Source organism: Pocillopora damicornis, chromosome 14 (genome assembly GCF_964200805.1).
Source record: "Pocillopora damicornis chromosome 14, jaPocDami1.2, whole genome shotgun sequence".
Lineage (NCBI taxonomy): Eukaryota > Metazoa > Cnidaria > Anthozoa > Scleractinia > Pocilloporidae > Pocillopora > Pocillopora damicornis.
Window position 1 is genome coordinate 9,449,788 of NC_142683.1, and position 288,358 is coordinate 9,738,145.

Consider the following 288,358-nt stretch of genomic DNA (forward strand, 5'->3'; position numbering starts at 1 on the left):
ATCGACCGCTCCTGACAGGAACGTATTCGTAAGACGCTCCAATCATTCAATACGTAAAATTACGTAATCCCCATATCGAGGAGATAGAAACGGAGATAAGTGAGACGGATACGAATCAATTGGTTCAGTTCTCACAAGGTGCAACGATACTCACAGTTAACTTCAGAAAGGCTGAACGTCATGTGCAATAGAGACGAAAGGGGTCCCGCTGAACTTCACTATCAAAGTTCCATATGTCCTCATCCGTACTACAAGTTCCACGTAGACGAGCGTGAAAAGACCCTTCAACCGTCCATTCTCTTCTTTCACATCTTGGGTTTCGAATCTGGACGCGGATTTTCCGAAGAACTAAGGCACAGGGTCGTTTCCAAGGTCAGAGAATACGAGGACATTTGGTTATTTCTAAACGTATTACAACAGGTGTGCCAGCGAAAAAAAGATATTCCCCCGCGTTATTATGGGGATCCTCAAAGCACTAGCAACTACCTAATGTTTTGCGATGAGGACATCCAAGACCCCGTATCGGAGCAACTAAAACACTATGCCTGCCCAAAAGGAGCCCACAAACAACTTCATCTTTTCACTCATTGGTTCGAGTACGTGGATTTGGGAAAGGAATTACAAGCCAAGGGACACACTCTAAGGGACGTCATGATTACTTACACAAACTGGAGAGAACGATACCAAAAAACTGTCCCGTTATTAGTTGGCGACATGGAGGCTTGGACGCATGTGAAATATTCTCCCACGTGGTACAGTCTAGTAGCTAAAAACAGACGCATAAAACGCGACGTTCCAGATTCTCAGAGCCACGATGGAATGCAAACGTTTGCATCGTGTAGTAAGAATACGTGATTAAGAGTATTTCAATACCAAGAGCGAACATGATAGATGGAATATTTGAACGCATCCCGAGGATCCACCGAGGACCGAATCAAGTGCATACAAGACAAGTACGAAAAGAAGTATTAAACGTATCGTGAGAGAGGGGGTAAGATAAATAGAAACGATTGGGCACATGCTACGCACGCAACAGTAAGACCAGAACCGTGTTGCATCATGTAACTTTTATTACACTTTGATTTTACACGTCCATTCTTCTAATCGTATCTTGATAATGTACTCCTCCTTCTCATCGATGTCCTTCAATAACCTGTTTTTTAAAAATAAAAAAATGTTACATTTAAAATGGCATTATGATTTTTGTGTAAAATTAAATAAATGATAATCACCGTTGCACCAAAGCTTGCAATCTCGTTTTCATGACTTCCATGGTCGTTTTCACGATGGAATGAAGTACCACACGGAAATGATTGTTCGGGGAGTCCACAAATAACACATAAAGCGCAACCATCTGTAAAGATAAAAAAGCATACCTCTTTCATTTTCAATAGTTTTTTCAAGTGTCTCTTTTTCTCGCGACTACGTCTCTTATTTTCACGGACCTTTTCACGTTTCCGTTCTTCGTACAAGAGTCTTGCGTGTCTCGCTCCTTTCTTATTTTCCTGCAAGAGGTGTACCAGTTCCATGACGTTCGTGGTAATGGGACGCTCCGGGTGTTTTTCGCCTTCTGCCAATAATATAAGGGTTTCTTCTACCACGTCCTGATCGTAACCCAAAAGATAGTACGTGTTCTCGTTCTCCATGATCGGTGTAAACAAATTTTGGCGAGGGGTGCGCGCCGTGTGTTTTTTATAATCTATGACACGTGATTCTCTTAGGGGTACCCGCGTCACCGGAGAGAACAATACCTTTCCTATTTTTAACACGGCGTCGTATCAAGGGTCGTTTCCCATATATGATAGGACGCGGAGAGAACAATACCCTTCCTATTTTTTAGATGGCGTCGTATCAAGGGTCGTTTCCCATATATGGTAGGACGCGGAGAGAACAATACCCTTCCTATTTTTAGATGGCGTCGTATCAAGCGTCGTCTCCTCGTGTCACTACTATAAAAAAGGACTGTCGCACGTCTATTGGATCTCATTTTAGTCTTTCCCTTAGTCGCGTAAGGATGGTCGCCAGCTTACCGTTTCCAGTCCTTTTCAAAGAGCAGATCCGACTACAGATGAACCTTGAAAGATGTCCATTGGAAATCAAATTGATCATCTTGCTCCAAGTCATACAAAACAAGATTGATATGTTTCAAACATGGGACGAAGTGAGTATGCTTTTTTATCGAAAAGTATTTTTTTCCCCAAGTAAATCATTGGTTTGTTTGTTTGTTTTTTTTCAGTTGACCTATTTCACTGATGCGTTACCGCCCAAAGAACGAAACAGTATAATCCGCAAGTGGACCAATCACATGATTGACAAAAAAACCAAGCAGTGCAAAAAAGTACACAGGCATTTGGTAAGTTTTTTGTTTTGTCATTTTTTTATTTAACATTAAATAGTACCTTCTAAGACTCGGCTTTTTTTTTGCACCCCCTAAGACGTGTTCCTTCGAGGCGTGTACATGGCATAAAACGCTTGATATTTTTCCTAGCTGGATCTTGTATCTTTCTTGCCTGAGGTATGTTTTTTTTGTTTTTGTTTTTTAAGTCCCAAACTTGTGCAAGATTGAATCTCGTTCGCGAGCTCTGGAGACATTGTTATCTCATAAAATATTATCCTCGCCACATTCCTCGTTGGGTATTCAGGTCACCTCTCCCTGTTGCTGAATACCATACCGTCAGCGGCGTAAGTGGCAGTGCTACTCCTACAGAAATTGGCGTTAGTCCAGCAGCACCTAACCATCCATACTGCTCACTTATAGACAGAAATATTGAGGATGATAAGCAGGAAAGTACAGAAAGAGAGAATAGAAGGGCAAACGTTATCTAGCCAAGTTCAGATGGGCCTTCAGATGAGCAGAAGGGGCAATGTTCCCTACTGATAGACCAATATGAGGGCATATTTGCAATTAACGATTCTGATTTAGGATGATTAGATCTTACGGAACACGACATTAATACTGGTGAGCATCCTCCCATTAAGCAGCTTCCTCGTCGCATGCTACCGCACCAGGGGGAGATCATAGATCAACAGCTGGACGAGCCGCTAGCGAATGGTAGAGTTGAAGAGTCGCAGAGAGTCGTAAGGAGACATGATGGAAGTTACCGTATGTGCATTGATTACCGCAAACTGAATTTGTGTACATAGAAAGATGCAATACCGTTAGCGAGGACCGATGATGTCTTGGAAGCGCTGGGTAGTGGCCCATGGTTCTCCTGTCTGTATTTGGCGTCTGGGTATCGGCAGATGCAAGTAAAAGAAGAGGAAAGACCCAAAACAGCATTCTCGACCCATTGTGGACAATTCCAATGGAGGGTTATGCCTTTTGGACTCACGAATGGGCCAGCTAGATTTACCAGATTGATGAATCTAGCACTCAGTGAACCGACTTCGACACACTGTCTTGCGTATTTGGGTGATATTATTATCTGGGCCCCTTCCCTCGAGGAACATCTGCATCGCCTACGGTTATTATTTGACAGGATACGAACTGCTGCTCTTAAGCTGAAGCCAACTTAGTGTCGGTTTCTAAAGAGAGAAGTTTCGTTCGCAGGGCATGTTGTCTCTTCAGATGGCATCAAAACTGACCCTGACAAGGTCCAGACTGTCAGAACTTGGCCAACCCCAGTAGACATCAAAGAGCTCCAAAGCTTCATTGGTCTTGCCATTACTATAGGCGGTATATTTCTGGATTCTCGATCGTCGCAGAACCACTCTACGAATAGTCGAAGAAGGGTGTTTCTTTCCAGCGGCAGATGGAACAAGAAAGTGCCTTCAATGAACTGAAACATCGCTTGACCATTGCACCCGTCTTGGCATATCCCGATTTTAGTTAGTCCTGCTGATGCAGGATTATTCGTAGTTGACACAGATGCCAGCCAACCCTTGGGCATTGGCGCCGTTATATCTCGATTGCAACGCAATGACACTGAGCGTGTGATAGCTTACGGGAGTCGTTCTTTGAATAAGCAGGAAAAGAACTATTGCGGGCTCGATATGTGGACCATTTTCGCTATTACTTGGTGGAACAAAAAATTGCGCCTGAGGACTGATAATCACTCATTGGTCTGGCTAATGTCTTTTAAAGAGCCTCAAGGGCAAGTGGCCCGTTGGCTAGGGCGCTTACAGTATGATTCTGAGATACGACGTCACCCGGGGAGGTTACATAACAATGCAGACGCCTTGTCTAGAAGGCCCAGACGACGACATGGGAATAGTCCATCGTATACTCCAACAGGATTATCCCAAATTACGGTTGTTGCTAGAGACCTTCCGATCGGTGAAACCCCACGTGAAGTGAGAAATTGTTGGTACCCACTTTGTACTTGGTACGTACTTTGTCGTTTGTTGGAAGAGTGGAGGAAACCGGCTGTTGAGGAACTTCACGTCGATGCCCTGTCCTGCTCGTGCTGCCACACTACTCAAGCTAAACTGAGGATGATTGTACCGAAACAGTTAGTGGAGCAGGCCCTTGTCGAAGTTCATGATGGCGTTGCTGGCGCCTACCTTGGAGGAATGGAGAGCCTAATGAAGATGAAAGCCAGATTCCGGAGGCCTGGCACGACCAAAGAGGTGCATTGTTACTACGCTCTATGTCTGACATGTGCCAAGTGTAAGCCAAGGGCGAAACCCAGAGCACCACTGTGGTCATTTACCTCTGGCAACCCCATGCAACGCATCCATATTGACATTGTTGCTCCCTTGCCACGGTCTCGGAGAGGAAACCGCTACATTTTAACAGTTCAGTGCAGTCTTACCAACAGGGCTGAGGTGTTTGCAATGTCCAACCAGCGTGCCACAACCTCTGCAAAGGTGCTTGTAAGGAACTGGATCTGCAGATCTGGTGTGTGCCTGACAGCATTCATAGCTATCAAGGTCGTAATTTCGAGTCAAGAACATTCTCGGAAATGTGCCAAATCTGCACAAAACCTTAAGGAGCATGTTGAAAGCTAGAGTTGAAGATAATCCAGCTACACGGGATGAGCACCTCGATTTTTGCCTGATGGTTTATCGCAGTAGTGTTCATTCCTCCACGGGGCACAACCCGTCCGAGCTCATGTTCGGTAGAGAGTTGAGGATACCTTTGGATGTAATGGTTGGCGGTGCCGAAGACAATGAGTGTTCCTACACTGATTTCGTTGTTGTAGAACAAGTTGCACAAGTTGCAGAATACTTAACTGCTTGAGGTAGCTCAAATGGTCAAACTAGCTACACGTTTTCAACTGCACCATGAAGCTGAATTGGTTCCAATAGTTCAAATTGTCTAACTGGCTTAATCTATTCGACTGGCCAAAAAGCATCAAACCGGCGAAGACCGCTAATCTGACAGCAAAAAATGCCAAATCTTTCTCGATTCTTTGAAGGAGTTCAACTTGTCAAATTTGCTCAAGTGGTCTAACTGCATAGGATGCACAAAGCTTTATAGGTTCAATCTAGAAATCTCCACAATGTAGCTAAATTTGTCGATATGGTTGAAATGGTCCAAGTAGTTGAAATTGTTCCACTGGTTTGGTGGTCAAACTAGTGAACAAAGTTGCAGAATCTATCGTAATTCGTTGAAGTCGTTCAAATTGTGAAAGTAACTCATAATTCTTGAAACTGCAGAGAAACTGTACAATCTAGCTGAATTGTTTCAAGTAGTTCTAATTGTCAAAGTAGCCTCATCGATTCAACTGATTGAAAGGTCAAACCAGCAAAGACAGTCAAACTGCACAAATTGTTCATTCTATATGAATTGGTTGAAGAAGTTCAAATGGTCAAACTCACCAATGCGGGCTAATCACACATAATCATTGAAAAGTCAAACTAGTGTGGACAATCATACTCCAAAAAGAGCCCAATCTATCTTAATTGGTTCACGTGCTTGAAATGGTCAAACTAGTTTAACTTGCTCAACTGCATGAGCCGCAAGATTTAACTGAATTTTTTCATGACAAATCAGCTTAATTGCTTCGAGTATTAAAATAGTCAAAGTAGCGGAAACGGTTAAACCGCACAAATTGCAGTCTCTATCTCGACTAACTGAAGTCGGTGAAATGCTCGAACTAGCTTAAATGCTTCAACTGCACAATATGCACACTTAGCTAAACAGTTTGAACTGCAGATACGGCACAATCTGTCATACATGGATGGAATGGTTAAATAGTCCAACTAGGGAAGACTGGAAAAAAACAGCAACGAGTTAGAACTGTAAAAGCTAGAAATGCAAGGAAGGCTGAAGAGAGAAGAAAAGGAAAGACAAGAAAGGATGGAAGAAAAGGACAGACAAGAAAGGGTGGAAGAGAAGGACAGACAAGAAAGGATGGAAGGAAAGGACAGACAAGAAAGGGTGGAAGAGAAGGAGAGACAAGAAAGGATGGAAGAAAAGGACGGACAGGAAAGGTGAAATTCGGTATCACCGAGTATCTTGAGTTGGTATTTCCATTTCAGGAAGCAGACGGTGATAAATGTTTCTTGCACTTTGAGAAAGTAGCTGGCAACGGATTCCTGGGTAATTCAATTAGAGAGTGTACTTGTCGGTAAAGCAAGAAAAATTTAAACACGGTTAGGTGTAGAGCAAGCTGCAAATTATGACACTGCTACGGATATTATTTTAAAGGGTTCTGAAATAGTTGCCGAGGTTCAGAGACCGTGAGAAAGTCAATGGTCAGACTTATGTAGAATTTGCTAGAAGTAAGGAACAGTTATTTGATCGTTGATGCCATTCGCAGAGGGTAGATGAGAGTCACGATAGGTGAATGACAGCTAGTTTTAATAGAGGAGTCTAAGAGGTGCATTCACAGTGATGTCCGAACGTTGGTCGATGAGCAAAAGCACAAACCTTAGAGAAAGGTGCACGACTAGCAGATGAACTTTGGTTGAGGCACAAAGTGAACTTCATGGAAAAACCCCATCAGCTTCACACTTCACCCGCTAGGGTTCTGCCTTCTTCGGTACCACGATGGTTTGCAAAACCAGAGAAGTCGGCAGAATGACGGAGGACAATATGCAAATTTTTACCCTGAATATTACCCGAGTTGTGTGACCTCATGTAACGAGTTTGCTGGACCTCCGGTATTTCTGTCGGCATAATCCTTCGTTGTATCATTTGAAATTAATCCCCGGTCATTATTGAAGCTAGCAAAGAATCATTTCTTCTTTGGTGAATAATTTTATCCGACATACTTTTTCTATGTCGAAAAGTAGCATCAAAACAGAGACAGTTTTAACAATGACCGACACGACAGAACCTACTGAGCCTCTAGCTTTTAAAAGACGAAAGGATGGTTATAAAGTTACTGTAAAAATTTCCATGCGTATTTCTGTTGTTCTATCATATCAGCCATTTGCTAATGTTTTCCGTGAAGTTCGTTCACTCAAATGGCCTGTTACAATCAAGAATTTTGCTCTCGCCTTATAGCTGATGGTTTTGCTTGTTCTTTTGGACAACACAAGTCTGTTAAAAGGGCTCTAGCTTTTGGGGTCTCGGCTTATTTGTCAAGAAATACAGTATATTCGTCTCCTCACCGCGGTGCCCATATATGATTTCATACATCCACAATCATTATTCCATCTTAATTGGTTGACGTATTTTAATTGGTCAGACTAGCATAAATGGTTCAACTGGACAACATCCACAACTGCTTAATAGGTTGAATTGCACAGACTGTACAATCTAGATTTAATGGATCAACTGGTTAAATAGTCAAACTTGGGAAGACATTTGAGCGAAAAAAAGAGAAGAGTCTATCCTACTTGGACGAGGTAGTTCTAATGGTCAAACTAGCTCCATTTATTCCACTGCACAACCTGCATGATTTAGCTAAATGGGTTCAAGAAGAGAAAATATTGAAACTAACTTAGTTGGTTCTACTGGCCAAATATTCAAAACCAGTGAAGACAGTTAAAGTGCAAATATTGCACAATCTTTCTCCACTGGACAAAGTAGTTTATATGCTCTAGCCAACTGGACAATATGCGCAAGAGGTTTAATATGGTGAATTGCATAAACTGCACGATCTAGCTTTGATGGATCGAATGGTTAAAAAGTCAAACTAGGAAAGACAGTCAATCGGAAAAAAGGCACAATCTATCTCCCGTGGTCTAACTGGCTTCGATTATTGAATTGTACAACCCGCACAATCTAGCTGGATTAACTCAAGTACTTTAAATAGTCAAACTAACTTAATTGGCTCAACTGGTTAAATAGTCAACGCAGCGAGGACAGTTCAACTGCATAAACTACACAATCTATCTGAATAGCAAAATATGCACAATCTGGCCTATATGATTCATTCGATTAAGTAGTCAAACTAGTGAGGACTCTTTACCTGCAAAATTGCGCAATGTATCTAAACTCCTGAAAGTTAGCTGAAACGGTACAACTTGACGAAATGCACACACTAGCTTAATCGATTGGACCCCTCAAAATGTCTCAAGCTAGCATAAACGGTTTATCTGGACGAAATGCACATGGTAGCTGAATCGGTTTAATGTCGTTAAAATAGTCAAATTAGCTGAAACGGTTGATGAGCATGAAATACACTTATTTGACCATTCTACCTACTTTGTGCATTTGTTTCAAGGTAGAGTTTTAGTAAGTTTAACCATTATATCCAGTTAAACCAATTCAACTGTCTAACAGCAATGATGAAAGAGCAAAAAGACAAGGTACCGAGTCGCAGCTAAAACTCTTCATGTAGGTAGCTCAGGATATTGGTTGCTTGTCTGTTAAGAGGCGACAGCAGCATTCTGAACGCTCAAATGTCTTCCCAAGTTTGACTATTTAACCATAATTCTCTTTCAAAGGCATCTCGAAAGGACTAAGATTAGCTTTAGTTAACTCACAAGCTCTAAAACGCTTACTGCAAAAATCTGAATCATACTGCAAGAGATTCGTAGACTCAGTGCTGCTAGATAATAACTTCTCTTTAAGCAGTTTAAGAGGTCCTCTCACAGTGTGCTCAAATACAAGCTCGAATGGACTGAATCCTAGAGACTCCTGTACTGACTCAGCTGCAGCAGACAGTCATAGATGGCTACCCTCGTCCCCATCCTCCTCTGTTTCGAAACAGTAGATCCTCATCATGTTCTTCAGTGTTTGGTGCCATCTTTCGAGAGCTCTTTGACTTTGAGGGTGACATGCGGTTGAAATATACTGTGTGACTCCAAGCTCGTGCACGACGTGTTGAAATATGCCACACAACATTGGAACCTTGGTCAGACTGGATAGAACTTGGGAGACCTACCGGTGTAAAGAGCTTGGTTAAGGCTCTGACTATGACCTTTGCACTGATATTTCTCAAGGGCACGGCTTCAGGAAATCTACTGGATGCACACATGATGGTCATCAAATACTGGTGTCCAGACCTCTTCTTAGGTAGCGGCTCTCAACAATCAACAATGATTCTTCTGCTGGATGGCTCTTGAAGGGCGGGTAGTGGCTGTAACGGCACTTTTGGAACGATCTGATTCGGTTTCAAAGCCATCTAACAAGTGTGAAACGACTTGCAGTATATCGCCACAACTTTTGTTAGACTGAGCCAGTACAAATGGTCTAAGAACCTCTGGCAGGTTTTGTTGACACCCAGGTGGCCAGGCAAGGGGGCCTCATCCGCTGTGCTTAAAACGTCCGGTCTGTAGGTCTTTGGGACAATCATCTGGTACTGGACAGCCCACTCCTCTTTTGTGGGAACATGGTGTGGTCTACACGCTTTCATAAGCACTCTATTCTTCGTAAAGTAACAGGTGGGGTTCTGAGATACTTCGCTTTCACTAACACTTCTTGAAAATATAGGTGAGACTTCCGGGTCTTCGTGTTGTTCTGCAATGAGTTGAGAAGTTGACATCTTTTCGACCTGTTCCATTGAACTTTTCTCAGAAAGTACTTATACTGGCTGAGAGAAAGAGGGATTCGGCTGCTCACCCGTAAGGACCTGGCTGATGGCGGTGTCAGCTAATGTTACCTCTTTTGTCTCTGGTTTCTAACTTCTTACTTATGGCTCGCGTCACAACACATTATGGGTACAGACGGAGAATTCTCCTCTCTACTGGCTCTCGAGACTTTTCTTAACCAGGCTTGTCGGTGACAATAGCATTGACGACTACTGGTGTATACGATGGCACCGGGGTGTACTTGGAACTGATTCCTCTTATTAGAACACTCGCACAAGTCGACGACTTCTCAGAAAACACCAAAGTGTCACTCAGCAATAGAGACTGAGGCTCCGGTGCCTGTCAAGTTCTTGATTGGTATGGAGTTGGACGTATCAGTTGACAATGACATCGAACCATGGTGGATGAAGGACTGAAAAAGATCCATGACAGATTTGCAGGGGCCACTGACTTCACTCACAGCACTTGCTCCAGTCTTCTCTCTTAGAACTTGGGGAGGGCGGTGTATCTTCACCAACAGCAGTTAAAGTCAATGTCTTAGCGAGAAAACCATCACGCTTAGGCGCCACTCTCCACTTTTCCGGGCAGCTAGAAATCGGCTTGATGGGCTTACCTCGATCAAACTTGTTGTGTCTTGACCATGAGGAGCTGAAATGATTCCCATAATTGTTAGCAGGATTCTGCTTTGGATGTCTTGCCGACTTCTCTGCTTTTGCAAACCATCGTGGTACCGAAGGAGGCAGAACTCTAGCGGGTGAAGTGTGAAGCTGATGGGGTTTTTCCATGAAATTCACTTTGTGCCTCAACCAAAGCTCATCTGCTAGTCGTGCACCTTTCCTTAAGGCGCGTGCTTTTTGCTCATCGACCAACGTTCGGACATCACTGTGAATGCACCTCTTAGACTCCTCTATTAAAACTAGCTGTCATTAACCTATCGTGACTCTCATCTACCCTCTGCGAATGGCACCATCGATCAAATAACTGTTCGTTACTTCTGGCAAATTCTACATAAGTCTGACTATTGACTTTCTAACGGTCTCTGAACCTCGGCAACTATTTCAGAACCCCTTAAAATAATATCCGTAGCAGTGTCATAATTTGCAGCTTCCTGTACACCTAACCGTCCTTAAATTTTTCTTGCTTTACTGACTAGTACACTCTGTAATTGAATTACCCAGGAATCCGTGGGTCACTTAAGATTGCCAGCTACTTTCTCAAAGTGCAAGAAACACTTATCAGTGTCTGCTTCCTGAAATGGAAATACCAACTCAAGATACTCGGTGATATCAAATTTCACCTTTCCTGTCTGTCCTTTTCTTCCATCCTTTCTTGTCTGTCCTTCTCTTCCACCCTTTCTTGTCTCTCCTTTTCTTCCATCCTTTCTTGTCTTTCCTTTTCTTCTCTCTTCAGCCTTCCTTGCATTTCTAGCTTTTACAGTTCTAACTCGTTGCTGTTTTTTTTCCAGTCCTCCCTAGTTGGACTATTTAACCATTCCATCCATGTATGATAGATTGTGCCGTATCTGCAGTTCAAACTGTTTAGCTAAGTGTGCATATTGTGCAGTTGAAGCATTTCGGCTAGTTCCATCATTTCACCGACTTCAGCTAGTCGAGATAGAGATTGCAATTTGCGCAGTTTAACCGTTTCCGCTACTTTGACTATTTCAATAGTCGAAGCAATTAAACTGATTTGTCATGAAAAAATTCAGTTAAATCTTGCGGCTCATGCAGTTGAGCAAGTTAAACTAGTTTGACCATTTCAAGCACGTGAACCAATTAAGATAGATTGGGCTCTTTTTGGAGTATGATTGTCCACACTAGTTTGACCTTCAATGATTATTTGTGATTAGCCCGCATTGGTGAGTTTGACCATTTGAACTTCTTCAACCAATTCATATAGAATGAGCAATTTGTGCAGTTTGACTGTCTTTGCTGGTTTTACCTTTCAATCAGTTGAATCGATGAGGCTACTTTGACAATTAGAACTACTTGAAACAATTCAGCTAGATTGTGCAGTTTCTCTGCAGTTTCAAGAATTGTGAGTTACTTTCACAATTTGAACGACTTCAACGAATTACGATAGATTCTCCAACTTTGTTCACTAGTTTGACCACTAAACCAGTGGAACAATTTCAACTACTTGGACCATTTCAGCCACTTCGACAAACCTAGCTACATTGTGGAGATTTCTAGATTGAACCTATAAAGCTTTGTGCATCCTATGCAGTTAGACCACTTGAGCAAATTTGACAAGTTGAACTCCTTCAAAGAATCGAGAAAGATTTGGCATTTTTTGCTGTCAGATTAGCGGTCTTCGCTGGTTTGATGCTTTTGGCCAGTCGAATAGATTAAGCCAGTTAGACAATTTGAACTATTGGAACCAATTCAGCTTCATGGTGCAGTTGAAAACGTGTAGCTAGTTTGACCATTTGAGCTACCTGAAGCAGTTAAGTATTCTGCAACTTGTGCAACTTGTTCTACAGCAACGAAATCAGTGTAGGAACACTCATTGTCTTCGGCACCGCCAACCATTACATCCAAAGGTATCCTCATCTCTCTACCGAACATGAGCTCGGACGGGTTGTGCCCCGTGGAGGAATGAACACTACTGCGATAGGCCATCAGGCAAAAATCGAGGTGCTCATCCCGTGTAGCTGGATTATCTTCAACTCTCGCTTTCAAAATGCTCCTTAAGGTTTTGTGCAGATTTGGCACATTTCCGAGAATGTTCTTGACTCGAAATTACGGCCTTGATAGCTATAAATGCTGTCAGGCACACACCAGATCTGCAGATCCAGTTCCTTACAAGCACCTTTGCAGAGGTTGTGGCACGCTGGTTGGACATTGCAAACACCTCAGCCCTGTTGGTAAGACTGCACTGAACTAAAATGTAGCCGCTCCCTCTCCGAGACCGTGGGAAGGGAGCAACAATGTCAATATGGATACGTTGCATGGGGTTGCCAGAGGTAAATGACCACAGTGGTGCTCTGGGTTTCGCCCTTGGCTTACACTTGGCACATGTCAGACATAGATCGTAGTAACAATGCACCTCTTTGGTCGTGCCAGGCCTCCGGAATCTAGCTTTCATCTTCATTAGGCTCTCCATTCCTTTAAGGTGGGCGCCAGCAACGCCATCATGAACTTCAACAAGGGCCTGCTCCACTAACTGTCTGGGTACAATCGTCCTCAGTTTAGCTTGAGTAGTGTGGGCAGCTGACTTTACATAGAGAACCCGCTGTTGTAGCAACAACAGTTCAAACTGGGCCCAGACAGCACGAGTAGCACAGCGCATCGACGTGAAGTTCCTGAACAGCCGGTTTCCTCCACTCTTCCAACAAACGATAAAGTACGTACCAAGTACAAAGTGGGTACCAACAATTTCTCACTTCACGTAGGGTTTCACCGACCGGAAGATCTCTAGAAACAACCGTAACTTGGGATAATCCTGTTGGAGTACACGATGGACAATTCCCTTGTTGTCGTCTAGGCCTTCTAGACAAGGCGTCTGCATTGTTATGTAACCTCCCCGGGTGACGTCGTATCTCAGAATCATACTGTAAGTGTCCTAGCCAACGGGCCACTTACCCTTGAGGCTCTTTAAAAGACATTAGCCAGACTAATGAGTGATTATCAGTCCTCAGGCGCAATTTTTTGTCCCACCAAGTAATAGCGAAAATGGTCCACATTGTTTACCAGAGCTAGCATCTCTTATCGAGTCCCGCCATAGTTCTTTTCCTGCTCATTCAAAGAACGACTCCCGTAAGCTATCACACGCTCAGTGTCATTGCGTTGCAATCGAGATAAAACAACGCCAACGCCCAAGGGTTGGCGGGCATCTGTGTCAGCTACGAATAATCCTGCATCAGCACTAAAATCGGGATATGCCAAGACGGGTGCAATGGACAAGCGATGTTTCAGTTCATTGAAGGCACTTTCTTGTTCCATCTGCCGCTGGAAAGAAACACCCTTCCTCGACAATTCGTAGAGTGGTTCTGCGACGATCGAGAATCCAGAAATAAACCGCCTATAGTAATGGCAAGACCAATGAAGCTTTGGAGCTCTTTGATGTCTACTGGGGTTGGCCAAGTTCTGACAGTCTGGACCTTGTCAGGGTCAGTTTTGATGCCATCTGAAGAGACAGCATGCCCTGCGAACAAACCTTGTCTCTTTAGAAACCGACACTAAGTTGGCTTCAGCTTAAGAGCAGCAGTTCGAGGGAAGGGGCCGAGAAATTAATATCATCCAAATACGCAAGACAGTGTGTCCAAGTCGGGTCACTGAGTGCTAGATTCATCAATCTGGTAAATCTAGCTGGCCCATTCGTGAGTTCAAAAGGCATAACCCTCCATTGGAATTGTCTACGATGGGTCGAGAATGCTGTTTTGGGTCTTTCCTTTTCTTTTACTTCCATCTGCCGATACCCAGACGCCAAATACAAACAAGAGAACCATGGGCCACTACCCAGCGCTTCCAAGACATCATCGGTCCTCGCTGACGGTATTGCATCTTTCTATGTACACAAATTCAGCTTGCGGTAATCAATGCACATACGGTAACTTCCATCATGTCTCCTTACCAAAACAACCGCACTGCTCCAGGGGCTCTGCGACTCTTCAACTCTACCATTCGCTAGCAGCTCGTCCAGCTGTTGATCTATGATCTCCCCCTGGTGCGGTAGTATGCGACGAGGAAGCTGCTTAATGGGAGCATGCTCACCAGTATCAATGTCGTGTTCCACAAGATCTAATCATCCTAAATCAGAATCGTTACTTGCAAATATGCCCTCATATTGGTCTATCAGTAGGGAACATTGCCCTTTCTGCTCATCTGATGGGCCATCTGAACTTGGCTGGATAACTTTTGCCCTTCTCTTCTCTCTTTCTGTACTTTCCTGCTTATCATCCTCAATATTTCTGTCTATAACTGAGCAGTATGGATGGTTAGGTGCTGCTGGACTAACGCCAATTTCTGTAGGAGTAGCACTGCCACTTACACCGCTGACGGTATGGTATTCAGCAACAGGGAGAGGTGATTGTAAGGTGAGAGCTTTGTCGGAGAAGTTGGCCACCCGAACAAGAGTCTGTCCTGCCTCTGGCACTTGTAGGGAACGAGCCATACTTATCTTAGAAGTCCGGTGTACTTCTTTTCACCCCTCCAGGATTCTAGGGCTTCCGGAATTCTGTTCGTAACCTCCATCTGTTCTAGTTCTTATCTCTTGTTCATTCCCCGGTTCTAGCTGTATATCTGCACATAAAAAGATTCTACAAACACGTAGGGTTAGCCAAACCTAACCAAAGCAAACCCTAAGCCTGACCCAAACCCTACCCCTAACCGTAACCCAAAGCATAACCCTAAGTAATTACTGGTGTAGCCTTGCAGCATCTGAGTGGAATTTCCGACTTCCGACGTTTTGAGCATTATCGAATGGAAAACATATTTTTATTTGTTTGCAATTAAACCGGGCGATTGTAAGTTAAAGCTCACAAAAAAGCGTTTTCGCCTTTTGGTTTCTAAAATACGCTGCTTTTAGCTGTATAGCAGCAAAAACATGTTTCCAGCGTAACTGCATCGAAGAAATGTTTCTGCTTCCTTGCTGGTAGTCACCCTAAGTAGAAGTTGATTTTACTAAACCAACGTTTTCGTTTGTTTTCGGCTAACTTACCACTGTCCTCAACATTATCTTTCTGCGAACAATGCTTTGTACTCTTTTGTAACTAGACTACGGTTTTTCACGGTTTATCGCAGCAAAGACATGTTTTGGTCTGTTGGCAACTAAATTAAACTGCTTTAAGCTTTATCTTACGGCAAAGTAGCGTTTTCCCTTTTTTAAATGCTAAAATACGCTGCTCTCAGCTTCATTGCACCATAAACACGTGTTCGCTTGTTTTCTGTAAAATTGTGCTGTTTCCAGCGTTATTGCAACGGGAAAAGATGTTTTGCAAGGCTGCAGCGAGTCACAGTGATTTTTACTTGATTTTACTTAAAACAACGCTTTTGCTTGTTTTTGGCTAGGTTCTGCTGTAATCAGCATCATCTTTTTGAGCAGAACGTTTTCCTCTTTGTTCGTTACCAAACTATACTTTTGACGCTCTATATTACCGAAAGAATGCTTTGGTTTGTTGGCAACTAAATTAAGTTGCTTCGAGCCCTATGTCACAAAAAAAAAGGCGTTTTTCCCTTTCTGTGTATAAAATACGCTGCGTGTAGCTTTATTGCAGGAGAAACACGTTTTGCTTTGTTTGCGGTAAATTTGGGCTGTTTCCGGCGTTATTGCACTGGAAAAGGGTTGTCTGCCAGTTTGCAGGGAGTTACTTTTATTTTACTTGATTTTACTCAAAACAAAATTTTTGTTTGTTTTTTGCTATGGTAAGCTGTTTTCAGCATTATGTTTCTGAATGCAGGCTTTTCCTTTTTTTCCGAGTTAAACTTCGCTTTTGACCCTTTATCATACGGAAAACATGTTTTGGTTTGTTGGCAACGAAATTGGAAGCTTCCAACTTTATGTCAGAAAAAGCAGCGATTTAGTTTTTCGCCAGAAAACACGCTGCCTCAAGCTTCATAATACCGAAAATATGTTTTGGTTAGTTGGCACCAAAATTGGGTTCTTTGAGCTTTATATCGCAAAAAGCAGCGTTTTTATATTTTGTTTGCTAAAACACGTTGCACTCACACAACGGTCTCTTTGCCGTAAAGTTGTGTTGTTTCCATGGTTATTGCACGGAAAAAATTTTTCTTCCAATTTTGCAGCGAGTCACCCTGCTGTTCTCTTGATTTTACTCAAAACCACGTTTTTTCTTGTGATTGGCTAAGTGACAACGGTTTTGCTAGTTTTTGGCTAGGTTACGTTGTTCTCAGCATCATCTTTGTGAGAAGAGCCTCAATAGCGTTTTCCCTTTTTAATTGCTAGAATACGCTTTTTTTCAGCTTTATTGCACCACAAACATGTTCTTGCTTTGGTTACCGTCAAATTGGGCTTTTTCCAGCGTTATTGCACTGGTACATGGATGTCTTTTCCAGCTTTTGGCGAGTGACGCTGATTTTTACTTGAGGGCACTCAGAACAACGTTTTGGCCTGTTTTAGTTAAGTTACCCTGTTTCCTTCATTATCTTTCTGAGAGCAACCATTTTCTCGGTTTTGTAGGTAAACTACACTTTTGACGCTTTATCTTACCGGAAACATGTTTTGGTTTAGTTGCAGCTAAATTAGAAGCTTCCAGCTTTATGTCAGAAAGAGCAGCCGTTTAATGTTTCGTTGGAAAACACGCTGCTTTGAGTTTTATAGCACCGAAAATATCTTTTGGTTAGTTGGCAACGAAATTGAGCTTCTTTGAGCTTTATATCGCAAAAACCAGCGTTTTTGCTTTTTCTCGTATAGCAATTTGTTATTTCTCGTATAGCTACACAGGGCTTAGTAGATATGCTTTTTCAAATATTTTGGAGAGTATAGGGAGCACTGAGATTGGGCGATAATTGTTCTTGTCATCTTTGCTTCCTTTCCCCTTGTAAATGGGTGTAACTCTGGCGGTTTTCTACACTGAAGGGAAAGAACCTGTATCAATGCAGTGATTTATCAGCCGACTATGTGGCAAGGAGATTGGAGGGGCAGCTATTTTCGGTATCCTTGCGCTAATTCCATCAGATCCGGTAGCCTTGTGGGATGGTATGTGTTTCAGCACCTCCTCAATTTTTTGCGGTGTGATATGTGGGATAGTGAACTGCACCATGTTAATGCCGTTTGTGAGGTCCTCCCGAGGTTTGAAAGCTTTCAACTGGTTTGGGTTACTTTAACTAACTAAGATAAATAGTGCAGTATGTGCAGTTCCAATTTGTTCGCTAGGTTGAGTAATAAACCAGTTGGGCCATTTAAGCTACACTGTGCAGTTTCTGAAGATGAACCTACTAAGCTACTTGTGCATTTTATCCAGTTAAGGTATTTTGACCTAAGAACTATTCCAACAAATTTAAGATAGATTGGCCAATTTTTGCAATGTAACTGATTCTGCTAGCTTGACTATTTCACCCGCTGAACCATTTAGGCTAGATTGTGCAGTTTGCACATGTGAACCGTTAAGCTAGTTTGATCATTCGGATGATTTCAAACTAATTAAGATAGAACGCAAGTTCTGCAGTTTGACTGTGTTCGCTAGTTTGACCACTAAACCTGCGCGTCAGTTGGACAATCGCAACAACTGTAACGAATTCAGCTTTATTCTGCAAGTAAGCTACTTGTGCATTTTGTGCAGTTGAACCATTTAGTCTAACTTGACCATTTGAACTATTTCAACAAATTAAGATAGATTGTGCAATTTGTGGACCTCAATTGTTTTCGCTATCTTGACTATTTTTTAACCAGTTGAACCATTTATGCTAGTTTCTTCTTTTACCAAGATAGATAAGTAAGGCAATTCGGGCAGTTCAATTCTCTTCCCTAGACTAGTTGAAACAACTTAAGCTTGCTTTGCAGTTTGGGCAGATCAATTGATTAAGCTAGTTGTGCATTTTTTTCTCCTTTTTTCGTGTAGAGGGAGACAATTACTGCATCTCTGAGGTCCTGTGGTACCTCTCCACTCTCCCAGCAGGAAGTGAACAGCGTAGTAAGTCGTTCGGTGATACTTACTCCACCAGCTTTGTACACCTCCTCTGGGACTTACACTCTAGCTGAATGACTCAGTTAAGTTGTTCACTTCCTGCTGAAAGAGTGAAGTGGTACCACAGGACATCAGAGATGCAATTATTGTCTCTCTCTAAATTAAGAAATGTGACAAATTCGACTGTTCCAACTCTAGAGGCATCAACCTCCTCTTGGCGTTCAAGTTGCCCATAATGATGAGCTTGTCCCTTCTGTCCGCTTCCCAGAGGAGGGACCTTTAACTTGCTGTAGATGGCCTCTTCGATAGTGGGATCTGCCATAAGTGTGACAGCGTACACACTGATGATGGTGGTGAACTGATATTTCTGGAGGGTGCAGAAGAGGTACATAGGGCAGTTCGAGTGTTTTACAGTGTGTACTTGACAATCTGTGCTCTGCGCTCCATAAGTGATCCTTGCTCTGGAAAGTGCACCTCACTAAGAGGAGCGATGTCGATGTCTAGTCGGGCTAGTTCCCGAGTAAGTTAAAACTTCTTGTCTATGATCTTCGCTTCTTTTCCTGTTTCTAAATGCTTGTGTGGGATATCTGTTGGCCGCAGCTAGCCAGCCAGGTAGAGTTTAAGAAGAATTGGGCTTGAGCCACCCTTTCTAGGCTGCCTCCGAGTGCAGCAAGCAGTGCTATCTCTAAGTAGGGCTCCTTGGTCCCTCAGGGTCCTGCCGAATCCTGTTGTCCTCTCCTCAACAGAAAAGCGACGAATACCCTGAGCAGCCTACATGAGTGTCTAGAGTTGCGACCAAGCACGTCGAATACTTGTGTTTTTGCTCTTTCTCCATGGCTGTAGGAGTTTTCTTCCCGCCTGCACTTACTAGGTTTAGAGTGGGGGTTAGGATGTGCAGGCTGACTCCCCTCTTTTTAACTTTGTTGTCCATTCTTGTGTTAGGAGAGGTGTCTGTCGTAGTCACGTTGTTCACTTTTCTGTAATCTGTGCACACACGATAACTTCTGTCTGGCTTGGGAACAAGTAGACATGGAAAACTCCAACTACTGCAGCTTGGTCCAACAAGGTCGTTCTCTGACAAATATTTTATTTCAATTGTGAGATGTTGTTGCTTACTTGTATTTACCCTTTATGGATGTTGTTTTACCGGAGGAGCACCACGGACATCCAAATCATGAGAAATCTCACCTGTCCTGGAAGGTACGTCAGGGAACAGGTTTTCATACTCTTGCATTAGCTTCTTCAGGTCCTGCCTCAGTGGGACGAGGATGACTACTCCTAAGTTTATCAATTAGGCCCTGGCTGTTCGAATGCCGGATAACGCTATCCGCTGGATAAATCAGTATCCAGTGAATTGCAGAGTGGATTTCGTCAAAGTTATCCACTGGAGAGCAATTTATCCGTCGGCCAATTTATCCGTTCACCCTTGATGCAACTGGACCCAGTTCTTTGGGCTCAGAAAAAACTCCATTAGAACCTGCAACCTGTTTAACTAAATTACTACTTCCACCCAAATAAGGCTTTAGCATGTTTACATGCTATAACTGTGACTGCTTACGCTCATCTGGAATGCCTATGATATATTTAAGGTCATCTAACATCTTCTTAATAACGTAAGCACCAAAAAATCTAGAATTATGAGTGTTTCCAGGAACAATACATGAACCGTGATTCCAAGCTCATGCATGACTTGTTAAAATATGTCAGACATAAAATTGGAATCTTTGATAGAACCTGGAAGACCTATCAGTGTAAAGAACTTGGATAAAGCTCTTTCTATAGCCTTTGCTTTGATAATATTCTCAAGGGCACGGCTTCAGGAAATCTGGCGGACACACACATGATGGTCAACAAATACTGGTTTCCAGACCGCGTTTGGCTAGTGGCACCACACGATCATCAACGATTCTGCTGAATGGCTCTTGAGCGGCTGGTAGTGGCTGTAACGACGCTTTTGGAATGGTCTGGCTCGGTTTCCCAACCACCTGGCAGGGGTGACACGACTTGCAGAATTCCGGTACACCTTATCCTAGTTTAGGCCAGTAATAATTGTTTAAGATCTTCCGGTGGGTTTTTTTGACGCAGAGGTTGTCAGCCAAAGGGGTCTCTGCGCTTTGCTTAAAATCTCCGGTCCTTAGGTGTTTGAGACAAAAACCTGGTACCTGACAGCCCACTCATGTTAGGCGGGAACATCAGGTGGTCTCCATTTTCGCAAAGTAGCAGGTGGGGTAAAACGTCTTGAAAATTTGGGTAAAACTTCCGAATGTTCATGTTGTTCTACAATGAGCTGAGAGGTTGACATCTTTTCAAGCTGTTTCAGTAAACTTTTCCTAGAAAGGATTTGTACTGGCTCAGAAACAGAGGAATTCGGTTGCTCTACCCTTAACGACTTGGCTGATGACAGTGTCCGCTAATGTTACTTCTTCGTCACGTTATTCTTTCTTCTTGCTCCTGGCTCGTATCATTACACATGCTGGGTACAGATTGGATCTGGAGACTCTTCTGAACTGGGCTTCTTGGTGACATTAGCATTAACACCTACTTTGTCTCCTGCAAGGTCGTTTCCTGGGAATATGGTGCACTCCCTCAAATGATAACATAGGCTGTATTACAACTTTCACAAGCCCAGACACAAGGTAAACTGTATGAAGTAGCCCCGAGGGATACCCGGAACTGATTCCTCTGATTGCTTCATGCTGTAATGCCAGTCTCTCTTTCTGCAGCCTTTCTGATGCGGGAGTGTATGGCCGGATGCCCTAACCTTTTGGAGAGAGAATTTCGGTGAGCTATTGCGGTAAGTATTGCCGCATTTTTTTCTGGTTTTCTTTTTTGTGGTGTTTTATGTCAGCATATTTCCTTTGAGCTTTGTTGCCTGTTTGGTCACCCATCCCATTTTGGGCTCAGTTACCCTCGTGCTTCCGCCCTTTGGGGTGTGACTCTTAGGGGTTCTGTTTCCCCTTTTTTCCTGTTTTTTCTCCTTTTTTGGATAAGCTGTTTGGTCTTAACATTGACGTCCACGTTGCTCTTTTTCCTGCTGGCACGTTGGATGTGCATATTGTTCGATATATTAAATCGTAATTAAATGCTGAGTCTCAACATAAGGTCGTGTTATCCGAGTGTGCTCTAACCGTGTCGCAAAGGTAAATTTTGAAAAGGGTGGTGGGGACTCTCAGGCTTTCTTTGAAGAGCAGGGTTATGTGATCTTAAATGGTGGGGACTGTGAACAAGGGTAGATGCCGGTGCTGTAAGGAGGTGGGGCACTTACTCAGTGAATGTTGTCAACTGTGGGGGAACTTGCACGTCCGGGAGGGTCCAGCTCCGGACTGTGTTTCCGCTCAGGTCGAGATTCCTTTGGGTGGCGGGGACCCTTTTGAGGTGGGACCAGTGGATCCAGATAGTGTTGGCTCTTCTGATTGAGCTGATAATTTAAGCAATGCATCTGGTAGTAATTGCAATGGTAATGTAAATAATGCTAGTAATATTGCTGCAATAAATATGTTAAGCAGCAACACATGTGATGCTTGTAATGCCTCATTAGATAACTTAAGCGATGACATAGGTAATTCTAGTTATGCTGTGGTAATTATGCCAAATAATCAAAGTGTGGAAATTGGTGAATTAGTTAATAGTACAAATGACAGTTCAACCGTTGGCGATAATGATCGTGCTCTTGGGGACCCCTGGCCCCCTGACATTGAGATGTCCTATGCCTTAGCCTACAGAAACGGCCCTCCGAGGTGCTTTCAGATGATCTGCTCAGTTCTGGGTCCGAGTCATTGGTGTCACTGCCTTCCCCAGTCCCTAAAGTCCGTTAAAAGGAGGTTCAGTGCCTCTGATTTCAACGACTTCAACCAATCAAGATAGACTGTGTAAGTTTCCCAGTTTAAGTTTGTTTGCTAGATTGACTACCAAAGCAGTTCAACCATTTCAGCTACATTGTGGAGATTTCTAATGCATCCTGTGCGGTAATTCAGTTTAATTCGGCAATTCAGTTTAATTTTGCAGTTTATCAGATATATTGTGCAACTTGTGCAGTTTTACTGCTTTTGCCAGTTTGACTATTTAACCGGTGGAACCATTTGAGCTGCATCGTACTAACCTACTAGCGCACTAACCAAATGAGGAACAAGCCGTGATGAGTTGTCTCTACGGTACTAACGTACTAAGCAAATAAACATGCCATGGCGAGTGTCTGTACCAAGCACTACGTTACTAACGTACTAACGCACTTAACGAATAAAGAACAAGCCGTGATGAGTGGTCCGTGCCGAATACTACGGTACTCACGGACTAAGCAAATAAACATCCCTTGGTGAGTGTCTCTACCGCGTACTACGGTACTAACGTACTAAGGCACTAAACAAATGAAGAACAAGCTGTGATGAGTTTTCTGTACCAAGTACTGCAGTATTAGTTTACTAGCATACTAAACAAATGAAGAACAAGCTGTGTTGAGCTGTCCGTATCAAGTACCACGGTGCTAACGTAGTAAGCAAATAAACAGGCCACGGTGAGTGTCTCTACCGCGTACTACGGTACTAACGTACTAAGGCACTAAACAAATGAAGAACAAGCTGTGATGAGTTTTCTGTACCAAGTACTACACTATTAGTTTACTAGCACACTAGACAAATTAAGAACAAGCAGTGATGAGCTGTCCGTCCCGAGAACTACGGTACTAACGTACTAAGCAAATAAAGATGCCGTTGTCAGCGTCTGTACCGAGTACTACGATGCTAACGTACAAGGGCACTAAACAAATGTAGAACAGGCCGTGATGAGTTGTTCGCACTAAGTACAACAGTACTAACGTACCAGCCCAATAAACAAAGGTAGAACAACCTGTGATGAGTTGTCTGTACCAAGTACTACAGTACTAACGTCCTAGCGCACTAAACAAATGAACAACAAGCCGTAAGGAGTTCTCCGTGTGGAGTACTACGGCGCTAACATGCTAAGCAAATAAACATGTCATGGTGAGTGTCTGTATCGAGTACTACGTTACTAACGTACTAACGCGCTAAACGAATGAAGAACAAGCCGCGATGAGTTTTGCGTGCCGAGTAATACGGGACTAACGTACTAAGGCACTAACAAGCCGTGATGAGTTTTCCGTACCAAGTACTTCAGTACTAACGTAGTAGCACGCTAAACAAATGAAGAAAAAACCGCGATGAGTTGTCTATACCACGTACTACATTACTAATGTACTAGCCTACTAAACAAATGAAGAACAAGCCCTGATGAGTTGTCTGTACCCAGTACTACAGTAGGAATGTGCTAGCGCACTAAAGAAATGAAGAACAAGCCGTGATGATTTGTCCGTATCGAGTACTACGGTACTAACCTACTAAGCAAATAAACATGGCGTGGTTAGTGTTTGTACCGAGTACTACGGTACTAACGTACTAAGGCACTAAAAAAATGAAGAACCAGCCGTGATGAGTTGTCCGTACCATGTACATCAGTACAAGCGTAGTAGCGCACTAAACAAATAAAGAAAAGACCGCGAGGAGTTGTCTATACCAAGTACTACAGTACTAACGTACTTACCCACTAAACCAATTAAAAACCGAGCGGTGATGAGTTGTCTGTACCAAGTACTGCAGTAGTAGTGTACTGGCACACTAAACAGATGAAGAACAAGCCGTGAAGAGTTGTCCGTATCGAGTGCTACGGTACTAACGCACCAAGCAAATAAACGCCGTGGTGAGTGTCTGTATCGAGTACTACGGTACTAACGTACTAGGACACTAGACAAATGAGGAACAAACCCTGATGAGTTGTCCGTGCCAAGTACTACAATACTAACGTAGTAGCGCACTAAATAAATGAAGAACAAGCTGTGATGAGTTGTCTGTACCAAGTACTACAGTACTAAAGAATTAGCGCACTAAACAAATGAAGAACAAGCCGTGATGAGTTGTCCGTATTGAGTACTACGGTGCTAACGTACTAAGCAAATGGACATGCCACGGAAAGTGTCTGTACCGAGTGCTACGTCTCTTACGGACTAAGACACTAAACGTAAGACGAAGAAGCCGTGATGTGTTGTCCGGGCCGAGTACTACGGTACTAGCGTACTAATTAAATAAACATGCCGTGGTGAGTGTCTGTGCCGAGTAGTACGGTGGCAACGTACTAAGGCATTAGATGAGCCGTGATGAGTTTTCTGTACCAAGTACTTCAGTACTAACGTACTAGCGCCCTAAGAAGATGAAGAAAAAGCCGCGATGAGTTGAGTCTATGCCAAGTAATACAGCTTCAACATACTAGCCCACTAAACAGATGAAGAACAAGCCGTGATAAGTTGTCCGTCCCGAGTACTGCGGTACTAACGTACTAGGAAAATAAACATGCCGTTGTTAGCGTCTGTACCGAGTACTACGGTACTAACACACTAAACAAATAAACATGCCGGGGTGAGTGTGTTCGATACTTGTAGAGTACGAACTGATATTGCGATATGAAGTCCGGGTAAACGCTCTTGAAGCGTCTAATTCAACAAGTAGGTCGTCTCAGTTTGTGTAACAAAGAGCGATATGAGAAGTAGAACGCTATTCATTCCGGAATAAAAAAACTTTGGATGTAATATAATTACGAATAAAGCATCCGATGGGTTGTAGTATTAGCTTGGATTGGATAGAAAATAATCATGCATGATTTAATAGAAAAATTCAGTATAATATATTATTGAAAACACCCCCGCCTTTTGCCACCCTCACCCACACACACACACTCAGCCCGAACCCTATGCTGCCGCATGCAATATCCTGTACAAAAAGTAAACTCCATTTCCCACCTGATAGGCAATCGGTAAACTTGGTACCTTTCGTGAAAAAACCTCATTATACGCCTCCAAGAACCCATTGAACGAGACCCAACAGTGGTTTCTATGAAAAAAGATGAGATCAAAGGATCTTAGTTTTTGCCTCAAATAATCATTTCAATCAAGTACATGAAACTGGTTACTCAAGTTTAGGGGAACGTGTATCTTCAATGGAACAACACTTACCCAGGGCTTGGTATCCACCTGTAGAAATCAAGATCCATATAGGACACGTTGCTTTCTCAGTGAAAGGCGACTGAATAGTTTTTGGATAAATATGCGTTCCACTTTCGTCAGTGAAGTACCCAATGTCATATGTAGTTTTACATTCCTGCACTCAAGAGTTATCCTACTCGTAGGAAAGGGCTCGTTGAACCACGAACAATTGCTTTCGTATGGCTGTTGTGCATTTGAAGGCACTCTTCACATTTCGAACAAGAGTCCACTGGTGGAGTGATGGACTTGTTGAAATGACAGCCGTTATCGCAGGCAAGAGACCATAAAATGTCTCCTAGAGCGCTGGAGGAGGATGAAAGCAAAGGTTATAGGCAGAGCTACATCCTAGTTTTTTACACTGATAAGTCTTCCAAGTTCTATCCAGTCTGACCAAAGTTCCAATTTTTAGGTCTGGCGTACTTCAACAAGTCATGCGCAAGCTTGGAATCACACAGTAGAACACACTGTATAGGTCATTACTAAAGAACATGATGACTATCTACTCTTTTGAAACAGAGAAACCTTGCAACGAGGGTATTGTAACGTAGTCAGACAACAAAACGATTTTGATTTAACCGTAAGTTGACCTTTTTAAAAAAAAAAACCTAACATAACACCTGTGCATGCATCCGGGATATCAGCTGTCATTGTACTGTGTAAGCCCGTAGAGGCTATTGTGGCATCGTTATATCTTCCTTCGTTGAATAAACAGACGGCGCATGTGGAGGATTTGCAAAGAGTAGCTGATTCGGATCAATTGGTTATAATAGTCATGTTAGCTTGTACCGTTCATTTGCACAAAGAAGCGATGTGTCGAAATGGTCAAATTATTACCAGAAATGACCAAATTAGCTATGGCTTTTCTAGACGTAGTGCACAGAGTAGCTTCATTGGATCAACTGCTTATAAGAATCAAGTTAGCTCGCCAGATTCTTGTGAACAAAATGCACAAGGTAATTTGCCTTAACTGGTTAAAATCCTTCTAACTGACGTCAGTTTTAGCTTTATCTCGATGAAAACGCTTCTTGTTTGCCACTAGATCACACCGTTTTAAGCTTGATCGTACAAAAAAACTTGTTTTCACTTATTTGCGGCTAAATGATACCAGTTTTAGCTTTGTCTCACTGAGATTTAAGTTTTAAGCTTCCATGCATTTAAATTTGGTCTCTTGTGCTTGTTTTCCGCTGAATTATCTTGTCTCTTGCTTTATCGCACCGGTAAAGATTTTCCGCTTGTTTGCAGCTAATCACGTGATTTGACCTAATCTCACTGTAAACAGGATTTTATCGCCTTTCCTACTAAATTACGTTGTTTCAACCTTGATTGTATTGAAAACATGCCAATTCGCTTGTGACTAATTTTCACTGATTTAAACTATAAGGCACGGAGAACAGTTTTCGATTGTTTGCTGAATGTTTTTTTTAGCTTTATCTCGTAGTGCTAAATATTTTTTAGGTATTTTGCGGCTAATTTACAGAGTACCAAACTGTTTATCTGCATTTACAGTAAAGCAAAAATTTTTCAAATTGGTTTTACTGGATAAGACGGTTAAACTAGCTAAAACTGTTCGTGGAAATAAATGTAAAAGTAGCTTAATTAGTTCAACTCGTTAGATTGGTCAAAAAAAGCAAAAACATCTGGCCAAAATGCACAAAGCAGCTGAGTTGTTTAAACTATTTGAATTGCTCAAATAAGCTCACAGGATACATTTGGACGAGGGGCACTTACTAAATGAGTCGGTTCAAGTGGTTAGGAAGATCAACCTAGCTGTCACAGTCGAAGTGGACAAAATACACGAATTGGCCGAAACGCTTGAACTCGTTATATGGCCAGAATCGCTGAAAATGTTTCAAATGAACAGAACCGTTGAAATAAACAAAAACCAACTTAAACAATTGAACTCGTTAAAATGGTCAAACTAACTTGAATAATTCGACTGGCTAAAATAATCGCTGAAATGCCTGAACTGGACAAAATGCACCAAACTAGGGGAATTAGTTTTATTTATTAAAATGCTTTAACTAGCAAAGGGAATTAACCTACATAAAACTGCACAAACTAGCTAATTAAGTTCAACTGGTTAAAATGTGACCCTCTACGGGGCTTCAGAAAACTAGGTAAACGCGCACACATTGCACGCTATAACACGCTCACACGCTAATGGCATGACGCACCTACTAAACCTTGCCAAGCGCAAGTTCAACGCAAACATACTTAAACTTAAAATTGTCAAAAGTATTAACGAGTCTCTTAGTTCGCAAACTGAGAAAACTTTAAAGTTTCAAACTCCTCTGGACCTTGTGCGTCTAGCCATCTGCTTTGGTTTCCCTAGTTACGTCATTTACACCAGAAAACATTTGCACCCACAAAGGAACAAACAAACGCTTCGTAATACTTCATTATCAAGTTTCAAAATGCAATTTCAAAGACGTGAATTCTCATACTTCCTGAACTGCGAAAAAGTATCTCTAGAAGACTATTTTAGCGCCAGAGCAGCAGAGGAGGAAGATGATCAACTGTACGACTACAGTTAAGACAGTAGCAGTGAAACTGATCAGGAAATTGACTCTGATGTTAACTTTGACTTTTTGGAGTGTGATTTATGTGAGCGATAAAAAGTGCAGGCATTTCCGGCAAAAACATCTGGATGTGCTCATCGAAATAACGGAGATCCAAGAAGCTCTGCCACTAAAATTTAAGACATCGTCGATTGCCGAAACAGGTGTGCGGAATGTTCCTCTACTGAACTCGATCTGGTAATTTTGGATGTAATCCACAGTGCCATCAACTGTGACCACGTCAGTTACTTATGAAGAGCTGAAAAAACGAGGAAGTTAACAAGGATGTCTTTCTATTTCCACAGCCACTGAATCTGCACGAAAACTCGGAGGAAGAAAAATTTTTGTTTGTTTGTTACTAAAGTGGGCTGCTTTAAGCTTTATCTAAAAAGAAAATCACCAATTTTTTCCTCTCCTGAAATACGCTCGTTTTACCTTGATCGAGCCTTAAGCAAATTTTACTTTGTTTGCCGCCAAATAGCGCTCTTTCCAGCGTCATTTCACCGAAAAAAGGTTTTCTGCTACTTTGCAGCGAAACACCTTAATATCTCTTTGATATCCTTAAACGTTTTTTCTTTTTTCAGGTAAATAACGCTCTTTTCAAGGTCAGTTTTTTAAGAAAAACGTTTTCGCCTTTTTGTAACTAAACTGCGCTTTTTTCAGTTTTATCGCACCGAATACATGTTTTGCTTTGTTTTTTTCTAACAAAATGGGGTTGTTATTAGTGTTATTTTGCCTTGTTTGCCGAAGAATTGCGCTGCTCTCAGCGTTATTGCACTGAAAAAAATGATTTCTGCCAGATTGCAGCAAGTCTGCCGGACTTTGACTTGGTGTCACTCAAAACGATGTTTTTACTTTTTTTTTCTAAAGTACGCTGTCCTAGGCTTTGTCTTTTTGAGAGCGTTTTTGCTTTTTTTCTAACTGAACTATACCTTTTTATCAGGTTTATTGCGTCGAAAACCCATTCTCGTTTCTTTGCGGGAAAATTGCGCTCACTCACCGTTATTGGATAGAAAAAAAAAAAAGGTTTTCTCCTTTTTTGTTCCTTAATTACACTTTTAAGCGTTTCTGCAGCAGAAAAAGGTGTTTTGCCCGTTTGCAGAAGGTCACGCCCATTTTAGCTTTACTTCACTCGAAACGATGTTAAGTCCAAATTAAGCTCTTTTTTACTTTAATGCACCGGAAGCATGTTTGGTTTGCTCTGCACTCAATTTTGCTGTTTGAAGCATTTTGCACCAGAAACATGTTTTTTTACCTTTGCAACGACAACTGGGCTGTTTTTCGCTTTTTTGAATTTGAGCAACGCTTTCTGCAGTCTTACAGCACCGGAGTCAGTTTTTGCTTGTTTCCAGTTGAAAAACATTTTTTCAACTTTATCTCCTTACAAACAACATGTTTTTAACTACTTTGCGGCTATTTTTCTTTGTTCTGAGAGTACAGGACGAATTTGCTGAATTGAATTAAATGGATGAAATAGTGACACTACCCACAGCGCTTCGTGGCAACAAATACGGTAGACGTAGACGTGGACTGGCGGAAGGTAAAGACCGTCAAATATCAATTCCGTATGATTTTTTGGGTTTAAGGTAAAATTTATCTTGTTTTCTAATTTCGATCAAAGCTCTCCGTGTTTTATCATGGCAGATCGCGAAAAAAGAAAAAGGGCAAACGAGGAACAACAGAAGCATTCCGAAGTGCAACGGGAAATTGTCCCAGCTTCGATCTCTTTGAGAGGAAAGTAAGCTAATATGATATTTTCAATCGTAGGCTGTACAGTCGTTTCAGAACGTTCAGTTGTCTTCCCAGTAGAAAGCCTAATCACGCGTATAAGCAGACAGTTTAATCAAGGATCGTAACTAGGATTCATGGTTTATTGAGACTGTTTTCAAAAAAACGTGCGAGAATTCTGCTCTCTTGAAAGTACAAAAATTGCTAGAGTATAGTAGGACAATGTAGAATATTGTCGTTTTCAAAAGATAGAAATTCAAGTATTTATCAATTTGAAAGTTTTTGTGGGAGTCGTAAACTCCACCTAGTGCGTGCAACAGCTTTAAGAACATGTGCACTAGGGAGCCTTAGTTCTGATTATTCCTCCTCAGATGTCCTAGTACTAGCCCTAACAGAAACAGCTGATTTGGTGACTCGACAAATTATATGTCAAGTACTCTTGCTGGATTCACCAACAAAGGTTTTCATCTGCTCAAACAAGAAGAACCTTCGGTTTTCCATTGTTGAAACACAGAAAGAGGAAATGAGTGGTCATCTAAACTTGCTAGCTAATTTATTGGAAGAACATGGTTCTGACATGCCAAAGACGATAATATTTTGTAACACTTTAGGTAGGAGCCATAGCTATTTATTCAGTGAACTTTTGCATAAAGTTGGAAAAAGTGCCTATTTCCAAGAACTTCTACAGATAAAAAAGACCTACTGATTGAAGTTTTTCATTCCCTGTCTTAGAAGCAAAACAAAGACAAAATATTTCAATCTCTCAGAGAGGATGACCAGAAAAGAATTATAATTACAAGTACTGCTCTCAATATGGGTGTTGACTTCCCTGATATTGGATATGTTGTTAACTGGGGACAAGCAAGAACCTTACTTGATCAATATAAACAGACAGGACGTGCTGGAAGAGATGGGAAGCAGTCACATGTTGTTACCGTATATCATGGACAGCAACTTGCTCATTGTGATGATGATGCTAATGCAAGAGATTTTTAATGACATTCCCAATTTGGATTCAGTCTTTTACTGCTGTTAATTGATTATCAATATGACGATGGTGATGAGTCTCTAGAACTTATATTTCAAGGCCTCGATTCAGACGGTGAATCATCGGTTGATGACGACGAACGTTATTATTTACAAGACTATAAACAATATGTACGCTATTCATGTGTTATGGCATTTTGCCAGAGAAATCGCTCTTTTCAAAAGTCAGTCATTTTATAAACACATGTAATTTTTAAAAGAAAGACGGATCCTGGCGTTAGACAAGCCTGTACAACAACAGAAGGCTGGCGTTAGACAAGCCTGTACGGTGTCGGCAATGCTCTTCAACCATGACCATTGACTGGGTAATGAGGTGCACAACAGAAGATCAGTCACGGGGCATCAGATGGACTGTCTTCTCTACGCTGGAGGACCTAGATTTGGCAGTTGATCTAGCTTTGGTCTCCCATGCTCACCAACACGTGCAGAAGAAGACGACCCGACTCAACACTTACGCTTAGTAGGTTGGCCTGAAGATTAGCCAAAAGAAGATAGAAGTGATGCTGCTGAACGTGTCTAACCCTAAACCAGGTCAAGTGAACGGAGAAGATTTGCCAACAACTGAAGAGTTCACTTACCTGGGAAGCACAGGAAGCCATGATGGAGGAGCATGGAGTGACATCAAGAACCGTCTCAACAATGCCAGAAACGCACTCAGAATGCTCAACAACGTGTGGAAGTCCTTTCAGTACAGCACCAAGATCAAGCTGAAGGTCTACAAAAGCTGTGTGATGTCCACCCTACTATACGGCACTGAATACTTGAGGATGACAAAGAGTGAACACCAAGATGTCAGTCTTCCACACAAAGAACCTCGGGGGAATCCTGCAAATGTTTTGGCCTGACACCCTCTCCCACCAACAGCTTCTCACCCGCTGCAATCAAGGAAGCGTGGAGACCATCATCATGCGAAGGCGATAGAGATGGATTGGGTACGTCAGGAGGAGAGAGCAGGACAATATCACTCGCACAGCCCTTCATTGGACACCTGAAGGAAAGCAGAAGAGGGGAAGACCAAGAAACACCTGGCGCCGATCTGTGGAGGCAGGGCTCAAGACCATGCAACACACGAGGGACTCTATCCAGAAGATGGCCCAGAACTGTCAGATGTGGCGATCCTTGGTAGCCGCCCTACGTGCCACAGGGCATAATGGGCATGACTGACTGGTTCTACCACTTTACAAGTCCATTCAATTAAAATAGTCTGACTGTTTTTAATACTTCAAGAAACTCAGCTAGATTGTGAAGCTTGTGCCACTCATTCATTGAAGTTAATTTGACCATTAAAAGTACTCCAACCGGTTCAAATAGATTGTGCAATTTTTGACTTGACCTTTTACTGTTAAGCAGTTGAAACCATTTCAGCTAGATTGTTCAGATTGTGCAGTTAGGCCAATTAAGCTTATTATGCATTTTTGTCCAATTGAACTAACTTAGGCCTCTTTGATCACGTGAGTCACTTCCACCAATTAAAATAACTTTTGCAATTTATCCAGTTTATTTGTGTTTTAAGCAGTTGAAGCATTTAAGCTAGCTAAGTTTCTTGAAGAAATTGGAATTGTGAACTTTTTTGATTGATTCGACTTGTTAAAGAGTCAAACCATGGAAGACAGTTAAACAACTGGACAGATTGCATCATTTTTCTTAATTAGTTGAGGTAGTTGAAATGGTTCAACTGTACACCATGCATAACTAGCTTAAATGGTTCCATTGCGCAAACTGCACAATCTAGTCCAAGTGGTTAAACTAGCTAAGATAGTAGTATACGGTATATTCAGTAGATATCAATGATTTTCTCATGTTATTTTTGCGCGGTAATTTGGCGCTGGCTTTTTGATATAATATATATCATTTCCTGGAATCCATGTGCCATGACAGTTCTTGGAAAATCTTTGATTTTTATCTAATGTATTGGTATACGTGGATTATCGGCAAGTATATCCAGATGATAGTAGCTATCATAGTAGTAAAGATGGTGATTATGCATATGATAATCCAAACTATTATTCAGATAGCAATGACAGTTATGATAATAGCTTTAGTGATAGTGATATAGTGAACTGGATGATGATGCATATTACTTTGATGACTAGAGAGTATTTGTACAAAATATTTATAGATAATATTTATTCAAAATATGCAAGATACTTTGACGATGGCAATATTTTAGAAGCAGAAAGGGAATTACATCATATCAAATATAACTCAAGGAAACCAACGATAACCCCTGGTAATATTTTAACACATAATATCTATGTAATATTATAATATAATGTATTGCAGTAAAATGATTCGAATGAAAATGAATATAAAGTAATATCTCACTTCTGTTGGAAACAAATAAGGGAACGATCAGTCATAATAGAAAAATGTCATGAGAAACAGTGCTTGGAAAATAAAGACCATGTGATTGTGTGCACCAATTGTGGGCAGGGAAATAGCTATGAACCAATGAAAGAGTTTTGCATGATATCTTCCATGATAACAAGAGTAAAATAATACTTCAGTCAATATATTTCATGAAATACTATCATAATAAGGTAACATTTAATCTAACCAAATGTTATGACATAATAATAACCACAAAGAACAAAAATGAGATAATACCAGTCTTTGAAAAGATAAACAATGTATTACCAGAGATCAATGGTAATAGAAAACGGATGGTTGATATCGATTTCATTACGATGTTAAATGTGCAAATCAACGTAGATTACATAAAAATAATCTGATCAAAGAAAACCCTACAATCATCACAGCTGCTGAAACAATACTGAAACTAATTAGTAGTGACCACAACAAAATACTTAATAAATAATGAACCACAAGTAAACTACTTCTCGTACTGTTGCTCAAAAACATCAACCAATGAACACGCCTATGATAATATGATCTGCAGTTTTCAATTTGTCTAAACATTTCTCCTTATCAAATGACACTCCTCCTAAAAAGAATCTTAATTTGAGTGTCTTTACATAGGTAATAAAAGCAAATCCACATAATTCGATCTTCTTTTTAAAATCTTTCATTTCACGGTGCGTTTTAATACCAAAGCACTACTAGGTATATAGATTCGTAGTTACCCCTCCAGCCCTAGTACCACCTACTATTAAACAAGATGATAACAAATTGCATGACAGATCTAGTGTCTTGAACCTCTTATAGGCTTTTTTAAAGAACCGAGGCTTCTTATGACAGTATTTGTATAATAATGTTATTTCATTTATTGCGTTTTTGTTCAATGATTTATCCATAGGATTGGATTTTTTAACACTCCGAGGATTTATTTTTTTATCACAGGCCTGGCATTTGTATTGGTCTTTTAAAATGGATTTAAAAATACCAGATATATTAAGAATCATATGACCAGTTGATGTTATGAAAGAGAAATGGGCGCTATTTGATATTAAATCACTAGCTCCAGTCATTAGAAATCTTACTATGTTACTATTATTACGTGAAAGATTATTACAATAAAAATAAATGCTCTTAGTTTTATCATCAAACACTTTGTTTGTAGTAGGATTATCATCATTAACTGCATCTTCTATTTATACTCTTTGGTCATTTTTACTTACCTACTGTGAGGAAATTGAGAGTACCATTAGTTATTTCAGACTTTTTATCCCTCACCCTAAGTGGAACATCGTTCTGATATTCCAAGGTGCCATAGACTATGATACGAATGACTTAATCTAGTGCATGACCCACGCCTGACTTATTCTTCAGTACTAAATCCATCATCAGGTAATTAGGTATTACATTATCGTACTTGTGCATATGAACCAACGATCTGGTATGATCAGCAGATTTATTAATTTGATACCCAGCAAAGTGTCTTAATACAACTTGTGGCTGATATGTCAACTGAGGATGGTCAATAGATGCAGAGGGGAAGTATAATTCGCTATCCAAATGGAATTTCAATTCATAGATTTTTTCTATTGAACTGATGAAAGTCTTGATCAATGAATTTAACTCCTATAATGTCATCTTCCATCATTGAGCTGCCAACTTTTATTCACGGTATATCAAAATGTGTTTTACGAATGTGCACTACCAAGAGACAGATTTAATCTGCCATAAACATACTTCTGATAATTATTAGTCATTAGTTCAAGCCAGTTTGACAATTTTTACCACTTAACCCAGTTCAGCTAAATTGTGCAGTTGTTTAACAGTTGAGGCTGGTTTGACCATTTAAACTACCTCAAGCAATTAAGATAAATTGGGGAATCTGTGCAGTTTCACTGTCTTTGCTGGTTTGACTATTTAACCACTTAAACTAATCAAGTTAGTTTGACTATTTAAACGATCTGAGCCAATTTAGCCGGATTGTGCAGGTTTCAATAACCATTTAAACTACTTCGAGCAATTAAGATTGCTAGGGTATAATCTATCCAACAGAAAAACACCACGATGCCACAAACTCGACTACTTTATTACAAAGCAAGTAACAAAGAGTGACTCCTGAAAGAAGTACAATACTTATCGTTAATAAACTTAATTAAGCTCACCACACTCTGTGTCCTAGCGCACCACTGACGCAATCTCACTGCTGTCTCCAAAGTTCCTTGAAATCGGCAATCTTCCAAAGTAATCCCTCTCGGTAAAGCTTTCAAAACTGTCGTCGCTCCGACATCGACAACTACTAATACTACAGAAGTGAGTCTTTATACATGTTGGCAAAGTGTTCTGGAACCTTTGAGAAGCTTACAAAAAACATATTTTAGTAGTATTACCTAATAAGTGCGTGACTTAATGAAGGTTTGTTTTGCCGTAACAGTGGGCTGTTCCCAGCGTTATTGCAACGGAAAAAGGTTTTCTCCCAGTTTGCAGCGAGTCACGCTGATTTTTACTTGATTTTACTCAACGAAACGTTTTCGTTTCTTTCCGGCTAGGTTACGCTGTTTTCAACAATATGTTTCTGAGAACAGGCTTTTCTTTCTTTCCTACCAAAACTGCGCTTTGGACCTTTTATCTTGCCAAAACCATCTTTTGGTTTGGTTGCAACTAAAGTCACAAAAAGCAGCGATTTAGTTTTTTGCGAGAAAGCACGCTTTTTTAAGTTTCATTCAGACGGAAAAAATATGTTTTGGTTAGTTGACAACGAAATTGGGCTTCTTTGAGCTTTACATCACAAGAAACAGCGTCTTTGCATTTTCGCTCCTAAAAGACGTTCCACTCAACTTTATAGCACTTTGGTTATGTTATATGTTGACAACGAAATTTGGCTTCTTCTTGAGCTTTACATCACAAAAAACAGCGTCTTTGTATTTTCGTTCGTCAAACTGGGCTCTTTCCAGCCAGCGAGTGACCTCGATTTTTATTTGATTGCCTTAAAAAGAACGTTTTAGCCTGTCTTTGGCTCAGTTACACTGTCTTCAGTACTCTCTTTCTTAGAGCAACCTTTGCCACATTTCCCTACATGAAATACGTTTTTGACGCTCTAACTTATCAAAAATATGCTTTGATGCGTTTGGAGCGAGTTGGGGATGGTTTGAACTTTGTGTCACATCAAAAGAGCGTTTTTTTGCGTGTGTGTTTAAATAAGCGTCTTCCAGCTATATTGCAGGAAAAACATGTTTTGGTTTGTGTGCCGTAGAATTGCGCTGTTTCCAACGATATTGCACGGGAAAAAGGTTTCCTGCTAGTTTGCGGTGAGTCACGTAGATTTTTACTTGATTTTAATAAAACCAACGTTTCTGCTCGTCTTCTGCTAAGTTACGCTGTTTTCAGCATTATCTTTTTGAGAGCAACCATTTTCTCTGTTTTGTAACTAAACTGCACTTTTGACGCTCTCTCTTAGAGAAGACATGTTTTGTTTTTTTTTTGCAACTAAATTAGAAGCTTCTGATATCACAAAAAGAGAGCAAATTGATTTTATCGTTGCAAAATGCACTGCTTCAACCTTCATAACACCGAAAACATGTTTTGCTTTGTTAACCAGAACATTGGGCTTCCTTGAGCTATACATCACCAAAAAAAAGCGTTTTTGCTTTTTTGTTGCTAAAACACGCTGGAATCAGCTATATAGCATAAAAAGCGTATTTTGGTTTGTTAGCCGAAAAATTGTGTTGTTGCCAGCGTTATTACACCTGAAATAGTTTTTCTTCCAGTTTGCAGCGAGTCACCCTGGTTTTTACTTCATTTTACTCAAAACAACGTTTTTACTTGTGTCTGGCTAAGTGACGGCGTTTTAGAATCCTCTTTCTTAGAACAACCTTTACCTCTGTTTTCGTAACCAAACTACACTTTTGATGCTCCATATTACTGGAAAAATGTTTTGGTTTGTTGGCAACTAAATTAGATTATCTTTGAGCCGTATATCACAAAAACCAGCGTTTTTTCCTTTCTGTGTTTAAAATACGCTGCGTTTAGTTTTATTAGAGGAAAAACATGTTTGGGTTTGTTTGCTGTAAAATGGGGCTGTTTCCAGCGTTATTGCACCGGGAAAAGGTTTTCTGCCAGTTCTCAGCGAGTCATGCTGATTTTTATCTCATTTTGCTCAAAAGAACCTTTTCGTTTGTTTTGGGCTAAGTTACGTTGTTTTCAGCATTATGTTTCTGAGAAGAGGCTTTTCCTTGGCTTCCTACGTAAACTGTGCTTTTGACCCTTTATCTTATCGAAAACATGTTTTGGCGTGTTGGCAATGAAATCGGATGTTTCGAGCATTTTGTTACAAACAAACAGCGATCTCGTTTTTTGTTTCTGAATGCCCTTTTTCGACTCTCATAGTAGCGAAAATACGTTTTTGTATGTTGGCTACAAAATCGCGCTGCTTTGAGTTTTATATCACAAAAAAAAGCGTTTTTGCTTTTTCCTTGCTAAAACACGTTGGACTCAGCTTTATAGCACAAAAAACATGTTTGGCTTGTTTGCTGTAATATTGGGTTGTTTTCAGTCTTATTGCACCAAAAAAAAAGGTCTTCTTCCAGTATGCAGCGAGTCACCCTGATTTTCACTTGATTTTACTCAAAACAACGGTTTTGCTTTCTTTTGGCTGAGTTACGCTGTCTCAGAATCGTCTTTCTAAGGACAACCTTGTTCTCTGATTCCGAAACCAAACTACACTTTGGACGCTCTATATTACCGGAAAAATGTTTTGGCTTGTTGGCAACTTAATTAGGTTACCTTGAGCCTTACGTCACAAAAAAGAGCATTTCTACCTTTCTGTGTTTTAAATACGCTGCGTTTGGCTTTATTGCAGGAAAAACATGTTATGGTTTGTTTGCCGTAAAATTGGGCTGTTTTCTGCCAGTTTGCAGCGAGTCAGTTCGATTTTTACTTGATTTTACTCAAAACAACGTTTCCGTTTATTTTCGGGTAAGTTACGCTGTTTTCAGTATTATGTTTGCCAGAACAGCCTCTTCCTTTTTTTTCGTACCTAAACTGGGCGTTTAAGGTACGAAAGCCAACGAAAACGTTGTTTCGCTGAAAACCAAGTGAAACTAAAAGTGACTCGCTGCAAACTGGATGAAAACCTTTTTCTGTTCAATAAGGCTGAATTTAAATTTTACGGCAAACAAATAAAAACATGTATTTTGTGCTATAAAGCTGAGTGCAACGTATTTTAGCAGCCAAAGGAAAAGGAAAGAGGTTGTTTTTTGTGATCTAAATTTCAAAGCAGCCCAATTTCGTTGCGAACAAACCAAAACATGTTTTCGGTAAGATAGAGCGTCAAAAGTGTAGTTTAGTTACAAAACCGAGAAAACAGCGTAACTTAGGAGAAGACAAGCAGAAACGTTACTTTTAGTAAAATCAATAAAATCAACTAAAAATCTACGTCACTCACTACAAACTAGCAGGAAACCATTTCCCCATGCAATATCGCTAGAAACAGCGCAATTCTACGGCACAGGAACCAAAACATGTTTTTGCTGCAATAAAGCTTAAAGCAGCTTATTTTAAACACAGAAAAGGAAAAACGCTCTCTTTTGTGACACAAAGCTCAAACCAGCTCAAATTCGCTGCAAACCAACCAAAAGATGTTTTGGTAAGTGAGGGCGTCAAAAACGTATTTCATGTAGGAAAAAGTGGTAAAGGTTGTTCTTAGAAAGATAATGCTTAAAACAGCGTAACTTAGCCAAAAACAGGCTAAAACGTTCTTTTGAGCGCCATCAAGTAAAACTCAGCGTCACTCGTTAAAATTGGAAAAGAAATCCATTAACCACTGCAATAATGCTGGAAAATGCCCAATTTGACGGCAAACTAAGCAAAACATGTTTTTGGTCCTACAAAGCTGAGAACACCGTATTTTAGCAAGGAGCCAGCAACATAAAGCTCAAAGCAGCCCAATTTAGTTGCCAACAAACAAAAACATGTTTTTGGTGCGATCAAACTGGAAGCATCGTAATTTACAAGGGCAGTTTGGTAACAAAAATAAAGAAGAAAACGTTGTTCTCAGAAAGATGATGTTGAAAACAGCGCAGCCTAGCCAAAAGCTAGCAAAACCGTTGTAACTTAGCCAAACACAAGCAAAAACATTGTTTTGAGTAAAATCAAGTGAAAATCAGGGTGACTCGCTGCATACTGCAAGAAGACCTTTTTACAATATTACAGCAAACAAACCAAAATGTTTTTTGTGCTATAAAGTTGAGTCCAACGTGTTTTAGCAAAGAAAAAGCAAAAACGCTTTCTTTTGTGATATAAAACTCAAAGCAGCGCGATTTTGTAGCCAACATACAAAAACGTATTTTCGCTACTATGAGAGTCGAAAAAGGGCATTCAGAAGCGAAAAACGAGATCGCTGTTTGTTTGTAACAAAATGCTCGAAACATCCGATTTCATTGCCAACACGCCAAAACATGTTTTCGATAAGATAAAGGGTCAAAAGCACAGTTTACGTAGGAAGCCAAGGAAAAGCCTCTTCTCAGAAACATAATGCTGAAAACAACGTAACTTAGCCCAAAACAAACGAAAAGGTTCTTTTGAGCAAAATGAGATAAAAATCAGCATGACTCGCTGAGAACTGGCAGAAAACCTTTTCCCGGTGCAATAACGCTGGAAACAGCCCCATTTTACGGCAAACAAACCCAAACATGTTTTTCCTCTAATAAAACTAAACGCAGCGTATTTTAAACACAGAAAGGAAAAAACGCTGGTTTTTGTGATATACGGCTCAAAGATAATCTAATTTAGTTGCCAACAAACCAAAACATTTTTCCAGTAATATGGAGCATCAAAAGTGTAGTTTGGTTACGAAAACAGAGGTAAAGGTTGTTCTCAGAAAGAGGATTCTAAAACGCCGTCACTTAGCCAGACACAAGTAAAAACGTTGTTTTGAGTAAAATGAAGTAAAAACCAGGGTGACTCGCTGCAAACTGGAAGAAAAACTATTTCAGGTGTAATAACGCTGGCAACAACACAATTTTACGGCAAACAAACCAAAACGTGCTTTTTATGCTATATAGCTGATTCCAGCGTGTTTTAGCAACAAAAAAGCAAAAACGCTTTTTTTTGGTGATGTATAGCTCAAGGAAGCCCAATGTTCTGGTTAACAAAGCAAAACATGTTTTCGGTGCTATGAAGGTTGAAGCAGCGCATTTTGCAACGATAAAATCAAATTGCTCTCTTTTTGTGATATAAGGCTCGAAGTTTCTAATTTAGTTGCAAAGAAAAAACAAAACATGTCTTCTCTAAGAGAGAGCGTCAAAAGTGCAGTTTAGTTACAAAACAGAGAAAATGGTTGCTCTCAAAAAGATAATGCTGAAAACAGCGTAACTTAGCAGAAGACGAGCAGAAACGTTGGTTTTATTAAAATCAAGTAAAAATCTACGTGACTCACCGCAAACTAGCAGGAAACCTTTTTCCCGTGCAATATCTTTGGAAACAGCGCAATTCTACGGCACACAAACCAAAACATGTTTTTCCTGCAATATAGCTGGAAGAAGCTTATTTAAACACACACGCAAAAAAACGCTCTTTTGATGTGACACAAAGTTCAAACCATCCCCAACTCGCTCCAAACGCACCAAAGCATATTTTTGATAAGTTAGAGCGTCAAAAACGTATTTCATGTAGGGAAATGTGGCAAAGGTTGCTCTAAGAAAGAGAGTACTGAAGACAGTGTAACTGAGCCAAAGACAGGCTAAAACGTTCTTTTTAAGGCAATCAAATAAAAATCAAGGTCACTCGCTGGCTGGAAAGAGCCCAGTTTGACGCCAAACAAACCAAAACATATTTTTTGTGCTATAAAGTTGAGTGGAACGTCTTTTAGCAACGAAAATGCAAAGACGCTGTTTTTTGTGATGTAAAGCTCAAGAAGAAGCCCAATTTCGTTGTCAACATATAACATAACCAAAACATATTTTCCGTCTGAATGAAACTTAAAACAGCGTGTTTTCTCGCAAAAAACTAAATCGCTGCTTTTTGTAACATACAGCTCGAAGCTTTTAATTTAGTTGCAGCCAAACCAAAAGATGGTTTTGGTAAGATAAAAGGTCAAAAGCGCAGTTTTGGTAGGAAAAAAAGGAAAGGCCTGTTCTCAGAAACATATTGTTGAAAACAGCGTAACCTAGCCGGAAAGAGACGAAAACGTTTTGTTGAGTAAAATCAAGTAAAAAATCAGCGTGACTCGCTGCAAACTGGGAGAAAACCTTCTTCCGTTGCAATAACGCTGGGAACAGCCCTCTGTTACGGCAAACAAACCAAAACATGTTTTTCCTGCAATAAAGCTAAACGCAACGTATTTTAAACACAGCAAGGAAAAAACGCTGTTTTCTGTGACATAAGGCTCAAAGCAGCCTAGTTTAGTTGGCAACAAACCGAAACATTTTTCCGGTAATATAGAGCGTCAAATGTGTAGTCTGCTCACGAAAGAAGAGGAAAAGGTTGTTCTCAGAAGGAGGATTCTGGAACAGCATAACTTAGCCAAACACGAGTAAAAACGTTGTTTTGAGTAAAATCAAGGAAAAACTAGGCGGACTCGCTGCAAACTGAAAGAAAACCTTTTTCCGGTGCAATACCACTGCAAAACACACAAAACACACAACTTTACGGCAAACAGACCAAACATTTGTTTTTGTGCTATAAAGCTGAGTGTAACGTGTTGTAGCCAAGAAAAAGCAAAAACGCTGGTTTTTGCGATATAAAGCTCAAAGAAGCTCAATTTCGTTGCCAACTAACCAAAAGATATTTTCGGTGCTATAAAACTCAAAGCAGCGTGTTTTCCAAGGAAACACTAATGGCTGCTTTTTCTGACATAAAGCCAGAAGCTTCCAATTTAGCTGCAACTAAACCAAAACATGTTTTCGGTAAGATAAAAAGTCAAAAGTGTAGTTTACCTACAAAACCGAGAAAATGGTTGCTCTCAGAAAGATAATGCTGAAAACAGGGTAACTAAACTAAAACAGGTCAAAACGTTGTTCTGAGTACCCTAAAGTAAAAATCAGCGTCAATCGCAAAAAACTGGAAAAGAAATCCATTTACCGGTGCATTTACGCTGGAAAAAGCCCAATTTGACGGTAACCAAAGCAAGAACATGTTTTTGGTGCAATAAAGCTGAAAACAGCGTACTCTAGCAATTAATAAAAGAAAACGCTATTGAGACTCTTCTCGCAAAGATAATGCTGAAAACAACGTAACCTAGCCAAAAACTAGCAAAACCGTTGTCACTCAGCCCATCACAAGAAAAAACGTGGTTTTGAGTAAAATCAAGAGAACAGCAGGGTGGCTCGCTGCAAACTGGAAGAAAACCTTTTTCCCGTGCAATAACCATGGAAACAATACAAGTTTATGGCAAACAGACCGTTGTGTGAGTGCAACGTGTTTTAGCAAACCAAAAACAAAAACGCTGCTTTTTGCGATATAAAGCTCAAAGAACCCAATTTTGGTGCCAACTAACCAAAACATATTTTCGGTATTATGAAGCTTGAGGCAGCGTGTTTTCTGGCGAAAAACTAAATCGCTGCTTTTTCTGACATAAAGTTGGAAGCTTCCAATTTCGTTGCCAACAAACCAAAACATGTTTTCCGTATCATAAAGGGTCAAAAGCGAAGTTTAACTCGGAAAAAAAGGAAAAGCCTGCTCTCAGAAACATAATGCTGAAAACAGCTTACCATAGCAAAAAACAAACAAAAACCTTGTTTTGAGTAAAATCAAGTAAAATCAAAGTAACTCGCTGCAAACTGGCAGACAACCCTTTTCCGGTGCAATAACACTGGAAACAGCCCAATTTTACCGCAAACAAAGCAAAACGTGTTTCTCCTGCAATAAAGCTACACGCAGCGTATTTTAAACACAGAAAGGGAAAAACGCTTTTTTTTTTTGTGACATAGGGCTCAAAGCAACTTAATTTAGTTGCCAACAAACCAAAGCATTCCTTCGGTAATATAGAGCGTCAAAAGTGTAGTTTGGTAACGAACAAAGAGGAAAACGTTCTGCTCAAAAAGAAAATGCAGATTACAGCAGAACCTAGCCAAAAACAAGCAAAAACGTTGTTTTAAGTAAAATCAAGTAAAAATCACTGTGACTCGCTGGAGCCTTGCAAAAAATCTTTTCCCGTTGCAATAACGCTGGAAACAGGGCAATTTTACAGAAAACAAGCGAACACATGTTTATGGTGCAATGAAGCTGAAAGCAGCGTATTTTAGCATTTAAAAGAGGGAAAACGCTACTTTGCCGTAAGATAAAGCTTAAAGCAGTTTAATTTAGTTGCCAACAGACCAAAACATGCCTTTGCTGCGATAAACCGTGAAAAACCGTAGTCTAGTTACAAAAGAGTACAAAGAGTCGTTCGCAGAAAGATAATGCTGAGGACAGTGGTAACTTAGCCGAAAACAAACGAAAACGTTGGTTTAGTGAAATCAAGTTCTACTTAGGGTGACTAGCTGCAAAGAGGCAGAAACATTTCTTCGATGCAGTTACGCTGGAAACATGTTTTTGGTGCTATACAGCTGAAAGCAGCGTATTTTACAAACCAAAAGGCGAAAACACTTTTTTGTGAGCTTTAACTCACAATCGCCCGGTTTAATTGCAAACAAATAAAAATATGTTTTCCATTCGATAATGCTCAAAACATCGTAAGTCGGAAATTCCACTCAGATGCTGCAAGGCTACACCAGTAATTGCTTAGGGTTATGGTTAGGGTTATGGTTAGGGTTACGGTTAGGGTTAGGGTTTGGGTCAGGCTTAGGGTTTGGTTTGCTTAGGTTTGGCTAACCCTACGTGTTTGTAGAATCTTTTTATGTGCAGATGTACAGCTAGAACCGGGGAATGAACAAGAGATAAGAACTAGAACAGATGGAGGTTACGAACAGAATTCCGGAAGCCCTAGAATCCTGGAGGGGTGAAAAGAAGTACAGGGGACTTCTAAGATAAGTATGGCTCGTTCCCTACAAGTGTCAGAGGCAGGACAGGCTCTTGTTCGGGTGGCCAACTTCTCCGACAAAGCTCTCACCTTACGATCACCTCTCCCTGTTGCTTAATACCATACCGTCAGCGGTGTAAGTGGCAGTGCTACTCCTACAGAAATTGGCGTTAGTCCAGCAGCACCTAACCATCCATACTGCTCAGTTATAGACAGAAATATTGAGGATGATAAGCAGGAAAGTACAGAAAGAGAGAATAGAAGGGCAAAAGTTATCCTGCCAAGTTCAGATGGGCTTTCAGATGAGCAGAAAAGTCAATGTTCCCTACTGATAGACCAATATGAGGGCATATTTGCAAGTAACAATTCTGATTTAGGATGATTAGATCTTATGGAACACGACATTAATACTGGTGGTGAGCATGCTCCCATTAAGCAGCTTCCTCGTCGCATACTGCCGCACCAGGGGGAGATCATAGATCAACAGCTGGACGAGCTGCTAGCGAATGGTAGAGTTGAAGACTCACAGAGCCCCTGGAGCAGTCCGGTTGTTTTGGTAAGGAGACATGATGGAAGTTACCGTATGTGCATTGATTACCGCAAACTGAATTTGTGTACATAGAAAGATGCAATACCGTTAGCGAGGACCGATGATGTCTTGGAAGCGCTGGGTGGCGTCTGGGTATCGGCAGATGCAAGTAAAAGAAGAGGAAAGACCCAAAACAGCATTCTCGACTCATTGTGGACAATTCCAATGGGGGGTTATGCCTTTTGGACTCACGAATGGGCCAGCTAGATTTACCAGATTGACGAATCTAGCACTCAATGAACCGACTTCGACACACTGTCTTGCGTATTTGGATGATATTATTATCTGGGCCCCTTCCCTGCGAGGAACATCTGCATCGCCTACGGTTATTATTTGACAGGATACGAAGTGCTGCTCTTAAGCTGAAGCCAACTTAGTGTCGGTTTCTAAAGAGAGAAGTTTCGTTCGCAGGGCATGTTGTCTCTTCAGATGGCATCAAAACTGACCCTGACAAGGTCCAGACTGTCAGAACTTGGCCAACCCCAGTAGACATCAAAGAGTTCCAAAGCTTCATTGGTCATGCCATTACTATAGGCGGTTTATTTCTGGATTCTCGATCGTCGCAGAACCACGCTACGAATTGTCGAGGAAGGGTGTTTCTTTCCAGCGGCAGATGAAACAAGAAAGTGCCTTCAATGAACTGAAACATCGCTTGACCATTGCACCCGTCTTGGCATATCCCGATTTTAGTCCTGATGCAGGATTATTCGTAGTTGACACAGATGCCAGCCAACCCTTGGGCATTGGCGCCGTTTTATCTCGATTGCAACGCAATGACACTGAGCGTGTGATAGCTTACGGGAGTCGTTCTTTGAATGAGCAGGAAAAGAACTATTGCTGGACTCGATATGTGGACCATTTTCGCTATTACTTGGTGGGACAAAAAATTGCGCCTAAGGACTGATAATCACTCATTAGTCTGGCTAATGTCTTTTAAAGAGCCTCAAGGGCAAGTGGTCCGTTGGCTAGGGCGCTTACAGTATGATTCTGAGATACGACGTCACCCGGGGAGGTTACACAACAATGCAGACGCTTTGTCTAGAAGGCCCAGACGACAACATGGGAGTAGTCCATTGTGTACTCCAACAGGATTATCCCAAGTTACGGTTGTTGCTAGAGACCTTCCGATCGGTGAAACTCCACGTGAAGTGAGAAATTGTTGGTACCCACTTTGTACTTGGTACGTACTTTGTCGTTTGTTGAAAGAGTGGAGGAAACCGGCTGTTGAGGAGCTTCACGTCGATGCGCTGTGCTGCTCGTGCTGTCTGGGCCCAGTTTCAACTGTTGTTGCTACAACAGCGGGTTCTCTATGTAAAGTCAGCTGCCCACACTACTCAAGCTAAACTCAGGATGATTGTACCGAAACAGTTAGTGGAGCAGGCCCTTGTCGAAGTTCATGATGGCGTTGCTGGCGCCTACCTTGCAGGAATGGAGAGCCTAATGAAGATGAAAGCTAGATTCTGGAGGCCTGGCACGACCAAAGAGGTGCATTGTTACTACGATCTATGTCTGACATGTGCCAAGTGTAAGCCAAGGGCGAAACCCAGAGCACCACTGTGGTCATTTACCTCTGGCAACCCCATGCAACGCATCCATATTGACATTGTTGCTCCCTTGCCACGGTCTCGGAGAGGAAACCGCTACATTTTAACAGTTCAGTGCAGTCTTACCAACAGGGCTGAGGTGTTTGCAATGTCCAACCAGCGTGCTACAACCTCTGCAAAGGTGCTTGTAAGGAACTGGATCTGCAGATCTGGTGTGTGCCTGACAGCATTCATAGCTATCAAGGCCGTAATTTCGAGTCAAGAACATTCTCGGAAATGTGCCAAATCTGCACAAAACCTTAAGGAGCATGTTGAAAGCTAGAGTTGAAGATAATCCAGCTACACGGGATGAGCACCTCGATTTTTGCCTGACGGCCTATCGCAGTAGTGTTCATTCCTCCACGGGGCACAACCCGTCCGAGCTCATGTTCGGTAGAGAGATGAGGATACCTTTGGATGTAATGGTTGGCGGTGCCGAAGACAATGAGTGTTCCTACACTGATTTCGTTGCTGTAGAACAAGTTGCACAAGTTGCAGAATACTTAACTGCTTGAGGTAACTCAAATGGTCAAACTAGCTATACGTTTTCAACTGCACCATGAAGCTGAATTGGTTCCAATAGTTCAAATTGTCTAACTGGCTTAATCTATTCGACTGGCCAAAAGCATCAAATTAGCGAAGACCGCTAATCTGACAGCAAAAAATGCCAAATCTTTCTCGATTCTTTGAAGGAGTTCAACTTGTCAAATTTGCTTAAGTGGTCATGACAATCAAATCAGCTTAATTGCTTCGACTATTGAAATAGTCAAAGTAGCGGAAACGGTTAAACTGCACAAATTGCAGTCTCTATCTCGACTAGCTGAAGTCGGTGAAATGCTCGAACTAGCTTAAATGCTTCAACTGCACAATATGCACACTTAGCTAAACAGTTTGAACTGCAGATACGGCACAATCTATCATACATGGATGGAATGGTTAAATAGTCCAACTAGGGAGGACTGGAAAAAAAACAGCAACGAGTTAGAACTGTAAAAGCTAGAAATGCAAGGAAGGCTGAAGAGAGAAGAAAAGGAAAGACAAGAAAGGGTGGAAGAAAAGGAGAGACAAGAAAGGGTGGAAGAGAAGGACAGACAAGAAAGGATGGAAGAAAAGGACAGACAGGAAAGGTGAAATTTGATATCACCGAGTATCTTGAGTTGGTATTTCCATTTCAGGAAGCAGACGCTGATAAATGTTTCTTGCACTTTGAGAAAGTAGCTGGCAATCTTAAGTGGCCCACGGATTCCTGGGTAATTCAATTAGAGAGTGTACTAATCGGTAAAGCAAGAAAAATTTAAGGACGGTTAGGTGAAGAGCAGGCTGCAAATTATGACACTGCTACGGATATTATTTTAAAGAGTTCTGAAATAGTTGCCAAGGTTCAGATACCGTGAGAAAGTCAATAGTCAGACTTATGTAGAATTTGCTGGAAGTAAGGTACAGTTATTTGATTGTTGATGCCATTCGCGGAGGGTAGATGAGAGTCACGATAGGTTAATGACAGCTAGTTTTAATAGAGGAGTCTAACAGGTGCATTCACAGTGATGTCCGAAAGTTGGTCGATGAGCAAAAAGCACAAACCTCAGAGAAAGGTGCACGACTAGCAGATGAACTTTGGTTGAGGCACAAAGTGAATGTCATGGAAAAACCCCATCAGCTTCACACTTCACCCGCTAGAGTTCTGCCTCCTTCGGTACCACGATGGTTTGCAAAACCAGAGAAGTCGGCAGAATGACGGAGGACAATATGCAAATGTTTACCCTGAATACATTCTGAACGCTCAAATGTCTTCCCAAGTTTGACTATTTAACCATAATTCTCTTTCAAAGGCATCTCGAAAGGACTAAGATTAGCTTTAGTTAACTCACAAGCTCTAAAACGCTTACTGCAAAAATCTGAATCATACTGCAAGAGATTCGTAGACTCAGTGCTGCTAGATAATAACTTCTCTTTAAGCAGTTTAAGAGGTCCACTCACAGTGTGCTCAAATACAAGCTCGAATGGACTGAATCCTAGAGACTCCTGTACTGACATAGCTGCAGCAGACAGTCGTAGATGGCTACCCTCGTCCCCATCCTCCTCTGTTTCGAAACAGTAGATCCTCATCATGTTCTTCAGTGTTTGGTGCCATCTTTCGAGAGCTCTTTGACTTTGAGGGTGACATGCGGTTGACATATACTGTGTGACTCCAAGCTCGTGCACGACGTGTTGAAATATGCCACACAACATTGGAACCTTGGTCAGACTGGATAGAACTTGGGAGACCTACCGGTGTAAAGAGCTTGGTTAAGGCTCTGACTATGACCTTTGCACTGATATTTCTCAAGGGCACGGCTTCAGGAAATCTACTGGATGCACACATGATGGTCATCAAATACTGGTGTCCAGACCTCTTCTTAGGTAGTGGCTCTCAACAATCAACAATGTATCTTCTACTGGATGGCTCTTGAAGGGCTGGTAGTGGCTGTAACGGTACTTTTGGAACGATCTGATTCGGTTTCAAAGCCATCTAACAAGTGTGAAACGACTTGCAGTATTGCGCCACAACTTTTGTTAGACTGAGCCAGTACAAATGGTCTAAGAACCTCTGGCAGGTTTTGTTGACACCCAGGTGGCCAGGCAAGGGGGCCTCATCCGCTGTGCTTAAAACGTCCGGTCTGTAGGTCTTTGGGACAATCATCTGGTACTGGACAGCCCACTCCTCTTTTGTGGGAACATGGTGTGGTCTACACGCTTTCATAAGCACTCTATTCTTCGTAAAGTAACAGGTGGGGTTCTGAGATACTTCGCTTTCACTAACACTTCTTGAAAATATAGGTGAGACTTCCGGGTCTTCGTGTTGTACTGCAATGAGTTGAGAAGTTGACATCTTTTCGACCCGTTCCATTGAACTTTTCTCAGAAAGTACTTATACTGGCTGAGAGAAAGAGGGATTCGGTTGCTCACCCGTAAGGACCTGGCTGATGGTGGTGTCAGCTAATGTTACCTCTTTTGTCTCTGGTTTCTAACTTCTTACTTATGGCTCGCGTCACAACACATTATGGGTACAGACGGAAAATTCTGCTCTCTACTGGCTCTGGAGACTTTTCTTAACCACGCTTGTCGGTGACAATAGCATTGACGACTACTGGTGTATACTGTGTATACGGTGGCACCGGGGTGTACTTGGAACTGATTCCTCTTATTAGAACACTCGCACAAGTGGACGACTTCTCAGAAAACACCAAAGTGTCACTCAGCAATAGAGACTGTGAGGCTCCGGTGCCTGTCAAGATCTTGATTGGTATGGAGTTGGACGTATCAGTTGACAATGACATCGAACCATGGTGGATGAAGGACTGAAAAAGATCCATGACAGATTTGCAGGGGCCACTGACTTCACTCACAGCACTTGCTCCAGTCTTCTCTCTTAGAACTTGGGGAGGGCGGTGTATCTTCACCAACAGCAGTTAAAGTCAATGTCTTGGCGAGAAAAACCATCAAGCTTAGGCGCCACTCTCCACTTTTCCGGGCAGCTAGAAATCGGCTTGATGGGCTTACCTCGATCAAACTTGTTGTGTCTTGACCATGAGGAGCTGAAATGATTCCCATAATTGTTAGCAGGATTCTGCTTTGGATGTCCTGCCGACTTCTCTGGTTTTGCAAACCATCGTTGTACCGAACTAGGCAGAACTCTAGCGGGTGAAGTGTGAAGCTGATGGGGTTTTTCCATGAAATTCGCTTTGTGCCTCAACCAAAGCTCATCTGCTAGTCGTGCACCTTTCTCTAAGGCTTGTGCTTTTTGCTCATCGACCAACGTTCGGACATCACTGTGAATGCACCTCTTAGACTCCTCTATTAAAACTAGCTGTCATTAACCTATCGTGACTCTCATCCACCCTCTGCGAATGGCACCAACGATCAAAGAACTGTTCCTTACTTCTAGCAAATTCCACATAAGTCTGACTATTGACTTTCTCACGGTCTCTGAACCTCGGCAACTATTTCAGAACCCCTTAAAATAATATCCTTAGCAGTGTCATAATTTGCAGTTTGCTGTACACCTAACCGTCCTTAAATTTTTCTTGCTTTACCGACTAGTACACTCTGTAATTGAATTACCCAGGAATCCGTGGGCCACTTAAGAATTGCCAGCTACTTTTGTCAAAGTGCAAGAAACACTTATCAGCGTCTGCTTTCTGAAATGAAAATACCAACTCAAGATACTCGGTGATATCAAATTTCACCTTTCCTGTCTGTCCTTTTCTTCCATCTTTTCTTGTCTGTCCTTCTCTACCACCCTTTCTTGTCTGTCCTTTCCTTCCATCCTTTCTTGTCTTTCCTTTTCTTCTCTCTTCAGCCTTCCTTGCATTTCTAGCTTTTACAGTTCTAACTCGTTGCTGTTTTTTTTCCAGTCCTCCTTAGTTGGACTATTTAACTATTCCATCCATGTATGATAGATTGTGCCGTATCTGCAGTTCAAACTGTTTAGCTAAGTGTGCATATTGTGCAGTTGAAGCATTTAAGCTAGTTCGATCATTTCACCGACTTCAGCTAGTCGAGATAGAGACTGCAATTTGTGCAGTTTAACCGTTTCCGCTACTTTGACTATTTCAATAATCGAAGCAATTAAGCTGATTTGTCATGAAAAAATTCAGTTAAATCTTGCGGTTCATGCAGTTGAGGAAGTTAAACTAGTTTGACCATTTCAAGCACGTGAACCAATTAAGATAGATTGGGCTATTTTTGGAGTATGATTGTCCACACTAGTTTGACTTTTCAATGATTATGTGTGATTAGCCCGCATTGGTCAGTTTGACCATTTCAACTTCTTCAACTAATTCATATAGAATGAGCAACTTGTGCAGTTTGACTGTCTTTGCTGGTTTGACCTTTCAATCAGTTGAATCGATGAGGCTACTTTGACAATTATAACTACTTGAAACAATTCAGCTAGATTGTACAGTTTCTCTGCAGTTTCAAGAATTATGAGTTACTTTCACAATTTGAACGACTTCAACGAATTACGATAGATTCTGCAACTTTGTTCACTAGTTTGACCACCAAACAAGTGGAACAATTTCAACTACTTGGACCATTTCAACCACTTCGACAAATTTAGCTACATTGTGGAGATTTCTAGATTGAACCTATAAAGCTTTGTGCATCCTATGCAGTTAGACCACTTGAGCAAATTTGACAAGTTGAACTCCCTTAAAGAATCGAGAAAGATTTGGCATTTTTTGCTGTCAGATTAGCAGTCTTCGCTGGTTTGATGCTTTTGGCCAGTCGAATAGATTAAGCCAGTTAGACAATTTGAACTATTGGAACCAATTCAGCTTCATGGTGCAGTTGAAAACGTGTAGCTAGTTTGACCATTTGAGCTACCTTAAGCAGTTAAGTATTCTGCAACTTGTCCAACTTGTTCTACAGCAACGAAATCAGTGTAGGAACACTCATTGTCTTCGGCACCGCCAACCATTACATCCAAAGGTATCCTCATCTCTCTACCGAACATGAGCTCGGACGGGTTGTGCCCTGTGGAGGAATGAACACTACTGCGATAGGCCATCAGGCAAAAATCGAGGTGCTCATCCCGTGTAGCTGGATTATCTTCAACTCTAGCTTTCAACATGCTCCTTAAGGTTTTGTGCAGATTTGGCACATTTCCGAGAATGTTCTTGACTCGAAATTACGGCCTTGATAGCTATGAATGCTGTCAGGCACACACCAGATCTGCAGATCCAGTTCCTTACAATCACCTTTGCAGAGGTTGTGGCACGCTGGTTGGACATTGCAAACACCTCAGCCCTGTTGGTAAGACTGCACTGAACTGTTAAAATGTAGCAGTTTCCTCTCCGAGACCGTGGCAAGGGAGCAACAATGTCAATATGGATGCGTTGCATGGGGTTGCCAGAGGTAAATGACCACAGTGGTGCTCTGGGTTTCGCCCTTGGCTTACACTTGGCACATGTCAGACATAGATCGTAGTAACAATGCACCTCTTTGGTCGTGCCAGGCCTCCGGAATCTAGCTTTCATCTTCATTAGGCTCTCCATTCCTCCAAGGTAGGCGCCAGCAACGCCATCATGAACTTCGACAAGGGCCTGCTCCACTAACTGTTTTGGTACAATCATCCTCAGTTTAGCTTGAGTAGTGTGGGCAGCTGACTTTACATAGAGAACCCGCTGTTGTAGCAACAACAGTTGAAACTGGGCCCAGACAGCACGAGCAGCACAGCGCATTGACGTGAAGTTCCTCAACAGCCGGTTTCCTCCACTCTTTCAACAAACGACAAAGTACGTACCAAGTACAAAGTGAGTACCAACAATTTCTCACTTCACGTGGGGTTTCACCGATCGGAAGGTCTCTAGCAACAACCGTAACTTGGGATAATCCTGTTGGAGTACACGATAGACAATTCCCATGTTGTCGTCTGGGCCTTCTAGACAAGGCGTCTGCATTCTTGTGTAACCTCCCCGGGTGACGTCTTATGTCAGAATCATACTGTAAGCGTCCTAACCAACGGGCCACTTGCCCTTGAGGCTCTTTAAAAGACATTAGCCAGATTAATGAGTGATTATCAGTCCTCAGGCGCAATTTTTTGTCCCACCAAGTAATAGTGAAAATGGTCCACATTGTTTACCAGAGCTAGCATCTCTTATCGAGTCCCGCAATAGTTCTTTTCCTGCTCATTCAAAGAACGACTCCCGTAAGCTATCACACGCTCAGTGTCATTGTGTTGCAATCGAGATAAAACAACGCCAATGCCCAAGGGTTGGCTGGCATCTGTGTCAACTACGAATAATCCTGCATCAGGACTAAAATCGGGATATGCCAAGACGGGTGCAATGGTCAAGCGATGTTTCAGTTCATTGAAGGCACTTTCTTGTTCCATCTGCCGCTGGAAAGAAACACCCTTCCTCGACAATTCGTAGAGTGGTTCTGCGACGATCGAGAATCCAGAAATAAACCGCCTATAGTAATGGCAAGACCAATGAAGCTTTGGAGCTCTTTGATGTATACTGGGGTTGGCCAAGTTCTGACAGTCTGGACCTTGTCAGGGTCAGTTTTGATGCCATCTGAAGAGACAACATACCCTGCGAACGAAACTTCTCTCTTTAGAAACCGACACTAAGTTGGCTTCAGCTTAAGAGCAGCAGTTCGTATCCTGTCAAATAATAACCGTAGGCGATGCAGATGTTCCTCGAGGGAAGGGGCCCAGATAATAATATCATCCAAATACGCAAGACAGTGTGTCGAAGTCGGTTCACTGAGTGCTAGATTCATCAATCTGGTAAATCCAGCTGGCCCATTCGTGAGTCCAAAAGGCATAACCCTCCATTGGAATTGTTCACGATGGGTCGAGAATGCTGGTTTGGGTCTTTCCTCTTCTTTTACTTGCATCTGCCGATACCCAGACGCGAAATACAGACAGGAGAACCATGGGCCACCACCCAGCGCTTCCAAGACATCATCGGTCCTTGCTTACGGTATTGCATCTTTCTATGTACACAAATTCAGTTTGCGGTAATCAATGCACATACGGTAACTTTCATCATGTCTCCTTACCAAAACAACCGGACTGCTCCAGGGGCTCTGCGACTCTTCAACTCTACCATTCGCTAGCAGCTCGTCCAGCTGTTGATCTATGATCTCCACCTGGTGCGGCAGTATGCGACGAGGAAGCTGCTTAATGGGAGCATGCTCACCAGTATTAATGTCGTGTTCGATAAGATCTAATCATCCTAAATCAGAATCGTTAATTGCAAATATGCCCTCATATTGGTCTATCAGTAGGGAACATTGCCCTTTCTGCTCATCTGAAGGCCCATCTGAACTTGGCAGGATAACTTTTGCCCTTCTATTCTCTCTTTCTGTACTTTCCTGCTTATTATCCTCAATATTTCTGTCTATAACTGAGCAGTATGGATGGTTAGGTGCTGCTGGACTAACGCCAATTTCTGTAGGAGTAGCACTGCCACTTACACCGCTGACGGTATGGTATTCAGCAACAGGGAGAGGTGATCGTAAGGTGAGAGCTTTGTCGGAGAAGTTGGCCACCCGAACAAGAGTCTGTCCTGCCTCTGGCACTTGTAGGGAACGAGCCATACTTATCTTAGAAGTCCCCTTGTTTGCAATTAAACCGGGCGATTGTGAGTTAAAGCTCACAAAAAAGCGTTTTCGCCTTTTGGTTTCTAAAATACGCTGCTTTCAGCTGTATCGCACCAAAAACATGTTTCCAGCATAACTGCATCGAAGAAATGTTTCTGCCTCTTTGCAGCTAGTCACCCTAAGTAGAACTTGATTTCACTAAACCAACGTTTTCGTTTGTTTTCGGCTAAGTTACCACTCTCCTCAGCATTATCTTTCTGCGAACAATGCTTTGTACTCTTTTGTAACTAGACTACGGTTTTTCACGGTTTATCGCAGCAAAGGCATGTTTTGGTCTGTTGGCAACTAAATTAAACTGCTTTAAGCTTTATCTTACGGCAAAGTAGCGTTTTCCCTTTTTTAAATGCTAAAATACGCTGCTTTCAGCTTCATTGCACCATAAACATGTGTTCGCTTGTTTTCTGTAAAATTGTTCTGTTTCCAGCGTTATTGCAACGGGAAAAGATGTTTTGCAAGGCTGCAGCGAGTCACGCTGATTTTTACTTGATTTTACTTAAAACAACGCTTTTGCTTGTTTTTGGCTAGGTTCTGCTGTAATCAGCATCATCTTTTTGAGCAGAGCGTTTTCCTCTTTGTTCGTTACCAAACTATACTTTTGACGCTCTATATTACCGAAAGAATGCTTTGGTTTGTTGGCAACTAAATTAAGTTGCTTCGAGCCCTATGTCACAAAAAAAAAAGGCGTTTTTCCCTTTCTGTGTATAAAATACGCTGCGTGTAGCTTTATTGCAGGAGAAACACGTTTTGCTTTGTTTGCGGTAAATTTGGGCTGTTTCCGGCGTTATTGCACCGGAAAAGGGTTGTCTGCCAGTTTGCAGGGAGTTACTTTGATTTTACTTGATTTTACTCAAAACAAGGTTTTTGTTTGTTTTTTGCTATGGTAAGCTGTTTTCAGCATTATGTTTCTGAATGCAGGCTTTTCCTTTTTTTCCGAGTTAAACTTCGCTTTTGACCCTTTATGATACGGAAAACATGTTTTGGTTTGTTGGCAACGAAATTGGAAGCTTCCAACTTTATGTCAGAAAAAGCAGCGATTTAGTTTTTCGCCAGAAAACACGCTGCCTCAAGCTTCATAATACCGAAAATATGTTTTGGTTAGTTGGCACCAAAATTGGGTTCTTTGAGCTTTATATCGCAAAAAGCAGCGTTTTTATATTTTGTTTGCTAAAACACGTTGCACTCACACAACGGTCTCTTTGCTGTAAAGTTGTGTTGTTTCCATGGTTATTGCACGGAAAAAATTTTTCTTCCAATTTTGCAGCGAGTCACCCTGCTGTTCTCTTGATTTTACTCAAAACCACGTTTTTTCTTGTGATTGGCTAAGTGACAACGGTTTTGCTAGTTTTTGGCTAGGTTACGTTGTTCTCAGCATCATCTTTGTGAGAAGAGCCTCAATAGCGTTTTCCCTTTTTAATTGCTAGAATACGCTTTTTTTCAGCTTTATTGCACCACAAACATGTTCTTGCTTTGGTTACCGTCAAATTGGGCTTTTTCCAGCGTTATTGCACTGGTACATGGATGTCTTTTCCAGCTTTTGGCGAGTGACGCTGATTTTTACTTGAGGGCACTCAGAACAACGTTTTGGCCTGTTTTAGTTAAGTTACCCTGTTTCCTTCATTATCTTTCTGAGAGCAACCATTTTCTCGGTTTTGTAGGTAAACTACACTTTTGACGCTTTATCTTACCGGAAACATGTTTTGGTTTAGTTGCAGCTAAATTAGAAGCTTCCAGCTTTATGTCAGAAAGAGCAGCCGTTTAATGTTTCGTTGGAAAACACGCTGCTTTGAGTTTTATAGCACCGAAAATATCTTTTGGTTAGTTGGCAACGAAATTGAGCTTCTTTGAGCTTTATATCGCAAAAACCAGCGTTTTTGCTTTTTCTCGTATAGCAATTTGTTATTTCTCGTATAGCTACACAGGGCTTGGTAGATATGCTTTTTCAAATATTTTGGAGAGTATAGGGAGCACTGAGATTGGGCGATAATTGTTCTTGTCATCTTTGCTTCCTTTCCCCTTGTAAATGGGTGTAACTCTGGCGGTTTTCTACACTGAAGGGAAAGAACCTGTATCAATGCAGTGATTTATCAGCCGACTATGTGGCAAGGAGATTGGAGGGGCAGCTATTTTCGGTATCCTTGCGCTAATTCCATCAGATCCGGTAGCCTTGTGGGATGGTATGTGTTTCAGCACCTCCTCAATTTTTTGCGGTGTGATATGTGGGATAGTGAACTGCACCATGTTAATGCCGTTTGTGAGGTCCTCCCGAGGTTTGAAAGCTTTCAACTGGTTTGGGTTACTTTAACTAATTAAGATAAATAGTGCAGTATGTGCAGTTTCAATTTGTTCGCTAGGTTGAGTAATAAACCAGTTGGGCCATTTAAGCTACACTGTGCAGTTTCTGAAGATGAACCTACTAAGCTACTTGTGCATTTTATCCAGTTAAGGTATTTTGACCTAAGAACTATTCCAACAAATTTAAGATAGATTGGCCAATTTTTGCAATGTAACTGATTCTGCTAGCTTGACTATTTCACCCGCTGAACCATTTAGGCTAGATTGTGCAGTTTGCACATGTGAACCGTTAAGCTAGTTTGATCATTCGGATGATTTCAAACTAATTAAGATAGAACGCAAGTTCTGCAGTTTGACTGTGTTCGCTAGTTTGACCACTAAACCTGCGCGTCAGTAGGACAATCGCAACAACTGTAACGAATTCAGCTTTATTCTGCAAGTAAGCTACTTGTGCATTTTGTGCAGTTGAACCATTTAGTCTAACTTGACCATTTGAACTATTTCAACAAATTAAGATAGATTGTGCAATTTGTGGACCTCAATTGTTTTCGCTATCTTGACTATTTTTTTACCAGTTGAACCATTTATGCCAGTTTCTTCTTTAACCAAGATAGATAAGTAAGGCAATTCGGGCAGTTCAATTCTCTTCCCTAGACTAGTTGAAACAACTTAAGCTTGCTTTTGCAGTTTGGGCAGATCAATTGATTAAGCTAGTTGTGCATTTTTTTCTCCTTTTTTCGTGTAGAGGGAGACAAATACTGCATCTCTGAGGTCCTGTGATACCTCTCCACTCTCCCAGCAGGAAGTGAACAGCGTAGTAAGTCGTTCGGTGATACTTACTCCACCAGCTTTGTACACCTCCTCTGGGACTTACACTCTAGCTGAATGACTCAGTTAAGTTGTTCACTTCCTGCTGAAAGAGTGAAGTGGTACCACAGGACATCAGAGATGCAATTATTGTCTCCCTCTACATTAGGAAATGTGACAAATTCGACTGTTCCAACTCTAGAGGCATCAACCTCCTCTTGGCGTTCAAGTTGCCCATAATGATGAGGCTGTCCCTTCTGTCCGCTTCCCAGAGGAGGGACCTTTAACTTGCTGTAGATGGCCTCTTCGATAGTGGGATCTGCCATAAGTGTGACAGCGTACACACTGATGATGGTGGTGAACTGAACTGGAGGGTGCAGAAGAGGTACATAGGGCAGTTCGAGTGTTTTACAGTGTGTACTTGACAATCTGTGCTCCGTGCTCCATAACTGATCCTTGCTCTGGAAAGTGCACCTCACTAAGAGGAGCGATGTCGATGTCTAGTCGGGCTAGTTCCCGAGTAAGTTAAAACTTCTTGTCTATGATCTTCGCTTCTTTTCCTGTTTCTAAATGCTTGCGTGGGATATCTGTTGGCCACAGCTAGCCAGCCAGGTAGAGTTTAAGAGGAATTGGGCTTGAGCCACCCTTTCTAGGCCGCCTCCGAGTGCAGCAAGCAGTGCTATCTCTAAGTAGGGCTGCTTGGTCCCTCAGGGTCCTGCCGAATCCTGTTGTCCTCTCCTCAACAGGAAAGCGATGAATACCCTGAGCAGCCTACATGAGTGTCCAGAGTTGCGACCAAGCACGTCTAATACTTGTTTTGTTTTTGCTCTTTCTCTATGGCTGTAGGAGTTTTCTTCCCGCCTGCGCTTACAAGGTTTAGAGTGGGGGTTAGGATGCGCAGGCTGACTCCCCTCTTTTGGCCAGGGAAAAAACTTTACATTGGGTGTGCTGACTGAGACAGCTGTAGCCTTTTACATAAGAGTGTCCATCTCCTAGCCTTTGGCTTAGAAAATATTTCTGGGAGACACAGGGTGTCGCTATCTTTTGCCTTCACAGCTGATGGGAGCTGTCCTCATCCGCCCATTCTGTCATCGGAGCTTGGTTGCCGTACTTGTGGTGGCTCTTCACACGTCAAGCTTGACTAGCACACCAGCAGGAGGGTGGAATCTCGTTGCACACCTGGCTTTTTTAACTTTGTTGTCCATTCTTGTGTTAGGAGAGGTGTCTGTCGTAGTCACGTTGTTCACTTTTCTGTAATCTGTGCACACACGATAACTTCTGTCTGGCTTGGGAACAAGTAGACATGGAAAACTCCAACTACTGCAGCTTGGTCCAACAAGGTCGTTCTCTGACAAATATTTTATTTCAATTGTGAGATGTTGTTGCCTACTTGTATTTACCCTGTATGGATGTTGTTTTACCGGAGGAGCATCACGGACATCCAAATCATGAGAAATCTCACCTGTCCTGGAAGGTAGGTCAGGGAACAGGTTTTCATACTCTTGCAGTAGCTTCTTCAGGTCCTGCCTCAGTGGGACGAGGAAGACTACTCCTAAGTTTACCAATTAGGCCCTGGCTGTTCGAATGCCGGATAACGCTATCCACTGGATAAATCAGTATCCAGTGAATTGCAGAGTAGATTTCGTCAAAGTTATCCACTGGAGAGCAATTTATCCGTCGGCCAATTTATCCGTTCACCCTTGATACAACTGGACCCAGTTCTTTGGGCTCAGAAACAACTCCATTAAAACCTGCAACCTGTTGCACTAAATTACTACTTCCACCCAAATAAGGCTTTAGCATGTTTACATGCTATAACTGTGACTGCTTACGCTCATCTGGAATGCCTATGATATATTTAAGGTCATCTAACATCTTCTTAATAACGTAAGGACCAAAAAATCTGGAATTATGAGTGTTTCCAGACACCAGGAACAGTGCATGAACCGTGATTCCAAGCTCATGCACGACTTGTTAAAATATGTCAGACATAAATTGGAATCTTGGATAGAACCTGGAAGACCTATCAGTGTAAAGAACTTAGATAAAGCTCTTTCTATAGCCTTTGCTTTGATAATATTCTCAAGGGCACGGCTTCAGGAAATCTGGCGTACACACACATGATGGTCAACAAATACTGGTTTCCAGACCGCGTCTTGGCTAGTGGCACTACACAATCATCAACGATTCTGCTGAATGGCTCTTGAGCGGCTGGTAGTGGCTGTAACGACGCTTTTGGAATGGTCTGGCTCGGTTTCCCAACCACCTGGCAGGGGTGACACGACTTGCAGAATTCCGGTACATCTTATCCTAGTTTAGGCCAGTAATAATTGTTTAAGATCTTCCGGTAGGTTTTTTGACGCAGAGGTTGTCAGCCAAAGGGGTTTCATGCGCTTTGCTTAAAATCTCCGGTCCTTAGGTGTTTGAGACAAAAACCTGGTACCTGACAGCCCACTCATGTTAGGCGGGAACATCAGGTGGTCTCCATTTTCGCAAAGTAGCAGGTGGGGTAAAACGTCTTGAAAATTTGGGTAAAACTTCCGAATGTTCATGTTGTTCTGCAATGAGCTGAGAGGTTGACATCTTTTCAAGCTGTTTCAGTGAACTTTTCCTAGAAAGGATTTGTACTGGCTCAGAAACAGAGGAATTCGGTTGCTCTACCCTTAACGACTTGGCTGATGACAGTGTCCGCTAATGTTACTTCTTCGTCACGTTATTCTTTCTTCTTGCTCCTGGCTCGTATCATTACACATGCTGGGTACAGATTGGATCTGGAGACTCTTCTGAACTGGGCTTCTTGGTGACATTAGCATTAACACCTACTTTGTCTCCTGCAAGGTCGTTTCCTGGGAATATGGTGCACTCCCTCAAATGATAACATAGGCTGTATTCCAACTTTCACAAGCCCAGACACAAGGTAAACTTTATGCAGTAGCCCCGAGGGATACCCGGAACTGATTCCTCTGATTGCTTCATGCTGTAATGCCAGTCTCTCTTTCTGCAGCCTTTCTGATGCGGGAGTGTATGGCCGGATGCCCTATCCTTTTGGAGAGAGAATTTCGCTGAGCTATTGCGGTAAGTATTGCCGCATTTTTTTCTGGTTTTCTTTTTTGTGGTGTTTTATGTCAGCATATTTCCTTTGAGCTTTGTTGCCTGTTTGGTCACCCATCCCATTTTGGGCTCAGTTACCCTCGTGCTTCCGCCCTTTGGGGTGTGACTCTTAGGGGTTCTGTTTCCCTTTTTTCCTTTTTTTTCTCCTTTTTTGGATAAGCTGTTTGGTCTTAACATTGACGTCCACGTTGCTCTTTTTCCTGCTGGCACGTTGGATGTGGATATTGTTCGATATATTAAATCGTAATTAAATGCTGAGTCTAAACATAAGGTCGTGTTATCCGAGTGTGCTCTAACCGTGTCGCAAAGGTAAATTTTGAAAAGGGTGGTGAGGACTCTCAGGCTTTCTTTGAAGAGCAGGGTTATGTGATCTTAAATGGTGGGGACTGTGAACAAGGGTAGATGCCGGTGCTGTAAGGAGGTGGCGCACTTACTCAGTGAATGTTGTCAACTGTGGGGGAACCTCCATGCCCGGGAGGGTCCAGCTCCGGACTGTGTTTCCGCTCAGGTCGAGACTCCTTTGGGTGGCGGGGACCCTTTTGAGGTGGGCCCAGTGGATCCAGATAGTGTTGGCTCTTCTGATTGAGCTGATAATTTAAGCAATGCATCTGGTAGTAATTGCAATGGTAATGTAAATAATGCTAGTAATATTGCTGCAATAAATATGTTAAGCAGCAACACATGTAATGCTTGTAATGCCTCATTAGATAACTTAAGCGATGACATAGGTAATTCTAGTTATGCTGTGGTAATTATGCCAAATAATCAAAGTGTGGAAATTGGTGAATTAGTTAATAGTGTAAATGACAGTTCAACCGTTGGCGATAATGATCGTGCTCTTGAGGACCCCTGGCCCCCTGACATTGAGATGTCCTATGCCTTAGCCTACAGAAGCGGCCCTCCGAGGTGCTTTCAGATGATCTGCTCAGTTCTGGGTCCGAGTCATTTTTGTCACTGCCTTCCCCAGTCCCTAAGTCCGTTAAAAGGAGGTTCAGTGCCTCTGATTTCAACGACTTCAAGCAATCAAGATAGACTGTGTAAGTTTCCCAGTTTAAGTTTGTTTGCTAGATTGACTACCAAAGCAGTTCAACCAATTCAGCTACATTGTGGAGATTTCTAATGCATCCTGTGCGGTAAGACCACTTCAGGAATTTTCACTTGTTGAGCTCCCTCAACGAATCGAGACTGTAATTTTTGACGTGAGTTTCACCGTATTCGCTGGTTTGATTTTTAGCCAGTCAAATAAGTTCAGTAAGTTTAAATATTTCAACTACCTAAAGCAATTCAGTTTAATTTTGCAGTTTATCAGATATATTGTGCAACTTGTGCAGTTTTACTGCTTTTGCCAGTTTGACTATTTAACCGGTGGAACCATTTGAGCTGCATCGTGCAGTTTCTGCAGTTGATCCAATTGAGCTAGTTATGCCTTTTGTCGAGCTAAATCATTAAAGCTAGTTTGACCATTTGATCTACTTGAACCAACTTAAATAGATAAAGGAAATGAACGTACTAGCGCACTAAACAAATAAAGAACGAGCCGCGATGAGTTGCCCGTACCAAGTACTACGGTTCTAACGTACTAAGCAAATAAACCTGCTGTGGTGAGTGTCTGTACCGAGCACTACGGTACTAACGTACCAGCGCACTAAACAAATCAGGAAAATGCCGTGAGGAGTTGTCCTTATCGAGTACTACGCTACTAACGCAGTAAGCAAATAAACATGCCGTGGTGAGTGTCTGTATGGAGTACTACGGTACTAACCTACTAGGGCACTAAACAAATGAAGAACAAGCTGTCATGAGCTGTCCGTACCAAGTACTACAGCACTAACGTATTAAGGCACTAAACAAATGAATTATAAGCCGTCATGAGTTGTCCGTATCAAGTACTACAGTACCTACGTACTAAGACACTAAAAAAAAAAAGAAAAATAAACCGTGATGAGTTGTCTGCACTACGTACTACAGTACTAACGTACAAGTGCACTAAAGAGATGAAGAACAAGGCGTATTGAGTTGTCTGTACCATTTACTACAGTACTAACCTACTAGCGCATGAAACAAATGAGGAACAAGCCGTGATGAGTTGTCTCTATGGTACTAACGTACTTAGCAAATAAACATGCCATGGCGAGTGTCTGTGCTAAGTACTACGTTACTAACGTACTAACGCACTTAACGAATAAAGAACAAGCCGTGATGAGTGGTCCGTGCCGAATACTACGGTACTCACGTACTAAGCAAATAAACATCCCTTGGTGAGTGTCTCTACCGCGTACTACGGTACTAACGTACTAAGGCACTAAACAAATGAAGAACAAGCTGTGATGAGTTTTCTGTACCAAGTACTGCAGTATTAGTTTACTAGCACACTAAACAAATGAAGAACAACCTGTGTTGAGTTGTCCGTATCAAGTACCACGGTGCTAACGTACTAAGCAAATAAACATGCCACGGTGAGTGTCTCTACCGCGTACTACGGTACTAACGTACTAAGGCACTAAACAAATGAAGAACAAGCTGTGATGAGTTTTCTGTACCAAGTACTACACTATTAGTTTACTAGCACACTAGACAAATTAAGAACAAGCAGTGATGAGCTGTCCGTCCCGAGAACTACGGTACTAACGTACTAAGCAAATAGAGATGCCGTTGTCAGCGTCTGCGAGTACTACGATGCTAACGCACAAGGGCACTAAACAAATGTAGAACAGGCCGTGATGAGTTGTTCGCACTAAGTACAACAGTACTAACGTACCAGCCCACTAAACAAAGGTAGAACAACCTGTGATGAGTTGTCTGTACCAAGTACTACAGTACTAACGTCCTAGCCCACTAAACAAATGAACAACAAGCCGTGAGGAGTTCTCCGTATCGAGTACTACGGCACTAACATACTAAGCAAATAAACATGTCATGGTGAGTGTCTGTATCGAGTACTACGTTACTAACGTACTAACGCGCTAAACGAACGAAGAAAAAGCCGCGATGAGTTTTCCGTGCCGAGTACTACGGGACTAACGTACTAAGGCACTAACGAGCCGTGATGAGTTTTCCGTACCAAGTACTTCAGCACTTACGTAGTAGCACGCTAAACAAATGAAGAAAAAACCGCGATGAGTTGTCTATACCACGTACTACATTACTAACGTACTAGCCTACTAAACAAATGAAGAACAAGCCCTGATGAGTTGTCTGTACCCAGTACTACAGTAGGAATGTGCTAGCGCACTAAAGAAATGAAGAACAAGCCGTGATGATTTGTCCGTATCGAGTACTACGGTACTAACCTACTAAGCAAATAAACATGGCGTGGTTAGTGTTTGTACCGAGTACTACGGTACTAACGTACTAAGGCACTAAAAAAATGAAGAACCAGCCGTGATGAGTTGTCCGTACCATGTACATCAGTACAAGCGTAGTAGCGCACTAAACAAATAAAGAAAAGACCGCGAGGAGTTGTCTATACCAAGTACTACAGTACTAACGTACTTACCCACTAAACCAATTAAAAACCGAGCGGTGATGAGTTGTCTGTACCAAGTACTGCAGTAGTAGTGTACTGGCACACTAAACAAATGAAGAACAAGCCGTGAAGAGTTGTCCGTATCGAGTGCTACGGTACTAACGCACTAAGCAAATAAACGCCGTGGTGAGTGTCTGTATCGAGTACTACGGTACTAACGAACAAGGGCACTAGACAAATGAGGAACAAGCCCTGATGAGTTGTCCGTACCAAGTACTACAATACTAACGTACTAGCGCACTAAATAAATGAAGAACAAGCTGTGATGAGTTGTCTGTACCAAGTACTACAGTACTAAAGAATTAGCGCACTAAACAAATGAAGAACAAGCCGTGATGAGTTGTGCGTATTGAGTACTACGGTGCTAACGTACTAAGCAAATGAACATGCCAGCGAAAGTGTCTGTACCGAGTGCTACGTCACTTACGGACTAAGACACTAAACGTAAGAAGAACAAGCCGTGATGTGTTGTCCGGGCCGAGTACTACGGTACTAGCGTACTAATTAAATAAACATGCCGTGGTGAGTGTCTGTGCCGAGTACTACGGTGGTAACGTACTAAGGCACTAGATGAGCCGTGATGAGTTTTCTGTACCAAGTACTTCAGTACTAACGTACTAGCGCCCTAAAAAAATGAAGAAAAAGCCGCGATGAGTTGAGTCTATGCCAAGTACTACAGCATTAACGTACTAGCCCACTAAACAGATAAAGAACAAGCCGTGATAAGTTGTCCGTCCCGAGTACTGCGGTACTAACGTACTAAGAAAATAAACATGCCGTTGTTAGCGTCTGTACCGAGTACTACGGTACTAACACACTAAACAAATAAACATGCCGGGGTGAGTGTGTTCGATACTTGTAGAGTACGAACTGATATTGCGATATGAAGTCCAGGTAAACGCTCTTGAAGCGTCTAATTCAACAAGTAGGTCGTCTCAGTTTGTGTAACAAAGAGCGATATGAGAAGTAGAACGCTATTCATTCTGGAATAAAAAACTTTGGATGTAATATAATTACGAATAAAGCATCCGATGGGTTGTAGTATTACCTTGGATTGGATAAAAAATAATCATGCATGATTTAATAGAAAAATTCAGCATAATATGTTATTGAAAACCCCCCCCCGCCTTTTGCCACCCTCACCCACACACACACACACTCAGCCCGAACCCTATGCTGCCGCATGCAATATCCTGTACAAAAAGTAAACTCCATTTCCCACCTGATAGGCAGTCAGTAAACTTGGTACCTTTCGTGAAAAAACCTCATTATACGCCTCCAAGAACCCATTGAATGAGACCCAAAAGTGGTTTCTATGAAAAAAGATGAGATCAAAGGATCTTAGTTTTTGCCTCAAATAATCATTTCAATCAAGTACATGAAACTGGTTACTCAAGTTTAGGGGAACGTGTATCTTCAATGGAACAACACTTACCCAGGGCTTGGTATCCACCTGTAGAAATCAAGATCCATATAGGACACGTTGCTTTCTCAGTGAAAGGCGACTGAATAGTTTTTGGATAAATATGCGTTCCACTTTCGTCAGTGAAGTACCCAATGCCATATGTAGTTTTACATTCCTGCACTCAAGAGTTTTCTTTTCTTTTTTTTTAATTACAAACACAATACTTACAATACAATATGAAACACCACTTACACTAATTGCAATGCTTATTTACATTACTCTACTTACAGTCACTAATAATTACACTACTTACAGTATCCAGCGCTATTAACAACACAATCGACTAATTATACTATTACCTACAAAAGGTACTATTTTCTTTTAACATTGCACAGTGACACATACCGGCGATGGCGACGCCCAGTTAATTCTCTAACAAAAATAAACTACAATAAACTAATAAACAAGGAAGAATGTGAGATCTAAGTTTATGCATTGGTCTTCCATTCTTTTCCTTAAAAAAAGGCAAACACAAAATTATATAAGAAACTCCCATCTAATTTGAAAATCGCGAAGCTTTTTGTTTCTTATAGCAATTATTTTTTTCAACTTGTTTTTTAACTTCAACCTTGTGCAAAAACAATCTAAATATTGGAGAGGTGTTATTTTTTCTACATTCCCAAATAGTTATTTTAGCTAAAATTATCAAATAATTTAACAAATCGTTCCTCTGAAGTAAGCCAACCATAATATCTTTTAAAGACAAAGTTAAATATTCGCTACTAAGATCAAACCACCAGACTGTAAATACGTTCCAAAAAGCTTGCACAAAGGAGCAGTTAAAGAAGAGGTGGTACAGATCTTCCGTATAGGTTCCACAAAAAGAACACTTGTCCAAATCACTTAAACTTATTTTGAACAATTTATCGTTCTTAAACAAAATGAAATTCAATACTCTGTATTGAAACGACCAAACATACGTTTCGCTCGCAATAAGATGAGGAATAGAGAAAACTTCCTGCGCATTTGAAAGCTCAAAATCCGCTGTCCCCTTTTAAAAGCCATTCGGGATTCTCGCTTTACTTGATATCATCGTAGAATAAAACTGTTTACACTTTGCCGTATATGCATTAAAAGATTTAGACTTATAATCAAGATTCATAGGATCTAGATTACCCGCTGTGGGGATGGAGCAGGACCTTTTTGATTTCATATTAATAATAGAAGATCTCAAGGCTGTCCAAGTCAGAAAATTAGTGTTAAGTCCTTTTTGCTTAAAGGATTCATAAGAACGCACATTGTCAATATTGAACTGCAAATCATTCAAATAAGTTATGCCCTTGTCAAAGTATGTTTTATAAAAAACAGGTTTATTATATATTCGTATATCCTTATTATTCCGCCCACCATCTAAGAAGCTGTAAGTAAAACTTACTAAGACTTACGTCAAGATCATTTACATCATAGTTACATCTAAAAAGAAAACATCCTCCGTATTTTTTTAAGTTGTATTTGAGATAAGAAATCCAGGGCCCTTCCTTCTCATCTAAGAGACGCGGAATCGAGGACAATCCTAATGCTAATAATATGTAGCTCAAGGTCTGTGAGATTCAGTCCACCATTCTCTAAAGAATTTATCACAGAAAGCCTTGTGACTTTATCAGGGCCTTTCCATAAAAATTTGTAGATCATTTTCTCCATCTGTTTAATAATTTCGGGTGGGGTTTCTATTATTGAAGAAACATATAATAATTTTGGGATTAGGAAAGATTTAATTATTGTTACGTTGCCAAATAGGGAGAGACCTCTGAGTTTCCATAAGTTAATCATTTTTTGAACTTCATTTAATCTATCCTGGAAATTTTGTTTCATAACTTGTTCTTGATCACAGGAGAAGTGAATAACTAGGGTCTTAACACCTGTACACCACTCAAGGCCCAGAGGTGTTTCTAAAGAATTTTTGTTTTTTCCAACCCACATAGCTTTGGTTTTAGAAAGGTTCATTTTTAAGCCAGAACATTTTTCGAAGTAATTAAGGATTTGTATTACTTTTTCGATTGATGAAATATTTGCTAGAGTAGCTGTCATCTCGTCGGCATACAACAAAGACCTAGTTTCATCTTCCCCGATTTTTATGCCTTCAATATTCTCATTTGTTCTTATAGATATCGCCATAATTTCAATGGCAATTAGAAATAAATAAGGCGACAGAGGGTCTCCTGCCTAACACCCCTTTCTAGTTGAAAAGGAGAAGAGAAAAAACCATTATTAAGAACACAACTTGAGAGGTTATTGTAAAACGTTTGAATCCACTTTATGAAGGAGGGTCCGAAATTAAAACACCCTAATGCTTTATAAAGAAATTCATGTTCTATGGAGTCAAAAGCTTTTTTAAAATCAATAAACAGTAAAACACCTGGTAACTGTAGTGATTCAGTATGAGCAATAATGTCTAAGATTGACGAGCTGTTTCTCCAATAAACCTACCCTTCATAAAACCGGATTGATTTGCATGAATTACAGAGGGAAGAACATTTTTATTCTATTTGCGATGACTAAAGTTGCGATTTTTGAGTCGACATTAATCAACGAGATTGGTCTCCAATTTTCCAAAAACATCCTGTCCCTTCCTTTTTTGTCGATCAAGGTGATGATCGCCTGCTTTTGAGAATTTAACCTTTGCCCTAGCTCACAATAATGATTAAAAACTTCAGTCATTAATTCACCAACAGAATTCCAGAAAATTTTATAAAATTCAGCAGGAATTCCATCATTTCTCAAGAGTTATCTAACTCGTAGGAAAGGGCCCGTTGAACCATGAACAATTGCTTTCGTAGGGCTGTTGCGCATTTGAAGGTACTCTTCACATTTCGAACAAGAGTCCACTGGTGGAGTGATGAACTTGTTGAAATGACAGCCGTTATCTCAGGGAAGAGACCATAAAATGTCTCCTGGAGCGATGGAGGAGGATGAATGCAAAGGTTATAGGCAGAGCTAAATCCTAGTTTTTTTACACTGAAATTTTGAGGTTTTAGCTCGTAATAAATTAGACAACAACATATACCTGCAAACAAACGTGCAAGGTTTACAAAAATTCAGCACATAAGAGAAAACTAGTTGTAATCTAAATAGAACTTAAAAGACAGCTGTTAACAAAAGTGCGCTTAAAACTTTCCGTACGAATACGAGGTAAAATGTAGTTATGGCCGCGAAAATTAGGGTATCCCCTCAGTGGGTCTCCAGGCGGGTGGTCGAATCTGAGTATCTGCCTTTGACTGCACTTGGAAGCTCTCGGAAACTCTGTAAAGTTGTCAACGATCTCGGCGGTAGAGTCTACCATCTTCTGTGCATACTATTCAGGAGCATACCGCTTCTTGACTACTACTAGCTTGCGCTTTAAAGCACTTTGAGTGACATGGTAAAGGTCGAACCCACACCACATCTCTGACTTTGAGTCTTTGGCTCCTCTGTCGCAGTAGATGGGTTGTTTATGTCTCCTTTGTTGTAATGTGAGCTTCAAATTAGAGATGACTTTCGGATGAAGCAGGTGATTAACCATTAGCAGGAAGTGCTGGTTCTGCCTGTGAAGAGACGCTGGGCAGGAGTGTCGTCCATCCCTTTTGATGGGGTGTTCCTAAAGTCCAGTAGAGACAAGTGATGGTCATGGCCAGCATCAGCAGCTCTCTTCAAGATGTTCTTTGCTGTTTTAACACTGTTCTCCACCTTGCCGTTGAATTGCAAGTATCGTGGTGAAGTTTTAATGTGTTCAAACTGATACTCTGCTGCAAACTTCTGAAACTTGTTACAGGCAAACTGTGGTCTATTGTCTGTGGTGATACGGTCTGGAACCCCATATCTTGCAAGGTGCGGCTTTAGTTTTATCAATAACCCTCTGGCGGTCTTAGATGGCAGCATATCTAACTCGAAGAAATTAGAGTAAAAGTCAGTGGTAATCAAGTATTCGGTGCTGTCAAGCTCAAACAGGTCTTCTGAGATGCTCTGCCATGGTCTTGTCGGTATTTCGTAAGATACTAGAGGTTCTTTCCGCTGTTCTGGTTTGTAGCTGTTGCAAATGCTGCACCTTGAGGTGAACTCTGTAGTTTGCTTGTAAATGCCTCGCCAGTAGAAGGCTTCTTTAGCTCTCCTGAGACACCCCTGAACACTCAGGTGACTGGCATGTACTTTGTGAAAGAAGAGATAGGAAATTCTATTTGCGACATTAATTGCCTTATGGTAAATGGTACTAAAATTCTCTTGCCCTTGAATACGACACCGTCCTGTGTGGAGATTTCTTCTCTGAAAGGAAAGTATTTCTGAAACTTGAGTGTTATGTCTGCCTTGCTCTTTGGCCAGTCTTGTTTGATCATAGTGACTAATGCCTTAAGCTCTGCATCAACCTCCGTGGCACTCTAGATTTCTAAGAGAGTTAGTTGTTGAATGGGAACAGGCGCAATCATATCTACATGCTCAGTCTAAATTTCTGTTGGTGATCTCATGTCAGTGACGCTCCATACTGCTTCTATTTCACCAATTTCCCGTTTAGCCAAGGGAATGTAGGCTAGCTTAAGGGGATCCGCCATGTGCATCTCACTGCTCTTTCTGTATGAGACTTCTAAGTCAAATTTCTGTAGACGCGGCAGCATTCTCGCAACCGCTTTGGTGCACTCAACAGACTCTTCTTCACAATGGATTCCAGGAGTTTGTGGTCAGTATCGATAAAAATCTTTCTACCATATTCATCTTCATTTCTTTCTACAATGGACATCGCCGCTCAACCCCAAAGACAACTGACAATAACTCTTTCTCGATCTGGGCATAGTTAATTTCCGTAGGAGTGGGGGTCCTAGAAGCATAAGCAACAAGGTGCCCTTCTTGTCGGAGACAGGCCCCTAGACCACTCATGGATACATCGCATTGAAGTATTAAAGAACTTGAGCACTGGTGCATGGGTTAGAACTCGCTTTACTCGCTCTAAGCACTTGCCATGAATTTCTTCTTTCCGTACAAATTCATTTTCCTTCTTGTCAATTTCTCCAAGTGATTTTGTCAAATCTGCTGGATTGGGTGTAAACTTCTGTACGTAATTTACCATGCCTAGTACACTCTGGAAGCTTGCCTTATCAGAAGGGGGCGCCATTTCGTCGATGGCTTTCAACTTCTTTGGATCAGCGCCGAAACCCTCTGAAGATATAATGTGGCCCATGTAGCAGACTTGTTTCTGCCCTAACTGCATCTCCTCTTAATTCAACTTGATACCTCCCCGTCGACAGCGGTTGAACACCTCTCTCAGGTTGTGGACGTGATCTTCAAGGGCTTCCTAATCCGTGTCTCCGGCTTCAAAGACCAGAATGTCGTCTGCTATAGCTTTTTACCCTGGTAACCCTTTAAGTGCAATATTAATTATTCTCTAAAATTCTTCTGGAGCTGGTGATACTCCGAATGGCAGACGCAGCTAGCGATACCGGCACCATGGTGTTCTGAAAGTAGTTGCATAACTGCAACTGTATGTGTTAGAACTCATTTTTCGCAACAAGTACTGTGAACACACAGGCCTTTGATAGGAGAGGCGGTACATCATCTGTTGTGGGTAAAGGGTAATGATTTCTTCGTAGTGGTTAGTTTAAGGGTTTTGGGTCAGTGCACAGGCTGACCTTCCCATTCGTCTTTGCTGTGACCACCACTGCTGAAACCCACTCAGTTGGTGTAGCGACCTTTCGAATCACTCCAATATTTGACAATCTGTCCAATTCTTGTTTTAGAAGTTCTCTGAGGGCAATTGGCACTCTCCGTGTAGGTAGCTGGACCGGCTGGATATTCTTGTCGATCTCTAGGGGGAGTTGTCCATCCAGTCTGCCCTCTCCTGTGAACACATCCTTGTACTGCGACATGTAGTCTTCCACCTTAGGACTTTCACTCTGCATGCCTTCCAAGTCCACTGTATGAATATTCTGTTTTTTTTCAGTTAGCAATTGAAGATGTTCACTGGCTCTCAAACCCGGAATGGATTCCATGCAGTATTAACAATAAGAAACTCAGTGCTGTACCTTTTATTGTTCTTTGGGTTAACGACCTTGAGTCTTTCCTTGCCCAAAGGTTTAACTTCTGACTAGTTGTACATAACCAGTCAGAAGTCATCATTCTATTTCTGTGGTCTTCTCTAACTTGTTAGAGCTGTTCTGCCTACAGAACGTTGTCACCTTCTCATCAGTCATAATGTTTACATTTGATCCACTGTCCGCTTAAAACTTCTCCTTTCCATTGACAAGTAGGTTGGCAAAGACTTTGTTAAGATGTCCACTTATGGCCAGAGATTTAACATGCTGTTGACTTTGATCTCAGCCACGTATTCATATCCCTTGTCGTCAGATTCACAATCCACAGACAGCACTTTTTTCTTAGATTTCTGGCAACAAGCTGCAAAATGGTTTAGCTTACTACAATTCTTGCAAGAGGCTCCCCATGTTGGACAGCTCTTTTTCGCAAAAGGGTGTTGTCTTGCACAGGACTTGCACATGCGCTCTTGCGCTCTTTCACAAAACGAACATCCTCGTCGGTCATCACCTTTAACTGTTGCGCTGATGTCTCGATGGATCTACAAATTTCTATACATTGACCTAAGGTGAGCTGCTTGTCTGCAGGAGCTTCTTGCAAGCTGAATTGTCATTAATGCTAACCACTATTCTATAAAGAGTAACTGAGTCTGTCAATGCCCCATAATTGCGGGTCCTCACTAATCTTCCTAGTGTGGTCACATACGCATCCACGGATTCATTCATCTCTTGGTCTCTGCGATTGAAAACATACTTCTCATAGGTCTCAATGTACTCCCCAAAGCAGTATTTTCCCATCTTCTTGAGAATCACTGCTGGGCCCTTTCTTTCATCTTCGATTTGAAATTCCATAGCATTAATAACATCTAACGCATCCGAGCCGATACTCGTAAGTAAGGTGGCGGTCCTTCGTTCCTTGTTCCAGTTCGGATTGTCAGGGGCCTTGAGCTGGGCCATGATTTCGTAATTTGACGACGCTCGTCTGAACCGTTGCCACTTGACAGGGAGGTTTCCACGTGTGTACAGAAAATTTCCAACAAAACTCCTCAAGTTTGCTTCTAAGGTCACGAGCGGCAGTTCTATATGTAGTTCACTATTGACACCATGTAATCTAGTCTGATAATACAACGACTTTAATGTAATTGTAAGTTGACCCTTTCAAAAAAAATGCATGACATTACACGTGTGCATGCATCTCACTGTACTGTGCAAGCCGGTAGGTAATTCTAGATTTTTTGGTCCTTATGTTATTGAGAAGAAGTTAGATTACTTTAAATATATTATAGTCACTCCAGATGGGCGTAAGCAGACAGTTATATCATGAAAACATGTTAAAACCTTATGTGGAGCGAAGTAGTAATTGAGTCAAAGAGTTTGCAAATGTTAATGAAGTTGTTTTTGCCCAAAGAACTGAGTGGCGAACTTAGTAGTATTCATCTTAGTACCACTGACACATCAAAACTCACAAACTCCAATGTGCTGCGGAACTTAGACTCTAAGCTGTCACACCTGGAAGAGAGTCAACGCCGGGACCTGAAAAAGCTAATGCAAGAAGAGTATGAAGACCTGTTTCCTGATGTACCTTCCAGGACAGGTCAGATTTACCATGTTATGGATGTTGGTGATGCTGCGCTCCTGTAAAATAGCACCCGTAGAGGCTAAATCCAGGTAAGCAATAAAGCGCAAGGGTAAAATAAAGTATATGCTAGAGAACGACAATATCGACCCAAGCTGCAGTAGTTCGAGTTCTCCATGTATACTTGTTCCCAAGCCAGACGGAAGTTACCGTATTTGCATAGATTACAGAAAAGTGAACAACGTGACAAAGACAGACACTTTTCCTATCCCAAGAAGGGATGGCTGAATCGACAAAGTTGGAAGAGCAGTGATAAATATCAAGGACAAGGATAGTTAATACTTCAAGTAGTGTATATTAAGAGCAGTTAATCCCATTAAGTCAAGCTCTGACTTTGAATCATCTAGAGAACCGATTGGCATATGCGAGCCAAGCGGTGACGAGTTTCACAAATAAATATAAAAAGCATAAACCATGTGGGTTCTGCTATCACGTTGTCTGCTTCGATGATAAGCTTTATTCTCAAGAGCCAGTCATCTACAGAGCCAAGAGTGAGGATGAGGATGTTGCTCAGATCTTTGTTGAAGTGCTGGAGGAAACATCTAATGCATTACCAATAATGAGGAGAAGTACATCAGCTTCAGTAAATATGTCGTCATTGGCCCTTTCATCGGCAAAGAAGGTAAAGAAGTTGACATTAAGAACGAGCTTCGCTTTATCGACAACTTCAATTTCATGGCTTCTTCCCTCGATAGTTTAGTCGCAAACTTGAGTCTTGAGAAGCTGAAGGAAACTGAGAAGGTACTCGAAGACAAAATCCATTAGTCACCCGGAAAGGTGTGTATCCATACGGCTACATGAGCAGCATTGAAAAGTTTCATGAAGGAGAACTACCTCCCAAAGAAGAGTTCTATTCAAAGCTGAATGACTGTGATATATCTGATGAAGACTATGAGCATGCTGAGAAGGTCTACAAAGAGTTTGACATGAAGACGATGGGTGATTACCATAACCATTTTCTCAAAACGGATGTTATCTGTTTGCATACGTGTTTGAAGAATTCAGAAACGTTTGTTACGAGAATTATAAGCTCGAACCTGCCTGGTATTATTCTGCTCCTGGATTGGCTTGGATTGGTGCATTGAAGGTGACAGAAGTTGAGCTTAAACTCTTCAGTGGTGTTGACAAGCTGCTGATGTATATGAAAAAGGAATTCGGGGAGGTTTTTCAATGATATCAAATTGCCATGGAAGGGCAAACAACAAGTAAATGAGTAAAGCTTATGATGAAACAAAGCTAACGAAATATATAACCTATCTCGATGCAACCAATCTTTACGGTTGGGCGATATGTCAGTCTCTTCCTGTAAGAGGTTTCAAATGGATGACCGACCTCCACACTTGGCAAGAAATTTCTTGTGATTTTGAGGTGAATCTTGAGTATCTGAAAGAGCTACACGATCTTCACAACGATTATCCGCTTGTGCCTGAGAGGCTTAATGAGCAATAAATTAAAAAAAGTGATTCTCTATCTGTATGATGAGGAGAGATACGTGGTTTATCACGCACTCAAACAATATCTCGATCTAGGTTTGAGGATAAAAAAGATTCATAGGGGAATAAGCCTCAAAGAAGAGCCTTGGCTTGAGAGCTACATCGAGCTCAACATGAAGCTGCGTGCAAATGCAAAGGATGACTTCGAAAAAATTTCTTCAAGTTGATGAATAACTGTCTTTGGAAAAACTATGGAAAATATCAGGAGTCGTGTGGACGTGAGATTAGTCAATGTTAGAAAGAATGCATTGAAACTTGCAGCAAATCCAAACTTCAAGCATTACACGATATTCAATGAAGATGTTGTAGCGATTGATATGAAGAAGACAAAACTTAGGTTTGATAAGCTGGTCTATTGTGGAATGGGCATCCTCGATATCAGCAGTACACTGATGTATGACTTCCACTATAACTACCATCAAGAAGAAATATGGCTAAAAAGCAGAACTTTTATTCACGGGCACTGACAGCTTGATGTGGGAGATTGAAACTGAAGACTTTTACGAGGGTATACGCAGTGATATTGAAGAAAACTTTGACACAGGCAATTACCCCAAGGATCACGTGTCAGGGTGAGGTCGTGGGAATGACGAAGGATGAAGCTGACAGAAAGATCATTGAAGTGTTCTCTCAGCTACATGGTGTTTGAGGGAAGCGAAAAAAAATTCAGTGGGAATACTCAAATGAGGAATATGAATGTAATCAGAACACATGGGCATGAGGTCTTCCTTGAGACGATAAAATAAATAGCTTTGAGTGCAAATGATGATAAGAAAATAACGATTGAAGATAAGACAGCACCTTTTGCTTGTGGTTACTACCACTACTCGGTCCGGCTCGAAGGGCTTAGACTGTGGAGCCCTTTGGGTCATGGGCCACTTCACAGCCCAAGCAGCCCCTGGCGCAAAGTGCTAATCAATTAGATCAATAAAAAAAATATAAATTTTGATAACATTCCATTCAATGCGTTAATGGTCGGTCCAGTGAACTCTGGAAAGACAAGATACCTGGTCAATCTCTTGAGCACCACTTTCTGAGGAGAGTTTGATTACATCTTTCTCCTCTGTCCAACATTCATCCACAACAATGCATATGATGGCTTCGCAGAAAATGATAAGGACCTACTTATCCTAACCCCACTCCAACGTCAGATCGATGATTGGCTTAGGATTATCAGTTTTGTGTTTAAGAGAACAAATACACTGATCATTCTCGATGATTGTGCTGCTTCAAGAGATGTGAAGCAGAGGACGAATGAACTCGTGAATTTAGCGTTCAGCGCAGGACATAAGGGAATCAGCGTTTGGGTCTTCACAAAACAGATGACAAGCATCGCAAAACCATTCACAGAGAACACAGTTGTAATTTTTATCTTCTACACACCATCTGCCAAGGATATGAAGATGATTTTCGAGGATTACGCGGGCGAGCTGATGAAAGATGAGCAGAAGGAATTTGTAGCAAACCTAGAGAGAGTGAAGTATTCGCATCTCAATTTTCTAATTTCGCCACCCCTTCAGCCCTTCAGTATTGATCTAACATTTAACAACATCTTATATAATGGATATGAATGAAAAAGACGTTGCTAATGATGTTTGGAACATTCTTGAAGCTGAATCAGCTGGTGATTCTGAACATAGTGAGCAGCTCGCTGTTCTCATTGCAAGTGGAAGGAAATGGTTGGTGTATCTCTCACCCAGGATCAAGTCAAGAAGCTTACTGCACAAGATGTCGAGAAGTACTTCAAGAGATACGAAACTTCCTTATCTTCAAAGACTTGCTTCATTTTCTCCCTGTTGATCAAGGAAAACTTCTGAACGACTTGAATGATAACTTCATGGTTAAGAGAGAACTCAGAGTGATTGGCGGTGGATCGAGTCTAAATTGTGGAAGGTACATGGCAATCGCAAGTGCTGCACTTCTTACTGCCAAAAAAGTTAGAGTACCTGATCAATAGTTAGAAAAGGATAGTATTTGTGAAGAAACTGAAGAAGTTCTTATCAAGTATTTTAATAAGAGCTTGGATAAGAACTTGTGTAGGTACCTGATACGAACTTGATAAGAACTGGAATAAGAACTTAAAAGTAAGTAACAACAACTAAGATGGATGAGCCTAAGACCGAAGAAGCACTAGCTCAAGCTCTTTGAGCCGGGCCGTATAGTGCTAGCCCTGAGGGGCGGGGCCTCGTAGAGGCTCAACGGGTGACTTAAACTGATAGAAACAAGACAAAACCAGACAAAGACCCAGGGCGTGTTGCAGCTGGCAAACCGCTTGCTGAATACAACAAAAGAGTGAGACAGGAAAATAAGAAAAAGGGAGGTTTAAAGCAATCCGAAGATGCAAAAGATCCAGGCCTTGAAAGGGGCAAACCAGGGAGCAGCAGGATTACAACCAGAAGCCTTTGGCCAGGCCCTTAAGGGGCAACCAAAACTAGAAACATTATCATCATTCTTACTCACTCAAATTCTTTCAGTAACAAGTGTAGTTCTCTCACTGGCTGGACTGTACCATAAAAGAAAAGAGTTGATGGCCCTCTGGGGCCTCGGCCGAAGGCTTGGCTCTTGTTAATAAACCAAAACTAAAACCACAGGCTAGACCAACACAGCCACAGAATAAAGCCAATGGATTAATTTTTTTTTCTGTTTATCAAAAAAAATGTCTGATTGTAAGCTTGTGAAAACATCGAGTGATTCAGCTACTTTGACTGGATTGATCGCCAGAATCGGATGGGTTGCAAAAAAAGTCATTAAGGAACCAATGATATCTGATCCAAGTTCAAATCTAATGAAATATGTGAAGTTCACTGTCGTGATCGCTGTGTCAATCGCGGCAAAACAGTATCTTGAAGATGAAAAGATTTTGCAATCTTAAAAACGTTCAGCCGATTTATAATTAATGCGATTAAGTCAGTAGCAGTCTGCTCAATCATTGAGACTGCCTTCATATCCTATATCAACGGGAAAGAAGATCCGAAGGATTCAGACCTTGGAAGAGGCAGAACCTGGTCAAAAGTTTCATGATGAATACCTGTCGTCGATTCTCGAAAATAATGTGGAAGATAAATAAAATGGCAAGCACAGCAATAACGATACACCTTCAGAAGTCTCTTCATTGAGACCGTTCATAAGGGAAAAAGCAACGTGCTGGTGTCACACAGGTCACAACTGAAACAGTGAAGTACCTCATCAAAATATACTGTCACTGCTTTCGATCAATCAGGATTGAACAACCGTGCTACACAAACAGAAAAATTTCACTCAGACCAAAAATATAAACTTCAATACACAATGGTAGACACTTTTTCTTTTTCCATGAAAATGGGCAATCCGATCTTCCTTTCAACAATAATCGTAAAATCTTAAATGTCTTCAGCGTCATCAAGATAAATAAAAGAACTTTAAATAGAACAACAATATATAGGAAACTGTTTGATTGGAAATGGATGTATTCAGGACTTTTTTCTTTCTCTTAAGAAAGATCGAGAAGTTGACATTGGTAGCACAATACCAAAATCAGGACCAGATGTACTGTTTACTATTGTCTGTTTGTCTATTTGCTGCAATGGGGTGTGTAAATCTAGTATTTCTTCCACCGAAAATCTGAAGTCTAACGAGGCACTTTTTCTCGCTACACAAGGGGGGATTTAATGCGGCTTTTACTCTATGAATTCTTTCGGTTTCTAATGTGCAATTTACAGTAGAAAAGTTGTCGTTAAATTCAAAGCTTTGCTCAGCGTTAGACAAGGAACATAGTTTATCTTGAAGTATGTTTTCCTTTTCGAGACAATAAAATTCGCTTTCGTTTTGTTAGCTTTCGTGGTCTGAATCCATTACTGTGAGTCACTTGTTACATGTTTACATCTTTTAGTTTCTCTCGTGAAAAGATTGAAATGTGCAAATAACAAAACTCGGTGCGGTCCGTACCCGGGGTCTGGACGGCAAAATTTGGATCGCTGAAGCGCGCGGAATTAGCCAATCAAATTGGAGGATTTACGATTCTGGACCACTGAAATGCTTGAGAAAAAAAAGAGTTCCAGGTTTCTATGTGTTTACAGGCAAATATGTGACGGATATATGACCAGTAAGGGCGCGCGTTGTGTCTTTTTTACATTAAAAATAATTCCCTTTAGTAGCGAATATAAAGGCAACGTGGTTCCGAGGCATAATTCCCCTTTCCCATCTATTGTCATCGTTATTATAGCCTGCTATTGAAGGAAATGGACAGAAATAATCAATGGAGCTTTCAAAATTCAATTTTAATATCTTCATATGAACCAATTTCTTTGTTTTTAAGACTATTTCTGAGAAGTGATAATTTTCCATATGCTAATCTTCTGTCACTTCGTCTTCTTCCAGTATGGTTGGAGGGATATTTTCTCTAACCGAGTGAAGAAGGTCTCGGACTGGAGAAGGCGGAGGTTTTAAATGCTGCAAATGATTCCATGGAATAAGATCAAAGTATGAAAACGTAAAGGCCTTGGTTAATCGTTGGGACAATGAAAGGTAATGACTTTCTTTGAGGATTCCTGCGATAAACAAATGTCTTTGTAGCTGCTTCTGCCGAAGTAAAGCCAGAGCGTCTTCTCGTTGTTTTCTCTCTTCCTCTCGAAGCTTCCTTTCGCGCTCCTCCTTCCTTCTCTGCTCTTCCAGTCGCCTTCTCAGTTCCTCCTCTTCTTGACGCATTTTCTCCAGGAATGCTATCCTATCTGACTCCTCCATAGCTTTAATTCTCTCTTCTTCTTCCCTTAGCCGCGCAGCCTCAAGTTCGGCCTCTATTTTCTCTTGTTCTTTACGCAATTCCTCTTCGAGTTTTCTCTGTGCTAGTACCTGTTGTTGTCGTTTTTTCCAGTCTTCCTTCGCGCGACGTTCTCTTTCAATTTTAATGCTCGCTAGCCGCTCTTGCTCCATCTCCTCTTCCTGTTTCCGCCGTTTTTCTTCTTCTTTTTCCTCTCGTTTTCGCCTTCAAAAAGACGAACAATACATTATCACCCTGAACAAAACCAAAACTAACTTTCTGCCAAAATCAAGCATAATCTTCTCAAGTTGTGAACATAATACGGCAGATCTTCACTGAAAATTTGGAAAAGATCAGCCGTGAACAAAACAAGCAAAAGTTCACTGGCAATAACGCATTGGGCTCTCTGATTTCTTCGAGGGAACCAACGAATCAAGCAGCATAGCCACAACACTAGAAATGCACGTAAACCAAAATAATAAGTGAGCACGTTATTCTGGGAAAAGAGCAAGGAAATGGAAGGGTTCTAGAACAGGGAAATGAAAGGGATTTAGGTTTGTCGATATTTACGCTCGAATTGTTGAAAATAATTATTCCTGAAAAAGTAGCGTCATACATGAACACGAAATGCACCAAAACATTAGTTAGACTTGCAAGTTGATAATCGTACAAGCGCATCGATCAAGTTGGTACAAACACAAAATTGTACTTGTTCACACTCTATCACAAGAAACAACAAATGCATAAGCGTAAGCGGAAAGCATTAGTAGAAAACGTACATAAGTACATGAATAAAAAATTGACTTAAGCAGTTTTGCTAACAAAAATATAAACAGGAGAATATTATGTAACTTTAAGCACAGGCTTGTGTTAAGTTGGTGTATGCTTCAAGCTGTCGATATCAAAGTATGGAAGCACTTGGGAAGCTTGGAGAGTACTAAAGAAGCTTAACGCATTGCCATCACGATAAACTTTTTGTTTCTTTCTTGCAATTTTTCTGCCAAGAACATTCGCGAATAGCGCTTCAACAAACTTGTTCATATGATAGTGTAGAATAAGTTATCATTAAAGACTGAATCCACTGAAAAGTAGAGAGTTTTTAATACTTACATTACAAAAACTGATTGCACTAAATCACATCTGAAAATTCTTTCCAAATTTATAGTTTCAATATATTTTTCTTATCCCTTAGTCATCGCTGTGAGACTTGCTTTATTTCGCAGCGGCGATCTCGTGCAGAGTTAAATAGTGCTGCCGTTATACGTAAATAGTGACATTATTTGGAAGAGCCAAAAAGCAGGATACAACACAAACAACATAAAAGGGGAAAGGAGAGAGAGAAAAGAATAACAAAGGAACCCCTGGAAAATGATCAAAATTCAGACTACAGACGAAACAGAGGCAGAGTTCAAAATGAGTGAAATAGCAGAAGAATACCGAATGTGGAGCTGAAGACGGAATCAGATAGTTAAGGTGAACTAGAATTGAAGATAAAAGTGTGATGGACATTGTGTCATTTGAAATCACTAATACAAACAAAGAATCCTAGCTGAGTAGAGAACGTTCTTCACAAATTGAGAGTTTTAGTTGCAAAACTTTCAGAAGTGGAAATCAGTCTTTTCTGGCATTGGTTGGGGATACTGTTCGCAAGATAAAACTACTACTTCGACAAAAGGGTGACGCTTTTGATTCTTCAGTTAAGTCATTTCTAAACACCGAAAGTTTGTCGGCAATTACGATTTTGAGGCCCGATTGGAATAAATTTTAGCTCAAGCGCCAATTCTTCACACCTTTCAGCAATCGGACCAGAGGACCTGTTCCAGGCATCGATGTTCTTCGGGTTTTGGGTGGAGGAGAGGGTCACAAAGATGTCGTGCATTTTAGCAGAGTTATCCAGCCATGCTAAAGGATAATCACGCAAAACTGATCGCAGATTCAGCAAGGCACTTTAAAGAACAATTTTTAAACGTGCGTTTTTTGCTACCTTTTTTCCAGTTTTTCTTTTCTGTGGCTACTACCTCCTATAGAAGGCGAAGCCAAACATATCGTCGAGATGAGTGAGTGGGTGAGCGGGTATGTGAGTGTAACAGTAGAATTCCGATCTTGTCCCCACTCCTGGTGCTAATTACTGTTTGTTTCCAGTCTGCTTTATATCAGCATATGAAAAAGTTGTTAAAAGTGCTAATTACGTAGCCGAAAAATCGCAAGAAGGGAACAAGAAAATTTCTTACAAGAAGTTTAGCCTTGCGTGACAATCACTTAGGTGTGTTACATTACTATCAGATTGCCTTCCGTCTTCAACAGATAACTGTTGATCTACCGGTATAAATGATTGAATTATCCTATATCAAGTCCACAATAAGGCTCAATTTTATCCTAGAACTTTCTAAAAACTTAAGTGTGTTCGAATATGCGAAGAAAAACAGACACCTGCCGCTAGCTTATGGAATGTGTTATAGTAAACAATTTCGCCATGGGAAATGGATGAGAATTTGAAACGAAAGCAAGGTTAAAAATTAATCTGTCGTCGTCAGCTTTGCAATTTTAGCTTACTGTATTGGTTTCCTGATCGAACACGGTGCTAACTGCTAAAATTTGGTTGGAATCCGGACTTAATAACAGGGTGCATAATTAAATTGTGTCGGAAATGAAACTATATTTATATCCTAGAAAACAACATTATTTCCACTTATTTTGAGCTTGACCTGAACCGAGTTACACCACATGGGAAAAATGTTACTTGAAAATTTGCCACGAAATGCGATATTTAGATTTTGAAATATAGGTGATTTTCAGAAGCGTGCCGTGAGCTCCAAATTAAATGAAATGGTCCTGTTTTATATTTAAACCAGACCTCACGCGGTCTTGAAAAAAAAAGTCGCTCTTACGTTGCTCTTGGTTACTCTCGCTGTGCTCTCCAAACGTCCCACCGCATGTAATTTAGGCACTTTCATACCTTGATACTCGCTCACTGAGCATGAATTAATTCTTAATAAACAGCATTCACATGTACAAAAACATATTTATGAGTACGAGAATGACCACCTACATACATGTAAGTATAAGCACAAGCACAAGCACGATAGGATAGCTCATGTTGAATCAAAAGCATAATCATCAATGTATGTACATGAACAAAGCAGGATGTACGAAACACAAGTACAAACGTAAGCATAAGCACAAGCATAACTGCGAGCACAAGTATAATTGTAAGCACATGCTCGAACACAAGCACAAGCAAGAGAATAAATGTGCGCTGAAAGGAACATTTCTTATAACATGGTGGGTGAGAGAGAGCGGTCGATGGTGATGAGAAACAAGAAATTTCAGATTTTACAATCATGTTTAACCATCATTGTGCTTTCAGCTTCAGATAGAAACTATACATGCAGACATGCATTGATCACTGTTCACAGTCTTACCTAAGTTCTTCTTCCCTTTTCTTCATTTCTTCTTCAGCCTCTAGCCTAAGTTGCTGTAATCGAGTCTCCTCCTCAGCTGCTCTTTTCTTGGCCTCTTCCCTCTCCCTTCTCTTACGTTCGACCTCTTGGCGTCTTCTTTCTGCGGCAGCCGCTCGTTCCGCTGCCCTTCTAGCTGCTCTAGACTCCTGAGAGGGTTTTTGCTCCTCAGGTTCAGGCGTTCTCTCTACTTCTGGTTCCGGTTCTGGCTGAATAATTTGAGGCTCAGTAGGTTTAGGTGCCAGAAAAGGAACCTCAACAACTGGTGTATCGTGTCTTTCTGACGGCGAATCTGCAGTTTTCTTTTCGCTTAACCCATCAGAAGCTTTAGAGGAAACTCTAGATGAGGTAACTCCAGAAAGAGCCGACGAGACAACAGTCCTTTGTGATGTTGCCGGTTCATGTTCACCTGTTTCCGAGTCAACTCTTAAAGGGTCAGTCTTCTCTCCTTCCGCCGCTTTTACGTCAGAAAGATTTTCTTGTTTTTCCTGATGATTTTTTTTCTGTGTCTCTCCTTTCCCTTTCCCTGTTTTCGAAGTTTTATTTGAGGCTTTGGATGGTTCTTTTGTTGATTTCTTGCCTGCCCTTTTTTTCACAACAGGTTTTTTCTTAGCGGGCACTGACTTGGCTTTCCCTTTGACTTGTCCTTGTGTTTGTTTGTTTTGGAGACCAGCTGGCGGCTTAGATTCTGCCGGACGGGGAAACTGAAATGGCTTCTGCTCTTTCTTTGGGGACGAAGTTTCCACTCTTGACCTTGCTTCGATCAAAGTGTAGTCCTGTTTCACCTCTGTTACAACAGCATCCAAAGCTGTTTTGAATTCTTCATCCTCGTCATCTGATTCTTCGTCATCGATCTCATCAAACTGAACTCTATGAAAGCTAGGCTCTTCGTCTTTAGTTGCATAACTAAAAACGTCAACTTGCACGTCAGCATTTGAAACCCGTTCCCAGGGTATCGATTGAGCTGCATTAGACGAACCAGATCGTTTGGTTGATGCGGAGCCATCTTTGAGTGGACAAGAGAGAAATTGAGTTTATACACAGCAATGAAGCACAGGGAAATCATTTTAGATATAATCTAAAATCTCCCAGTACGGGAAAGATAGGTCGGAATGGCTACATTTTAAAACTCAACTTCTTGGGTTCACAAAACAGAAGCCGAAAAGGAAACCAAAACGAGGCTCACTTTTTTTTCCAATTAAGCCTTTTTTTTTTTCGCCTGTAATCTGTTGGCCAACTCACAAAATCCTTCACTGGCCAATGAATATAAGACTCCTTCTCCAACAATTTCGGGAAAGAACAAGAGAGCCAATTGCCTAGTTATCTACTAATCATAGAAACAATTATTAAACCTGCCCTGACACAACATTCTTAGTCAATAAGATCTATTTCTGTCCAGTCAAGTTGCTCTCATTTTTTTTGGAACACATGATGGAGTGGAGCATCACGCTATCATGTAACCACGGATAATAAACTCACGTTTCTCGTAGAATTTATGGACACTGGTATCTAGGCCAGGAGGCTGCGACTGGCTGGTCTTGCTCAATCGTTTGGGGAGTGGTGGCAAGTTTTTTAGGACCTCTATTTCCATCACTTCACCTGTCAAATAAAAGCGCACTAACTTGTGGCTTATCAAACAAACATGTGGATGAACTGAAAGTGACATGCTTAACAGCACAAAATGGTCAAAAAAAGGTGTCAGGAAAATGGTCAGCTATTGCTTGTAGTAGTTATAACTAGTTATGATCGTTTGGACAGTTATCCTTGTTTGATTATTTAAACGTTACCGAAAGTTGTAACTTATTCGTTAACCAAGTCGCACTGAAGCACGTCACCAAGTCAGTATTCGTAGAACAAGATTGGTAATTATAACTGCTTTATTAACTTCTTAACCACTAAGAATGACAAGCATCTCATTTCTCCTACAAAATCACCCCTGAATCACACACTAAGGCTAGAAAAATAAACTCTAAATGATCATCGGCTCTTGATTGTTAAACAAGTTCTCCTTGCCCGCACCTGAGAAAATGTGTAGAGAATAGAATACGAAGAATATGGATCCTGATGTCAGGGAGTAAAGGGTTGACAGATTTACTTATATGTTTACAGAGTGTTTGTAGCAATATTTGTGACGAACACATACATGAGCTTACACTTTCAAACTTATTCTAACTTCGCTGGATGATATGAATCACTAGTAATGACTGACATCTTAACGAGTTACGCAAGTTCGGGGGGAAGGGGTGGAGTGTCCTGATATCACAAGACAATCATTTCAACTTCTATCTACGGCGTACTCAAAGCTCTAGCGTTTTATTGCACTGATTGTAAACGTACTATCTGCTACAAGCTGTCAATTTGCTTACCTCCAGAAATCCTGAGCGCTTCCCGCAAAGCTGCAGGTGATGGACCTGCCGACCTGCTCATCTTGCGATGCCTTGCATGGCGAACTAACCCTTCCTTTGCTGCCAGGTGTGTTGAATGTTGTCTTTGATGGTTAGCAGAGCTGACACGTTCCGCTGAAAGCAAACAAAATTAACTTGAACAACTTAAAACAGAAGTAAGTGTTGGATAAACAGAAGTGACGATAGTATTTCTGGTTAACTTATGCGTTGCAGTAAAAGGACGAGGAAAATAAGAGAGATCAAAAGGGAAAAAAAACCCAGAACAAAGGACAAGCTCAAGCCTCGTGCCTGCTGATTTACATTGGAGGTAGATCAGAGCCCATGCAATATGAATTGCAAAGACTGGTGTAAAGCTATAAATCTGATGATCAAGATAGATATGGCATCAACACCGCGAAAGAGTTTCCATTTCACACGATCCACAATGTATTTGTAACATACGAAACGTAAATTTTAATCGACAGAGAATATATTCTTACCACATATATTTACATACTTGTATTTCGTGCGGGTATCTCACTCTTCAACTCTATTTCGGTAATTTTGCTTGAAGGGCCTAAGCAATTTATGTGGAGGTCTTTCTCAATACAGCATAAAGGGTGTTTACATTCGTAAAACGAATTAACATATTAAGTTTAATTGAATTCAACTTTGAAGTGCACTGGTAAAGATTGCTGGCTTCAAAGATAAAATTGGATTGCACTCGCCTAATTTCATTATTTTTTTGCTATCAACACCAAAAGGAATGAAAAAAAATCCCGTTGATCTCAAATATTTCCCCTTGTCTCACGCTAGAGGCAAATCTGTAAAATCCTTCTTTACATAGCATTGACAAATTGACATTGTGTTATATACCTTGTCGAGGGGGTCCTAAAAGGTTTGTTAGGCGATCAGCCCACATTGCAATGGCAGCTTTTATGTCCTCCATGAACACCATTCCTGATTGTGGACGACTAAGAACTTTACTGGCCACAGTTCGAGCCTCCCCCTGAAGTTCCTCCAAGCTTATTGGGGAAGGAGGTTCAGCTGGTGGCAATGAGGTGTTCTCCTGACTGGTCTGGATGCCTAGAACACAATATATCACCACATCACGCAACATTGCTATCAATGTAACATATGCCAACATTTAATGTAACGTTCATGTGAATTCACTCCAGTTGAAAAGTGACAAGGTATCCTTGTCAATTCATGCAGTAAACATGAATATGTTATAATAAAAATCATAAAAACATTGAGAAGATCTGCAATATCTTGTAAATTTACTTTCCGATCAAAGGTAATTTAATAATGAGATCGGATATCATACACTGTATTTCCTTAAATAAAAATTAAGATTACCTTCCTCAGTAATTGCCAAATTGTCATCAGCAACTCCCATTTTTTCACTCATATCAACCACACCTTCATCAATTCCAATTCCTTCATCCTCATCATCAGCTTTTGTATGTGTATGATCTAATTCTGCCATGTCTATCTTCTGCACCTGTGGCTGACTGTCATCTTCAGAATGTTCTTCCATTTGGTCCACATTTTCTAATGTCTGCTTATGTTTGATCTCCTCTCCTTGAGTACTTTGCCTTTTATCATCATAGGTAGTGTCCTCACTCAGCACAATGTCATCAAGTGCAATCATGTCATCACTTTTTATCATCACTTGATCTTCCACTGAATTTTCACAGCCAGAATTCTCTTTCCATTTGTTTGGTCTTCTTTGAATCCCAGGACGATCTGATTCTGGGACAGAAGACAAAATTTAAATGTAATTCTCTTTTCTAGTTGTCGCATTCAAGCTGTCATTGAATTGCTTTCTTGGATTTGGTGTCATATCAAGGCACTCTCCCTCTAACTGATAAGTTTAATTATTCACATTGCTACTGTAAGTAATGTACTTACATTGCAAGGGGCAGTTAAAAATCAATCTCTTCTGATAGGTTGAAGTTGTGACAAAAAATCCCCAGTTTTAATGCAATTTCTTCCTCTCTCTCTCTAAGTTATGAAGACATCCGATAAAATTTGGTAGGACAATCTAGCAGTTTATCAAAGTAGAATACAATACTTGTTCATGTAATTCTCCACAAAGCAGTATACTTCATATTCCATGTCAAATCTGGAAACTCATGATGCTATACTGCAAAAGTTTACATTATTCAGTTTAAAATACTCTTAAAAGTACAGATGACAGATGATGAATTTATAATTATGCAGTCTTGCATCATTGGTTGTTTTTTTTGGTCATTTTTTGTACCATATTTAAAAATTTTTTGCTCTGTATTTGTACATGTAGTTCTTCCTAAAAACCCTGAAAATAAAGGGAGGAATATTAAATGTACGAGGTACCTTCACTGCTTTTCCCCATGATCACTGATTGGCTGGCATTCTCACTTTGATCTTCTTGTTTCATGTCATCCTCAATATCAGCTGTAGTTTCTTTAGAATAACTAACTGTATCTCCATCACCTACAAGACAGGAGAGGAGGAGTCTGGAAAATGCATTGAACTTAATGGTTATCCAAAACAGCAAATGTATTTGTCCATGAAACATTCCCTGAGATACCAGTGTTTTGAAAACAATTCAAGAATGCAAAATTAGTATAAGAATCAGGAACTGCCCCTCGCTGAATACCAGACACAATAGCTTACATTAAAGATTATGCCTAATTAGTGAGACATAACATTTGACTTGAGAAATGTAAATGACAAAATTCTAGAAAAAAAACAGGATTGGTGAGCACCTATAGGGAGAAATTCCTCAAGCTAATAACCATCTAAGCAATTGGGGCTTTAGTCTTAAATGGATGTCCAAAAAAAAAAATCTGCAACTCATAATACTGGAACAGATAACATAATACTGGAACAGATAACATAATACTGGAACAGATAACACAATATTTATATATTATTACATGTATGTATCATTATGATAATGAACACAAATCAATGACACAGTAGGTGCAAAATAAAAACTACAGAAGAACCCCCTGACTTGAACTGGGTTAATTCAAACCCCTGGTAACTCAAACAAGATTGGATTTCTTTTGACCCAATTTTACAGCCAATCACTATCAGCTAACTTGAACCTTGCTAACTTAAGCCATTTTTTGTTTCTCCTTGGAGTATGAGTTGGCAGGGTCTATTGTATATTGGATCACATGGTATTCATTACACATACATGTAAGTAAGTTTAGGTACATTTCTAACATTTCAGAAATCAAGATTGTTTACTAAAATTGAATTGGGATTTTTTATCAAGCAAACAATAAGTTAGCTTACAAGAAGATTATAGCTCATGGAAAACTAACCTAATTACATGTTACTAACCTTGCGATCTTCCCTGAAGATCTCCCTGATCAACAAAAGGAATATTTTCATCCACCAAGATTGAACTTAAATGTAGATGGACAGAACTAGGATCAAGAATGTTATCAGTTTCATCTTTTTCAGTGGTGATATCTGGTTGTTGGTGAATAGTTTGTTCCATTGATATCTGCGGCAATGGTGACTCTTCTTTCAATTCAACAGGTGTTGAAGGCCGAGCACCTGCAGACTGTATGGGTGGCAAACGTGGTATTGAGGACAAAGAGCCTGATTTCAGGCTTCCTCTGTGTTTTGCTTTACTTTTTGATATTGTTACCACAGAGACAGGATCCTTTTCCATTCCTCCTCCAGATTCGGAATAATTGGTTACCCATCCTTGGAGGTCTGACAAATCAGAATTCATTGACTCTAAAGTTCTTTGTAGCAAAAGTTGTGATAAAAGATTCTCTTTTTGAGTGGAATTTAACTGACTATATGGGTCTTTTCTTTGGGGTAGAAACTCAACCTCTGACAGACGATCATTCAGTGATTCTGCTGGACTCAAAGCCCTTGAAGATGGTGCATATTCTTCAGTTTCACTGTTTAAAGAGATCATTGATGCAGCACCGGTTGACATTCCATTCTTATAAAAATGAAAAGAGCTTTCAAGCATTGAACTTGAAGGAGAAATAGGAGGTAGAGACATTGTACTATATGGCTGTGGTTTCCCTGAAAAAAGACTACAAACAGCTTCACCATGTTCGGGAGTCCTTTGTGGGATATAGGTCAACAAGGAGGGGTCCTTAAATGATCCTGTAGCTGCTAAACGATTCCAAGTGTCCTCTTCCAGTGAATTTCCAAGAGTAGCAATGTAACGTTTTGGTGAAAAGCCTGGTCTTACTGACTGGTCTTTGTGGCCACTCATCCGCTTCTCAAGAAGTGCAAGAAAAAGGGGATCACCCTAGATGACAGAAAAGCAAAAATCAGAGCTTGGGAAACTTTCAACAGTCACCAATAAAATTAGCCTATTACAGCTCCCCCCCTGCACAGTGGAGGGGGACAGGGGATGGGAGAGGATGGGAAGCGGGATCTATCTGAGGGCATGATATGGGTGCAAAACTTAAAAAGGCACTTATTAGTTGTTTATTACTGCTTATCATCCGGTCAAAAACTAGTACCCTGCAAAGTTCTTTTTACTTCCATTAAACATCCACCCATGCGTAAGATTGAATTTGGTAAGCAGTATCATAACAGCATACCAGTGAAATTGGATACCTTTTGGACTCTGTTACATGATAGGTCATGAATGAATTGAAAGTTTTGTTGAGCTGAAACAGTTGAAATTCTCAAGTGAACAAAGTGACTCAGGTCAAAGGGCGAACCTTTTTCTGAGTGATTTCTGGCCTATGTTTAAGAACTTGAGAGACACTAAACAAGCAAGAAAACTTGCTTTGGATCTTTCTCATTTGGCTTATTCTTATGTTTCCTCATACCATTCCACAATAGATTACAACCAGGGTATCCTCAAAATCATCAATGACACTTCCAATTTTTGGCCCATTAAGGGTGATCCCACCCTATTGAGAGAAGGTCAACTGTAATGACTCCTCTGAATACTGAAGAAAAATGGTCATCTTGACAACGTTGTGTACGAAAACATCTACACCAAAGGCTCCCAGCCAGCAAGAATCTACGACCTTCTTCTATTAGAATATACAATAATTATTACAACCTGGCCAAGTACCTATGTAGTCTCTTAATGCCTCACATTCCAGCTGATTACTGACTGCCACTGACACTTTTACTTTTGTGCAGGACATCCAATCTTTATCTATGTCTCATAAATGGTTTCTTTTGATGTTGAAAGTCTCTTTACTAACATACCCCTTGATGAGTGTATTGACTTAGCACTCAATTCCATTTCCGAGGGCAATTCTGAGATTCAATTAAGTAAACCTGAACTTAGAAGCCTCTTCACTACAGCTGCTGCCCAGACTCATTTCCAATTTAATGGTTCTTTCTATGATCAAATAGATGGCATAGCCATGGGGTTTCCCCTTGCTCCCGTCTTAGCTAATCTTTTTATGGAACATCTTGAAAAACTTTGGCTGAAAAATTTTAATTGATCTTCTTAAAAAGAATCTTTTCCCAGCCCATTGAATCGAAAAGGTTATAAACCGTTAAATAAAGGGGTAAGTTTTTAAAGAAACTGTGGTGCTGCATCGGTGGGAGAGTATAGCAGGTAATTTAGTGTTAACAACTGGGTTGAAAACATAAATTAGCCACTGTAAAGGGTAAAAAGCTGAAGTTTCGAGCGTTAGCCCTTCACCATTGCTCTGACAAAGGGCTAACGCTCGAAACATCAGCTTTTTTACCCTTTATGATGGCTAATTTACGTTTTCAACTCAGTTGTTAACACTAAATTACCTGTTATAAACCGTTACATCACTGGGACCCAAAGCAAGCATCATCCCCAGGGTTCCTTTCCCACCAATTCACCTATGTTTTACTTTAAGCTACCCTACATAGGCTATTTTTCTCCTATCACTCAGAAAAAGATTCACCACTTTATTAAGCACTATGGCAAAGACTTGGATATCAAGCTAGTTTTCTCTTCTTTCAAGATTGGCAACTTGTTTGGTGCGAAAGACCTTATACCTGACCAGCTCCATTCACACGTGGTTTGTAAGTTTGTATGTACCGGCTGTAATGCCTGTTCTGCCAGCGAAACGTGCCGGCATTTTTCCACACATGTTAGAGAGCTCTTAGTCAGTGACAAGGTCAGTGACAAGGCCAGTGACATTTCCAAACATTTGCAAGATTCTGAACATTGTCGCACTTTGTGTTCAGCAGATTAGCTTCCAATTTTTTGGATCATGCCTCTACTGATTTTCAACTCAAGATAAAAGAAGCTACATGATATTCAAAGAGAACAGCCCTCTTTGAACCGACAGTTACACCATGTAAATCTAAATCTATCCTCTTAATTCTCACACTTTCATGGTTTGCCTCTTTCTTGTTGTCACCATTTATCATAATTAGCATTTTTCTACTTATTATAAATTCAACTTCCAATGCTTTGTACATTAATTAACTGAAGATTACATAAGTTTCTGTCAAAACTTGTCTAACAAACTTAAAAGTTTTGTCTTTTACTTAAAATTCTTCACTTGCCTGCTACTATCAAGACCCTTTGGAAATTATCTATGCAGCGTTAATTCAAAATTCTATTTGAATGATGGCTAATATAGCCACTTATTTCTGAGCATTAATGATCAATTTGTCCATGATCTATCATCATATGGCCAATTAGTATGAAAGTTTAATCTAACCAGGAACCCTCTAATTGGTGCTTGCCATCACATTAAAAAAAAAAAAAAAAAGAAAAAAGTGGCATACCCCATTCCTGTAGTCCAATATGTAATTTCTTAAATCACCAATTGTTTTAAGCTTCATGGTTTGTTGCTTTTTATACTTCCGTCTGCGCTTTCTTGGTTTTGGAGATCCTGGTAGAAAGAAATCCTCAGCATAGAGAAGCAATGCCCCTTTTCTAGTGGTGTATGTTTTTGGAACATTTCTTATACTATGCTTCGTGTCTTCTACTTTTGGCAGTTTAAAAGGCTTGTTTTCATATCTTGGTCCTGAGTCATATTCACCAATATCTTTTTGTGCCAGGGCCTGGTAGTTAGATCTGATTGGTGGTAAATGAAGATCCTCCAGGGAGAAGTATTCCTTAAAGAGACAAACTCTGGATAAATTCCCACTCATTATACTGCTATTTATTAGTTAGTAGAGAACTTCTTGCAATCAAAGTGCAAAATCATCAATCAATGCAAGTTTCCTTGTAACACTTTGAAATAGTTGCAAATTTTTCAAAGCAAACTTTATTAAACAATTAGCTAACCACCATTGCATGCATCATTAACCATGTGTACAGTCAAAAATTTCTCCAAATTCATTGGCAGGCTTAGAAACTAACAATCAATTCCAAAGAGTGCAGCTCATGGACAATAAAATTATTTTTTCATACCAACCAGCAATAATATAGTTAGCAGTGATAAACTTCACATATACTGTAAACTGCACTCATCCTGTTAGCTTGTTCAATTAATTTCAGTATCTTCAAATTTGCTCATGCTTTTTATTCCACAATTCCATGATTTTAATTGTTGCTTACATAAATAAACAATTATTATGGCATGTCTGATAAATATCCCTTAGAATGGGCAGAGCACAATCCTTTAATGTTTGTTTGTTACTAGGAGTGCTCATTAGATTCTTTGTTATATCATGTTCTCATTGGCTGTTGAGATTACTTTTAATTACTTTTAAGACAATAGTTGAAACTGTTTTTCAACTTGTGCTCCAAAGAAAAATTTATGAAAATTCAACCCTTCTTGATTTCCTTTGGATGACCAGTTATTGACAGAAAACATTGAATGCAACTAAAAACAGAGAAATACAGTAGTCTTATCAATAGCCCACATTTAATATGCTCAGCTTTACTTCTGTGAAGATACAGTATATAGTGAAGTTAGAATTTATATAAAAGACCTTTTTGATTGGTCATCTACATTCTGTAAGAGTCTTTTGACACAACTGAAAACCATTCAGGTGGGAACTTATGAAAAGAAAGTCATATAGAATAAACAAATAAACCACAAAAGAAAACATTGTGTGGTTCATTTTTAGCCTGAAAGTCTTCCGTATAGTTTCTTGACTTTGACTTGATTGGATCCAAACAGAGAGAACTTGCCTTAATAGAATAATTACAGTCAAGAAAAACTGCAGATTTGTCAACAGCTTTGATAGTTTACTTATTTTGCTTTGTAACATTTATCTAAACTCCATGTTAATCCAAAAATCTTTTACTGTAAATAAAATCACAGTACAATTTGATGTCCAACAAGTAGGATAAGCAACCATTTATAATAGTGTGCGAGAGAAAGTGACATGATGAATTGAATCAAAGTTATGATTTTATTATTTCCTCTATTTATTTGATTAAGTGTCCAACCTCAAATAAGTGCTCACTTCAAATAATCCACCACCCTGTAGATACGAAATAGAAAATTGAACATGGCGTGTGTAGGTATGGAATTTATCTTCAAGTGTTTAACTGGATATTTCATGAGTGAGTGCAGCAAGGAGGTGAGATATAGGGAATAATACATGGTGTCCTTAGATATGGAATTTCTCTTCAAGTGTTCTACTCTATAACTCAGGAGTGAGCACAGCAAACAAGTGAGATATCTAGTTGAACACAAGAAGAGAAATTCCATATCTACAAGTGATCACTACTACAGGAATGCCATTACCACTGAGCCACTGAGTACGAAGCTTTTGGTTTTTCTTTGTGTATTTTGGTTTTCCTTCCCTTCATGGAAATTTTAAACATCACTGTCAATAAGCGATACCAATTTTTCAGTGTTTTAGTTGACAATATCCATGAAAATTGGATAGAGAATTGTAAGGCTTGATTTGCCATTCATTCATCCACACGACTGAGTGGTGTGAAAACGTGAAAAATAATTATATTTTTTCATGTGTTGTTATGGCTTTTCTCAGGGCTTGAAATCATTAATCCCAAGTTTGATTACAGCCAGGAATAAGATGATACAAGGTCCTGTTACCAATTAATCAAAACTATGACAAAATTTGAGAAATAAAACTAGACATCAGTTGAATGTTTTCATAAGCAAAACAACAGCTAACTCTGCAAAATGTGCCACAACAGGGCATGCAAATGATGTGCACTTTCCAATTACACAAACATGATGTAATACCTTCTTATTACATTATCCAGTCACAAGCATGACCTGTGTACTGTCTTGTTAGTCCTCAAAAGAGGCTGGTGATAACCAATAAGGTTCGAGAATTTTGCTATAGTTTTGATTAGATTTGAAATCACAAGATCAATTACCACTTTATTACATCTATTTTTAAATCACTCAAAATACAGTTTTTTAAGGTCTGTACAAATATTTTATTGATCCAGTATTGAGCTGCTCTGTATTTGATTAGATTTGAAATTACAAGTAAGATTTTAGACCAAAATTGCATGATGCAAAGTTCAGTTACCACTTTATTACATTTATTTTGAAATCCCTCACAATAAAGTTTTTTTCTTAAGTCTGTACAAATATTTTATCAATCCAGTATTGATCAGGCATGAGCTGGTTTGTAAAAAGTTGGAAACGCAGTACTTTGGATCACTCTCTTTAAACAAGCCTTGAAATTTGATTGGTTGTTGTGTTTAAGTAAAGCTGTCTTATAGGCAGGGAAAAAGATACAAATTGTGAAAAGAATTGCATCGATAAGTACCAATCAGATTACAAAGATCACCAGTAATTTAAAATGAATGTAATAGATTTAACAATCACCCAGGGTGTAATGTAAATGTAAAATGAATGCATGCTTAGTGGTGAAAGGGATAAATGTCAGTATAGTCTTTCCATACATCTAAGCACATAATTTTCAAAATAGTAGGAATTATACTAAATTGATTGAATTGATTTCGTAAATTATATCACTGTAATTGACAAACAAATGCATTTAATATTGGTGCACAAAGCACCAACATTAAATGCTTTTGTCGAAGACACATTTGCTTCTGACCAAAATGTTCACGCTGGCAAGAAATTTCATCGCCCCTGTCTCAATCATCTTTCTTGCGCACTCTGACTCAGTATATGAGCCTACCATGTTACTCTTCTGCAGAACACATATTTTCGGCGCCTGTACATTTAACCCCGCAGAATCCCAAGCACGAGTGGAATCAGACATCGAGTGATTTGCTGTGGGTAAGGTGTCAACAAAAACAACAGCTTTGGGTGTCAGTGAGATTTCTTCTATTCTGTAGTTCAGACAACTTTCTTCGGGGTGAATCAGAAAAAAATAAAACAAGCTTGCCAATAGTGACTCCAAGAGCCAGAAATGTTAACATCGTGATTAAGTTTTAGCTGAATATCACACTCAGCCTAACTTTGTTCGATCAATATTAATTGAGCGACACTAGCTGGAGGGATTAGTTTGCTGATCAAAATGCGGAAAAAGATGGCCTAGCTTTCACGCTTGATAGCTGGATTATAACTACGACTTTTTAGGCCAAACAATCAAAAAGTTACTGATGTGTTATCAACTATAAAATAAAAACATGAAATACATTTGAGGCCCCGTATTAAAACGATGCGGCAGCCCGCGCGATGGAACAACACAAACTGCAAATGATCAGTGACTGAAAGGTTTACCTTGTGTTCCCGGGTTTCTTGAGTGTCTTTTTTAGCTTTACCATCATATGTGCCATATCCTCGACTAAGCAGAGAAAACATCCTGCCACCGAGCAATTCATACCATATTGCCGTTAGAAATCTAATTTAGCGAGAAATTTACACTGTTTCTTTCTGGAACGATTGTTGGGCAAGCGGTTGCCATAGTCTTGACCGTGGTGTTTCAAATTATTAACTTATTAATATATTCTCACCATAGACAGCCATTGTTCTTTTTAACCTGCTCCACCAATTAACAGCTTTGAAAAAATGCATAAATCAACATCCGTATTTCCTCGAATAATCGCTCGGCGCAGTGCAAAAATTAAAAGAACAATTGCGTATGTAAAGGAACTCTGCAAGCACACGGAGGAAGAAATAACAGGAAGTAGGCTTCAGAGGGAAGTTACTCAACGGAAAGGAAACTATTGCAAGTTATACCGTAGATGATATTGGCGGAGATGCACGTAAAGTGATCAGTGATCTTGGTGGATCTCTTGGGTCCCGAAATTTTCTTTACATTATGAATGAAAGAACAAGTTTTGCATCGTTTGAAATGAACTTCTGACCAAAATGTTGCCTATGTTTTTATCACGTTTGAATGAAATTAGTGGAGATTGCTTCTCCTGATTGTTAGCAAAGTCTTAGAAGGCTGCATATTTAGTCGTTTGTTTGAGCACGTTAATGATTAAGTCACTCCTTTACAACACTGGTTCTTAAGGAATCGCTCAGTTGTCACTCAGTTATTATCTGTACTACATACTATCGGACAAAACCTTGACAAAAACACCCAGACGGGCGTGGTTTATTTGGATTTTGCCAAGGCATTTGACGCCGTCGACCACCGCGTTTTCCTTTCCAAGTTAAGGTCATATAAGGTGTCAGGACAGTTGCTATCCTAGTTTGCCGACTCCTTTACTGGGCGGGTCCAACAAGTTGTTATTGATGGCGCAACTACGCAATGGGTCCCTGTCACCTCTTTATCGATGACCTCCCAAATGTAGCGATAGGCGATGTTTTGACTTCCCTATATGCTGACGACACCAAACTATAACGCAAAATCAAGACCCTCGTAGGGTGCATGTCTATGCAGAACACCTCAACCTGCATATATGAGTGGACTTGGCATAAAAACATCCGCTTTGCCTTAAAGTGTAAGGTGTTAACCATTACCCGCAAAAAAGAGCCCGCCGATCTTCCGTTATAAGCTTCACAATGAAAAGCTTGAGTGTGTGTCCACTGAGAAAGACGTTGGGGTTAAAGTCACCAGCTCCCTCACCTGGACCACACATTCAAGCAATTATCGCTAAAGCCAACAACCTCCTTGGGCTATTGAAGCGCACATGCTTGCTGCTAGCTGATGTCTCAGTTAGGCGATCATTCTATATGACACTTATGAAATCTCAGTTGTCCTACGCCACCCAAGTTTCGTCCCCAGACCAGATATATCTCAAAACTCAATTGAAATAGTGTAAAGGAGGGCCAGAAAGTGAATCTTTAAACAACATATATAATAGTGAGACGTCATACGGGGAACCTATGACCGTGAACTCAAAGACCTCGTTGTCTTTTTCAACTGTCTGAATGGATCTACCGATCTCAATTTTCATGATTTTGTTCGCTTTGTTTCTCATAGCCGAACCAGACTAAGTACTTTTCATAACCATGAGGTAATTGGACAATAGTGCGATCCTGCCCTTCTCACCCGTAGTTTCTATTGTTTCCTCCTAAATATTTAACAGTGTTCTTTTTTTATCCCACGGGCGGTGCATCGTACGGGTCCTTATGTCCTGTTCGCACAAGGCCTATTGGGTCCACGACCTTTTCTTCTGCGTTGCTCTCTCAGTAATTATTCTTGCTGTATCTTGCGTTTTCGATTTCTATCGTATATTGTAATAGTATTGTTATATGAGTCATGCCCAATAAAGCTGTTAAAAAAAAACGTTTCGCACGGCTATGCTGTCGATAACGGTAAAGCTTGTCGTTTCCGAGTTTAATGATTATATTCTCTTACTTTTCTTAGCGCGTTGTTCAGTAGATCTTCCTGAATTTATCAATGCGTCCCTAAAATAATGCCGCCGAGACTCTTCGGACGGCGTTTTCTCCCTGAATGCAAAGATTCAACATAACAACAGTTTTGTTTTGTTTTTAATTGACATATAAATACTACTTATGGCCACTCAACTTACACAACCCAAAATCCAACTTCTCACTAAAATAACGCCTGCTTGAATTTCACAAATAGTGTCATTAACAAATATCCACTCAAAATGGCCCGAAAATTTCCTGAGTTACACTGTTAATGATATTTATATCCCGGTCAAGCAAGTGGAAATTTCACACCATAAAAGAACTTAACCTTTCCCGGACTGGCTCCTGTTAACTCAACAGCAAAATAGCCGAAGAAAACCAACGGTTGGCCTCTCTCTGACGCTTTTTGATTGTCACAAACAGCCTGTGCCGCTTGCGTGCTGCGTGCAGAAAGAAACGCACAAATATAAACAAAAATATCTGAAGTATTTGAAAAGCGATAGTAAACATCCTTTCTTCAAACATTCTGGTTCTTTTATTTTTCAAACTCGATGAAACACCTTAATTCATTTAATATAATTAACAAAGCAGAGACCATACATTATTTTTAAAAATTCTTAGAAATGTTAGAACTATTTACATTATACTCTTTTAATTCAAATAGATAAATATAGTACACCAACACTGATGCTCACACAACTGGAACATAATTTAATAAATATCTGGAAGATAAATTATCCTCGTTTGGTCTCTTGAGCTGAGCAGATAATGATCAACCATGTCACTGTCCTGTTCTGTTTCCAGGACTTAACGAGATGATGTGGCCACTGCAATAAACCACACGCAATCAAGTCCTTTCAATTCTAGTTGCAAACCAACCTGAACCATTAAGTAGTCGATTAAGAAATCGACTCAACTGTTCCCTCCCACAGAACATCAAATCACCACACGAAACCGTCCGACTCGGGTTCATGCTGTCCCTTACATGAGTCAGTACTCGTCAACAGTAGACTTCAGGGTACCCCTTGAAAAGCTTATTGACAAATCTCCACATCATACCTTTCCTCAGGAACAGTATGCACAGTAATATGGGACGAAATAAAGGATACGAGCATTCAGCCGGAATCAGAAATGGAGATCAGCTAGCTGGTGATGCAGCTGAAAACTATGCAGAGCCAAGCGCTGAAGGCTTGCAACGGCCTTGCAATGGCGAGAGTTGTAAGTTTTTTATTTCAAACCGACGAAATTGATACCTGCCAAATAACTTTTCCAACCAAGAAATGAACTTTCCTTGATCAATACAACCAAGGGTGTTAACTGCAGAGCGCAATTATGAGTTAAAAGCAAAACCGAACAACCGGGTCTTCCGGAATCAAACAGATAAAACGAGCACACAAGTACTTGATACCTTATTATCACTTACCTTTTAGTCGTTATCCTTGTGCAGCTCAACACTTGTTATTGTGAATATCGACGACTCTGTGGGGAGCGAAAAACAAAGACTTTTCCCAAACTTCATTTTCACAAAGGGGTACTTCATCTCCTCTTCTTTTTTTTTTTTATTAGAAACGTCACAGAACCTTAAACTCAGTCTTAGCTGAGCAGCAAGTTTCGCTTTGAACTTGTTAACAGAACTAACTTACCTAGGGCCAAAAACAGATGAAGTTTCATCCCCTTAGAGACCAGACTATTCAATATTCCATGGATTGTTTATCCGTACGTAGGAAGTGACACAGGGCATTTAAACATTTGTTGGAATTTTCCATATTAAGAAAAGGAGAAAACTAGGACGCCCTGCGTAGCAGTCTTTTCCTACGAGTCAGACGGGAGATGAGCGAGCTGTGCGGTAGTCTTTCGAAGGCTTACGCCGTTGCGCGGCTTCTACTCCACTCACACTGCTCTTTCTTGAAAGGATCAGAAAAGGACTGCCACGCAGGCTAGGCCGAAGACGATTTTAATCACGAACATTAGAGAGCAATCACCTCTCAATTACACGACACCTTAGACATGATTGAAGAAAGCAAAGCGAGATATTGTGTTATGGCAGAGATAACAAACAATCGCTCTTGACCTTCAACTTTTCGTTGCAATAACAAACACACACGTTGAGACATATCTATTGTCTTGAATGTAGAAAGCAATTCATTACAAACATACAACCATTACCGTCGGGTAGAGAGTGGATTTCCTTTGGTAAATCACTGAAGTATACATGTTTCATGGCGTCACTGGCAGATATCCTGTTTCTTGGGTCACACTAATATCAAAACATGGCTTCTGATCACTGTCTCATCCAAATATTACCCTAAATGGTTAATATATGCAGTCTTGACCACACTGTTATTATTTGACGAGTGGTGTTGAATCACGTTGCGAAAAAAGTTTTGATACCTCAATTAATTCAAAGCTTCAATATTCCCCCCGGGTAACCACTCCAGGCACTCGAACTCTTGAAAATTGACGTGTCCAACCCCCCCCCCCTCCCACCCATCTGGAATTGTGTTCAAATGACCCACTTAAGCACAATTTTGTTTTGAACGATTCTTGTGTGGAATTTAGCCAAGTAACGTATTTTTTTCATCAGTGCCGCGGCTTGGCCTTTTGCTTGCAAGAATCATTCTACGATGTGAAATTTTTTTCTGCGTTCTTTGTTCACGAAAGCGGTCTATTCGCCTGAAAACTACTTAACATCTAAAATTAAAACACGTACATTCCGCTGATTCAAATTCCCCACCTCACCCAGGCAAGGTTCAAATTCCCCACCCCCTGGCGCACAGAAGACAGTCAAATGCCCGTGAGTTGCCCAGGGGGAAGATGAAGCTTCGAACTGATCGGCGCATATCGAGTATTCTACCGATAAAGCCTCCTGGTGGAAAATTGGAGACGCACTTTGAGACTTGATTCCTGTAACAGAGCAACTACTCTTTTCCTTTAAGCAAAATGAAAACCACTTTGTTCGCTCACATCTTTTGCAACCTCATTGCATAAATTTCAGTTGAAACTTTGATGGCAATACTTGTAAGAAAATAAGGCACATAGTTGATATACACCATGTCATCACCCTCTATCCTTCATTCCACCGACAAAGACATACACAAATCTCATTACAAAGAAGTCGTTTAACGAGGATAAACGGCTAACTTAACGAGGAGCTTTCGAAACGAATTACTAAAATGAAATAAGAAGTCAGAACTTTCTGAAATCAATTCAGCCTGCCTGTTGGTTCTATAACCATCTCCCTCTCATTTCCGAAGAGAACAGAACAAATTCGTTGTTATAATGTCGTGTTGTTATGGAAGTGGAAGGACAGCTACACAAGTATCACTGTGTTTGACCGTGATAGCGTCATGCTGCTAATGAATTTAAAAAGGGCAGCTACAAATGTATCACTGTCTTTAACCGTGAGTGCAGCCATTGTTCTGTTTAATGCTAGTATTACCTGAACCATTTCTGTGGCCAGAGATTCAGCGCCACTTAACAGCAACAACCTTCGGCGAGAAAAAAAGAATCAAAGGAATAAAATCAACCAATCAATTAATAAATAAACTTAATTATATTAATCCTGGCTGACTGGAACTCGTTTAACTTGAATTTACATTAAGTTACCGTAAAGCTTCAAGCCACTCCCCTTGTGGAAAATTATTTCATTCATTTACCGTCAGCTAACTCGATTCAACCGCTACCTCGAACTTTTTTTCGTTGCCCTTAGCGTTTCGAGATGACGAAGCTCTCCTCCACATAGCTCAAGATCTGAGGAATACGACACAGTCTGTGAATCTGACTGACTGGCAGCTTCTCTGCATTCTTCCCTGAATGTTAGTAATATAATTATGATTCTACAACTCACTTTGGGGCTACAAGTCCAAGTCGCTGAGGTTGAAAATCAACAAACAAATCTAAGTGGGAGGGAAAAAAAAAGATTATTTCAAGCCATACATTTAAACAGCACAAATCAATATACTTTAAAGAAGTACAATCTTAAGTGAACACCCTAGATATGAAAACGGAAAGAAGTTTGTGTTTACAAAAATAGAATTGACCGACGAATTTACAGAAATATTGAAACGCATAAGAGCTGCACGATAGGGAGATATATCTATTACTGGGGCAACGTAAATAAATCTCAGTAGCGAGTTTAGAAAAGCTAATATTTCGAGCGCTAAAACTTTCTTAAGGCAAAAAGGAGGATTGTGGGTAACATAACTCCACACCCGAGTGCTGAGTAGGAGTGCTGACGCAACATAAACGTTTCTTTAGAAACTATTTACTTGGCTTAAAGATATTCCTATTAAAGGATGTACTGTGTAAATCTTTCAAAGTTGTCGTAAGTGATCCACACATAGGACATAAGAATAAAGAAAAAAAAAAAGATGGAGACACCATGTTGTTAATTTTAGAGATCTTTGCTGAGTTGCGCGATAAATGTTCGAAACTGTAACAACCGAAAAAATTGTTCTGTTATAACATTAACCATGACCATTACAATTTCTTCAAATGTGATTGGTACAGTAGCTGTTTTATTTTTCTGTAGAATAGTAATCGGACAGTGTAATCGGACAGTTGGCCGTAATCGGACACCTGTAATCGGACAGTTGAAGCAGCCAATCATACTAAGTCCTTTCAGTCAAATCCACCAATCACAGACAGGCCTGAATCACAGAATTGATCACAATAACCATAGCAACAACCACTTATCCTAAAAAAGTTGTGGAACTTCCAAAGTTGAGGAATTTTTTACTTAGACATTGTCTCTACTGCACATATTTGTCCTCGTATTTGTACAGTTTTAATCGGACAGTGTAATCGGACAACTGTACTTGGACAGTTGAAGCAGCCAATCGTACTTGATCCACTCAGCTAAATCCAAAAATAACAGAACTGATCACAATAACCATAGCAACAACCACTTATCCTCCCCAAAAGAACTGAGGAATCTCTAAAGTGGAGGAATATTTAATTTTGACATTGTCTCTACTAGAGATATTTGTTGTGGATATATTTTTTTTTCGAAAATTGTAATGGTTATTATTAACTCGTGATTAGCAAATCGCACTCCTGCTTTGCAGTCGTTCGATTTTGTTAATCACTCGTATGATTACAGACCGAATTGGACTCCACTCAGTCCTATTACCATTATTAATAAAAGCCGCCATTGTGTTGCTGTGCGCGTGCTACTCACGCAGGAAAAATTATACGAAATAAGGATGGGCAATGCAATAATAAGAAATTAGTGTTAAAAAATAATCCATATTAAATAAGCGTATGGAAGTGACAATGCTACCGGAAAAGGCTTTTCAGCCAAGATTGCTATTTCTAATCCTCTTTCTGAAAGGCCTATTACCAAAAAGCAGCAATTTAACCGACTTAAAAGAGAGTATTGTCAGATCTAGAAGCTTTTGCACACCAACTCAAAACCTATGATTCAATCGACAAACACATTGCATGGACGAGTCCATGGACGTTAAACAGCTTCCTCGTTCTAATTATAAGGTTATGGGATATCGAATTTACTTTATTGTTTCAACATACATAACTTAAATATGACTTGGCATTAGATGTATTTTCCTATTTGAGTCGTATATTTTTGTATTTTTATAAGTTAGATATTAGAAAAAAAACTATAGGTATAATCCTGAGACAAACCTGCATCATATTCAGGTAATCGGGTAACTCCAGGCCAAGTTTCCTCAGTGGCTGTTCCAGATATCTAAAGGGATACGATACATAAAAGAAACACAATCAGATCTGCATGCTGATCACAAACTTTTTAACTACTGAGTTCTTATTAGACCATTTTCTGAGGAAATATACATCTCTGAGGCGACAAACGGTTTAAGGTGGGGGATAAAATTTTCTTGAACTCTGACCTGCATCATGGCCACCAATAATCTGTAATTAATTTCATTGAAGTTAATTGCTGAAAAATATTGTATGACTGTTTCACATCAAAATTTGTCCAGCAACTAAACGTGATCAGCTTATCCGTACACGGGCAACACAACAAGTTTAAAGTTATTAAATATTTTAAATTCGAAAATTTTAACGAAATAATCAAGATAATCATAGTGACAATTTCAACTTATCAAATTCAGTGTTTTTTATCTCACAATTTTAAAAGGAGTTTACAGAAATTCTTAACAATACCTGCCAGATTTTATTGAGTTGATCAATAGAATCTCTCATTCCAGGAAACAGCGCAATTCCTGTCATCATCTCTATAAAAATACAACCAGCACCCCTTGGAAAAACAAAATGCAAATATCAGAAAAACAAACTTCTGCAGGAATCAAAGTGCTCTGTGAGCAAACTCGTGAATTGACACATGATTTTTTAGATTATGTTTAATGTTATCTGGTTTAGGGAATTTTGTGGTTGATTGTCATATCTGGAGTACGAGCAGTAGTTCAGTGTTCGCTAATGTAGCAAAGAAACAAAGTAACGTTGGGATAAGAAGGCATTACAATTGAAATGATTATGCTATTACATTTGACAAGGTGGATGATGTCATGTGTTTTAAACGTCTATCATTTTTGTTTCTGGTTCAAAAGAAAAGGTTGGAAGTAAATGTGGGTGAAAAGTGAAATTTACTGTCTTTCGTTGTAAATATTAGAAAATCAAGGCAATACTGTCTTAATAAAAACATTAACGATTCCCTCTTTATCAAATGAGACAAACGGGAACGAGTTTTGAGTGATATAATTAAGCCAAGCCTGCCACCGTCATTTTGGATCTCCGCCTGGGTAGATTTAAGTCACGTGCTAGGCAACGTATAATCAATAACAAGATAGAATTTCATTTCAGGCCTATTTATCAATTTTGTGGTGTGTAACTTTCGCATTTTAGTACGTTGTATGTATGTTGAATCTTCAAATTGTCCTAAAAACTTAAAAGAAAATTTTTCTTTAAAAATTCACTGAAATCGGTAGCTAAAATTGTTTGTTTAGGTGTTATCTGATTTTCGTGTTAACTTGTTATTTCGTCAGTCGCCGGCATCTTTTGTTGCTTCACACAGGAAAAACACACGCGACGAAACGTAATGATCAATTTTGTCCTCAATCTCACGCTATAACAGAAAAAGCTTTTGAACATCTGTAAACTCCGAGCGCTTCGCAGTAAGTGATATTTTCAATGAATCTTCGGATTGTTTTCAAGTTCAAGGATTGTAAATTACAATTTTATGAAAAACGAAGGTTGTTCTGTTATTTCAGTGTGAATCCTTGCATGCCTGCCAGTCGCTGGCGCCGCTTGTTGAAACTAAAACGAAAAAAAAAAACTCTTTAAAGATTATCATTGGCTTCTTTTTCACCCCACCACTATTCTTAGCAAAAAAGGTCGCCATTTCGTCTGTTTATTGCTCGCCAAAAACTATAAAATGCACTCAAAAGCCTAAAATCTAAAAAAAGTTTACAGGAATCGACCAATCGAGCGAGCGAGCGAGCGAGCGAATTCCATTCCCCACATCGTATCTATAACTCGCTCTTGCGCATGCGCGCAATTCACGAGTTAATAAACCCTGCTATGAGATTCTGACGTCTATTTCTCATATTATATTAATAGTCATTAGTCTCACCAGATATCTAACGAGGTAGTATAATCTTTTGATCCAAGTAAAACATCAGGAGGTCGATACCTGCAAATTAGTTAATCAAATGTAAGTAATGTTTGGTAGCTTGTAATTTGCCTCTGGTTGATTTTTCCACCTTTCTAACAAATCTTGCCAAATGTCAATTAATTTTTGTAGTAGCTCTAACAGTAAAACTGTTTGTAGCCTTGGTAATCATGATAAAGACGGCATTGATAATAGTAATAATAACAATAACAATTATAATAGTACCTATTCATTCACATTTGTAAAAAGTACAACTCTTTCATTACATTTTGTGGAGTAAAGAATGTTTATATTGATAAACCTAGCATAGGTAAACAGAGAATGTAGTAAAATAGACGTCCAAATATCAAAAATGGTACAAAAACATGTGAAACATGTATAGTAGAGTGTTAATTTCATCAAACTTTAGATCCCTTGTATAAGGGTTCTTACAGTAGCTTGGATTAAGTTTGAACAAGTGAAATATTTAGTCCTGAAATTATTTAAAAAATCAAACAATCAAAAAGGGAAGCCTCTTTTCTTTTTTTTTTTTTTTTTTTTGGGGGGGGGGGGGGGTAGAACATAACAAAGTTGTAATCCAATGTCTTAGGTTACTTTCTGACTGTTTTTGTTTAGAGTTTTTTTTCATTCATGCCATCTCTTTTTGTCTAGAACTCAAACGAAGTGGGCATGGTAAAGGATCTTCAAACAACTATTTACTCAAGAGGTGGTGGCTAGTGGTGGATATTTACTGAACCAGGCAGGAAAATATCCTCTGCTACACCAATGCTACACTGAATAGTTGTTTTAGTATGTACTAAAACATTGGGATAAGATTAAGCAAAAAATGATTTTAACTTGTTTATTCCTGGAATGATTACAACATTTTCAGGTGCAAATAGTGTGCAAGTTGCTCAGAGGTGAATGGCATAGGATACTTGCAGTTTGAGTAGCCAATGAGTACCTCCCTACATCACTGTCTACTGTTTTAATGTATACTAAATGACAACAGCATTATTTCTAACCAAAAATGATGCAAAAATGATGAAAACCATCCTTATGCTCAAACACAATAATTTGAAATGCAAAGTAGTATTACTGGTGTCTTATGAAGTTTGATTTTGATGATTTGTTTAATTACCATAGTGTGACCACTTCATGTGAATATGTGTGGCTGGGAACAGACTTGGCTCGTGCTAAACCTATGCAAACAGAATTGTTAAAAATAAGTCCCCTCCTTTCCTTAAAAACAAGCTCTAATATAAAAACAAATGGCAAATTGGCTCATTATGCAATAATCTGCATAACTTAGTTAAAATATATATTAAAAAAACAAACTGGGGGAGCTTTAACCCTGGTTCACATGAACACAGCCAGGCTTTATCTAATGTTTACAAACTCAGTTCTTTTTCACTTAAACTGTTTAAAAATTAGACATCAAGAAAATGGAATCATATTTCCCAGGTTATATCATAAAATATACACGACTCAGTTGTTCCTCACTGAAAAAACCCTTCCCTATCATTTCTTCCCACAAACTTCATCAATAATACTTTATTTCCTTCAGTTTGCTTTGAAAACCAGGATTGACAAGAGAGATGATTCAAATATACATGTACATACAAACAATATTATCTAACTCACCAAAGTCAGCCAGCTTTAACTCTCCACTCTCATTTATCAACAGGTTCTGAGGTTTCAAGTCCCTATAAAACATCAACAGAATGTACCCTTCATTAAAGAAATAACAAAATCCTATGTCAAATGATTCCATTCAAATTACGAGGACATAAGAAATAACCTTTCATCTGGATAAGTTAAGAAGCCACATCAGATTCTCTCCAGTATCACTACATTCAGCATTCTTCTAACTTTCCCAATCATTTTCCAATCAAACTTTGGGAAATGAAAAGCTATCATCTTGATGCCAAACCATGGTAGTCAAAATGTAAGGGCATTCTATTTTCCTTTTTGTTTTCACCTCAAATATTGAGACTTTTCAGTAATCAAGAGAAAAAAAATTGGGTTCCTCCTGCAACCACCCTGACTGGCAGCAGTTTTCTTTATTTTCTCTACTCTCTACCACTTTGGATGTAACTGTAAATACAACCCAACTCCTCATCTGCACCTCCTATGCTTGCTAATGAGGGTTCAGTATCACGGCGGAGCACATTTCACAAATTACCCCTTAATTAACATGGATTATGCACCGCACCCTTATCAGGATTCCTTAAGAGATAAACAATTTATGTTGTTATATACCTAGACTTTCACTCATCAAAATGAGCACTGTGATCGGTTGATTCTTGGTCACATGTACTTGATCAAATTCAAATGTATCCAGACTGGGATACAATTGTGCAGTTGTTACCCACGTGCCAAATACAACAGCATGTGATCAGTGCATGACTAAATTAAAAATGGCATGATCTTCAGCACATGCTCACAATTCTTTATTCATGATTGTGAATAAAGAAGTTGTGCCGTCTTTGTTTGTTTGTTTTTGCCTTATGATTTTTTAAGGGAAGGTCTAAACATATAACAAAACACTTAAAGTATGGTCTCTTAGGAGACTAGATAGTTTTGTTTTCCTTCAAGTCCTGATGTATCCTAAGACAAGGGAAACATTAGGACTCTTGGGAAAACAAAATTTACTGTTTCCCTCAGGACCGTATGTTACATCCTAATCATGATCAGGTACACATGCAATGATCTTGTAAAATTTATGATCATTACTGCTCCTTGTAACTTTCCATCACCTGTGAAGAATTTTTCTTTTGTGAATATAAGCTAATCCTCGTAATAGTTGGAACAGAAACAGCTGCAAGCAAGAACAGAAAGATGATTGGCCTATTTTGTCTTCTTTCAAAACTAATAACTTAATCTTTAGAAACCATGCTATACAACAGAAGTGAAGAAAACAAATATTAGCCATGATATGCACTGTTAGCTCATAAACAGACTTGGGGCTTCAAATATTCACAGGTTACAACACCTGTAAAATGAAATTTGTGACTATCTGTGAAAAAAAAATCTTTTGCAGTAAAACAAAGCAAAAATTGTTTAAGCCTAAACGAACATCATGGGAAATCAGTGAATTTCCAACTCATTAAAATAAAAAAGAAAACTATCTAAGATGGACTATCATACAGTTCTGGGTGGAAAAGTAATCTCAATAAACTTGGTGAGTTACATATCACGTAAAACAAAATGATTTATGTACACAAGGACTGTTAAGCAATTTTCCAGTACAGCAAAACAAAATGGAAGCCCACAAGTGAGAAACCAAGAAAAACTGGATATTGTTTTCCTCAACACCATCTCATCATCATCACTTAAAATTTAGAGATGGTTCTTACACCTTAGACATCACATTATGGATAAAAGATGATTTGTACTAAAGAACAAAATGATTGTCAAGAGTTGTCTAGTTTGTGACAGTCACTGGAAAAATTCTTACATGAATATTAGTCTCTACCAATATGAATCTAGACATTGATAACTGAGATGTCTAAACAGGGTACAGGCAGTTTACATATTGTTTCCTAGATTGAGGAATTTATTGAGCATGCAAGTCATTAGTGTTACTTTGTCATTTATTCCTGATTACTATTAGGACCATTTTTTTAGTGTATCCACTGAATACGTTTGATGCGAACAACTGCTTCACTTTATTTTTTAACTCATTATAACTATGTTACTTAGTTTCTTTTCCTTCCTGAATGTCAGAAATCATTTTTCTCTAGAACATGTCCTATGTCAACCATAACACTGTTAATGAGTGAAACAATAATCATAAATGGAATAGGACAACAAAGGTGTTAATCACAATACAATATTCAAATAATTATGTTTTTCACAAACCTTGACATTCTGTGGAGGGATGCCTCTTGGATACTTTTCAAGGTAAGTATTAAGATCTGTGTCCTAAAGCAAAGAACATTTTCGAAACAGTTAAAAAAATTGAAAATTTGTCACTATAAATCACTTTATTAGAAAATAGTTCTTACTGTGTAAGCATGTTTTTATTTTGCTAAGGAAGGTGGGGGTGGCCACAAGACAAAGTCAAATGTAACGGAAACAACAACAGCAACATTCCATGTTAATACATAATGTTAAGTAGTTAAGTGCACATTTTTTATAATAAACCAAGTACTTTATATTTTGTGACTGGTCCTTTCCTTGCATAATTTCTGTTCAATACTCACACCTGTCCTGTGATTGCAAAATTGAGTAAGCCTGAGTTTTTTTGAAATCACAAGACAATATGAGTTGTTTAAAAAATTGAACAACAAGAAGTTCAGTGCTTTCAGAATGAATGTGTCAAAGTCCAAAATGGTACAAATTTTTTAAAATGCATTCAGTGCATTGAGCAAGTGATTACCTGTTAGTGCCAACCAATTAAAGCATGCAAAATTTCACTGCAATTACATCTGTGACAACTCTCATTTTAAATAGTTACAAAATTAATACTTTTTTTTTTTTTCCAAAACTCAATATGTCCACAAATGAAAACAAGAAAGCACAGTTTAAAAGTGTGAGGGTAGACAAAAGTGATTAAACAACATCAGCCGTAAACATCTTGCCTACCATCCATGAAAAAGAGGGCCATGAAACTCTTTTGAAGGGGATACCTGTGATAGGGGATGTGGTGGATTTCAAAAACAAAAAAAAATTAATACACTGTAAGAAACACTGATGAGATGCTTGTTTCTAACAAACATTAAAACTTACCAAAAACTCAAAGACAAACATAAGGGTGTCTTTGGTGTGTATAATGTCATGAAGTGTTACAATGTTGGCATGCTTCAGCTGCTTTAACAAAGAAGCTAAAAAATAACAATCAATCAAACAAATACAAACAATGACCATCGCTATGGTAAATATCATTTAGTTCTCAAGATCATGATCATATTTCACCAGTAACAAAAAGGGAAAAATCCACTTTCACTGGCAACAGTTATTTTCTTTGAAAAAAAAAAAGGTTTGTTATCATAATCCTTTTCACAAAGCCAGTGGCCACATCATTAAAATTCCAAAGTTTTTAATGTCTACTGTCATTGCCAAGATGCTATTGCCAAGAAAGTACACACCTAGTTACAAACTAATAATTTCTTGTCATTCAAGATTGGCCAAACATACCAATACTTTGGAAACACTTATCTCTTATAATTATGCACAATGGCTTCAACAAGTCTATATATTCATGTCTCTTTATCTTATTTATGTTATTCACCAGCCAGGAGGTCAGAGTTGGAAAAAACTGTCCCTGAAGTCTTGAAGTATGGCCACCCTTGGCCATAGGCCAGGGGTGGTGCTCAAGCCAAAGGGCACAGTTTTTCCTAATACAGACTGACCTAAGCTGGTAAATAACATTTTTATCTTTTTTTCTAAAACTTAGCAAAATTCTTTCCAAAAGAACCCTAATGATTTAGGGCTCTGATTAGAGCAAGATCCTCCATAAAAAGAATATTTTTGAGCAAGATGATGGTAGAGAAAACAGAGGTAATGCAAATTAAAAAGAGAGGCTTTACCAAAACAGTTTATTTGTGTAATAAGAAGGGTGATTTAAATGGCTTCCAGGCAAACTTCGAAACATATTTGTTTCTAAGTATCTGTCACAATCTGACACCCGTCAATTAGAAAGCACATAAGAAAAAAAAGAAGTCTGCACACACAAGACTGGTTTTGCAGGCAAACTCAAGTTAAATGACTATCACAATGACTTCCTCTTCTTCTCTAATATTACCAAACATATTTTTCTCTTCCAACAATGATTAATTTACAAAGAATGTTAAGGAAATTTAAATTGTAAGAAAATTCAAATGTATGTTTTGAAGTTGTGAGAGTGTAAATCTTGTCCCATTTCCACCAAAAAACAGAAGTCAAATGAGATGCTTTCTCTTGCATAACATATGGGGATTGATTGCAACTTTTAGTCAGCGAATTACTTCCCAAAATACAAGGTTGAAATGTCGAAATTCATGGAACTATTAAAGAACTAGGAAAAGTATTGCTCAACATTTCACAACCTATAAATTTTTTAGGAGCATTTTATCAGATATTAACTTTCATGATTAATATAGTTGTTAACTACAAATACCTCTCTCAGTTAACTTTCTGAGTTTCTTTTTGAGAAGGATTATTAAATTACAAAAGTTTTTAGGCTGCTTGTCAATCTATATAATTATAAAACACATTTGGTACCACAAATTCATTTAGAAATCAATTCTTGCAGAAAAACTTGAAAGTGATTTGAGAGTGAGAGAAGAGAGAATTAATAGGTTATTTGTTAGCTAGAAGTTGTGGCCAAAGTCATTGCTTAAAAATGTTGTCCAGCTGTCATATTTATGACAACTTAGCAACAAAGCTAGTATAGTACTACACAGGCAACACAACACACAGTGGATAGGATACCACCCTTCCTTAAAAACTATACATAATAAAGCTGTTACCTTCCCTGATTGCTGTAAAAGGTGCTCCCTCCTCTTCTTGCAATCTGATCTCTTTGAGGGCCACAATTTTATTATTTGCACTAGGATTAAAGATTTCTGTTGATCAGAGTTGGTTGTCAATGTCCTAGTCAGCAATAAAAATTTTTAATAATCACAGAAAGTATTCACTGCACAATCATATCATAGCATGTACAATAAATCAAAGCCTGTTTGAAGTATGATTTGTAAGAGTTGATTGCTACCCTTCTGAACTTTTGCTGACACAAGGAATGATAAATAAATATCAAAATATATCACTGTATCATTGTGCCACTTTTGAAGGCCATGATTGGATAAAAACTAAAAAACTATAATTTAAAGAGCCCTCAAACCTCAACCTTATTATGAAAATTTTTTTTATTAAATTGTTTTGCTTCCAGTTTAGCTTATTTCAACATTAAATGCTGCAATCTTTTTAAACCACCCACCACTAACTTTCCATTTGTGATATTGTTGCCCTGGATACATTTGGCAAAAAGAAAGAATTTGAACTATGATCAGGCACTCAATAATGAATTGCTTTCTGAGTGTCACAAAACACCAACACTCCTGAGTTCACCATAATTGCCACACAAAATATTTTTGAAAGCCTTTTCATCTGATCTATGCTTTTCTTAAAAAACAAATTTATACTTAATTGCCTATTCATAAATAATCTGTCATAAAACAACTTAAAAGAATGAAATACTGCAAACTCAGTAATAAAAAAAGTTCTGTAGATAATGTGATCAGTACAAACCAATAGTAAAATAATGTAGAATTTTTTCCCACCGCAAGAACTGCACTGATTTTAAAAATAACCTTTAGATAGACAAAATCATTTGGGAATAATTTTATATTTACCTACAGATCCCCTTGAACACGGTTGCATATGAGCCCTCTCCAAGTTGTTCCAGTTTTTGATAAGCATCAAGGCAACCAAATGGAGGAGATAGGGGCTTCAAAACAAAGTAATCAACCAAAATGTTACCTTAAATTTAAAAATACAGTTTTGCTTAGAATTCTTTAACATAGGTATGCATAGCATGTAAGAATTATTTTTTTGCTGAATGGGTTGAGATAGGACAGTTTGTGTACTTAATGTTTTCATTTTTGTCACCAAAAAGAACTTAACTTTCACAAAACAAAAATATGGCACAAAGACAGAAAAAAACCTATCTGTAATTAATCTGAACTCACACAGATATATGTGATCTACTGTCTCTATTGTCTAAATATGTCTTAGTTAAAATGAAATGCATCGGTGCCACGCTTATTGTTGTCTACTTCGCAGCTGTTGTTGGTCTTGTCACACAACACTCTCTTCTTCCCATTTGAGGGAGAGCGCATTGCACAACAAGATCAGAATACCTCAAATTACAGTTAGTTACCTCAAAAATCTAATTCCGTATAATTTACTACGAAAAGCAAACTGAAATGCTGCTGTACCTCTAATAGACCATAACCAAAGATATATTGTGATCTTGAATAAGTGAAGATACATTAAAAAGAGAAAAGGATAACATTTCAAAGAGGGCTCCTTGATTGGTTGTTGCCTATCTGGACTTTGCCCCCTTTGTGTGAATGGAGGTTGTTTTACAAGGAATTAACATGCAATTGGGTTGAGTCCAAGGTAGCTTAAAGTGACTTTAATTCATGGAAAAAGTCAAATGTGGGAGAATTGCTTGGAAAAACTCAATAGCAGTAGCATTTAGTTCCATGTAAAGTTTTTTTGGTGGGGTTGGACAATGCAGTTAAAATACATGATAAAATGCAGGTTGTTTAAAAGGAAATGACACATGATAGAGTGAAGTCCAATGTGGCAAAATGGAATTTGATTGGTGGCTGATACAATTCAAGCACATAAAAAATTACTTTAATGTTCATGTAGTGCAATGATTGCATATGTTCTGATTGGACTTTGGAGGTTTTTTTCATGGTACATGACAGACTGTAAGTTGTTTGGCATATGCATTGTGCATAAAGGAGCAGGAAAAACATGTTCTAACTTAAAAGTTTAAATGCATAACTTTCCTATCCCGATAAATCTCAAACTTAATTGACGAAGCTCTCACGAAGGCAGTAACCCAGGTTGAGAACCTTGTCAAGATCTTTTATGATCATGAAAGATCTTGGATGATCTTGTCAAGATCTTTATCTTGGAAGGATCTTGCCAAGATCTTGGCAAGTTGAGACCACTGAAAGATCTTGCTTAGATCTTACCATGTAAGATAGTAAAAAATCTTGCCAAGATCATTCCCTTGCGAACTGAATTCCCAGTTTTCTGGGAATTCCTAGGAATTCCTAGGAATTCTCAAAAATTCCCAATTATGCAAATGACCCTTGCAAACTGAATTTCCAGTTTTCTGGGAATTTCTGGGAATTCCTAGGAATTCCTAGGAATTCTCAAAAATTCCCAACTATGCAAATTAACTCTGATTTAAAAAGCTTGGAATTACTGGGAATTTCTGGGAAAGGAAGACTCCAGTTTTGTGAGGACTTGGAATCCCTAGGAATTCCTAGGAATTCTCAGCTTTACAAACTATCTATAATTTAAGAAGTGTGGAACTCTTGGGAATTTCTGGGAATTGAATTTGAGGCAATTTTAATACCCTGAGGTCCACATAAATTCTAAGAAATTCTCAATACCTTGAATGTGAAGGTTTTAAGAAAAAGAGTAATTTCAGAGGCTTAAAACTTTGGCTCAATAAAAGGTATGCTATACAAAACTTACCAAGAGATATACATACATGTAAATGTTTATAACTTAAAGATCATGAAATTTATTACTCAAACTAAGTTTTAGTAAATCTTTACATTAATATGGATTTTCTCATGAACCAGCTGTCAGTTATGTTAAATGGAAATTGCCAACTTCCACAATAATTAACAATAATTACATTGTTATATTACTTCCCTAACCTACATTACTGGTTGCCTTTGTTAGAAAACCATGGAACAGTCAAGCTCAGTTGCCTCAAACGCTGTCAGAGACTTTTTGTTGACAATACTTTCAGTAGAAATTTCATGCCTTAGACAAACAAATTCAACACCTAATTAATCTTTCTTTTTTCATGATTGTTGTTGCTGCTTTTTTTTTCAGTTTTTTTGCTCTATTTTCATGACTAATTGCTGTAATTTGTTTTGCTGTTTTTATTCTTACAAAACATTTTTGTAAGAGTTCCAATACTTGTGGATCATCCACACACTTTGCAAACATTTGGCATGCAGACAAGACAGAGGTAGTCAATGTTCCCTTTGAGGAAAAACACCTTTTATATGACGTCTTCAATATACTTAATTTGAAACTCTGATCTGAAAATATTTGTCAACAAGACTTGTTAGTAGTGAGAAGTACCAACCAAGTTTCCTTTCATAACTTAATTTCTTAAATGTCCCAATCACTGGATCTCCCAAAAAAATATTACATCTTTTTATTTTTGGTGCAAATTACAAGTCCTTCTTTATATAAAAATGAAAAGTGCTAGTCACACTTCAATAATAACAGCTCTTAAGTTTACTTGTTGTTCTTCTCTGTCTGTCAGCTATCAACAAAATTGTTTTATACTTCGGGCAGTGCATAACTATTTGTGGACCAGAGTTCCAACGCACCTCTGTAATTGCATATAGCTACTCCTGTCTCTTGTACAAATGTTTCTCCTTTGTAAGACGCACTCTACTCTGTTGTCAATACTGCTTTAAGTTCAGTGGAAACGACTGACTGAGGAATCGAGATGGCGGTGTTGGAACGTGTTGCTTAACGCTTGCTACGGTCAAGCTGTGTAGATTTAGGTACTGGTACACTCAGGGATCATCTATGTGTCTCTTATACTTCCGAATGTGGTATCCTTCTTTTATAAATATGAGGGTAAAAGACGATTTGTTGCATTCAAAACTGTGATTGGCTTGTGTTATTTCTCACCTTTGCCATTAACACAACTCAAGTGAGTTTCGAGTCTTTGTTTCCTCGACAACTTTCGGCCACAAATCATGCATTTGTAATACGATCGATTCTTGTCGATTATTTCTACATAGAGTGAGCTTACATCTTTATTTATATCACCAAGCTATCCATCTTCTAGAAACAGAGAACTGGTCGGAGAAGTCAGAATAAAGTTTGGCGCTTCTCTTAACACTGCAATCGGCAAGCCAGCGGATTCACTTTGCTAGCCAATGACAAGTCCTAAAAGATCCACGTGATCATGCCCGTGATCGGAAACAAAGAAGACTCCATTTGGCGCTCATCTTTGAATGTACTTTTCATCGGTTGATCGCTTTTCTCAACTGTTTTGCTTAATATAACATTTCTAAAGATAGCTATTATTGTGGTTCAATGGGAAAACAAGAATAGCCTGAGTGTTGTAAAAGAAAAGAAAGTCGTTGGCGCCGTGGAGTTAAAAGAAGGGACAACAGTTGACATATGGACTGGTACAAACAAGGGTCGAGTGGCCATCTGTAAAGCTATGATTTTGAAAGTTTGCGGTGAGTAAAAATTGCGATATTCGTTAAGGCCTATTTACACGGCACGACTTTGTCGCATGCGACAAGCTTACGACAGGCCTACGACATGACTTAAGAGTCGTAAGCGAGTTGTAGGTTTGATTTACACGAAACAATTTGTGTCGTAAGCCTGTCGTAAGCTTGTCGCATGCGACAAAGTCGTACCGTGTAAATAGGCCCTTACGTGATCAAAATCTTATAAAAGAATAGATGTAGCGGGTTGAATTAAGCTTACATAACGCTCGGCGCAACTGAAACTAGAAAAATTCTGAAAATCGAATCGGTCACTTGCATGCCGCAGTTTCTTAAGCTTATGCTTTACAATGAAATAAACCTATCAGTAAGGTTTCAAGATTCCTCTAGTCACGTTTGGGAACATTCAAGATTCATAACAAACCTTAGTACATAAAGAAGCCCTCCTTGGTAAAAACAAAATAATGTATTCAGCCCTTTTTTAGTAAAATCCATGAGAGAGATGTACTAACTCCAATATAAAAGTCACTCAATATAACAGAGATTTCTCAATTTGAGAATCCAATGAATGCCCTTTTCCTCATAGCCATCTTAAAAGCCTGTTCTGAGCTTTAAACATACATATTTTAATATATTATTTTTTTTCAAATTCAGATGTCAAGGAATCCAGATACAAAATGGTCAAGGTTCTTGTTGACAACCTCATTCAAGGCCAACTCATTGTGAGCCCAGGAAAAAAAATACAAACAGTACAAACAGCAGCTAAGTTTGAAGTCTAGGATAACTTCATTCTAATTTATTGTTACAGTTACAACAAGATTTTAATAAAAAAATCAATTTTATTTGTCTGTGATTAGCCCCTTCACTCCCAAGAATATAACTATATAAATATAACTTAAGATAAATTGTATTTTATGGAAGAGAATCAACAGATTTTATTCACAATTTGTGTCAAACCAAATTTAATGATTGATTAGAACTATTTTATATGAATAGCTGTAATTGAGGATTAATCCGTATGAAGTTTTCAAGAAAAGAAAAATAAATCAAATTCCATCCTAATATTACCACACATTGATGTTAGTAATTAATCAAAAATATTTTACATGTAAGCCTTAATTAAGCTTCTAAATAAATTTCATTGAATACTTGAATTTTAGCTGTGTTTTTTTAATTTAAAGTATTTATTTTATATCATTAGCCTCAAATTTTTGCTTAAAATTCCCAGTAATTCTTAAACATTCCTAAAAATTCCCAGAAATTCCAAGAAATTCCTAGGAATTTTTTAGATTTACAGCTTTTCAGGGAAAGTCATCGGTTCTCTGAGTTGGAATTCCTAGGAATTCCTAGGAATTCTTAGGAATTCCAAGTCCTGTTGGCTATAAACTTGGAATTTCTGGGAATTTCTGGGAATTTTTGGGAATTTCTAGGAATTTCTAGGTTTTTAGAACCAGAGTTGTAATGGTTGGGAATTCCCAGTCCGAATTTACCGTGAAAATTCACACCTTTATTCCTAGGAATTCCTAGGAAAATCCTAGGAATTCCTAGGAATTCCAAAAGCCATTTCGCAAGGGTTGTAAGATCTTGTCAAGATCTTACCATGATCCTGCATGATTTTACAAAAGTTTTGATCAGATCATAACCAAGATCTTGACAAGATCATTAAAAGATCTTGTCAAGATCTTAGCAAGATCTTAAAAATATCTTTCCAAGATCATTGAAAGATCTTGTCAAGATCTTAGCAAGATCCTGCAGCTTCTTGCAGGATCTTGTCCAAGATCTTACATGATCTTACCAAAGGTCTTGCCAAGATTTTATCAAAGATCTTGCCATGATTTCACCAAGATCTTGTCCAGATCTTACCAAGGTTTTCAACCTGGGAAACCATTACACTTATCAAATGAGCCCAGTATTTCTAGTTAATACCATTCTTTGTGCATAGCTCCTAGATCCATGACATCATTTACAAGAAAACAATACCCAAACACTGTGATTGGTGCAAGATATTCAAAATTTACTATGGTATGATTGGTACTAGATGCATACCCTAATGCTGTAATCTGATTGGTGCGAGATAATACCCTAATGCGGCAATCTGATTGGTGTAAGAAACATACCACTCTATATGCTAACATAAAGTTATCTCTTTTTACAAAAAAAAATAACTAAAAAATGCTTAAGTATGAACTTCAAGTATGCAAATACCAAGGACTCCTTTGATGTTTTTTTTAATGTGATACATTCAGGTTCTTCATTCATTTAATGCAAAAATCCTTTGATTTCTTTTGCTCTTGGTTTCCAAATACGCTGACATGCTGAAGGGAACTGAGTTTTCACAGGAAAATATTACAATAGAGGCAAGGCCTTGGTTGTTCAAAACTCATTGATAGTGATCATCATTACTATCAAACCATAATCACCATTATTATCAATGTACCTCTGGTAGGCCTTTTAATTCCCCAGGTGCTAATTCATCAGAATGCCTTCTACCATAACCAATCTCAAAGCTGATCTTTCTCAGTCGAGTGCCTATTGAGTCTGATGAAGTCCTTCTCACCACTGGTCTAACAACAGGATTGTTTGATCTTGCACAAGGGCTGGACTCCATGAAAACATCATCAGTCTGTTTGAAAGAGAGAAAGATCATAAATGAATACCACTTATCAGTGGATTCATGGAAGAACTGATTTTTTACTTCCTGTCACTGGTCTTAAATCACTAAATTGACAAACTTATTTGATTTCTTCCTGATAGTAGGGCTGAAAGGACACAGCCATAATAAGGCTTTAAAGGCAGAAATGTTAAAATTTTCTTCAAGATACAAAAATAATTGTCCCAATTCAAATTCCAGCCACGTTCATTTTCTCCCAATTTTGAGGCTCCACTTCACATCTCTAAAAATCAGACAAACGAAGCAAAAAAAATACTCCCATGTGTGAATGTGCTTATGTCTACATTAGTGTTACAGTTAAGCTAAAAAGCTTATCATATTGTACCCTAGTATAGTTCATGAAGATATTACTGGGATACTACTATACTTAGTCAACAATAAATACAGGTTTTAACAAAGACTAAATGCTGAGAAGATCATACCTCTGCATGTCTGTTATTTTGTACAGCGACACCTGGTCCACCGCTCTCATCTTTTATGAATGCTAAAAGGTGAATTGAAATTACATATGCCAAATGATGTCTGTACCCGCAAAAAACAAATTGGAAACCTAAATTGAGTAAGTGAAAAGCCATTACAAGTAAGCCCATCTAGTAATCAGGCCTTTCTAGACAACCATAAGAGTATCCTGCAAAACTTTGAAAATGACCAGAAAAGTCTTCAAAAAAGACAACAAAACTAAGTTGTTATTTTGGCATTGTGTCTGGAGGACCCTTATTCAGTGTCTGCTTCCATTGTGAAGAAGTGACCATTATCAGGAGTGCCTCTAATAGCATGGAACCCTAACCCTTCATCACAAATTCATACAAAATTTTGTTAAAAATGATTGAAACAAATCTTTACAAGAATGTTTAACATGTGGTAGTTAAGGCATTGTGTTGTGCTTTCTAATGAGAAACTTGACTCTCACAGTTCTATTCCATATTCTGGAGTGCAAAATTCATTTACTCAACTATTAGCAACCTGACAAATTTCTAAGGGGTTACCCACCACAGAGAAAAGCAGAGCAGATAAATTTCAGTTATTCAGAGTAGCTCATTCAGCTAAGAAGCTGGTTTCCAGAGGGTCCTGGAGGGACCCTTGCTACGCCTAGAAGCATCCATTCCAGGTGTAACAATACTTCTAGTGATGTGAGAAAAGCTTAGCACCCATAAGACTTAACCTTTCCCCCTAAAGTTTAAAAAGGGAACCTCCCCCACTCTACCACCACAAGCTCCATTTCTCACTTACTAAAGCACTAGTTTAACATGATTATCACAATGACTCTGGAGCACCATCTTTTTCGGTGTGCGGGAGAGAACCATACGATGTCTTCAAGGAGCCAGTGTTACCTACTGTGCACAGTTTGATTGATATTTGGTATTTGAGCTGATCATCTGATCATCAAACATCGATGTAAAAGCCCAAGCTGGAGTATTACGATCACGTATTCTAACAACATAACCCTAATTGGTTCTAAGCAGTCTGTTTAAATTCAGATCAACGATAATGGGCAAGATCAAATGACGTTTAAGTGATAACTGTATTACTCACAAAGTCTTAGTCCTTGCGAAATTTTTCTTCGCAGTTTCTTGATCTTCGAGTCAGAAGACGACTTTTTTAACCCTACAATGAGAGAAGGAAACCAATTGCACATCTTAATGAACAGTCTTAGACAATTGCTCACAGACGTGGGGTAGATGAAAGTTGGTGTCACCTCTTTCGACGTATCACTATCACGAACACTTCAATATCACGGGTAAGAACCAACCTTCTTTCAAAGTTGCAGGACTGCCATCTTCATCGACCGTGTTTTCCTCTTCTTCACACACCTCGTCATCTTCTGCAGCAGAAGCCATATTTCTTAACTTCTCTCAGGAAAAGGCAAACAAATCCAAGTTGACTAAAAGCTCAGCATCAAATATCGATCTCTGCATATTTTTTACATCATTTGGTTGATCTCCCAGCAAACGCACGAAGATCATTCGTTTTTTCGTTTTTACCTCAAGCTCATAAGGCAATTAACCATCGTAGCTCTCTGAGAGGCCTTGTTACAAAAGAATAACTTAGTAAGGTAGCTTTTAAAACTAATAACTTGCTTTTGTTTTCGAACGCAATCTACTGGCAGCCAACATCAGCCATAACAACACAGGCTACCCACAGTGCATTACACGTGTCGACAGTCTGGCTAACAGCAAAAGAAATTAGTTGTGGGTAGTGGGGGGTGGGAGGGTGATGGTTGGCATTTGGCCTGAGATACCGTTGGACGGTCTAGGAATCGGGCCATTCTGAAGTTGCTTCAGGCCATTCTTATCACTCAGTCATCACTTTCTGTTCCAAAGTGATGAATGAGATTAAGGTCAACTCGCCATTACACACCGCCACCACTCAAATCGCCACCGGTGGTAAATTGACTCGTTGACGAATATAGTTAATCCTTTAACTCCCAAGATTTCATCAGTAATTCTCCTTACTGTCTATCGAACAATTTATATGATGTTAGTTTGAAGAATTTGGAATTGGATCAACCAGCAATCCCTAATTGATATTTTTCTTTATTCTCATTACTTATCTGCTCGATATCATACAAATAGTAGAAGGAGAAATTCTGTCTCGGTCACTAGTGGGATTTAAAGGGTTAAAGGCTTCCTCTCTGAGATTCACCATGTTTCTACGCAATTTTAGCTTTGCATCATTAAAACCAAACGAAATGAAATACAAGATGCAAGCTTTCATGTGATGTAAGCTTCATTAAATTTGGTTTCGAATCGCGTTCATAGAGCGAAACTCGCGTTAAAGGTCACTTCAGCGTCCGTTGTGCGTAATACAAAGAAAGGACGCCAAGCCCCTCTCTACAAACTATCGCCGTATATGCTCGCACCGTGTTGTGCAGTGTGCGCAGTGCAGTGCACCCAATTTCGCAACTTACTTCTAGATCTTAGTTTGTAAGTTTCATAAGATTTTATCAATATCGGCAAACTTCACTATGGTTTCGCGCACGCAAACTGGTCATAATCTTCAGGATATCAACATGTTTTATCTAATTAATGTAACATTGATACTTACCATTCTTCTTGCTTTTTACGGTTAACGTTCCATAATCGAGACACTACACATGACGTCAAAGTCAATTTGAATGAAATATGGCGGTCAGACAATAAGTTCGTCTAACTGGATACTGAGACGTGCCATTTCATTTAGGCCTCATGTCAGTCATAACAAAAGCAGCCAGAGCAACAGATCACACTTTCTCGCTTATTGGCCGAAAACTGGGTTATTCAATCTACCAGGAACAAGCAGTTGCTTGGTCGACATTTCGGATCACCTCCCAATGTTTTTTCAGTGGGGTTAGTGCGAACCCCATTAAATATAACGTAAAGTTCTTCAAGGTTGTACCGTTTGTAACCAAAATGCTCCCCGTCTGGCACGATGTCAAATCCAAATCCCGCTTTTCATAATCACCTTAACGGACAAAACACCGACATTCAGTTTACCAGGGAGATCGAAGAAGACGGCAAGCTTCTTTTTCTCGACTGTTTGGTAGGCCGAAACAAAAAGAACTACGAACGACAATATACAGAAAACCGACGCATACCGACAGACTGCTTGACGAATCATCCTACAACCCGACTTCCCACAAAGCTACGACTATCAAAACATTGACAAGACGAGCGCAACTTGTTTGCAACACACCGGACAGTTTATCTGACGAAAACAAGTACCTTGACCGTGTTTTTGACAAAAACAACTACAACACTGACTTCATTAGACGAAACACTCACAGGGCGACCGACACTACAGAAACTAACAGGGACTCCACATCTGTCACGACTACAGCTGCTATACCCTACATCAAAGGCACTTCTGAGGCTATCGCGCGGATCCTACAACCTTACAACATTCGCATAGCTCACAGGCCTATTACTACTTTACGACATTTGCTGACCAACGTTAAAGACAAAGACGAACCCAACAGCAGACAGGGAGCGATTTATAAGATCGAATGCTCCGACTGCCAGGCCTCCTACATTGGTGAGACTGGGAGAAACCTTAACACGCGACTAACTGAACACAAACAAGCAACTAGAAATGGCGATGTAAACAATCACATTTCTGAACATCACCGACAAACTAATCACAGAATCGACTGGGACTCTGCTAAATGCTTAACCTACAATACAAACTATTTTCAACGACTGACTCTGGAAAGCTGGTTTACTAACTTAGAACAGACGCCTCTCAACAGATGCCAACAACTACCGGCACCTTACAAACGACTCATTAACGACGTGAACAAACCGACAAACAGACCGACAAACAACAGACGGATCGAAACCGACCAATGACTGTTAACAAACTCTACACGAGTCTTCCAGCCAATCACATCACGGCTAAACAGACCAATCACGTTCAACAGACCAGACTTCATAACATCATTGACTGACAACTACTCTTCACTTGACTCTGAAGATGACTACCGCACAGGTAGTCGAAACGTCAGTCAACAGTTCTTTTCAGAACTACACTCACCCGGACGATCACACTACACGAACTCCTGTAAATAATGAGGATGTTGATGAAAGCACGCATGAAAGAGTTTACAACCAACGTAAACTCACGAATCGTACTGCCCCCTTATGAAAGGCTTCGAGACAAAAGAAAAAAAGAACCAAAGGAAGCTTGGGTCTCATAACCTACTTCAGTATCTACTGAGCATTAAGAAAAGAAATTTGAAACTCACTCCTGGAGTAAAGACCTTCGCAAACAACGAGCAATCAAAACGTTTACTAATGAGCTAATTAAGTTATAAATGTTGGGGCAAAAACTCACCATCGTGAAACAGTTCGATTTGAATCGATAGAGATACTATTCTCACCTTCATTTGTCTGGTGACTAATTTTCCCTACAGCTTTCTACGAGCCCTAAATGGCCGTCTTGAATGTCTATCTTCCATTGTTTTTTTTTTCTTTTCCGGCTTCTTTTTATATGTACGTTTTACATATGTATAATCTCCTAATCTCCAATTACAATTTGTAGAGTTTAAATTCATATTAAAGATAATATACCAGAGAACCAGTCGTTCATCTTAAGAAATCTTTAAGATTGAAAGGTGCAGTTTTTGTTCGTGGAGGTCCCTTCTAATGTGACCGCTCTGGTTTTTCTGCCACAGGGACCGGTTAACTTCGCATTTTATTGAATAGTCACGACTTTTGCGAACCTCTGAGTGGTTGTATTAAACGAATCACGTAATAGGTAATTGAATTATTCTTATCTATGACGTCACCTACCCGATTTTCCTCCGGCGAGCTCCGACCAATCCGATCGCCTACGTACAATTTCCGAAATCCAATTATACCGTTGCACGTAGAAGGGCGACATCTTTTGTGTTGAAATTGCTTTCTCATCAACTTTGTCTTCGATTCCTTGCGAAGAAGGAGAAAAAATAACTAAAATCAAGATATGGATAGCTTGTTTGGAAGAAAACCGATTTCAATCGGCGCTTTGAAGGATTTTTCGAGGCTGTAAGTACAAATAGGTTGAGATAAATCGTCTGATTGGGACTTTGTCGAAGATCTGCTGTTTGACTTGCATTAGCTTGTTGGGTGTTGAAGTATGAAAAATTCTGTTATGAAGAACCTAAGTTCTCCTTCAGAAAACACAATATTGATTGCGGAGTTTTTTCAGTGTATGGATATGAGGGGTTGAACAGGTGGCGTAAGCCTAAGTAAAACTAGTTAATAATATTCATTGCAGTCCTGAATTGTAACTCAAACTGAAAGTCTTCCGTGATCTAGGGAAGCCGTGGTTAACTCATTATAATAATCGCAAGAGAGGAATATCACAAAAAGGAGGCTTCAGCTTTTCCTGCACACCTAAAACCTGATTTGTACCACAATACAAACCCTTTAAAATTTGCATTCTCATCTAGGCTAGCCTAGCCTCTGATTCAAACAATCATCACACTTAATCATTTTAAGTCTTCTTAAATTCTTAAGCCATTTTAATATCTTCATGGCTTGCACTGTGGAATCATGAGAACCAATAGATACATTTGTCAGCAAAAAATAAAAAATAGGAAATTATCTAATTTTGTGTAAGGAAACAGAGGAATTTTTTCTTGTTTAATCACCTGCTTTATTCTGTGAGTGTCATCCAATGCCAGTCAAAGTACCAGGCTGATTATACAGTGGTAAAAAATGTGACTAAATATGGCATGAAGGAGCAGAGACACATGCAGTATCACAATGAACACTATCCTGTTATGTATCAGCAACTGTTTTGAAATGGTTGGACTTTTTATATTCTTTGCAGTGACCAGCCTACACGTCAGCACTTGAAGAAGGTGTATGGTTGCTTGTCTCTATCCATGCTTATTGCAGCTGTTGGAAGTGGAGTGCATCTGTTTACAGATGTATTGAAGGTACTCTACGTCAATGTCTTGAAGTAAAGAACTAAGAAGGAAAGAAAGCCATGCCAGCATTCTACAAGCCCTGTAAAATCTGTAACTTGCTAAGCATATCCCAGTTTCTGTAGCATGGAATGGTGAGGCGTATTACTTATCCTCTTGGATGGGTTGGTTGTTCTTTACAAATAATTACTAATTTTGTAATATGACCCACATGGCCTTGCGCACTCAATCCCATAGAAAACCACTGTGAATGCTGACGTGTGAAAGGCCTGATATGTGGACATAAACTGGTCTGAAAAAAGCAGTGTAGCATGACTTTGTTGGCCAAAAAAAATGTTTGGCTCCTGGTCATGAAGCACAGACCTCACTGTGTTTGGTCTGTACGTCATGACCTCAAACAAAATATTTTCCAATCCTTCCCTCCGACTCTGTCAGTACATAGTTATGAACAGTTGTTTACTCTGTTACCTGTTTATCAGGGTGGATTTCTGTCAGCCATTGCTTCCATTGGCCTTCTGATTGCATTGGGCTTGACCCCATATGATGGAAAGAATCAGAATAAAAGAATGGGTGAGAAAAAGTCGTTTGCAAACTTTAATTATTGTTGTGCAGTAAAGCAAAGCAGCACACTTATCAGAACATTTGATATGTACAGTACGGCTTGCATTTACTGTAGCACCCCCAGGTGCATGTAATGTGTGGGAATTATGTAAACTTTCAGTGCATATAATTACATGCAGGCAGTAGAAAAATTATAGGCAAGTCAACAGATGCTTGTATTTTAGTTTGTTCTTTGTCAATTTCAATACATACAAATGTATGCACTCTTTCACATTAATGTGTTTGCTGTGGGAATTTGTATTTCACTCAAACTAATGATTCTGAAGTGTATTCCTACTATGCAAAAATGCAAAGTTAATCATTCAAACAATATTCACTTCAAGAACTGTTTTTTGGTTAATTAGTGCAGGTGGATTTGTTTAATGCAACATGTTAGAAAACTTAATAGTCAAAATGCACAAAGGTAGGGAAATAGTTTCACAAACAGATCTAAGTTGTGGCAGACATTCTGTTACTGTTAACATTTGTTTGTATTTGCAACATGAAGATGTAAAGAATGAATATATAGGTGGTAGAGTGCAAATATTCTTGAGGTCACAACAAGTTTAATGTCATCTTTGACTAGAGAATTGTAAAAGACAATGATAAATCCATAAATTATTGGTTTCAACATGTTTTTCAACAGTAATCTAACCTTGCTTAATGACTGGAGGCTTTTCCTTCACAGGCAGTAACTTTGGGGATGACCTTTTAAAGATGGTCCATGTAATGTAAAACAGGCCACTATTGCATGTTCTGCATATGACATTTAGTAAACAAAAAATTGGGCAGAATTTGGTCACCTGCCAGGCAATGAATCCCAGAAGCAGCATGTGGTACAGCTTAATTTTAATGGCCCATGGCCATAAGAAATCAAATCCAATCTCTGTCTCATATGCTCTTTTGTTTCAGAACATACATTTATTGCGGTTTAGTTGATTGATTCACATGAACATGCATGTATGCATGTAATGTTGCAGTGCACATGAGAAGTACTGTAGTGGTACCCACATTTAAGATTCAGAAGGCTAGAAGGTTGCAGGCCTTTGTTTTCTTTGGGGTGAAGATTTTCAGTTAACTTCAAAAGAGATTTTGAGAAAAATTTAGACATGACGCATCTAACTAACTTCATTAAGGGAATTTGAGGAACTATTGTGGTTTTTGTAGAACTGATGTAACCACTGTGTGCTGTGTCGTTATGTCTTGATTAATGATATTGAATGGTTAAGTTTAGAGAATATTACCATGACTGTGTCCTATGGGGGTGTGATTTGATATTCACTACTAAACAGCAAACAATATATTTTGGTACCTAGGAAGAAACTTCCTCTAGTTAGGGGATTAGTTTATCTTGAGCAGGGCGTGAAATTAACTTTTTTTTCTGATAGCCACCTGGCTCCTAAATTCTTCAAAGTGGTAGCCAATTCAAAAAAAGTTGGTCGCCATTTTCAAAGACAAACAAAATCTTTCTTTACGCTGTCAGCGTTCTAGATAGACCCTCCAAAATTAAGTTAGGGAAAAGATCTTTAACGTGCTACAAAGTGGACACTAAGATGGATGATATACAACGTTCAGGCTCATCTAAATCCAAGATGGTGTCTAGTTATCGATTGAGATGCATGTGCTACATTTTGGAATCAAACTTAACGAGGAAGTTTGCCGCGGATTTATCTTCGCAAATCTTTTTAATTCACTATATCTCTTGGTAAGATTATGATGAAACGTTCTAGTCGCCAATTTGGCGACTAACTTTCAGGATTTGGTCGCCAAAGTGAAAAATTTAGGCGCATTGGCGCCTGTATTAGGCGCAATTTCACGCCCTGTTGAGGATTTCAAGGTTCTAAATATATTTTAGCAGAAAAGAGAGACAGTGCTTATGTCATTTTTCAGTGTTCCTTAACTGATTTGTTTTTCAAAACCACACCATGTTCAATGGAGAATTCAAAGAGGAAGGTCTAACAAGAGTTCCCTTAAAAACACTGGCCACATTATTACAGTGTTACACTGTTGTTACACTCATATGAGGAGATGGCTATGCAACACAAATAAAAATCATGGTATAGGTTTCAAACAACACACTTTCTTTAGTTTATTAGTGTATTATTCTCAGCAGTCAAACTAGTTCTCCAATTTACAATTGGATCAGTTCCTCAGTTCCTCAATAGAGTTGTGTCAGTGTTGTCTTGTGGCTACCTTCATAAACCTTAGGACACCTTTCTTATTCAGACACCTTAATTGTCCCTTAAGTGTCCATATTAGAAAGGCTTTACAGCAATTTATTGTTTTATCATGCTTTCATGCTGTAATTTCTTAATTTTTGTTTCAGGTATCCTGATGGGATTTGCATTTTGCACAGGTAAAGATTGTGGTAAAATTAAAGAATGAGAAAATTTAAAAACCAAATAGTATAGACCTCTCACAAGATGACTATATCTAAACCCAAAACTTCTAGCCTAGAGCACAATGGTAGGGTTATGGAGAAAACAAACCTTTTGTAATCTTAGGTTACAACAGAACATGTTGCTGTTTGTCGTGGTATTCAACTGTACTACATTCAGGAACCTTTAAATATTTTCTGAAATAGACCTGCTTCATCCTCGAGTTAAAAATGAGTAATCAACTATGGTTTTATTTTGATAGTGCAACTAGCTAAGTATGTCTGTCTGTCTTTTTGTTTCAGGATTGGGTCTTGGACCTCTGATGGACAATGTGATACAGATTGATGCAAGGTTAGTTTTCCATCTTACTTTTTCATGTTGTTCTTCTGAAGGAACAATCACATTGTACTTAACTTTTCCATCCCTTCTTTCCTCTTTCCCCTCTTTTTAGTTTATTTTTGAAAACCCTAAAGTCAACCTTGAATACTACAAACCTGTGGTATTTATTTACTCCTCAAGGTTAAACTTTAATTTAAATTGCTATGGGTTGATTGGTAAATTATTTTATTATAATTTTTAGACCAAAGACACATTAATTTGTTTTAAAACTTCATGGTCCCTGGCATATTAGAGATTTTGACATAATTATTGGAATAATCATGACACAAAGTACATAGCAAACATTTGTTCAATTTGTTTTGTTTTGTTTCATTTTCAGCATTATCCCTACTGCTTTCTTTGCCACCACACTGATCTTTGTCTGTTTCACTTTGAGTGCCCTGTGGGCAGAGGAACGAACTTTTCTCTATCTGGGAGGTGAGACTTTTTTGTTGTGTCTCTTCAGGGCTGTCACTGAAGTCAATTGAAAACAGTTACTAAGTTTTTTACTCCACAGTTACTGCAAATAACTACTTTTTGTGAAAAGACTAGTGTCAACTCTTCATCTTGGAAACCATATGTTTATTAACTTATTGTATGAGGCATTGATTATTTTCCTGTAGGTACTCTCATGTCTTGCTTGAGCATGCTCTGTTTCCTGTCGCTGGCCAACCTGTTTCTTGGAGCACGTTTTTTTTTCCAGGTTTGTTTAATGATTAATTGAGTGTACTGTAAATTTAGGTGACTTGGTTGAGGTTTTTCAAGATCACAATGCAAATGGTTTTTTGGCAACTTGGTGGAAGGTCATTTGAAATCCAGATTTCAAGCTTTCAAGCTTTCAAAAAATAGGTGTTCATTATGACCTATGTGTAAAGAGAAGGCAAAGTAGGCAGCAATTTTGGTCACAGTGCGATGAAGAAATTTATCAAGATGATATAAATTTTTTTTGATAATTGGTTCTCTTAGGCACTGAGCTTAGCTATTTTGATTTCTGACTTTTTGGCATTAAGAAACAATGTGGTAACATAATCTTGACATGTCTTACCACAGATTCAGTTGTATGGTGGCTTGGTGTTGTTCTGTGGCTTTGTGCTCTATGACACTCAGCTAATTGTGCATAAGCACAAACAAGGAGACAAGGACTTCTTGTGGTAAGCATATTTCCACTTCAAAATATGCTGCATTTCCTGGTCCTACTTCTAATTTAAAGAATTCACTTATTTGATGGACAACTTTTGAATTCAACTCGTTCTTTTATCCAGGCACTCCATTGACTTGTTTTTGGACTTCATAGAAATCTTCCGTAGGATCATGATAATCCTTGCTCAAAAGGAGGTAAGCTGGTTTGTTTATGTATGGCATGTGATGGAAATGCTTGAGTCTTGAGCAGTAGTGTATATTAGACAATAACCTTGGCCACTGAAAATGTTTATTACTGCTGTCATGTATAGTTGATTTAGTATTCCTATGAAGCCTTGTGGATTTTTCCCTTTATAGCTGGGATATTATTGCTAGAGTTTCATATGGAGTAGGGGTGTGAGGTAGATACTCCAACCTTTTCTCAAACCCATGCCTCTGATTTTTTTCCTCTATTTTGAGGAAAAGGAACATTTTTGTGTAAGCTACCCTTTAATGTATCTTTTGTGAAACACCATTCTGATAACTATCTCATGATGACAAGTTTGGAAAGCTGACACGCTTTATCAACCTCTTTCTTGAGGGTTACCATGGGACCCTTTTAAAACTGTAAGAGTTTAGTTTTGAGGTAACTGAGTATACTTCAACCGTAATTGATGGTCCCATGTTCCCATTTTACAGGATTCAAAGAAGAAGAGGAACTGAGGAGTCAATTTTAAATTTTTGAGAGTGTTAAGCTTTTCAGTACTTTCTTCAGGCTAATAGACTAGATGTACAAGAAGTTTATATTGCAGCAATGTAAAGCTGCAGATTTCAGTTGTAATGTTAGTAAGCTTTCTGGATTCTAAATGTTAACTGAAGTCTGTTGTCATGTTAATCAAGTAATGTTATAACCGTTAAGATACTATGGGCAGCAACAGTATTAGTAAAATAACTTAAGGATTACAAAGTAAGCCCCTTATTAACTCGCTCTCCAATGCAATGTGTAGCAGTTTTTAGGACCAATCCAGTTGTTGGGAATATATTTGACTGTGATCACTCAACAGAAATAATGTACAGTGACGTGTTTGAAAAAAATGCAACTGTGGTATTCAGGCCTGTAGAAAACTTCTATTCTTTACTGGTTTTTTTTTTTCATGTCTTATTTCAAGATACGTAACGTAGCACTTAATGAGTATGTCACAGTAAATGTAGGGTACAGATTTTAATGTTATGCTGTAAACATGGAGTGATTTTTCATTGAGTATCTAAAAAGCACAATCAGTGGCCATTTGAAATAAAGTAATACACCTAGCTAATCATTGGTGACCCAACATTGCTTGGTTTTTATTTGTGTGTAATTGGTTGATTGATAAGATTGTACAAGTTTCATAAATCATCAGTCAACATGCATATACTGAGTCCAGCTATGAATAATAAGTCGCTCTTACGCAACAAGGTTCGATTTTTTTTTAAGATGGGAAAGTTGCAAGGTAATAATGAAGACCTAAAACAAGTCTTAAAGGAACTGAATTAAAAAGATATGGAGATTGGTATTCGGTCTATTCGCCACCACAAAAAACTCGCCACCACTAAGAATCAAATCGCCACCGGTGGCGATTTGACTTAAACTTTTTGTGTAGCTTCTCGTATGAACCTTGCATTAATTAAATGGGTAATTGTGAAGAAGAGCTCCCCAAAAAACCTGTCGGTCAACTGTCGGCCGACAGGTTACCGACAGTCTACCGACAGCTAACCAACAGGTTACCGACAGGTTAAGAAAAAAGAAAAATTGTGTTAAAAACGAACAGTTAACGTGACATAACAATCCGTAATGGTGATGTATGACTCGACAGACTTCACCTACTTACCGATCGACGGCAAAGTTGAAAGTATGTAAAGAAACGTTTCTTCCAAAATGTTGTTATCAGATGCGTATAGGATATATCACTTGCGTAATTTACAACACACCAGACAATCTAAGAATCGCATTGGAAGATAATTTAATCGAAAACTCGGCCAAAAACTCTGATAATCATAAGCTACGTATCAATACAAACACTTTCGTTCAAATCGCCCAACAATGCAACGCTGCCTCTTATGGTATGTTATGTATGTAACAATGATGTTTACCTTGTGCAATTGTGTTGCTAACATCGTCCTCAATCTTGCAGGTTTGGGATGAATTGCTATTTCCAATTTCAAGTTTAATAAATGATACAACTGTGAATCTTTTTACTCGTTATGTTAAGTAATAAATTACTATACGCAACAATTCGATAATTAGACTTGGATGCGTGATGCGATGATTGATTTAGGCGCGCGCCGCTAAAATCACAATTCTACGAGTGAAGTATCTTGTATATTTCACCACTCACAAAACGGCTCCTTTAGGAGCCACCAAATTTTGAAAGTCAATTGTCAACGTATTACACATGTTGGATGTTGTATCAAGCGAAAACCGAGAGAAAACATTAAGGTTTGTGTTAACGTTTCACGGACAAGCTACCGACAGGTTACCGACACATTACCAACAGTCGGCCGACTGTCGGCCGACTGTCGGTCCAAAAACGCATATCTTATAAAAGGTTAGATCTCAAAGGTTAACTAAGTTTTGGTTTTAAAGATGCGCAACGAACACAGTGTATTAGAATAGTAAATAGCATGTTAGCAATGTTTCCTCTGATTGCCGCATTCGTTAAATAATTAATTTATCCGTAGATTTGGATCCGTCTTGGGTAATAAAGGGGCATGGTTTTTATTCTGAGATCGTTAAAAACACAACTCTTTCAAATCATCACTACTCAACGGAAATTTTGGAAAATCGTCTTTAGATATCTTTGCATCACATGCGGCTTTGAGGTGCATCCGCGCTTAGAGGCTGTACAATGTGATGGATATTTCATGTCGCATTTAACGGTTAACATGCTACAATTGAGAGGCCACACATAATTTTTTGAGTCGCTTTCCCTTTTTGCAATGCAAAAACATCATACGACTGGCTACACATAACGTTTGAGTCAAATCGCCGCCAGTGGCGAGTTAACCCCCAGTGATGGCGAGTTTAGTGGTGGCGAGTTTGTGTGGTGGCGAACTGACTGTAAACCCGGAGATCTTATCTGAATGAGATCTTTGTAAAACATCTGGATTTCAGGTAAAATGTGTTTAAATTGGTAAAAACTGTATCCAACCGTAAAGGAAATCTTTTCAATTTTGAGACAAATCATTGACAACCACTTTTCTGCTAAGTTCATATGATTTGACTCCAACTTGAGTCGGAAAAACGTTCAAAATGGTATGGAAAAATTCTCCTGGTTTAACACACAAGGTTACGTGCGAAATCTCATTCTTCACTAGTTTGAAAGTGTTACCCAATGCCTTACGGTGCCTGTTTGTTTGAAAGACCAATACCCCTGTCACACCAGCAAAACATGTTTAGTAAAACCGGGTTTAACTGAATGAAAATCAGAAACAGAAGTGAAAAAACTGGATTTTTAGAAGGATTCAAATAATCGCCAACTTTTATTTCTTATGTTCCACTTGAGTTCGACAAAAATCGGTTTAAGCAGCTTCTACAAAGGAAAACTTTAGGCTCTGTTAAAAAAACAGCTTCAAAACACGTTTGATCTTTCGTGTGAGTGTAAATAAGCTATTGATAGTTTTTTCTTTGTTATTGATTGGCTGTGGATATTGGTTAAAGCCGTAAAAGATTTCAGAATGATAACGGATTTCGAGTCTTACATCTCTCAACAGGATTAATCAGGGTTTAAAATTAAATGAATGGTGCATATTTTGTTGTAACGGATTTGGCCTTCATCGGGAAAGATTTCGTCACAGAAACGTCATGTATGTTTGGGGACGTTATCGCCACCGTGGTCTGTTAAGAAGTTTAGTAAATTATACATAGAAGTTGATCTCTGCAAGTTACAACGGTCGGTTACGTGTGCGATGCTTTCGATTATAAGGACAGTAACTGGTCAAGTCGCTCGAAAGTCATCTCGCCCAAAGTCGGTTTCCGGCCAATTTACCACCATCAAAATCGCCACCACCAAACTCGCCACTACTGAGAGTCAAATTGCCATCGGTGGCGATGTAACTCAGGCGTTATGTTTAGCGGCATAAAGGGAGTGACAAAGCCGCAAGAAGATTAGGCAGTAACTACTGGGAACAACCATGCCGAAACCACGTCAAACCTCCAGCAGATCCGCTGTATTTGTGTGTAAAAACTAGAGGTGGCTAGAGCGGAATTCTATAGATAGTCGCTCGATTTGACGCCGTTCTCGAAAAAACGCCAGAGATGGATGCAATCTGCCAATGAACGTCGCATCCATCATAAGGAGACGAAGAAAGCAGGGTTTCTTTTGATCTTGAGAAAGGAAAACGACAAGCGCAGCATAACTCAGTAATCTTTGTATTTCACAAAAAGTTTTGCAACAAATTTTTTACCATAGTTGATGACAAAGACTCGAGTATATGTCTCTGAAATAAATGCCGTCCTGTGGCCGTAATTGAACGTTGTTTAGACCTATCTCGGGAAGAGGTGAAGGTGAGGGTGAATAGACTCTCTGACCAACCCATAACACCTTGCGATAAGTCAGTTCTGCTTGGCAGCCATCTTTGCCAGGGTTACCACTTGACCATGGTTAGTAAACCTCATATATTTATACTTGTGTAAAGGTTGAACTCGAAAGTATTTTATTGTTTTTTTTTTGCAGATTCGGTTTATTCTTATCCAAAACAGGGCAGGTAAAACAAGGCTGGCGAAATGGTACATGAACTTTGACGATGATGAAAAACAGAAACTTATTGAAGAAGTTCACGCATTGGTGACTGTGAGAGATGCAAAGCACACGAACTTTGTAGAGGTACGCTATGAGAACCTGAGGACTTTTCCCTTTGCTGCTCGTTATGAGAAGTGTGCCTATTTGTTTGTCAGTGTCTTATGATGACTTCCACGCTGTTTGATCGAGGAACAAGTTACTAACTCTGGAGTGTGAGTTTTACACCTGTGGGCTGTAGAATGAAAACGCTGATCTGAGTTAAAAATCCTCGCTGCTCGTGCAAATTACCCGTTGTTTAGCTCATCTACGGATTTAATTCATTTCACTGTCAACAAATATTCGAAGAAATTTAAGTAATCAGGAAAAATTGAATATTTGAGTGCTCATTGAAACAGTCAAAGGCTGAACAGTCATTTGCTTGTTGGTGTTTGGGACTGAACACTGAACTGAGTGATTGCCGGAAAATATCAAGAAAAATTCGGAGCTCATTCTCACATGTCATCATAATGCTCGCATCATTTATGAAGTAGTCATGATACACATTCTTTGATGTTATTGATTGATTAAAATAGCTTAAATAAGACCCCCAGTAGAATTTGTGGAAAATTGTCTCTAGAATTACTAAATTTCCAGTATCAGTGTCCGTTGAAGCCTAAGATAATCAAGCTAAGATATATAACTGCAACACAATATCAAATTTTTTCTTGTAGTTTCGTAACTTCAAAATTGTATATCGTCGTTATGCTGGGCTTTACTTCTGTTTCTGTGTGGATGTGCATGATAACAACTTGTATTATTTAGAGGCCATTCATAATTTTGTTGAGGTAAGATAAAAGTAATTTCTCCTTGTTTTGTTTGTGTGTATGTATATATGTATGTCCACTTAACTGACCTCTTCCCCAATAGGACTTTTCAAGGCTAATATGAATGAATGAATGAATAAATAAATGAAAGAATAAATATAGAGTTTAAAAATCCCAACTGGCTGGAAGTAGACCAGTTGGCTATATACCAAGCACAGCCAAGGAGTTGAACTCAGGGCAGCCAGATTAAAAACCTATTGTCCTAACTACTTGGCCATGCTGCCTCAGTCTGTACTACCACTGTAATGTTCAACAGTTTCTGGTTTATAAGCAAAACTTGAAAATCAAAACTCCTTAATTAGTTGGGTGGTATAATAGTGAAGGTAGTGCTACAATTATATTTAGAAAAAGTCTATTTGGAAGGTTGCCACTTTTTCGTCTTGTTTGTGTCTCTCCCCAACCTTATGGTCAAGTTCAGCAACTATCACTTAGTGGCAGATGTTGAAGTGATGTGCTTGTCATTGGGCGTATGGGGGTGTGCTTAAACTTTTCTTGTAACTTTCAATATACATGATACCATTCTGATTGCTGCAACAATAGGATCTTTAAGGACACACACAGTGTCCTTAAGTAAGTTCTACATGTGATAACCATAAATCACAAACATGACATTGTTCATCATTTTGCAGGTCTTAAATGAATTCTTCCATAATGTTTGTGAACTGGACTTGGTGTTTAACTTCTACAAGGTAAACCTGATTGGAAAAATGCTTTAATATCTTGGTGAAAATATTGTAGAACTGTAGAACTCTTTATGGCCAAAGTATTTGCATGTAATTATTTGTTTTTTTCATTTACTCATGTATAGAGAAACTGGATTATTTTGACAGAATAAAAATGTAAACACTTTTATAAGCAGAATGCACAAATTGCTCTTTGCCTGAAATGGACAGGTGTAGAGTTTCATCGATTAAAGTGAAACCCAGATAGAATGCTTTCTCGAAGCATAAGATATTTCAAAATTAGTCACAACCTTTCAAGGGGGCAAGAGCCCATATGCCCATTTCACTCTCCCAATAGCCCAATGTACCAGCTGCTAGGAATACCTTGAAAAATGTGATTTTATACAAGACTTGTAATCATGTGGTTGGGCATGGGCAATTAAGACTATGATATCATGCTTAATAAGACAGTCCTGTTATATTGATAGAAATCTTCAAAGACTAAGTGTAAAAAATGCCATTTTCCTCCTGGGTTGCTAATCTGGTTATATTGTTTCAATCTTGGTATCAGGTATATTCTGTTGTTGACGAGATGTTTTTAGCTGGGGAGATTAGAGAGACCAGTCAAAGCAAAGTTCTAAAGCAACTTCAGATGCTCCAGCAGTTAGAATAGTATTTGTGAATTAAAGACTTCACTTTCTGTATAATGCACAAGAAAATTATTAAAAATTTGTAGCTGGTCATTTTTTCAGAAAATCAGAGTTCTAATTTTACTATATGATGACATGTAACAGACCAAACACCATTACACCTTGTAAATGTCCTTAGAAGAAAGCACAATAAATGCAGAAAAAAGAAAATAAAAATGGCTTTGTGAATGTGTATTCAAGTATAGCTTTCTCTTGTTGCTGTCTCTTGTTGCTGTCCCTTGTTTGCGAAATCAACTGTGTTGACAGTTGAACAGTCTACTGTATTTGTACAGTGAAACCTCTGTGAAGTGAAAACTAGTGGGACTCTGGCCAGTGTCCACTTGATTTAAGGTATCTGCCCCATGCAGTTTTAATAAGTTATGGTAAACTAAACTGAGTGGAGTTCAATTTGAAAGCATACTCATCATTTTCCTGCAATAAGATTGACTACTTAAAACAAGCCTTGAAGTCTGACTATTCATTTTATTTCAATGTTCCTTATTTATTACTGAGGGAGAAGATGAGATTTAGAGCAAAAGAGGTACAATTTAAAGGTAAATTACTCATCTGAGAGCCAATCAGATTGCAATGATCAGTGATTTCAAAATGGATGAATAAATCAAAGAAAGTAAAGGATTTGAAGGGAAATTGAAGGGTTGCAGCAGAATGTTAGAGTTGCCATAATTCCTTTATTTTTGGCACAGTGTCTAGTTAAGTGGCAAGACTGTTGTTGATGATGCTAATGCTTAGGATTGTTGGTTAAAATAATTTTTTAAAATATAAGAATTTCTTTTTGTCTAGAGAAATATGGTTAGAGATTGTAATTTCATTTTTTATAGCATTTGTTTGGTTTTTTTTTTTCTTCTTTTTTTGGGGGGGGCTGGTTTTCTGGGCTCTCTGACAAAATTAAGAAAGGTTTGCCATGATTTTGGAATTACAAAACCTTTTTGTTTTGTTTTTTAATCACTTTTGTCTTTGTTTTAAAAGTTTTTACATGTAAGAGGCTTTTCTATTAGGCTTCAGATGCTCAGTATCTTCAATTGGTCTCTGATGTATTTTCAGTAAGCAGTTCAATGTTCAGACTAACTCACTTTTCTGGTACTTCCTGCCTGAGGGAAATGCCAATTTTTTCTAAAATGAGAATGATGAACCACTAGACCATGTATATTATATAATTTTATATGTATTTTTAGGGGTATGTTATAAAGGACACCAACAGGTGTGGAGGAGGTAACTGAAGAGACTGAGAAGTTTCCAAAGTGAAAATTAAAAAAAAGTTGAAATTTTTTGTTTGCCTTGTACTTATGGGGTATACCACTAAATTATAGCCTAAAGTGCTGCTCTCAGAGCATTGATTGTGGTGAGATATCACCTGAACTACAGCACAAAGTTCCAAAAGTTGTAGGTGTGGTAAACCAAGTCTTATAATTGAGGGGGCCATAGTTTTATGCCTTTGATGTGCAGATCTTTTCTTTTGGTTGCAAAAATTTCAGAACAAATGATTAATTGTTAAGCATGTAATGGCATTCTGTGCCATATAGCACTCTTGGGCTGGAGAGGGTTAATTAAGTTGAAGAGGGAGGAGTTAAGTTTGTAAAGAAACTGTGGTGCTGCATCAGTAGAGGGAGGGGGGTATCCCAAGATAATTTTGTTTTATCAACTGAGTTCATAATGTAGATTGACCAAGTGCAGACTACCAAGGGGATGTAAAACTGATTGCATACCATAAACCTGGGTATCAGTAGTGGTATTAGATGCAAATTTTAAGTTACTTTTCCTGCCTCTCTATAGCTTCCAAACAACTCACTGCTGTGGTTACTGCTCTCACCAGAAAAAGAAGTGAGCATCCCTTTTTACTTTTCTTTCACAAGATTTTTATAAAAGATATCAGTTAGAAAAAACAATTACTTTTGTGAGAAGGGAAAGAAATCAACAAATAATGTCCCTAGATCTTTTCTGTCTCTTCATGTAAATGCCAATATTGATTTTTTTTTCACATTAGGTCATTCATTATAGATGCATCTTTCTTTAGATCCCCAGGAAAAATCCATGTTTTGGGCAAAAGAACTGGAGGCCTTCAATATATTGATCTTTAAACAGTTTATTTTACATACAGCAGAATGTTTGTTATCAAAGCCTCAATCCCATGAATGTTGGAGCAGCAAGTGCACAATAAGTGATGACTTCTTTATTAAGAAAATTGAACATTTGAAGTTCTGATATTCATTTAAATCTACTGACATTAATTTTAAAAAAAAGGACTTTAAACAATTTGACAATTACTAATTATACAATTTTACAGTTATTATCTGGATAACTACTTGATATGAACTTCCACAACCAATGATTTGTGATATTTATCATCTCTTACAGCCCTGTGGCCGTGGCTTAATCTCTTGTTTGTTGGAGTGAAAGAGATACTCAAATCAAACCAATCAAGAAATTACCTCATCTTTCAGTAGAAGCAGCACTTCCACAATATTCAATCCTTACTTGCATTTGATTTGTTATTTCTACCCTTAATCAAAACTCCGCTGTATGTTTCAATGACTTTAATTGTTTTTGTGAGTAACTAGAACAAGGAAAATGGTAAATTTTGAGATCAGTTGTGTACTAAAGAAAGATATAATTCATTTTGTTATTAACATGGGACAGAGAAAAAAAGTGAGTCCCTAATTAGGAATCAAACACCTCATCTCAGGTCTGAGGTTTTATTTCTTGTGAAGGGATCATATTTTTTCCTGGTCCCTGTTTTTCAATGAAATGAAGAACACCTTTCATTGCTCTTCACATTCCCTGCCTCTGAGATAAGAATAAGAGTAATAGAAACCTGTGATCAAACATGTACAGGCAGAGTAATGTTCAACAAATCTTCAGGATGTTCTTCACTGGTTGTAGTCATAAACTTCACTTTTTCAAATGAAACCCTCTCAAAGACTATTCAAATATTGCAGGTAAATAGATTTTTTTGTGGACAAAATTTTGAAGTCATTAAGTACAACAATATAAGCCATGGGTTTATGAGATTATTTGACACTCATAGTTTAAACAAGATTATTTGACACTCATCTTTTAAATCCTTTGAGACAGCACTTCTCGAAGCTCACTATTATTGACTGGCATGGGAGGGGTTCCACGGTGGAATTTACAGGGTGTTAGATTAGTATTTTCTTTAAGCAAAGCTGTTCCTGAGTAAAGAACACGAGTCTTAGGAGTGTTTTCTTTGACTGGCTCCACAGTAGCAGCAACTGAAATGTGACTGATATCCATTCCATCTGTTGGCAATGAGGTAGGGCTGAGTAAAGAATGCTTGCCGTGTGCTAACTCTTTTGCTACCTAGCAAAAATTTTAGTAATTCAATGACAATAACATCGATAAAGCTTAAAGAATATGTCATTAATACTGATAACATTACATGTAATTGTAATAAATTTAAAATACCCCTAACCATCTACGTTTCATCAAAGTTATCAATGGAAGCTAAAATTGTTGCGCATGGTTTGGCAAACTTAAGATTGATTACCAAGATTGGAAACTCACAGTCTTCCAATGACTGAGCTGAAGGGTAAAAAGAATTCTGCTTAACCATGGTACCAGTCAGTCAGTAATCTGGCCACCCCTTGTGCTGACAGGATCACTTAAAAATGGGGAGGGAGATGGAAATTCTTAGAAAATGAGCTAGCTTGGTCCACCACAATCATATGGAAAAAACCATCCCCATAACTTCTGTAATTAATACCTTTATGAGTAACTCACAGAATTCTTAGAGCTTGCTTGATATCTGTTCCTTGGAGAGGATGAGAAGCAAGTTGTTGCACCTGATGAATGCCTTAAAAATTGTTAAGAGAGAATTAATAATATTATTGGAAATGGGCAGCCTTGATAACATATGAATTATATCAAGGTAGCCCACACTAGTTTATTTTTCTTTAATTTTGAGTACAATAGTCCATTTTACAGTTGTGCACTTCGTTGCCAAGCCTTTGAACAGGAGTGAGGCTAAGGTTGACCTTGTTATAATACAAACCTTGCTGCATTTCATATGCAAATTACTTTGTTATTATGCTAACTAGATAAATTTATTGAGAAACAACATGTAAGCAAACAACAACATCAGAACTTTATTCATCATGATAGTTTCTTACAATATGGGTCATGCAACTTAGAAATAACATGAACTTCTTTTCTGTCGTTGGATATTCAAATTGTTTCTAATAATGTTTCGGGAGATAAATTTGTCTTCTCTACAGTGTGGTATGTAAACTATATACTTTCTTTCTCTAGTACAATAGCTTGTATGAATGACCCAAGTTGCTGGGAGATTCTGATGGTTGTTACTTAATTATGAATGGCCAATAACTGGTAGTGTATTTAAAATTCATAGTGATACGTACAAGGAAAACAATTGACAGAGTAAAGTCTTACCGTCTTCTGACCCTTCTACGTGGTGATGCAAACTGTTTGTACTTGTCAGCTGCAGCTGTAGAGGATTCAAACACTTCACCATGCCTTGTTGACATGTCAGTGGAACCCATACTTATACCAGGTGATGCAAGGCAATGAGTTCCAAGATACTTATCATTTGGAGAGGGCACATAGGACATAGCATCAACAACTTTCACATGCTCTGTCTCATTTGATGGCAATATCCTACTGTGACCAGGTTTTACTAGAGAAAAAAAAAACTTCTACTTTAGCTGTACTAAAAGTGTTACAATAACCTTATCATTAGGATTTTAAGTGTCATGTTCTGTGCTATGCAGGACACTTTGCTCTATAAGTGCCTGAGCTGACAGTAATGGGTTAAGTTACTGCAGTCGGCTTCCATGATTTGACTGATTTTACTAAATGTGTTGCTTCATGTACTTGTCACTAGCTTCTTGTTTTTGAAGTGCTGTCCACCTATATTATGCTAAACAGCTCAAAACCTGTTTTGATCTGATGTAAATTTTAATCTTTGCTTGCTACTGCTTTTTTCATGGTTGGCCTCTTAGAAATCTCCAAAGAACAGTGGGTCAACTTATTTCCCTATTACTGGTTAATTGACAGATAAAGTGTATACTAGAAAGTTTCAGCTCATTCTCAATAATTGTTGTTGCATACAGTTCATTTTAAAGGAGAAATAATGAATATCATGGTGCTCTAAGTACCACTAACATTCTAACAATATTCTGGACAAAACTCCTACCCATGTCACTAAGAGGCTTTAAAGAAGCCTGGAGTGGTTTAATAGGTGTGGTGAACATCTGGGTGGAGGCTGATACAAGACATGGGTTGCTGATTCCCTGAATATTGCTCACATCATTCATCATTCGTCTACATCCAAAACACAGATCAATTGAAAAGCTAACTGCGAGTCATCAAGTGCATCTTCCAACAACTCACAAAGTTAGAAGTTGGAGATGGTTCATAGACAATTCTATTGACACTGCTATCATTCATGTTACTGATCTTTTGGGAAAAAAGGTGCATCATTTGAAAGGTTTTCAAAAAGATGCATTTCTCTCTGCTTCTAGAAGTCTGTTATGAGAATTACACCACATTTTAATAGTTGTTAGCAACATGAAAAGCAGATTGCAAAGTCTGCACCTGAGAGTGTGCATGTTATTGAAGGGAACAGAAAGAAAATGAAAAAGTGCAAAAATGTCATCATGTGAATTGCAACACCCTGTGGTCATGAAATACATATCAAATTCCATAACCCTACAATACCACTGCTGTTTAATGACTGAGTGTTTATTGTTTATTGGTTTACTGCATTTTATTTTTCTAATAGTGCCTAATAAAGTTTGTAAACCAGTTTTTAAAGTCAGCTACTTAGAAATTAACTGCAACAAGTCAACCACTACCCACAGTTTCAAAAAAATTGACTATCATTAAAATCCCAAACAATGCAATGTCAGTATGTTTAACCTATTAGATTAACAAAAAAATCAAACATGTAGGTGGATTGTGAACATGAAGTAATGACCTCTTGACTGCAGGTGAAGCAGAACAGATATTTTGATCTGCTGGCCGTCGCTTGTTATAAAGCCTCAGGCTCATCCTTTGGTTGGTGTGAGCCACAAAATTCTCTAACTCCAGATCATCTATGGATCAAAAAAGAAAACATCCTACAGTATGCTGATGGTTTAGGGCATCACCTCACACTTCATAAAATTTGTGAATTAATTATAAGACTGAACACTAGATAATACACATAATTTTACATTTTAAGTACACCTGAATTTACTGACAAGCAGACAATAAACAGTTTTAACTTGCAGCTTTGGACTTTCCATAATGAAAAGAAATAGTAAAGGAGTTTAGTGATTTTGTGTTCAACTTGACATCTCGCTTGTTTGCTGCATCACTCTTGTGATGTCAAGTTGAACACTTCAAGAGATATTCCATAACTTTGCACACCTGTGTATTATTCTTTATGTCTATAGTATGGCATTACCTCTGAAGGTTTAAATAAATGTAGAGACAGTTTTAGTGGGGCTGCTTTTCTTTATACAAGCTGGTTTGTGTATGAACTCAATTATTTAACAGCCTTTGTACCCAGTATAGAGCTCAGTCAGTAGGTAGGTAAGTCAAACAAATAATATCAGGTTACCTGATTTCTTATCCAAAACATTTTCCTCAAGGTTATATTTCACCTTGTTTCTCATTAGTTCTGCTTTCATGCTCCTTGAACGCCTGTGTGTATGCACTGGTGTTTTAGCAGATGACGAATTCTTGAACTTGCTAAGACTTTGGCCCAGACCAGAAACAAAGCCTACATATAATTATAAAAATTGAACCATTAAAAGATATGGAGACAAAAAAAGAAAAATGGTACAGTGTACTGGTAAACCTTCCAAAATGATGGATGGGTCTAAAGATCTCCCAGGGTCTTTCATACTATGGTTGCTATAAAAATTTTTTTCTCCAGTACACAAAAACTAGGCATAGCTAAGCTGCATACCTGAGAGTGAACCAGTTCTAGTTCTTGCCCTTGACTGCCTTTTGTTGCCTCGTTTCCAGTTATCGTCAACATCAAGCTCATCGCCTGATGATGTCATGCCATCAACAAACTCATCTCCAATCATCTTTGCACGTTCATAGATATATTCGCTAACTAAACCAATTTCTTCAGCATTTTTCAGAATAATATCGATGACTGCTGTCTGCTCCTTTAGTTGCTTTTCTGAGGCACTGTTGCCTTCTTTCTTTGTGTTGTGTATTAGGTTGGGAGTAAGAACAATGGCAAGGTTTGAGGTTCCCATCTTACTGTGATGTGAACACTTTGCTACTTTGGCCAAGAACTTCATTGTAAACTGCAATGTATTGAGATGTGCAATGGGAAGCAAAAGACAAAGTAGCAAGATAGCCTTTTTTTGGTCACCATGATCCTCCTTTCGCTGTGCCTTTATGAAGCAGTCGTGGAGCTGATTGGTCAATAATGGTTCTGGTAACTGCCTGAAGAATTGCTTCACCAAACTTGCAACATCGTGAGGTTGGACATTTTGAAATTCTTCCCCATTTTCTGCCTTTAGCTGTTTCAAGTAAATCAATGTCAATATACAAGCGCCAAGAAAAAAAATCCCCCAAACACATAAAGTTTACAAAAATCATAAGCACCTTCACTGTGATGTAGTTTTTTAATAGGAACTATGCACAAGTAGACTAACCTTGAGCAGCTTTTGTCGTTGAATGGATCCAGACTTTCTAAAGAGTCCTTCTGTCTCTAGATGTTGCTGAAGAAAATTTGCAGAATCTACCACGAATCTGAGGGAAAAAATTCTGATGTTACAACGTTGATAATTTATAGATACAATAAATGCAAAATCTAAAATGTGCATAGTTTGTTTTAACTATGACATGACTAGTATTGCCTCATATCAATTTAAGCGGGAATAACATTTTCTACATTTAAATGCTTTATTTACATGTACACAGTATATTTTCTCTTGTTTTATCATAAGCCTTTTGGTTTGTAAATTAATGGTTAAATCCTGAATTTATTGATCAAAAATACATATATCCATGAATTTTGGTTTGAAAATACAAGTGTATATTATCCCCTGAGTGTTCTGATTAGAAAAAATATCATCTAGTTACTTTGGTACACTGCAGTAAAAATCCTTCCCAACGTTGACAGAAGTCACTTTCTCCAGACACACTCCGAATACGCCGCTTCTATTCTGCTTGTCAACCGGCTGGTTTAAGGAAAATAAATATTATACAGTTAAGCTTTGTAAACGTTAGCTGAAGAGGAAAGGTATCAATGACATAAATGAATCAATAAAAACATTTCCAAAGCTGATTGAGCCATATAGAAGAAGAACTAAACGGAAATTTCAAACTCGGCTGTAAAACAGACTTACTTGAACTTTACAGTTTTTCTGCTTCGGTACTTTGATGCCTATGTCCTTCAGATCCTTTCTCACGATGAATCGCACATTGTCCTTGAAATCGATAGACGATAAATGCTTCATTTTAAAAGAATATCCAAAGTTTACAAATGCCCCTTCATCAAACAGTGGTCAACAAAATTCGAATACTGCGCTTAACCGTTTTGGATTCTGATTGGTTAACGCTAGATTGCTCTACGAAGGTAAGCAAGGACCTACGACGAGTGACGAAGATTTCCCGACAAGTTCATTTTTTCGCGCCTCTATTCTGTGAAAGTTATAAGATTACCTGTCTTAAAATATATGTTTGTGTTTATACTCGCGAATAAAAAGCTATCATGGGATACGGAGACCTTAACAAGTCAAGCTTCATGATTATTTAAAATTCGTGCGCTAAACGAAATCCTCGAATGATCGAATCTCATTAAGAAATTAGCAGCAGTCTGGGCGAAGCTCAGTTATGACGCCCTTCGTGGCTTAGGTAAGGTCAACTTTATTTTACCAGGGTGGCCCAATCTGCCGTAAGGCTGGTATCCAAGGGGCCCTGAACTGAAAAGTATAATAATTGAAAAATACAATAGATAGTAATTTAAAAATACAGGATGCAACAACTTAAAAGTACAAAATATTAAAAATCGTGAATATTCATTAAAAATTCAAAGAAGAAAGTGACTCCGTGTTCTAAATGTGCTGAGCCCGAATATTTAAAAGTTCGTTTCCCAAGGTTTAGCTTCGGTTTGAGCAGATGCAAATCTTCTTTTGGTTCTTCTGCGAGTGGCATAGCTACGTACATTGTAGTTTCTAATAAAGTAAGTAGTTTCATAATTACTGGGGTTAAAAAAAAACCTGTGTCTTTTCTGTTTCATTTCTAATAAAGCCCACTCTAAAACACCAAAAGTGTCTTAAGAGGAGTCAAGCTTTAAAACGATGCGGGCAGCACGATTTTGTAACCGTTGAAGGATTCTGCTGGAGGTGGCTGACCGTTTACCCCATGCAGTGTCGGTGTAACACAGGAGTGGCTCACGATAGGGGGTATTATAGACACATGGATAAAGGGGGTAGGTTTCTAAAGAAACTGTGGTGCTGCGTCGGTGGGAGAGCATAGCAGGTAATTTAGTGTTAACAACTGAGTTGAAAACGTAAATTGACCACCGTAAAAGGTAAAAAAGCTGACGTTTCGAGCGTTAGCCCCTCGTCAGAGCGTTTTCAACTCAGTTGTTAACACTAAATTACTTACGTATTAGAGACACACTTTGCTGCCTTAAGAGTAAGGCAAGATCTTCAGGAAAATAAGTTAAAAGTAAACGAATGGTGGGCAGTTCGCTTTGATCCCTTATGATTTTAACTGATGGATGTTCCTTGAACGAGAACCAAAGAAAAACTCTGTCGACTGGTTGTTTAATAGCGAACGGAAGCGCTTCCGTTTCACCTGGGGGGAGGGTACAACTATACGTAGGCTAGTAGTTTAAGTGTAAGGGATTGAAATTAAGTGGTAAAGCTAAGATCTTATGAAACGCGTGAGTGATTGTATATTATCAGGGAATCACCGCACGCACAACCTGAGCATTGACAGTGGAAAAGTGGTTCGCCGCAAAGGTTTTTAACGAAAGTTCGAAGTTAAAGGACAATGTAAGCGTGATTTTACTTCCATTTATTCCGTCTACAAGCTGATGTGCCTTTCCATAACAAACATTCCTTCCTTGTCTGCTGACTATTGACCTTTAACAACGTGCCTTATTCTGAATTCTCCCAACCCTCCCGGTGTTCATACGTGGCTACGTAACACGGGAAAAGTCCTCTATTGCCTAACTGGAGACTATCATAAATGATTCCAGTCTTATTAATCTAAAAAGAAAAAAAGAATGAAAAAATGTATTTGCCATATGCATATGCCCTTCTTCAAAGCGTTCGTATTTGTTGCTATGGATTAACTGACAGCTCAGTACGTTGATGTTCCTCCCCAGCGATTGATTATTATTTTCACTGACCTCTATGGGTGTTGGTAATGCATTGTATTATTCTTTAGTAGTAGATCTTTATTTAAACTCGGTTAAGAATCTTCAGTTATACTAATAGTATTTTAATTACAATCATTTGTAAAAAAATTAACATAACTATAAAAACTGATTTACAAGATTGCCCAGTGGGAATCGAATGTTTCAAGTGCGCGGTTGATTTCCTTCTTAAACTACCCAATTGATCTAATCACCCTAATAATCTCAGGAAGAGAATCCCACAGTAAGGCACCGCTAGTCAGTACGAATAAAAATAGTCAGTACGCGGCTTGGGTAAGTTTAACTTACGGAAAGAATCACGCAAGTCATAGTCTGTGTGTTTCTCACTTAATAAATCATGCAAGTACACTGGGGCTAACCCGTTGAGGGATTTAAAAATCATTATAGCTTTCTGCTTTCTTCTTCTTAATGATAGCTGGTCCCACTTCAAAGTCTCAAGAAGCAGGCTTGAGTTTACCTCACAGTTGGCTTACAGAATAACCCTAGCTGCTCGGTTTTGCAATTTTTGTAGTTTTTCTCACATAGATAAGAACTCAATCCATCCCAAACGGGAGCACAGTAATCGAAATGAGGTTGGATTAGAGCGTTATATATTTGTACTGCAGTGGACTGAGAAATGAGGGACCTAATGCGCCTCAGAGCACCTATTGCCGAGGATATCTTTCTGCATGGTTCTGTGATGTGATTAGACCATGAAAGTCGGTCATCAATAATAAACCAAATGATTTGGCATGTTCAACCCTGCAAATTGGATGGCCACCTAATTGGATATTAATCTCACTACAATTTTCTGCAAGATACTTTTGACGAGTATTAATCACTATAAACTCAGTTTTCGCGATGTTTAGACTAAACTTATTGGCTTTTAGCCAGCTGCAAAGATTGTTAAGTTCAGAATTTGTTGCTTGTTCGAGTTCGGCAAAAGTGCAATCAGAGACGGTGATGTTAGTATCGTCGGCAAACATTTTTGCGCAGGAAATATCGAGGCAATTAGGAAGATTATTTATATATATATTAAAAAGAGCAAGGGTCCCAGTATAATTCCCCGGGGAACCCCGCAGATTAATCTACTTGCACTGGATAACGCTCCATTGACACTGCATTTTTGGGATCTATTACATAAGTAGGACACAAAATATCGTAGAGCACTTTGATCAACCCCATAGTTCGCGAGTTTCCGCAAAATTATTTCGTAATCGATTGTATCAAAGGCCTTTTTTAAGATCAATAAATAGCACGCCATTTAAGAGACCGTTGTCAATATTAATTGACCATTTAGATATATGAAAATTCACATATTTGCACTGCGGTGGAAAGATGAAATTAGAAGATCCTCGCAGCTAAGAACACTACTGAAACTAGTAGTTGTAACTAGGACCTGAAGAAAATTTCAGGCCCGTACGGGATTTGAACCCATGACCTCTGCGATACCGGTGCAGCGCTCTACCAATTGAGCTAACAAGCCAACTGGGAGCTGGTCAATGAATTGGGTACAAATAAACATCCGAGTGAATTTTCATATATCTAAATCTTCATTCACTCGGATGTTTATTTGTACCCAATTCATTGACCAGCTCCCAGTTGGCTTGTTAGCTCAATTGGTAGAGCGCTGCACCGGTATCGCAGAGGTCATGGGTTCAAATCCCGTACGGGCCTGAAATTTTCTTCAGGTCCTAGTTACAACTACTAGTTTCAGTAGTGTTCTTAGCTGCGAGGATTTTCTAATTTCATTAATTGACCAGTTATTCGTTGTCTCAAGCAGCGCTGTTAGCGTGCTGTGCATTGATCGAAAGCCAGATTGGCACGTATTCAAGAGGCCATTATCCTGAAGGTAAGGTAAGTTGACGATAAATAATTTTTTCGAAAATTTTTGAGACGAGTGGCAATACTGGTATTGGTCGATAGTTCCCTAGTTCACGCTTGGATCCTTTCTTAAACATTAATTCATTCAAACATTCATTGTCATGCGCTCCATAATGGTTACCACGTTTTTAGGTCTCCGCAATTTTCATAGTTTTTTGCTCTTGACTATGTGTCTTTCGAGCTCCGTTGCAACGGTTTTTCATCCCAACGTTTTTTGTGTATCGGACAATCAGCTTACACCGACGAAACGATGTTTTTCTTGCTACAACGGGCGCTCATGTTTCATTCCTCATCGACCTATCACTACTCGGAACAAACATGGCTGTACGTGTTTGCTGTTGCCCTCGAGAGATTTAACCATCTGTATGGATATCGAGAGAAATCCTGGACCACCTTGTTCCCTGCTGGATGTCCATTCCTCTGCTGTGAGTTTTGACTCTATGCCTGCTCGGCACTCCTTTTCCAGAATCCCAATTGGACCGGTAAACGGGTGTCAGGTTGTGTCGCCCCATTGCCTTGTCGCCCCAGGTTACGTCGCCCCAACCGAAGTTACGTCGCCCCAACATCGGAGTTGCGTCGCCCCAACATCAAAGTTGCGTCGCCCAAACGCGCAACTTCGCTTATCAAGTAAAAGTTTGTAAGATTCTCCGATCGATTTACGCGAACGATCGACTTATAACATAAACATAACACTGCTGTAAGATTTATCGATCGATCGAAGGAAAAGTTTGTAAGATTATTACGATGTAACTCGATGTAACTTATTTCGAAAACCACCCGTTTTTTATTGTTTTTACAATTTCACAACACAAAATCTTGATGGAATCTGTTTGCTCAATAGATTAATTTACTTATTAAATCCTAAAACCATCCTTTCAATTTTAAACCGTTTTACAGTTTCACAACAAAGATCTTTTAAACGGACTGGAGCAGTGTTGTAATCATTATGTGGCAGTTTACAATAGGTTAATTATGGCATTCGTTTTCTAACTAGGTTTGTGGACGCCGTCATTTGATTTTCGCGACACGACACCAACTCGACCTACTCAACAGAGCAAAAAGCTGGTACGTGGATGCGACCTTCAAGCTGTACCGTCAGCCGTTTACCCAGCTGTTAACAGTCAACGCCTTCGTAAAGGCAGTTGACTACGTCAAGCAGGTGCCGTTGGTTGTTTGTCCTTATGTCGGGCAAACGGAAGCGTGATTACAGAGCTGTTTTCCGAGAGCTGCTAGAGCTGTTACCATCCCCAGCGCTACGACAAGTCACGCTAGACTTCGAGTGTGCAGTATGGAAGGTACTTCGACAACTGCTCCCAGACGTCAAACTACTGGGGTGCGTCTTCCATTGGACTCAAGCCCTGTGGAGGAAGGTTAGTGTCACTTACCATTATTTAGTATATTCTTGTTTTCTCTAAAAAATTTCGTCATTAGTTGTTTTTGAAGGCCATAATTCAATTTATTATTTGTTAATGCCGTATAAAGTTTAAAAATATCGCCGTTCGTTGAGGCCACAATTCAATTGACTCTGAGTGTGTTTGTTGGTTGTGTACTTTCAAATAAATTTAAAGGAGCTACGTCTCAATATTTGAGTCATTTATTCGATAGCCTAAATCATGACAATTTTTTTTTTAAAAATCAGTGAACGGCGATGTAGCTCCTTTAAAACAAGTCCTCTTCCTTTAATTTTTCTAAGTGCAAGAGCTTGGCCTCCAGGTTTCGTACAGGGAGGATTGGGACACCCATGCTTTCATACGAAAGGTCATGGCTCTACCCTTCCTCGCTTTCCTTAAGCGGAGTTACTACTCTTCTGACCTACTACGAAATTTAGTACCGCGATGTCAATTTTCAAGACCATATGCCCTTAGGGCAGGAAGAACTGTGTCTGTACCTACCTCCTCAAGATCTGTTAGATTTGGAAATTTTTGTACTATTAAATATCAGAATCATGTGTAATATACTTAACTGCAATTTATCTTATTACTTATAGTATTTAATGTTTACACAATATTTAATATTTATATTTAATTGATATCTTTTATCATGGCGTTCGGACGCGGCTTCAAGCTCTCCGCAAATTTATGTGTGTTTCTCTGTATTTACATCACTTTGGAGTTCTTCAGGTTCTCAGATGTATATGAGAACACTTTGCTTAACGATAGAGAGACGTATTTTGTTTCCCAGATGAATTGCAGGGCTGAAGTTGCTGGTGCTTCATTTCATCGAAACGAACCGACCCGGAGGCAAGAGTCTAATGGACGACTGAAGAGTGTTATGCTTTGTAAGCTTTTTCATCGTGCCTGTTTTGCTTTGACTCTTATTGCTCTTGCTGGTGACATTGAGATTAATCCCGGCTACCAGAAATTTGCTGATATCAAGTCCACTAGAGGTCTCAAGATTGCTCACTTGAAGATACGAAGTCTCGCAAACAAAACCGACTCTCTGCGTCTTGAGGGAATTAACAACAAAACTTTTGACGTGCTAACTCTGTCCGAGACTTGGCTGGATTCCTCAACAAGTGATGCTGAAATAAAACTCCCTGGATTTGTGTGCATAAGGTTAGATCGCACTGGCAATAAAGAGGGATATGGCGGAGTTGCTATGTATGTAAGAGAAGATTTGGCGTTTCGTTTGCGGAATGATATCAATACTGGTGGACAGGAATGTTTATGGATTGAGTTAATTCGAGATAAATGTAAGCCAACGTTATTATGTTGCGCTTATAGAGCACCAGATGCCGATCTCCGCACTTTTATTTCGTCTCTGCGAGATAGTATGCCTGATGTTGATCTTGAAAAATCGGATGTGGTCATTTTAGGAGATCTAAACGCAAACATGATGCCTTATTCAAAATTGCCCAAGAAAGACAAACAACTACTTCTCAACTTCTCGCGCGCTTTTGACTTCACACAGCTGATAAAAGAGCCTACTCGAATATCTTACACCTCACGGACCTTGATTGACCTGATTTTTGTCAATAATGAACATCGCATTGTTAAATCTGGTGTTGTTCCGTTTCCATTGAGCGACCATTACCTGGTGTTTTGCATTCTAAAGACTGGTGTGCACACAAAAGCACATCCAAGAATGTTTGAGTATCGCTCTTACAAGAATTTCGATGCGAATTCATTTAACGAAGATCTTAGCACGTCGTTGACAATGAAAACAATATCGATGACGCTTTATTAACTTGGAACAAACTGTTTTCAGAAGTTGCAGACGATCATGCACCTGTCAAACGACGACGTGTGAAGGGAACACCTCTTCCTTGGATGAATAGCAAAATTAGCGAATCAATGAGAGATCGAGACTGGTATCATCGTAAAGCACGTAAATCGAACTCAGAAAAGCACTGGAACACTTACAGGAAACTGAGGAACAAAGTAAACCGCTTAGTAAAATCTGCTAAGTCGAAATATTACTGTGACATGATCGAGGAAGCCAGAGGAGATCACGGCAAAATGTGGAAAGCTGTAAACGAAGCATGCAATCGTAATTCATCCTCAGAAAAGGTTCAGTGCATCATTTCCGATGGCATTCAGCACACCACTTCCAAATCCATTGCTTTTGCTTTGAATAGCTTCTTTGCATCCATAGGCAAGCGCCTAGCTGACAAAATAACGACTACCTGGTCGAATTGCAACTTGGTTTTAGAACAACCGTTGTCTCAGTTCCAGTTAACTGAACCAGAGGAATCGTTTGTGCTTCAGCAGCTTACCTCTTTGAAGACAAATTGGTTTGGACAAAATTAGTGCTAGACTACTCAAGAGCTCTGCTAATACAATCACTCCCTCCATCACTAAGCTGTTGAATCGATCGATTCTTACTGGTAAATTTCCTAAATTGTGGAAATGCTAAAAAATTACAGCCTTGTTTAAATCAGTCGACCGGTCAAATGCATCGAACTATCGACCTATCTCTATTTTACCGACACTCAGTAAAATTCTCGAGAAAGCCGTGCATTCCCAGTTGTACCAGTACTTGGTTATTAACAACCTTCTCACAAGGAAACAGTTTGGATTCAGGAAGGGGCTCTCTACTGAATCTACTTTGACATCATTTGCTGATGAAGTCTTATTGAACATGGGACAAGGTAAACTGTGTGGGGGTAAACTGTGTTTTTGGATTTAACCAAGGCTTTCGACATTGTGGACCATCGGATTTTGTTACGCAAGCTTTCCAAAATTGGTTTATGTGAGAACTCGCTTCAGTGGTTCCGCTCTTACATTACTGACAGGAAACAGCGTACATGTTGTGGGAATGAGTTATCTGATGAATTGCCAGTTACCCATGGGGTCCCTCAGGGAAGTATTCTGGGTCCTCTGCTATTTGTCATCTACATTAACAATTTGCCAAGCGTTCTAGATGCCTGTCAAGCATCACTTTATGCAGATGACACGGTGATCTACTGCTATGGGTCTTCCTCTCAGGAGCTGACTGAAAAGCTCAACCAAGACCTCCTGGCTGTGGCGAAATGGCTGAATGAACATAAGTTAACACTGAATCTGGACAAAACCAAATGCATGCTTATAGGCAGTAACAAGAAGTTACAGAGGAAAATAGCTCTAACTGTTTCAATCTTTGATCATTGTATAAACAATGTTACTTGTTTTAAATATCTTGGAATCTTAATATCGTCTGATTTTTCGTGGACAAATCATGTCGAATACATGGCAGGGAAAGTTAATCAAAGGCTTGGCCTACTTAGACGCATTAAGCATTTGTTACCGTTTAAGGCGCGCATCCTTTTTTATAAAAGCCTTGTTATGCCCTTATTCGAGTATGCTGATTTAGTTTGGGGAGACAAACATAATGTAACTTTAATGTCTAGTTTGCAAGTGCTTCAAAATAAGGCGGCTAAAATAATATTAGATCGACCACTGTATTCCTCTGCGTCTGATGCGTTAACTACACTGAAGTGGTTAACACTAGAAAAAAGGCGCTTCCAGCGCCGATGCGTACATGTATATAAATGTCTTAATGGTCTCACGCATCACGAATTAACATTAGTCACTCAGCAAGAACAGCATAGTTACAACACAAGAAATAAAGCAAACCTCAAAATTCCATCCGTTAAAAGTAACTGGGGTAAACAAAGAACTGGCTATCATGCTGTAAGTGATTTTAACTCGCTGGACAAAACTATACGAGCCTCTGATAATGTAAATATTTTGAAGCGTCAGATTTTTAATTCATTGATTTAAGTTTTGTATTACACATAAGATACATTAGTTTTTAGTAGCATCTTTTAGCATTTTTATTCATTGTAAATTTGTAATTTTTAATTTTCGAGGTCCTTTTTGTAAACCACTTTTTAGTGAAAAAGTTTCCTCATTAAAGATTGTCATTTATTATTTTTATTTTTTATCTAAAATAGTTCTATGTATGCATAATGTAGAAGTATTTGTAAATTATGACCCGCCTTGTAATTCAGTTTCTACTGCAAGAAGGCTGAATAAACGATCATCATCATTAAGAGGAAGACATCAGGCCGCAGTTCCAGCGCCTCCAGCAAACAGCAAACACAGCACCTCTTCGCCACTTCACCGACTACGTATCGAGCACCTGGATCGAAAGCAACACCTGGCTGCCATCCTCTTGGTCAGTCTTTATGCAGTCGGTCAGGACCAACAGTGATGTGGAAGGTTGGCAGCTCGGTCTGCACACCAGAGCCCAGGGCAAGAGCCAGCTACCCATGTACTTACTTATCTACCTGCTCTACAAAGAAGCCAAACTAACTTCCCTGAACGTGCATATGGTCGCAGAAAAGAAACTTCGACGAGTTCAGCGGCGCAGATATCGTCAAATCCAGGCTAAGGTATTTTCACTGTGGGGACAATATGAAGAGGGCGACAAGACGGCGAGACAACTTCTCAAGGCTTGTTCATTACCTGTTGGGCCGAGAGGCGCTTAAAACAATTCGTTAAGTTAGTTATAGAAAGTGAGTCGAGACACTCCAACTTTACGCTTGTTTTGTGAAGTTTTTTGATTGCCCTTTCCTCTACTAAAGCACCTTTTGATATAAAAACACGAATGAAAGGTTAGTTAATGTTACATGACTTCATTTTAAGCATGCTTTACATCAAACTATTGAAATAAAATCCTGAAGTAAGCCGAAATGTTCGAAGTAGATTTATCATCTTCGCAGTACACAGGTGCATTTTGAAATAACGGCAAGCGGGTCAGCTAAACTTAATACTTTACTTCGATGGGGCGGCATAATTTTGATGATGGGGCGACACAACTAATATGTTGGGGCGACACAACTCCGATGTTGGGGCGACATAACCTGGGGCGACAAGGCAATGGGGCGACACAACCTACATTCGGTAAACGTTGTCGCTCGCAAGGTTTACACCCGAGAAGAGCTATTTGTTATTCGCGCTCAGAACTACCGGTGGTCTAACAATTCTCTCAACTACCGCCTGAAATCTCTGGGTATTTTTAAATATCGCGGCAGACGCTCTGGTTTTTCTTCAAAGCTTTGCTTACAGACAAATAATCAAGCTATCCCTGCCATTTGTTCACGGCGTTGTAGGGATGATTTGTGTGCCTCATATAATTTTCGACAAACGTTTGGTTCTGCTCGACTGGCCAGGAAGCCTAGCTATAATTTGATCACCATTGAAAGTCAAGCTACGGTTCCTAAAATATCTACTGTTAAACCAGCTGCGTCCTCGCAGTATGTAGTGCGTAAACTCTTAGATTACGATATTCCGAACCACATATTATGCTGGAATTTTTACTTTTTATCGGATAGAAGACAGAGAGTTAAACTGGCCGAGGATTGCTTCTCCGAATGGCGTTACATTCCAGCTGGTGTCCCACAGGGGACCAAGCTTGGGCCATGGTTATTTTTAATAATGATTAATGATCTGACTGCAGGAGAAGCAGAGATGTGGAAATATGTGGATGATGCCACAATTTCAGAGGTGATAGCTAAAGGCCAAGAGAGCTGTAATCAGCAAATGGTAGACGATCTCGCAATACAAGCAAGGGATGAAGGTTTTCAGTTAAACTAAAGGAAATGTAAAGAGCTTAGGATTAGCTTCGCAAAAAACGAACCAGAATTTGATCCTATCTGGGTTAGTCGTCAGATCCTTGAGACTGTGAAAAGTATAAAATTATTAGGACTCAATATAAGTAGTGATTTAAAATGGAATGCCCATGTGTTAGAGCAAGTTAGCTATATTTACAGTTGAAGAGATCGCATGTCGCCACAAAAGAGCTTCTTCTATTTTACATTACATACATTCGGTCTACTCTGGAGTACGGCAGCCCAGTTTTCCATCGCGCTTTACCAAGTTATTTAAGCCAAGACCTAGAAAGACTTCAAAAACGTGCTATGAAGATTATTTATCCCGAGCTTTCGTATGCTAAGGCTCTGGAAATATCTGGACTTTTAACACTGTATGATAGAAGAGAGGCAATCGCAGCAAAGTTGTTCAATGAAATATGTGCAAATCAATCTCACAGTCTTCATAAACTACTTCCAAGCAAATACCAACCTGGCTACTATCTGAGAGAACAAAGAACATTTATTCGTCCGAGGTGTAAAACTGAAGGATGCAAGAATAGCTTTCTCTTAAGTTACGTTTATCGTAGGTGATAATTAGATATTAATTTGTTTCTTATTTTACCTAGGAATTCGACGCATGCTTGTAATTTTGTCATTCTGTAACAGTTTTTAATTAGGAAATTAATTAATTAGTTGTAATTTAGTAAGCTGGAAATTTCGCTTTTGTAAACCTTATCGCAATTCAGCTTTTGGCTGCAAGTTCATAAGATGAATAAACTATCTATCTATCTATTTTCCACTCGTTTGGAAAGATTTCAGTATCTAAACAGCTCTTAAAAATGTATGCTAAGGACGACCCGACAATACTGCTAGAAAGTTTTAAGAGTTTACAGGGAATTCTATCTAACCCAGTGGCTTTTTTTGTGTCTAGCTGGTTCAAAAGCCTGCATACAGCGCTAGCGCTTGGGGATTTAAGAGAAAATATTGTGTCCGTGGATTGTAGATAGAATTCTGGCTCAATGGTTGACGGTTGTATTTCACTTGCCAAATTTGATCCAATAGTTGCAAAAAAATCGTTTAAGACTTCTGCCATTTCAGCCACAGAAGAAATAGGTTCGTTGTTTACCTTAATTTCGGAAATATTTCGTACTCTGCCATATTTGCGTGAACTTAGGTCGTCAATCATCTTCCATGTTTTTCGAGGATTCATTTTGTTCACTTCCAAGTTATGCGTAAAATACTGTTTCTTTGCCGATTTAATGGCATTGTTTACTTCCTTTCGAGCTTGCTTATATCGCTCCTAAGCCGTCGCACTATTTTCTTGAATAGCAATTTTCTTCATATAATTCCGTTTAAAATTTTGCGAGTCAGTTCATATGTAATCCGCGGGGAGTGTTTACTGGAGACCCGTTTATTTTGAAGTGGGGCATGCTTATCAACTACTTCCATAAATAAATTTTTCCAAACATCCCATATCACTTCCGAATTTGTCTCTGAAAAAATTTTATGCCATGGCTGTTGTGCAACATCGTCGAGGAAATGGTGGTGGTTGAAATTTTTAAAAGCGCGTGTCTCAATCGTGCGATGTTCGCCCGTAGCGGATTTTAAGAGTCATGAAGACCAGAGAATGATCGCGGATACCGAGATGAACTACACCAGCTTTTGATATTTTTTCGGGCGAACTAGTTATACAGAGGTCAATCAACGTACTCGAAGTGGGTGTAATTCTTAATTCTTTGAATTAAGACTTGGTTCGAATTATTCATGATTTTACGAAGACCATTTTAAAAAATAGCAGCTAACTAGACCACCAAAACTGCCCGTCTGCAAAAAATGAAAAGCTAAGCATACTAGGTCAAAACAATTTTTTTTCAAGAATCAGTTTTACTGCAATTTTCAAAATAATGGCATCGTGAATGCTGCGCTTGTAGGTATATCAGACGGTAAAAAACCGAAATTAAATCCTATAAAAGACGCAGTGAGCTGGTGTCTAGCGCACTGAACGCTGGATGAACCGGTCTGAGCGTCTACCTGGGAAAAAACTTTACTCTCACAATGCCCTCTGTACTGAAAAGGATAGATAGGTCATAACAATGCAAGGGAAACCTGAGAAAGTCCTGGGGATCACCTTCGATGGAGTTGTGTTCCGCAAGAGGAGTAAACAACTGCTCTTCGCCCCATGCTCCAGTTTATGGTTTCTCTCGGCCTTCTTAGAAGTTCTTCTGCTCTGATGTTTATTACTACTACTGAGCACTCAAAACCATACCAACGCCAAAATAAATAAATAAATAAAATAAAATAAATAAAAATAACCAGGAAATTCCACATAAAACCCGTATTAACATAAAAGAAACGTGCGATTGTGAGTTACAACTGAAGCTTGATTATTGTTTATTGAAACTACATTAAAAGATACACTCTTTTAAAATATTACAATTCATTTTATAACATAGCTAGTAAATTTGTCTAATCAAATTCGATTGCGCGAGCGTGCTTCATATTCCTATTGTGCACGCTCATGACATCAGCAAACAAATCCCTCGAGCAAAAAATTTTCCATCGGGTTGAAAATGTTATAAAACAATTGGTTCACATCTCGATGAACGCACGCTAACGTATGAACCAATTGTTAAATATTAATCTATTGGCACATTTATATTGTTTTTATAGCATTAATAGTTGTTAAAGTTTAGAAAAAATTCGAATTTTTACATTTTAAAACACATTGCATGTCAGGTGAGTTAGTACAGTGGGAGATTTTCATTTACAAAATTTTCATTTGAAAATAGTTTTTTTTCCAGGTATACTCGGCATGAAAAGAGGTATATCTCACGTTATAATACAGATGGATAGAGTAAAAATTTCCACCGAGGTATACTTGATAGGATTTATACATAAAAAGATTCATTACATAAAATATGTTTTTTGCCGTAAAATTTGCATTGAAAATAGTATTTTAATATTTATATTTATATACGTGGTGTTGTTGAATACAAAGAAGATAACGTATACCGTATATTCAGCGAATGACCATGAAACTGGTAGATAGGACAATTCGTTTAAGTATCATACATTAATACTGCGACGATGCCTTTATAATATGTCATGCAAAAACGCACTGTTCTGGGCGGCCACTTATGCCACGCATCTCAAAAAACCCTAAGTCCATTTTTCTGATGCCTGTTCTTTTGTTGAAAAAAATTGCCGTTTACGGGCCCAGAAGTTGAGGGTGAGTATTTTGGTGTTCCTGACACCAGCTGAAGTCTGTCTGTATGCCACCGCTGACTGACTCTTCATCTACCTTGCCAAGTTTATATCAGTCTGCTATTTTTGAGGAAGTGTATAAGTACGGTGTAAACAAACCGATATTGACCGAAGTTTGCCACTAACAGCATCCTTTGGCTTCGGAGATGGATCAGTGACTTAAGAATGTTAACTCTCTGCAAGAAAAGAAGCAAACATAATATGATTTGGGCTAGGCTTATACGTTATGGGTGTTTGACCGTTGATGTAAGTCTATCAGACTCTTATAAACTACCATTCCGACTGCCGAGTCGTTCGACAGGACGAGATTTGACAAGATGTTCCAGACTGTTCGCACCAATTATTCTCCATATCAGAAAAACAAGGCAGGCAGCCCTAAGTTGAAACCTAGAACAGGAAAAGACCAATCCTGTTTTAAGGACGGGGAGAGTAAAGGCGCCTGCATTGGAGGGGGGAAGGGTAAAATTTAAGATAATGTTAAAAAAAAAAGGATAGGGTGTCGCAGTCTTCTCGACAAGCACTGTTCTTCTGTAAGGTCCATATCTACTTAATGGCTTAGTTTCTGATTCAAGTTCACGTCCATTTGCGACATGATTTGTATTTCTTTAGAAACAAAATAAATCTGCTAATTATGCAATTTGACTAGGAATTTATATGGGATTAAGGTAACGGTGTACCAACCTGATTACTCTGTAAGCAGCCAATCATAAGGTCGGTAAGTATAATGACCCCAGTTCTCCCAACACCGGCCGTACAATGAACTAACACTGGTTGAACTTCCTGCGCATGACCATGGTTTGAGCTGACCTGTTGCCTTGCAGACTCTAATTCATCCAGAAATTCTGTTCCCCACACAAAGTAAAAACAAACTAGCGATGAACGAACAGACAAATGTATGTGCCACATAATATAAACTTGGGAAACACTTAGTTTCGTTTTCCCGAGAGTCAAAATTGTATCCCAGGAAGGATACATTTTAATTTATGCAAGGTCACGTGATTAATGGCAAATCAAAATCGTCTTTGGAACATGGGAAACAGCGGGTGTTTAACATTGAACACAAATGAAATATTCTTTTAACTTTCAGTACTATTATACAAGAGCAATCTGACAGAAATGGTCCTAAATTTGTAACATTATAGGGGAAATTTAACATCAAAGCTTATTGCAGGAGTGTAGCTTTTTTTTTTTTTTTTTTTTTTCAACAAAGACAATTCTCGACGTTGCTTTAAAATGCGACATTTAACAGTGATGTAATTACCACAAACTCTCTCCCTTTCGGGATCAACAAGGTTTATACGGAAAGCCTATCAATACTGAAATGTCATATGGCTTATCGCTCTTGAGAAGTATATTTATCCAAGCGCCTTATCTGACCAATATGTACAAATCTAATGCACCCACAGTCTTAATTTCAGCCCATTTTTCATCCTTCAGTAAAATTTGCTGTTCTTAGATCTCAGCTATTAGTTAAATACGCCTTGTTTCTCAGCAGACTGTCAAAATTTTGACCAATTCTCAGCCATCAGTTGAGCCTCACGCAAGAACTGAACATGCAAAAGCCTTATGCACTAGTCAGCAGACTTATCGAAGAGTTAACAGGAATGGAAGGAAGGGGTGACAGAGTTATAGAATGATGGATAGGAGGAGGGAATTTTCGCTCACAATCACAACTCAGAAATGGCCTCAGACATTTTTCGAGTTCAATGGCTGGACCGAATTCTTGTATAATCCTGTGTGTGGGAAAAAAAATAACCCCGTCATGTAAACATCCTCCTCTTGACTCGGAAAATTGAATATTACTATAGTCTACTTTGAGCAGTCATAGTTCATGTACACCAGATTTATCATCACTAATATATCTACACATTCAGGTATTACTGTATTGGTCGTAGGGCTGATTTGCTCATTTTCCTGACCAGTTCTATATTAATGGCAAGAATAGAAAAGCCATTTCGTTTAGTTTTTCATATGCAAGAGGAGTGTACTTACCAAGAAAATGTTTAGGATCTTGTGGTACTCCATGATCAGGCCAATCAGTAAAGTGCAAATGACAAATCATTTTCTTTTCCTTTGAAGAAGCCATATGTAGCGATAGTTTGCGCACCTTGAATGACGATGTAATCCGGATAGAAACTGTTTCCACTTCAAAACAATGAAATTTTTTTCTGCTCCCATCCAAGTCCTCTGGCCAGTAAGGATAGCACGTAGTCTTGCTGCTAACCTGTTGAAAGAAACTGAACTGATTCAGTACACTACACCATGGTCCTAGAAACAGAATGTTTCATTTATAGTGCCGGTGTATATATATTCCAACTGTAATTAGGCAGTCACTTCAGATGAAGAGCTATGTGGTGGACATGATGAAGTAAATTCATTTCATTATTTTTATTTTTTTTTAACATTTACCGTTCAGCGTCAGCATATCTTAAGTATTACTTTACCCAGAAAATATACACTCATTAAATCGACGGAGTGGACGGTCGAGAAAACCTTTAAAAGAAACGTTGTTTGCAAGAACTTCAATTAAAAAAACGGTTCAGACAACAATTTACGCTTCACACGCATTCATTTATCCACAATTACCCTTTTCAGGTGTCATGAAGAAATCCTTTGCTAACCTCACTTTTTGGGTCGTTTGTTCTAACAGAAAATTCGGATAAACCCTAAGCACAGGCTTACGTTGCTGTGCACTGAAGTCAACAGACAGAATGTAAACCCTACTTTGTCGTCTGTTGCAGCCACTATAATTGTAACATTCTGCTCCCACACCATCTGCCAGAAATCAGCCACTGTGTTCTCCATGGGGCCCTGGGCGGCAATGTAACGGTAGGTCTTAGTCCCCACGTCCTCCTGCAATGAGATTACAACACGAACAGAGAGGTTAGATATGGCCTTATGACGAACACCACACACAAGGCAGATTTTCTACGAGGTAAATAACGAGATGTTGCTCTATAGAATAAAATGTGCTTAACGAGAACCAATCCATTACTACCATTACAACCATTACCGCGTGTGAAATTCAATCGTCAAAATAAAATGAATAATGTATCGTTGTTGACGCGCGCATGGCGTCCTCACCGGCCTTCACAGTTTGAGATTGCACTCTAGTTCAACTCATAAGCTACTGCTCCTGCTTTAATGCCTTCACAGCGCAAACAATACGAAAAACACGTCTTGAGGTGCTGGCACACTCAAAAAGTTCTTACCTTGACATAGTCTGCATTGATATAATCGCTGCCACTTGAATTGTTGCGAGGATTTAAACGGACTCGAGATTCCTTTTAGATGAGACAGAAACAATCAATCGAGCAGAAAATAACTGGAGAGTTCAATCTGTAAAACGCCAGCACCCTCTATTCTCAGAAAAATTATTTCCATCAAAGAAAACCTTGCACGTTCCGAACACAGCTCGTCTTACCTCGTAGGGAATGACGTCTTTATATCTGTTTTTCTCTGCATTCCCACCGCACTGGGCACTGGCAGATGTTAGCTTCTGCAATATTAAGGCTTATTCACCATACTTCACAGCGAGCTTTAACATACATAGTAAAGGCCACAACAAAAAGTAAATCTTTCATCCTGTGATTTCAAATAGGGGTTATAGTAATAGCGATAGAGAAGCGATCTTAGCACAAATATGATGGGGTACCCACCAAAACCCACACAGACCAGAAGGCAATAAATTACTCCAACGACGAGATTCATTCAGAATCCGCGCATGGCCTACACTTAATTATGAGCAAAACTACGCGATTGTTGATCACGCCCAAACACCGGAAGAAAAGTACAGATGTTGCTTCACCTACTTATTAGGATAATTATAAGGAGAGGAAGGCTAGTCCTTGTGTTAGCGGAACGGTTGTATTGTTGTATTTATAAAGTGATGATTAACATTGATTAGTGAGGCCACTCAAATCAGACAATAACCGATCGATTGCATATGGCATCAATCAGTTGATAGCTTTCTTACCTCACTTCTCCGTTCGACCTTTTGAAATTCTGTGAATACTTGTCCTTCGTTGAAGATTTTTTCTAATTCCTCGAGCTGCAATTAAATTAAACAATTCTGTGAAAACATAAATAAGTTATTGTTTTTCTTAGTTCGATTTCAATTTTCCATTCTTTCACCTTATTAAAATGTGATACAAAAAGCCTCGCGCTGTGATACTCAACAGAAATACTGAATAAGTACATTAATGGTGTGCTTAATCGCATCTATACCTGTGCTTCCCGAGAAAAAGGTAACTCATTGCCACATTCATATTCCATATCCCTGCCTTCCTCTAGGTCTGAGTCATTTGATGTACTGTATCCACTGGTTCGGCCAGTCACTTCACTTGCATTGTCTGCCACTAACTGTTCCAAACTAAGAGAAACTGGACGGGCTGGTCTGGAATATAACACACTCACTTACAACTCACTCGAAGTTATACAGAGATTACATATCAAGATTATAAACCTCTTCAGTTTGAACTCCAAAGTAAAACAGTTTATATCAAAGGTTCGTGACCAAGATTCAGGTTGTAAATTTCAAGCTTCGCTGAGAAGTAGTGTTTATTATCACCATAAATTCTTCTAAACCGGCGTATGCAGAGGGCGAAAAATTTTGATGCTCAAAACATTCTTATGTTTTTACATAACTATTATACCCAAAAATTAAGTCAGTGTACATTCATCAAATCAAAAGGGTGAAAAATACTCTAAAGGACCAGAAAATGCAAGAAATAAAATAAGGACAATTAAAATAACCATTTATACCAAGGTCTTGCTATTCAAGCACCTAGGGACAATTCTAAGTCTTTCTTGCACTAGATTTGAATTGAATTGAATTCTTGCACTATATTTGATTCAAATGGCCTTTCAGTCTATCAAAGATGAGAACCATTAACAACGGAGACATGGACGCTCCTACACTGACACGTCTGCTGTTGCTTTAGAAATCCATCTGTTTCTTCTGTCTGTTTACTGGTTGAATGGATTTTGTTTTAGTTGTTGTAGTTTTTTCTGATGTCAATAACTACAGTATAACATAACTTTCCAGCCACACACCTTGACACACGAACGCTTGGAGAGCAGGCTTGGTCCGATGAAGCGTTAGAAGGCGGGGTGTTGTGACTTCTGTCATTCAAGCTCTCAAGTGACTGTGTCCCAAGGGGATTCCCTGAGTCCATAGACAGTGAGCTTCCCACCTCATTAGTCACTGTTGCGCTGTTTAACAATCCATGGCTATAAAGGCTTCGATTGTGATCAAGAGAGTTTTGTGAGGTACAAAAGTCATCACGAAGTAAAAACTCATGTCCACTGTTCACTGAAGACAAGTTTAGAGAATGAGGTCTGGGCAACGTGCTGCGATTGGTTGAATTTGAGGAGTCACGTGATACACAGTCAGTGTTATCCTTGTGTTGTATGCCGCTGTATCTTGTATCAGTGTCAGAGCCTGTACCACTGCGTTCAGTGAAAACAGGATTATCTAAGCCTGTCACTGAGCCTGAAATAAAACCAAGAATGCCTTCAGACTTAACTTATCAAAAACCATGTGCTCTTTGTGTTTACATTATATGGTTCCATTTGTCCAGATTGCAGGCAGCCAAGATAAAGATCTTTTTTTCGAATTCATGGCTACTGAAAACAGAGTCCTTCTCTAGCCAAATTCATGAAGCATTAAATCAACTTAACGGCACAGGCAAATGAACTTTCTTCAAAATGGCAAAAACGATTAAAACATAAATACAGTAAATGGTTTGAACCCGGGGGTAACATGTAATAGTGTAGTTTGATCGTCCGGGTGAGTGTAGTCCTGAGAAGGACTGTTGTCGGTAGTGGTGACTAACGTTTCGACAACCTGAGCGGAAGTCATGATCAGAGTCAAGTGAAAGGTTGCTGCCAGTCGAATGTACTAAGTCCGGTTTGTGTACACTAATTGGTCAGTTTTGCCGTAATGTTATTGGCTGTAGGCCTCAAGTGGCGTAGGTAGGTCGTGATTGGTCGGTTTGGATCCGTTAGTAAAGTTAGGTCGTTCTGTTCGGTTCGTTTGCAATGTTAATGTCGTGGATGAGTCATTTGTATGGTGCCAGTAGTGGTTAACACCTGTTGAGGGGAGTCTGTTCCAAGTTAGTAAACCAGCTTTCCAGGGTCAGTCGTTGAAAGTAGTTGGTGCTGTAGGTTAGGCATTGCGCAAAGTCCCAGTCAATAGTGTGGTTCGTTAGTCGGTGATGTTCAGCAATGTGATTGTTGACATCGCCTTTCCTCGTCGCTCGTTTGTGTTCAGTCAGTCTAGTTGCGAGGTTTCTGCCAGTCTCACCGATGTAGGAGGCGTGGCAGTCGGAGCAATTGATCTTATATACTGCTCCTTGTCTGTTCCTCGGTTCGTCTCTGTCTTTGATGTTAGTCAGTAACTGACGTAGTATGGTAATAGGTTTGTGAGCGACGCGGATATCGAATGGTTGTAGGATGCGTGAGATGTTCTCAGATATGCCCTTTATGAATGGTATAGTGGCTGTGGTCGTATGAATTGCGTTGACGTTAGCTTCGGTTGTAGTAGTAGGTCTGTGAGTGTTACGTTGGATAAAGTCTTCGTTGTAGTTGTTCTTTGAAAAAACACGGTTAAGGTACTTGTTCTCGTCGGATAAGCTGTCTGTCGTATTACATACTAATTGCGCTCGTCGGGTAAGCAGTCACCACTACCGACAACAGTCCTTCTCAGGACTACACTCACCCGGACGGTCAAACTACACTATTACATAAAAATAAATAATTGGAAAAATAATCCTCACAGAGAAAACAATACATGATCCATAAAGTGCACTTTTAAAGCTTGACGTCGAAGTAGCTCATATCATCCAAGAAATGATTGAGTAAAATTGTCTGTTTCTACAGACAGTCTGGTATGTTTAAAATGAAACTTTTAAACTTGAATTAAACAAAAGCTGACTAAATGAAACATTGGAAGATGACAAAGGAAAGTTGGGTGCTGGTATGAATTTCCTAGGTAGTTTAATATCAAGTGCTTGACCTTTTCAGTTATCATTTTTGAGAAGTGAATTTATGAGTAAGCAACATGATCCTTCTCGAAGGTAATAACTTGGTAAACATCTTCAGACTGGCGGCGCAAGGTAATACTTCTTCGTTAAATAGACAAAGGAGTTAGTCTAAAATCTTCTCGTCTCTTGGTCTGACATGCCAACACAAAGGGTAAGATTTTTAAAAATTTTGTGAATATCACTTACTAAATGAGCTTAGTGATCCACTTCCATCACTGCTAGCAACAACCTGCAAAGAAGGAACAAAAACCAATAGTATAAGAATCCCTGCGAACGTACCAGTACTTCATCTACTTTTTTGGTAGGATGAACTCAATACATAGGGAATATAAATTATTTTGCAAACACAGAAATTTAAACACGCAAAAGAATAAATATACAGAAAAATGTACTAACAGATCCTGTAAGAAGCCCCGTAAAATTACTTACTCCAGTTTTCTTCTTGAATTCATGTTTGCTCAGTCTACTGAAAAAACAAACAGACAGACAAACATAAACCAACAAAAACCAATAAAACGGATTGCACTACTAGGTCTACTGGGACCTGTCAAATGTAACGCTGGCTGAAATAGATAACTCACAAGTTGTTACAGTATAGAGGAAAATAACTTTAGCATGGCTGGCTATTTCGGTTTTCCACTTCTGGTCATTTTTTGGGAAAAGTTTCGGTTTTTGAAATCAAAATCTGTGGTTTTTGGTTTTGTTCTTCATTACAGTTGTCGGTTTAGCCGTGCTTAAGACATTCGAATTTATGGATTAAATTTTTAAAAAGAAACGGTTTAGCGCATTGCGCTCTTTGCTTGGCTAGTTCCTAATGCATATCATTTCACATTAGCTATTCCATTTCGGTCACGTTATTGAGGCCTTTGCTCAATTTACGAACTGTTTGTGTCGACAATAGATTCACTATCAGTTTGGGGATCAACTACCGACACACACTCTCGTTTCCTCCTTCTTCAGGGCCAGGTTATCCGACGATATTCTAAATTCTATTTCGCTGTTTAGTGGGTTGGACAGTCGGCGACTTCAGAGACACAACTTTGCATTTAAAAATCACTAATTGAATATTTATTCTTCTGCCTCAGAAAATTGTAATTTCGTAAAAAGTATCCTGAAAAATAAGACAATTAAACATTCTCGGTTCAAGAATAAGCCGATTTTTCTAATTGCTAGCAAAGATAGAAAGAAAGAAAGTATTAAAAAAACACTGTAAAGCCCTCAAAGACCAGAAAAACTAATTCTTCTAAAAAAAAATTCCCTTAAAGTAAACAACGGGTTCACTGTTTGCACGGACACTGTACTGGGTAAAAATTTTTTTGCTTTATTTCCTTATCATGTTTTTGTATGTGTTAATTCTGTTTGCTCTATTTGTAAGGTACGTAGAAAAAAAAACCAACGGCATCTCCGAGGAAATAAAGTGAACTCTGGAAAAGCTTACTTACTTCTGCACCTCAGCAGAAAAAGTAACTCTACTTTGTCAAATATGAGAACATTTCGTGGACATGGTCAATTTTTGTTTCAATAAAGTAATGGATTTGCTATTAAAGGTTGGTTAGTATATTACACGACCTAACAACCGACATAAGATATTGAACAATTTTCTTATTTCAGCCTGAGGCAATTTGTCTATTGACGGAATGATTCACATGGATAAAAACCAGAGACGTTCACATCAAAAAATCAACATGGCTCGCGCAGTTCAACAGAAAGAGTAAATCTTGTAAATACCGCCGACTAAGTGTGTTTGTTCCTCTGCTATCGCCCCGTTATCTATTTTGTCTTTCCTTCTACTTTTCACAGTTCGTCGTACATGTTCTAATCGGTATCATCGCTATGATTTTCGAAATCTTTAAAGCTGTCTTATCGCGACCAGTGAGAAAAAAAAATGTCTCCGTTGGATTTGGAAACCAATCATTCTTTGCCCTAAAAAGTGTAATCTACGCGTGTTACAAAAAGTTTCCTCGATTTTCTCTAAATTCTCTGTATCTGTTTCATTCAGTCTAACAAACTTTGCATTTGCGAAATGGTATAATTACTTAAGCCATCCAGTTGTACCCTAATGATTACTTTACTTTTGCAAAAATAAACAGCTCTGTCAAGTTATTACAGCAAAGCTGATAGTAAGAGCCAGCCAGCCTACTCAGAGCGCATTTCCAATAAAGGCGGTCGCTTCTGAACTCTATTTTTAAGGCGACTGATAAGGGCAATTCAGCGCACGCACTTGGCACGCGTTTTGCTCCGCGAAGATAAAAAAAACCTTTCAAGTTGGCGCTTGATTGTGTGCTGCAAGACCCCATACTCGGTTTCACTAGAAAACGAGCTCTATTTCCGAGTTATCAGGGCCTTCACGAGTCTTCCGTTTAAAAGAAACGCGAGGTAGAAGTCCTGTTCCCTCTTATAAACAGATCGAGTCGCTGTGTCTGTAGCTCGAAGCTGTGGGCCTGTACCGCCACGCGAGAATAAATTTACCGCTTCTCTTCCCTTGTCTCAAAATTGCACCTAAGAGGTAATCGACAACTGTGCAATAAATTTTTTTCCAAATGAACAAAACTTGTGATTTGCCTCCGGCAAGATTTCAAGACATTTTTTGTTAGATCGAGCAGCTTTGTTAGAACTTTGCAATACTTTGAGCGATACTAAAATTAGCGAAATATTAATGATTTTGCGTTTTCAGTGTGATGGATTACTGTACTACTCGAGACCAATGTGTAACTTCACCTTAATGCAAGGCATTTCTTTCCGTGAAGAAAAGAAAAGATTATTCCCTGTTTAGGAAACCTTTTACACCTCCATAGTCGTCACAGTAGCTTTGTTATACGTGTTGTTGATGAACATCATGTTTTAACATCACTTATTAACCTTTCATGAAACGTTAACGTGGACTCTTAGGCATAAACATATTCATGGGAAAAAAGGCTTTGCTTGTTGAAAAATTTATGATAAGGCTCTACAAAGCGCTTTAGCAGAATCGCATTAAATAGCTGCTATCTCCCAAAAATGTTGGTTGGTCGGGCAACCATTGTTTCAAAAAGTGATTCTGTCATGTGTTTTCTTATTTCCTCAATTCCAATCCCTAGCACTTTTAAAAGACGATATAGTGGTCTTTAAATCGTAAACCTTAACATGAACTGGATGGCGGTGTTTTTCTAAAAAAAAAAATTTTAGTTTTTGTCAAGTTCTATGCGAGAGGCTTATAGCTCATCTCCAAATTGCACGTGTAAATTAGCCGTAGAAAGAGACAATTTGAAGCATTTTCTAAAAACAAATATCAATTTTGAAGTCGAGTCTGGATGTCTTCTTGAGTCTGGAAACGTTTTTATGAGGTGTGGTAATTCAATAAACCAACGCGAACAACAAGAGGAAAACTATCAAAATGTAGTGTTTTCTGTGAATTTATTCGGGTTTCACCAAGAGATTAACGTCGAATGCAAACTGAAATATTCTTTAAAACACACTGTTAATTAAATTTCAAAATGTGGCCATTCTTTGGATTTATTGTCTGTTTAGAATGCAGTTTTACAGATATTTAACCTTTATTTACACTAATTATTCACAAGAAAAATGAGCATAATAAAGATGTTTTTTAGACTTTCAGCCTGTTTAGTTTATCTCAGATTTGACATCCTTTGTAAAAAAAAAGAGGGGTTCTCAAAAAAAGGGAGTATGCTTTTGTCACTTATTGAGAAAATTATCTTTAACTTTTATTAACAGTCTGAAAATATACAAACTTCACAAGCGACCACCATAAAGCATGCTCAGCCAGGAGGAATTTCAGACTCAGTTCCTAATTTATATATTTCTGAACTGTATATGTGAGGGTTATTTTATCATTCATTTACAGGATCGTAAGATCACTGGGAACCTTTGATGATTACAAAAACATTAACAGAGAAGAGTTTGAACTTGAGGGTAACAGATGATCATCCAGGTGAGGGTGGGCCTCAAAAGGACTCTTGACAGATAATGACAGTGATTGACATTTTGACATTCTGAAAGGAAACCAAAGCTACTTATAGAAGTCCATAAAAAAGAGAAGTAAGAGTAAAAAGTGCCCATTTATCAGGTGTCAAGTGGAGCAAGAACAAAAGATAAACACAGTCGCTCTATGTTAGCATTAAGGTGTCTCCTTTATTGGGGCATTAAAGGAAGACACAGAAGGAAGGTGCTTCTAGTTTATGATAGACCAGAGTTTTGTTAGAGTCACACAGAGATTGTAATAGAAGTACAGCTTAGAAGTTAATAAAAGATCCAACAATGGAAAGAGCAACAAAAGCAACATGGTACAGGACTGGAAAAAACAGAAATCCAGAAAACTTGTGAGCTGCAAAGCCAGACCAAGCCAAAGTTTATACCTGTACCCCTGGCACTCTGAGAAGTGATTAACATATGACTTCTCCTTCAAATGTCAATACATTATTCGGTTCACAAGTGATAAGAAATGATAAATACATCAGCTGGAAGGTGTTATATTGATAATAGCAGTAAATCCTCAATAGTAATTTAAAAGGAAATATACAGCAGTGAGAAGGTATAATTACATAAGATATCTTGGAAGTTATAGTGAGGTCCATGGCTAATTTATGACTAGTATATGGAGAATAAGAGAGAAAAGATTACAACAACACCAAGAAGAGAGTCCCAGGGAGAGAGTCAAATGCAGAGTGCAACAGAGACAATATTCCAAGCTATTCAAGACCTATAAGGCAAACATAATCAGACATGACCATTTGACACTGTAAAGAACTGTTTGATGTTACTTTACCTATGACCAACAACAACAATAGCCATCACAAAAAGCAAAAAAAGAAACACAGATTCAGAGTAGCATACACATTCTATGCAACTATGAGGTTAGTTTACAACTGAGAGCTTGTAGGCCTGAGAAAGGTCTTAAAAGGCAGCTCTGTTATTCAATGCTAAATTCTAAAAACTCTGTGACTTCTAAAAGCTATAACTATTCTTCACTCTTAAAAGGTTACTGCAAAAGTTGTCAAACTACAGTGTACAGCCACTAAGAAGTTGGTAGTACTAGTAATAATAATTTTAGGTGAATTACAATTCAATAGCACAATCACAAAACTTTCAAGTGCTAACACTCTGTGCACAGCACAAACCCTATCTTTTCAAGAAAAAACCTAAATGCACCTCACTGCGAGGAACTTAGGAAATTTGCACCTGGTACAAATAGTGCACCTACAGTATGTCACTGTGATTTAACATGCATAACATTGACGAGCAAATGGTAAATGTGATCTACAATGTACTGCATATCCAGTATAAAGTTATACATGGTAATACCCCTTATCAAGCCACTATCACTTTTAATATTAGGGATATAGTTACGTACAATTTCAGAGGGCCAAGGAATCCAATCTCACAGTACTGATCTGCTGATCCCTCATAACATTTTTGCTCTCTTGATCAATCTAAGTTTTCCACTAACACCAAAGGTGTATATAAAGATTGCTTTTCTTTTCCTAAATGGCATTCAGATTAAACCAGAGATTTCTCTCTTCACTGGTCTTTGAGGAGGTGGATGAGTCAGGAAAGCATTTCAGAATTTCTCTTAAGGTTAATGAAACAGCTACAAAACAACCCCCTCCCAGAGACTGATGAAATGATACACAATTCAAGCTTTCAAACAGACAGAATGCAGAATTTTGAAACTTTCAGCTGCTCTGCCATCTAACTTATTAATCATAAAGGGGTAAGTTTCTAAAGAAACTGTGGTGCTGCGTCGGTGGGAGAGTATAGCAGGTAATTTAGTGTTAACAACTGGGTTGAAAATGTGAATTAAAAACTGTAAAGACTGTAAAGACTGTAGAGACTGTAAACTGTAAAGATTCAATCGCTCTGACGAAGGGCTAATGCTCGAAATGTCAGCTTTTTTACCTTTTACGGTAACTTAATTAATCAACTAATTCAGAAAAAAAATCTGCACCAGTGTGTGTTTCTTAAGGCAAAATCTAGAAATCCTCCAATCTTTTCACTTCCCTATTATAATGATACTTTTTCCCAATGACACATTCCCTTTTCCTTTAGTATTTTTTAGTGAACGTGAAAGCATGCCTGTTCTTTAATGTTTCACTTGATCATACTTACATGTTATGTAGTTGGTGCTTTGCTGTAGATGCTCGTGTACTGGACCTGGATAAATTCAGACGGCAAAACTGATGATGTGCTACAAACATCCGCCACACGTACTTAGCTGTTGGTGCATCGTCCTGTAGAAGATAAAACATTGGGCATAAGACAGAGTCATGCTTGTGGCTATTAGAGGATATCCCTTGGTGTCCATTGTATGACAGTTAAACCTGCAGTAATTGCCTGTATCACACTACATGACATTGGCCCCTTTTTACCTCTACAAAAGGATAATTAACCTGGTTATAACTCTCAAGATCTGATTGTTAATTCTCCCCTTTCACTGCTACACATTTCCTTACACAGATCAGTTACGAGAATTTGGTGCTAGATCAAGATAACAACTTCAGGGCAAGTTGCAAGGATTTTCAGGGACTTTTCCAGGAATCAGATTGATTTTTCTAGGACTCCAAAATTCACCTTAATTCCTTTCATTCCCAATATTTCAAAATCAATTCTCCTTTCTTTCTACACACATCTTTTAAAAATTTAAATTCAGAAAACTTTATTGTGCTTTGGTTAAACAGATTTCCGAGACTTTCTGTGACATGTAGTCTTTTTCCAGGAATTTGCAGATTTTCCAGGACCAGTGCAAACCCTGCAACTTATACCTGATAAATTTGAGTATTTTAATTAGCTGCTTGTTGGATATTGTTTAAATATTATAGGGAGAAATTACATGTTAAGAACTTTTTGAGTTAAAGGGTTTGGCCAAAGTAGGATGTAACCAGTACGATGCAACAAGATTGGTGTCAGAGAAAACCAAATGTCAAAAGTTAAGTCACATCTTACTCAATTTATCTAAAGTATGTATATAAAAATATGTTACCACTGTACCATTTCAAATTGGATGATATCAAATGATTTGGTACTTTCAATACAAAAGTACTTCTTGTTGTGAGTAATGCGAACAATATCAGGCCATCTGAAATTGAATGAGGGAGAAAGACAGGGTCAGTCATGCACGGCTTCCAAATAGGGGAAAGGGTCTGAGAGAAAATGGTTACCTTGATATAGGAAAATTCTATAACTTGTAGTAAATGTTGTGCAAAGCTCTCATATGTGGAATGAGAAATATACCAGACATAGGGTACCACAATGAAACAAGTTCCAACATGTATGTGAACTACAATGTAGCCTAATTTAAGTATGACTAGTAAACGGAGCAAAACACTGAGAGTATGTCTCAGTTTCCATTGCTTCTCCTCCTAGACAGGATACCAGTCCATCACAGGAAATCTCTCAGAAAAATAATGGTCAAGATACCCAAGCAGTTTGTAAGTACCTTTCAACCCACCTACAAGTGTAGAAGGGAGGCACTGTTGAAGTGAAATTTCTTGCTTAGAGACACAAAGCAATGGGGCTCAAATCTACGGGTTATACCTTAAGGTTACCATATCTCTCAAAACTTGAAATTGAATTCTATTAGCAATTCATTACTGTTAAATTTGAAGATACCACAACCATGACACAGTGATTTCAGTTACATCAAACCTGAAATATGCTGGAGGCAACCCATGAGGATGTCTAACTACAATGCCAAGAAATGATGCACCAACTAGAATGATAGAACCATCATTACCCTACAAACAAATATAAAATTTGTACATGTTACTATATCATATTTAAAAAAATTTATGCTTTAATTTTTTTGATGCAGTTATTCCATGCTCCTATACAGGAATTGCTATCACTTCACACGGTAATTTTCTTGGGGAATTAAAAAACTACCAGTTGGCTTTAAGTTAGTTCCTCAGCTGGGAAGAGCAACACACCAGTATCAAGGGTTTCAAAAACTTTTTTCACAATAGGCTGCCAATGTTGTTATAGGCAGTTGTGTGCAGAAAGAGGTACAAGGCAAAACCCAAATGCAAGAGACTGGTTGCAAGCTAACAGAGGGTGGTAGGAGGTCTCATAAGTGGCCATAGGTAAACAGCATTTAACTATTTAGTTATTTACCCATAAGTATTTAGTACAGTACAAGGTACAGGGTACTAGGCTAAAAAATTGTGCTTGGGTTTCTTTTCACGAAACCCCTATAGTACTGGCAAATGATTGTGTGGTATCATAATTTTTCAAGGTTAATTTTCACCATAACTTTTTTAGTTCATGTTAAAAAAAATCTTAAAATTTAAAAAGTCAATATTCTTATTATAATTTAGTTAGCAGACCAGACAGTGATGCTGATACATCCCTGAGAATGTTTCACTCAGCTCACCTGTTTTGACTAGATACTGATTTTAAATCAAATCATATCAGTTTCATTGGCTGTGTCCACAGAGGCTTCAATTCCACAAAAAAATCAACCATATCATACCAGTAACATGAAGGAACTTATTGAAGCTTCAAGCTTCATTACATGGCTAATGGCTGCTCACCTTTGCAGGGTAATACTCATCACCATATCCCTCCAGTTGTTGAGCAATCAAAATGTACTCAAGCTGTGCTTCTTCACGTGTCAAACCCCTAATTCAGAAAAAAAAAAATTTTAATGAACAAATTAATAAAAGACATTCTAAATATGCAATTAAATCACAATACACTGTAACTGTAATAGGTAGTTTAATTAGTTATAAGCAATTATTGGATGATGTTCAGCATGATATCATGAGTTATCAAAATTCAGGTCTGAGTTATCTGTTAAAGCTGAAGGCTGAGGTGGATAACATGGCCGAAGGTTTGATAATTAATGATATCATACCAAAACCAAATTAAATAATTGATTTATTTTATATTCTTTAAACAATTTTCAAAGAAGACACTTCTCTAAGTTTGCAAATGTTTGAGAACACAACACAGACAAGGGGATTGGATACTATGCAGACTTTGAACGCAACATAATAGTTGAAAATATCAGCTGCAGATTTTATATTATCATGTAAACTTTATAAGCTATTGTATATTGCTTGTATGCTCTTGATCAATCAGATTTTTCATGGTAGGTCTCATGTATGATAACCATGGTTAGTGGGCAATCATTAGTTGGATCAGCTGTGATATCATTAGCCATAAGTTGATATTGATATCAGTTTTAATCAGACAAAGTTGGTCCTTTATTAAATATTTGATAATAAAGCTGAATAAATATCACAGACTAAAATCATTTGTAGCTTAATTGACATGTGTTGAGGGGAGTCTATTCTCTGTTTAACAGTAAACCAGCTTTCCAGAGTCAGTGGCTGGTACAAGTTTTAACAGAAGGATCAAAACTCAGCATATTCCAACAAAAACGTGAGGTCTGCAAGTCACTGATAATCTGAGTAAAATTGTTGAAATGTTAAGGCCTTTCCTCAGCCAGACCATCACAATACACAATAAGAAAAATTAAAAGTCGTTCCAAAAAAGAATGTTGAGGGGCAGTAATTCACAAATGGATAACAATAGGCTAGACACAATTTTTAACAAGTGATACAAGAAAGAACCTCATTGAAAACTACATATTAACTGAGCATATAAGCCACAGATAAACATTCCATACTTTCTGTGTCTGAGGATTGTACAAATTAAAAGAAAATTACATTGATATAACATGCAAACATACCTGTGATGGCTATAAAATTTTATCACCTAAAACCAAAATAGACAATTTCTTAATGCTTATTCAAGTAATTCTCCTCTACACACATCTCCACAGGTCAAGGGAATCTAACTAGCCATCATGAGACCTGCGGCAATGGGACCATGGAGGACTCAAATGTTTTTCTACATATCATTAATGTGACAATTATGAAATGAAATGCAGTCTTAAATAATACTCTTTCTTAAGCACAATATTTGTCACCACATATCAACGCAAGCCAATGACCTTATCTTCCTAAAAATAAATTTCATGCATTTGCAACAGATAGACCAATAAACAGTGTCTTCAAATTAAAGTTTATGTCGAAGACTAGTCAGAACAATTCTTCCAGAAAGAGCTCACCAGACTTTTTCTCTGGGAAGGAGTTATTCACTCAAGATCTCATCTGCTCAGTGAATGAAAGTATACTTTATTGGATAGAAAACAAAACATATTTACCATGTATACTGTGCTAAACTTGATGCATAACTTTCCTTGCAATATCTTAGTTTGTATATATCAGCATGTATAATTCAAAATTGTAAACAAAATCATAAGTGTGTTAAAAATTTCTGTACCTGCTGATCAAGGATTTCCTTTGCATGAGAAGCAGCAACACTCTGCAAAGCAATCAGAGTGAACCTTGTTAAGCAGACAGCCACTTGACTCACTTTAGTGTCCACTTAATACAGGGAGCTTTTCAGTAAATTGTGCAATCATTTGTGAGCCACTTCAGAAATACAAATTCAACAGTATGGTAAAGCGAGGAGACCTCCAGGAAACCACAGGCCTATAGAACAGTACATCATTGGCTATGTACTTTCCTTGCAAATTTCTGAAAAGAAATTTAATGCCAGAAATGTCTGGAGACAAAGTTAGGCCTTTAACTGATGTTACTTTGTCCAGAAACAAGCCTGATACATGCACTGTTTTGTTAGTACTGAAAATTGAGCAGTTTATAACCAATGAAGTTCAAGATTTTTTTGTTACAGTATTCACTGGATAAACTCTTACACTTCCAGTAAATACAGTGTTAACCTCCCTTGTGCAATGACCACTCGTTAATTTGTTGGCTGATCTCCAATTAATATCCCTAGTTTTTATTACCTGTCTGCTTCATGGATAATTCTATGGTATTGTAAGGAGCATTTTAATACAAATGACTCCTGCTGGACATAGGAGGGGGGCTTGCAGGCATCCAAGCTCAATTTTTTTAAAAGTCACTTTTTGGCAACTTAAAGCCATGAAATGATTGCTGAAGCAAAAAGTTTTTAGCTGCCCGAAAAAGGAAAAGAAGAAAAGGAATTTTGTTATAGTTTCACACAATTTTGACCAATATCACAATGAAACAAAACTGCAGAAGCTTACTGAAAGACATTATTTCCAACAGTCAACTTGCAACTTCATGTGGGTATCTTATGTTAATATCAATGATTCATAATCATACATTTAAATGTTACATTACAACAAAAGACTTACAGAAGGGTAGAGGTTGTGGGTTTCTGCAAAGGTAACAAATGTTTCAGCATCATAATCGCCCAGCTCAGCTGTTGAAAATAAATGAGAGAATTCTGAACATCAACTATTATTTAGGAACAGAAGCTTGAAGATAAAAACCAAGCGCAAAGCATTTGTTATGAATTCCACTTACAAATTTACTCCAATTGTGGCAAAACAATTTTTCTTGCCTTCAGATTCAAACTACAATCAAACCTCCATCATTCAGACTTACATGGACTAGGCTGAATAGCCTGGATAATCGGAAGTCCAGATAACAATAAAAAATGAATATTAATGAGAAAAACATTTTTCAACAACAATGTTTTACAACAACGTTTTATGACCTCAAGCGTTGATTTAAATCAGTTTATTCCAAGCTGCTAAAGCAGTAGTGTATCTTTATTTCTATCATTCTTTGAAGCAGCTCTAATGGAATAACGTCAATCAGCTTTGTTTGATGGGAAAAAAATTGGACTAGAGAAGCAAGTCCAGGTAATTGAAAAATTCTGGTACTCGAGGTTCAGATAATAAAAATTTGACTGTAGTTTGAATCAGATAATAATCATAATTATAATTTCATAATTGATAGAGCAAGCCTTTTCCCTTTGTATTAGTCACAGTCAATGTAGATTGGGTTGGTTTGAAGCCATTGGGTTAAAGTTTTCTCAAAGATGTTGTCCTTGAACTGATATAAAACATTAAAGTTGAATAATTATATGAGAACCTTATGGTAACTGAAGCACGAATAAATTCAACATGACTAGCAGATCTAATCACCTTGTGCAGTGTATGAGGCCAGCAATACTGCAGAGTCTTTTTCACATGACAGACTCCCTTCAAGAATTTGATCTTTGAGTTGTAAATAGTAAAAGCTCCTAAAATTAAAGAAGACACAACATGATTGATGTATTTACGTACTTGCAAAATTGGCAGTAAGAATTCTGTTTATTTGTTTCAACCCTTCTGTCAAGTCACTACCAAAACTATCCTCTAGATAGAAAAAAAGATAAAATCTCTCAATAAAGAATTTATCTCTTCATCTGCCATATTTTCAAATTTGCACAGGATTTTAGTCTCATAAGAAAAAGATAATGAAGAAAGGGATTGGACAGGCTGAGAACATAACTTGAACATACAAACTATCTTGGGACTTTTCTGGTTAAAGATTTCTTTCTGTATTACCTTATCAGTTTGCCTTGAAGTTTTAACCAAGAGGAACCAGTCACAAAGAAATGAATCTTCAACTTAAGTCTGATGCTGCCAACAGAACTGAGAGTGTTCTGTTCTAACTGTTTCTTTATTGATTTCTCCAATACAATCCACCAATCATAGCCTTTCTTAGTCTTGTAACATAAACCAAAGTATCCAACCTGCAAATACATTGCCCAACATAAATACTATGGTTGTACATTACCACTTTCACTACCATGATCCAAATATCAATTCCTCTAGTGCACTCTTAACTCTGGGATTTTGAAAAACACAATATCCCTACTTCACTTACTTCTCAACACCTTTCTTCTTGGCAATATGTTGAAACTGTGAGGAGAAATCAATATCTCCTCACTTCTGAGAATGAATTGTTTGTGTTTTCTGTGAGATATCTCCCTTTGAAATCAAAATGTAAAGAAATGTGGAGAATAAGAACAACCCTTTTCTTCAATCTATTTCCTCAATGTCATTTTGCAAGGAGTCATCCTTAGGAAATAGCTGCCACTGAATTAAACCAACAACCAAGTTGCAAATGCCAGCCAAATTAAGCCAGAGGTTAAACAAACAAAACAAATAAAGAGGCAACTACAATTAACACAACTGATGTCATTCAGTAATACTCTATAACAGCATATTGACCCGGAAAGTTGGTGACAGGAGGTAATTACATAACTGTCCAAGAAACAGAATAGTCACTGGAGAAATCTCATCTAGAGAGCTCTTATCTAGTTAATTTATATCTCTCTCTGCATTTCTTTTAGGACCACATTACACACACGTAGCTTAGTAGACCCACAAATATAAATCTGAAACAGTGGAAATAAATATGACATCTTGGTGTTAACCAGCTGAATGGAAGTCTCAACCAAAAAACCTGTGTAAGTCTTTTATGACTGAGATATTTGATCAATAATTTCAGGTCAGATAAAATGAAACCTCCCTTTTTATACCTCGGGGTATAAATGCAGCTTCATTTTTTTTTTTTCCCATTCAGTCACAAAACGCAGTTCCACTACAGCACATGCATGAAGTGTGAGTGCATGTGTAGAATGAACCTTAGAGCACATGGTTTAAAGTAATGGCTGCCCTTGAGGACAATTCCTGGCTTGATGTACACGAAGGAAATTTGATGGCTATTATGCCCAATATACATACAAAGTCACACACCGTTCGCGGTAGACCCACACTAAAACTTGTGGAGCGTTTTGGGAACAGATCGGTCCGCAAACTTTACGAGAGATCAATTTACGAGTGATCCTTTACAAGTGAACCTTTTATCGAGAAATATCAAGTGAAACCTGCTATATCAAATGAGTTATCTCGTATTATGTTTACATGTAAACACAACCATGTATTTAGATGTGATCAAGAACCCAGTAGAATACCAGAAGCTACTCTGAAACGTCTCAGAAGAAAAGGCAGAAAACTGAAGGAGCTTGTTTATGAGCGTATTTGTCCAAGCATACCGAAGTCCTCCTGGCTACGTCATTATGTGAAGGTTAGAAGAGTTACAAAGAATGATTGTAAGCTTAATTCAAAGAGGGTAAGATTAAATAAAGTTACAAAACATGATAAGAAGTATTTGTTGAATTGTTCTGTAAGGGTATATCAAAGGATAATTAAATTGAAGTATAGAGCACGTAGGTACTTATCAATGTTTTCTTGTAATAGACCCATGTGTCTTTATAAGAGTCAGACACATGCATCAAACTGTTGTAAATTTCAACTGAGTTCAGATAAAGAGGAAAACCTTGGTCCTACTCCAATGTACATTGACCCTAGCAAAACAATAATGGCACCACATAGCCAAGCTAATGAATTGGTATTTGGACAGAATTCAGGACAACAATGTGTCACAATGAGTTTATGCTCTTTGATTTACAATAACAAACAAGGAATCAATTCTGCTAATGATCTTGTGTCAATAATGACTATTGGAAATCAGTTGTATTAAAGTTTGTCTCAGTTAACCAGACAATCATTTTTAATGCAGACAGAATTACCCACACTTTTAAATGTGACTGACTATGAACTTCAATACAGTGAGAGCTACACTGGTACTATTCATCAAGAAGTTACAGTAGAAGGATATCAGTACTGTACCTCCTTGGATAGATAGATGGATAGTTAATTGGATAGAGTCTTTCAATCACTTATATCCAAAAATTTCAACAATTTTGTCTTGAAAATAGGATGTACTGCAGTTGCTATCTATTGTAAAGGTAATGTGGGCTTGAATATATTTGATTCTCATGCAAGGGATATTTATGGTAGAAGCCATCCTCAAGGTACATGTGTGCTGCTTGAAGTATCATCACTGAATAACTTTGTACATTATTTTCAGAGTATAAATAACAATGATATATTTGAATTGAAAGGGGTTAACTTCAGTAAAGTTCAAAATAGAACCCTTTTTCAGAGTCATGCCTGTGAAACCAGAAAGTTCAATGTGAGTTGTGCTGTGACTGTTTATTCACTCTGCTACTCTGTAATAAAATCATGTAGTTATTGGAATTAAAACACCTTATCTGAAGTTATTCAATATGGCAAAAAATTATACAAAAATTCATCTTTGAACAAGTATTTACCGTTAGATGATATGCCAAAAACTGTTGATGTTTGTGGAACTGAAGTTTAGATCTTAAAAGTGATTACAGTGCAGTCTGATTCAGTTGACAGCAAATCACTTCTCGAAAATCTTGTAAGAAATAATAGTGAATGCACAGGGTTTTTGATGTGGTTTTCAGTTTTCTGTATGACATGTATTTTTAAACCCACAAAAAGGTCAAAATATGTCTATTCCCTCTTGCTATTTAATGAAAGTCAACTGGTATTGGCTTACATTGTAATACAAGTGCACAAGTAACAAATTGCCACCACTATCCATCCAGTAGGTACCCTGGCCCGATAGAGACCCACAGCAGAGAGATATTTTCCTTGCCTAAACTTGATTTACATATTGTGCGTGTAAATGATACATAGTCTTTCATTATTTCTGCATTTAGCGCACTAAATACAATATTACTGCATACCACAAATTCTGTTGAGATTTAAATGATTTCCACCATAGTAAAGAATGGTGAAGAATTGACTTCTAAAGTTTTATTAAGGGCACCAAGATGGACTTGGCAGATGTTTATTCAGAAGGATAAGACAAAAGTAATTAAATTTTAGAAAATTGCCACAAAAATTGCCAATTTAAATGCACCCTAAGTAAGCCCGAGTTCATGCAGTTATGCGTCTAGTTTATCATACAATAGTCAATAAACAATACAATAAACAAAAAATAAAAATTAGAACATGCACAGTATCTCAACCACACTGTCTTAGAAGCACTAAATTACTGAATAGGTATACAAAAATCATTTGTGATACAACTACATGTTACAATTAGCTCTGAACAAGTCTCTGAAGCTTTGAAGACAAAAGTCAGTGGTCTTCGTTCAAAAGGGGTTAAATTGATGAGTTGATGTAAAGTAAAAACTCTACGTAAAAAGTGAAGAGTCATTCAGTCATTCCCAAAGGGTTAGCAAAAACATCACATCTTTTTTTACCATCTGGAATTGCACAAGATGATATGTAACAAATCTTTATGTCTTTCCACTACTATACTCTAATTTCCCTGTTGCTTTTGACTGTGATTAGATATTAATAGTCCATGTAACTAACTATCCTTCATTCCTCCTATGACTATTGATATATAACAATATGGCAATTACTTACAATGGCTGAACCTTTATCACCCTTTTTCAGTGAATACTAATTTTACCTTTCTGCATCATAGCACAGTGCTAAGTAGGCCCAATTAGCATCAGTCTAGAGGTTCAATGAGGAAAAATTTACACATCCCTGTAAACAATTCAAGTTTTAGTCTTTAACAGGGCATGAAATTGCGCCTAATACAGGTGCCAATGTGACTAAATTTTTCACTTTGGCGACCAAATCTTGAGAATTAGTAGCCAAATTGGCGACTAGAATGTTTCATCACAACCATACTGAGAGACATAGTGAATCAAAAAGATTTGAAAAGATAAATCCGTGGCAAACTTCCTCGTTAAGTTTGTTTCCAAAACTCAGCACACGCATCTCAATTGATAACTAGACGCCATCTTAGATTTAGCTGAGCTTGAAAGTTGTATATCATCCATCCTAGTGTCTACTTTTCAGAACGTTAGATCTTTTCCCTAAATTAAATTTGGAGGGTTTATCTAGAACGTTGACAGCATAAAAAAAGGTTTTGTTTGTCTTTGAAAATGGCGACCAACTTTTTTTTAATTGGCTACCACTTTGAAGAATTTAGGAGCCAAGTGGCTAACAGAAAAAAAAATTAATTTCACGCCCTGTTTAAGTTTATCATAATTTGTAAGCTACCTTGACCTTTTGTCCTTCACTTGGTAAAGCACAGTTCAATGAAATGTCATTACTGAGTAACACCACTTACACTTCCAAACCGCTAAGAAAAATAAAGCAATAATTCACGACAAGTACCACCTTTTCTTAATTAAACACTTTTCAAACTTATTTCAAACTTGACCCCACAGAACCTAACATCTACACAAGGCTGGCAATACACAAGTTTTCAGATCTATTTTTTATAAATGATCACCATTAGGACCCATGGGGATAACTGGATTATTAGTTTCATTTTTTTTTCTTTTCCTTCCATCATTTTAATGTATCAAATAAACAAATTGCATCTTAATTCAAATGCAAATAAAGGCTGCAACTTCTATCAATGTCAAGCCTTCAAATTAAAGCCATAGTGGTTATTTCAAACCCAGGGCTCAGGTTTACTCCAGCATTCATACAAGGCCAAGGTTAAGTCAGACAACCCTGCTGTGAAACCAAAAATATAATAAATCAGATTGCTCTCATTCAACATCATGAAAGCTGTTAGACTCATCAATTGCATCTCATAGTGTAAAAATTACTTTGCTTCCTGAAAATAAATTAAAAATCAATACTCAAAGCTCACCTACTGCAATTTTGAGCTAGCGACAGCACACTAAACTAGTAGACATTAGAAGCAGAGGGAAAAAGAAAACAAACCTAACTTGCACATGTACTAGTTATTTTCCTCCAGGAAGCCATTCAATTTCGAAATTTCAATTTGGTCAATGATAAGCTTTCATTAAAACTAAGAGTTATTATTGGTCTACTTTCATTTGTTGGTGCACTCTTAGCACAACAGATTTACAGAATTCTGAAATTTTCCACTTGATGCATAATGTTATATTGATCCTTCATTCTAGATTCATTTCAAGTCCATTATTTAAATACTTTAACTCCCACAATTACCGCTTTGATGTCTTGTTTTATTTACTTGGCATCTTAAGCGGCAGGTGATCTCTTTATCAAGTGACCTCTCTTTCATTAATTTGTTGTCCGTCTAAACTAAGTATAGTTACAAATAAATGGTGGTAAACCCCACAAATAAAAGTAAGACAGGTCAACGTGGTGTAGAATGTTGACCTCGCTCTTTTTTCAAGTGCTTTCGCTTCCTTAATAATTGAGGTTTGATCGATGCAGCGCAAAATTTAACATACAGTAAAAATATCTTGACCGATGTTCGATAAATGCTTGATTAATCATCTGTTCAGTTAAATACATATAATGCAAAGTATCCCGCTTATATAGCAGTAAACGGAATAAAACCAGAAAATTCACTCAACACTTTCATCCACTACACAAGAGAAATCTTAAATCCAGGCACATGCAAAAGTACAACAACATGGAAATGCCTAAGTTGAAGATATTCTGAACACAAATCAAAATAATTTAAGTGTGCTCTAGCTACAGCAAAGTACCAAAGAGTGTTCAACTAACATCGAAGACACTCAGCCACAGCGGAACCGCCATAAGAGTGTAAATCTAAAGCTAGGACTTACCTCGTGTAGACCAAGTTCCTTCGTCACACTCTCCAAACACTCTAGCCCTATGGCGTCTTTCGACAGCGTCACTTCTATGCAAGATTTGTCTGGTGTTTCGACAAGTATAGGAAGATACTTTATCAAATCATCTTTTAAAGGTTTTGTACATATGCCAAACGGCATAGCTATCCTCAAACATGAACAACGATATAGTTCTTATCGTATTTTTCCCTAAAACGATAATAGTTTACGCGCTTTAGCTAACAAGCAATCGCTTTCGCGAAACGTAAACCTCACTAACCGCGTTAAGACTGGTACTGCGATACATTCCTCACATTTCCGGAGGATCGAATGTCTCCGCCGTCAAAATTTTTTGGAGTGCCTGTGTGTCATGCAACAGGAGGACATGACTAGACTTGTTGTTGAAGAGTGCCTCGACCATTACGAAAGATACAGAAGAAAAAAGAGCAACTCAATTTATAGCCATCAACTGAAAGGATGAAATGATAATTTGTTGAACAGGGAGTTCATATTGATGGACTCTGGAAAAACTGAAGAAATGTTTGAATGTGACGAGCGACGAATTCCCATAATTAATATGCCATGACAATTTTAGAATTGATTTATTCAACATTTCGAGGAGACCCTGCGAAATAATGTCCTTTCAACTTCGATCCCACTCCCAGTTCCCAGTTCCTACTTTTCACTATCCAATTCTGACTTCTAACTTCCGACTTCTGACTTAACATTAGTTACAAGAAAACGTTTTTTACAACTCATTCACCCACTTCATTCAGACTCCTTGTTCCATTTTGCCGTAGTTACGGAAGTGTAATCTTATTTTATTTGCAAATAACTCAGTTTTTTTTTTGCAATCAATTACTTTCCACAAATGCTTTGCTTTGGAGCTGAACAGGAGAATAAATGAATTTGAGCCACCCTTACCTTCGAAAAGAGATTCTTTCAGAACAATTTTCTTTTTCCTAATTTCTGGCGAGCACCACGTGATTTTTTAAGTGGGTATCCTCCGGGCTCCTTCCTCCATCTTTCTGGGACGTAGTTAGCGAATGCTACAAAATATCGTCTTAGATTTTGCAGAGCTTAAATGCTGCAACAGATCTGAGGAAAAACGAAGGAAAGTACGTGATTATATATGTTCATTCTCATTATGTCACTGAACTTACTAACATTAGATTCACAAGATGTCATCGATGACGTCACTAGAAAAGACTCTAATCTTCGTTTGCAACTGACACACACGTGCGAGAAAACCTGCCGTCAACAAGCGTTACAACAATCTCTTTTAAGTTATAGCACTTGACATCAACGAAGGATTTTTCCAAGATTTTCCAACAGAAAGTAACGGAGTAACCGCAGACTTTGGTTCCTCCGACTCAAGAGTACGGGAACTTGATGCCCTCACAGTCTGCATTCTACTGAAGCTGTTTTTCTGAGAATAAGTAAATAGGGTGAGTAACACGTGGCTACGACACGAAACTACTTCTTTTACAAGGATAATCACTCGGTAATTGTGACATTCAAAATTCTGCCTGACTAAACAGCTGGTATTGTTATTATTTTATTTATTCAATTCGGAATGAAAGCCTTGTCCAAGATGCACGCACATCATATACAAACTTCCCTGCAAGATTTCCCAAATCTCAAAGCCGAACACATAGATCGGACTTCAGTTCGTGCCACCATTTTTCTTTAACTCTGTTTTGTAGGAGACTTAACTCGAGTAAATGTGGGGTAACTAATAAAGGAACCTTGTTAGGCCGCATACATAACATGCTTGGTATTACCTCTGTGGACATGAATAACTAAACCCCGACTGTGAAAATTGTATTCTTTTTGTTCTTTTAAACATAAACGAGCTAACATTGGAACAAACTCGGAGGGACAAATCAGAGCTAAACTAAGTGATCCATAAAATCAATCGCTTACTATAAACACGGGCAACTGTGAATAGAAACTTTCATGTGTTTTCCCGAAAAAAAAAGAAAAAAACAAAATTATCAAAAGAGAAAATTTTTTTGTATTTATTCAAAGTGCCATATTTGGAAACATAATTGCATTTATACAGCCTCTCACTGATATTTGTAAATGGAAAGATCGGATCTAACGCTAGCCGGAGATCTAGTACGCACTCTAACTAAAGCTCAGACCCAAATGTCAAAGGTATTCAAACTTGGTCATGGAGATCGTTAGGAACGATATGCCAGTCTGGCATGACAACCTTGTTTCAGTTAAAGACAAAGAAATATTAAGTTTAGGTCATCTCGTTCCTCTTACAGTCTTAAAATTACGTTTCAATCAAAATCCAACTGTCAAAGTAGTTTGACTTTTGGGAATTTTAAGAAAGGGGGATTAAAGAATCGGCCGTTTTCGATGAACTAATCAGAAAGCTGAAGATAAAAGAAAGCTTACTAAGCGAAACGGTTTAAACATGATTCGTCTCGCCCTATCTTACTAGAGTTCATTTCTCTTTGCTTCACCTCTCTCCAGTGGGAAGACAAGCAGAGCGATTTCATGATGGCCGGTTTGGTACACAGTTCTCTTGTCAGTACAAGTAGTGCTCGAGTGAACTCAATTTTCATCCATTATTTGAGGAATATCTTAGAACTTCGTCATCTTTGAATGGCCGTAAATCAGATGACATTGCTTGGTTCACAATTTTTTTCGCATTTTCGATGGCAACACCAAACTAGCAGCCCTATTTCCTACATGAGATAAACGTGAAAACTGACCTGATGCCTTTACTTCATTAAAACACAGAAAATTATTCCTCGTCTTTCGAATGAGTCACAAAAACATCCAACAGCAGAACAGAGTGGTATCTCAGCTGGATGGAGATGCAGCCGAGCTGTGGGAGAATTCTAGAACCCCGTACTGTTGGACTTAGAGGATACACACTCAAATCACCTACCGCAATAGTCATCTACATCAGAGATCTGACCTCCAAAGTCAGAAAATCGCCACGAGCCGGAGCTTACACCTACTAGATGACTTCTCCGGTGAGTTATAGGCTATGTAAGCTGTCTTATGGATGTTAACTGAAGAGTTAATGCATAAGACGTCTAGTAATCCTTTACCAAAACTTGATTTCTGCATTTAGAGTCGCTAGACATCCTGGAGTCGGTCCATAGTGATGGTTTTACGGCTTGAATTAGTTGTCTCTTCTACAAATGATTCATCACATGGCAGTCATCAGTGATCCTAAAATGTTAAGTTGCTTTATGAGATGATGTAATCATGTGCTAAATACTTTTTGCATGCGGCGGGTTATTTTTATCGTTTTCTCTGAACTTATCCCGCATTATAGTTCTGTAGGTCACGCTCTTACGCAACTACTGGAACTCGTAAGATCCTCTATCGCTTTAAGACATGAAATCAGTCTTTAAAACCACATTCTGTTCAAGTGCCAGTCGCACAAAGACAGATCAAGATACTCCACTTAGAAACCTACCAGTTTTGCCATCGTGTATTTTTAGCTCACGAGCTGCCCCGATTCCCGTATAACCTGACGACAGCTGGACTCTTGTCAACGTGCTAATTTCAACCAAGTTCCACCAACTGCGCGAGTAAAGTTTAGAGTGTTCAAATATTCGTGGAGCTTTACAGTTGCAAAGAAACAAAGGAATTACGAACAATGTGCCCCCTTACCAGCTAAACATGACCTAGCACAGAATCTTGGACACGCAAGTAGCTGGTTACCAAAATTAGAAAATTCGAGTTGTAAGAAAACGTCAAATTACATATACAGCAAAGATTTTTTGTTTCCTTGAGAGGTGACGACTAAGTCGTTGAACACAGGGAGCTTTATAGAAAAGAAAACAGAAAAATAGGAATAAGAGAAGAAAAATGAGTAAGTCGCTCCAATGAATTTGAATTGGACCACACACTGATAGCATCTGGTAAACTTACCACGTTCATTCTGTTATATCCTGAACTTTCCTGCCTTGTTCATAGATTTTATTTCTAATCCGTTTTAAATAATGTTTCTTGCTGAAAAAGATATGGCAGCAAAATTACGCGCGGTGACCTTCTTGGGACTACGAGAAGTCTCCCCTGTTGCCCAACCACGTAGGCTCTTTACTGAGTTTTTCAAGTAGCGTATAACAGCTGTTCTCGTACTTTTAGATTGTATTTTTAAATCTTTCTTCTTGTAAAGGTAAAAACGTTTAGGTCAGTGTTGAAAGTGCACCTCGAGTCAACCAGATACACAGATTGTAGGAAAATATTTTCAGTAGGGACGAAAGTTTGCTTCCTGAATGTAAGTGTTTTAAAACACAAATTCCATTGTCCACTTTTATACACAAACAAGGTTCAACTGCATTTTACATCTACTGCACGTCATTGTCCCCCCCGGCCCTTCCCCCCCCCCCCCCCCATATCGTTAACGTAGCAAATTTAAAGTCGTTTAAGATCTTTTATTGTTACTTTTTTATCATCATTATTTCCTTCGTCTATTTCTTCCTATTAATTTATTTATTTATCTAATGATCATTTCATCTTACGCCCCAAGTTAAGTATTTGTCCCTAAATTACCTGACCCATCAATTCTTACGATCAGTTCTTGACATCGGACTGATATTGTGTGCTACACAAACAAGTCACGAATACAAATCTTGCACTACACTGTTTCGTTTTGTTTCATTTTGTTTCATTTTGCTTCACTTTTGCTCAGAGTTTGCATTTTGTTTTGTTTTGTCATGTCTTTTTCTTTTTGATGTCGTTCAGAGATACTAAGCATGGTCTTATAAGTCGATAGGTGTGCGAAGGTGTGTTAGGAGAAACTAAACGGAAGCGACGTTTTAGATTAACACATATTTTTGGGAAACCCTGTATGAAAGCAATTAAGGACTTTCTGTGTGCACATGTCCTCCTCTGAATGTGCACCAGGCCGATTGAGACAATTGACAGAATTTGTGAAAATACCAGACACAGTCGAGGGTTTGCACAAACTCGAATTAATTCAACCCCCTCGTGTTTCTATTGCTCAAACCATTTTTCCATTTCAGCTCCTCGTCTCCGTGTTGGTTCTTCGCTCATTAATTGCAACTACGAAGACACCTGTGAGGAGCACAATAAAACCATTGGTAACACAAAATGATTCGAGAACTCCAACAGTCCATGCATCATCGCCAAAAGGTTTAGTTCCAGACGTCGGAAAGCCTTTATTATATAAACCACCATCAACATGGGTGGACGTTCGCTTGGTGAACAAAAGAGGGTTTTATTTGATCATGTTTGAAAACGGAACAATAGCTGGCAGCTGGAAGAGGTTTTTAACAACGAGATATGGTATGAACAATCTGCAAATTAAGACAGGGCCCACAGATTGACTTTTACTGGGGGAGGGGAGGGGAGGGGTGAGGCGAGGGGCGGAGCGAAGACTAAGGAATAAGCTAAATCAAAGCGGAAGAGTTAGCCTACTGTGGGTGGGAAGCAGAGGAATCTGGTTATGACCTTCTTAGAAACTGGGGTGCTATCACTGGATAAGGCGTCCGTACCCGGCAGTTTTGGTGTTCCAGTAGAATACGTTTTTCAGCAAAGCCGAATTAGAACTTTCATGTGATAGAGATGAATATAAATAACGTTTAAATCAAGTACAAATATCACACCGCAGATTTTGGACAGTTGGTTATTTTTTGCTGTATAAACACCTGTTTAAATGCTCAGCTGCGCGTACCTCGCTCCTCTATCTACTTCGCTTTCTCCGCCTAATAAGAAATAAGATAATGTATAAAATAGAGCAGTTAGATAACAAATAACTTATAGGACGTTTTGGTGTGTAGTATCGTTGAGTACTTTTACTCTATGTTCGTATTTTGACTCGCCTTACGGGTTCGTAAAAAATACGGCACAACTCGTAACAATACTCAGCGATACTACATACCAAAACGTCTAATAAGATATATACATGTATATTAGCGCGCGAAACTAGTCTAATCCGTAGTTTTTATTGAGATCGAGAGCCCTTTGTAATTTTTATTATGATAAATCAACTAACTGAATGACTTGTCCTGACGACGGAAAATTTTCATGGATGTTCCTAGTTTGAATGTCAACCTAATCAGTACATTTGTAGATATTCTAACAGTAGACTTCTTTATTTTTATCTTAGGGCTGTTTCGCATTCAGTCTCACGGGACGGGCATTGTAAAGTTGAAAAGTTTGACAACAATGAAATACATCGCGATCGGCAATCTTGGGCAAATTTATTCCACGGTAAGTAGCTATTATTGAAAAACAGCTCATCACTATGAACACTGTAACAGGGTTTAATTAGTTCCCTCTAAACAGTGAAGGTTGTTTATCCTTAGGTGGGTTCACGTTCTTGTTACCGAACTAAAGGAAAAACCTGAATCGGTTACTAAAGTTTTTATTTTTAAACCATAGTTTTGGTCTGTATGTTATGATAAAAGCAGTACCTTGTTGAGAGCTGGGTGACACGCCCACGCCCAATACCTTTGTCAAAAGCATTAAAAACGTAAAATGTTTAAATCTTTTGATGCTCATCAGAGTACCTGTAGCATTAACACACAATGTTGTTCAAGTCTGCGTGGGTTATGTGTCTTCAGTTAGCAGATGCGATGCAAATGTCCTTTATTTTCCAGGCCAACTCGTCCAATGAAGACACTTTATTGAAGCACGCTCAGGAAGAGAATCACTTCTACTCTTTTAGCTCCTACCTGTATCCCACCACTCAAAACCACTCGAACAGGAAATGGCTGCTAGCGATTGGATCGAAAGGACGAATAAGAAACGCTTCAAGGGTGTCACCACTACACAAATCACATCAGTTCCAGATTAGTAACATACGAGAAAACAGCGGGAAAAGCGACGTAAAGGCTTTGGTACATCTTGTAGAGCATAGAGGAAAGTGAAGAAATCCATGGTCATGTTTGCATCAAAGAGAAGAGAAAAATCAAGGAGAGATGACGCTTATCTCCAGGATTAATTGGGCACCACGAATCCGAAATTAGGGTTTGGTTATCAAGTTACTTCGAACAAGCGAACCATATTTTCTCGAACGGCTGCAGTTTGCTGCGTTGATATTTTATGGGAAAAAAGAATCGCAATCTTCGTAGGCATAAGTTTTAAAAAGAAAACAATGGTCGATAGTTAACCGAGTACGTATGGCGCTATTCTACCCTTGCATTTACAGGTTACAAAGAGGCAGTCTGATGGTGGTCTATCTGAAGACAAAAGAAGCAGCGAGACCAAAAACATCTTAAATATAGTGGAGTAGCCTTACCCAGCTTGCCAAACAATGAGAGAGATACCTCGGTCCACGTTTACCGATTTCTTAGGGGTCCAATTTTTTTTAACACTTGTCGCTGATTGGTCCATTCTGGTATCGTGGATCTAGCAGGATGGGTTATTCTAAGAACAATTCAACAAGCAATTCGAGATATTTGACCCGGAAGTGCCACGTACTAATATCAATTAATCCTGAGATTTGTCGTTCCGTGTTAGCTCGCTTAACGGTTCGTATTTCATCGATACGGGAAAAAAGGAGTCTTTTTCCTTAAATTACATCATGAGTGAAATGTTTGGCAGTGGTGTGTCAAATACATTAATTTTTGTACATTGTTATCAAATAGATTCCATTTTTCCAGGGGTACGGTCAATAATAGATTATAAATGACGTCAAAATGCGGCAAGAACCAAAAAATGGGACACGAAGCGCAGCGGAGAGTATCAGATGATCCTACCTCAGTTGACAATGATTTATTATTGTTAAGACACCCAGCACATCGAATCTATTTGTTGTTAGATACCTTACTCGTACTTCATTTCGCGATTCCCGTTAGACGTCTTGCGCGGGGTTATATTTTCGCAATTTCAATAAGCAAATTAGAAAATGGGGCATCAAATGTTGCGATTCAAGCGTTCTCGACTTTATTTTATTTTTCAGTAAGTTTCTTAAAAACTGGAACAAGTGTTGGAACGTTTCTAGGTACTTGTAAATGAGAACTACCACAACCGAGGCCCTTTTGGAGAATTGCACGAAAGATATTCTCAGGAATTTGTACGAGTCTCGAGATTTAAATGAAGATGATTAGCATTACACGAGACATATACACAAGGCACACAATCGAACTTACCAGTAAAACCAGTTGATAAATTGTGTATTTGTCCATTCATATTCTGTCTGGGATTTGCATTTTCTATGTGGGTAAAAACTCTCGCGTTTAAATTCTGCGTGCATTGGTATTCGGGGGTATAAAATTTTGCGGTTTTTTCATAATAGCAAAAAACGCGAAATTAAATATGAATAAGGCAACAAATGGGCAAAACGCAGGAATTGGTGGCGTCATGTAAGCCTCTGTTCTCCGATAAATCATAGGTACGAATAAATAAAAATGGGTAAATCACTGAACTTCCAATGCAATTGTTCATAATCCACGAATGGAATGATCAATGCAATTTGGAGTTCAGAAAATGAATGAGGGGTATAAGGGGACAGGGTGAGTAAAAATTATTTTTCTTATCTATAGAAACAGCACATCACAATAAGACAGGCTAACAGTTTAATGAAGTTTTTACTGATTACACTGACTCTGTTCACTGCAGTTTACACCCTTCAGTTTCTCCCATGCCCCTTGCACGCGAAGCATTTGCTTTATTTACAACTATTCACAAGGTACAGTACAGCGTTCTAAAGAACGGATATCAAGGAAGATTTCGTGGATTCTAAAATTGTTTCTCTTCACATTTTTCTTTGGTGCATTACAGTCACAATGTATTTATTATGAACATTCATGTACTTACCTTATACCACCAGTTTACGAAGATAAAAATTTGTTTAAAAATACACTTTTTTTAAACGTGAGAACCACCTTAAACAATTGTATCGCAATTTGAATGCAACAAACACGCTTCATCTTGGAGTTAGTAACAGCAGAGCAGCTATCTTATGCATGGTATTCAATATTTTGAGGATTAGTTTGTGAAAGTTTAGCCCTCACAGCAAAGTATCCACCCTTGAATAATTGGATATGGAATGTTAACGATTTAAAAACTATTCAGCTCTATTCTGAATTCCCATTTGAAACATATAAAAACGACCAAGAAGGAGAACCTGTCCGTTACATAGTTGTACAGTTGTTATCAAAATGCAAGTCTTTTTCAACAGTTTTTCAATTCCAGCATATCTTTGTATTCAGGTTCTTACATAAAAAGAAGTCAGGATCATTGTTTCTGATGAGTACCAACACTTTGTGCCACGGACGGTTAGACAATGCCAAGGACATAAATACAAGACAAAAACGGGAATACTTCTTGGTTACAAAGAAATCATACCTTATCTCTGTCATGTAGCATTGGTGTTTGAACTGCAAACTTTATGAGAGCCATGCCATTAGTGTGTTGGTAGACAAGTTGTGTGAGGGAGGACGTTTACATATGGTCGTGTGCTATCCCATTACAGGACCTACACATTGCCCCGGAGGATATCAGAGAGTCCCTCCTATTGTCAAAGTCCTCAAGTGATAAACACATCTAAGACTTGTGGTACAAGATTTTTCTTGATGGATCCCTCTACACCATAATATCAACATCATGTAACTGACACAGTGCTGTAAGAGTCTTTTTAACACGCAGAGCTGTAAGTCTTGCAGCACTATTAGCATACCAACATTCTTTCATCAACTTGGACATAGACTGTAGTGTCTAACAACAGAAAAAAATTAAAACATTACATTCTTGAGGTTACGTATCAATTTCCTTTCTGAATTTTGGAAATGCTTTATACTTGTAATGCAGTTTGACATTGTAACAGTGAATGAGGAAACCGGTGGTGGAATTTTGCTACCAAATCTGATTACTCAATTCTATTCACTTCAATAACCTTTTTAAATAGCAAAAATTGCTGGATGTAACTCAGTGGTCAAACAATGCACATGTGCAAGAGTCTTAAAACAATAAGTTGTACCTGTCTAGTGTATAGTGAGGAAGAAAAGGTTAAGTTTCTAACTATTCCAATACTTAGGAAACACGTAGAAAAATTGCTTTTTTTTATTGTGATTTATCCCAATAGTTTTGAACACAAACGATTTGTTACGGTGATGAAGTCAACAGACAAATGGCAGAACCCTTCTCCACCACTGCAGCTCTTATTTTTTACAGTCCACAATAAACATAGGCCTGCAATCATCATAAATATCTTGTTTGGCTTGGTTCCTCTCTTTTCACACATTTCCCTCTGTGTTTACTAGCAACTGTACCATGAATACAGAAAAAAAAACCAAAAAAAAACAAACCACACACAAACTACTAACAGCACGGCAAAGATCAAGGGTGACTTCATTACATTACCATGCAATGTGCAAAAAAAAGTATCAGAGTGTAAATTACCCTAAAGAGGGGAAAGTGCAGAATAACAGTGTATATAAGTATTAGTCTGAAAAACTTGGAAACTTTCCTTAGAAACAAGAAAAAAATTAAGTCACACATCAGTTCTCCACAAAAAAGGCTGTGTTTGCAATTTCAAATTATCTGTGCTGCTTGAATCTACCTTTGCATGCATCACCATTTGACTGCTGTGTTGTTGTGATTAAACTGTTTCACAGCACAGAAGTTGAAAGTAACTATTCAAAGTTAAGAAAACTAAGGAACAGAAACTACAAGTTTTAATGTTGTTATACCTTTTACCTGATGGAAATACATGTACACAACTGAAGCTGGTATGACAGGAAATAATCAAACAACTGAGAGGAAGTGATAAAATACAAACCTGATCTTGTATCCACCTATTTGGAAAGGCAGGGCGGTACCTATCCACACAGACCACCTTTCTCATATCTTCGATGCTGGGATCACAAGGAACTCTGTCATAGTAGGGCAGCTGATATTCATCACATATTCCACCACACACACACTTCCTTGCAATTTCCCATAACACAAGACCAAATGCGTACATGTCACCTCGCTTGTATGCGTCAAAGTGCCGCACATGCATATTGTCATCTAAAAATTCAGGTGGCATGTAGCGCTTTGTTCCAACTCTGTTCCCAGGAGGAACATCAACTGTGTCAGTAACAGAACTATGGCGAACAGCAAGACCCAAATCACCTATGCAACATGTCCCTACAGAAAAGAACAATGTAAAATTTATGCTTTAATACTGTCTAATGATGAAACAATACTTCGTGATTTTTGCAGTAGATTGCCTTATAACTGTAACTTAGGCTGCAGAAAAATCAAAACCTATCCAAAGGTCACGAACATTTTGTTACAAACAATGAAATGCAAAAAAAAAAAAAAGAGAAAAGGCTAGGTAAACATGATACATGATAAAGCTCTGATTTTAGTGTACATTGTAGTATAAGCGCAAAACAACTTCAGGTACTTGTAACACTTTAAATTCTAAGTCACCAAGACAGTTATTGACACTTCTCCCACACAACACAAATTGTTCTTAAGATTTTCCCCTTACCATTTCTTTTAACCAGAATGTTTTTACTTTTTAAGTCACGATGTGCAATAGCTGGCTTTCCTTGGGTGCCAACAATCTCAATGTGGAGATGAGCAAGTCCACTGGCTATTGAAACTGCTAACATCAGCATAGATTCAACATCCAGAGTAACAAGTTGAAGATAGTCATACAAAGAGCCTTTTTCTAAATAATCTGTAACCAACCAAAGCTGTGTCCAGGCACCATTATCTTTGTTGTCAGCAGCTACAAAACCTGTGAAGGAAAAGTAACATTTCAAAGAAAAGCGAGATCATAAACAGACTGATCTAGATGTACAAAGAAATTGTTACAAAGATAAGGGAATGCATAATATGTTAAATAAATAGGTGAATTCTAGTGGAGGAAAGACATTCATCAAGTCTCTCCGAATGACAATTTGCTCATGCTCCTAGGAGATAGGAGGTTCTGCATGTATCAATCAGTAGTGCAGTAAGCAGACCACCAGGCCACCATTATCTAACACATATTGAGTCAAAATGAATAATGAAAGTCAGACACTAAGTTGGTCCATGGGAGGAAAAACAATGTAGAACTGTGAGTCATTAAAACAATCAATTGAGAAAGAAAGACAGGAAACAGAGCTTAAGACAGAAAGTCACATTAACAGTGTAGTCAGATCAACAGACCTCATCTCCAAATGCTTTAAAACTTGAGCTACAATTTATTGGTGGCTCTTGCTTGACAACAAGTCCCCTTTGAAATGTTTACATGTACATGTATGTTCATACAAATATAATTGTACTTTTACAAAGTACCTAAAAGGTTTTCATGTCGCAACATGGTTGTCTGATAGATCTCTGCTTCACGGAACCATGAGCACTCATCCCTAGATGAAAAGATTTTAACTGCAACACTCTGTCCTCTCCACACCCCTCGGTAAACCTCCCCAAAACGGCCTTTACCAATGAGTCCCACCAAATGGATTTGTCTTGCGATGGTACGCTGAACCAATAAAGGCAATCCAGAGCCACTTCCTGCAAAATCAACCCCAACAAGTTAGTCGTTTGCTTAATTTCTCAAGACTCCAAACTAGTTCTTTCACAAAGTTACTGTTAGAAAATGATGCAATAAGTAATCCAGTGGTAAATAACTCTCATTTCTCTTACACCCTTTGACTGGTTCTTTCCTTCATCACGGTGTGATCTAATCATTTACTTAGCAATATGACTAAGTTTAAAGCCAGATTAACATTTGGTAATTTTTGACTTGGAATGCACTAAACCCTTTAATTACAGTGATGTTTGAATTATAAAAAGGTAACATTAAGTATAAGAACTTGTATTAAATTGGTGCCAGAGGCTAGTTGGCCATTTTTCGTTCAGTTCTACAGCATTGGAGCAGTTTAAGAATTTAGCCATAAGAACCTAAATTTGCAAACATAATACAGAATTCATCATAGATGGTACTTGTGAAACTTGTGGAATGTAAGGAATTTAAGTGGGTTGCTGTGGCAATAGAGTTGAGAGGAATCAGTAACTGTCAAAAGGGAATTTAACCTTTTATAATGGACAAATGTTTCAGAAGATGTTACATACACTGCTAAACATTATAAACCTGCTCTTCTTCATCTCATCATGTCCACATTCACCAGCAAAAATTGGCACACTCTGGTGAAAAGTTTTCTTTAGTTTCTTCACTCTAAATTTAGTTTTAATTGGATACATCTACTTGCCAATTTTAACATAATTGTTTGGCTCAGCTAAGAAATATTGGTACACAAGCGATCAATTTTGTGTGCAAAAAAACTCCCATTATTTTTCACACAATTTCACATCAAAATAGTGGGTAGCCATATTATTTAACATTTGCAATGAGGTTTGCAGCAAAAATCACACAAAAATGGTACCAAATTTGGCTGCGTTGTCCAAATTCATAACCTATTTTTCTTGCAACAATCAGAGGTTCCATTCCCAGGAACATATGGATTTCACAGCAACAACACCTCAAGAAACCACAAATCAGTCTGAAGTTGTCATCCTGGGGTAGCACATCAATTTTTTTTATGATGGACTCTGAAGCCTGGTTTTCACCACCAATGCGAGCACAAGCAGAAACTCAAAGATCGGAATTTTCCTTTTTCTTGTGCTTGCCCCAAGGCTGATTTGACAGTGGAATAGGAGATGTTGTGGGTACATTTTTGCTTGTGTTGCTAGTAAAAACCAGGCTTGTTGGTGAGAGGACAAGAAAGGCATAGATGCTGCTAGAAATCTGAATGAAACATGTGGAACAGACCCTTTGTCCAGAATATTAATTTTCACAAGTTTCAATCTCATTGTAGGTGCAAGAATTTGTACTATCATTTTTTGTTAGTGTTGGTGTTTCATAGTTTTGTGTTAGGTGTTTATTTTCTCGTCTTCCATTAGTGTCCTTTGTCAGTTACCAGTTTTGTACTTGTTATATTTATTTGCATATCGTATATATATTGGTTGCGCGTAATTTATTTGGTTAGTTGTCTAGTTTGCGAAAATTACCGTTACATATCTAGCTCTGGGTTTCATGTTTTCGTCTTTGGTTTGGTCACATTCGTCTTTTACAAAATATAGCCGCAAACGCTAATCACACGTATTCAACAATGTGTCAAGTTTGTTCTAGTAAAGTTTGAAATACGTGTGATTAGCGTTTGCGGCTATACTCATATGCAGTGACTGAATAGAGTGTGTGGTTTATATTAGTTTGCTTTAAGTTGTCAGGCACCCCAAAAAATAATGAAAAAACTTTCATTTTTTTCATTGCTTGGAAAATATAAGTAGTCAGCTACTGTAGAGCTCTTTCACAAGTTGCATCCATGGTAAAAGAGTGCTTGGTAATTCATTATCAAATGGTCAATTATGAAATGGATGTGTTAGAAAGGTCAACTAAAGAAAATTACTGAAAACACTATTCAGAGCTCTGAGTTCACTCTTCAAAAAGTTGCCTTTTGGCAACCTTCATTGATAAAATGGTGGTTGTAGAAAAAAAGTTGGTCTAATGTGAAATTTTGCAAATGGCTGCTTAAATTAAAATCTTTAATAGTTGAGAAAAAAGAGCACCTAAAAAGGGTCAAGTTAACCTCTGGTGCCACCTTAATTGCATTAAGCTTTGTCATTTTTGTTTAAGTTGCTATCTCATATCTTCGCACATGGATGCTTCATCTTCTTTATGTTATGTTTAATCTTTTTAATATTTCTTAACGATTGCAATACACACTTAATTGATTTGTGCTGTGTCATGAACATCATCATTATTTTTGATTATCATTAATTGTCCTCTGTTTGTGTTTTCTTTTTCTTATTATAACTTTTATTCTACAGATGATTATTGTCAAAAGAGCACAAATTATTTTATAGAAATATCAAAGTGCTTGCCAAGTTGATGCAAAACTGAACATTAAGAAGCTGTGAAGTACTGAATGGACATTGAATAATATTATACCTGTTGACATATCCATTAATTCTTTCAGAGTTTGCCCTGGAGGAATCAATGCTTCATCCTCCACCGGCTGAAGTGCTGCTTCTGCTTCCCGAAACTCTCCCTGTTTCTTCATTTGCCTTTTTTGGTGCCAGCAAATGAACAGCATGATTAGAGCACAAATCACACACATAGGGCCAGCAATGGCTGCTGCCACCCCTACTGTGCTCAGCTTATTGCCACTCTGATCATCTGAGTCTAAACAAATTTAAGTAAATATTGTAAAATACCATAACTGAACAAAAGTAACTAGCAATCATGGTTTCACACCATTAAACTTCATCTGTATAAAGTGCTTTGGGGTGATTCCTCAATAAAAAAAAAGCTGAGACAAAACACATCATGGCAAGTTACACAGTAAATCCCAACAACTGTACTTACTGAGGCTTGTTTAGAAAATGTATATTTTACAGGAACAGAAAAACAGCTTTGAAGCAAGATGTAACAAAAGAGATAAATATAATAAACTTACCAAACAATACATTTTCTATCAGAACATTTTGAACTAGAAAATTCCTTATCTGAGAGACATATTTATGTCCACCACAGAAGACTAAAGATGCTTTAGTCACATCTTTTTCCTACCAACATTTTTATTTTACTAAATCCAATAACACAGCCAGGAAGACTGAAGGAATGCACCCATTCTTAGAAATTGATAGGCTGCTATGCCTTCAGGGATAAACACTCTTTTTATGCCTTTCAAAAGACTTAAAAACCAAGCCTTGTTTTTGGTTGACTAAGGATGTGCATAGTTTTTTGGCCTTTTGTATATAATATGAGACACAAATGCTATGTACTTTGCAATTTAGGAGAATCACTGCAAAAGTTCTATCTCTAACACAAATATATCTAAAATATATCAATTATGAGAAAATACCTTTTTGTTTGTAGACTGTGGAAGGTGTTAATGTTGGCAGAGTTATTGCAACAAAGTTGCACATATCTGTCCTACAGCAGTATACATTCTCATCTGGATCAACTGGTTCATCTTCCATAGGACATACAAAACGATGTTCGTCAGTACTACATCCTTTATAGTGCTCAATCACTCCTGTTGAATATCGAGTAGCAATCACCATACATGCCCCCCCAGTACTGCAGGTTTTGTTGTCACAATTTGTACAATGACAAGTAATAGTCGTGCTTCTAACTACAATGAAGATACAAACACAATCTGTTACTTCTGTGTTCTATAGATGTACATTTTTGAAGAATGAGCTTATGTAACCTGAACTTAAATGGGAAGAGAAAATAAAGGCTGATGATTATAGCTTAAAGCTATTGCATGGGCCAAGGGGTAAAATAAGAAAAGGACCACTACAAAAAACACCAGAATTGTACACAATGGATTGTAGTTTGGCAACAGAGCTAGATAAATTTCCCCTTATATCAGAGGCATTGATCCTGATAGAGCAGTATGTTAATAAATAAGTGTTTTACTTATGTAAAACTTGAGAAGAACCAAACCCAGACATGGTATTTCAGTGCTGTGTTCACTTAACTTATTCATAAGTTGAGGTCTTGAATTAATGTCATGGCTTTCTGGCAGTTAAGTGGGTAATTCGAATGCTTATTTGCTTTTTAACTGAGCACCAGAGGATAGCCTCACCAACACTAATGCACAATTTCCTAATGCGACTGGATGAGCACCTTTGAATAACCATTTCCTCAATGACATCTAAAGGAAATTTCACATAGCCAACTGAGGCAATTTGGGTTTCACCGCAGCTATATCGTCATTTGACATTACTGGGGGTAACATCAGAAGATTTATGTTTACAGTCATTTTCTAAAAGTCAAAAATTTCTGGAATCGGAACTGTCCAAGTTAACGAGAAGAAGAACCTCTGGCGCGCGGCGCAGATTAACCCGACAATTCTAAGCTTTTAAAATATTCAGTCGTAGCCCGTCGCCTTTTGCTGCGCTTTAGTTAAAGGAATATTTGTAATCAAAATGCAAGTTTCAAAATATTAAGCTACCTTCTGTATCTTCTGAAGTCCAAAGAGAAAGAGAGACTTGATTTCCTTCCTCAACAAGAAAAGTCTCAACGTTTCCTAGCTAATATTCGTACAAGTCGTCCTATCAATAGGAACCTTGTATCACTGCATGTGCGTAAGAGATCTTATTAAAGCTGCGCTATATAAACACAAACATTTTGAGAGAAAATCAGAAAACGCCACCACAAACGCTACCCAGCGAAGATCAACAATGTTGTACAAACATATGTAACATTTGGCCCAATAACTTTAACATTTGAATATAATAGACAAGAGATGTATTCCTGTTGCTTTTTTCATCAGACAAACACTGTCTCGTCTTCTTTTCCGTTTTGCAAATTAAGCTAAATGCAAACGGTAAACCCGAGTGAAAGGACAAAATCAACGGCTCTAGTTTCACTTACCATTTCCCAGGACTGTTATAAGAATTAAACAGGCGGATTGCAGAGCGATTTTGTCCATTTTATGGGTATACCTGCGTACGAAACACAACAACAGCCTCTCCAGTGCCAGACGGAGAAATCAGACACCACCATGATCACGTGATCTTAACACGAAACGACAAAAGGAAGTGACGTAACAAGATCACCTCTGGGTGATACAATCAAAATTGTTATATTTCAGGCGCGCTATATGGATAATATCTGAGTCATGGCACAGATGTTTATTCGTCTAATTTCAAATAATCGAAGAACTAATAGAGGATTACAGGCTGATCGTGCGTTTTACCTTAGTTTTACTAACGATTTACCTGTACGAACCTGTTACCTGTTCTGAACCTGGGGTGGGGGGGGGGGGAGGAAAGACTGAAAGCTACTGTAGGGCCCAGTCTACGCTCTCCCATGATTTTATTTGGAATTACACGTACCTTGCAACGTGGTTTGGGTGAATCATATTGCAAAATGTCCTTTATTCAAGTTTCTCATGATAACCATTTTCCCATTCAGAATATTCCTTATGGAGTATTTTCCACGTCAGATGATGTGAGGGAGTATAGATCGAGAGGTGTTTCCTCTACGGCCGCGCACTTGCATGTCAGATTTCATCTATGTTAATCTTATTATTTTCAGCCACGGCATCGTGTGGGTGTTGCCATAGGGGACTATGTGCTGGACCTCACCGAGATTGCCGATCTCTTTACTGGTCCGATAATGTCCCAGAAAAAATCGTCTCTTCAAGGGGTAAGAAATAACTCGCTTTTAAAGTCCAATTTATATTATGGGGAACACATCTCAGTTTACAGGTTGGCTGTTGGTTCAGTAAGACTCATTCTGGTGATTTTTACAGAATAGGCAGTATTTTTAAGTAAGATAATGAACATGTAAGCCATTTGTTTCAAATTTTAGAAAACCTACAGCTGTAAATACATATTACACCAAGGCTCCCTTCGATTACAAAAAGAGGGCTTGGGATAGGGGGTGGGGCGTGGGAGGTGTCTCCTGCATAGTGGTCAGTTGCATAAGCCGTATTGGCTTCCTTAAGCTACCTTGCCCGCTGATATTTGCTAATGAATTATTCTTTTGTATATTTATGGAAATCTAATGAACTGACAAGGCAAAACAATCCACTAAATTAATTATAGTTATAGCTAAATGCTGTATGATTCACCCTCAGTTTGTCATATTTGCTCATATTTGCAGTCAGTTAAGAGAATTTTATTTTAGATCTGGGTAATTAAAGGGTTTAAACAAAAAGTCAAGATTTGTGGAAACTCCTTAATCAAACCAGAAAACAAATTTTAGTTGATGTGCAAGACAACTTGCACGTAATGTTGTCAAACTTGCAATGTTATCTGCAGCAAGTGCTGAATGGCTTCATGGGTCTTGGGAAAAAGGCATGGAAAGAAACAAGGGACACATTGCAACGTATTTTGTGCAGCAGTGAGGTAAGTACACAGCTTAGCAATCCTGTAACATACTTCTATTGTCAATAATAATTGCACCTTTTTGTTGGAAAGAGTGCATGATCAATTCATTGTACATGTCAGAAGTGCTTCCTCACATCATTTGTTATAAAATGATTGTAAATTATTGATCAATAAAATGTAAATACTTTTTACTGTGGATTAGTTTACTATGGTTATAGGTTAAACAATCTACAACCTTCATTACAATAATGAAGCAAGATAAAGACTGGGCCAGAGAGGACCAACTCATTGGCAGCCAGTGAGGAATTAGGGATGACTCTACTGTGATTGAATGTGGTGTGAATAAGAAGCCATGCATTCTATAGCTTTATTGCTGCAGTTACATTTATGAAAGAAGTTTTCTTGTTCAGTAATAAAAGTAGAAAGTGAGCAAGGTTGATAGGGGTGTTAGGTCCTATATTTTGGCTATGATTTAATTATTCTCAGCTTGAAATGGGAAGTAAATGATTCATGCTGTAACTTGTATTTTGTTAATAAGAATCCTAGGTCTTCATACCAGTTTTTCTAACTTTTTTATAGGGAGTTCTTAGAGATGACTCAAAGCGGCAATCCAGGTGACATGTAAATTTCAGTCATGAATTACTTAATTTTTTATGGACTATGTGGTACTTTTTGTCTAAGAACTCTAGATTATATCATCCAGTATGTAGATCACTGTGTGGTATTCATATAGTCATGTTAACAAGTATTGTCTGTTATGGACCATTTTGAACATTTGCCCTTTGTAATTTGTAGCAGGCTTGGAATAAATGTAGGGTTTGACTTAGGATTTGATCACTAGGGGACAATTTGTCCTCTTAGCAAAAGTTTTAGGGGATAATAGAGCATGACTGAAACATGACTTTAGAATGAACTTTAAACGGGTGATAAAATATACTTTCCATGTTCTGTTTTAGCTTGCAATTTCTGTATTGAAATAAAACTCTTTGTGTGTGCTTCCTTTTGAGTTTTTTCCATAAATTTTAAAGGGGACAAATTGTCCCATTGGCCATTTTATTAAGGGACAATTTCAATTGCAGTGCGGGATTTGCACAATGGTGCAGCCTGGCTCAAACCCTGTAAATGGCACTAGTAATATTTCCTAACATTCTTTGATAATCCTTAGGTGCCTTTTTAAGCAAGACTGTGTTACCATGCATCTTCCTGCAAATATTGGTAAGTTTTAAAAAAGAGAGGAAGACACTTGAGACAAATTTAATCGTAGTTAATCCTCTTACATTTATGATAATTGAAATATTTTACTGTACAAGTAGTTCCAGAAATATAGATAAACTACTCTCTCTTTGAATGGGTTTCACCAATCTCTCATCCCTCTTAAATCTGTAAAGTAAAAGGAAAAACTTATTTTCATGCATTTAGGTGCCACTAACCTCAAAAAAGTTTTTTAGATAAAAGAAATGTCCTTGTTTCACCCACCAACACAGTGAAAGAAGTATTACAATCAAATAAAACCTTGCAATTCTACAAGCAGTGAAAGCTCAATTTTTTATGTTCATGACCATGTATCTTTGGAACTGGTTTGAGGAAGATTGTTGTGTCATTCACACTTCAAGGATGCAGTAAAAAACTTAAAGATGGGCTCCCTTTCTCTAAATATCAAGGACCTTCCATAAAGTACCAAAGTAAGCCATGTCATCTAGAGACTCAAACTCGGACAGTTTCTCAAACACAGACAGTGACTTTATCACTCTGAAACATCCAAAGCTTCTTATCTATTGGAATACGACACAGAGATAGGGGAAATCAAAGATGTTCCGAAAGCAAAGCCTCAGTGAAATGGAGTCAAGAAATTCCTGACACTACGGAGAAAGAAGTCTATCCAATAAGCCTAAGTTATGATGCAAGGGCAGACATCATGATGGATGAAGATTTTAATTCAAATATCTAAACTTGATCAGAGAAAAAGCAGAGCACAACCTTGTAGGAGCACTGATGAAATTTCACCACAGAAGCATTGCAAGACTTACAACAAAGTTCAGGAAACTAGAGCAAGCAAAAACTAGAAAGATAAATGTAATAGAACTTTGAAATCATGTATAATCACTGGCCATTTATTCAATCAATTTAGATGCAGTTGATGTAAACAATTTAGCTGGAGAATTGAAATCTAAACTGAACTGGGGAGACAAGCTTCTTGTAACTTTGAGAGCACAAGCAGGCAATAGAGAAGTTGAATCTTGTTTGAGTGCATTCTCTGCCTCCTCAGAAATAAAAAACAAGGGTGAAACATAACCCAAATAAAAAAAGCTGGTACAAATCACAAAAGAAAACATAGACTAAAATAGACGGATAAAAGATTGATTCTCTTACCAAAGTAAAAGTATGGGTTTGACATAGTAAATAACAGCCCATATCTGGCCAGACCATGATATGGAACTGATATGGTGTCCAGTTTTGTGAAATGTAAGATATGGAAACTGTAATGGAAGCTGTATAGGTTTTTATGCTCATGCAGGCTGAGTTTTGTATGGAAAACTATGGGAATGGGATGCCCATATGTATTCCATACCAATGGGTATTTTACTTGCTTTTCTTCAGTATGGAAATAATGCGGGATTCTCACATTCCATGGAAAAACTATGGAAAAAACCTACCCATAGGTTTCCCAGAGGAGTGGCTGATGTATACTTGCCTTTCTTTTCGTATGCAGATGATATGAGGTAATATGCTACATAAGAAAACTGTGGGAATAAGGTGCCCATAGGTATCGCATAGCAATTGTAAATTTACTCATTGCAAAACTCAATCCTTTTGCATGGGAAATGCTGAGGTACTGCACTCAATCCACAGCAGTTATTTCCTGTACACATTTTTGTACATAAAATTCAATACTTCTTGCTCACTTTTTTAAAGTACAAGTTTATTTTACAGACTCAAGGATATGAGTCATTTCTCCATTTCCAAATCTGAGAAAGTGATTAAATACTTGATTGATACAATTAAAGCTGGACAAAACATGAAAACCAAATGGTAACCTTGAGGCACTATGAACACACAATATCTGCATGACATGTGGACAGGCATGGGTAATGTCAGGAGGTGGTGTGGAGTTCTCCAGATCCTGTGATTGAACATTTTGCATTTTAAGCTCTGCTAAAAGTTGCATGGAATTTGACAAGGTGACAATGATTTCACTCAACAATAAATGTTGCACCTTGGAAATAAAATACTTTTTTTCCAAACTTTTTTAGGTCTGCAAAACTACACATAGATTCCAATATCTTAATCTTTTTAAAAAAATTTCAGAATCTGTGTAAACCCTGGATTATGCGATATCACATCAGTACATGGTCCATATCTGTCCTATAGCACCCACCTTGGTAAGGGTTCACACAAGCAGTGCATCAGGAGCCCATCAAATGAAAAACTGACAGATGAAAAATTAACATCTAATAAATCTACCTCAGAAATAACATTTTTCCACACAAAAGTGTGCAAAGACTTAGAGACTGTCAGAGAATCAACCCTGGACAAACAAACACATTACAAAGAGAAGGAGACCTTCTGATACAAAGTTTTTTATTCCAATATCCTTCTGGCATAAAGGAAAGCATCCATAAAAGGTGAAGTGCTACACTTTCCAAGGACAAATTTCTCATGCTCTACATTTAATAGGAGCATACAGATTTTCAAAATATTCTTGAAGAATAAAGGATATCTAAATGAAATTTTGGACAAGTATGTCTCTGAAGTTCATTTCACTGGGAGAGGAAGGTCACTCAAAAACAAAGAAAAAAGCACACAGAAGAAAATATTGCCTTTTGTAACACAATATCACAATTGTTTGGCTTTACCTAACCTCAAGAGCACAGTGATGGAGAAATGGCACTTTATTCAAAACCAATGGCACTCGGGAGCAATATTTAAGGAGCCACCCCAATCATGATATTGAAAACAAAAATATCCTGGCCAGACTTACACATAAACTTTGAAGGCAGAGGATTTAAAATTGCTTGGGAATGGCAAGAGTTGCACTGGCCTGTCAACATGATTAAGAGAAGTTGACCTATTTTCTTCTGTGTTTTTTTGCTTCAAGGTGGTTGTCTTCAGAATACAGGAAGGTATGAAGAGTGAACTATCCTCTAAGGAAGCTGTATCACTGCAGTCTTCCACAACACACCCTTCATGCACAATTCTATGGTTCTTTCCTTGGTTAAAGTGTGACTGCTTTCTCAATAAATGGTATTATTAAATGTTAAATTGGTCCCAGGTTGATGTCTTGAGCCAACCTGCCCTATTCCCCCTATTTCTTGGTTGTGAACATGAAGGTGGCCAATTTTGGATCTTTGAATATTCATTTGAAAAATAAGGATAATAGATGTGACCTTAATATTTTGGACCTTGTTATCAGAATATAAGACAAGGAAATTTATTATGTTGAAAACAAATTTTGGGGGTTAGTGGCACATTAGCACTTAAAGTCCCACTATTAGTAAATTAAAAGGCAAAAATTCCAAAAATGGTTCAGTTTTTCTGTTTCAGATATATTTTACAAAAAGGGAGAAAAAGCTCTCTCAAATGCCTGGTTTCTTCATAGTATACTTCCTGTAGTATAGTATACTAAATCAGTATAGAAATTGTTTTCTAATAGGAATATTTTCATGTTTTAAATTTTTATGTCAATATAGGTGACTACACTGACTTTTATTCCTCTAAAAATCATGCAACAAATATTGGTACAATGTTTAGAGGAAAGGATAAGGCTCTGATGCCAAACTGGTTAGTATGTTATAGTTATAGAGCTTCTACTTAGAATTGAGCTTGTCAAAAGTAAGGTGCAAATTTTTTTTATCTTGCATAAGAAAGGATCTTTGGCTAACTGTTTATATTTTTTGTTTCAAAACTGAAATGTAAAAACAACAAGAAAGGATACCTCCAAAAATGAAATATCCAACAGCTTTTTATCAGGTTTTAAATTGTATACATTTGAAAAAATGATATTCTATTTTCAATAAATGTTGTAAGAATTTGGGTGTGTAATTTGTAAGTTGTAATTTATTGATAATTTTCATAGATAATTAGAATGATGATGATGACCATGACTATGTCAATGATAGTGGGCCCTGATAAAAATGTATGTCTGAGTTACAATGAAAGTATTTGTACACTAGGAACAACTGAACCTGGATGAAAGTTGTCCTTATTAAGTTTATGAAAGAAGAGAAAGTGCTTTTTTCGGCTCTTAAATGTCAAACACTCTTCCATTAGAATTGAGATTGAGTTCAAGTGAAATTCTAAATAAATGTTTGAAGACTTAATGTGGCTTAATTTAGCTTGTGATGTACACTTTTGATTTCTAGCATATAGATATATCTTTTTTGGAAAGATATGAGCCTTAACTTAGTTCATGGAAGTGTTTTTAGGTCTAACTTTGAATAACAATTTTTGATCCAGGTTGAACCTAAGACTTTAAACTTGTAGATGGTTTTTCAAAGTTTTATTGTATAATCAGCAAGCTGTCATGATTATAAATTAAACTCCATGCTACAATATTTTATTTAAATTAATTTGTTGTTATTGATTGTTATTAGTTATGATTATACTTATTTATAAATTATTTGAAAGATATGGTAAAAATGATGTGGTGACATATTTATTCTCTTAAATTTTAAAACTAGCTACATGTAAGCAATTGATAACTATTACAAGTGGTCAATATCACTCAATATAAAGTCAGATGAAAATTTTCCTAGAAAGTTATTTGTATCAATATAACATTACATACTACAATGTTTGGTGTCAATATCACAGGGTTCATCTGCCAGTTGGATATCATGGCAGAGCATCGTCAGTTGTAGTATCAGGTACTCCTGTGAGACGTCCTGTTGGTCAGACTAGGCCAGATGATAGTAAGTGAAGTATATGATGCTATATTTACTGAGTATTTACAAAAAAAAATTTTTTTAAATTCTTGCCGAAGCTCTGCTCCAAGGATTATTGACCACAAGAGGCCATTAAAATGTACACTAGGTAGTGTTCAATGAACACACCTTTCATCTCCTCCTGGCCTTTGTAACAGAGGTCTTGTAGTAAGTGAGTCTAATGACCTGCCTGCAGCAATATTTCAGATTGGATGGGTTGTTCAGAGGTTATTTCATGCTTCATATGGAAAAAATTTTTTGTCAATTTGGTTGATCAATGTTGTGAGGTTGATCAAAATGGCTTAAAACAGTTTAAAAAGCTTGGGAAGTCACTATTGTCATTTAAAGAAAGACAAGTTGAGCAAGGTGTGCATGTGTGATGGATGGCAACCCTAAAAGCTGGAATGGTGGAATGGTGGAGTGGCAGAAAATGACTCCAAATCCTAAAACATGTTTGTACAAAGACATGAAAGTGTTTGGCACATTCATCCCCATGATGATGATGGGCATGACTAAAATTAAGTTATTAATTAATTATTAATTTTTTTCTTTTAGCAAGTGGTATGAATGATAGTGAACCATTATGCATGAAAGAGGGCTGCCTTTTTGCGTTAAAAAACCTGGTTAATTGCCTTTTATTATGCTAAATTTGCCAGAGTTTTAGTCACTGCATAAAAAGTTGCACAGCATGTGAAAACCAACTTGACATACCACATCACAATAAACAATTGTGACCTTGATACATTTCGTGGTCATGCCTGCATTGATTTAAGAAATAGTAATGTACCATATGCTAGTAAATGTGTGAACACCACAGGAATGTTGTCAAGCTTCTCAAAATATAACAACATTCAGCTCCAGCTCCAAACTTAGACTAGCATGTGAGCAAGCCCTTATTACAAGCCCTTCAATATGAACGTTTCTTCATCCATGAATAAGTTTTAGGGCTTGAGTAACACTAGGTGAAGAGAGGTTAGCAGGGGGTCATGTGCATGGGAATTTCTCATTGTGTGAAAAGACAAAAGAAAGTTAACAGACAGTAGCCATCAAGAAGAATTTGAAGAATTTCTTCACAACTAGGTGCCCAAAACACCACTATCCTATTATGAAATTTACAGCGTACAGATCAGTGGTAGAAATAAACTTTCTGGATGAAAAAGAGGCTATTTCACCGATTTGTTTAATTTGCATAGTGAGAGTAGATCCTGATCAGCAGAACCCCACTAACTCAAACCTGATAAATTCAAAACCCCTGCTTACTTGAACAAGACCTGATTTCCCTTGGATTTTACCCCATTTTTTTCAGTCATTTGCTAACAGGTAACTTTAGCTTGGGTAAAATAAAAATGACAGTCAATAAACATCAAAGTGTCAGAAAATAACTGATTTGCACATCCCATTCTTTAATCATGCTAGAAATGAACATTGTAACATGATTAGTAGCTTTAAAAGAAAAGCAATACAGTAAGCTCAATTTCCCAAACTGTACAATCTCATGAAAAAGGCCCTTATAAGACAAACAAATCTGCAAAAATGACTGTTTATTGTGCAAAAATAGTCATTTTCCTCTGTTCCGTGTTTTAGGATTTGGGGTCATTTTCCGTTGTTCCATGTCTTAGGATTTGGGGTCATTTTCCACCATTCCACTGTTCCACCATTTTGGCTTTTAGGGTTGCCCTGATACACTGGCTATGGACCACTTTTACAAATGGTGAGCATGATTATTACTCACATTATAAGCATGTACATCTGCCCTCTTGGCCCCTTTTTAAGTGAAAACTCTTATGAATCACTTACATGGATGTGGTCTTCTATTGAAGAAGTGGCTGAATTAAAAAGCCTGGACTTTGGCAAAAAACCTCTTGCATATCCATGAACACAAACAGAAGATGTTCTTTTATCTCTAAAAGGAAAGCAAGTGATCTCTGATTTTCATCTCATTTATTTGCTATTTAACAATTGGTTCATACATCAGCATGCGTTCATTGAGATATGAAGCATTCAGGAAGTTTGGAGAGCAAAAAAGATGTGTAAGAGTTGCTCGAGGCGTAGCCGAGAGAAACTCTAGCTTCTTGAGTTTGATGATGTTTGCTGACATCATGAGTGTGCACAATAAGAATATGAAGCATGCTTGCTTCAGTTATAATGTGTCTTGATTCATTTTTCTAAGGGTTCAAAAGTGAGAATGGTGCAAAGAGAAGAAAACGAGCTACAGTAATAATATTGTCTCCTCTCATTTTTCTCAACATTTTGATGTGTTTGTGACAATTGAGTGGCAATTGAAAATAGCATTCTTTGATTAAAAACACATTAAACAGGTCATTTTGTTGAAGAGGATTCTGGATGACACAGAGTCATTCATTTTCTGATTTTGGATATCAGTATCCTGGCCACTGACATACAGTATCATTTTCTACCACTAACTGGCATTCTGGTTCTTTCTATGTTCACAGCCAAACCTCCTGTTTTTGGTCCATGTAAATTACTTGACTTTGAGCTGGAAATGGTTTGTATAATGTACTATGTACATCATACGGTCAAATATTTCTTTGTATCAGTATCAAGCACTATTAAGGGTGAAAATTTTTTATAACAGGCATTCTTCTGTGGACCTGGAAACAATCTTGGTGAGCCTATTGCTATGGATAAGGTATTGTTTGTGAAAATGTTTTGTGGATGTCTTATTCACCATGTTATATGGGCTAAAATGGAGAATCACCTGAACCCTTGTTTAGTGGTCTATAAGGGTATATAATGGTCAGTTTTCAAGCCTAACATTAAAAAAATTTGACTTTCAATCTAACTTGCTTGAAACTAAGAGCTAATGTTCAAACATTCAGCTGCACGATAATGGAGATTGCATTTTGGTGACATGTAGAGAAATCGTATATTGACAATCAAACTTTTTAAAGCTGCTTTAATTGATATGCAATAGTGCAGAGCCAATCACATGAAATGTTTTTAAATGTTACATAGGCTGAGGACCACATATTTGGAATGGTTGTGATGAATGACTGGAGTGGTATGTAAAGACACACCAGACTTAATTTTTTTTTTTATGAAACTTATGCATTTGTTGTCAGTGAGGAAAATAAACTAATACTGTAGCCATGTAGAGCCACTTGTGCTTTAAGGTCGAAGCATACCTCTTATAGTAAACAGTAGACCTGAGATGTAATTGTTTTGAGGGCTGACTGTTCTTATATATGAGCTATGGCAAGATTCCCACCAATGATGGTGAACTTAATCTGTACCAAGTGTTGATTTATTCAGTCTTTCTAAACATAGAGAACACAAAAGAATAGAACATAGGTTAATTGTGTGTAGAATTGACAGTTGTTCCTGTATTGGTACAGTGACCTGCTCTGTTTTAATTAAAAAATCAAAGATGGGTATCAAGGAAGAAACTGTAAGTAATGACTTTCTAATGTAAATTATATTAGAACTCAGCACATCCTCAGCACTTCTTTAACCTGTTACACCCCAACATTAGTATTTATAGTGCAGCACTGTTCTCTTTATGTCTCCTATGGAACTGTCACGGGGAATAAGTTTGGCACTCAGGAACCCTTGCATTGGTGATCTTGATTCAAGGGTGATGGTATAAGGAAAAAGTAGAAGCTAAACTCAAAGTAGGTTTAACGTGCTAGATAGAGACAAATTGAAGCGTATCATCATCACTAATCTTCTATGTGTTTTGTTATCATATATCCATTGCAGCTCGTGACATACAGAAGTGGGAATATGTACCATTGGGCCCATTTTTAGCCAAGAATTTTGCAACAAGCATCTCACCTTGGGTGGTGACAATGGATGCTCTTCAAGAATTTGCTTTGGCCAATTCAATTCAGGTAGCTGACTCATGATACTTGTGATTTTCCTTGAAAAGAGAAGTGATAAGGGCTAAAATGCTTGTAATTTCCCTCGAAAAGAGAAGCTATAAGGGCTGAAGTGCTGCTTGAACCCTAATTTTTTTAATACAGAGTACAGATTCTAAAGGCAGTCTTCATGATGTTTAACTTTGTTTTTAGACCTCTTTTTTTTTTTAAATTTTATTATGATGGCCCCTAAACATTTGATATATTCACATCAGAAATAAAATTCAGACGACTTGAAACAGAAATGTCAGAATATAACATTTTGGTTACAATAGGAAGGAGAGTATAATACATACACAATGTATATTCCCAAATTAGCAAGAAAAGGTGAAGAGTGATTTCTTGTTAGGTTTTGTAGCTGAGAACCTTGTTTTGAGGAATGAACTGTTGGTGCTTCTCAATGTTATTTTACTGGTTTTCGTTTTTAGGATCCAGCTCCTCTACCTTATCTTCAGCACACAGACCCTTACACTTTTGACATCAATTTGCAAGTTGCTTTACAATGTATGTAGAACTATTCAATAATAATAAGATCGTTTGGAGTTAACAACGTACTAGTTGACAATGTAAATTGGCCACCTTAAAGAGTCTCTTAAAATGACGTTTTAAGATATCACATATCAAAATATGAGTAGTGACTCTTAACTGTGAACCTCTACCCTTGGGCTATTCTTAATGGCACAGAAGGCCCATTCATGGAAAAATTATAGTTATATTTTAGATTCATTATTACATGATTGGCTATATTTGTAATGGGAATATCTTGACAATTCCTCAAAAGCCTGGATGCGCTTTTGTTTTCAAGGTGAAAACGCTAAAGCACCTGTGACAATCTGTTCCTCGAATTTCAAGGTTAGTTTTTAACTTTCAGATAACATAGATACAACACACGCTCTCATTGGTCGATAGGTTTGTTTAGGTGAGAGTTTCATAATGAATACTTGATTTCGCGATTTTGGCAAGACACTTCTGCGTCGGATTTTATTTGTGCGATTTCAACACGCAAATATGAAAGTGGGGCATTACATTTCGCGATTCAAGCGTTCTCGACCTCATTTTACTTTTCAAAATACCTTAACTTTTGACGACTGCACGAAAGATAGTCGAGGGAGTTCTTACGAATCTAGCGATTCAGATGACTAGTAAGATGACTGCTACATTTCCTACTCCATATGCGAAATACACACAAATTAACGTCATTTCACAACAGAAGATACAAAATAGAACACACCAGTAAGACCAGTTAATTATAAGTTTTTTGTCGATGCCTGTCTTTCTGTTGTTGCGATTTCATGTTGCTCATTTTTTTTTCTGTGATGTAAATTTTCGGGAGGGGATTTAATTTCGCGTGTTTAAATTTCGGGAAGATCTTTAATTTTGCATTGTAAAGAAATCGCGGAAAGTATCACTAAGATAACTTTCCCATCCACGTTCTTTAGTCAGTCGGCTCTTCGAAGCACAGCTGAAGTTAGCCTAGTCTCCAACTGGGCAGAGGATAAATAAAAAGAATGACGGCCTGATCTCCTTTCGTGCGCACTTTTTTCCTAGACATAAAATAAACCATGGCGCTAGCTTTGATAGTTAACGAGTATGAATGTTTCGCCTAAAAATCTAAACATGCATATATGTATTGAATTCATGGCAAACATGTGCATGGTTAAGGTTAACGAACTCTCAAATAGAAAAATGACAAGAATTCCGTAAAGAAGTGATACCTTTCTCCGTTCCCGTTTACAACTCAGTGAGATAGGTCTCTCATTTTTGTATGTTCGTTTGTTTGTTTGTTTGTTTGTTTGTTTGTTTATTTTGAATTATCAACCTTATACTAAAAGTTTGCCATTGTCTCAGCATATGTATTGGACACCTAAACAACAGTTAGTTCATCATACAGTGACTGGATGCAATGTTCGACCTGGAGACCTGATGGGCTCTGGCACAATCAGTGGAACGGTGAGATGACTGTATGGTAAACGTATGATATTCATATATTTACAGTCGGTAAGATAACTGATAGATGTAAATTTGACTTTGTTTTCTTAAAATTAACGTCAAATAACGTCATCATCAGGTCAGAGGAGAGTAGTCAGTCTGAATGATAAAGGCTGAAATTACGTCGTAATTTTGTCACACAAACGTCGTTCTGGTTTAATGGTGAAGTTCTTCTTACTACCGTACTGAATTTCTCTCTTATTTTATAACCAGTACGTGGATTTTTATGTTATCAAATCACTCGCCTTGACACGTTTCATAGAGTAACTTTTTCAATCATGAAGTTGTTTTGTTTCCAGACCCCTGACTCCTATGGCTCAATGCTAGAGCTTTCCTGGAAAGGTACTAAACCCGTGGATCTGGGAGAAGGAATTACACGGAAGTTCCTACAGGATGGAGATGAAGTGATTATGACGGGATATTGTCAAGGCAATGGCTACAGAGTTGGGTTTGGAGAGTGCAGAAGTAAAATTTTACCCGCTTAATGGTGATAACAATGAACAAAGTCACTGAAACTGGAACCGTAAGGATGATGGTTAGGAATGGGGTGAAGCATTTTGATGTAATCGAATAAACTAAACGTTATTTTATGATTTATTTCCTTGATGTAATTGACTTTTTTTTGAAATATTGATTTTTCTTTTCGAGAATTGACAAAAACCATTTTATTGCCAGTCAAACTTAAGTTGAATCCCCTTGATCGTTCTGTTAAAAGATACTGAACCTGTCGTCCTTTTAGACCAAAGATCTTAAATCTCGGGCTTATTATGACTCATGGAATTCTGCATCATTAATTAACTAGACTTGGGAAATGGGCGACTACGATTTTACTGAGAACACCATAAAGAGAAATACTTGATTGAATTTCTGTTTTCACATTATTAACATCTCAATCAGAGGACATAAAGACAAAAAAGTCCTGGAAAAGGCCGTAAAAAGACACGGAATAGTAAAGTTAGCCGTAATCTTTCTCTCCACTCTGCACCTCTTCAATTCCCGTTACATACAGTTCCCTTAATGCAAATAGGTGTTCTACATTTTACAGTTCTTCAAGAAAAAAAAAACTCCGTTCTGATCGACCACCCTACTCACTCTCTGTTTCGTGATAGATAGTCGCATGCGACGAGACCTTTATCACTTTAAAGTCACGAGCTTACCTTGTTGGGAAAGTTTTCAACGTACTCGCTCCCATATCTCTGAATGACATTTCAATTGTCACGGGAAAGAAATATGAGTAGCCCTACTGCACGAGGTAAATAGTTTTAACTTTTCGTTTTCACTGCTCGCTGGACCTAAAAAGCTGAGCGCACGGAGACGGAGGCTTGATTAAGCGGAAAACTAGCGAATGTTTTTCGTGGGGTTTTAGTAATTACAGAAGAGCGCGCGCTCTGATTGGCCATGGATCACGTCCCTTCTTGCGATTCTTCGAGCGAAGTCAAAACAAAATCGACGCACAAATTTGCAAAAAAGGCTGCTACGCCAAAAAAGAAGGAAGAAGATAAATAAAACGTAATTAATATTAGGTTAACGAAAACAGGCTGAGTGAAGACTGTGAAATAATCCTTCTTTTCATGTTTTAAGAGTTTCAAATTCTCTTTCACGTTGGTATTTCTCTGCAAGATGCCTTCCATTTTATATACAGAGAAACCTGTATTAAACTGATACCATATTCAGTGAACACCTCGAATAACGCCATGGACCGAATCACCAGCTGAAGCTCGACTTTGGCTCCTATTAATTGCATCAACTCCACTAAAATTACACTGAAAGGGCCCTGTTGGTTTCCAATCAGTAAAGGATCCATTGTAGCTTCCTTTGATAGCTCCTTTTGTTATTAAGTAACTCAGACGGAATAATGTTAATATCGATGTTTATTAAATCAGCAAATAATTTAAATCACAAAACTTAATATATAACTTAATGTTTCCTTGTCTAGAAACAACCTAATCGATCTTATACACCTTTTAAATATATCTGGTAACTAAAAAAGCCAAGCCTCTACGAATAATTGATCGTTTAAGAATTTCACTGTAATTTACAATATATTTCTATTCCGAAAAAATGAGCGTTTTAAAAAATTTTAACTGTAATAAACAACAGAATAAAGACCTATTCCGGCTGTTAATTACTTTACGTCTTCTTTTATGGAATTTTATTGGTAATTCTATAATAGGGAAGAATTAAATGAAAGAGAAAAATGTCATCAGCATTAGTAAGATACAGCGTACACACAATCATAACCTCTCGAGTATGATGTATGTTGCTTTTTCACTACAGTAACCGCTGAATGTAACTGACTTGCGCAGGTGATTTGTAAGATGTGGATGATACGCATTTTGAATTCATGGGTCACGTGTCTAATAATGCTAAACGCCTACTGACAATGTTTAAAGCACAGTGCTTTCCGTTACTAACAAACTCGAAATAAGTATGAAGGCCCTTATGTTTGTCCAATCCTCGAGTTAGTTTGGACTCAGGAATGTGCTAATAATTAACTTGGATGGTGCAACGAAGACTGGGCCTCACTCAGAGAAACATAAGCACTTGGTTATAGCATCTTTGTAAATATTAAGACTTTGCTTTGTTTTCTTCATAGAAATCCTTAATATCCCTTGATTAAAACGGATTTTTTTCTATTCATGAATTTTCCTTACAAAAAAGTGAGGAACATTTAGTTAGAAAAGCGTTTTTAACAAAACCAGGAGTCAAACCTTCCAGTGACTGAGGAAGAAATCGAGCATAACCAAGGACGGGTTAAGACGGGACGGGACAAGGATGGGACGGGGCGGGACGGGACGGGACGGGGTCATAACATCGCGGAGTTTGTATAATACAACTAGAGGGAAAAAGAGAAATCCACCTTAGAAGACTTGAAACTTTTCGCAATGATATGCGAAAGTCATGCCAACTAAATCGCCTCGTTAAATGTTTCCAAATATCTCCAGTGACTTCAGCCTTTCTCTAACTGTATCATGCATTCTTTCATTACAGCACAACTACATTGACTAACGGGTCGATGTGTCGGTCAATCATTGCTATTCACGTATGATTCCTTCGCTATACCTCTGTATCCTTTTGCATTTGTAGAGCGTCCATTTGATCCAAAATAAAGGTCACAGTATTTTGCCTCAAAGAGTTCAAATGATTTTGTAACAAGTTTAACTTGTGCGTAGTGGTTTCTAAGTCCTTTTGAAGTCGGTCATTCTCCGCCACGAGTGCTTCATTTTCCTGAAAAATTTTACAAACAAATATTAATTCGACAAAAAAGACACATTGCGAGAAAAAAACTTATAAATAACAAGGTCCTGGGAATACAACTTGTAACAATATTGCCCTTAAGTGACAAAGAAGATATTGTCTGTATGATAAATACATGGCTGCTTGGAGATACGAAATTTCTCTTCTCGTCTTCTTGAACACGGAAAAGACAATCCTCTACTGCTTAATCATCTACTTACCTGTTGAGCATTAAGAAGCTTTTTGTACTGATCTACTGGGACATTAACACACTCGCCGTTAACAGACTTAAGTGAATCCTCAGATAAGTGTTTTTGAAGCTTCATTTTGTTTTTCCATTTTGTTATTCGTAAGGTCTCTGACTTATGAAGAGATTTACCATCGATTCCTGAAAAAGTTGGCAACAAATCAATGTCAAAAAAATAATGAGCAGATTAAAAGACCACTTTTACACTTAGTAACAATTATCAGAAGTCAATCAACTTTTGGTGTCCAGACAATGAAAGTGGGTGAAATTAATTGATTGTCATTACAACCATAAACTTACTAAGCACAACTGACCCTGGAATTGGTTCAAGTCTTAGTCCACGATAATCTCTCTCACAATAGAAAGTTTGGGGTCAAATCTGAACACCCAAAGAGCTAAAAAAATCAACCAATAAACTGAGATTGATTGGATCTTAATCTAATAAAAAACACCCCGAAACAGCGCACTCATATTTCCGTATACAAACAACACAAAAACCATTTGTTGGCGTGCTAGCCATCATTTGGTAACGTTTCGTATCCTATAGGTGTTTAATTAAACAAAACTTTTAGTTGTGACCTACCATTCAATTGTGACGAAGGTTTTTGACGACATCCTCTAACTATTTCTCCTTTACAATTTTTGTGACAATTGATATGACAAACTGAGAAGAAACCAAAAATTTTTCATTGATTTAATGCCTTTACATTTTGTTTATAGAGTATATTTTGTTTCACTTTCTAGACATTGTGCTAAGCATCGTGTTGCATGTCAACTTACCTTTACATCTATATCCTTGCTTGATGACTCCCCACAGCTGGAGAAAATAGAATGAACATGACATGAAATACTGAGGAAGACACAGAGTGAACTAATGTTCAACTCAATGGACTCTGCAACGAATTGTACAAGGTTCAAACCCTTACTAGAGTCACAGTATTATTGTTTGGAAAGACACTTCATTTGGCTCCCTCAACTCAGGAGTTTAAGTACCAGCAAACGGATACACTGGGATCCCATCCAAGTGAAGTAAAAATACTCCCAGTCGCTCCATGTCATCAAAACTGGGATGGGCTTTGGAGGTTTGGCCCTTTTTCTCGTGTGCTTGCTTGCGAGGTTAGATGAGAGGATGGGCGAATGGGTGGTATTAATAACGAATGGACCTTTAATCAATAACACTTCATATGGCAAAAATAGAAAAAAAAACTTTTGGTTCCATTATATTGTTGCACAGAAATTCCTTACCATGCCAGCACAATGGTCACAAAAGGTTGGTGTGAAGTACGTCGTTTCTTGAAAGTTGTGTGAGAAGCCCTTGCTTAGTTCGTGACAGTTTGCTTTCATGAAGTAGTTCTTCATCTCGTCTCGACTTATAACACCGTCACTAAAAGATAACAATTTGGAAGGTAATTTTTAAAATTGAGCCATTTGAAATTAACCAATCGGCATGATAAGTCTCGAAGCACCCAAGTTCAAACTGAGTTCAGAGTCTCAATTGCTGCATTGAGTCGATATATAATTCTAGTAGAGACACTACAATTTGCGTACTATGATTTTCTCAGCGTTTATGTTTGCTTCATTCAGGCAACATATTAATTTAGCCTTCCATTATCTTTCGTGCGTGAGTAAGTGAGTGGTGCAACCAAATTAGTAAAATAGTTTTACCATAAGATGTTACACTTCATAATTAAGAAAAAAAAGTTAACAGTACATGGTCTTGCGCTGTCTGTCCGTGCGTGTATCAGAAACACACTTGTGTTTAAAGTGCGTGTGGGTTGTGTTAAATTATTACCTGTTAATGTCCAGAACTCCAAATGAATCAATAAAGGGAAAATTGGTAGCTATGGCATCAAACTCCTCTACTGATATTGAACCATCTTTGTTTGTGTCATAAATTTTGAAGACAGCCTATAAAGAATAAGTCAGAATTGACAATGATGATGATATCCACCCTCTATTCAATTCTTTCTGTCCTGACGTCAGACCTTCTCAAACTCATGAACATTTGAGGATGGTCCAAGGCTATGATCAAAGCAGACATTTAAAATGGCATCCTCATACAGGAAACTGAGGGGATACTGTTAGGTACTTTTAGTATTTGGAGTGAAAAACATACAGGTACCCGGTTGCCGGAGAGAAAAATGGTTATTTTAAGAAACAAAGCTCATTTGGGTTTATTTTGCTTTAGGAGTTTCAATAGACTGAGCTTACCCTTGTTTCATAAGTGAACTTTACACGTACAGTTATATGTGATAACGCAAAGTGATGGCGAAAAGGCAACGTACATGTTTTCAGAATTTTAATTCTTAAGATTAACACAAACCTTCTGATGGATGGTTTCAAGAAAAGTTACGTCAGTGCAATTAACTTTCTCCTGAGTTCTTAGCCGCTACATACAGTGAATTCAGTTTGTTTTACATGAACCGATTTGACTGTAATTACAGTTGTACGTACCTCCACCATGGATGAGACATGTCTCTCAGTTGTCTGAGGGTCAGGCGTTGTGTTCAATAGTCCAGCTGCCCAATCAGCAAACATCACACCTTGTTCAGTATTTGACTCTACACTTCCGAGACTGCCACAGCTCTTTAAGGTAAAACAAAACCTCTTTGAATGAAATGTTCTCTGAAGGCTTTGCTATTACCTTTTGTCCTCTTGCTTGGAGTTCTACCAACCTTGCTACTTAGCATTGTATCACTGAGAGATACAATGACGAGTTTGATCATTTGCGGTGAGTGGTACAACATTTGTATATCAATTTGTTGTTGAGGAAGTTAGGTAAAGAATGTTGGAACAATCTATAGAATCTAAAGAAGACAAAGACACCAAATGTTGTCATAACTGCACTTACAGAATGAGTGTGGTTCTTTGGTTCTCTAGCAAGTGATAATTCATATAACTCTTCCTCAGTGACTCTGGGTTGCAATGACACCTAAAAACAAAGTGCAAAGTAGCACAGTTGCTCCAGGGGTGCACAATAGGTAAGAGAAGTTACTGGAAATCTGTTCTTGGATTAAAAGGCAATTTATTGCAAGCCACAATTTCAAGATTCTCCTTTAATCTAGTTCCAAGACCTTAATGTCCAGATAGCTTACATGTTTACCTGAACAGTCCATATTTGCCTTTGTTTAACTTATTAACTGCAGCCAAATGATACATTCCCTGGATTCTGTACAGAAAGGTCCAGGTAAGATTGCTGAGTTGTATTTCTGAGTCTCACTTTACTCAAGAATAATATAAAAGGCTGCTAAGGAAACTTAAAGCCAAGGCTGTAGCCCTGTGATGAATCCATGATGAAATTACCAATACTCCTTGCCGCTTTATGATACTGGGATAAGCTAAAGTATGATTGGCCTCTTGGCTTGTATCATGACTTGTCTTATATAACTTGATTTCAAATGTATTGCCAACCCTTCTGACAACTCATTGAGCAAAGTACCTTTCACCTGTGTCCAGCCACTTTGCACAGAACAAATAATGCACTGTCAGTATTGTTATTATGAATGGCCAACATACCCGCAGCATTTTAATAAGTTCTGAATTTGGTTGTACTGATGGTGCAGTGTTTTGAACCAGCAGCACATGTGACATGATGTGTGACAGACGCACCATCTTTTGCAAATTAAGAAGGTGTCCATCAACACTGTCAGGTAAAACAACTTGCAGTGCGATGAGATCCTTCAACTGAATGCCTATGGAAAGTGCAAAACGTTAGTTTTGTCAGTTATCTAACATTATAAGTACATACAGTATGCATATCTTTTTATCTGCAGGCATTTATAAGCAAGTTGTGTAAAATCAATGACATGAAAAAGAAATGAACCACTGTTGAAACTCACCTCTGGATTAAGTTGCACCAATGATATGGATATGAGTAAAAAAAAAAAAAAGAAAAAAAAGAAAAAAAAAAGAAAAAAGAAAAGAAAAGAATGCTTTGAGTGAGCCACTTCACTAACTACACTGTAATATAAATCATAGTATACTGGTATACATAAATCAAGTTCAGTAATCTCAGTAAGTCAATTTTTAAACTCACAATGGTATGTTATAAGTGTAGCTAAGTAATAGAACTGTAAACATATGAATCAATAGGTGCTTACAAAATAGGGATGTGGAATCCAGTAGACGTGTTTAAAGTTTTTCTGTAGGATGCATAGTTTCCATCTGAAGACAATAACTCCATTAACAGCTTAAGGTACTAAAGTAAAGAAAGACACAATAAGCAAAAACAGTGCAGCAAACATCCATCACCTCTACCAAGTAAGAATTTAGTTATTTTCTAAACTGATAAATTCTTCATTCAACACAGATTGAGCAGTACCTCTTTACAGTCTTGTGAGAGTAACTCTTGAGTTTGCCGTAAGCGAGATAATGCTGTGTTTGTTAGTCCACCTGCCACTGCCATTAAGCCATTAAAATTTTGGAGTTCCTTTAAATGCTTCAAGTTAAGAGATATGAAAGTTAACAAACAAAAAAATCACTTATCAGTATGTATTTCAAACCAATTAAATAATAAGCAGGTTGATATTTTCACAACTCACTATATCCTTAGTGGGAGACGCGGAGGCCTTATGGTTGGTACACTGGACTCTAAGTCAAGAGGTGAAGGTTCAAGACCTAGCCAGTTTAATATGTTGTATTCTTGGGCAAAACACTTTACTCTAAGCCCAGGATCCTATCAGCCCAGGAGTCCTTCATCAGACCAGCAGTGTGCAGTCGAAACATCATGATTCACATCATAAGTAACCACATTATGAGACAATTAATAATACTTTATTATGAATGTACTTTACCACAATGAATGAGCACAGCCCTTTTTAAGAAAGTATAAAGGGTATCGGTAAATTTCTTGGGAGATCTGGGCAAATACTGGGGGGTAACCTTGCAATGGACTGACATCCCATCCAGGGGGATAGTAATACTATCCCCTAGTGATACCCACTCCCGGTGAGGAAACCAGGATTAGCTCCAGCTGGGTGGACCACTTGGCTCAAGTACAGACTTCACCTTTTTTTTCATTCTTCTTCTTAATTGTGTTTTATATTTTGGTCATGTTCATTTTAAGACAAATGCATTACCATCAAACTCAAAACCCTTTACACCGGAATATGATAAAGAATACCTTCTATAGTATTTTTGGATACAGGTATCATTAAGAAAAAGAAAAGAATAGCAAGAATTATAATGAACAACATGTACATTGTGAGACGCAGGTTGATAGTTAATTTGTGGTTCATACTTGTATATTCATATCTCCAATAATAACAATAATAATAACTTACAACATAGCGCACATGTTTGCCCTATATAAGTCCTATTGACCCGCTATGAACAAAATTTTATTTAGGCACGCCCGTGCATAAATAAGATGATGTGAGCATTTTTTTACTTGGCTTCAGAGTTTCCATCCTGTTACACTGCAGTGCAGTTTTCCTTCTCTTTGAAATATGGAAGAAACCAGCAAAGAACTGCCCAATTTTTCTATTGGCATTGACCTTTTAGGTCCTGATCCAACAAGCAACAAAAATAAAGCTGAAAAAACTCGCAAGTTGCATGTTTCGCAAATTTGTTGGAAGACCAGCTGCAGCAAATTTTGGCTTTGATTTTCACCATTTTCCCCATAAATTTTGAGCTTTTCATTCAGAGTTATCAGTTAACTGGATCAAATGTTCTTGCTCGAACCAAAGTTTTGACCAGCCAATAGGGACGTTCATTTATTTTTTTTGGCGTTGTGAGAATTTTGCACTCTATCACAATGAAAGGCTTCTTCACGCAGATCCTTGTTGTCGCTCTGTTATAACAGAATTTGCTCATGCTTTCAGCTGTACGTATATAGAGTTATGGATGCACACAGGAAGTTTGGAGAGCACGAAAAATGCGTAAGAGTAGCTTGAGGTGCAGCTGAGAGCAATTCTAGCTTTTTGAGTACATGAACAAATTCTCAAACTAATAAAAGTAAAATCATATCAAATATCCTCTACATATTTTGTAGAGGAGGTGCTAGTCAGTGTACATTATTGAACTGAAACAGATGAAAATTAGGTGCATGTTCCATATAATGACTTTGGCTGTATCATCTCAAAGTTTAAGTTTTAATTATATAAACTGCAGTGTTGTACAAGGATTTCCAGCCCTGAGAAAAGCCATAATAACACAAGTAAAAAAATATGATAATTTTCCACATGTGTTTGTAATCACCAATCTGCTACTGACACGTGACTCGCCTTTTGCGCCACTCTGTCACGTTAGTGAATGAATGGCAAAACCTTTACCATTCTCAATACAAGGTCCTTTGTGAAAAGTTTCTGGGATTATGGTTGCTAAATCACTGGAAAATGTATGTCATTTACAGACAGTGATGTTCAAAATTTCCTAAAAGGGGAAGAAAATCCAAAATCCAATAATTGACAACTGAAAGATTGTCCACAGGCCGACTTTGGCTATGCACCTGAAAAGATTTCTTCTGTCTGTAAGGCAAAAAGTCATTACCTGAGAATTTTGTAAATTGAAAGTAAAGCCCATTGTTTGTTTTGTAATGATTCAATGCATTTTTCTACCTTGAACCTATCACCAATGCAGAATCAATCTGACCACTAAGTCCAGGAACCAAGTGGCATATTTTTCATATGTGACACCAGTGGTGATATGGAGCAAAAACGTTACAATTCCTGCCTTTTTATACTTTGTTGAATGAACTTGGGTTTTTTTTTTTTGAAATATTGAATAGTTGCAAGATTTGTTGTGGTAAGCTAAGACCATATAAATTCATTTTCCGAACAACAAGAGAACAAAAACACCAAAAAAGAAAGCACTAGATGATCTTAAGACTGTCAAGGAATTACTAGAAAGTTGCAGTGAGACAAAGGAAACTTTTTGTTCTGTTCATGCTGAACAATGTTCAAAGGTTCGAAGTGAGGCTGAAAATAAAATTATTTTACTATTTAAGTAAGAGTCAGTAATCAAATTTTCATAACACTTATGAAACCAGTTCACATGTATTTTGGCCTAACTGGCAGTGTTACACATAAATCTTTGCAAAATTTGGGCCCCAGGTATTTTGTTTCTATTGATAGCCAGTATTTGTTTCAAAGCCAGCTTTTCAATCTCATGTATACCATGTATATTTATTGTCTATATAATAAAAAGAAAATTACATGTTAGCTCAAAGATATGAAGGTCATGTTCTCGTAGCACAAATAACATCTCACCTGTTTGTTGCACTCATTTGTGAGATATTGCTTGTGCCACTCAAGCATATAATTCATATCTCCTCACCACCAAGTAATATCCTCTTTTTTTATTATTCATTAATAAAATTGACTTTTCATGTCTGTAAAGGGCTATTGTGTTTATATAATAAACAAAATAATACATGGTTGCTTGTAGATATTATATAATTTCTCTTCTCATGTTCAACTTGAAAAGAAATTCCCTATTAACATGTGCCCATGCATTATTCCCTATATGTCTCACCCTAGCTGTTTGTTGGAATTTCTCCATACATATAGCTCTCTCCTGAGGTGTAACACAGTTCAGAACCATGGCCTGCACCCATCTTGATACACCATTGAATAGTGCCACATATCTCTCAAGGTAAGTCGTATTCATTAACTTCCCAGTGCAAACATAAGTCTTCCACTCTGAAAACTAATTAAAAATGATTAAATTTAAATTAATAAAATGCTGATTACATCTGCTCTTCAATCAACACACTAACAAAGCAAGTGTAGTTTAAACTGTTTAAAAACATGGCACAGTCCACAGGTGAACTTGTACACACAAAAAAAAAACAGAAAGTTACATCCATACCCTTGTAGTTGTCCCTTTATGCTTACAATTGATGGAAAGTAGTATTCTTTCAGGGTGTAGACCTTCATTTATTTATTTTTACTGGACTAATTATTGTCAAGTAAAGTAAAACCTTTTTTTCAGGCATACCAAATATATGGAAACAAAGAAACTTGCAATATCCACAATGCTTACTGGTATTCTGCGTAGCATTCTATATTCAAGGTAAGTCAACTGCTCTGCAATAGTGTGGGCTGATAAGTCCTTGAATGCCAAAGAACTTTTTCGTTGATCCAATGGTGGATGTTCAGCACTCAGGGTGCGATTTCTCAGCTCCTCAGCACATCTATTAGCATAAAAAAACCAAAATACAACACTTATGAGTTTTGCATTCTGGCTTGCATGACACTGTTCATGTAGTTTAATTTGTTTGTAGACAAAATTAAAATGGAACAAAACTCAAAACAAATGATAGAAATGGAGAAAAATTGGGAAACCAATTAATGACCCAACAACACTTTTCTCAAATTTATCTCAATTTGTATCAGACTGCGACTATCAACACTGTGTTGCAATTTGTCATTGAAGTTAATATGACTTTAAATTTATGAAAAGAAAATTAAATTTACCTGAAATATTGTGACCAACACTGTACCTTTCTAAACTTTTCAAATACTTAAATGTCACTTTTCTATTAAAATTCTCAGAGTAACTACAATCAACTTTAACAAAAAATATTTAAAAAAGTTGATATTTACATGTTGGACAGATGAATGATTTTCTTCTCTTCCTCGCATTCCACTTCCTCCATAAATTCCTTTACTAGTAAAGTGAGTTCTTCATCTTTTTTGAAGTCAGAGCAGTAATTTGATATCCAAAATCTATAATTCATATACAAGCATTTTCATTATAAAATAAGGGAATAAGGGATGTGTATTGAAGAACCAATGCCTGAGGGAATTGACATTGTTATGTCAGAGCTACACCTCCTCATAAGCATTTTCAGTAGTATGTGAAGGTTAAGAAAAGTTTGTCACAGGAAATGTTGCAAAATTAAGATCACAACAGCCCTATAATATATGAAACCTTATCAAACTACAACTACATAAGTATATATCATGTTCACATTCTCTAACACCAACATGTAAATGTCAGGTATATCTACAAATGTTTGTACAAATGTGGAGGGTGGTGTATATTTACCCAACAGCAGAGCAGATACTTCTTTTAAATTTCCTGATGTGTTCACTATTCACAAGTGAATGATCTGAGTACCTGTAACAGTTGAATAATTAAAGACACATTTTTAAAGATACATTTTTTAGTAATTAAAGTTAGGTGACATATTACATGTACATGTAGATGGACATCCCTTCTACTTGCTTGATCTAATCATCACTTCTCCGAAAAAAAGCCACCAAAAATCAATATCAATTCAAAATCACAAATTTTCACAATTATTAATGCCATCTGTACAGAAGTAACATGAATTACCAACTGGCTTTTCCTTATTTATGTTGAAATAAAACAGGGACAAATTTTTAGTGACCATACCTTTGCATGAACTTTCTAAGTAATTCCTCTGATGAAATAAACCATTTGTGTGTCATGAACACAGCATTTGAAAGAAAAGGCTCTGGTACATCTCCACCTAAAACATAACAAAGAGTTCTGATATTAAAAGATAAGTATTTGAAAGCTGAGTATCATAAATACCTCTATAAACTGTCTGGTAGTTGGCTTCCAAAGATACTGTAGCTTGTTACTTGGTTGGAAATATATGGTACTTTCTGGCATCACAGTGCAAATGAATGCAGATTGTGCACCCCCCCACTGCCATGAAAGCAAGCATAAAATTAATTCCTGTCACCAAAAAGATCATCACAGTTTCCGATTTTTATACATGTATCTACACAATGCCCCCCCCCCCCCCCCTCAATACAGTAACCAAATTTTGATATTAATGTCTCTTAGGAAGTACTGAATCATGGTTAACAAATCTTTTTATTTCTTTTAATAAAAATTTTGTTAGTTCAGAGAATCTGGCGTTATATCAACCAGTAATTGTCACTTTCTTTATTCTTATCATTTGTTTGCTTGGAGTTGGATTGACATTGAACAGAAAAATTCGGTTTTGGTCACTCAGGGGAATTAAAGGTTAACAGCTAATGGAGTGCTTTGATTTTTTCTCCAGAAATCTCAAGGTTTTCTTTCCTGTTTCCGCTGTATCTCAAACCATACAAAGGCATCTAATAGCAGACAAGGCACAATTACTTCCTATCACTTGCCTTTTCATCCTTTTTTTTACTTAAGCAATGTTTACACCAACATGTTCCTGAACTAATAAGATTATGTCAAAGAAGGGTTTTTTTACCATTACAGGAAGGAAGACTTGTCCTCTAACACCTATCAAGTCTTAACCAATTTCCTTGAAAATGATATTGTCTTTCTCAAATAATTAACACTGACAAACATCGGCCTGGACGAGGCAAGCTGTACAAGCATTTACAACTAATAAGTTAATTTTCGTCACAAACACAACTTAAAATCCTTTAGAAACAACAAAATGGTAAATTTAACAAAACAATACAGAGCTTAAAGTTCCCACCCCGAGTTTAAAACAACCTTTAAGTACGACGACAATATCAAATCTCCTCGTTCGTGACGGAGAGTATTAATAATGAGATGAGAGATAGCCTGTGTGCTGAAAACAGTCTTTTCATCAAAAGCTGAGCAACGCTAGAAATACCATGTATAATTAATAAAAAACTGTACCTAAACAGAGGCATTGAAGCACTGAAACTTCGAAAAAGCTTAACATATTCTTTCTTACATAACAAATTCCCAAGTGTTTGTGAGGATAATGAAAATCTACGAAAAAAAATTAACAACTGTGTGTGGATGATAAATACACACACAAGAACACCCACCGTATATCAACAAAAACAATGGATTACAAAGCTTTGTGAAATGCAGCATGAATATCGGATTTTCCATAGGCCCGACTGTGACAACAAACATACAGTTTTCAGAAATAACGAGAGGGTTTCGAAACGACTAGCATGAAAACTAACTTACTGAATTCCTCCGCACAGTAATCGACCAGTTTTTCCAACGAAGAGACTTGAACGCTTAATCGGTCCAGTTGGCTGTTGTCTAATTCGTCACAACTGATAAGATCAGAGCTTTCCTCATCATTCGTCGATTCCATTCTATCTGATAATCTTTCACGACGTGATTTCTGGCGGAATTAACGGAGATACTGCGATCATAATGTCATCGAATTGGATGCATCCCAAAACAGAAAATATGATGCCAATAAGTAGGAAATCCAATGATTTTCAAACTGGGAGAACACTGAACCTCAAAATATTAAATCTTAAGCATTATAACTACCACAGTCACCGTTTAATCTGTAAAATGTATTCTAACCAGCCACCAAAGCACAAATCCATCCACGAAACAAACAAATCTTCTGTTTTTAAAGAATTACCTACTTCTCGATTCGCCATCATTTAATAATATCGAAATGTTATTTTGATTCGATCGCGTTAAAACGTCACTTACCTCTTTGAGAAACTAAAAATAGCTTCAGATTTACGAAGTTCATTCTGCAATCAACACTTTATATCGGCACTATCGAACGTCATCAACCCTACTGCACACAGCTATAAATATTACGTTGGGAAGAAAGCGTCACATTATCTCTCCTTAGTGAATCCCTATCTCCAACAACACTCGTTACATGAACGACTACATCCGGTCACGTATTAAAACTTCGTCCCCAGGGTTTTTCCGTCTCCGTGAAAAGAACATTAGCCATGTGGAAGGAGATCCCATCAGAGGGAGGGAAAAGTTTGGTGCCGAGTGGAAAATGAAAAAAAAATGTAATCATTTGCACCGCAGTACATGAAGAATGAAAACCAGGAAAACTGAGTTCCGCTAAACAGATGATGAATTCGAGAGATTTCAAGTACTAAATTGCATAAATACTAGTGGTTCCAGACGCAACCGTGACCGTCACGAGCCACGAAGTTGTTGAAGATGTTGTCCACCTTTATTTCTATTCATGCGAAATATTACAGCCTCGTCCTCAGAGTGTGACTTAGCCCTTAGCCCAACTTAGCCCTGCCTGATATGTGGTGCTGACCAAAACATCTGCGGAATCTTAAGACCAGCTTAATAATGTCTCTAAAATTCTTTGTAGGAGTTGCTTAGTTTCTCCCTCCTTGACTTCCTATTCGCGATTCCTCAATCGCGATTTTTCGTTTTCGATTCCTCATTCCCTATTCTCCTTTTTGGATTCCACATTCGAATTTCTTCCTTTCCCATATCCCACTCTCCCTTTTCGGTTTGTGTTTACGAATCCCCATTCCCGATTCCCAATTTTTCCGATTGTCCCTTCCAAATTCTTCCTTTCCTTTCCCCATTTCGATTCCCCATTGGCTATATTTCATTCCCAATTCCTCATTTCCTAATCTCAATTTCTCACATATTTCATTCTTTTCCTCGTTCCTGATTTTCCATCACCGTTCCTAAAATTTTCGATTCTCAATTCATGGTCTCTCGTTGTTGAAAATATAATTTTTTAATTTTTTTTCCGTGATCTTTTTTAAAAAATTCATTCCACCTGCGATTAACCGGCTTCTTATTTGATGTAATCCACGGTAAAAAAATTATTTCAACCATGGCCAAACGCTATTGTTGAAGATTTTAAGGGGAACAAGACAAAAATAGTTGCTCTCTCTGCTAATGCGTTTCCAAAAAATGACTGCTTAAATAACTTGAGTAAAGCCAACAATGAAGAGGTTCTCTCGAGCTCTCACTTGCAGATGCATTCCTTAAAAACGTAACAAAAAATAATATACATACCCGAACACTAAGACGTACCTATGCAAAGGAGAGTGGAACAGAAACTTCCCAATTCAACGTGCCACAAGTATAGGTCATCAGCTTCCCCACGTGGTTTTCATACGCGAGGAGGTTGTGCGAGCACCCCCCGGAACGAGAGACAACAGCTTCTCGCAACTGGAGAGGAGAACTGTGCTTGAAGGAACACTGCTTGAAGCCCAAGCATGTTATAACCAGCGAAGAAATTGTTTCATTTTTGGATTATTCTCAAACGGGGTAAGTTTTAAAGCAAAATTCCAGTATACGAATTTCGTGTTACAATGATGGAAGAGAGAAATATGAACCTCAAGTGGCTCAAACTTTTTAAAAGTTTTTTCACTTGAGTTCTTTCAACACGAACCAAGCGTAGAAAAATATAAGCGCAGCATGGATGAATTCAGTAAACAATCAGATGCCTTTTTTCAATTTTTTAACGATACTTTAATTGTTGTTTCCATATAATTCTGCAATACTCTAGTCATGGTTTCCACTTTGCAGAAGCCCAAACATAAGACAAGAAATAAGCATAAGAACATAAGAAAACGCTTTAAAAGGCGAATGACGAATGCAGCCAAGATTTTGTCTGAACTAAACTAGGTACGTGATGAAACATAAATTATTTTGGCTCGACAAGTATTATACGTAGGCGTCCAACATAGCTGCATTGTAGTGGTCTGTAAAACCCTCAGTTTAATTACTGCACTGCTGTCGTGCGTTAGGGGACTGGAATGGAACTGATGAGTGAGCTCATTTTGATAAAACAAGGCACCATATGATATGATATGAAGTTTATTTAAACTCTTCAGAGAGTCATAAGGTAATATTTGTGAAAAGGCAAAATTGGCATCAAGCAAGAATTTTCTGTATATGTGTTTTTAAAATTATTTAAGTGTTGGAAAATGAATAGAAATAGTGTAGAGGCACAAACTATTCAGTAAGAAATATCATAAGCTAGTTGATCATTTCCTATTTCTTTGGCAATCATATTTTGTAATTAGAGTAAGTAATTTTACATTTTTTTATAATTTAGAACCTTTAACACCTCTTTCTTGAAAGCAACTAAAGGTGTAAACAACTTGTACTTTTCATCCTCCGCAATAAATTTACAATCAGTTCATTTGTATGAACAGCATGTAGCTCTTTTGGGAGGGGGAGGGTTACCTTAGGTACGCCCTTGCTTCTCTGAATTTTCTGTTTACTCTGCAACAATCTTCAAAGGCTATTTTCTCTTTAGATATATTTTAAAGAGTAAATCTAATCCAGTCAATGGGTTCTCTTTAATTCTATATTACCAATCTTGTTTTTGTTTTCCCCGATCTTAAACATAAAGTTTTATGTAAAAAGGCGTTTTGGAAAGAGTTAAGAACCCGAAGGTACACACTTAGTATGCGGGATCTGTTTCACGTAACTCAACATGATTCGCTAGTTAAGTGAGAAATAATGACAATGGTCAAAGATTGTCACCATCGAATCCAAAGCTAGTAAGTTGTGTTAAGAGCGTGTCCACGAGAGCACCGGGCAGTCGTGCTACATGCCATCTCACCGATTTCAATGAAACTTTGCTTTTTAGTTTAAAGGGTCTACCCCAAAATTTCAAAAGACAAACTGGTCTCTGTTTTGGTTTTTTTCCGGGGGGAGATAGACCACCCCCCTGGTTTTTCTTAGTTTTCACCAAGGAAATCGCTTTAAAATGGGTAAAACGTATGAAGTTCTCACTGCGATGGTATTCAACCAATTACTCTGTGGGTTTGCACACATATTTTTACATCCTTAGTTAATGTTCGCTGCAAGTATCCAGTATACTGATGTATCAGTCAATTTGATGAACAGCTTGTCAATCAACAGAGGCTAATATGCGACTGTGTTTTTAGACTTTTCGATTAATCCAAATATTTAACTATTTTTATACTTAATAAGTAGTAAATAAGGTAAATCAGATAGCAAACCCGTCAGCCAGTCAGTATATCAGTCAATTGGCTAATCACTTTCAAGCCGACGGAATGAAGAAGCCAAGATAAGAGTCATGAATCGAAGACAGATAACATTGTTTTTGTTTAATTTTTATAGTCAATAATTAGTAAATAAGGTAAATCAGATAGCAAACCCGTCAGCCAGTCAGTATATCAGTCAATTGGCTAAACACTTAATCAGGCAGTCGGTATGTCTGTTTTCCGTTAGCCAGCCGGTCAATCTGTTAGCAATACAACCACCCAGCCCGGCGATGGGAGTGAGTCAGTAAGTCTCACGACTAGGCAATCTGTAAATTGGTCAGTCAATCAGTCAGCCTTTGAGCTAATTGTCAGCGATCAAGAAGAATTAGCCAATCAATCAATTAGTTTTTTTGGAGTCAGTCAAATCCTCAGTGACTAGGTGAGTTTTGATATTGCTGTCCAAAGTCTCTTACTGTGAGGAATTAAAATTTTGTCCCTGATGCATCAAAGTTAGAGATCGCAGCTCCAGGCTATTGGCTGTGTCTTCTTTTTGCTCAGTTGGAAACCTTACATTTCTTTACAAAAAAAAACAAAAAAAACAAATGCTATCAACGAAACCTGACAGCTGAAATATGACTGATTTTATTCCTGACCTCATCATCATGGTAACCTTTATAACCCATTATTTCATCTCTGAAAATCGTCAAAAAATCTTTGGGCACTACCGTATTTTTGTCTTGGATGTCTTTTAAAATCTGCGACTATGACAAGTTTCTCTCAACCACACCTGTCACGCAATTCTTGCTTTAGGCGGTCACTTGACGAAATAAACCTACATTTTTAGCTCTTTACACAAGATGATTGATCAAGAAAGGTGAAAAATGTGAAAAACTTTCGAGATTTTTAGTAGGAATGGAAAATTTCACGTTTAGAGAGATGCATGTAGGCGAAAAATCAATGGGAAAATCGTAGCGTTTCTCTCTTCAGTCGTTTATTACTTTGAGGATTTGCTAAAATCAGGAAATAGGGCTCTTGTATAGAACAAAACATTCATTAGCTTATAATTTGATCGTCTATTATTATTATCGCACAGTTTACAGTAAGGAAACTATAACAGGAGAGGAGATTTTAAAGTCACATGTCGCGTGCTTGTTGACGTACAAGTTCCCAACTGTAACAATTTCGGCTTTTCCATACCGCGGATGACGGGAAACTCTGCCCCCTTATTTGATAGGAAATATCAATAGCCCCATAAATTCATTAACTGCGCCATGTTTCCAGTAAATAAGACTGGAAAATGTTTTTTCCACTTTCCACCATCAAGAAATTCCACGTGTAGAAATGGTATTTGTAGCGTGACGGCGTGACCCTTTATGAGAAGAAAAAATTGTTTATCTTTTTTTTCCAAGAAGACACTTCTAGAAAGTTCCTAATCCTTCTGTTATCTTATTTTCCTGCTTTTGGACAGAAAATATCATCTGCATTTGCTATTATTTTTGCCGATTGTCATGGCCTTTCCTGCGTGCACGTGCGAGCCAGTTCTTATACAGCACTCTTTCGAGTTTCTTTGGGTGGTGTCAGGCTTAAGTGTGTAGGTCTGGCTCAAAAGATATCTGCACGCTTTAACATGGGTTCCTATGTTTTCTCCTTTTTCTTTATTTGTATTTTAATTCTCTTCCTTGCATTATCACACATTTATTTTTTTATTCCCTCAGCGCGTTCCCTCAGATTTGGAAGTAGGCTATGAAAAGTCAATATTAACCAGAACTGAAATCCTTTTCTATCACTATTTGTTTCAGAGAACCCCCGTTAATTATAACTTTATTTCTCAAGAGAATGTGTTTTTATTTGCTATTTATCTCCATTAGAACATGAAACTAGGTCCTGATAAGTTTTTTTGTTTCGTGACTCCCAAAAACTGTGTTTGCGACAACATCTGTTGAGAAATCAAAGGCAATCACGCAAAGGTAAATCCATACAATGAAACGTTCTAAGACCTCTGTAAACTAGAGACATTGCGTGATGTTGAGGAGTCAAATACTTACTCTAAATCTGTGACCCTCAAACGGATCACGTACTCGTACATGTAACGTCCGGAAAATGTCACGCATGTATAACACCGTAGGCGCACCTAGCGAAATCTATCCACTGGCTTCAATAATAAAGAGACAACTTATTTACTATTTGTATATGAGCAAGCTTATTTACCCTACTCGAAAAAATCCTTGACGAAGTCTACTATTGTCGGACGAAACGCGTGGGAGATAAATACAAGTTTTTACTTTCTCAATTCGCGCACTGATGATGACAAGTTTGTTCCGTCAAAAGCGCTTTTAATGTGAAGTCACGTCGACCTCGACAGGAAAATTAAGCTCACCCTGTCATAATCAATGGATTGATACCGTAAGTACCAATTTAGGTACATCATTGGGCTTTGATCACAATAATGAAAAAAATGTGCGTTTCCTCACGCTCGCCGCATTTACTTTGTGGAAAAATTATTTTACTGAAGGGCGATGCCGCTTAGCTTGGCGCGTCTTGACTCCGACGAAAATTGTTGAGGTGAACCCCATGAAATTCTCGTCAAATGTTTTAAAAACTTTATCTACCCTTAATTTGCACGCAGAAAAAAAAAGGCAAATTCCGAACGGTATTTTAAAACATTTTATTCATTGATCAATTTATGAACTATTTTATAGTAGCCCGAGGAAAAGGCAAAATTGAACAAACGGCGTATCGGTCAAATGAATTCCAATTTTTTTAACAAGGAGTTGGTAAGTTCATTTTTCCCAGTAAATTTAAGTGGGGGTCAATTTTTTGTGACAGCCGAAGATAGGCATCTCTGAAACGTCTCTGAGACTCTTAAAGAGTTTACACTTCCGGTAATATTTTCCTCCTTCTCGCAACAGCGTTACAGACATTGTTAATCCTATATAGTGTAGGTGTATCAATTGTATAACGTCTTCATAGTGATGCCATATAAGAAATCGAGTGTCTAAAAAGCCCTCAATTCAACCTAACACTCGCATTGATAGAGTCAAGATGGTGCAGTTGTCTTGTTCATTTGCAACTAACTGTAGAACCAAATGTTATTTTTCTCGCGCTGGCCAGGGACGGCAACAGCTCATACCTCTAAATTCGTGGGTATAAAGCTTAAAAAAAAACATTTCAGGGACGTCGATGTATCCCAAACTTGCGTTTCGTCCGAGAACTGAAGCTTATTCTGCTGCGTATTGGCTTATTTGGAGATTACGAAGGCCGCGATTTCACGATATACCTTAAATATCGCGCGCAACTTGGTGTGAGATTCAGGCTCTCTGGAAAACACAAAAAAACAGCCACCTTTTCTCAGAAAGCAAAGAATGATCTCCTAGACGTGTGCTGGACAGGGGAGAAAATTAGTAAGGCAACCGTCTCTAATGTGACTTCCCAAATATCGAGTTTAAGAGACGACACTAACCAGAAATGTTGTACATGTCTAAAACTGACCGGTCGATACAGCAGCAAATCGCTCGATACTTCGGCCAGTTATCTACCGTAACAAAAATTGGTTTATTGACGAGGTCCCTCTCTGTAAATATGAATGAGGACGAAGAGGCCGATGCCAATGAGGGACCTTGCAAAATTTAGACGAAGACTGCAGGAGAGAGTACAGCTGCTATTAAGCTGAAAAAAAAAGAGACATTTTCATCTCACTTTTCTTTCATATTTATTGTCTTTGCTCACGAAAACAACTGACTATGTCTTGGGATTTCATCAAGGGAAATTTGCACGAAGCCTACTGGTCAAATTACTGCTGGCTCATTCTTAATAAATTTTACAAGTCACGCGATTAAACGCCGGCAACACTCGATCTAAAGAGATGTAGATTTATATATAGTAATAGAATGCTTGAAAAAAATATGCAGATATTTTACGATCGAAGTAGGCAAATAATCATAGAGATCTGAAATTGTTATCTAGCGGACGGCATGAACAACGCGCCTAAATGATGCCTGCGAAGAGTCTTCAGGTCACGCAACAGATGTTCGCCTAGCGGAGTTCTACATGGAAAAGTTCGATGGCGGTAAGTGACTACGACAACACTATTTTAATTTTATTTTCGGGATAGAAGCACAGTTTTTAGTCTGATAGAACTATTGATATTTGCTCTCAAGCGAGAGCGCCGAATTTTATCGTCTGTAAAAGCCGAAGTTGTAGCACACTAGAACTTGTAGTAATATTAAACAACACGCAGCATGTGACTTTCAAATCTCATAAAATGAGCAATGATGATGAAGAACAGTCAAATTATAGACTAATGAATGTTTTGTTCCATACAAAAGCCATATCTGCTGATTTTAGCAAATCTCCAAAGTAATAAACGACTGAAGAAAGAAACGTTACGACTTTCTCTTCGATCTTTCGCCTACATGCATCTCTCTAAACGTGAAATTTTCCATTCCTACCAAAAATCTCGAAAGTTTTTCACATTTTTCACCTTTTTTTTTTTTTGATGATTTTCAAAGATGAAATAATGGGTTATAAAGGTTAATTAAGATTAGTGTTTTAGCTTTCTGGCAACGGGAGATATTTGATCTCAAAGTTGTCAAATATTTGGATGAATCGAAAAGTCTAAAAACACAGTCACATATTTGCCTCTGTTGATTGACAAGCCGTTCATCAAATTGACTGATACTTGCGGCGGACATTAACTAAGGATGTTAAAATATGTGTGCAAGCCCTCAGAGTAATTGGTAAAATACCATCGCAGTAAGAGTTTCATACATTTTACCTATTTTGAAGCGATTTCCTTGGTGAAAACCAAGAAAAACCGGGGGGGTGGTCTATCTCCCCCCGGAAAAAACCAAAACAGAAACCAGTTTGTCTTTTGGAGTTTTGGGGTAGACCCTTTAAACTGGCAAAGTTTCATTGAATTCGGTGAGATGGCATGTAGCACGACTGCCGGGTGCTCTCGTGGACACGCTCTTAAGCTCTAAGAAAGGAAATAAAGAAAGCGTCAACTGCAGAAGAGTGTTCCTCTAACAATACTTACCTCAAATATTATAGCCACTTCTTCTAGCTCTCCGAGGTAGACACTTGACGAAAAAAACAAACAAACAAACAAACAATCAAACGAGCTAGAGTAACCATGATGATGAGGTCAGGAATAAAATCAGTCATATTTCAGCTGTCAGGTTTCGTTAATAGCATTTTTTTTTTTTGTAAAGAAATGAAAGGTTTCCAACCGAGCAAAAAGAACACACAGACAATAGCCTAGAGCTGCGATCTCTAACCATGATGCATCAGGGACAAAATTTTAATTCCTCACAGTAAGAGCCTTTGGACAGCAATATTAAAGCTCACATTATCACTGGGGATTTGACTGACTCCAAAAAAACTTATTGATTGATTGGCTAACGCTTTGACTGGCCGTCTGACGTACTTACGGATTGATTTAATGATTGATCGACTGACTGCCTCGCTGACTCATTCAATCTTTCATTCAAAAACTTGCCGACTCTCTTACTCAATAGTTGACTTAATGACTGACTGATTGACTGACCCATTCACTTGCTAGCTGACTATCTGCTTCAATAGTTTGCAGATTTACCGACTAATTTGCTTGATCAAGGGCCATTAGCTCAAAGGCTGACTGATTGACTGACCAATTTACAGACTGCCTAGTCGTGAGACTTACTGACTCACTCCCATCGTCGGGCTGGGTGGTTGTATTGCTAACAGATTGACCGGCTAGCTAACGGAAAACAGACATACCGACTGCCTGATTAGCCATTTGACTGATTTACCTTATTTACTAATTATTGACTATAAAAATTAAACAAAAACAATGTTATCTGTCTTCGATTCATGACTCTTAACTTAGCTTCATTCCGTCGGCTGAACTCTACTCATCATCTTTTGTGATCTTCCTGTTGTTTCATCAAGCACTCATTCAAAACAAGACAGAGGAAACATTTTTGTAGCTTTGGCGAAATTTTTTTGTTGCTTAATCCGTAGATTAAGGGTTGATGCAGTTTGTGAAAAATGTCAAGAAAGCGAGAAAAAAGTTTTCAGTAGTGGACAGGTTGGCTTTCCCAGCAAATGCAAGGAAGAGGAACAATCGATTTAGGGTGTAACAAATGTTAACACGAGGCACGAAATTGCTATCGTCCGGGTCATCTTCCCACGCAGTTTAGCCTTGCTTGCCGCTGACGCAACCGCTAACAAACTCACTGCGACAATCATGTGAATGTACAAGCCAATAATGACAAAGCTAGGAAAGAAAACCATCATTATTCCCTGAAAGGCACACACACAGTGACTCTTTTTCTAAGCTGATTTTCTCGGATCGTAAAACTGAATTTCGCAGGATCACTAGTTTGCTAGACAATTAACATACCAGTAAGAGACGAACTAAAGAAACGATTAAACAATTGTGTATCTTAAACGGTAGCTCCACTGAGTGGATAATTTGCAAAAATCGGATCGCCTTGCAGAGAAATATCACATAGTCTTGTGGAAAAATTGAAGATTTTTTTAAAGTAATTTTTTAAAAGTGGGTTTTTGTGTAAAAGTGTAATATAATCCTCGCGCATTAGGAAAGTGTACACGATTTGTTGGTAGTGACATTAGTAAGAAAGTCCAAGTCAGCTTGAACCGCCAAACGGGAGATTTTTGCTTCAATATCATTGGCAGCAGAATTCAATCCATCTTGATTGCGCTCGGTATCACATTAACTTTGAAACCAAATTGTGGGGATAGAAGCTCATAGAGCCGTCTTTAGACTTCGAGGTGTTAGAATCATCTTCTTTGTCGTGAAAAAAGGCTCAGTTCACTTGAACGCGGCGAGGGAATTTCGCAACGTCTTGCTTAACTGAAAACTCGTCGGTTCTTTTTGGTTCCTTACTGAGAACTTATTTTTCTGAATCGGAAAGTGTAAAATTTTCTGGAAAGGCAACTACAGTTTTGAGGCTTTCAAGCGTTGAGTTATTAGTAATTTGGGGACCGATAAGTTGGTCGAGTTTTTGGGCCTTAATTTGGTGCAAATAGTTAAAAAGTTCAGAATAGGCCATTTTACAGTTGAGTACTTAGTTGCCAAACCTTTGATTTGGAGTAAGGCTGAAGTTGACCATGTTGTGATAGAGACCAGTCTCTAGTTAGCATGATAACAAAGTCTTTTACATATGAAAAGCAGCAAGGTTTGTATCATAACAAGGTCACCCTTGGGTTCATTCTTGTTCAAAGACTTGGAAATCAAGCAATCAACTGTAAAACGGACTATTGGCATCCTGAATTTTGGCACGAATAGATTGTACTAAAATAGCTGGACAGATTCCGGAAAGTTCAGAGCGGCAAGGTAGAATTTGTTCGTTGAGTTCGTTACGTTTTCAGCACATGGCTCTGATGGTGATTCGCCTTATACAGTAAAGATCTAGCATTCCGTTTAGCCATCCTCATTTTCACCAAAACTAGGTTTTGTACCCACATCAATTTTATCGGCGGTTGCCTTTATTCCAAAGTTATTCCTAAGGTTCTACGCTCCAATTTTCATGCATCTCCTTCTTCTCATTTTAACCAATATCGTCACCAATGTTCAATGCCCCCCTTTTTCACGTGATATTACTACAACCTCATTGACCCATTGACGTACTCAATCACTAACTTGCTTACTCTCTGATTAGATGCTGATTGGCTCACTGACTGACTCATTAACATGCTGACTCAATAGTTGACTGACTCACTGATTAAACTATTCACTTTCCCGCTGACTTATTTACGTTCCCCTGCGTAAAAACCATGTTTCGCTCTACATGACTCAACATTAAGGACCTTATTAAGATATGAATCTCCAACAAATGACTCAATTGTTCTAAAAATGATTCTATAAAGATCTCACTTCCAAGCATTGTCTCTAATTTTATTTGGATGTTTTTCCCCAAACCTTTTCTATTATTGTTTCATTAATATTAAACTAAAGGTGAATAATTGCATTACTTTTAAAAAGATCCTTGTTTCAATAGTAAATGATAACACTCATCGCAACATAATATTTCAGATGCATTTTACCATTATACCTTATTCATGAAAATTGGCAGACTATCAAGCACATAAAAGGGGTAAAAATACGACAGTTGCTGCTTTCCCTACTACTGCGTTGTCTTCTCCAGTCGACTGATTTGATTACTCTATTAAAGCTCAGAACAAAGAGGTTTTTTCGAGCCCTCCTTCGCAGTGGCATTCCTTAAAAAGACGCATCTTAAACTAAGACATATCCATCGAGGGGAGTGTAAAAGAGGACGTTTGAAATCGATCTGCCACAACTTTGGGTCATCGGCCTCTAAGTGGGAGGAGGGTTTGCGAGCACCTCCCAAGACGAGAGACAACATCTCAAACGTGGAGAGGAGAATAATGGCTCAAGGAATACTACTTGAAGCCCGAGCATGTTATGACCAGCAAATGTAAATCATGCAAATGTATAGCAAATTTTAAACAACATTCGGAATTTAAAAATGTCGTATGGTAATGGTTGGAGGGAGGAGGTGTGACTGAACTGATAGTTGCTTGGTCTTTGTGTCTCTTCGCTTGAACCTTGTCAACATATCAAAGCTAAAATAAGCATAAGTACAGCATAAGCAACTCATCAACAATCTGATGCCTTTAAGAATTTGTTACTCATAATTTGATTGCTCTCATATAAAACTGTAAAGCGTTAGGTCTGGTCCCACACTGCCTAAGCAAAAAACATAGGCCAAAACTGCCTTTCACACATGGAGAGGAGAGATACGTCTCATGGGGCTGTGCTGGAGGCCAAAGCATGTTCACACCAGGGTAGTGCGGCGAACCAAAGGCCCTCTTTAACGTGAACAACAAACCGCGCAGTAGACAACTCCAAGAAAATACACACAAGTTAATCCTAATAGTCAATTTATTGCAAATAAGATTAAACGATCCTAATATAATTAAAATAGTAACAATGATTACATTCTGAGAATTAAGCACAGATTACAACTGACAACTGTACAATCTAGAATAAAAACACCTTAATACTGAATGTTAAACTATATTTAATGACAACTCTTAAGACTGAATTGAGTTCCGTAAATGTTCTTTTTTACCTTGTCAGTCAATTTCTTCTTCTCTTCGTCCGTCCCATCCATTTGCAGCCTGTCACAGACGATAACCAAAACCATTTCCAAAATATCCATAGAACCACGACACTTCCAAATATCATCCTGTGTAGCCTTTAGCAAACTGTTCGTTGAAATAAATTTTTAATCACGTCCAGATAGATTCTCACTCGTTGGAGACCGTGCATAACTGCTTGTGTGGCAATGTTTCTATCGGACGTTTTCTCTTCTATTTTCCACGACAAACTAGTCTTTGTCGTGAGTGAAGGATTTCCTCTTGTTCTTACTGGTTCAATACCTCGTTGTCATCTGCCTAATGTATACACCAATGCGGACGACACGCTATTACATCTTGCGTTAAAGCTTGATAGCGTCTTGAATACAGATGAAGCCATTACTGCTATGGAGCCTTATGTACAAGAAATCAGAACGTGGATGCTAAGTGATAAATTTAAGATCAATGATAGCAAGACAGAGTTCTTCATGATAGGTAGGACCAGCAGCTGTCCAAGGTCCATGCAGATTCACTCGAGGTCTGGGAAGCTCGCGTTCCATCTGTGAAGTCAGTCAAAAACCTTGGAACTTGGATTGACAGTAACTTGGGACTTCAAGAACATATAAATAACACTCTTAAAGCGGCTTACTTTCATTTTACAAACGTTAGATGCATAAGGAAATATTCAAGTAATGAAGCGACACAAACACTTGTTCATGCGTTAATTACAAGGCGCATAGATTAGTGTAACAGTATTCTACGTGGACTTCCGGCAATACGCTTAGCTAAATTACCAAGGCTTCAAAATTCAGCAGCTAGAGTTATATACAATTTACCAAAACAATCTCGTACTACACCAGTTTTAAACATTTTGCATTGGCTACCGGTTAAATTTGTGATAGATTTTAAGGTTACTTCAATTTACATTTAAGGCAATTTATGGGATCGCTCCAAAGCATATTTGTGAATTGATTAGCATTAAGGATAACGATCCATGTAAAGTCAGATTTTCTAAAGGTTTACTTTCATAGCCACCAAATGTCTTGACTAAAAATAAAACTGGGAGACCATGCACCGAAACTATGAAACACTCTACCCCTGCATTTACGAAATGAGACATTTTAATACTTTTATATCAATGTTAAAGACTTGTCTCTTTAGACTTGCTTTTTATTACATTTAAAACAAAAAAGGTAAACAAAAGAAAGGAAAAAAAACATTCTTCGGAAAACTAACAATGAAGAGTCAATGCGATTTTACAGAGCGCGATTACAATACGCTGTTACGATAAGGCGTGAAAAAGCATGGAAACAAATAACAAACCAGCTCAGCTGACCATGATGGTGAGATCAGCAAGAAAATCAATCCCTTAGTTACATGTTAACAGCCTAGGAATTGCTTTGCTGTCAGGTTCTACTAACAGCTCTTTTTTGGTGTTAGGAAATGAATGGTCCACAGCAGAGCAGAAAGAACACACAGAAAATGGCTTAGAGAAACACTCTGAGAGGCATGAGGGACAAATGTTAATTTGCTTTCAAGGAGAGACTAAAGGACAGGAATGGTACAACTTAACAAATAACTTAACGTCTGACTAACGGTCTAACTGACTGACTGATTTACTTACTAATTTATTATTTGACAGACCCCATTGGCTGACTGGTTGTTTCGCTGACTGACGGGCTGACTGCCTAGCTGGTTGGCTAACGGAAAGACACAGACAGACTGGCAGATAGGTACTGACTGCGTGGCTAACAGACTAAAAATCTCACCGCCTGCCTGGCTGACTAGCTTACAGTTAGCTGACTTACTGACTGTTGATTACAAAACTAATAACATAACTTACAAACACATTTTTGAATGTTCTCGCGCCTCAGAAATTGAGCTATATTTGTTGTCTTTTATGACCTTCCCTGTTAGTCTATCAGAGATATCTTCAACACAAGCCAGAGAAAACATTTTTGTACCTCTGGCGAAAGTTTCCGTTGCTGAATCCGTAAACAAGGGGGTTGATGCAGTTAGAGAAAAATGTCAACAGAGAGAGAACACCATTTACCGTACTATATATGTTGACGTTTCCGGTAAATGCAAGGAAGAGAAAGATTCGACTTGGAGTATAGCAAATGATTAGAATAAAGCAAACAATTGCGACCATCCGGGTCATCTTCCCACGGAGTTTAGCCTTGCTTTCCGCTGACGCAACCACTGACGAATTTACAGAAACGATCATGTGAATGTACAAGCCAATCATGACAAGGCAAGGAAAGAAAACCATCATCATCACCTGGAAGACACCGACAAACAGCCTGGCCGAGGAGCCTTTGCCAATGATGTTGACTCTGCACCGGAAAACCGAGTTGGGATTGTATTCCATATCCAATATGGCCGAGGACATTAGTAGACACGACCATACCCACGACGCCAAAATGCATCCAGCAACATTTTTTCTTCTAAAAATACTACTATATTTGTGTGGCTTCACGATGGCAATCCATCGCTCGACCGACAACAGCAGACAAATGTAAACCGAGAAAAACAAGAGCTGCCATGGAAAGAAGAAGGTCGCAATAAGTTTACAAAAGATCGCTCCATAAACAGGGTTTGACGGGAGAAAATAATGGTTGGCGACATGAGTCATGATCACAATGACCGCGCTTAGTACATCAGAGACCGCCAACGACAGAATCAAAATGTTGTAGGATTTTTTTAAAAGTCTCCTATCAAAGACAAAAACCAGAATAACTAAGGTATTACCAAAGAGGGCAACTGAGGACAACACAATGTAAGCAGTGGTTTGGATAATATAGAACAGGAGTAATCGTCCAGCAACTTCCTGACTTAAGGTAGAAGCCGAGGTAGTTGTGTCCTTCGTAAAATTGTTCCAAGACAGATTCATAGTTACTAATTCAATTGAACTTCCGAAAGCTTCAACTCTCTTCTTTTTTCTCTTAATATTTCGATAGCTAGATTCTTGCTATCACCTGTGTATTTCTGAAAGAAAAAAATTAATTAAAAGAATTCAAGTTAAGGACATCCTCTTTCTATGGTGACCTTAGAGCACTGGGTGTGTCACTACAAGAAAAAAAATTCGAGACGACTCAAGCACACGTCAGTTTACCGAGATTGCCGTATTTATGCAAAGACACTAAGATTGAGACATGTACAGAAATTAATGCAATAACGAAAATGGCGAAAAATTCGTCAAAATCCTCATTCCCCGAAGTTGATTTTGCTTTGACGAATTTGACTAAAATTCGCCAAAATTGTCAAATCCATGGACATTCTCTCGGTTTGACGAAATTTCGTCATTTCTGCCATTTTCGTTACTGCGTGCGTTTCTGGACATAAGTGCGAAGATTAGAACGGAATGCTGAAGTAGAAACAGAATCGTGATTCTTATTTTTATGAAATACTAAAATTAGAAGTGTTTAGCAACTACCAAAATCAGGAATGTTCTGATTATCTTGAAATCCGTAAGCGAGTCTTGCGAGCCTTAGTTTGTTATGTACTGTTTTTTATGTGACGACTTAGACTTTGGCAAGCTTGATATCACTCCCTTGGGCATTTACAGCTTTCCATGCAGTGTTGGTTTCGTTTGAATGAAAACAAGCCTTGCCGCATGTCCGAAGGTTAAACCAGTAATACCGCACACAAAAGGTATAATAGTAGTAGCTGCATAACATCAATAACCAAAAGAAAAGCGATGAAAGCAAAACAAACAAAGCAAAGGAACGATCATTCCTCTTGCGCCTGATACCAACGTTACATATGTAACCGTGTCGATAGGAAAGAATGGCAGAGAGATACAGCTGGGACCCTTGGACACGAGACAAGGCTTATTTTCATTCCAAAGAAACTAGCGTTGAAAAATTGGCCTTTTAGACTTTTTATCATAATAATCCTTCATTTTCTGCTGAGAACGTTGCAGGTTCTCTTTAGCTATATTCTGCACCGATTCCACCTTCTCTACAAAGCTTCATGCACATAGCTTGCAAGATCTTCGGATGCACTAGGCGATAGTTTGACATCGATTGGTAGGCGGGGGCTCTCAACGGATTTCTTCGTAGAAAGGGCTGACTCCAATTGCTCCACAAATAGAAGTTCTAAACCATCGGAATGTATTCGTCTCAGTTCGAATTAAATCTTTCCACCAGACCATCAGTTTGAAAGTGATAACACGATCTGTTTACCTTATGAATTTGAAAAAATCTTAAAAAACTCAGCAACTAATTTTGAAATAAAATTCTATTCTCTATCCGATTGCAAAACTTAAAGAGCTATCATTTCATCAATCAAAAGCCGAGCGACTACAATCGCTTCAGCACTAGGAACTGAAAAAGCTTCTACCCATCGAGTAAGATAATCATTAAAAACAACGATAAATCTGTAATTTTTCCTTAGTGGTGGAAGTTGTCCCAGGATATCAACACCAACTCTTTCAAACGGCCCTTCTACGAGAATAGCAAGTAAGGGGCTCTTTTAAAATTTCTTGGCGATTTTCTTATTGAGCAATCTTGGCAGGGCTTGCACCAGTGCTCAACATCCTTGTATATTCCTTTCCATCAATACCTTAACTTAGTTTTGTGAATCCTAAAATGGCCGCCAGAGACGTGATCATGAATGTTGGATAACATTTTAAATTTTGGAGACTGAGGAACTTCAAGCCGTGAAAACTAATCTTAGTTGCCGCGTTTCTGATTAAATACCAGTGACTGAGAGGAAACAAATTCGGAACTTTGGCAACCGACCGCTTCATATAGGGTGACTGCTTGATACGGTGCCGCTTAATACAATTTCGACGGTAGTCCCTTAGAAATACTTCTATAAGCAAAGTGCTTTCAAAATTTACCTTGTTGGACCAGGATCTCTCTTCACGCAATCAGCGATACGTATTCAGCGATAGTTTCATAACCAGTGATACCAACTGCCTCTTTTATCACTTTCTTTATGGACCTCCTCCATCACAACTGAATCTCAAAATAGGTTAATCTTGATGAGTCGGAAATTAATAACAGCCTTTGCTTTGAGGATAATAAATTTAGATTAAACAGATAAAAAGGCTCCGAGAGTTGAAATAAAAAATTGAAATCAAACTGTCAGTGCCTGAAGTATTGATCTCTTCGGAACATACGTGGCGGCGTTTAAAAGCCGTTTACAGCGTTATTTTAAATTAATAACTTAACAAATAACGTTCACGGAAGTTTTAAATCAATGACACTGATAAAAGAGAATTTGTTAACATATATTTTCCCTCATAACCTTTGAAGAGAAAGAGAAAGCGAAATTGCAGATGGAAAAATATATTGAGCACGTTCGCTGATTGGTTAGAGAATAAGTACAGTAATAAAAGGCGGACTTACCTCTCTTCGTATCTATTTTTATCTTCTGCTCCATTGTAAAAGAACTTGCGTACTTTCCGAAAATCCGACCGCCCCGGAGATGACGATGACAACCTTCAAAAATTGAGCAGACTTTTCCAAAGTAATTTAAATCAAAAGTAAGTCATTATTGATCCAATAATCCTAGCGCATAAGTTATATCTACACGACCTGTTGGAAGTGATATTAGAAAAAGAGGAACTTCATTAGCAGATAGAAAATTAAAAGAACAACTTCCTGAAACTTGTCACTGAGTATTTTCGTTTACGTAATAAAAACATTGTTGCAATAGGCATAGCTTGAAAGTCAACATACGTGAAAACAATTTTCTAAAAATCTCTTAATACCCAGTTATTATTGGGAACTTGCTTAATCCGAGGAGAACAGAAATTACTTGAGTATTACACATTTTGATGATAATTTTTTGTTAACTATTTGACGACGCATGAAATGATTGCTGGCACCATTTTTCCTGGCTAGGTTAGCTAAACTGAAATTTTACCTCTTTATTAAATGAGCAACTTTTAGGTTACGTGGTTATCGCGCGGTTTCTCTAAAATACATTTGCCGCAGATTTTTGGTATCCAGAATTTATTGATAGATTTCCACTCTCTCGTTCGCCAAGGGAGTACTTCGAGTTGGTTTCCTCAAATACACGTATCTATTTGTTCCGTCAAGTCATTTTACGGCCTTACCCGTTTTCCTTTCCTCCAGAACCAAATAATTGTTATCTCTGCTGCATAAAAGTAATTATAAAAATAAACGAATTTGTGTGTTCTGAGATTCTAAGGAGTAACCTTGCTTATCGAACAGTCTTCAAATATGCTAAGAATACGACTGTAGAGGGCGTCATTTTAAAAAACAACTCAGTGACTTATCACCCAAAATTATCATGGCTCCCAATAGTTCAAACAGACCTCCAAGAGATGGAACACAGGTTTGTGGATAAGGTATGGCTAGTGAGGTGAGCAGGATTCAAAAAGTGACGCTGAAAAGCCGTTCATAACGTCATTTTAAAAAAAAATTACAATTGTCCTTTACGAAACTTATATATCAGTTCAACTATTAAAGAGTTTTTTTTAAAAAGATATCTATTGCTAGCCTTTTTTCTGAGCTGATTTTCTCAGATCCTAAAAACAAATTTCGCACCAGCACCGATTAGATAGATATTTAATATTATGAAAGATGACGAACGAAAGAGGTTTTAGTCACATATATGCGTGTATTGTCTAGTCGGTTGAAATAGGTGTGTATAATTTCCGAGAATGGACTGCCATGAAGATGAATCTTAAAAACATTAAACAGAATATTCAAATCTAACTTACGTCCAAATCAGTTATTGTGTGAAAGTTAAAAGTAACCCAATAATCCTTGCGGATTAGTGAAAAGTACACGATCTATATTTTCCATAATTTCTGTTCAGATTCTTGCTAAGAGCGGATTAAATTACTTATTCTTCGAGGTTCTTCTGTAGCACACAAATCTCTTTGAAGATAAAAACGGCATAATCTATGTTCGTTTGTACATGGAACCTGAATTAAAGTGTGCATTTTGCTTTCGTGCTTTGAGATCAAGAAATGAATAAGAAATTTTGGGATACATTTGTTTGCCCAAGAGCGTTGTTGGAGAAACTCAATAACAGGGCTCGAAATAATTTACAAGCGAACACCGGACAAATTGTTCGGTCAGGACTCGATATATTCACATCACACCTCTGATAATGTTGATTCTAGATTGCCTGATGTTTCACTCAAAACAAGTGGCTTATGCCTCTTTACACGAAACGAAACGAAACCAAACACAATGTTACTTAAAGGAATGGGACTTTGAACTGCGAAATGGTACAATGTAAAAAAATCACGGTGCAACGAAAACAACGAACGTTTGTTTACTTTTGCTCACGAGTTTCTTGCACATAACTTTACATTAAAATATGATTTTGAGTCTGGACGTTATAGAAATGATTACATAAATATTTCACTTTCTTTTGGGTTTCGTTTTTCTTAATTTTCAGTATCCTCTTTAGAGATACCCAGGTGGGCTGAACAATAGACTGTGGCAGGCAACATGACATGCCATGTGACTCGTCGTAAACTTACTTGTAAAAAATTACTCACGGAATTTAGAAAAATATCCCACTGAATTTAGAAAAATTTTTAGCCAAAATTTCCCAATGTTTTTGTCGAGATTTAGTAGAGGTTGCGAAAGAAGAGGAGCCAGTTTCGGATTATTCTTTATGAATGTTTTTTACTGAGTGGGTGAATAGAATTCGATCTTTCTTTTTTTTCGGTAACATTCTGTTCCGGAATGAAAAATAGTTGAGTGTTAAGAAAAAGTCTCTGTAAGAATCAAACATCTTGGGAAATGAAAATTTTCAACCCCCCTTCAAATTTTGCATGCAGTTAGGCAGTCAAGGGGGATGCACAAAAATGCCCTTTTTAAAGGTCGCAGCACTCTTGTTGCCATGGTAACAACGACTGCTTGTTCGAGGCTCGGAGCCTCATTTTCAAACAAAAACGTTGCAAAAAAAGAGTGAAATGTTTATTTCTCTATCTCAAGCTAAATACAACATTACAAATTGGCACTTCTACCATACATAGTGAAATCATTTGTCTTCACTTAGATTTATTCAATTTTCTCTGAGAGTGAATGTGAATACACCAATAGATCATTCATCTCGGTACAGTTTCGGTCATTTTTGTTGTCGGGTAAAACAGGGAAAACGTTTATCTGAATTTCTCCAAAAGTACACCTATTCTGGAACTGAAACTACCCACCTAGCTGGATAATAATATTTTAGTTTTTAAATATGTAAAAATCTCTGCGGGCCTGCCTCTACTTTTCATAGGGGCAATTCGCGAAAATAGCTCTAAATCAGATATTGCATAATTTGGCGATGTTTACATCTAATGTTCTCAACAACAAATGTTTCAGACAAATGAAACATGCACGGCTTTGGAAGGATGTTATCTTAAGAGCAATATCCCGAAGAGAAATCTCGCCTCTGGTTGTCATCTTTTAAAAAAAAATTGATCAAACTTATTGGAGGACTACTAGACGTAACCTTAAACATATACCTCAAATCGTGTGCATATCATCCAGATTCCGAGTGCTGCACCTTCTTTAATGGAATTTGAGCAACCCGAAGTCCTCTGAAGATACACTGATATACTTATATGTCATTTGAAACATGTTGAAGTCGGCTGATCTACACTAAAGTAACCTCACACCGATCAATTGTCATAAACATGTACGTTATCACGATGGCGTGACGCTGTATTTCTCCATGAAGTTTCTATCGGTCGCTCCAAAGAAGAAAGGAAATGGATATTTTTCATATATGTCAGCAGATTTCCGCTTTCTGAAGTAAAAACAACCAAAAAAAAAACCAAAGAAAGAGGAAAACCTTGATTGAACGCTCGTAAACACTGAGAATCTTAGAGTAGAAATCGTAACTTGTCAGCGGCAGTACTACAGGTGAAACCCAGTTGCAACCAAATCAATTTGAACGACATAGGCATCTCCTTACAAAGAGCAGATAAGGGCAGTTATCATTTCCTTGTGACAGGAGCTAAGATATTTCAAATCATCTGAAAACTGTCAGAAAACTGTTAAAAAATTTGCATAAGATATGACAAGGAGAGACTTATCACCGCCGCAGTGTTATCGAGTCAATCAATGTTTCCTTCCATGTCTTGATAAAGAAAAAAATCATAACAAAGTTCGAAATAAAAGATTTAATGAAATCATTATGTCATAATTCCACCTTTCAAACAACTTATTATCGACACGTAAATCGCAACTTGTCACTTGAACGAAACTCCCCATGGTTAATATGTAATCCGGATTGCTTCATGTCCTTCAGGAAAAAGAACAACGATTTCATCACCATTATTTTCCATACTTTTCTCCCGGATATCTTTTACAAGCTTAAAGAAAGATGAACATAACGCAATCTCCCAGTGATTTACACGAGAGGAAGTCAAAGGTCTCTTTAATTTTCCCCTGAGGTGGCCGGCTCACCAGGAGGAAAAAGGAGATCGTTCGGTTTAATAACGTTAGTCTGTGGAGACCATCAAGCTAATAGCTGAGAAGATTGTGCCCTTTGGTTGATCAGTGACAGCATTAATTATTTCAAATCTGTATTTCTCGGTCCAAGCGACATCAAAAATAGTTCCTTTGTAATTTTGTAAGCACTTTAAGCATTTTATTGTCAAGGGAAATAAATCTCAAGGCTCAAAGCCAATACAACGTTCGAGCACGTGAAAGACTCCCTGAAAAAAGCAAAATTTTGGAAATTGATTGCGATGAAATCCCTGTTCCGTTTTCTGTACTGCAGGGATACTGAGTATTTCAAAATCTCCACTTTATGATGATTTTCGCGCAAGTAGTACAAATTGCTATTGTGACGACTGGGTTGTACATGTAGTACTGCCGCTGACAAGCTGCGATTTCTGCTCTTAGATTCTCAGTGTTTACGAGCGTTCAATTGAAGTTTTCTTCTTTTTTTTTGGTTGTTTTTACTTAGAATGCGCGGAAATCTGCTGATATATCCAAAAATGTCCATTTCTCGTCTTCTTTGGGGCGATCGATGGAAACTTCATGGAGAAATACAGCGTCACGCCATCGTGACAACGTACATGTTTATGACAAATGACCGGTGTGAGGATAGTTTCGTGTAGATCAGCCGACTTCAACTTGTTTCAAATGACATACAGGTATATCAGTGTATCTTCAGAGGACTTCAGATCGCTCAAATTCCCATGAAAGAAGGTGCAGCACTCGGAATCTGGATGATGCACACGATTTGAGGTATATGTTTGTAGTTATGTCGAGTAGTCCTCCAAGAAGTTTGATCAATTTTTTTTAAAAGATGACAACCAGAGGCGAGATTTCTCTTCAGGATATTACTCATAAGATAAATTTCTTCCAAAGCCGTGCATGTTTCATTTGTCTGAAACATTTGTTGTTGAGAACATTAGATGTAAACATCACCAAATTATGCAATATCTGATTTTGAGCTTTCTTCGCGTATTGCCCCTATAAAAAGTAGAGGCAGGCCCGCCAAGATTTTTAAATATTTAAAAACTAAAATATTATTATCCAGCTAGGTGGGTAGTTCAGTTCCAGAATCAGTGTATTTTTGGAGACATTCAGATAAACGTTTTCCCTGTTTTACCCGACAACAAAAATGACCGAAACTGTAACGAGATGAATAATCTATTGGTGTGTTCACATTCACTCTCAGGGAAAATTGAATAAATCAAAAGGAAGACGAATGATGTCACTATGTATGGTAGAAGTGCCAATTTGTAATGTTGTATTTAGCTTGAGATAGAGATATAAACATTTCACTCTTTTTTTGCGACGTTTTTGTATGAAAATGAGGCTCCGAGCCTCGAACAAGCAGCCGTTGTTACCATGGCAACAAGAATGCAGCGACCTTTAAAAAGGGCATTTTTGTGCATCCCCCCTGAGTGCCTAACTGCATGCAAAATTTGAAGGAGGGTTGAAAATTTTCATTTCCCAAGATGTTTGATTCTTACAGAGACTTGTTCTTAAAACTAATGTTGAGCGAAATGTGCAAGAGCCAGAATCCTCGTAATTGGGAATGATAGTATAAATAAATTTGTCTTAGCCCAGGAAATTAAAATCGCGAAAAATTTCAAGTGCGTGTTGCTTGTCTTTAATGTATGATGGTAAAGATTTGACGATAGTTACCATAATGTTGTCTAAATAGCTAGAAGTTAGTTCGTTAGGAAAACCACAAGCAGAGACGATACGTCCACCAGGATTCGTGGGATTGTAGCTTTTAGTTAAAAAGTAAAGACAAAGTTTTAAAAGTGGTGATACTCATATTATTTTCGTTAGCCGGGAATTCTTCTCTCGCTATAAGGTAGTTAATCGTGTTTTTTTACAATGTTTCGGTTAGTGAAGCGACATCTTTATCATATATTTCATATAGCGAAACAACTGCTGTGCCGCCTTTGTCGGCCGCTTTGCCATGTCTTCTCGCTCTCTTCCACTTTTCAATGCCGTCCTCTCTTCCGAAGTCGGTGTTGCTATTGAATTTGATTTTCTAGACAGATTTCAGGGCAGATTTGCAAAGTTCAGAGCGACACTGCAGAATCTGTTTGTTGAGGTCGCTGCGTTTTTGGTACACAGCTCTGATGGTGATCTTCATATCATTATAGAATTTGGGCGCACAAATTTGATGACGATATTAATGAGAATAAGGAAAAGAAGATGCATGAAAATTATAGCGAAAATTCCTGGGTTTCTTGAGAAATATACCCCTTTTCTGCCTTAATTTGTTTGGCTTACTGGCTTCCTCTCTACGTTGATTTATGGAGATCGTAAAAAATGAATTTCGCATTATCACGGATTGGCGGAAGATGAAAAGCACAATGAAGAGGTTTAAGCGACGTACATATTAGAATCTTTTGCTTCACTGAAATTGGGTGTAGATATCTTCCGAAAACCAGGCTCCCGTAGAGATAAGTATCCTTTAGTCTTTTGAAGAATTGTATCGAATCTTTTGAAGTGATTCAATTCCATAATTAGTAATGCGTGTATCCATTGGCTCATGGGTATCTTCATGAATCGGCATATGATGAACGCTTGTGCTTATGTGGTTGATCAATTAATCTGTTGCAAAAATCACGAATCAAATGCTCTTTTCCTTAAAAAATACCATGTCGTGGCTGATTCTTTTGTTTTTCAGTCTTATTTTTCTCGAAGCTATTAGCTGCAAAGTTATTCTGTAAACTCGTGATAACATGAAGGCACGTAGATATGTCTGTATGCTGATCAAGAACATTAAAATTTGCGGCATCGTAATTTTGCAACAGTTTGATTTGTGTTGAAATTCATTCAGAAGTCAGGCTTTGCCCCAAAAGTAATTTGGAGAAAAAATATTTGAAGAATTTTTCGAGACCATCCCACAAAAACTGCTTAAAGTTAGTGTGGTGTATGACGCAAGTCTTCACGCTGTCGCTTGTCAGCCTCGTTTTCATGTTTCAGGGTGGTTGGGATATTGTACGAAAAGGAACTTCTCGATTTTTTCTTCACGCCTTAAAGTCTATTCCAACGCTATACGCTACAGTGGCGACGAGGTAAACTGGAGAACGAACAGCCAACGCCGACGAACGCCGGCTCCGGCGGAGCATCACGGAAAAATCCGGTTGTTAAATCTACGACATCAGCTCAAACCACCGCAAACCACATGGCGGGAAGACCTCCTTTTGATGTCTTCAGTGCTGAGTCTGAAGATATAAAAAGCTATCTCTCAGCTATCTAAACGAAGAACAATACTCTTAACATCTATTGGAAGTGGTGTTTATCGAGTCTTAAAGGATTTGTCATTCCCAAAGCGCCGAATATGAAGACTTTTGACCAACTCGCAACGCTGCTGCGTGGTCATTACAAGTCCGTTCGCTTAAAAGTCGCGCAGAGATACCGATTTCATTCTGCAAATCAGAAACCGGGGTAAAGTATCGTAAAGTTTGTGGGAGAGTTATTATCAGGCAACTTCACTTTTCAAGAAGTAGCGGAAGATGCAGTCGCCCAAACAGGTCAAGCGCGACAACATGTGGTTATGCGGTCGCTCGGTGGGTCGACGTCACGGCGGGCGTGGAAAACAATCTCAGCAAACTGGGCAACCATCCACACCCCAGACAAATGCAAATACAAGGATTCTGAGTGTTTTAACTGCCATTTAACGGGTCATTTACAGTCTGAGTGTCGCAATGCAAAACCACCACCGAAAAAGATGGCGAGCAAACAACATGTGCATCACACAGAACAGGATTCAGAGACTGGACTGCAGGACAACACGGCAGATGAATATCTTGGGTCCATTTTCGCCACGGAAGAGAGTCAGAAATAAGAGCTGCGTAGGTCACGACTTTCAGCACCTGCTGTGAAGATCCTCGTGCAGATTGAAGGCGCAGAATTCCTGATGGAATCATCAGTTGACGCCTCTCATGTGGTTTGGGTGCTGCTATGATGCACGTTATCCCACGGGATACCGTCGCCCGATTGCCTACGTGTCACAAACTCTGAACGAACACGAAAAACACTACGGGGAAGATAGACAAACAGGCTTTGGCGATTATGTTTGGCTTGAAACGGTTCCACTTGTATCTTTACGGTCGTCATTTCACGATCCTCATTGATAATAAGCTGTTAGAGCAAATGTTTGGTCCCAAGACATCTACTCCCTCACTGGCAGCCATGCGCCTTCAGCGTTGGGCCATCATACTGTCAGCATTTAATTACAGCATCAGATTTGTTCCATCGAAGCCATATGCAGTGGCTGACGCGTTATCACGACTGCCCTTGCCCTCCACGTTTAACGAAGAGGATGCTTTTTATAGAGTGGAAGAACGTCTAGTTCACTCGTTACCCATTACACACAAGGAGATAAACCACGCTTTCAAGATGGGAGATGAAACACTTTTCAAGAAGGGATATGAAAATCTTAAATCTAATTATCGACCAATTACTGTGCTGGTTGCATTTAACAATGTTTTCGAGCGTATTCTCTTCATGCAACTTTGTGACAATTTTCAGGATAACTTATCACCTTATCCGCGTATCGCAAGCATTATAGCTGCCAGACTGCGTTTCTACGTCTACTTGAGGAATAAACCCTTTAACTCCCAGAGGTGATTGACATGTAACTTCTCCCTATGATAACCGTACATTATCCAGCAGACTGGTGATGAGAATACTTAAAGCTGTCACGAAAAAGTTGTTATCTTGTTCTAACACCAAATTCTCAAAACTAAATTACAAGGAAATGTGTAGCAGTTAGAGTGGATCATTGACAATCAGATCTTGGGAATTAAAGGGTTAAGGACCGCTTTGGACAGTAAAGAGCATGTAGCCATGATAGGCATTGATCTCTCGAAGACTGCCTTCTGCATGATTTATTGTTATCCAAACTCAAGGCGTATGGCCTATCAGAGAACTGTATAAAATTTCTAGGGTAAAGATTGGTGATGCCTACTTCAGTTGGCTATCTCTTCATAAGGGTGTGCCTCAAGGGTCTGTTCTCGGACCCTTGTGATTTAACATCTTCCTCAATGAATTTGCTATTCTTGATGACACTCAACTTTTTCTCCGTAGATTAAAAACCAAGTACAATTCAGACCTCCCTGCAAAGTGGCTTGACACTAGCATCTGATTCGTTTCAGGGTAATGGTATGACAACTAATCCAAACAAATGTCTCTCTATGTGGTTCGGAACTGACACTGATGATCTATGTGTTTCACTTAATGGCATTGTCACCTTTATTGCTATTACAATGCTACTTCTTGGTGTCAGTATCGATAAAGATCTTAATTTCAACGTTCATGTTAAGGAGACCAGTTCTCTGTGGCCAAAATCTTTGAAAAAATGATCTATGACCAAATATATAACTATCTAAATGTAAATGATTTATTAATCAGTTGCCAGTCTGGCTTTCGTTCTCTACAAAGTACGCTTACTGCCTTGCTGGAGACAAGCAACAACTGGTGTGTCAATGTTGACAAAGGTCTACTCAATGGTGTAATTTTCATTGATTTAAAGAAAGCCTTTGACACTATAGATCACGAAATCATCTTGCAAAAACTTGCTAAGTATGGGGTGGATCAAGATGCACTGAAATGGTTTAAATCTTACCTAGCAAACCGTCTACAACGATGCAACGTAAACAATCACCTCTCCAGTACAAGCCCTTTAAACTGTGGAGTTCACCAAGGAACAATAATTGGCCCTCTACTCTTTTTGATCTATATAAATGACTTACCAAATTGCTTAAGCTTAGGCTCCCCTAGAATGTATGCTGATGACATGAATGTTACCTTTGCTGCATCTGACATGCTTGGTCTTGAGATCCAAATCAATACTGAACTGAAAAGCATTAATCTCTGGCTCAAAGCTAACAAGTTAAGCCTCAATGTGGCAAAAACTGAGTTTATGGTCATTAGCTCGCGTCAAAAAATGCAGTCTTCAAATGACAAGACAATAAATGTTAATGTAGAGGGCGTCAAAATAAACCAAACAGATCATAGCAAAGCTCTCGGACTGAACATAGATGAAAACCTATCCTGGAAGGAACACATACACGCAACTTCAAAAAAGTTCGCTTCCAGTATCGTTGCACTTAAGCGAGTCAGACCTTTTATTTCAATGCATACCGCTATTAAAATATATAAAGGTCTTATCGAACCACATTTTGACTACTGCAGTGTTGTTTGGGATGGCTTGTCTCAACAGCTGTGTGAGAAACTACAAAAACTACAAAATCGCGCTACTAGAGTAATTACTAAATCAAGTTATGCTCAAGGAGGTAAACCAGCCCTATTGCATGGTTACAGAGCCCTGCACCTGCTTCACAGTTGCAGGAGGTACTGGTTATTTTAACTTCGGGAGTCCTTGATATCTCAACCTAAAAAAAATTAAATGGATAAATATCTGCTGTGAATGTGTGTGTGTATGTTTTAAGAATTAACTCGTATGAAAATTACATCAAGCAAAGTTCGAGCTGAGACAAAACTTAAATATTATAAATAAGCTTACCTGTAACCTCCATGGCTCTTCATTTTTTCTCTGTGATTTGTAGCTTCGAGCTCTAATAATTACTTCTGTATCCTGAGTTTTTACTGAAAGCAAAGTGCGAATATGGAAGTTTAATACACTATAGATTTTGCAAAAGAGATTTCGAATGGCGAATCGTGCAATAAACGAAAAAAAAGCACCATCTAAGATGCTTAAAGAAGCATGCGTAACGTGAAATCACACCAGTGTTGCAGTTAAATTTGAGACTGAAAGGAAACTTTTACTTTCGACATCGAAGATATACCCTTCGCAGAAGTTACTATAACCACGAGTTACCACCTTCTTCGGGACTTCTCCATCGGTCTCAAGCCATGTCTCGATAAAAGAGGCGTCAAAAAACGGAACATTGCGGAGAGATTTCGACCACGCAGCAGAAAATCCACCTTCAGCCATATTGGCTAAACAAGCATGTCGTCCAGGATGCCCGTCCAGCCTCGTTTTGGTGCGGCCCTCGATCCAAGATGGCGGTGCGTGATATTGGAGTATTGTCAGTTCGAAGCGAAATTTCGAACACTAATGATTGAAGAGACACTTTCCGCCGCGAAGTTTCGCTTTGTGGCGAAAATTCAACGAAAAAGCGCCCTTTGTTGAAACGAAATGTCACTTAAGAGGCCTCGAACTTTCGTTCGAACTTTCGTTCGAATTTTCGCTCGAACTTTCAACGAAAGATCGTTAGAACAAATAACGAAATTCTCCTAATTCCGTTTGCATTACTTTTGCACAATACTGTAAGTATCAGGCAACCAGAACAGGTTCTCCCCATTCAATTTGTTTATCTCTATAAAGTTAGAGGGGACTGGTGACTAATCACACCATACTTTTTTGGTCTCAAAATAAGTAGAACATTTGGCTGGTTCCTGCGGATTTTTGCTGGGGCCAGTTACAAGAAACTGGTGCTGCGAATGAAGCTCTGCCATTGGCTTCTGTGATGCAAACGACAGTTTTATGTTCATATGGGATTTTGACATGTTTTAATCTATACTCTTTCGAAATATCACTCAAAAGGAAAGATAACCATGAGGAGACTGCAACGAATGATAAGTTTCTGTAGTTGACCTCTGTTCAATAAATTGTCATAGATTTAAATCTTTTTGTAATCCCTCTCCCCCTTTTCCCTTGCTGTATTTTTCTCCTTCACTTAAATTTTCCCTTTTCTCTCTTCTCTTTCATTTTTTGTGGTTTAGAGAGAGAGGGATGAGTTGGAAGATGAAGAGGAAGATGAAACCTCTTTTACCACAATATCAAGTCCTATATAAGAAAGTAATCTCTATGAACCATCTTTCACCAAAGAAAAAACTGTAATGTCGAGGGAAAAGTTGAACAAATTCCTGATTTCAAGAGATATAAGCCCAATTCACCATTCCCTGGAAACACCATGGGCGGAAGCTTCCGAGTAGACAAAAAGGCCTTATACTAGAAAGGTACAACAGGTTGTGAATGCATGCTTGGATGAGATTGTTCCCGAGGAAACTGAAACTTTATTGTCCTCACAGGTTAAATCAGAGTTTGAAGAAAGTGCTATTGACTCCTCTCTAATGGAGTGTTTGGCTGAACATTATAACAACACAGACCAATGGAGGTCTTGAAGGCAGATTTTGTCCATCATGGCTGATAAGGTGAATATCAAAGATTTGCACAGATGGATACCTAATTTCTTCAGGTATCATTTTAACATAGCTGGACATCATTTATTACTCCACAGTAGAGGTGCAAATGTACAATCTGTGAAAGGCACAAGAATGTACTTTGCACCAGAGTTCTGCTCTCAATTCTGGAAATAAAAATTGGTTGCACAACTGTTAAGCAGTTTTCTTGCATGCATTACTGTAGATACATGTTTGGCAAATCCAACTTGCTGAGAACATCCAGCTCCGTCCACCAGGAAAATGTGGATTAAACTATGAAAATGTGGAAGTCTTAATATGCTATTAAAGAAGGTCAAATGAGCCTTTAATTTCATGATCAAAAGATTTGATTCTTTCCCGAAATTGTCATGGATTTAAGAGTGTGTTATTTTTTTTATGTGAAGTGTTCTTTTTCGCCCTAAATTGTAAACTCAAAATGTGGCAAATTCTCAGGATTTAGTTTTTAATGATTTTCTCAAAAATTAATAATATTTAGCTTAAAGAATTATGCAGCGTTTTTTTTCAGTCAGAGATCAGTTGTTTTTTTTTTCTAAATTAAGGTATAGTTAAGAATATGAAGAACAACTGTCACATAACTTACCCAAAATCAGATGGAGGCTTCTAGCCCCAACTGTCCCATGGAAATGGTTTTGTGGTACATTGAGCATAATCATAATAGGTATGTAAAGGGTTGAACTTGTGAAACTTATATTCGGCAAAACTCACTACCAACTGCTAACATCTGTTATTCAATTCTGTATGAATGTTTAATATATGATTTACACATGCATTTATAAATATATATTTTTTCCAATTAACTGTAAGAGTGACAAAATTTCAATGATGAGTGACTTCTCAGCTCACAAATCTGTCATGTTTAGACATTACTTCCACGACAATGAACATCCACAATCCCATTCTCAAAATGAAATTAACTGAATAAACATCAGATTTTTGGCAAAAATTGCATGAATTAACATCAACAATCATATACTTCAGAGGGCTGTGACCACCCATCTTTTACAGAGCCCCAAAATTTTTTTGCCCACAAACACAGTGCTATGATAGGTAATTTCTGTGATCATATGTTTGTCGATACACAATGTTGCACATTAGAGATAATTAAAATAAAAAAATCCCTATTTTTTCTCTCTTTTTGAATAGTTGTGTGACCCAGTTAATGGTTAACTGTTCTAAATCAGCAAAACAATATCAAATTACCCCAATTTAGGAATTAATTTCCTAAAGGTTCAAACAACTATTGGACAAAATTAGATCAAAATCAGTCGGCTTCTATTGGCACGAGAGATATTTATGGGAAGTGCATTTTTCAAGCTTATTTGAGCCTTTTACTCCAGGGATTTGATTTGGGGGTTCTAATACCCTAGGAATAAGCCAGGAGCTCGAACTACTCAGGATTCTTGAATAACTAAATGACCCTAGTCACACCTGCCTGGTCCTCTCGTGGAAAAACTCTTGATTCTGGCCCTTGGAAAGAAGGCCTGTCTCAGACCTTTAGATATTTCCCTCCAAAAGGTCTGTTAATGAGCTTGTTTTAAGGAGTCTTATGGCTTCTTCTTTGATTAAATCTTTCTTTAACCCCCATAAGGTGGCATCTGTATTGAAATTTTTTTGTTCACTTGAAACTTGTGTGAGCAGTTCTAGAATCCTTATACCCTCTGAAATGGATTCTGAACCCTTCTTACATTAATTATAGTTGTTGTTATACATCAGTTGACCTGACTACAAATACTAAAGAATAAATACCAAAACTTTAAACAGTAGTTTATTGGCAGGTTGCAGACATACACTGTTACATCTTATTGACTAATTGTGTATTTTACATGAATTTATCATTGAAATTCATTCCAGGGTACAATTAGTTTTAATTGTTAAGAAAAATAATCCGTAGGGTTTGGTGGGTCAATGTCAGAGAAATTTGATGTGAAATTGCCATACAAACAAGTCATGGCACTCCTTAAAATTGCACATACAATATACATCTTTCCCAACGCACTCAATGATATCTTTTGAGTTTTCTTAAAATCAACAAATTTAAAATAGTTAACAATATCCCCAAAAAGCCACTCTACTGAAATGCGGACACTGCTCATCGACTTGTTAAACTATTCCATCTGAGGAGTGATACCTGCCGTGCGATATGGCGCAACAGGGTGAACTCTTAATGGGTAAGCAGGGTCACCATATAAGGCCATGGGGTTACCAGTCGGCAAAAAAGCATGGTGTTCAAGGACTTGCAGAAGGCCAGAATCAGCTAACATTCCAGCATCACGTTTGTGGCCCTCTGGAAGAAAATGCACATTTTGATTGAAAATTGTGTTCTGTAATTTTAAAAAAAATGTATATTTTTATTTCTACTACTTGATATGTTTCACGCTAAAAACTGCTTTCACCTATTTAACATGCTGTTTGGATTTACCGTGTGATAGATGGTTCTAATGTGACTAGAACCAGGAGCCCATTACTTGGGCTCCTGCTAAAACTTGAAAGGAATAATTTCCATTACCTACTGGCCCATACATGTTGGCTATCATACCACAGGGCAATGCAACAGATTGGTATTTCAATCCGTGGACTCTTTTGTGTCCGTTGTACACAATTCCTTGGTTTTCTTGTGGTCGGCAAATGGGTGTTACTATACGATCTATGAAGCCAAAGCAATTTGGCAGGGGACTTCCTTTCCTTTGTATGGCATCAGCATATCTCTGAAGTAGAGGGGGACTCATCAAGGTGTGGTTCTATGCTGTCAGATGGTGATGATGTAAGCTGTACACAGTTTCCATTACATAATTAGCGATCATACAAATTTCTGGTACTGGGCGGCCAAAACGATGGATTAGGTCACCGTACCTACAAGGGTACGCTAATCTTCTTAACAAAAGACAAAGGCCTTCAATTCCATCGCATACAGTCCCTTGTTCACATCGATACGAATCAAGCAGCCCCATTACGTCTGCGAGAATTGGTATGTCCCTTTTTTGGAAATGAAATTCTGCCAAGCACTCACTTTCGCCGAGTCCTTCCAGGTCAAAATCTTCATAATTCTGGCAAGGATAATCGAGATTTTTTGAAATGTTGGCATCATACAGCAGTAAAAATTCATCTTCTGAAATGTCACCATCATCGAAACTTGCGATCAAAAATTCACGAGCCTTTCTAAAGGTAGCCATCGCTTTTCCTAAACTTCAAAGAGGAAAGCCACTACAGCCGCCGTCGCGCGCGCTATCTTAAGGCTACTTTTCGCGCCATTGGAACGGCAACCTTTCCCCAAGCCCCCTTGACCGAGTCTGCCGTCCTAGGTGTCTGCCATCGTCGGATCTTACGCTCATTATTACTCTTCTTGAAAAGCCATCTATGCATCCGTGAACAACAATGTTCCAGCGCATCAAAGCATGATGTCCATATAAGTGCCACAGGGAGTTCGGCCACGGTACTTGATAAGTCCTACGTGAAACAACAACACCCCATCAAAGTGAAGTATTCTGTGGATCTACTCTTGCCATGCTTTCTCTTAACCTTTTTCTTTGAATTCTTAAGCCAAGTGCTTTTATGTAACCTCCAACATAGCCCTGTTCAGTAGTTCGTCCATGGTCGGAAATGAAGCCTCTCACGATCTCGTCTAGTTCCTCATCAGGCAGAAGATGAAATCCTGTCATATTTTAAAAACCATATTGTTCTACTCTCCTGTGAATCGTCCACCTTGAAACACCCAGCATTTCTCCAATCGTAATCCAACTGAATCCCAATTCACGCAATTCTTCCAACATCTCAGCAGGAATGTCAAAACGTGGTCTGAATCCAGCTCCTCTTTGTCACTAACTCCAATACCACGACAATCTCGTATCGATCTAAGCATTCTGATACTCTGATTAATAACTTCAGCATGCGCATCGGCAGCTCCTTCACCCACATCATTTTGGCAAATATGTTCCGCTTTGTCTAATACTGAGGCTAAAAACGCCAGTAGGTCTCTTCCAACGTCAAAATCTTCCTCGTCCGTCATTATGATCTCGCAATGATTCTTTCCCAGCCCCTTTTCTTTCTGATCCGATGGCTCGACCCAGTCCCCGAGATTAAATATATATTTTTCCAGATTGAATTGAATGAATATATATGGATTAAATTAAATGGATATAGAGCGATTAGATTAAATAAATATAAACATTTTAAATTAAATGAATTTAAGAAAATTCCAAATTTTAAATATTAAATTGAACAAATGAAAAAAATATTTCATAAATATAAATATTGAATTGAATATATATAAAATTAATGAATATTGCTACAATCGGCTTGCCATAGAAGTAAACATCCACTGTCTTGTTAATAAAGTCAACACTTTGAATGTGTCCATGCCAAATGTCTCCATTAGATTCACCCTGAATAAGTATCATGTCCCCTACCTCAGGATATACAGATACAATTAAGGTAAATGGAGGTTGCTTGAACTGTTACGTGTAATCAACTTCTGTCAAGAAATTGTGATCACTTGGGCAGAGAACTACTTTCCTGCAAATATCTTCAACCAAAAAGACCATGGAGTTGGCAAGAGGTTGGCATTTAACCTTAACAAAACCACTCCAAAAGTTTCTGTCAGGTTCATGATTGTCTCTTAGTTGTAATGGATAACAAATTCCTTGGCCCAATAACCTACAAAAAACCTTCACTGTGGACAGACACAAATTCTTGCTGCTGGATGACAGTTCCTTGCCCATTGACTAATGCAATCTCATAATCTCCACAAGCAAAGGCAGTTCCATCAAAACCAGTGACTTATTTAAAGCATCTCTTGGTTGAAAATGCAGCCACTGGAACTTCCAAAGGAGAAATTGACAACAGCTCAGCAATTATGTGATGGTCACCACCCACAACAGGTTTGATATTTGACATTGAAGGCTCTTCTTGGTGCAGGTTCCATTTGTGAAAGTACTTTGGCTGTATCATTAGAGCAAGCTATTCCCTTAAAAGAGACACAAGTAAAATAAGATTCAAAATGTGAAGACATAGAGCTAAGTGTGCCATTTTGGAAAGACATGAGAGTGATAAAATATTTTTAACAGCTAGACTACAATCTCAAATTTTCTTTGAGGGAATAGTCAACAAGGTGCTGCCAAGTTAATTATCAGTCCTAGAAAACAAAGGTGGGTACTGTAGTCCAATGGTTTTCGTAGATGCTCTAAAGGAATTGAGGGTGATGTAAATCATATGCTAAGTATTGATAAGTGTGCGTGAGCTTCCTGTATACACAGGTGGTGAGGCGGCCATCAGGTTCTCACTCGCTCCAGTTTCCCCCACAGTTGAGCATTTCAACAAAATGGTCGAAGCTGTCCCTAAAGACTTTCATGAAAAGTTTTCCGAGGTTGTTCGCAACTATGGAGTCTTATATGACAAGGAGTGTACAGATTTTAAAGACAAAAAGAAGAAAACACAAGCCTGGTTTCAAGGTGGTAATACAATGGGCATGACGAAAGGTAATAGGAATGATTTGCAATTCTTCCCTTGTGAAATGTAAAGACAAATGGTGGACGAGATTATTTCAATTCAGGATTCCTCACATCTTAAATTGTTTCATTCTCAAATGTTTTTTTAAGTGGCTAGTTTATTGAAAATCTTTGTTAACTTCTAAAGTGAGAAGCGAAGAGAATCATTTAAACTAAAAAAAAATAAAAAATAAAAAGTATAATAAAAAATAAATAAATAAATTTTTATTTCTTAACTGGAGTAAAATTTCTCCCCAGACGAGGCACAAGCATATTTCTGAAACTTGCATAACAGGTACAGTAGAGAGAAGAAAAAATTAAAGAAAGTCAAGGTTTCTGGGACAGGTCGCGATAATGTTATGGAGGTGAAATCAAATTTATCAGAAATATATCCTTACTTTCAATGGCTGGAGCCATTTATTGCTGAATGAAGAACGAAATCAAATTTTGAAACTGAGAGCATTGACATTTCTGATTCAAATGATGAAGGCAGTGACACAGCCAGAAGTCTAACCCCAGATATTGAGGCTGTCAGTGACACCTCACAGCCACCAGTGAAACACACTCCAACTAAAGTGACTAAAACCAAGCAGCCTTCCTGGAAGTTCCGCAAACAATCCAGCACTGAGTCAAAGAAAACACAAAATGTTGAAAAAAAAGCAGAAATGACATTAATTCAGTCACTTGAAGCAAGTACTGTCAAGGACTACAAAAGTCAGGAAAAGGAAAAGGATGATGATGAAATATTTGATAATTTAATCACACCCCAGCTAAAACAGTTGCCCCCAGACAAAAGAATTCTGGTGAAAATGTAAATTTCCAATTTGATGTATGAAAAAACGATTAATTCAATCAGTTGAGGTTCACCATATCAAATGTGCTCTTCAAATTACAGAGCAGAACAACCATGGCAACCTTATTCATAATTTGACTAGAGTCGATTGAATTTTGTATTTATATTTATTTGGGATACTTCTATTATAACAGGTGTTAAAATTAATTTCTTTTAGTTGAAGTTTCAAATTAATGTAATTGAACACAAGATTGTTTATTTTTCAACTTAGTGGGTGAACAAAATGCTTATAACTTTGATTTTGTAACTGTATACTAATATTATTACAAGTCATTTTTGAGTGAATATTTCAGCTAGTTGCTGTAATGTTACTTAAACGTAGCATGGACTTGAACATAACATTGTTTATTTTGCAATTTGGGCAAGTAAATAAAAAGTCTCATTATTGCTTCTGTGCTGGTGTATTTGTTGCAGGTATAGTTTTCAGTTTATATGGTGTGTCATGGATCAAATATACCAGGCATTGAGGTGCTTGGCTGTTAGTCTGTTTTTTCATGGCTTTGGGTCAGCAAAATGTCAGAGATATTTTTTTGGATGTTATATTTAATGATGATACCAGTATGATAAAAGCATAAAGAGAATGCACAGTTTGATGGATGCCGTTGACACTTTTTAGATGTTGATGAGAGATTGTACAAATGCTTTTCACACACTGGACAGGAAGAAAATATCGTCAACTTGCTAAGAAATTTGAAGCTTGGAACAGTTTTTTCTTTTTCAGTACTTTTAAACACTTTTATTAATAAGTTGGTCTTAATGCCAGTCTGAATATGACACTTACAGGTAAGCAATGTTGTTGCCTCTGAAATTAATGTTGTGATTAACAGAAGTAAAGCATTAATTTATTCATCTACAAACTCAAGCAAATCTATGGAAAACATCAAGCATATATCATAACACAGACATATACAACTATGTAGCAACTGGGCCAGAACTTCTTACATATGCCCACCGCCAAGGCACTTCCCCTTGCTCAGAATTAAAGTAATCAGTCAATGATTCTTGAATCTGTATAAAAAAAACCTCTCACTCTATTTAACCCAACCAGGGCACCTGTGTCTGAGTCAGACATCACACTTCTCATTCCCCAGGCTTTATGTTTCCTGTTTGGTCCATACTGTCTACAAATCCAGATGGACAATACAAAGCTGTCTCAGTTTGCCTCAGGCAGTTGTGGAGACAAACATTTGCTTGAATTGTAAGCTCTACAGTGTCTTTAAGGAAAAGGCCTCATCTCCAACCAAAAAGTAAGGTAACAGGGAAACATAACACCCTCTAAAGTGTTCAGGTTTGGGGAAATTTATTGAGCCATCTTCAATGGCTTTTCCCATATCTGAAATGTGATAAACCACCACTGTCATTACTGCTCCCATAGTCACCAATATCTACCAAAGTAAAATTGTAGTGAGAATCACAAATTGCCATTAATACAAGGCTAAAAAAGCTTTTATAATTGTAATATAAAGATCCACTATTATTTGGACATTTCATATTAACATGTTTCCATTAGTTGCACCAAGACAGTGAGGTAAATTCCACAGTATTCAGTCGAGTCGCCGACGGTTCAACTCGCCAACACCAACTCACCGATGTATAAAAATCGAGTAGAAACGTCAATGAGTTGGTTTTCAATCCAGTACAACTTATTAATAGTTAAACATATAGAAAAGTAAACGATCTCTGGTTAAAAAAAAAAAACAAAACAATTTTTTTTCTTCCAACAAAATTTAAGACTCATCATGTCAATTGGTCAGATTTTTTTCAGAAAATTTGGCTTTCTAGACAAGATCGTTCGTTAAAAACAATTCGCTAGTTGTCACACAATAACTCGTTTGCATCTAAAGCTTTTTTGGTCGTTGGCGATGTTCACCCTGCTTTATTTGCCTTGGCATTCTTAAAAAATTTATTAGAAATAAATAGAATTGTTTTTTACCAAAGATCTTGTCTAGAAAGCCAAGTTTTTTTTTTTTGACCAATTGACATGATGAGTCTTTACAGCGTTGTTGTCTCACAATAACTCGCTTGCATCTAAAGCTTTTTTGGTCATTGGCGATGTTCACCTTGCTTTATTCACCTTGACATCCTTATAAACTTTGTCGGAAAAAGAATTGTTTTTTAACTGAAGATCTTGTCCAGAAAGCCAAGTTTTCTTTAAAAAAATCTGACCAATTGACATGAGGAGTCTTTGCAGTGTTGTTGTCACACAATATCTTGGTCGCGTCTGAGCTTTCTAAGTCATTGGTCTTGTTTCCCTGCTTTATTCACCATGATGTCTTTATAGACTTTGTTGGAAGAAGAAAAAAATTGTTTTCTTACAAAAGATCTTTTACTTTTCTACATGTTTAACTTCTAATAAGTTGTACTGGATTGAAAACCAACCTGCCAACATTTCCACTCGATTTTATGGGTTAGCAAGTTGGCGAGTTGAACCATCGGCAACTTGACCGTAATTCAATTCCACAGGTCTTCAAATTCCTTTGAAATTTCTCTCCAGTCGTCAGGTGAACTTTGTGGTCCTACATGAATGTCTCCCAGGGCCTTCCAAATTGCACCGCATGTCTCCCTCAGAATGTGGCTGACAATGGTCCTACCAAGACAATAACTGAAAGCTAATAATTGTTGATCATCCCCACTGGTCAACATGTGCAATGTGAGGGTTAAGCGTTCTGCAACAGAAATGGGCTCTCTCATTTTAGTAGTCTTCTTGGTAATTAAGGGGCCAACCAGGGTCAACAAATGTTTGAACCTTTCTGGGCTCATGCATAAATATCTAAAAATTTGAGGTGACAAAAGCCAAGACAATTTAGACAATTTGTATAAAACTGAATTTAATTCTATCAGCTCACTTGGCATAATTACTTTCTGCTTGCATTTGCAATAATGCCTCACAGGGAATGCACGGTCTCAGAGTCAACGTCCATGAATACGAGGAGGCCAAAGAGATACTAAAATGAAGCATGGAGGTACACGCCAAGTGCCGTTAATAAGAAGTAACAACATTCACACATTGGAGAAGTTTGTTGACCTAGTTAGAATTAGTGATAAAGTTACAGGCCAAAAGAAGAGATGGTGAGTTAGAAGATGGAACTCTTCACAGCTTGCTTTTGAAAAAGTTGCCTGATCGCCAGCTGGAAAATTACAGTTGCTAGTTGAATGAACGCGCTAGACAAAAATCATAGTTTTCAGAGACTGGTTGAAAGACAAAGTCAGATTCCAAATAGAAGCAGCAGAAATGGCGAACGAAATTGAGCTGAAACCTGTCAAGCACCTTAGACCACCAAGAGTAGTGAGAGTACCGAGATACCAGGAACAAAGCAGGATGCGAAATTTTCATACTGCTGCAATAGGGAAAGAGTTAAATAGTATAAAGCCTCCATGTTCTCTCTGCCAGAGTTTCGATCATGGGGTGTGGTTTTGCAAGGAGTTTTATGACAGAAGAGTGCATGACTGCTGGAAGATCACTAAAGAAAAAAAAGTTGTGTTTTCGTTGCCTAGCCTCTGATCATAAGGGGAAAGACTGCCCAGGTGGAATGGATGGTTGTTCTGGAAATCACCACTGCCTTCTTCATGGAAGCAAAGTTTTGTCAGAAACTGGGCCAATGACGATGTAATGCAGAAACGCCGACTGAGTCTTATTCGTTACGTACTGTCCCTGTGTGGATGAAGGCTAATGGAAGATAAATATAAATGCCATCCTAGATGATGCATCGTACGAAACTTTCCTAAATGAAGCAGTTGCTAGGATGCTGGGACTGCAAGAGCCATTAGCAAAAATTAAAGTTTATGTGCTCAATGATACCATCAAAACATTTCAGTCCATGCTAATAAAAATTGAAATCAAAAGTGTAGATGGCACGTTTTCAAAGGAAATAAGTGCAAGAACGTGTCTGCAGAAAGTCAATTACAGAGTTGTGAACTGGAACGACCATCAGAATAAATGGCTGCATCTGACCTAGTGCAATTTTCCCAAGCCAGCAAATGATGGACTTGTCGATCTTTCGATCTCCGTGGAAAAAATGGTGGACCTATCACCTGACTCAGACCACTTGGGTGGAGCTGTAATGGTGCACCTGACAAGAATGAGACCACGAAAACACGATCTCATGTTGTCCGTTCCTTGTTCATTAAAGAACCTATTTGAAGTGAGGGAAAAGAATCCTGCTGTGACTTGACAATAGTTTAAAGAGATTCTGGGAAATCGAGAAGTCTGACACAAACCTAAACCTCATTATCTCTAACGAACCTGATTCAATTCATAACATCGAAACAATAGATGAAAGTGTTTTGCCATTCCCCAGAGACCATATCCCGGTTACATTCAATCTTACTCTCTGCATTCTTCAATTACCAAAACAATCCCGTTTTGTTTATAACTTCAACAAAACTGAGTTTGAAACCTTCAATAAAAAGTTACACAATGCCAACCTGACTGACCTGATCTCTACTAACTTAACGGTGACACAGGACTTTGAGAATTGGTATTCTCAACTTATGTCCCTGGTTGACAAACATGTAACAAAAGTTAAACTTACAGTTATCAACTCTCCACCATGGATCGATGGTTAAGTTATCCACTTGCGACGAAAGAAAAAACAATGCTGGAAATAAAGCTAAAAAGACAAACAGTGAGTACTATCATTAAAAATTCTGTGCTCTGCATCGTGAATGCAAGTCACTAATCAACGATAACTACAACGACTATATAGACTCTCTTCAAGTGTCACTTCATGAGAATCCAAAACATAACTAACTTTCAACAGGATATTGATAAAGTGTTCGACTGGTCTACTAGATGGCGAATGAAGTTCAATCTCGACAAGTGCGAAGCTGTATGTGTAACCCAAAAGAAATCTCCAATTCAAGGCACCTTTAATATTAGAAATCACGTTTTTTTCTCAAACCAACACCCAAAAAGATCTCGGTGTTGTTGTTAACAATAATCTTAAATGGAGTTCCCACATCATTTCCTCATCATTCAAAACCAACCAAATACTGGGGTTACTTTACAGATCATCTGACCCTCATTTTGGAATGTCAGTTAAGCACTCTCTGTATCTGAGCCTGGTGCGATCTTACCTTGGCTATGCTGATGATGCGTGGACGCCTCTGCGCATAGGTGGTTTACGCACAATTGAGTGAGTTCAACGTCAAGCAACAAAGTATATCTTAGGGTATCCAGATGCCCTGATTCCTTACAAGGAAAGATTTATTAAACTGAACCTCTTACAAGTTCTTTCTGGCATGAAATCAGGGATTTAGTATTTTTCTTTAAGGCCATTAATCGCATATATAACATTGACATTACAGAGTTTGTCCAACCTAAAGTCATAACCAGGTCCACTTGTCATAGCTAGTCTTTAGACTATCAGCCTTTAAAATGCAGAACATATTGTGGAATTCCTTGTCTTTGTCACTAAGAACCCTACTTAGCACTAATGCTTTCAAAGCAGCTGCAGTTAAATATTATAAAAAAGCACTTATTGAAACGTTTGATCAGGATAGTGTTTATAATTGGAAATCATTGTGTCTTAAGTGCTCTTCCATTAGGAATTTAACCAGTTTTCATAAGTGTTGTTTTTAGTAGATATTAATAATTAATAAGAAAAAGTCTCTGTAAGGATCAAACATCATGAGAAATGAAAATTTTTAAAAAGTTTTAACCGACGACAAAAATGACCTAAACTGTACCGAGATTAATAATCTATTGGTTTGTTCACATTCACTCCCAGGGAAAATTAAATGTATCAAAGTAAAGACGAATGATGTCACTATGCATGGTAGAAGTGCCAATTTGTAGTGTTGTATTTAGCTTTAGATAGAGAAATAAACATTTCACTCTTTTTTTGCGACTTTTTTAATGAAAATGAGGCCTCAGGCCTCGCACAAGCAGCCGTTGTTACCATGGCAACAAGAGTGCTGCAACCTTTAACAAGGGCATTTTTGTGCATCCCCTGAGTGCCTAACTACATGCAAAATTTGAAGGGGGGTTGAAAATTTTCATTTCACACGTGGTTTGATTCTTACAGACTTGTTCTTAATCTTTAAATAAGAATTGAAATACATTTTTTACACGTAAATTCTTATATTATATACGCATATTTTGATATTTTAGTGGATTATCTATTTTATTTCTATTTTGCTTAAATTCTCCCCTACCATTATTTTTATTGGGCTTTCACCTAGTTGGAACTTGCTCTGTCATGACTGTCCCTCACTGAGTTTTTCTCCTCACTATTGTTAATTTCGTTTTTTTTTCCTTTTTCTTCTTATACCAATTTACATTAACTGTCACCTATTATTTATCATATTTATATGTTATGTACTCAGTGAAAGTCGAATAAATAAATAAATAAATAAGACCGCGATGGTAGACTCGTACTCACCAAAGACGAAAGACTAGGCTTACGCAAAGTGATTCCCTCAAGTACGAAAATGGAAGATACCATGTGGCCACCCCTTGGAAAGAAAACTAACCTGATCTCCCTGACACTAAACCCATGGCACTCTCTCGCCTCCGAAGCACCGAAAGAAATCTGGACAAAAACAGCCACGTCGAAGAAGAATATCAAGCAACTATTCAGGCCTATGTTGAAAAGGGATATTTACAAAAGATACCCTCAGAAGAACAGCCACCAGCTAACGCTATGGTATTTGCCCCATTTTGTGGTCATGAGGATGGATAAATCGACTAAGAAAGGTTGAATCGTATTTGACTGTGCCACTAAATGTGATGGTACTTCCTTAAATGACATGATCCATGTTGGGCTGAAATGACAGCAAGATCTTTTCATTGTCCTTATCCGTTTCCGTCGAAATCCTGTTGGTGTCCCTTGCAACATAAAAGAAATGTATCTCCAGATAGAGATTGAGGAGCAGGACCGATCCCACCTCCGACTGTTTTGGAGAGACCTTGACCCTAACTGAGAGCCAGACATATTTGAGTTTAGCCATGTAGTTCTTGGAAAGAATTCTGCCCTTATGAAGTCCCAGTTTGTTGCGCAGGAGAACCCTTGAAGAAACCAAGACCACTATCCCCTTGCCACTGAGACCGTCCTTTAGTTAACCTATATGGACTATTGACAGTGTTGAAAACGATGACGAAGGAGTGGAGCTGTACCATCAATTGAAAGCACTATGGGAGGTTGCCGGCATGCAAGCTAGGAAGTGGATCTTTAGTTCACCAAAAGTTATTGAAGTGATTCTGACAGAAGAGCAGGCCACAGAGATTGCGATTAACAGCAGTCAAGATCTGATATCAAAGACACTTGGAATTTCGTGGAACAGTACTGGAGATGTGTTTACCGCCACTGCTTCTGAAGTTTCCCAGGAATTTCCGACAAGGAAGCAAAACTTCCTGCGTAAAGTAGCAAAGATTTTTTTCCTGCTGGGATTTGTATGCCCATACGTTATTATGGCCAAAATCCTGCTCCAGGAGCTGTGGATGTGAGGCTACGCCTGGGATAATGAAGTTTAAGATGAAATAGCAGACAAAATCGGGGATTGGTTGAAGCAATTGAAAAGTCTGCAAGAGGTGAAGATTACCCGGTGTCTATGACACCCAGAGCCTGTCAAGTCGAAGCGTATTGTGCATATGATGCTGCCTCTTAGTAAGCCTATGGTGCAGCTGTCTATATGTACTGTGAATACAATGATACTGTAACCAGTCGACTGATTGTAGCTAAGAGTAAAGTGGCATTGTTGACCCCGATGACAGTGCCAAGACTGGAACTCATGGGTGCGATTTTAGGCCTGCATTTAACACAGTTATTGCTGACAGTCTTCGAAGCACTAATGCAGAGCATGACATTCTACTCTGACAATAAAGATGTACTAAGGTGAATTTGAGGGCGCGGAAAAGACTTCCGACCATTCGTAGCCAACCGAATTGGTGAAATACAGATGTTCACTGAACTGTCGAGTGTTGAGTGGTCAAAGATGAAAGTCCCAGATAGACCTGGTAAAATGCCAGAGATAAGAATCTCAAAGAGGAGAGAGGAAAGAGGACACAAATGCTTGTGCAACCCTTATGACATGTAACCTTCAGAAAGAAACTGCTCTAAAACAGAACACACCAGGAGTGTGAAAACTTGATCCAAAATAGTATTCCAGTTGGACACGTTTCGTTCGAGTACCCACGAGAGTAAGAACAGTACTACACAACAAGTGCAACAGAGACAACAGGAATGCAAATATTGGAACTGTTGCCCAAAGAAATAAGGGATGCTGAAGAGGAAATAGTGTGCTTAGCACAGCATGTAGCTTTCCATGATGAATATGCCGCTTTGAGCTCAAGGAAACCGATACCAAAGAAAAGCCAGTTAATAAAGCTTAACCACTACATCCACAATGATGGAGTTACCAGAGTGATGGTCATTTAAGGTCGCAGATTTTCTCCCATGATACTAGATTTCCAATCATTCTGCCTTGTGGACACTGAGTGACGAAACTTATCGTGGAGAACTATCAAGACCTTTCTATCATGAACTAACTTTTTGCCATCGTTGAAACCGCTCCTTTGCATCCGCATCAACAATGGCAAAAGATCCAGGACATTATTTTATGAGTGTGGCGGAGATGGCTCAAGGAATGTATTCCTGCCCTTAACAGCTGACCATAGTGGACTTCAGAATTCCAAGACCTAAAAGCTGTAGTTCTTGTGATTCAGCCTGATACTCCAAGAGGACGTTTGCCGTTACAACGAATTGCTGAAGTGTATCCTGGATGATCCTAGAAATCTAATCATATCTAAATTTTAAAATTTATTTATTTTTGTTATTATTATTATTTATTATTCAATTTCTGTTGATTTTCTATTTATTCACATGTATATACATTGGTTTTTAAATAGTAGATAGGCAGGTCCACATCAGGACTTCAGTCTTGCGTATTCTGTAACCTGCGTTATCAAATAAACTATCTATCTATCTATGTGATGGCCGCACACGTGTAGCTGAAGTTGCATGTGGCGTCAAAACTTCCGTGAGACCAATTAATAAACTGATTCTGCTTGGAATTAATTGTTAATCAATTATTTAGAAACACACTAGGACTACCTCCCAGTGTGGGGAGGGGAAAAATGCACAATTCATGTCCAGTCACCCAAGAAAATGTTACATTCATGCTAATACTTTTGTATTCGCACAATAGATTGTCAATATTTATGATAATTGCGCAAATGTATTTTCTATTCTTTATGAATGCTTGTCAATAAATGCAATTGTTTGTTGGTTGGTGTTATTGAAGTATATTTTGATGTAAATGACTATAAAGTTCCCGCTCAAAATGTCTGAGCGTGCATTTGTTTGTCAGGTAACATTATTGAATATCGATACATATTCAAATATCCTAATTGAAAGTTCGATTAACACAAATGAAATGTATTCTAGAGTTAATGAAAAACTTATTTACGTTATTGATATAACTTTTGGCATAAATGAAAGTATATTTTCTAGTAATGAACAGCAAAAGGTGTATTGAAAATTTTCAAGTTCATGAATGTGACTGTGTGTTAGGACATTAATATACCAAAGGTTCCAAACCTCGATATTTTATTACAATAAATAACGGATGAATGTTATCACAAAATTCATGGATATGGATCGGAGATTCGAAATCTGTAAAGTAATGCGTTAACAAATTAGTTTCAGTTCATATCGATAATATCAAAAGAAATCAAGATAAATATTTACCCATTGGTTCTAGGTGTCCATAACACTGTCTAGCGATAGAAAATCTTGACAATTATGTCTGTTACGTCATCAAATTATAATGCGCAAAGAAATTAGAATTTTGCGCAATACAATGAACAAGTTTAATACCATACTAACCACCACTACAATTCCACTAGGGCTAATATAACTAATACTTAAAGTTCTCAGTCTTTTTTTGGACTCAACAGTGAAACATCATGCCTTCCAGGACCAGTTTCCTTTTTAACCTCAACTGATTTCAAGTATTCTCTCATTGCCTCATCATGGGCAAACGTATTTTCAATGCCTTTCCATTGTGTGATTTCTTTACATACTCTTTCACAGCCCTTTCAAATACTGCACAGCAAATGTTATCTGGAGCTGAAAAGTTTAAAATGTCTTCATGAATATGAGGTAAGTTGTGCACTGAAATGGTACACATTGCCAAACCTTCTTCTATGTGTATATTTAGTCGCCATGCCAAGTTTTTGTGCAACTTAATCATATCCTGAGTCCATCCATTTCTTCCAACATGAAAGTGCAGCTCTGTTAACCTTGACACAAGGGACACAATTTCATATTCCCCGTGATTGTTAACCTGACTTTCCATGATACATTCGGCCATTGGAAAGGAGTATTTATGGAAACTTTCAGCTTTCCAGTAACCAATACCTTTGGAATCTTTTCCGAGTTGTCTTAGGAGCCTCCATCCTTGAATTCACCAGTCCAAGGAAAGTTTTCAATCTGTTTATCAAGCTTGGCTTTGTCCAGCATTTCTAGATCCAAAGCTTTACCAACCTGATTCTTGCCAACATCAAGGGGAACAGTGTGATACACATCGTAAACAAGATGATTAAAAATGTCAAATCCATAGGGAGGATAAAGTTATTTATGAAAAATGGACAGGCCAGTAAAACCCTTCTCTGAAGACATTTTTTTCTAACACTTGACCTGCTTTCATGTTCAATGTCAAAAATATTTCCAAGTTCTGATTCAATGGTCCTCTATCCCCTTGGATGTCTATGATGAAAGTGATTCTCGAGATGCTGGCTTACCATCTTGCACTTACGACATCCACATTTCCTTTGGTCCAAAAGCTTCCCTGTTTTGCATTATCCAGGGTGGTCAGCTGCCTAGCACAGTAATAGCAATCGCACAGTTTCTTCACTAGAAGGTTCATAGCCCGCAATTGTGATTCCTGTGGGGTAGTCCACTTCAAACCCTTGAATGAACCCATGGCACAAATCATTCATGAAAGGCTGCAAGAAAGGATCCAGTGACTCAGGTAGATTTGGCACCTGACAGCATGGCACAAATCCGACAACATACACTTCATCCACAGGATTTATTTTGCTCTTTTTCATAATGGCAATGGTAACTTCAAAAGACCCTGATCCTCTATAGCTTGTGCCAAATGGCTGCCAGTTGTCAAAGTGCCCTATGAGTGCTGAATTTAAGGGAGAACCTTTGGGCATCTTATTAAAATGTTCAAAGTTTTCAAAGCAAACAGGACATTCAACAATTTTAAAGACCCCTTCTCCATTGCCATCTGGTGAGTTTATCAAGTGGTCTGCAGATATGGGAAAGTCACAGTGTAAACAGTGAGTTGGCAAAGCCCAAACACCGTCTGGGTTCCAAAACCTCTGAAGCTCTGACCACCGATTTCCATGCCATATTTCTTTCTTTAAATGCCACCCTTCCATATTCTCTAGCCAGTGTTCTTTTACATACCAGAGTGACAACATTTTCGTACACATTGTTTTACTTCTAAACAAGTTCTTTACTTTATTTTCCAGACCTAAGTACATGTACTTTATGTAGCCTTCCTTACCACAGTGAAGACACCCGTCATGTTTGTTTTCCATGACACCGTACTTCCCATCGTAAACAAACTTCTTGGTAGTCTTCCATCCCCTGTGAATTCTTTTTTCCTCATGACAGAAACAAATGAACTACTGTTTAGCATCTTCATAGCACTCTTCTTTCAAAAGCAATTGCACATCATTCCAACTCTTCAGCAATGAAGTAGTCAAAATATCCCCATCTACATCATCACCTAGAGATGTAAATAACAATGTCTTTCCATACTCCAAGACATCTTCAAACATACTTACTGACACTCTACTTTAATGCTTTATTCTCAGTGCGTCAAGAACCACCTTAACTACTAACTTCTTCATAGGACTCTGGATGGAGTTTACTTCATCGTCGTTGATCCCATCACTTTGTTGCAGGTCACGCCTTAGTTCAGGATTACAACCTGTTCCATATGTGTTTTCTGCTGGTTGGTCACATTCTCCAACATCTTCAAAGAATATATCATCTGAAATGTGTAAGTCATTGTCTGAGTCATTGCTAACCACACTAGCAGAATTGGTGGCTGTAAACTGACAAGTTTCATTCCAATGTCGAAGTTCCGTTTTTCTGACAGTTGCCCTTCCTTTGCATGCAAAGCAAGGACAGTGAACATGTCTGTACATTTTTTCATTGCAGTCGCAACCAGAAATTTCATCTCTGGACCAAGGTACATTCACTCCTTCTGGAATAATTGCTCATGAGGCCAAGGAAACAAGGAATATAGTTCGGAAGTTTTGTTTACATGAGCCGCTATGTTTTTTTTTAAGGAGGTACACCAGCAGTTCAGTGGCCCAGCAGGCTTCCCTTGCCAAATCCAATTTTAATCAATAAAGTTGAAGTACAGAAAGAGGATGGCGATGTAACAAAAAGAGCGGGAAAACAATTCAATAAGAAATGCCGTAATATCATTCGATGTAAGCTAAGTTTTGGTGTGTTTCATCTTGGCTTTTTTCACTGCCATTTTGTCTTTGTTGTACATTTGTTTGCATTGCGAGATGGCAGCTGAAGATAGCAATCAACGTCTCTGACCAGGAGAAGTCCTCATTGACCTTCATACAGAAGATAGAAACCAAATTTGATGAGGAAATCAAAACAGCATTTGAAAGTAAGTGTTCCACGTAACGTGCACCTGCATTAACATTTGCGAAGCTTTTAGTACCTGAGCTGACAATTATTTAACAACCTATCCCAAACTTTTAACTTTTGGTTCTTTGAGGAGGAAATCATCAACGATTCAGCAATTGAAGACCTAGCACACCGAGAACCAGATGCACCAATATTTACGAGATTAGGTTTAATGTAAGGTAAAGCAGTGAAATTTAGAAAAGAATTTGGGCGACCTTTGCAGTCAGTACAGTCAAAATCATCGTCTCCACCTGTCAAACCAACAATGGCAGCTATTGCCAACTTTACAACAGAAATGAGACGACTGTATTTATCAAAGTAAGACACGTTTCCAATGAGTTTATTGTTGGCCACAACTTGTACCGGTATCATAACGTTTTCAACATACATTATTTAATATGGACAACTGAAAATCGCACAGCTGTATTCCCTTCCCCTCTTCACAGTGGCATTTTACTTGGCACTCATGTAACTAAGTACAATCTCAATAACACTTCACTTTACCTCCCCACCCAATACCTTGCTTGTGTAAATGCCGTAATTTCAAAAGAAATCTAACAAATCCCTCTATTTCACTTTACTTAGATAAACAGTGACTTGTAAGTTCAACATTTGTTATTGATCTAAAAATTTCTTGCAGAAGGGGGTTAGGGTTCTGGCAACTGAAAAGTGGGGTCCAGAATTTCCCAAGTTTAACTCTCCACAAATGAAGGCAAAACTAAATGAGTTCTCTGCAGAAATAGCACCAGTTTGCAGTATCCCAGAGGTTGGTTTCAATAAAGAGGGCATAGCAAAGCACATCCAGGATTTCCGTAATGAGCAGAGACGTTATCTCAAGTTGAAACGACATTCTAAGGTACATGTATTGCCTTTATTATTATTGGTATTTGACTACACTGATTAGTACGTGGGAGTGTCACACATTTTTTAAGACTTTATTGTTTTGTTGTGACTAAATTCATGTTTTCTTGTATGAGATATATAGCAGCTTCAAAGCTTTCCTAAGAAGGACTTCCTTAATGTGAAACTCTTTAGTATGCTAGTTCTGAAGACACTGAAGTAGATGGATTAGATCACCTAAAAAGAAAAAGATTCAACAAAAGGTATGTCTTCATTAATTTTTTTGTAGTAAAATTCTAATCACATATCTGTAACCTTATTTACATGAAGAGGAGGCTGTAAGGTCGTTAACTAACTTGTGAGCCAACTCTTGCCTGGAAAAATAGAGTAACCAATAATTGATTACACTATTGGTAAAACTACCGTCTAAACTTTGCAATTTGTGACATTTTTTTAATTTTCAAAAATAATTATATTATGGCAGTCATTTATTTTATTTTAATGATGAAATTTTTTTCAGTCTGCCAACCATGAAGGCTGTGAATCAGAAGGCCAGCTCACAAAGAATAAGACTAAACCAAAGATAACACTAATGCAAAATTAAGTTTGGTGGAAATCATTGTTTAATTTGTCTGTGGGTGGAAATTTTTTTCAGCCAACATTGAGATCCTTTTCTATTAGGTGGTTTAACTTGTCTGATGTGGAAAAAGCAGTGGCTAATGGGCACTGGGCTGGTCTCTAAATCAACTAGCCTGGGTCACTGCTTTGTTTTCTTGAGGAAGGCACCTTGCTCCCATGCAGTCTCTCTCCACCTTCATGGGTGACAATAAATTTACTGCTGGGGGCAACCCTGTGATGGACTTGCACCCCATCTGGAATGGAGTAGAAATAGTGCTAGTTGCTTAATGTTCCAGAAACATGGATAAGCTTTGGTGGTATGGGAAATGGCATAATGCAGATTGTATCTTACCTTAACATAATAATGTATCTGATACAAGTAAACTTACATGTGGAAGCCACAAGCTTGGCCTGAAATGAGTTATGAGTGACTGTGAGTCAGGACATTAAAGGAAGAGTAGCATGAGCTGCGTATGCACCCCCCGAGGCTCAGGCTTGAGAAAGATAAAGCCAATATTTTTCAAGTCGAATCACAAAAATCAAAATGGCATCCTAAAGCAAGGGATTGGAACTGGTATCAAGCAATCTTGAACACAGCTAAATGTTAGCCATGACTTAATATGACCAACTCACATATGCACAGCTTGATATTTCCACTACTAACAAGGACCTTAGAAAAATCCATTTTAATTGGGGTCTTTGTATGTCCAAAGTCTATCATCTGTTTATTTTGAAGTAATTCTTTTCGGCTCATTAATTTTATGTTCATTTGAGTTTATTACAGGTTGTTTGCTTTACAACTTTCTTGCGATCATTTTTTGCACCAAGATCACCTGCCTTAGTTTGCAGTTTCAGAAAATTATTAATTTTTTAGAACAGCAAGAGTGTACAATCAATACTCATTTTTTTTGTTTCTGCAGGTGGATGGGAATAAAGAAAATGAGAGAGATGATTTTTTCAACATTTTCACTAGACACTGAAAGTAATAAGGAATCCTCAGGTGATGATAACTTGTGTAGCTCCCAGCTGTCAAAAGATATTTATCCTGGTCAGAGACTTCCTGCTGTATGTACATATAATCTAAAGGCTTGTTAGGTGATCTTCAAAGCAGTTTTTGGCAAAGTGCAAGTTGACAGGGAGCATGTTGTGAAAGTCCTCAAAAACAAAAATTTACTGTAAAGCCAGATATAATTACATCGTTAACAGTGACCCAGCTGATGGAAGTATTAGATTAACCACTTTTAACCCAGAAGTACTGTTCCATTAAGGATGGACCAGAGACAAACATTACAAACCTGAGAATGGAAGAAATCACAGTACAGAGAAATTGCTCTTTAGAGTATTTCTTGTGAGAAAAAATAACACAAGTGTTAAGAATAACGTTGTGCCACAGAGAGCATCGTTCTGTTGAGTTACTTAGTTCATAAACAAAATATCTGTTAATTATATCCATACATCTGTACCATTGTGTATGCAAGTTGTATTGTGTGAACATGATTTTACTGAAAATTGAAGACATCACAGCACGCAAAGAAATTGCCCTTCAGAGTATTTCTTATAAGAAAAAATTACATAAGTGTTAAGAATTATGTTGTTTTGTTAATTTACTTAGTTTCTTAACAAAATATCCGTTCATTGTATCCTTACAACTGTAAGGCTGTTCTATATTATTGTATATGCAAGTTATTGTGTGAGCATGATTTTACTTAACCTGTGAAACAAAATACGGTACAATAAGTCAGTGACTATTAGACAGAAGTAAACAATTTAGGTAGTAATACATGCACTATCTGCTGTACAATCTTATTCGTGGGTTAAGCAAAATCACTCGAATATTATCAAATTGGCCATTGGGTTTAAACTGGGTCTATTTAATCCCATTACTAGGTTTAAACTGGATCAAGTTTATCCCATAAGTGGGTTTAAATTGGATCAATTTAATTTCATGACTGGGTTTAAACTGGGTTGGTATAATCCCATTACTGGGTTTAAACTGGGTCAATTAAATCCCATCTTTGGGGATATGATGGGGTTTTTTTTAATCCAAGATTGGATTTGGTAGCATTTTCCCAGTTAGGGAAATACCAATCGAAACCCAAAAATTCACCATTTTTTTCACTATTTGGGAATTGTAAAAAGTTCCCTGTGTTATCAAGAATTAAAAGACTTCACTAAAGACAGGCTTGAAGACATATAGAGACTTAAAACCATTCTGTTAATCTCTTTACATAAACCAATTTCCAAAATTCTCTTTAAAATTGCTGATGCTCAGATCAGAGTAGAGTGTGTCAATAAGGCATGGCATCTAAGTTTGCCTGTGACACTATCACATTTAACAGGATCAGTCTTCCCAAACAAACTTGTGACCTGAAATCTCCAGGAGTGAAACTACTCAAAAGAGACTACTTGTACAGACATGAAGATACCCAGACTTGCTTGACATGGCGTGACAGAAAGGTCTGTGAAAATGTGTGGCCACTGGGAGAAACTACTATAAATTTACAGCTAGTTTGATGTCAGCCATCAGACATAGAAATGCCACTTTGCAACATTCAAGAACTTCCAAAATATTTCTGAGATTCATCTTCTTGCAGTGTATGTATTGTTTCAAAGATCCGGATTGTCAACACCCTTGACATCTACAGGAAGCAACAAAAGGCCTCAACTAAATTGACACTGATGAGCATTTCAAAGACATTTTTACATGTATTTTAACTTTGAGAGACCATTATTTATGACAAATAATAGTCTCATGAAAAGATCACTTCCTCAAGGTTGCTCTGAAAATTTTCTCTTTTTATTTCCCAGTGAGAGTTAATTTACCAAGAAAATAAGCAGACCAGATCAAGATGAAGGTGAACAAATGAATGAGTTGTCAGTAATCCCTCTACAATGTGCAAAGGGTTTTGAGATCGCCACAGGGCAAACAATGCAAATTGCTACAAACAAATACATGGTGAAAAGTTGTTTCAGTGTCCATCAAAATGATTTTTGAGAGAATTAAGCACTTTTTTGCAGCTGTTTTATCAGAATAGGGTTAAAGTGATGCGATGCTAACAATTAAAGGCTGATTACTCTACTGCCTTTCTCTAGATATATCCAAATGCAATTTTGTTAACTTTGGAAGTCCTCAGAAACTGAATCACATTCAAGATATTGTGGTGGAAGTAGAGGGCACTTGTATTGAGAGAACACAATCATTCAAGTGCCTAGGCATGACATTCAACCAATCTATGTCATGGGCAGATCATATTGATGCTATCAGCATGAAGACTAATCAAAGGATAGGCCTAATCAGGAGAATCAGGAATGTATTGCCACTACAAAACTAGAGTTACCTTATTCAATAACCTAATCCTCCCTCTTTTTGATTACAGAGATGTTATATGGGGGGACAAGAACAACGACACCATAATGTCAAAATTACAGATCCAACAGAATAAAGCTGCTAAAGTTATGCTGGGGGCACCAACCCCAAAGCTCGTCAACCGAAGCACTGAGGATTTTAGATCTCAAGTCACTCTCCGCAAGAAGGTTTTTTGATCATTGCATTGAAATCCACAAGTGCCTGATTAAAGAAACTGATTTTAACTTTAACTTTATCAAAAATCAAGCTGTCCATTCATATAACACAAGTTATTCTAATGATCTTCATTTACCCCTTCCTCCAACTAACTGGGGTAGACAAACATTTATCTATCAAGCTGCGAAAGACTGGAACAGTCTTCCAACTGATCTGAAAGATACACATCTCTTATCTATTCTTAAATCCAAGCTGAAAACTTTTTTAATTAGATTTTGATTAATTTCAAACTTTGATATTTCGATTAGTTATCGATTTTAAGCTTTTGACTCTTTAAATGTATTTATAAACTCCTTTTATTTTATTTTATTTATTTATTTTTATTATCATCATTATCATTATTATTATTTTATCAATTAAGGTAACTAATTGAATTAATTAGTTAATGAGGGCCCACTGTTTGGCTCCCTCGTTAAATATTATTATTATTATTGTAAAGCAATGTTGATACGTGGGCAGTGTAAGTTTTTTGTTTAAGTAACCATCAAATATGTAATAAAATCTACTGATAAAGTTGTCTCCTTGCGTAAGATTTATTATGAAATCAACATCTAACGGTCTTGAAATATCAAAGTTACATATAAAAAAAAGAAATTACACAAAGTATTTTCAGTTAAATTTACAAGTGTACAGCCATTTTTACAACTAGCAACCATCTTTTAATCACAAATTATTGCTTATGGAAATTTACCTCCTCAAAGGAGAAAAGACGTTTGCGCTTTGATTCACTTGAATTTTACGCAAAACAATTATCAATCTTCGCTACTATTCACTTGAATTGTATTAATTTATGCAAAGTATAGGCATTGTTTGCTTTGAGTATCTTGAATTTTATTCAGTTACACAAACTAAAAAAGTTTTTCGCTTTGAGTCGCTTTAGCTTTATTCACTTACACAAAGCAATCTTACTCTTCGCTTCAAGTTGCTTAAATTTTATCAATTCTGACTTGGCTACAAACTGAGCACAGAGTTTGCGTGACATTTCCGTTTGTAATTGTAATAATTGAGAGGAAAAAACTATCAAAGTCTTGGCTATAAGCTGAACCCCTTTGATTGAAATTTTTTTGGGAAGATGTATGTCTACACTTTTACAAAAATAGGCCAGCTTATAGATAAAAAATACTGTACATTTTTTCGACCAATTTTTTCTACTGAATAGTATACTTGGATCTGAACACAATTACAGCAGAAAAATAGCTAATGGAGAAGTAAAAGAACACCCAGATTACCACCTTCAACATTCAGAGTCATTTTATGCCAACGAGCAATCAGTAGTTATGTTAGTGACACAAATACTGGTAGCACCCAGAGAAATTTACAAGAGCCCTTGAAACATGACATTAACTCTTTCATTACCAAAACCTGCCGAGCAGAAATACATTTAGTTCCTCAAGCAACCAAAAGCAGCCAACAGAATAAGAATATTTTTTTATTTCTGTCCCATCCCAGGAGGATGATTTTACTTTCCTTCATCATTGTTCTCCTTTACTAAAAATATTTTGACCCAAAAAAATCCACCCGACTTAGCCTATGATTGTTTATTTCTGAGTGGATTACAGAAAAGCTTTAGTTTGACCATTGCCTCCCTATTGCCTAGACATGGCAGATTCTACCTCGCATTTGCATACATTCTGAGATCACATGAGATAGCAAGTCACGTGACTTCGAGCTCAGTGCGAGTTTGATTTCGGGCAAGGTCGCTTGGAGCACTAGTCGCTCCCACAACATTTTCAGAAATTTCATCCATTTCTCGTTCGGAGCCTCAAGCCGAAGATATTAGCGATGTCAAAACAATCTGAGGACGATCTCCTCGCCGACGAAATTGAGGACGAGGGCGAAGAAGACCAGATAAACAAGGATTCGCTACCCGACGAACGCAACGCGGTGCCTGCACACGCTTCACGACAACTCAAGGACAAAACAGCCGCTTCCTCGGAAGAAATTAGCCAACTCACCCACGCAATTCTAGGCCTGACGAAAAGCGTGCCAGAACTCATCAATTCGCCACGGGGAAAGATAAAAGACAAAAGAAAACTGCCGGCGAGCAAATCTCCAAACGCTGTTCCCGCCAAAAAACAAAGATGGCGAGGTGAGAAGCTCCACAAGCGCCTCCGACCAGTCAACTGACTGCGAGAAACTCTATGACTCTGTGTTAAACAACAACAGTGATGAGTCAGAGCCAAACACCACTCGTAGTGGTGATGAGGATGATTTCCTCTCGGAACTCGTAAAAGAATACGAGTCTGATGATATCGTAGGCGAAAGCCTCAAAAATGAGAAAGTAGCCAAGCTAGTTGACAAAATGTTCCGCTGCAAACTAAGCGAGAAAAATCTCAAAGACCGGCTTGAGAGGCAGGAGAGACCAGCTAATTGTACTACAGCCAAGCCTCCCAAGGTAAACCCGGGCATTTGGCGTCGACTGAGAGAGCCAACTAAGAAGAGGGATTTACAATTTTTCAAAATACAACAAGCCCTCACAAAAGGCATCCTGCCAGTTGTCCGAATCACGGAGAAGCTTATGCAGGCAAAATCGCTTAATGCTGATGAATGCCAAGACCTAAAGAAACAGGGGCTGGAGGCCATGTCCCTCCTCACTCATGCCTCTTATGAAATAAACATGCAGCGCCGTCTTCTACTGAGACCAGATATTGGGAGGGAATACTCAGCTCTCTGCTCCTCCCAATTGCCATTTACAGATTTTCTCTTTGGAGATGATCTACAAAAGCATTTCAAAGATATTGGCGATCAAAACAAAATCGGGGCCAAGATCACCCCTAATTATAAAGGGCATCGCCCTTCTCCAGGAAGACCTGGCAATAACAGCTATAATGGCTATAAGCAGTCAAAAAACTGGAGAGGCAACAACTTCAAACCTTGGAAATCCAAGAACAATGCCAACCGGGACAAGACAACCCGGACAAGCCAATAGAACACTTGCTGCCAGCTACTAGCACAGTAAGTATATGTTCGCCTCTTTGTACCAATGTATATATTGCTGGAAACATAGCTAAGCATTTCAGTGCTTGGCAGACGCTCACGTCTGACCCCTACATTTTACGCATCGTTAAGGGTTACCAACTAGAGTTTTACAACCCTCCTTGCCAGGCGCTCACCCCTAGAGCTGTCAAACTTTCTTGTAAAGAGACAGATATTGCTACTACTGAAATTAACAAGCTTTTAACTAAAGGGGTCATTAGGAAAGCTACTCATGTTCCTGGTGAATTTATCTCAACAATTTTCACCAGGCCCAAAAAAGATGGGTCTCACCGTCTTATTTTGAACTTGAAAAAGCTAAATGAGCATATTGAGTACCATCACTTCAAGATGGATTCACCGCCTAACGCACTTCAACTTATGAAGCCTAATTGTTGGATGGCTGTCTTAGACCTAAAAGACGCATACTACTCTGTTCCTATTAGGACTGAGGACAGAAAATACCTTCGTTTCGAGCACGAAGGCCAACTTCATGAATTTGTTTGCCTTACTAATGGCCTCTCTAATGCACCCAGAATTTTTACCAAATTGTTAAAACCTGCCCTTGCCAAATTAAGGGAGGATGGGGTGCTTCTAGTAATTTACATTGATGACATTATACTTTTTTGCCGATGACCCTCAGACATTGGTCATATTTATACAAAGGGCTATTACATTGTTGCAGTCTCTGGGATTCACTATCCATTCTGATAAATCCCAACTTGTCCCATCCCAGAGAGTCAATTTCCTAGGTTTCATTTTAGACTCGGTTGTGATGACAGTCTCTATGAAATCGGACAAGGCTGATAAAGCGAAATCAGCCATTTTACAGCAGCCTCTTATTAGAGAGGTTGCATCTGTAGTTGGGCAAATGGTGTCATGTTTTCCTGGAGTCAAATATGGCCCACTGTATTACCGTGCTCTTGAAAATGACAAAACTGATGCTTTAAAGACGAATGGGTGGAACTTAGATGACAGAATGCTCATCTCTGATATAGCTAAGAAAGACATGTCTT

At 38.3% G+C, this 288,358-nt stretch overlaps 14 protein-coding genes, 2 long non-coding RNA genes, 2 other non-coding genes and 3 pseudogenes across 28 annotated transcripts in view; 12 read left to right on the plus strand and 9 right to left on the minus strand.

The window, feature by feature from the left end:
- The first annotated feature begins 31,335 nt into the window (after positions 1-31,335).
- LOC149034346 (uncharacterized) lies at positions 31,336-31,680 on the plus strand. Its single transcript, XM_089194850.1, has one exon. It carries the CDS (start codon positions 31,336-31,338, stop codon positions 31,678-31,680), a length of 345 nt encoding a protein of 114 aa, XP_089050976.1.
- A 47,345-nt stretch (positions 31,681-79,025) lies between these two features.
- Positions 79,026-96,149, minus strand: LOC113673054 (uncharacterized). Its single transcript, XM_027189408.2, has 10 exons — positions 95,933-96,149; positions 92,082-92,414; positions 88,707-89,643; positions 87,726-87,845; positions 86,727-87,122; positions 86,244-86,453; positions 85,350-85,502; positions 84,463-84,582; positions 82,948-83,989; positions 79,026-79,750 (listed from the first exon to the last, which is right to left on the minus strand). The coding sequence occupies exons 1-10, from the start codon at positions 96,011-96,013 to the stop codon at positions 79,117-79,119; spliced, it is 4,026 nt and encodes a 1,341-aa protein (XP_027045209.2). The 5' UTR covers positions 96,014-96,149; the 3' UTR covers positions 79,026-79,116.
- Positions 96,150-98,080: 1,931 nt separating this feature from the next.
- On the minus strand, positions 98,081-124,582 carry LOC113673051 (cyclin-dependent kinase 14). 6 transcript variants are annotated; one of them, XR_016182720.1, is made up of 20 exons: positions 124,454-124,579; positions 120,937-121,008; positions 120,720-120,791; positions 119,609-119,670; positions 118,953-119,138; positions 112,907-113,001; positions 112,025-112,104; positions 110,304-110,398; positions 109,434-109,496; positions 108,329-108,390; positions 107,214-107,275; positions 106,711-106,771; positions 105,552-105,611; positions 104,126-104,219; positions 103,625-103,688; positions 101,829-101,877; positions 101,421-101,469; positions 100,148-100,286; positions 99,405-99,460; positions 98,081-98,808 (listed from the first exon to the last, which is right to left on the minus strand). XR_016182720.1 is itself a non-coding variant. In XM_089193068.1 (20 exons), the coding sequence occupies exons 1-19, from the start codon at positions 124,542-124,544 to the stop codon at positions 99,408-99,410; spliced, it is 1,461 nt and encodes a 486-aa protein (XP_089049194.1). In that variant the 5' UTR covers positions 124,545-124,582; the 3' UTR covers positions 98,081-98,808; positions 99,405-99,407. The 6 variants fall into 6 exon arrangements, 5 of the variants coding, with proteins under 5 accessions (XP_089049194.1, XP_089049195.1, XP_089049198.1 ...); XM_089193068.1 differs by having other exon boundaries at positions 100,148-100,238; positions 124,454-124,582; XM_089193069.1 differs by lacking the exon at positions 110,304-110,398 and adding an exon at positions 110,160-110,203 and having other exon boundaries at positions 100,148-100,238.
- LOC113673053 (bax inhibitor 1) lies at positions 124,530-131,380 on the plus strand. Its single transcript, XM_027189407.2, has 10 exons — positions 124,530-124,687; positions 125,478-125,586; positions 126,054-126,144; positions 128,501-128,530; positions 128,855-128,903; positions 129,271-129,368; positions 129,554-129,633; positions 129,981-130,081; positions 130,193-130,265; positions 130,749-131,380. The coding sequence occupies exons 1-10, from the start codon at positions 124,626-124,628 to the stop codon at positions 130,770-130,772; spliced, it is 717 nt and encodes a 238-aa protein (XP_027045208.2). The 5' UTR covers positions 124,530-124,625; the 3' UTR covers positions 130,773-131,380.
- Positions 131,381-134,628: 3,248 nt separating this feature from the next.
- Positions 134,629-137,218, plus strand: LOC113673061 (AP-2 complex subunit sigma). The gene is made up of 5 exons (XM_027189418.2): positions 134,629-134,688; positions 134,762-134,911; positions 135,538-135,651; positions 136,320-136,379; positions 136,924-137,218. Exons 1-5 carry the CDS (start codon positions 134,686-134,688, stop codon positions 137,023-137,025), a joined length of 429 nt encoding a protein of 142 aa, XP_027045219.1. The 5' UTR covers positions 134,629-134,685; the 3' UTR covers positions 137,026-137,218.
- A 1,908-nt stretch (positions 137,219-139,126) lies between these two features.
- On the minus strand, positions 139,127-145,595 carry LOC113673058 (uncharacterized). Of its 3 annotated transcripts, none has more exons than XM_027189411.2 (10): positions 145,393-145,595; positions 145,127-145,224; positions 144,697-144,793; positions 143,991-144,561; positions 143,640-143,801; positions 143,013-143,130; positions 142,230-142,357; positions 141,467-141,710; positions 140,798-140,870; positions 139,127-140,377 (listed from the first exon to the last, which is right to left on the minus strand). In XM_027189411.2, exons 1-10 carry the CDS (start codon positions 145,501-145,503, stop codon positions 140,114-140,116), a joined length of 1,866 nt encoding a protein of 621 aa, XP_027045212.2. In that variant the 5' UTR covers positions 145,504-145,595; the 3' UTR covers positions 139,127-140,113. The 3 variants fall into 3 exon arrangements, with proteins under 3 accessions (XP_027045212.2, XP_027045214.2, XP_027045213.2); XM_027189413.2 differs by having other exon boundaries at positions 139,127-140,373; positions 145,393-145,573; XM_027189412.2 differs by having other exon boundaries at positions 140,781-140,870; positions 145,393-145,573.
- Positions 145,596-150,444: 4,849 nt separating this feature from the next.
- Positions 150,445-156,460, plus strand: LOC149034347 (uncharacterized). Its single transcript, XR_016182731.1, has 2 exons — positions 150,445-150,667; positions 156,180-156,460. It is a non-coding gene; the product is annotated as an uncharacterized LOC149034347 (long non-coding RNA).
- A 2,219-nt stretch (positions 156,461-158,679) lies between these two features.
- On the minus strand, positions 158,680-185,202 carry LOC113673052 (tyrosine-protein phosphatase non-receptor type 21). Of its 2 annotated transcripts, none has more exons than XM_089193088.1 (21): positions 184,926-185,202; positions 179,008-179,195; positions 178,603-178,700; positions 177,805-177,872; positions 176,904-176,945; positions 176,308-176,333; positions 175,145-175,232; positions 174,261-174,349; positions 173,604-173,691; positions 172,725-172,846; positions 167,052-167,085; positions 166,809-166,851; positions 164,632-165,070; positions 163,804-163,972; positions 163,553-163,627; positions 163,001-163,075; positions 162,789-162,860; positions 162,301-162,429; positions 161,569-161,800; positions 160,258-160,418; positions 158,680-159,752 (listed from the first exon to the last, which is right to left on the minus strand). In XM_089193088.1, the coding sequence occupies exons 1-21, from the start codon at positions 185,088-185,090 to the stop codon at positions 159,624-159,626; spliced, it is 2,532 nt and encodes an 843-aa protein (XP_089049214.1). In that variant the 5' UTR covers positions 185,091-185,202; the 3' UTR covers positions 158,680-159,623. The 2 variants fall into 2 exon arrangements, with proteins under 2 accessions (XP_089049214.1, XP_027045207.2); XM_027189406.2 differs by having other exon boundaries at positions 167,052-167,088.
- Positions 185,203-187,792: 2,590 nt separating this feature from the next.
- On the plus strand, positions 187,793-191,938 carry LOC113673057 (fibroblast growth factor 12). Its single transcript, XM_027189410.2, has 4 exons — positions 187,793-187,924; positions 189,932-190,214; positions 191,038-191,141; positions 191,531-191,938. The coding sequence occupies exons 1-4, from the start codon at positions 187,913-187,915 to the stop codon at positions 191,798-191,800; spliced, it is 669 nt and encodes a 222-aa protein (XP_027045211.2). The 5' UTR covers positions 187,793-187,912; the 3' UTR covers positions 191,801-191,938.
- Positions 191,939-193,433: 1,495 nt separating this feature from the next.
- Positions 193,434-202,401, minus strand: LOC113673055 (TGF-beta receptor type-1). Of its 2 annotated transcripts, none has more exons than XM_027189409.2 (7): positions 202,246-202,401; positions 200,723-200,995; positions 199,807-200,040; positions 197,151-197,369; positions 196,357-196,608; positions 195,655-196,007; positions 193,434-194,591 (listed from the first exon to the last, which is right to left on the minus strand). In XM_027189409.2, exons 1-7 carry the CDS (start codon positions 202,301-202,303, stop codon positions 194,460-194,462), a joined length of 1,521 nt encoding a protein of 506 aa, XP_027045210.2. In that variant the 5' UTR covers positions 202,304-202,401; the 3' UTR covers positions 193,434-194,459. The 2 variants fall into 2 exon arrangements, with proteins under 2 accessions (XP_027045210.2, XP_089049215.1); XM_089193089.1 differs by lacking the exon at positions 202,246-202,401 and adding an exon at positions 201,824-202,048.
- Positions 202,402-202,674: 273 nt separating this feature from the next.
- LOC113673060 (fumarylacetoacetase) lies at positions 202,675-216,086 on the plus strand. Its single transcript, XM_027189417.2, has 15 exons — positions 202,675-202,824; positions 202,912-203,022; positions 203,640-203,726; positions 204,288-204,322; positions 204,874-204,923; positions 208,397-208,487; positions 209,520-209,617; positions 212,083-212,135; positions 212,226-212,279; positions 212,606-212,651; positions 213,350-213,480; positions 213,936-214,011; positions 214,313-214,359; positions 215,356-215,457; positions 215,796-216,086. The coding sequence occupies exons 1-15, from the start codon at positions 202,684-202,686 to the stop codon at positions 215,979-215,981; spliced, it is 1,308 nt and encodes a 435-aa protein (XP_027045218.2). The 5' UTR covers positions 202,675-202,683; the 3' UTR covers positions 215,982-216,086.
- A 2,467-nt stretch (positions 216,087-218,553) lies between these two features.
- Positions 218,554-229,979, minus strand: LOC113673059 (ras guanyl-releasing protein 3). Its single transcript, XM_089194851.1, has 17 exons — positions 229,847-229,979; positions 228,323-228,419; positions 227,972-228,043; positions 227,527-227,649; positions 226,919-227,114; positions 226,454-226,627; positions 223,302-223,418; positions 223,017-223,050; positions 222,497-222,672; positions 221,832-221,912; positions 221,435-221,566; positions 220,773-220,888; positions 220,226-220,364; positions 219,761-219,797; positions 219,564-219,644; positions 218,955-219,121; positions 218,554-218,724 (listed from the first exon to the last, which is right to left on the minus strand). Exons 1-17 carry the CDS (start codon positions 229,977-229,979, stop codon positions 218,554-218,556), a joined length of 2,046 nt encoding a protein of 681 aa, XP_089050977.1.
- A 12,500-nt stretch (positions 229,980-242,479) lies between these two features.
- On the minus strand, positions 242,480-248,063 carry LOC113673050 (uncharacterized). Its single transcript, XR_016182853.1, has 2 exons — positions 247,541-248,063; positions 242,480-245,682 (listed from the first exon to the last, which is right to left on the minus strand). It is a non-coding gene; the product is annotated as an uncharacterized LOC113673050 (transcript).
- Positions 248,064-258,056: 9,993 nt separating this feature from the next.
- Positions 258,057-259,432, minus strand: LOC149034348 (uncharacterized). The gene is made up of 3 exons (XM_089192968.1): positions 258,903-259,432; positions 258,640-258,722; positions 258,057-258,508 (listed from the first exon to the last, which is right to left on the minus strand). Exons 1-3 carry the CDS (start codon positions 259,069-259,071, stop codon positions 258,386-258,388), a joined length of 375 nt encoding a protein of 124 aa, XP_089049094.1. The 5' UTR covers positions 259,072-259,432; the 3' UTR covers positions 258,057-258,385.
- A 262-nt stretch (positions 259,433-259,694) lies between these two features.
- LOC149034349 (uncharacterized) lies at positions 259,695-260,474 on the plus strand. The gene is made up of 2 exons (XR_016182697.1): positions 259,695-260,099; positions 260,172-260,474. It is a non-coding gene; the product is annotated as an uncharacterized LOC149034349 (long non-coding RNA).
- A 1,589-nt stretch (positions 260,475-262,063) lies between these two features.
- On the minus strand, positions 262,064-264,336 carry LOC149034350 (uncharacterized). The gene is made up of 2 exons (XM_089193109.1): positions 262,831-264,336; positions 262,064-262,608 (listed from the first exon to the last, which is right to left on the minus strand). Exons 1-2 carry the CDS (start codon positions 263,048-263,050, stop codon positions 262,430-262,432), a joined length of 399 nt encoding a protein of 132 aa, XP_089049235.1. The 5' UTR covers positions 263,051-264,336; the 3' UTR covers positions 262,064-262,429.
- A 1,091-nt stretch (positions 264,337-265,427) lies between these two features.
- On the plus strand, positions 265,428-266,664 carry LOC113673667 (uncharacterized). Its single transcript, XR_016182926.1, has 2 exons — positions 265,428-265,795; positions 266,063-266,664. It is a non-coding gene; the product is annotated as an uncharacterized LOC113673667 (transcript).
- A 4,534-nt stretch (positions 266,665-271,198) lies between these two features.
- Positions 271,199-274,461, plus strand: LOC149034351 (uncharacterized; annotated as a pseudogene).
- A 5,132-nt stretch (positions 274,462-279,593) lies between these two features.
- On the plus strand, positions 279,594-280,772 carry LOC149034352 (uncharacterized; annotated as a pseudogene).
- Positions 280,773-286,151: 5,379 nt separating this feature from the next.
- Positions 286,152-288,358, plus strand: part of LOC149034353 (uncharacterized) — a 3,006-nt gene continuing 799 nt past the window's right edge. Inside the window, exons 1-2 of the mRNA XM_089194852.1 lie at positions 286,152-286,338; positions 286,451-287,324. Of these exons, the coding sequence (XP_089050978.1) occupies positions 286,152-286,338; positions 286,451-287,298 (1,035 nt within the window). The 3' untranslated portion in view covers positions 287,299-287,324. The remainder of the gene's footprint in view (positions 286,339-286,450; positions 287,325-288,358) is intronic.
- The window catches only part of LOC149034354 (uncharacterized), a 7,173-nt pseudogene continuing 6,932 nt past the window's right edge, over positions 288,118-288,358 (plus strand). Inside the window, exon 1 of the transcript XR_016183230.1 lies at positions 288,118-288,358. This exon is cut by the window's right edge and continues 455 nt beyond it. The product of XR_016183230.1 is annotated as an uncharacterized LOC149034354 (transcript).

Coding starts and splice junctions, on each gene's coding strand:
- LOC149034346 (XM_089194850.1), top strand. CDS start 31,336: ATGCTGCTGAACGTGTCTAACCCTAAACCAGGTCAAGTGAACGGAGAA.
- LOC113673054 (XM_027189408.2), bottom strand. CDS start 96,013: ATGTTTTCTCTGCTTAGTCGAGGATATGGCACATATGATGGTAAAGCT. Junction 87,123..87,725: donor CATGGGGAAAAGCAGTGAAG/GTACCTCGTACA, acceptor CTTCTGTCCCAG/AATCAGATCGTCCTGGGATT. Junction 86,454..86,726: donor TTTGGCAATTACTGAGGAAG/GTAATCTTAATT, acceptor ATTGTGTTCTAG/GCATCCAGACCAGTCAGGAG.
- LOC113673051 (XM_089193068.1), bottom strand. CDS start 124,544: ATGTCGCCCTTCTACGTGCAACGGTATAATTGGATTTCGGAAATTGTA. Junction 107,276..108,328: donor AAAAGAAAAATTCTTCACAG/GTGATGGAAAGT, acceptor GATGTTTTATAG/GGACTTGAAACCTCAGAACC. Junction 100,239..101,420: donor TGGCCACAGAAATGGTTCAG/GTAATACTAGCA, acceptor TTTTGATATTAG/TGTGACCCAAGAAACAGGAT.
- LOC113673053 (XM_027189407.2), top strand. CDS start 124,626: ATGGATAGCTTGTTTGGAAGAAAACCGATTTCAATCGGCGCTTTGAAG. Junction 129,369..129,553: donor AACTTTTCTCTATCTGGGAG/GTGAGACTTTTT, acceptor ATTTTCCTGTAG/GTACTCTCATGTCTTGCTTG. Junction 130,266..130,748: donor TAATCCTTGCTCAAAAGGAG/GTAAGCTGGTTT, acceptor CCCATTTTACAG/GATTCAAAGAAGAAGAGGAA.
- LOC113673061 (XM_027189418.2), top strand. Junction 135,652..136,319: donor CCATTCATAATTTTGTTGAG/GTAAGATAAAAG, acceptor ATCATTTTGCAG/GTCTTAAATGAATTCTTCCA. Junction 136,380..136,923: donor TGGTGTTTAACTTCTACAAG/GTAAACCTGATT, acceptor TCTTGGTATCAG/GTATATTCTGTTGTTGACGA.
- LOC113673058 (XM_027189411.2), bottom strand. CDS start 145,503: ATGAAGCATTTATCGTCTATCGATTTCAAGGACAATGTGCGATTCATC. Junction 144,562..144,696: donor AACGACAAAAGCTGCTCAAG/GTTAGTCTACTT, acceptor TACTTGAAACAG/CTAAAGGCAGAAAATGGGGA. Junction 141,711..142,229: donor AAAGCCTCTTAGTGACATGG/GTAGGAGTTTTG, acceptor TTTTTTCTCTAG/TAAAACCTGGTCACAGTAGG.
- LOC113673052 (XM_027189406.2), bottom strand. CDS start 185,090: ATGCCGTTTGGCATATGTACAAAACCTTTAAAAGATGATTTGATAAAG. Junction 179,196..184,925: donor AGGAACTTGGTCTACACGAG/GTAAGTCCTAGC, acceptor ATGTATTTGCAG/GTTGGATACTTTGGTTTATG. Junction 167,089..172,724: donor AAGCACCAACTACATAACAT/GTAAGTATGATC, acceptor TTGTTTTTTCAG/TAGACTGAGCAAACATGAAT.
- LOC113673057 (XM_027189410.2), top strand. Junction 190,215..191,037: donor GTTTTTAACAACGAGATATG/GTATGAACAATC, acceptor TTTTTATCTTAG/GGCTGTTTCGCATTCAGTCT. Junction 191,142..191,530: donor TTGGGCAAATTTATTCCACG/GTAAGTAGCTAT, acceptor TTTATTTTCCAG/GCCAACTCGTCCAATGAAGA.
- LOC113673055 (XM_027189409.2), bottom strand. CDS start 202,303: ATGGACAAAATCGCTCTGCAATCCGCCTGTTTAATTCTTATAACAGTC. Junction 200,996..202,245: donor TATAACAGTCCTGGGAAATG/GTAAGTGAAACT, acceptor TCTTCATTGTAG/TTAGAAGCACGACTATTACT. Junction 200,041..200,722: donor CACAGTCTACAAACAAAAAG/GTATTTTCTCAT, acceptor AAATTTGTTTAG/ACTCAGATGATCAGAGTGGC.
- LOC113673060 (XM_027189417.2), top strand. CDS start 202,684: ATGATTTTATTTGGAATTACACGTACCTTGCAACGTGGTTTGGGTGAA. Junction 208,488..209,519: donor AAGGCTCTGATGCCAAACTG/GTTAGTATGTTA, acceptor TCAATATCACAG/GGTTCATCTGCCAGTTGGAT. Junction 213,481..213,935: donor CTTTGGCCAATTCAATTCAG/GTAGCTGACTCA, acceptor TTTCGTTTTTAG/GATCCAGCTCCTCTACCTTA.
- LOC113673059 (XM_089194851.1), bottom strand. CDS start 229,979: ATGGAATCGACGAATGATGAGGAAAGCTCTGATCTTATCAGTTGTGAC. Junction 228,044..228,322: donor CTTAGAAAGTTCATGCAAAG/GTATGGTCACTA, acceptor CAACTGTTACAG/GTACTCAGATCATTCACTTG. Junction 219,645..219,760: donor GCAAGGATATAGATGTAAAG/GTAAGTTGACAT, acceptor GTTTCTTCTCAG/TTTGTCATATCAATTGTCAC.
- LOC149034348 (XM_089192968.1), bottom strand. CDS start 259,071: ATGGCTGAAGGTGGATTTTCTGCTGCGTGGTCGAAATCTCTCCGCAAT. Junction 258,723..258,902: donor GTATATCTTCGATGTCGAAA/GTAAAAGTTTCC, acceptor CTTTGCTTTCAG/TAAAAACTCAGGATACAGAA. Junction 258,509..258,639: donor AAGAGCCATGGAGGTTACAG/GTAAGCTTATTT, acceptor AATTTTTTTTAG/GTTGAGATATCAAGGACTCC.
- LOC149034350 (XM_089193109.1), bottom strand. CDS start 263,050: ATGAGTCCCCCTCTACTTCAGAGATATGCTGATGCCATACAAAGGAAA. Junction 262,609..262,830: donor CAACATGTATGGGCCAGTAG/GTAATGGAAATT, acceptor ATTTTCTTCCAG/AGGGCCACAAACGTGATGCT.